The following is a 260,821-nucleotide window of genomic DNA, read 5'->3' as shown; positions in this document are numbered from 1 at the left end:
ATCCCAATGCAATTCGGTATGAATTTATACAATGTTATTTGTACGGAAATGTAAGAACACCCCTAAACCTAACCATCAGTGAGGCGTAAGCAGATTAAACAAAAATGTACAAATTCATATGAATTAACCAAAACCATTTTGATAAACTTAAAATAGATCAAAATTGCAATGAGAGTGTATTGAAAAAGGAGTTTCAATGAATGACACAAATATGCATTAGCGTTGCCTTACTATTTTTAAAGGCACAATATGTAAGGTTTTTGGATTAAAATATCCAAAAACCACTAGAGCAATGTTAGCATTTTACCAAATGTTTCCAAGAATGCGTCGTCTGTCAATGACATCATACTGTGTTACCCTCAATCTCTGGTTTCATTCTGTAGAAACCATGGAAACACCAAATATCATTTAATATATGATGTGTTTTATTAAACAGGTGAGCATACCCTCTGTTTGGATACATTCATCAAAAGAAAAGTAATCATTGTTGTGTAGCTCAACAGTCAGTCTTATTTAAATCTCGTTTTCTTGATTTAGGCGAGTACCATGTGAACAAGTATCTCATAGCCGCTGAGCAAAGCTCAGAGTATTATTATAACATAACTTTCAACACAGCATAAAACAGCGCTGTGTTACCCCCACATACGCATGATCGGAAGAAGCGGCTGCGGCATAATAAAAGCTCAGCGAAATCAAGGCCTCATCAAACTGTGCCTTTGTTTTGAATAGGCCAAATCTAGTGGCAAATAATTACTAATTGTGGCTTTAACAACTATAAGGCTGGTTTCAGAGAAAGGGTTTAGATTAAGCCAGGATTAGGCCTTAGTTCAATGAAGTTTAGTTATTAGGCTGTATGTTTCTTTTTTTAAATGTTCCTTAGAAAAAAAACATCACTGGTGTGCATCTTGAGATAAAACAATTTGTCTTGATTTTTTGATGCGAGTGACAGGTTGTCCCGCCCTCACACTAGTAAACACGTCATCAAAGAAATGTCGCTGCAAGAGGGGGAAGTTATTGATTAAAGATTTCAAGGGCTCATTAATAATATAAAAAAATAATTTTGATGTACACGGATCAATTTCATCATAATATACTGCAATATTCCATACACAAGAAGAATTGTCATGGTGAATTTAAATGAAGGTAACAAACAGCATAAGGAGAAGAGATGAGATGAGATGTAGACGACAGGAGATGAACATTTGACTAACCCTGGATTCACCTAGGTGTGGTATGTGTGTGTGGTGGGAGGATGTTTCATTCACTGCAACTTTCTAAAAAGTGTTACCCACAGGTTGTCTCGGTGGCTGGGTCTCATGGTAGGGGGAGATAGAGATAAAATTCAACATTTTAATTAGGCATTAAAAACAACACTGGTCATTCTCAGTCTTGCACATCAAGTCTGTATGTCTATTTGTGATCTGTTTCCAGAATGACTCACAAATATTTTGAGGTCAATGGAAAACTGTGCACTACATCATCAGACGTGCTTATAGTGATTCTCTTTGTACATTTGATGTTGTAGACACATTTTGAAAGCTTTAGGCACGTATACTGTTTGAGTGTGTGTGTGTGTATGTGTGTGGGGGGGGGGGGGGGGGCAACAGGGTTGGATAGAGTTGTACTGTCCGATTAATTATGAAATTAGTTACTGCACTGTACTTTAGAAACATAAGTGATGTCATGACTTTTCAGATGACCAATGCTCTTTAATAATGTTGTATTTCATAATTTACTTTGTTTGAATTTATTACTCAACTTTCCTCATTTTGATTAGTCAGTGTTATTTTTTTATTCAAATAATTGTACATTTGAACAATATTAATCAAAAGTACAGAGAAGTAGGCCTACTGTTTTTTTTTAACATTCTGCTGGGTTTGATATTCTGTTATTTGTGCAACAAATAAACGTTTTAAGTTGTTGTATGATGACACCATGGCAAATAATTACATAGTTGTGATCTGTGTTGCGTAATCTATGAGTATAGGTCATAAATCACATGTCCTCATAGGGAAGTATACCGAAATAAAATGGCGACTAAGTTTTGATTCTTTCTTTTTTTAATGAAGCGCCCCAGTTATGACCCCTCCTTGTTCTGCAGTGGATGGATGGATGGATGAGCGCTCTCAGTCATCAGCGCGCAGACACAACAGAGACGCGTTCACGAGCTGCGAGCTCTGCTGAGCATGCACGCGAGCGTCAGTGGTCAGAAACAATGGCTCGCGCTGACCGATATGATAAGTGACGGTCACAATGTGCCAACCAAGTTAGCGCAAAGGCAGACAACCATATATATATATATATATATATATATATATATATATATATATATATATATATATATATATATATATATATATATATATAATTTGACTTAGCCTATATAAATGTAATATATAAACATAATAGACCACAACGCTAAAAGGGTGTGTGGAAAAGGAGAACGCTTACTGGTTACCCTTGATGATTATGCAATTACGCAGACTATCACATGGCAACAGGTTAGACATGTCGGAGAACTTAAACAAGCTACGCTACTTTTCTGTCTCAGACAAATAACCTGACAGTGACTTTCAGTAACAAAATTAACTATATGCTTTATTGTGTAACTGGTTCTAAGGCATAGGTGGTAGGCTACATTTCTGGAAAAGGAAAAGTGAAACTTGAAAAGTGCAGCCCGCTGAAAGCGAGAGAAGTGATATAAAGTAGCCTAGTTTAATATAAAATAATTCCTAGGAAATAACAGAGCAGCATATTTCGAACGAATATAATTTTAAGTAAATTTCAGATTAATTGGCTCTCCATGAGAGCACCTGAACTCTACGTCTTAGGAAAAGTATTGAATGATGTCATCGGTTCTGAAACGTGTATTCGTTCATCGTCACATTTCTAAATTCTTTGACAGTGTTTTGTGCTCTGAATTTAAGCGCAACACTAGTGTTGAATCCACATTATGATACATTCGGAGACCAGTGTAGTCCGCTTGCCGAACGAATGACTCTTATGAACCGGTTCTTTAGTGAATCGAAAACACTGAATCGCCATTTCTCACTCGAAATCTTCAAGGCTCGTGAGACAACGTATTAAAGATAAGCATTATGAGTTTTTTGTAGGCCTAATCAATGGTATTTTATAAAAACGAATACATTAATTACCACATGTTTGGTTAGTATATGTGGACTATTTAAAATGCAGCTTAAGTTTTAGAATATCTATGTCTGATGTTTTCTGTTAAAATGTATAACGATCATCACCTGGCAAATTAAATAAGAACTCTCAAAACATATTATATATATGTAATATAAATGTAATTCTTAACAGAATCGAACCGGAGTCGTTAAGAGGAATCTTTCACGATTCCGTCACTCAATACAGCCTCAGTACCGCAGAAACAGCTTTAAGCTTGAGAGCATGCTTGAGAGAGGATGCCCGGACCCCTCACGCTCTGTTTCCCCTTGTTTTCCAAACTTTCACTCCCACTCAGAGTCCACATTGTCCTCTAAGAAACGCAATGCCACCCCTCCCTGCCTTTTTACCTCCAAAAGCACAATATAATTGTTCTAAAAGAACAACAGCGGCCGATTAGCGCGGACCTCTTGCTCAAAAGGCGCTCTGATGAGTGAATGGTAGATATGATGTGCGCATGCGCAGGACCCGAGGCGCCAAATTTAGCGGGAGGGAGAGACAGCCCTAGCTTTGTCTGATGGATCTGTTTACAATATCGCACACTCTGCTTGAGCGCTTAATATCGGCACTTCCTCCTCGAAGAGGAGCTGACAGCACTCCACTAGCACACTTGAGCCGAGCGCACTCACCATCACCTCTCTACTCTCGTTTTTAACAGCGGGATGGCGAGGCGGCACAGACACAGGTGAGATTTTAGTTTTATGCATTTTGATGAACTTTTGCGCATGTATTTCCTTATATTACGCTCCATCGCCACATGCAGACATTTAGACGCAAGACTAGACAGTTTGTGCTGATACCATTACATTAACTAAATGAATGCTCAGAAATGTAGCGTTTGTATTTTGGTTGCATTTTCACAAACGCATCCTCTCCGCGGAACGGTTATGTCTTCGGGCTGGGCTGCGCCGCGCTGAACAGGTGGATGGCATGTGCGCTACCCGCTCGCGCCCGCGCCGTGGTCTCGCGCTCGAGTTCATTTAAATGTTCATTCATCCAGTGTGAGCGCAGGTAGCGCGTGTGAGTCCGCTGGACAGGTTACGGTGAGATTCGGTACTTCCCCAAAAATTACACTCTCATATTGATTCAGAAACAATCGACGAGAGGCACAAAGTCAGCGGCAACGTTGTGGGGTTGAAAAATAGCGGGCGACTGCAGAAACATCTCGTCATGTTCGCGTTTTTTTGTGCGTTTTATTATAACGTTTGGATTAATTTTGAGATTATGTGTGAGCCGGATGGATCATATCCATTTATCCGCTTTACAGTTGTCGGATTTGGAATAAATAACGTCAGCATAATAGCCTTAAAGAGATAATTTCATTTTTTAGATTAAGTTGAACTATGTCATCATTTAGGCTACTAACCCTCGTGACTTTTTTGTGTGGCTAAAGATTTTATGCAGAATGTGAGGTAGCCTCGGTTTCACTGCATCGTTTTTCAATACAATGAAAGTGACTTGGCTGTCATCCTGCCTAATGTTTCATTTTGAAGAAATATTAAGCAGGGTGAAAGAAGAAAATTTTCACTTTTTCATGCACTGTACCCTTTATGTTTGTGTTTCAAAATGTTAAGCCATAATGCAGTTCAGTTTAAATCAGGCATTTGTTGTTGTATTAGTCACTTAAGATAATTATAAACTACTTAGATTCGGACCAATGTTTTGAAAAAGGTTTCAGCCACAGTGGGTCTATTTTGACAACTATTTAAACTGGCATGTACAGTTAGTCAACAACCCTTATTGCACACCAAGTTGAAACCGTATCTGTTTGTCTAAATATGTTTTTATTTCAGTGAGCTGGGTGCAATTTGAGCTTTACATTTCCAGTTTCAAGTTCCCTAGTATTTGTAGTCAAGGATGTGAGCTATCATCTTTATCTTTGGCTTTAAGCACTGGGAGTATGGATAAACATGAGGTTTAAAAGTACGTATACACATACACATGTGGCACAAAGGCCAGGAGAACATTGTTCTCCACGTCTGCTTGTGTTCTATCCTGATTGGCCAAGAGCTGGCCAGGTGAGATGGTTTTGACAGTACCTGTGCAGGTCTGAACACGCTTCCATCATGAAACGGTGCCAGTCCACGCACACGCTCACTGTTTCTGTGGAAACCAAAAACACCAGAACAGGTTTCTCTGAGCGTGTCCCCCCTGCACCCTAACCTGCCGGCTGTACTGGTTCATCCACTCTGGTTTTGTGTTGACTGTGTTATCGCTTAATTTCATTATAATGTGTGATATACTTATGGGGGTGAAAGGGTGTTTTTTTATGTATCAACAACACACATCTAACATGTTCATGAGGATCTGCTCGTTTTTCCTCACCCTTTATGTTTTACTATTTACACCCCCACCCCCTGGTTATTGCCCTACTCTCTTTATCTCACAATCTTTGATTTTCCCTCCCCTCCAGTGTTTACAGTAGCGACGAAGATGATGATGATGTGGAGATTTATGATCATGACTACGATGGTCCTCATGCCAAGACAGGAAAACGCCACCTCGGCAAGACACGCTGGACCCGTGAAGAGGTATGCAAAACTGTTGTCTGGCTTTATGTTTGTTTTTTTTAGCATTACTCTCCTGATATATGCTTAAAAAACTGAAATACGTTTTAAATATTAAAAGCTTTAGATAGCTTTAAAGCTTAAATATTAATAGTTTTGAATATTTGTTGTTTTTTATTATTATTTGTTAAATCATTTTAATATACATTTTTAAATAATTACAAATAATTCTAAATTAATATTTTAAATATCATATATACTTATATATAGTGTGTGTGTGTGTGAAATCTATAATTGTTTATGGTCTTGTGCACAATAAGTGTTAGATATTTACCTTATTTTGTAACTTTTTGACATTCAAAAGCTTTATAATAGTGTTTTCGGCTGTTTTATAATGTATTCTATAAATTAATTTAAAAACTGATCACACATTATTAATTTATTGTTTAACAATAAATACTATGATCATTTTTATTATTTATTTAATGCTAAAATGTTGATTGTTTTTACAGGATGAGAAGTTGAAGAGGCTGGTAGAGCATCATGGTTCAGAAGACTGGAAAGTCATTGCCAGCTTTTTACCTGTAAGTGTGTGTGTTTGTGTCTATGATCAAGTGTGTGTATGTGTGGCTTGTGTATTTAGGCTTTAGGGGGTTAGGTTAGGTTATGTTAGGTGTGGTGTGGTGTTTTATATATGTGCATTTGCATGTGAATAGCCAAAGGATCAGGTACTGTAGAAGTGTGTTCACGTTTTGGAGGATTTTGCATAATTGGGTATTCCTCATTGGTTGGCCTAGTTTGGAACAAAGTCAAATGGGGGGGATATGGCAGGGTTTCAGAATCCACTGTGCACCTGCGAGCGCACACGGATGTATAAACACACACACACACACACAAATGTGCACTCAGGTAAAGTATGTGTTTACATACAAATGTATAAAAACTCCTCAGGCAAAAACACAGTGCACACACATACATGTACTATAAAAAGATCATCTATATCTAGATAGAGATTGCTACGCATCAATCTCAACGCATGAACAAGAATAAGAAACTAAAGCTGTTTCATTTCTGATTCACTTGTGGGGTTTCCGAAACACCTGGGATATCATGTGCAGAACATTGCACTCATATTAAATACATCAATTTACTTTAATTCAAGTTACACACCACAGTGACAATCCAAAATTAGTTTCCATTCTCTGTTAACTCACTGTACTTCTGTGTGTGTGTGTGTTTCACAGAATCGCACAGATGTTCAGTGTCAGCATCGTTGGCAGAAAGTTCTCAACCCTGAACTTATCAAAGGACCGTGGACGAAAGAAGAAGACCAACGGGTAAGACATCTACAATCTGACACAAAATAACCCTACCACAACCACCAACGTTACCTCAGATAACCAAAATACAGCCACAGGATTGCAATTACACAACCAACTAATCCGCATGCAACCAGGAGAAAGTTGAGGGGGAGAGTAAAGATCCATTGAGCGGGTGTTGTGTTGTAATGATTAACTTGCGAGACCAGGTGTTTCTCTATTTATCGTCATTTTTATGACCTAGCAGAAGTCATTAGCAGGTGTATTTCGCAGATATTCTGCATAATACCACTATCTGTATGTGTGCAATCTTAAAACACTTATGCAATGTTAGTTCCCTTTCTCTCTGGCTTTGTGCTGGCCTCCAGTACACCCCCTTTTTTTCTGCATACACCTCCTTTTCCTCACTTTTGACTCACTTGCTCAGCACGATTTTCTTTTCTCTCTCAGGTGATTGAGTTAGTTCAGAAGTACGGCCCCAAACGTTGGTCTGTGATCGCAAAGCACTTAAAGGGGCGGATTGGCAAGCAATGTAGAGAACGCTGGCACAACCACCTGAACCCTGAGGTAAAGAAGACTTCCTGGACTGAGGAAGAAGATCAAATCATCTACCAGGCACATGAGAAACTTGGAAACCGATGGGCTGAGATTGCCAAGCTGCTTCCGGGCAGGTGAGGAAATGCTACTTAAATGCTTAAATTCTACTTGTATTTGTATGTGATAATAGCCTAGAAATCTAGACGCATCCTAGCCACAGCAAATCTAATCTGCCGCCAGTATCGTCTAGCAACTCTCAATACAGTTCTGAGCTGTAAAAACCAAACTCTGGTCAGGCCAGTCACATCATGTATAGAGTCGATGGGCGGGTCTTAACATAGTGACGGCAGAGTTGTGCTTGCGTGCTACTAGTAAACACAGAGGCTGTCAAACAGTGGTCTCTCGAATCAGCTTTGACCGCTTTCTGGAAAACTTGGAGTTAAGCTTTTCTTTGAGAAAAGAACAAAGAACGGCACTGAAGTCATTCTTAAAAAGGCATGATGTGTTTAGAGTTTTGCCGACCGGATACAGCGAATGTTTAATCTATCAACGAGCTCCGCTTCACGTTGCTCTGGTTGGTTGTAGCACTATCTAATTGCGTGCAGAGGGAGTTTGAAAGACAACCGTTTATCCCACCCCTCGGATTGAGCCCTGTCAATGGTGAGTTTCCAGACCAAACATCTTGATGTGGGTCTGGCTTGTCAGGCTAATGTGATAATGAATACCTTTCATTATTTTCTTGTCATCAGAACCGATAATGCCATAAAAAACCACTGGAACTCCACTATGCGGCGGAAGGTCGAGCAAGAGGGCTACCTTCAGCACGCGGCTAAAGTCAGCCCCACTCCACTAAGCAACGGCTACGCTAAACCTCATCTCCTGAACTACAATCACACACCGACCAACACATCCATGCCTGCCTCTTCCATGAGCAATCAGTATCCGTACTACATGCCTGACCCACAACGGGTACGAGAAATCTTAACTTATCTCTTATATGTTCACCCAGTAAATTTTAAAGCAGCATTTCGTCTGAATTTGTATGAATTCTTCAGTTAGTAATTTATCTTTCTTTTTTTCCTTTTTTTTTCTTGTGTTCAGGTGCCATTTCCACTTGCTCTTCAATTAAATATCTTGAACATTCCTCAACATGGCACTGCTCCTATTCAGGTAACCAAAGAGCAAATGAAACTGTTCTATACATGTTCTATAGGTGATTTGAGGAGATTACCCCCTTCAATGTAAAGCGCTTTGAGTGCCTTGAAAAGTAGAGATGCATTAAACTGATTGACAGTAAAGACCTTTATAATGTTTCTATTTCAAATAAAAGCTTTTCTTTGAACTTTCTATTTATCAAAGAATCACTTTCCAGAAATAAATGAAGCAGCACGGCTTTCAACATTGATAATAATGATAAATGTTTATGCATATTTGAATGATTTCTGAAGGATCAGACTGGAGTAATGGTCCTGAAAATTCAGCTTAGCCATCACAGGAATAAATTGCATTTTAAAATATATAAAAATAGAAAACACTTACTGTAATTTGTAATAATATTTCATAATATTATTGTATTTTATGATCAAATAATTGTGACCAATTTGATGTGTTTCCATATTATTTTGATGCTGCGCATTGCTCTTTGAGTTTTGTTCACTTTGCTCGCCTTTTGGTTCCTGTGATATAGAGACACTACAGCGAAGAGGATCCCGAGAAAGAAAAGAGGGTGAAGGAGATTGAGATGCTTCTAATGTCAACAGAAAATGAGCTCAAGGGACAACAGGCACTACCAGTAAGTGTGTGTGTCTGTTTTTTTGTGAAAGTGTGTGTGTGTGATTAATTGGAGGAAGCATCTGGGGGTCTATTTCACATTCTAACTGCTTGGCTAAATGATGCAATTGTGCCTTATCACACCACAAGCTCTGTTTAACTCCTTGTGCAACTCCGAACCCCCTCCCAACACTTCACATCATTCAACTCAACAAGTTCCCTTTCTCTCTGACTGTTCTTCCTGCATGCATCCCTCTCTTTATTTAGCTTAATTTCTGCCGCTCACTCCCATACACGATTTCTTTTTCCTGCCCTCTCTCTCAGATCTCAATGAACGGCTACAATGGGTGGAACAGAGGCTCTTCGACGGACAGCTCGGTTGCCGCTGTTGTTTCAGTCCCGGCTCCATCCCTAGACCAGGGATGCCTTCCAGAAGAAAGCGCCCATGGCAACACAAACAGTCCAAGCAATGACTCCAGCGCCAATTTACCAGAGTTTATTGATGCTATTGATTCGGTAAGAGACCATGAAAGCATCCTATTTTAGAACCGAAAGGAACGGTGACCCTATAATTGTCAGCTGATTGCCAGCATTTAGTTACCCGTCACACTCGGTGTCCTTACGTGATCTCGTCTTCTCAGGCCCCATCTATCTGGGCCAACTTGCACTCTGATAGGAGGTTGCCTAAAACGGAGGCTCAGTCCAATCAGGGTTCACCCACCCACAACGATGACAGCAGTGCCCTCACATTTCTTTGCTCTACGCCCAAATATTCAGCCATCAGACACCTGCCTTTTTCTCCCACTCAGGTAGTCTGAAACCTTTCCGCCATAATCATTCAGTCACCCAATAACTCAATTATCTGAGCTCCATGAATTAATCTCTTCACACTAACACAAATCAGTATGCATTAGTCAACATGCATATGATTCATCTAAAGGTCATACATAACCCACATTTATGACACCCATGGGTGTTTTTAAGGTGTCATAATGTGTGTGCTAACTACGAAAATATATTAGATTGTATTACATCAGCTCTTAATGTTACACTTTTAGGACTCTCTAACACTTTTATCCCTTCAGAATGACTTTGTAATCATTGCTGGGATGTTTTTAGTGAATTAGTTTCCCAGTGAAGTCAAATACTACAAAACCAAGACAGATTTTGACTTCAATATCAGATTTGAGTTTAACAGACATTTTAGTTTATTGTGCATGAAAGGATGCTGCATTGTTTTCTTAATTGCTAGGGGCAATTTTATGCTTGGCAAAAGTCTGCATATTTGTTCTTCATTACAAATATTTGTTCTTCATGATATGCTAAGGTGCTCTGATCATACAGTACCATAACATCAAGTTATCGTAATGCTTTTAGCCTAGCAACAGTAGTTTGTCCTTGATAAATCATGTGAAACTCAATTGTGAGATTTATGCTGATTTTGACCCCTTTTAGAGGTCCTTCTACACCTCTGAATGTTAAATATGTGGTTTTCAGTTTAATATCTGATTGTTTTCTTCCTTTCCTCTGTTGTAGTTCTTTAATGCATCAGTGAGCCCAGACTCAGACAGTCAAAACTTACCGGTCACGCCCTCACCTGTCTGTTCCCAGAAAGCACTGCAGCAAGATCTTGCTCTTCGGCCTCAGAAGGAAAATGAGTTGTAAGGGACCATTTCAATACTTTTTGCATTTGCTATGGTTCTTTACGTGATTTATAAAGAAGTTTCCCATACAGATTCAAATCATAATTACAGGGTAAATTAAATGAATGAGACTTAATGAGATTTATGTGATGATTTATTTTTTTATAAAACACTGAATAATTTATAACGTATATATGGCCATTTTGTTTCAGGTTCCGAACCCCCAACCTGAGGCGGTCTATCATGGAGTGCTCTCCTCGCACACCCACTCCATTCAAATCCACACTGACAATGCAAGGTGCCAAATACGGACCTTTGAAGAGGGTGAGACTCTTTTCTTTCTTTGAGAAACAAATGTAAAAAAATACAAATTTTAACTGTTTATATGAATCATTAACAAATAAAGCTTCAAAAAAGGTGATTAAAAAAACAACTTTTCAAAACTGATAAAATGCATATTTTTTGAGTCATGAACAATGTGTTTAAACACATTTTAGTGGTTAAATAACATTTTTAAAGTGTTTAAATAAATGTTTTGACTTTATGCCAGGTGGTACAACCAAATAGTTCTATGTATATATAATTTAGTTTTACCACCTAACATGGAAAGTGTGCCCACCTACCTATACTTGAAATCTGCAAACCTTTTCACCCTGCCATAAGGATCAGTTGGGTTCCTCTGGATGATGCAAATTCATAATAAAAAACATTCAAATTGCTGGACAAAAGTTTTTCAATTATCTCAACAGCTTCAAAACTACTGCCAATATGTATGTAGACATTTGTTTACATGATAAGTTTTAAACCTAAATTGATACCATAGTCTTTACTTTTAAATGTTGTATTTTTAAGACACCATTTTAAATAATTTTATTGTCTATTCATTTGTTTGGACAGTTGCATGACCTGAGCTTTTGGTGGTTTAAGATTCAAACTAAATAGGTTTTATAGATTAAAGTGATGTATGTCAAAATTGTTTTAAAAGGAAATAATCCACTTGGACAGAAAAGTCACTGACGTGTATGTGTGTGCCCTTGTTTATATTACATTGTGGGGACCAAATGTCCCCATAAGGATAGTAAAACCTGAGATTACCTACATTGTGGTAACCAGCCAGCGGTACTCTTCAAAAGGCTTATAAATCATACAGGATGAGTTTCTTTGAGAAAGTAAAAATGCAGAATGTTTCCTGTGATGGGTAGGTTTAGGGGCAGCGGCAGTGTAGGGGGACAGAAAATACGGTTTGGTATAAAAACCATTACGTCTATGGAGAGTCCCCACAAAGATAGTGTGTGTGTGTGTGTGTGTGTGTGTGTGTGTGTGTGTGTGTGTGTGTGTGTGTGTGTGTGTGTGTGTGTGTGTGTGTGTGTGTGTGTGTGTACATATTGTGTATATGTGTAAAAAAAAAAAAAAAGGAGCTTTAAGTGAGAGTTAGAAATATCGAATATTACCCAAATAAATCAAATAAATGTAATATCGATCAATATGGAACTAATACTAATACATCACTAATTTTGGATTATTTTATTCAAAACTCTTTTCTGGTTCCAGGCTCACAGCCCTTCACTGGACTCTGGAGTGGTTGGTACTATCAAACAAGAGCCTCAGGAGTGTGAGATCAGCGTCGGGGGGGTGCATCTGGACCAGCCCCCCCTGAAGAAAATCAAACAGGAGGTCAGTTTGTGCTAATGTGCACCCCTTCATTTGAATACATCTCAATATATTCAAATGGCAGAAATGTAAAAACTTCTTGTCTGTAGGTTGCTATTTGAATTTGTTAGTAATATCAATATGCAGTCAAACTTGTCTGATCCATCTGTGCAACAGTGGGGGTGTGAATTGGACATTTGATACATGTAGGATTATGTAAGCAATGGACTGAAATTTATGCTTAGTGGGTTTATAAATATTCAATAATGTATTCGGATCTATAGGTGGAGTCAGCTTGTCTGCAGTGGGAGGAGCAAGATCTCCACACCCAGCTGTTTCCTTCCAGTGGCTCCACCCATGACATGCCTGTGAGTATCTTGATTTTTTTTTTTCATATATAGACATTGATTGATGCCTCTGTAAATCTGTTTCATTTATCACATTATTTTCGATATTTGATGACTGTTTTCTTTGGAACTTATAGGATCTGTTGACTAGCTCTGTACTGATGCTTCCCAATGCAGAGAAAAATGAGGATGGACACAAAGCCGCCCAGCTGCCCCGCAGAGCCATGGGAAGTCCTCTGCAGGTACAAAATCTACAATGGTACCATTATACACCCATTTAAAATGACTCACCCTTAGAAGCCAGTCCAGCAGTTTTAAAACAAAATTTTTAAATGAAACTTTTTGCTTAAATATGTAGTTATGTGTGTGTAGTTGTTTAGTAAAACTTTATAGCTCATTTGGTATAAGCACATATTTATTTTATGACTCCAGGTGCTGAATTGTGCCATAAAACTGTACATGTATGATTTATTAGACACTGAAGCGTATTCTATGCAAAACCTGACCAATCTTTTTCTACTTCTCTCCATCTTTACTTCCTCTCTCTCTCTCTCTCTCTCTCTCTCTCTCTCTCTCTCTCTCTCTCTCTCTCTCTCTCTGTCTCCTTTTCTCTCTCGCAGCAGTTGAGCACATGGGAACAGGTGCTTTGTGGGAAGACAGAAGAGCAGACGATGCCCTCTGAAGCCACGCACAAATACCTCAGCAATTATTCTTCACGAGCACTGGTCATGTAAAGAGACAGATAGAATGAGACAGAGACAAATATAGAAAGGAAAGAAGACAATCATTCTGAAAAGAAGTAAAAGAGGAACACTCCTACACTTCTGGTACATTATTTGGGAGAGGCTAAAAGCCATTTTGTAGACTGCACAATTGATATTAGTCGCCAATGTTTAAGCTGTGCCGTCGCTTATTTGATTCAAGCAACCAAAGACATTTTTCGTGTTGTGTTTTTGAACTTTTTTTATTTCAATTTAATAATATTGTATTATATATTATGTATTATATATGGGAAATGAATTCTCTATGTGGGTTCTAATTTTATGGATTTTAATATAAGGAACAATTTGCAGTAATTTATTATTATTTTGTATTAGGAATAATAATTAACTACAATGGGCACCTTTGCCAGTGTTTGACCCCAGTATTGCTCACTTCTTAATCGCTAAATGTGTGTTAATTGTAAGGAGTATGTGTCCTCCTAGCATTATCAGAATCATACACCTAAAACTAGACATGATTTGTACTCCGTATCTGAGGGTGTCCATCATAACTCCCATTGCAGAGATCGTATGTATTTCAGCCAAATGCCTAAAAGCACTGCTATGTATTCCTGGCCAAAACAAACCGTGCACAAAGCCTAAAAATGACTTTGCCAAGTTTGAAAATTCAAGTTTGCCTAATGTAGATCTTAGGTGATATATCTAGCATAAAAAGGTACTCTGTCAGTTTAGTAGTGTTGCCATTTCAAAAGCAAAACCACAATGTTGAGCTTTCATTGTATTAGCACTATTTCAGGTTTTAGATCAACTATGCAAAGATTTCAACAGAACAAAAAGTGTTTGTTTTTTTACAGTTTTTGTATTTGTTAAATAGTTAAAAACAAGGTTTACCAAGCATTTTCAAGTCAAGGGTTTAAATGGCAACAAATTTGCCTTGGAAATGATAAACATTTCTTGATCATGTTTTCTTAAACAACTTTTCTATGTCAATTTGTAATCAGATTTACATTTGGTATTTTTTTAAGATTTTGAAACACTGAAATGATTGTTGCTTTTATACCTAGTCGGCTTGTTTTTGATATTTCAATCAGCATTTGATACTAAGATTGCAGTGTCCAATCAAAAGCATTTAGCAATAACGTTTTTGTTATTCGCTGCCTTTTTGTATTAGCTTCAAGTACAAACACTTTTTTTACTGATTATGACTTTCATACATTTTTTATACAAACTTTTATAACTGCCTTGTAAATAAAGTGTGTTTTTGAAAAAATATGTCTGGCTTAATAGTTTCTTTTCCACTTTCTGGTAATTGCTAAACCCATTGTGTTTGAATATCATGTTCCTCAATGTTAAATAAAAAATATTCACCTGTAAAGATTTCCATGAGACCGAAATGAAACTACTTAATGTATTTGCTGACAAGTTACATTAAAAAAATAGAATAGTAATTGATTTTTATTATTTAATCGATTTAATTTCGTGAAATTCTATACTGTGACACTAAAGTATTTGAAGACGTAAAACTTAAATAGGTAATGTCCAGTGTTGGGTGTAATTAGTTACTAAGTAGTTTGTAGTTACTAAGTTAGTTACTGTAATTTATTAGTTGATATAGGATTTAGAACGTAATTAAAAAGTAATTAGTAATAAGTAATTAAATACTTTTTAGACAGATTTTTTTACAGTAATCTAATTACACTATTAAAGATGTAATTAGTAACTAGTAATTAATTACTTTTTAGAGTAACTTACACAACACTGGTAATGTCATATCTGAAAGTGTTTTGTGTGTGTGTGTGTGTGTGTGTGTGTGTGTGTCTGTGTGAATGAAGTCAGTTCATTATTTCAGAATTGAAATAATAATGCTACTTTGTTTTATATTTTATTATAATAAAAAATAAATAAATACATTTGACATGATTGTACAGTTTGGTTTTCTTTATAATATCCAAAGACATGCATACATTTTAAGTAGCTTATAATACCAAAAAAATGTAAACCTATAAGCCTATGATGAAAAATTGTGATTTTAATCCAGTTGTGAATAGCCGTTTTCCATTGATCTCTGAGCATCTCAACTGTGCAGTACTCAGTATTCACTCAAACACTTGTGAGCAGTGCAGTGAGATAACTACAATAGTAGTATTCAAATGCTTCTGTATAACTCATAAAGAATTGATAAAGGCTCAGTATGAACGAAGAGATTCTGAAATGACCTATTAACTCTTTATCAGGGTTTGTAGAAAGGGATATGCAAATGCCACCAACTGTATTCTCTCAGGCTATCTTAGGAATGCTTTCCCTGAATGCCTATACACACCATCAGACACACAAATTACCACAGATACAACATCTATTTGTTCATACGAGTGCGTTGACTGTTTATGAGGGTGAATTTGAGATCTTTAAGCGAGGTGTTTTGTAGAGAGCTGTCAGTCCCCCAGGGCTTCACACTGATGGAAACACTTTCCAACTCTGGCCCTAACAGATGCTCCCCCTGTGCGTATCTGTGTGGGTGAGAAAATGAAGTAAAAAAAACACATTATGGGTTTATACTAGCATTTGAACATGTATGTATGTCTTGAGTCTCTTGAGGATATTGCTTTTCCTGTGTGGCTGTTGAAGGCGGAGGCCTGGCTTAGACCAGGGCCTAAATTTACAGCTGCCCAGCTCTCACATCCCCCATCCTGACCACCTGCTCACTCGCCTGCCCACACCGACATTCAGCCCCCAAAACACACCAGAGGTGCCAAATATACACTGACACAGTGCTAGTGACGATCTGGAATGCTATTCATGGTTCAGTACACTAGAATAATATCACAACCCTCAACCACACATACCGTTGATTTACTGTAAGAAAGATCTAGATATGTGTTAAAAATAGGGTGGTTTTCAGATAAAAAGATGACACTATTGATGATGATATTTTTATCTGGCTAAATGTACTTAAAACGATACATCAAGAGGGCGCCTGAAGGGAAAGTGAGGTAGAAAAAGGGAGAGATGAGAGGAGAAACAGAGAATTATTGTCTAAATAGAGATTTGCTACTGTGTCAGCTGATGTTCTTTTGTACAAGCATCTGTTCACTAAATGTGTGTTTGTGTGTGCGCGAACGCTGTGGGTTACAGGAACGGAAAGGCCTGTCAATGAAGAGACATGAGCAGACTTTCAGAACAGGAGCACAGCCCCCCAAAACCCCACACACCTGCTCTCTGTCTGAGAGAGAGAGAGAGAGAGAGAGAGAGAGAGAGAGAGAGAGAGAGAGAGAGAGAGAGAGAGAGAGAGAGAGAGAGAGAGAGAGAGAGAGAGAGAGAGAGAGAGAGAGAGAGAGAGAGAGAGAGAGAGAGAGAGATGAAGAAAGAAAGAAAGAAAGAAAGAAAGAAAGAAAGAAAGAAAGAAAGAAAGAAAGAAAGAAAGAAAGAAAGAAAGAAATACATGGTGGTGGCAGTGGGGAGTGTATATCACCACCCCAAAGTGACACCAAAAAAACAAAAACACAGGTGCAAAGAGTTCCTTCCACTCACACACAGCCTCCAAATGTGACCTTTGTATTGGAAACATGGTGTGTGGAACATTTCTGAGCTCAATAATTACATCACATACGTCTCTAATCAACCTCCAATCAGATCTCAGGGTGCAATTTACAGGGTGGGTTAAAAGGGAGGATGTGACCCCCATAATTAACATTTATATATATATATATATATATATATATATATATATATATATATATATATATATATATATATATATATATATATATATATATATATTAGGGCCGCGACTCGATTAAAAAAATTAATCTAATTAATTAGAGGCTTTGTAATTAATTAATCGCATTTTAATCGCATATAAATATTTGACCTGAGAACAATGAGAAGTAATTTTTCACATGTATTTTTAGTATACCATTGAATAATGACTGAATACATAAGCTTAATCAACAAAATATTGTTTATTTATTTCAGTCCAGCAGACCAGTGCATGTTTGCCAGTTTAGCAAAAGCATTTTTGTGATATTTGAGGCTCAATGTGCTGCGGTGATACGCGAATTCCTTGTTGTATAGCTTGCACACAACCATGCTCTTGACGACGCTTCCATTCTTTCGTTTTTTAAAACAAAATTTCCCATCCACGGGGCCGAGCAAAGCAGTCTCATCAGCTTCTTCGTTCCATAGCTTCGTTCATGTTCACATGGTTCGTTGTTGTCGTGACTCCGGAGCATGGCTCCGGAGCGCTAGTTGGTGTTCCAGTATAATTGGTCCGTCGAAACTCATTCATTAAAAAACGTTCCGCGGTGCAAAAATAAGTGTGGTAAAAAAATTTTTTTTTTTTTTTGTGTAATTAATTAACGCGTTAAAGTCACGTAATTAACGCGTTAAAGTCACGTAATTAATTAATCTTAATTAACGCGTTAAAGTCCCGGCCCTAATATATATATATATATATATATATATATATATATATATATATATATATATATATATATAATATTTCTCATGCAACAAATAAACACTTGCAAACAGTTACAGTCTTGTTAGCCTGAGGACATAACAATTGCATTGACATTTACTGTAAATAAATTATTTTTACTTTGGTAACACTTTATAGATAATGTAGTTGCACATTACTACACGTAAATTATGCATAATTATAAGAAGCTAACTCTAAACCAAACCCTAACCCTAGTACATGAAGTTAATTTATATTACTCAACACTTATTTGAGTAAGTATAACTATGTCACCTTAAAATAAAGGGTAACACTTGTTATGTTACATGTATTTACCATAGTAAGAGCAGTAGCTAAATTATGCATAATTACATGCAACTCAAAATCATTATCCTATAACCCTAACCCTATAGTAAGTACATGCAGCTAATTCATATTACTCAGTACTTTAGTAAATAATTACACTGTAACAATGACACCTTAAGATAAAGTGTAAACAAATGTTTTTGTTTGACTTCTTGCTTTGTGCTAAGGGCCTAAAAAGGTTGTGTGAGATAAACCTCAACATGATGTGTTGCAAATTACCTATATAAAGTGTTTTTAAAAGATATAATGATTTGCATACGGTCAGTACTGATATATCCTACAACAAACTTTAGGAAAATCCATTACAAATCTAACAAAATTATCCCCAGTTATTTAATGCCCCCAGACCCAGTGTTGTTTCTAGCCGGGGTTAAAAACTCATTGTCACCTGCGAGATTAAGTTGCAGGATGGTCAATGTGGTTAAATTCAGCTCTGACCAATTTACCTGTCAATGGTTAGTTGATGACACAGTCAAAGCAGACATAATGCACAGGCACCTCAATGCAAACTCCACCTTCAGTGCAGTGCGGCTGACATACAAACCCTAGTGCAAAGCCATTAGAAACTTGTATTCATTTATGTCTCCGGTTTGAATGGATTTGCATGTTGTGAGTCTATAGGATATTCTATATGAATGAAAACTAGTTGACATGAGGTTGCAAGAATAACTCTGGCATTCTTTCATATCTCGGTTGAGTCACAGCTCTTTTTCCTCTCTGTGTTCAACAGGGCATCTCTGTGTCGCAAGTAGATTGGCACATAAATTCAGTTCGTTCGACCTGTCACAATAAATTATTAGCCGGATGTTGCAGCAGCACCATTTTTCCTTATTTTTTTCACTCTCTCGTTCTGTGGCTCACTCTTCTCTGACTTACCCACCCCTCACACACACACACACACACACATACACACACTCTTGCACACGTACCCACTGGGAAGATTACAATAGGCTGATTTCCTCTGTGGTCAGGCCTAGTAGCCACTCCCCAATCCACTGGCAGGTACAATGCCTCTGAGCTGCTATGATAAGTCTCTCTGTGTGTGTGTGTGTGTGTGTGTGTGTGTGTGTGTGTGTGTGTGTGTGTGTGTGTGTGTGTGTGTGTGTGTCTGTGTGTGTGTCTGTGTGTGTGTGTGTGTGTGTGTGTGTGTGTGTGTGTGTGTGTGTGTGTGTGTGTGTGTGTGTGTGTGTGTGTGTGTGTGTGTGTGTGTGTGTGTGTGTGTGTGTGTGTGTGTGTGTGTGTGTGTGTGTGTGTGTGTGTGTGTGTGTGTGTGTGTGTGTGTGTGTGTGTGTGTGTGTGTGTGTGTGTGTGTGTGTGTGTGTGTGTGTGTGTGTGTGTGTGTGTGTGTGTGTGTGTGTGTGTGTGTGTGTGTGTGTGTGTGTGTGTGTGTGTGTGTGTGTGTGTGTGTGTGTGTGTGTGTGTGTGTGTGTGTGTGTGTGTGTGTTTCTGTGGAAGAACCAAGAAGACTGTCATGAAAACACATAACCCATTACCCATTTTTGTCTAATGATTTTTTCTATTTATTATGCTACTGTAATCAGAAGTAATTAAGTTAAATAATTATCAAATGCAAGTAAAGAGGAGGGAGAGGAAGCAGTTAGATAAAACATGTTTGTCTGTTAATTAAACTTTCCAATAACATCATCCAAACCACAATATGTTCAAACACAACATTTGATGCACACACAGCTGTTTATGTAGGGGAAAATATGTTATGATAGAACATGGTGATATTCTCAACATTTACTGACTTCTAAATATAATATACAAGTTACATTTGAATATACTGCAAGCATATTTTAGAGGTATTACTGTGGTGCCAGATGGATTTAATTAATTTCACAACCATAACTATCCAAACACCACCAGGACTGGTCAGCTTTAAATTGCGTTAATTAGCAACACATTTGTTTACCTACACCTATGTCATTGTTCTGATAATTCATTATTAGAGGTGTAAAGCAGCATTAAATACAAAACATCATCCAAACAACTATTTAATCATATAGAGACTGAGATAGGAGATATTTTCAACATTTACTGACTGTTAAATACAACACATGTATGTAGGCCTATGTATATATAGGCTACACACACACCCGCACCCACCCACACCCACACTAACACACACGCACACACACACACACACACACACACACACACACAAATACGCACGCACACACATACGCACCTACGCACACACAGGCAATACATATCTCAAATCAATGCTTTTAAACCCCATTTTTATAGCACCAGCTCACTCAAAAATGTTACATTCAGTCTAGCCTCACTCTCAACAATTATGGGTTGTTACAACCCATGTTTGGGTCAAATATGGGCAAATCCATCCGTTGAGTTTAAAAATGTAATTTAAAAGTTTAACCAATGGTTGGTTTTGTCTAGTGAACCAAACATGGGTTGAAAAAAATCCAGCTTTCTTTTTTAGAATGTAGGCCTATGTTCATGAGAGAAGTAGAGAATCACAAATCATTCTTTTAAATCTGTTCACTCAAATCAAAGATCTGATTTCTAACATTTTAAATTTGCTTGAGGGAAGGATTAATAAGACTTTGGTCTGTTTTTGGATTTTAAAAGCCTACTTGAAATGGTTAACCCTGGGTCATTGTAAACCCCGGGTATAGTGAATCCTGGGTTATCTTGATTAACGTTTTACACTGCTCATAATTTACCCATGGATAACAATAAATTAATCCTGGTCATTCATAAACTGACGTTTTACATTGCGCGTTCCTAGGTCCTGGGATAACATTCTTATTTGCATATTTGCGGTGTCAGCGTCATTGATTGTAGAACGTAGCACGCGAGCTGTTTACATAAAAGCTCTAGTATTTTGCATCCTCGCAATACAATTAAAATGTATACTAAATTGATACTTGGGACTATAAAGGTATGTATGAAAAGGTCTCTTCTTCACTCAAATCGCCCTGTTTTCTGTCACTATTTGACACATTTCCTCTTTCAAACGGTGAATTTAACGTTAATGTTTACAACCTGCAGTGTTTCCGTGACAAATAGCCTACGTGATTGGTTGTTTGATGCTAAGTGACTAGCTTTTAAAGGCTTTATAAAATTAGAGACTAGCTTTTTTAAGTTTGGCTGGCACAGCGATGCGGGATCAATAGCCTAACGTTACAACAAAAGCGGCGCTTTTATAACCCCTAAGTTAACGTTATAACCCCAGGTAAAAAGCCGTGCTAACCTCTTCTATGTTACAAGTGTGAAACTTTATAACACGGGGTTAAAAGCGGTGTTTAAAACGACAATGACGAATGACCCCGGTTAAGCTGTGTGAAAAGCCTTAAATCTATGGCTTCCGAGTTCAGAATGCCAGATGTTGACCGAATTTTCAAGTAGGCTAGGCTAATAGCTTATCCTTTTTAACAGGCCTACATTAATTTGACTAATTATGATGCAATTTATTATCCAAAATGTGCTCAGTGTGGAAATCAGCCATATAGATTTAAATGTTTTAAATGAGACAAAACAAATCAGCCAAAATTACTGGCTATTAAACTCAATGAAGTAAACCTGACATTCTCACACAACACACATTATAATCCATACACAGTGGTAACAGTAATATTGAAAAATATTATTACAATTTTAAATGATTGTTTACTATTTTAATATATTTTAACGTTTATCGTTGATGTTGGCAAAGCTGAATTTGCAGCATCATTACTCTAGTCTTCAGTGTCAAATGATCCTTCATAAATCAAGAAACATTTCTTATTATTATCAATGTTAAAAAAATGGTTGATGAATAGAAAGTTCAAAAGAACAGCATTTACAAAAATCTTTTGTAACATGGCTTTACTGTCACTTTTGATTAATTTAATACATTCTTGGCACATCAGTGCAGCTCAAATTATAATGCTAAAGTAGACAAACTCAAACTCTAAACACATTTAATCACTTTGATCATTTGATCTCTTTGACAGAATCACAAGAACAGCGGAAACATGAGGAAGATTGAAGATGCTGCTGTGACTATCTGTCTGTTAAGGTAGGCTAAATGTTATGTTGAAATGATGAGGCAACACCGCGAGATTAAGACAAAAGTATGTGCTGATGAGTGTAAACAAAAGCAAACCAAAACCAAGTCACAAAAACACACACAGCGAGGGATTGAGGTGACAGATGGTTTATTAGCGATAGAGGAGAGAACGCAGGACCATACCCCTGCCCAAAACGATCCGCTGTCAACACTCTCATACTGAGAGAAACTTACACAGATTGATTAGATAAAGAGAAAGTGAGAGAGAAAAGGCAAAAGAAAGAGTAGAAAGGGAGGAGGGCCGAGCGAGGGAGTGCTGCACTGAGGGTGATTAGCCGAAGAAACTGTCTCTGTCCTCAGATTTGGCCCAGTGTTGGCATCCGTACGTTTGACGGTTTGTTTGTAAGAGAGCAGAAACATATATAGAGCAGCGTGCCAGTGGCTGATAATCACAGAAAAACAATATTAACTGTAAACACACACACACACACACAACAACAGTAGAACAGTTCATAGATGAGAAGTAGGTCAAAAAGAAAAACAAATTACAAAGCAGGGCAAAGGTGATGCAAGAACAAGGAAACAAAGATAATAAAATAAAATAAATCACTGGAATCAGATGAAAATATATTTAGATTCTTGGACAGTCACATAGTCATTGTATTTCACTGGTGTTCACTTTTAGCAAATTAGTGATAGAATTAAAAATTAAAATGTAGTTTAAGTGTCACAGTCTGGAGACTGGAAATACTGTAATCTGAGACAGCAACACATAAATTATTCAGGTCATTCTACAAAACGGTACCATTGTGCCCCATAAATATAATGATTAGAAATTAATGAATTAATGAAGAGCTCTTGTTTTCTCTCTTTCCTTATGAGAATATACATATAATTTATATAAAAGTTATAATTTTACTATTCCATAATTAGCAGCTTTTCAACGACAATTTAAAATCTTTTTTTTGCTGTTCGGTTGCCAGAAGTGAACAATCTTAAAAGGATTCTGAAGGCATAATTATATCTCAGCATAATTAAAGTGCATTCATTTGCGTTTAGAAGACGTAATGTAGTTTATTAACACCTAAGCACATTAGACTGCAGATTAAAATTAGACAATGGATAAATCTAGTGCATTGTATTATATGGTAACATTTGTTTAATATGATGTTACTATGCTTTTGTATAACACAGTTTCAACACATAAATTATTTTACTACTTGGAAACACATAATTGCAGTGCTGGGGTTTAGGACTTTCTTGTTAAAGTTCAAGTCAAGTCACCTTTATTTATAAAGCGCTTTATACAATATAGATTGGTTCAAAGCAGTTTTACACTGATACACAGGAAAATAACAAATCAAGGATGCAAACAATTAAATTCTGCTGTACAGCACCTCTGAAAAGACAAAAGGAAATAGTCTTCATTCAAGCAGTGTTGATTCAGTTTGGTTCAATAACTGTGTAAAGTAAATACATTATGAAATGAGCTGAATTTAGCTATAAATAAGCTCTGCAGAAAACAGTGATGTCATTATTGAAGCCATTTCTATGGAATTAATAATATTTTAGTTTATTTTGTAAAACCTGAGAAAACCTGTGTTGCAAATGAAATGTAGAAATTGGAATTGTACACAGTTAACCAGTGATCTAGTATAATGTAATTTTATTGGCTGTTAGATTTAGCATGAAAGAAATAGGACCCCGCAAAACAGTCTGAAGCCACTGGGCTTTGGAGCAACACAGTCGTTTGACCTACACAGAACAGCACAGTTAATTTGTAAGAAAAATAAATCCTACGTTTTTATTTTTTATGTTTTGAGATTCATAATTAAACAGTCAAACAAAGAACTTTGGATTCAAGACTTTTATTCACTGACGTTTTGTGAAAAAACTTTGAAGTCCTAAGCTAGTGAGTCAGTGTGTTGCTTTCACAGTCATCATTCAGCTCAATTGAGTTCTCATCCAAAAGTGTCAGTGCAAGTCAGTAAGACTGTTGAATATTATGTGTCCCCTAAGCAAGCCAGAGGCGACTGTGGCAGAGAACCCAAACTCCATCAGTGACAAAATGGAGAAAAAAAACCTTGGGAGAAACCAGTCTGTTTTTCAGAAAATCAGTTTCAGTCAGGAGACCAGTTCTTTTCTGGCCAACAAACCGACACGGTGTTGTTTAATTCCATCACAAGTCAGATTGTGGATTGATATCATTCAGAATATTTCATCCAGCTCCTGCTTGAAGATCGAGGTTCATAGAGGTCTGAGCAGAGGTTTTTCACAGTCCTTGCTTAGGATCTGTAGTTCACCCCCATTTTTTTCCTCCCTCATTTACTCACAACTCATGTCATTCCAAAAAGGTTTGACTTACTTTTTCTGTGGATTTTTTTCCTCTCCATACAATGGAAGTCAATGGACTCTAATGTTGTTTGGTTCCCTACATTCTTGGTCCCCTACATTCTTTAAAATATCATCTTTTGTGTTCCACAGAAGAAGGATGTTCAAGTTTGAATAACAGACGTTTCATTTTTGGCTGGACTTTTCTTTTACCAAATGTTTAAAAATTGAAAATAAACACTTGAAAATTACTTACATACAGCCTGCATATATGAACTGAAACTCAGATGTACAGTTCACCCACACACTTTTACACAGTGGGCAAAACAAAAACTATCACTCTTAAAAGCTGAAAGCCCAGAGGGACCTGTTCGGTGACTGCTGGTCCTGCTGAGTATGATGACAGATCCTTGTAGTGTACATTTCCTTGTGGGAAAAAAAATCCAGAATTGCTCTTTTAGGCCAAGCGATTCAAACACATAGTAAGGAATATTTATATAGGCAAAATAGTGCAATAAAGGTGAACATGAACGCAGACACGTGCGCACTTGTATGCATGGGGGTTGTGGTATTGCTAAAAAGTAGCAAAAAGCCTCCTGCTTCCCGCGCGAAGTCAGTGTGCGTATGTGTGTGTTGTGCGCCATTCACCTGGTGAAATAGAGCAGAATGAAAAGACTAAATGGAGCTCATTATTCATCCCGATACACACTCCCGCCACACACACGCATGCAAACCCCCTGCCCTGAGCCCCCAACACCAGGCTGCTGTCCGCTCTTTTGTTACTCTCTAAATGATCCTGACAGCAAATGAAGCAGCACACACACACACACACACACATACAATTTGGGCCACTCGTCATTGGTCACCGGACATCACCAGCTTGAAAATCTCTAAACCTGTCACTCAGTTACACTATATTAATTTATTCAGTGTCTTCATCTTTACAGTGATGCAATTTCGACTTCTGTGAAATGAAAGTGAAAGCTGGTCTGTAAATGACAGTGCAGGTTGGTCACAATTCTTTCAGTTGTTTTCCTCTTCATGGGGTTTAAAAGCGAACATTGTTTTTTCCACAGACCTGTCCTTTTGTAGTCATTTCAAACCCATTCCCACTAATATTTTTCAATGGGAACATTTCAACATGCAATTTGACTCCGGCGATGGCAGGCATTCATGACAACAGAATGAATTCTGTGAATCATTCCTAAAAACACTCTTTGTGTCCCATGAATATTTGTCAATTTTAGCACTCTAAAATGATGTAAAAATAACAATTTACATTAAAAGTAAACCATTTTTACAAACACAATTCAAATGTTTGGGGTCAATGCAATTTTTTATTATTATTATTCACCTAGGACAAAAACAGGTACAGTACAATTTTTTTATTTCAAATAAAGGATTTTCTTTTGAACTTATGATTCATTAAAGAATATTGAACAACAAAATGTTATAGTAAAAATGTAAATATTACAGTTTCTACAAATAATATAAGGCAACTGTTTTCAATATTGATAATAATAAGAAATGTATTGAGCATAAATTCCGCATATTAGAATGATTTCTGAAGGATCATGTGACAGGTTTTATGTCAGAGGTTTCATTATTCATTTTATTTCCACAAAAATTCACTCTTTCCGTGTTGCTTGAATGAGGTACCCAATAAGCATATAGTCTATAAAAACTATAAAAAATGTATTTAAAAGTCTAACATAGTTGCTTGAGTGTTTGTGCTGCAGGGGCGTCGAACCTATCTAATCAATGATAAGAGGTGTACTTATATAATAGATGTACCTTCTCTCGTTGACCATGTTTATTTTAGCATCCCTCCACCACCCCATCTCCTCACTTTAATTTAATAAACTCCCATCAGATGTCAACACAATCCATAAAACATTACAGTCTAGTTATAGAGTATCTTTATCACGGTTGGGGTACTCTGGGTTCGGGCAAAAAATTATTTTGTACAGCAGATGTACACACAATGGCTGTCCAACACTCACTCGTTTTCATTCACTCCTTCAACTGTATTAGTGGACTAATATTTTGGCAATTTCGGATTCAGCCCTTGTGTCGCGATCTTTCAGTCTCTGTGAGAGTGCGCTCCACCCTGCACTGGCAAGCCATCAAGGACTACATTACCCATAACCCTTTGTCCGCCCTCATCAGCACCAATTGTTTACACCTGTGTCTCATTTACCTCATTACCTCTGCCTATATCTAGCCTGTTATCTCAGTCATTCATTGTGAAGTCTTGTATGTTGTTACAGTACATCTCTCAGTGTTTTTCTGGTGATGTCTCTGTTTTTGGATTTCTTGCCTGCCTTTGTATTACCCGTTTGCCTTTGTTCCCAGCCGTGTGTGTGTGTGTGTGTGTGTGTGTGTGCGCGTGCGTGCGTGCGCGTGCGTGCGTGTGTGTGTGCGCGTGTGTGCGCGTGCGCGTGCGCGTGTACGTGCGTGCGTGCGTGTGTGTGTGTGTGCGTGCGTGCGTGCGTGCGCGTGCGCGTGCACGTGTACGTGTACGGACTGCCCGCCCACCTGGCTGCTTTGACCTGTTGCCTGTACTTTGGATTGCGTATCTGTAGTGGTGGCGAAATTAAGCTTCATGAAGCTTTAAAGCTTTCCAGCCAGATGTGTTGAAAAGTGGTTCATTTCTTGAGGCTTCGAATGCACACTGGACACCTGCTGGTCAATGCAAAAATGGTCAGGACTATGACAGTGGTATATAATATACAGGTCCTTCTAAAAAAAGCATATTTTGATAAAGTTTATTATTTTCCATAATGTAATGATAAAAATTAAACTTTCATATATTTTAGATTCATTGCACACCACCTGAAATATTTAAGGTCTTTTGTTTTAATACTGATGATTTTGGCATACAGCTCATGAAAACCCCAAATTCAAATAATCTCAAAAAATTATCATATCATGAAAAGGTTCTCTAAACGAGCTATTAACCTAATCATCTGAATCAACTAATTAACTCTAAACACCTGGAAAAGATTCCTGAGGCTTTTAAAAACTCCCAGCCTGGTTCATTACTCAAAACCACAATCATGGGTAAGACTGCCAACCCGACCCTGTCTAGAAGGCCATCTTTGACACCCTCAAGGGAGATGGTAAGACACAGAAAGAAATTTCTGAATGGATAGGCTGTTCCCAGAGTGCAGAGTGGGAAGTCTGTGGGAAGGAAAAAGTGTGGCAAAAAGGTGACCGGACCCTGAGGAAGATTGTGGAGAAGGACCGATTCCAGACCTTGGGGGACCTGAGGAAGCAGTGGACTGAGTCTGGAGTAGAAACTTCCAGAGCCACAGTGCACAGGCGTGTGCAGGAAATGGGCTACAGGTGCCGCATTCCCCAGGTCAAGCCACTTTGGGCTACAGAGAAGCAACACTGGACTGTTGCTCAGTGGTCCAAAGTACTTTTTTCGGATGAAAGCTAATTTTGCATGTCATTCAGAAATCAAGGTGCTGAACATAATTATGAACATAATAATTGAACATAATTATTTGAAGGTTAACTTTTTTTGTATTTAAAACACTTTTCTTTTATTGGTCAGATAAAATATGCTTAAAAATATGCTTATAAATTTTTTTTTTTGAGATAGGAATTTTGAGTTTTCATGAGCTGTATGCGAAAATCATCAGTATTAAAACAATAAAAGACCTGACATATTTCAGTTGGTGTGCAATGAATCTAAAATATATGAAAGTTTAATTTTTATCATTACATTATGGAAAATAATGAACTTTTATCACATATGCTAACTTTTATCGTCTCCAATTCAGTATGTCTGTTTAACAACCCCTAACCAAAAAACACTTATTATTAAAAACGTTAGATGGTTTATTTCCATTTTTCTAATATTTTCTCAATTTTTATTGAAAATAATTGCCTTTCCGATCTGATATGTGATGGGAAAATGGAGTAGAACGATTCAGCAGGAAGATTCGAACCTCTGATTGATTTGCGACAGAACTTGATGTATGCGTCTTACACCTACACTATAGCTATGGTAAAAGACTCATTGATTTTTGTAATTTTGTCTACCCCAATCAATCATTTAGTAAATGGCTGTATATTTGTATTTAATGTAAATATGGCAACTAGTGTCACTCCAGTAAAAAAAAATTACCCACCCACCCACTTTCTATTTGCTTCCGACGCCTATTTCATATCATATATATATATGAATCATTCACGTATTTATGCTCAGTGTTTCATAATTTTGTAACTTGAGAGAGGGCAGTGGTAGTGCTTGTGTATTTTGACACGTCATATAGTCGAAGCATCCCTCCAAAAGTGAACCCTTTCTCGAAGCGCTACACTCAAACAAGGCTTAGAACGTCATCAGTGACTAAAACAATACAAGCCTCGATACGGAGTTCCGATGAGAGGTGCCTGACGTTCTCGACACACGCTTCGATGCCTCGGTATCAGACAACATCACTACGTATCTGGATTGTCCCACTAATAAAGCTGCATTTTGGATACTCAACCTTTTGAGTCTCGGAGCAGTTTTGTGACACCTTGTCCTTTTGGGAACATTTGGTCTTCAATAAATCATACTATGTGTACAAATTAATATGTTGGTTCAGGGTTAGGGGATAGAATATACAGTTGTACTATAATAATGATTATATCTATCGAATGTCCCCATAAAACATGAAAACCTGTGTGTGTGTGTGTGTGTGTGTGTGTGTGTGTTATTGTGTAGGGCAATGTAGTCAGGGGATTCCACAACACCTGTTTAAATGTTGTCACTCATTTTATAGTGGTACATTAAATAGCACAGCTTACACACACACACACACACACACACACACACACACACACACACACACACACACACACACACACACACACACACACACACACACACACACACACACAAAACAAACAGTCAACTCACACACATTCATATGCATGCTATCAGTTAAACTTCAAGATATTAGACACAGTAGCCCCTCGTGAGGGGGTTTCCAGGTTGTGTGTGTGTGTAGTTTTAAGTATATGCATGCTGCTTTGAACTCACTGTACTTATAATGAAAATATATTAGAAATTATTGTATTTTTAGTACATTTTGTACTATGAATGTGTTAATTACACCTAAATAAGGAATAGCTCCGTGTTGCATGCACATACTGTACACAAACAAAAGTACATCATACAAAAGAAAAGAAAAAAGGAGAAGTAGTGTATGTGTGCTATTTGTTAGTGGTTAGCGTAAGAGAGCTGTAGTGAAATGAAAACAACTCTACAAGTCACTTCCCTATAGCTACACACACACACACACACACACACACACACACACACACACACACATACACCTTCCACAATACCTCATTAATGAAATAGAAATATCCTCTTAGGACAGTTAGGGGAGGGATTTGGAAGTGTTTTCGTTTGGTGTTTTTTTGATTGGGTCAATACTGTGAAGAAGAGGTTGTCAGTGATTGACATTGCATGACAATGCGTGGATGTGTAAAAAAGAGTGACAGAAGATGATAAAAGAGAAAGTGTTAAAAAATAATGCTGATGTTGTTCAGAAGAAATGGAAAAGAGAAGCATAGAGAGAGAGAGAGAGAGAGAGAGAGAGAGAGAGAGAGAGCAAGAGAGAGAGAGAGAGAGAGATACATACAGTGAGGAAAATAAGTATTCGTAACAAATAGTAACATCCTGCTAGTTTGCAAGTTCTACTACTTGGAAATCATGGAGGGGTCTGAAATTGCCATCGTAGGTGCGTGTCCACTGTAAGAGACATAATCCCAAAAAAAATCAAAAATCACAATATATGATTTTTTCACTATTTATTTGTATGATACAGCTGATCCTAAATTAGATACACCTGTTTGAGGTTGTTAGCTGCACAAAGACACCTGTCCACCCATTACAATCAGTAAGAATCCAACTACTAACATGGCCAAGATGGCCACAAGGCTGGAAAGGGCTATGGGGAAATTGCCAAGCAGCTTGGTGAAAATAGGCTTTTGGAGCAATCATTAGAAAATGGAAGACGCTAAACATGACTATCAATCTCCCTCGGACTGGGGCTCTATGGTAGATCTCACCTTGTGGGGTCTCAATAATCCTAAGAAAGTTGAGAAATCAGCCCAGAGCTACACGGGAGGAGCTGGTCAATGACCTGAAAAGTGCTGGGACCACTGTTTCCAAGGTTACTGTTGGTAATACACTAGGACGTCATAATTTTAAATCATGCATGCCACGGAAGGTTCCTGCTTAAACCAGCACATGTCCAGGCCCGTCTTAAGTTTGCCAATGACCATTTGGATGATCCAGAGGAGTCATGGGAGAAAGGCATGTGGTCAGATGAGACCAAAATAGAACTTTTTGGTCATAATTCCACTAAAGTGTTTGGAGGAAGAAGAATGATGAGTACCATCCCAAGAACACCATCCATACTGTGAAGCATGGGGGTGGTAGCATCATGATTTGGGGGTGTTTTTCTGCACATGGGACAGGGTGTATTAAGGAGAGGATGACCGGGGCTATGTTTTGCAAGATTTGGGGGAACAACCTCCTTCCCTCAATTAGAGCTTTGAAGATGGGTCGAGGCTGGGTCTTCCAACATGACAATGACCCGAAGCACACAGCCATGATAACCAAGGAGTAGCTCTGTAAGAAGCATATCAAGGTTCTGGCATGGCCTAGCCAGTCTCCAGACCTAAACCCAATAGAGAATCTTTGGAGGGAGCTCAAACTCTGTGTTTCTCAGTGACAGGCCAGAAACCTGACTGATCTAGAGAGGATCTGTGTGGAGGAGTGGGCCAAAATCCCTGCAGTGTGTGCAAACCTGGTGAAAAACTACAGGAAACATTTGACCTCTGTAATTGCAAACAAAGGCTACTGTACTAAATAATAACATTGCTTTTCTCAGGTGTTCAAATACCTATTTGCAGCTGTATCATAAAAATAAATAGTTAAAAAAATCATACATTGTGACTTCTGGATTTTTTGTTTAGCTTATGTCTCTCACAGTGGACATGCACCTACGATGATAATTTCAGACCCCTCCATGATTAATAAGTGGGAGAATATATATAAAAATATTCAGTTTGTATACCAAATATATATGGTCAGAATTTAAATGTTAGTTATAATATACATATAAGTAAAATTATATGCAACACACACACACACACACACACACACACACACACACACACACACACACACACACACACACACACACACACACACACACACACACACACACACGTTACATCAGTGATTTAGCATATGGCTTTGTATCAGTAGAAACCCTGGAGTATATTAGAATGATCATGCTTCCCCCCTTATATCCCCCTGAGATATCCCCCTGAGACAAGAGATTTATGCATTTTATTTCTGGAAAAAACCCTCAGATGATGCAAATATCGTCAATTTGCGTCATCGGAGGTATTTTTGGCCGGAGGCTAAAGTCTACAGCCAGCAGAGGGAACTATTTCCACGTTTTCAACCTGCGCACAGGCGGTGGGATCGCACTCACAGCACTCCGCTCAGGCAGCTGTGTGCATTCATATAAACAGAGCGGTGGAGCAAAGTGAGTGTTTCAACTTCTCAAATGAATTCCTAGGAAAGTTAAGCTTCCAAAGGCATGAACTAAAAACGCGCCAGCTGTGAATGTATGCTGTGAGCGTGGTCGTACTTACCTCAGATCCCATCAAGAGAGCTCATTCAGCTCGTTCATCACGGTGAATATAATCTCACTCCTGCAGTGTTTGTGCTGTGACACTTGCACGGCGACTCACTCTGACTCAATATTAATTCATAATATTGAACAGACACGTTAACGCGGTTGGACAGGGATCCAGTCACAGTGATTCAGTAGCGGTGGCTTTGGGAGTGGCCTCGTAGGGCAGCAAAGCATTCTGGGAATTGTTGTCTTTCATCCCCATGAGACAAAAATACATTTTCTGTCTTTTCTCAGTCTAGAAGGCACCAAATTCAAAAATAATTTCACATTTCTACTACATTAATGACCCAGTTTAAATACAGATTCATCTTCCTAGCGCTGAAGTACCCCTTTAAAATAAACATTTATATTTTTTATTTTCTTCAAAATTATGTGTATGTGCTCTCACTATTAACTCTTGCCTCAATAAACTCCAAATTATTAAACAGCCAATATCCTAGCAATATGCAAGCTAATAAGCAACTAGTTAATTGAGAGAATTGCACATACACACACTTGATATACATCAGTTGTTCTAAATTACAGCAAATAAACTTTAGTATATGAAAAAGAACAGCTGAACTCAGCACACTATCACATAACACACGCAACTCTGCAAGACAAAAGGTGGAAAATACGTTCCGAGTTCTCACATATCCACCCTAAACCACATCGCTATTAAACTGGGAAGCCACCACTCTGGGTTCCCCTTCACAGACAAATGTATGCATGCACACGCACACCCACACACATACACACATACACATACACAAAGAAAGAGAGAGAGAGCTAGGCATTATCAGAGCACAGCACTTGGGTAATGTGTCATCAGAAGCACTTGGGTTTCAGACAGACCTAAGCAAAGATAACAGTGACAGAAACCACAGACACACACACGGAGAAAGAGAGAGAAAGTGGATAGGATTGAAAAAAGTAGAAGCACAGAAGGTCAGAGAGATAAGAAATGTTTTTGTTTGTTGTTTGATGGATAGCAAGTGCAACATATCATTGAGGACTTCTCAAACATGATGATATACTACCATTGTGTCGTAAATAAGGCAGAAATACTTAAATATATCTTTGAGGAATACTTCACCCAAGTATATAATCCAAATGTATTATATGGGTAATTAATTTGTATTACCTATTTGACTTTCTCCTGCAGAACGATAAATACGATATTATTAATGAATACAGATGCAATGAATTAGTAAGCTTTCAAGCTTCAATAAGGTATAAGAAATGTGGTCTAGGTCTCATATTAATAAAATAGTTTAGTCTGAATGTAGTTTTACTGTAAATCCCCTGCTGCAAACTATTAACCGTTGTGACTGATAATTTAGTCATTGAGCTGAATTGTAGACATTTTAATTGAAAAGATCCAACTTAATACAACAGTTTGCTCACAAGTTTAACTTTTTTGCCTTTTTTGATGCTTAAACGCTTCAGTCTTCATGCAACTAGATTTACTAGAAGATTGTTCAAAAATGTTCCTTTCATGTTCCACAGAAAATAGAAAGTCATGCGATTTTGGAACGACATAAGGTCCTTTTGTGGGTGAATTAATCATCTAAGCTGACCAAAGCAATCATATGATTCTTTGAACAGAATATGTACAATTTTATTGCAATATTATTCCTCTATGGGGAATTGTAGATGAAATTTTGTTGTAAATATGCTATGTGGTCTTGCTAACTTCATAATCATTTGAGGAATTTTTCATAATCATTGAATCCGTAGCACTGAATAACCCAATAATCATATTTTCTTAAATTCATTCAATGTCTGTAAAGTAAGGTTCTGTTTTATGCCATTTTTATTAGGTCCTTTGAAAATGAAACAGAAAATGTAATCAATTAAAGTAAAAAAAAAACATTAACCTTAAACAAATCAAATGTCACAATGGCTTTTCACTTTCCTTTCATACTTTCACAGAGAAAAGAGTTTTGCCACAGTAACCGACAAAATCAAAGAAAAGCTGAGACCGTTATGTTGAGCATATTTTAAGAGTTGTCAATTTTTTTCCGAAAAGCTGATTCATTACTAAAAAGCCGTTAAGAAAGCAATAGAGAACGGAGAATGAGAGAAAATTACCAATGTCATCTTTAGCCGAGTCCATTACTGTGGCGGTTCACCTTCACGTTTTATCCTTCAACATTCTCTCATACAAAGTCTGTAATCCATCTGAAAAACTACACAAACACACACTAAATCACGTACAAGTGCTCAAATGATATTTGCTTCATACTCACTTTTACTTTGAAATTTCAACAAACTGACTAAATACAAAGCACACGCAAAGCTAAGTAAGAATGAGTAGATTGAGCCAACTCACCGTGTGATCGCTTGATCGGAATAGGGAAGAGGCTCGGAGCATAGGAGTTATGCAAAACACACATAGATTCACTGCCACTTTGCACAGCTGACTCATTACACTGCTTTTGGACAAATGTTTAGTGCAAAGATTACAGTTATGATGTTTAAGGGAAAAACAATTTAAAAAAGCACAACAATCCTTCATATGAACACATAAGCCCATCCAGTCGCCTGCTTTTCAAAGCCAGGACAGTAATAGGAATCTACCGCAAAACCCACAACATAGTCAACTTCCTAAATTCTCACCTAGCCTAAATTTCATTAAAGGACTAATGGGAAGCCTCCCGTTGTGCTTCAGAAAACAAGCATACTGTATATTAAATGCTCATTAAGATTAGTCTCTTATATGTTAGATGATATTTAGAATTACAAATTCTGAACAGAATAAAAAAACAGCATTAAAAAGCCTACGAGGCCAACATTAAAATCAATAAGTCATTGCAAAGTGTTATCTTTGACGTGGTTTTAATGCAACATTTTAATGTTGCATTAAAAGTTTCAAATTAGCATAATTCAGCTGCACAAATGCTAAACATTTTGTCAGCTAAATTTTAAATAGTCATATACAGTATTATTGTTCCATTGTAAACCAAAATAAGTTGGCAAAAAAAAAAGTTAAGAAATGTCAAGTTCAGAGGGGTCATATATGCACTTTTACAAGCTGAATGTATGGAAATGTGTTGGCAGTGCCTGTACACAACCATCCTATAATGATAAAAATCCATCAAGTGTTTATTTTTAATTTATTTCCTTATATGTTTTCTCCTGTCTCAAATAGAGGTGTTCGACCATGTGACGTCACACGGACGGATGCCCCTCCCACGACTGTTGATTGACAAGCAGCGTTTCTCCTCAGACTAGCCCTGAGCGAGCTAAAGCTGTTGTCATCATAGTCTGCCATTGTTGTACGCTGGAGCAGAACAGCATCTAAGTGATTGTGGTGTTCTGTTCTTGAGTGTAATAATGAACACAGCAGTCATTTTGATGTTCCTAAATCCGCTAAAGATGCAGTGGCTGAGTTCTGTTTTCGTCAATGCTTTTATGTTTGCGCGAAAGCATTTCTCACCAGACCGCTTTATAACCGAGGGTCAGTAACATAGGCGTCGCTAGGCCCTTTTTAGGGGGGCTTCAGCCCCCCTAAACTTATGCCTCAGCCCCCCTAAAAAATATGTGATTAACCTTTAAAACATATGAAACTGGCGGCAGGCTTCGTCCCGTTTTTTAGTCTGTCTCTCCAATCCGCAGCGGCTCTGAACAGAGCGCAGCACACGTCAGAAGCAGAGGTGTTTGTGTGTGTGTGTGTGTCTGTGTGTGTGTGTGTAAATCTGAGCGTCATTGGTCTGTCACCGCTCGTCAATGTCAAAATATTTGATAAAACCAATCAAATCAGAGTAGGCGGGCTTTATGGTCACACAGAAACTGCTGAGGCTGAGCGCAAATTTTAGCAGAGCAACTCGACGTCAAGTAAGATAAATGCAGCTAAATTAAACATTCATGTTTGACAGCTTCTGCTTTAAGCCAGAAATGTTAATCAAAAGAAAAAGAAATATTTAGGCAAATGAATAAACTTGTTGTGTCTAATTTTTAGACATTTTAACTGGAAATATGCCTATGTGATTCATAATGTTAACAAAGCCATTTTCATCAGATTAGGCGTAAGTTTAATAATGAATGTGTATATATTGTAAATTAATATAATTCTATTTGTAACAAATTTTAAAAAAACTCAGCTTTTTCAGCCTGTATTGGGCATAAGATTAGTAGCTTAATGAATGTTCATACTGTGATTTTAATAAACTTAAAACTGTGATAAACAGTAAATTAACGTGTCTAAGAAAATTATTCATGAAACATAAATATCAGTAGGCCTATGTTAATTTGTAAACCATATGTTCACTTTATTCACTGACGAAAAAAAACAGTCAAAGCTCAGCGTTATGAAGAGACAGGGCAAGATAAAAACAGAGAAAAAGAGAGATGTGGAGATAAGAAAGACAAATAATCTACTGCCCAGTGACATGGTTTTCAAGCTATTATTATCAAATTTTTTGGCCTTCAGGACATCATAAAATGCTCATATGTAGATCATAGAAATCAAAATTTTCTCGGGGGACCATGTTAGAACCCCCTAACATTTGGGATCTTGGTTATTATAAACCTGCCTACATTATTGGGTATGATTAATGCATGTACAGTATGGCCATGCAGTAAGGTGTTAATATTTGCTTTATAAGTAATGATAAACAGCCAATATCTTCTGGGTATGCATGTTTGTACGCTATTAGTTAATAGCGCAATTTGGACCCTAAACTAAATAGTGTTACCATTTTTTCTACAGACCTTCCCTCACTGGAGGCTGAGCCCCCCTAAAATAAAAATCCTAGAAACGCCCCTGATAACTTATAAAGCAGGTTTTGTTAAGAAGCTGCTCCTGAATAAAGGATTCAGATCTGTACCTGCTCTTCGTCTTTCTGCTGCCCCTCCAGAAGTGAGTAGTTTGAAACGCTTCACAATGAATGCGGCTAAAGTGGGTAAGTTAAACTACGGCATGCTTTCTATGTATGACGTTCTCAATATAATTCATAATCTCATGTTTATAATGAACAACGCGTTATGGTTATTGTGTTATTACAAACTGTGTACGCAGGTTTTAAAGTTAGCGTGGACGTGGTAACACGAAGCTTAATTATGTAGATGGTTTATAACGGTGTCTGGTACTGTAAAAAAAAAAATCCCATTGTAACAGCTATTACAATACATAGATAACATTACGCATCACTGACAAACCGACATTAACAGAAAACAAAAGTTTTTATTTGCATTAGGTGTAACATCAATCTGTCAATGAACTACATCAGTAAACACATAGCATTTGTATCTCACTACGCTCACGTTATCATGCCAGTACATAAAGATAGATCAAAGTGACATTACAATAACCAACCATTCAGAAACGTTCTGTTTAGCCTTAAAGTCAAAAATCCAAAAATAACAAAAACTATGATTTTATTAAGCCTTGTCTTCTCTTCTGTGTTTGTTTTCAAACCTCAAATAAAGATCGATTCACTGATTCATGACCGTTTGAATCTTTATTTGAGGTTTCAAAAGAAACGCGGAAGAGAAGACAATGCTGAATAAAGTCGTAGTTTTTGTTATTTTTTGACCAAAATGTATTTTCGATGCTTCAAGATATTTTAATCAACTAATGTCACATATGGACTACTTTGATGATGTTTTTATTTCCTTTCTGGACATGAACAGTAAAGTGTGCATAGACTGCATATGCTCTGGGACTAAAATATAAAATATCTTAAACTGTGTTCTGAAGATGAACAGAGGTCTATACTAAAATGCTAATTTTTTGACATCGGAATTTGGGGTTTTCATGAACTGTATGCCAAAATCATCAGTATTAAAACAATAAAAGACCTGAAATATTTCAGTTGGTGTGCAATGAATCTAAAATATAAGAAAGTTTAATTTTTATAATTACATTATGGGAAATAATGAACTTTTATCACATATGCTAATTTTTTGAGAATTTTATAATGATTATATGTTGTTCAGAAAATTGGTTTGATTTTTTTATTTATAATTTTGCACTTCTATGAAAACTCATTAAATAACATATTAATGGCAAGTTTTAAACTAACCCCATATGATGTGACAACATGCACTGCTATTTAGTCACAACCCTGAGTAATATTCACAGCTTTGAAAAGTAAAAAAGTGGATGTGATCTATATGTGGGCAAACCATTAAAAAGTAGACTGTTCCTATTCAACATAAATAAATATGGATGGTGATGTGCCTCTTACTCAGAGAAAGATATAAGGAAGTGAATTTAAAACTTTACAAAAACATTTATAAAACAAACTGAGATCAAATGCAGGTACAAAATGGAAACTTTGAACATAAGACACAACACAATCTGTGTAATGGAGGTTTTGCACCATTTTGCAAATGCAACATTTATTGAGAACTTTATTAGTTTACGACACATTGAAAGAAGTGGTTAGAAAGTATACAGCCTGGTTTCAGGGATTCCCTGCATGGCACAAATCCACCACAAACTGCTTTGTCTTGCTGATTCAGCTGAAGTTATCCTTGCATACAACACAAATTGCCCCACCAGTTCCTGTACTCTAAATCATCTCTATTGTTGATGCTGTCTACAATGGACCAGCCGTCTGAAAACATTTGGAGAGGAAGTCTAACCGGTGCCCCAAGGCAATTCACTAATCTTCTAAGGTGAATCATTAACATCTTTCCCACCCATTGGATAATATGTTATCCTGTGAAAATTAAGTCACAGAATGCATCAATCTTGTTAAGTTAATATGGTGGTAAAACTACTGGAGAACATACAACTGTGGAGCCTGCAAAGAATCACAAAATTGAGATTCGAAATTTAGTTTTAAAGGCCCAATTTGTAAGACTTTTTCCAACAATGTTTGAATCCAGAGAAGTCAGCTAACCACACTGTAAAAAAATGTGGTTGTTTTTTGTTGGTTTAACTTAAAAAAGTAAGTAACCAGGTTGCCTTAAAATTTTGAGTTTATTGAAATTAAAAATTTGAGTTGATACAATAAAGGAAATTTGTTTAATAAATAAAAACTCAAAATATTATTGTATCTGAACCTCATAAAAAAATTGATAAATCATGAACATAGCACTATTTGGATGCTTACAACATCTTTTAATAATATTTTAATAAAGGTTGTCGAATTTCAAAAAATGTTCAGTGTATTAACTCAAAATTTCAATTTCAATGCACTCAAAATTTTAAGGCAACCAGGTAACTTTTTTTCTAAATAATATTTTACAGTGCAGTGTCACGGACCGTGTCATTGCGTAGCCTGTCAATGGCGTAATACTCTTGATTTCCGTAAGACCAAATATGATATAATATATTATGTTCTTTTTTTTAGAAAGGTGAGGAACTGTTTGAATACATTTGTCAATAGAAAACAAATCATTGTTATAGAGCCCAATGTGGTTAATCTTATTGTTAAAATCACTTGTTTTCTTGATTCACCACAAGTAATGTTTTTACCATGTCTCAGAGACAACACTATTGTCAAGTGGCTAACATAGAATAATCAGAGAGCTTTCACCATCATACAATATATTTTAAAAATAATAGCTTGTCATTCGACCTAGATTACTTCAAAGTAAAATTTACTTAATTTTTCTTTTTACATTTTTGCATGCAGGTTTTTAATGTAAATTTTACATGTGGAATTAAGTAACTAAGTTAAGTAGAATTAACAAAGAAAATTGTCATTTTAACTTTTATTGCCAGTAAAAAGGTTGAGTAATTTCTCCTTTGAAAAACGTTTTACTCAAGCAATATAACACATTAAATTGATCAAAAGTGACAGAAAATACATTAAAGTTACAAAAGATTTCTTGACACTGAAGACTGGAGCAATGATGCGGAAAATCCCCCATTCCCCAATCCCCTAAATGGAATACATTATATTTTAAAATACAGGTGCTGGTCATATAATTACAAAATCATGAAAAAGTTGATTTATTACACTAATTCTACTCAAAAAGTGAAACTTGTATATTATATTCATTCCTTACACACTGATATATTTCAAATGTTTATTTCTTTAATTTTGATGATTATACTTGACAACTAAGGATAAGGATAATCTAAATGTCAGAAAATTTGAATATTGTGAAAAGGTTCTATTTTGAAGACACCCAGTGCCACACTCTAATCAGCTATATAACTCAAAACACCTGCAAAGGCCTTTAAATGATCTCTCAGTCTAGTTCTGTAGGCTACACAATTATGGGGAAGACTGCTGACTTGACAGTTGTCCAAAAGCAACCATTGACACCTTGCACAAGGAGGGTAAGACACAAAAGGTCTTTGCAAAAGAGGCTGGCTGTTCACAGAGCTCTGTGTCCAAGCACATTAATAGAGAGGCGAATGGGAAAAAAAAAAGTGGTAGAAAATAAGTGTACAAGAAATAGTGATAACTGCAGAAAGGATTATGAAACAAAACCCATTCAAAAATGTGGGGAAGATTCACAAAGAGTGGACTGCAGCTGGAGTCAGTGCTTCAAGAACCACTACGCACAGATGTATGCTAGACATGGGTTTAGCTGTCACATTCCTTGTGTCAGGCCACTCTTGAACAACAGAGAACATCAGATGCGTCTTGCCAGGCTAAAGACAAAAAGGACTGCTGAGTGATCCAAAGTTATGTTCTCTGATGAAAGTAAATTTTGCATTTCCTTTGGAAATCAGGTTCCCAGAGTCTGGAGGAAGAGAGGAGAGGAAGTGAACACAATCCACGTTGTTTGAGGCCCAGTGTAAAGTTTCCATAGTCAGTGATGGTTTGGGGTGCCATGTCATCTGCTGGTGTTGGTCCACTATGTTTTCTGAGGTCCAAGGTCAACACAGCCGTATACCAGGAAGTTTTAGAGCACTTAATGCTTCCTGCTGCTGACCAACTTTATGCTGATGTATATTTCATTTTCCAACCGGACTTGGCACCTGTACACAGTGCCAAACAGACATTTTGCAGACATTTGAGTTTAAATCACAATGTTGTTTCTTCTATATTGGATCCGACAGGAATCGTGCAACACACTTATGTGAGTAAAACATGTTTTTTATATGTAATAGTATTGCAATGTTATAGATTGTGTACGTGTCTAACAGAACATACCTTTTGCACGCTGGACTCAGACATGTATGGGCCAGGGCTTGCAAAGCAAAACGTCCCAGGGCTATGTGTTTTCCAGACGGGCTACCAAAACGAAAGCCAGTCTGCAGGCCGATAAATCTCATAATATTCCTTTCTTGCTCTGCGGTGTTCTCTCTCTCTCTTGACTTGACATTTGAAGGACTTTGCGGATTTCAAGCTTATATTGACCGATCGTATGGGCTATGTAATACAAAAATAATAGTTCAATTAATCGCGGGTGGATGAGAAATAAATCATTGTTTTGTTTGATAAAGACATTTATTCCGGTTGCCACTTTCAAAACAACCCCTCCCATGTGAACTGAACTGAAGCTTACTTCCGTTGGCATTTACTTTGAAGTCTCCAGTGCAGCATGCACATTAAAACCCAGCGTTTTGAAAAGAGCCTCAAAATCAGTGTAGAAAATAGCCTATTACTTAATAGTTATGATGGTTTTAAATGTAAAAACAACACACACTTCATTAGTTGAACTCAGACAACAGTATAAACATGTTTAAGCCAGTTCATGATACCATTTAATGCACCATGAAAAAAATAGGCATAGCTACTCAAAATTAAGTAATTGTTTATATGTGTTGGTACAAAACTTATACGAATGCAGTTAATCTGTTGAATTTTAGTTCAGTAATTTCCACTCTCTGCCATTCTAATCTTATTTCCTGTGCAGTCAATTCAAATTGTAATTTACGAACAGAAATTCTGAAACTGAAATAACATCATTCTTAAATTTTAAATTGTATAATTTTATACTATATGCACCTTTAACTTTATTAGTCGGCATTTCTGAACTCCAACTGGACAATAATGAACACAGGGGTTCTATCAGGACACATTAGTTCTCACGCGTCACAGAATAAAGATACTGTCTGACAGACCAAAACACTCCCTGAACCACTGACACACCTTGTACATATACACAAAAACACAAACACATAAACTTTTCTTACTCGCCTTAATCTGCACACCCACACAGCCACATAAAAGACAAAAACTTGTATTTGCTATATTTTATTAACCTTTAACCAACTTAGATGAAGATCTCTATAATCTTGTACAAACAAAAACAGTCTTCTAAGGAATGGATTTTAGCATAGCAAATATTTAACACAAGTAGAGGTGGAAACCCAGGCTATGACACGACCCTATTCGCTTTTGATTATATAATATCAGCACGTTTGCATTAGCATACAGGTATGCATAGTGGCTTTGAGGTTGACTGACAGGCGAGTCATAAAGAACAGGTGCAGAGCCTTGAGACTAGATAAGAGCTTCTCAACTCTACCATCCTCCATTAAAACACACACACACACACACACACACACACACACACACACACACACACGTGCATGTATAAATACAAAAACACATGCAAACATATAGTTGTGGTGATACAAACAATGGATGCCTGAATGCTTGGGGTGCTTACACAACAGGGAGCCAGATTTCGATAAAGACAGGGTTACGAGTTATGGAAAAAGACATGCATCCCATAAACACTGGCTATTTCCAACATATACCTACTCAAAATTACCCACCCATGCAACACACACACACACACAGACAGACACACACACACACGCACACACAAAAGAAAATACACACACACAATATTCAGAGGAGTCTTTTGCAAACAGTGTTGTTATCTTTTACTCATAAAACATTAAAACAACATATTTGTTCATTTAAATGAAGCTGAAATAAAATATAATGACCCCATGATTTACTCACCCTCAAGTCATCCTGACATTATTCTTTCAGATGACTATAATCGCAGTTATATTAAAAATGTTCTGGCTAATCCAGGCTTTATAATGGCAGTGAATGGCAGCCCAAGATTTGAAGTCCAAAAAAGTGCATCCATCCATTATAAAATTAATCCATACGACTACAGAGGGTTAATAAAGGCCTTCTGATGGGCTTTTGTAAGAAAAATATCCATATTTAACATGTTATAAAGCAAAATATTTGTCTTCCAGCAGGCCGCCTTCCATATTCAACTTACGGAAAAAGCGTGATTGGTGCGATGTATGACGTCGGACGTAGAATAAGTGTTTTGAATTACACTTTCTGCATTATTTGAATACGGAAGGTGGTCTGCCGAAAACTAGATATTTTACTTTATAAAGGTTTAAATATGGATATTTTTCTTACACATACCTATCGATTCACTTCGAAAGGCCTTTATTAACCCCCCCTGAGCCGTATGGAGAACTTTTATAATGGATGGATGCACTTTTTCGGCTTCAAAATCTGGGCTGCCATTCACTGCCATTATAATGCTTGGAAGAGCCAGGAAACATTTTAATATAACTATGACTGTCATCTGAAAGAACAATGTCCTATAGACTTATAGAAATATGTTTATGCATTAAAATTACTAACTGAACACACTCCCAGAATTAATTGTTGTCAGCTCAGTGTAAAGAAAAAGAAAAAAATCAAAGATGTGGACAAAATGACAAAAATGTGGATTGAAAATTAACTTACTGAAAAAAGTATTGATAAAAAGCATTTCAGAGTAACTGAAAATATTATTCCTAATATTTTTGTATTTTGATGCTTATTTGAGTGTTGCGTTCTTAGCTTAGCAATTTGCTAATAGTAAATAATAAAATCAATGCAACAGTTGATGCTGCAGATTGTTACAAACAAGTGAGACTGGAACTGTGATGATTATGATGACTATGTAGTAAAGCTCACTATGTTTTAGAAGAACAGAAAAAGAAAATAAAAATGAGCAAATGAACAGCAAAGACAAGACAAAAATTAGTCACAAATCTACCCAAGTTCCTGCCCATACAAAGACACACACACACACACACACACACACACACACACACACACACACACACACAATGACGAGAAATGAATACAAAAAACAAGAAAGAAAGGACAAGGTAGAAAAGGAGGATGTAAAAGTAGTGTGCTATGTGATCCTTCTGGCAGAACCAGATTGGGATAAGTGTGAATCAGCACAGGCTCAGCTAGGCTCGTCTCTGCCCCCTCACCCTCCCATCACGCCCTGGACCTCTCCCCTGGGATCCGGGATCAGTCCAGACACGCTAACATACACAACACAACCCGGACACGCACGACTAACCTGTACTGTCACCCTGCTCCTCATTCACTTCAGTCATATCAGAGTGAAAGAGAAATGTGCCAACACGTGTGACAAGTCAATAAAGGTTGTTTACAGCAAAGTGAAGTCACAGAGATGCCATTCTCTCATTAAATTAAGATTTAATAATTGCGATTTCATAAACTCAGCGGCAGCAACAGTCTAACAAAATCCCCAAATAAACTTGCAAAATGAGCATCAGTAACGCAACAATATTATTCAGCTGAAAGCTCTTGAAAAATACTGTAAAAATACTACATACTTTTTAATACAAAAAAAGTCAACCTTCAAATAATTATGTTCAGTTATGCACTCAATACTTGGTCGGGAATCCTTTTGCAGAAATGACTGCTTCAATGCGGCGTGGCATGGAGGCGATCAGCCTGTGGCACTGCTGAGGTGTTATGGAGGCCCAGGATGCTTCGGTAGCGGCCTTAAGATCATTCAGAGTGTTGGGTCTTGCGTCTCAACTTTCTCTTCACAATATCCCACAGATTCTCTATGGGGTTCAGTTTCAGGAGAGTTGGCAGGCCAAATGAGCACAGTAATACCATGGTCAGTAAACCATTTACCAGTGGTTTTGGCACTGTGAGCAGGTGCCAGGTCGTGCTGAAAAACGAAATCTTCATCTCCTAAAGCTTTTCAGCAGATGGAAGCATAAAGTGCTCCTAAATCTCCTGATAGCTAGCTGCATTGACCCTGCCCTTGATAAAAACACAGTGGACCAACACCAGCAGCTGACATGGCACCCCAGACCATCACTGACTGTGGGTACTTGACACTGGACTTCAGGCATTTTGGCATTTCCTTCTCCCCAGTCTTCCTCCAGACTCTGGCACCTTGATTTCCGAATGACATCCAAAATTTGCTTTCGTCTGAAAAAAGTACTTTGGACCACTGAGCAACAGTCCAGTGCTGCTTCTCTGTAGCCCAAAGTGGCTTGACCTGGGGAATGCGGCACCTGTAGCCCATTTCCTGCACACGCCTGTGCACGGTGGCTCTGGATGTTTCTACCCCAGACTCAGTCCACTGCTTCCGCAGGTCCCCCAAGCCCTGGAATCGGTCCTTCTCCACAATCTTCCTCAGGGTCCGGTCACCTCTTTGTTGTGCAGCGTTTTTTGCCACACTTTTTCCTTCCCACAGACTTTCCACTGAGGTGCCTTGATACAGCACTCTGGGAACAGCCTATTCGTTCAGAAATGTATTTCTGTGTCTTACCCTCTCGCTGTCAAAGATGGCCTTCTGGACAGGGTCGGGTCGGCAGTCTTACCCATGATTGCGGTTTTGAGTAATGAACCAGGCTGGGAGTTTTTAAAAGTCTCAGGAATCTTTTGCAGGTGTTTAGAGTTAATTAGTTGATTCAGATGATTAGGTTAATAGCTCGTTTAGAGAACCTTTTCATAATATGCTAATTTTGTGAGAATTTTGGGTTTTCATGAGCTGTATGCCAAAATCATCAGTATTAAAACAATAAAAGAATATTTCAGTTGGTGTGCAATGAATCTACAATATATGTAAGTTTAATTTTTATCATTACATTATGGAAAATAATGAACTTTTATCACATATGCTAATTTTTATAGAAGGACCTGTATATATATATATATATATATATATATATATATATATATATATATATATATATATATATATATATATATATATATATATATATATATATATATATATATATATATATATATATATATATATTATATATATATATATAATTTTTATTTTTTCATATGATATGGTTTGAGTTTTATGGTCTATTTCTGGCAAACACAGCTACCAGTTTGGGGGGGGGGGGGTACCATAAAAATAACAGGATTTCTTTTTTGTGTGTTCTAACTAGGTATGGGTGGGAGTGGCAAGCCTTTGGTGGGGAAAACCAGAGCTATTATGGTCCAGTGGCGTGTAGCAAAGCCCAGGATAAAAAGACATATGGTTAGCAAGAAAGTTAGATGGCAAAGCATTGTCAACAGAGCTGTCAGCCTGCCTGACACATGGAAGAGCCACAGGCCATGGCAATCCTTCTCAGCATAGCTGCATGCATCAGTCTCCCGTGTCCTGAGAACCTAACCAGCTGGTTTAGCTCAGAGATATCTTTGCCTCCAGTCCAAACAAGTACATCATGCAAGGCTACACTGATCCAGGAGAGATACAAGAGGAGGCACGGCTGGATTTCTGCCCACCTGATGCACCTACACCTCAGAACCGCTGTCAGTGTTCTTTTGCATAGGAGTTAATGATTATTGGGAGATATAATTCAATTTATAAGGTATATAAGGTTAATAACCTACAGATGTTATAGTACACTGACTGACAGAGAGCTCAAATCTAAGTGCTGCCAGTACAGATTCAAATTACTGACTTGTTTTATTCTTGATGACGTTAACAAACAGTGTAATGATACTTAACAAATAGCAGATGTCTAACATACTGCCCACATGGCTCTTATTCACCAAAGTAAACACAGAGACCTATTCATGCTGATATTCAAAATTATTCTACGCAACAGGTTAGCAAACACTTGTAGCAACCTGATAAGTGTCCATATAATACTTTGACAGATTCATAGGGAAAAAAAATTCGTCTTGGATCCAGTTTCTAGGATGTCTAAACAATTAAAGGAGAACATATTAAAGACACAGTGCGCACAAAAATTACAATTCTGTTATCATTTGCCTTCCTTCATGTCATTCCAAACCTGTACGAGTTTATTTTAAAGATTTTTCTGGTCACTCTTATCCATTGAATTGGGACTGAGATTTTCAAGCTTCAAAAATGATTCAAAAGCACGATTAAAACATATATTTACACACACACACACACACACACACACACACACACACACACACACACACACACACACACACACACACACACACACACACACACACACACACACACAAAATTATATATATATATATATATATATTACAATGTAAATATTATATTTTAAGAAACTTCTTATTATCATTGCTGTATTTATAGCTAACCCTTGATTAATTTAATATTTAGAGCAACCCTTGATACATTTTTTCAGGATTCGTTTATGAATAGAAAGTTCCAATGCTGGATAAATATCTGACACAGACACCCTCATTTACAGAGTCTTCTCTTAAATCCCAGTGGGACCCCCAGATCCGCTTGGAAGGTCATGACTGTTCTCGTGGGAAAATGCTGGACCGATACTCCCTCAGTCGGGACACAGATCTGGAATCCCGTCAGGCCTGTTTCCACCTTCTCCCTATTCTCAGAGTTCCCAGCATGTCCAAACCCGCCTTGGTGAAGACTTGCCGAACGGGAAAAATGTGACCCATTTGACTTGGGGATCTTATTTAGGCTTAATTTGGGTTTGTTTTGTCAGAAAATGTTGATTGTTCTTCTAATTGCTTGTTGCCTAATTAACTGCTGGAATTAGGAAGCCTTAGAGGAACTTTAAGATGAGTTTAATAAAGATTAAAAATCTTCCTATATAGCAGAATCTAATTTTTTTTTTATTAGGGTTATACTTCTGAATTAACCACGGGTTGCACAAAGAGTCAACTTCTCCTAAAACACAGAACCGGCCTATACATCCTGATATACACACACGGATAAGCCTGACCTCTTCCCCTGCACCTCTTTCACCACTTCTTCTTTCCTATAAATTCCAGAGATAGAGGAAAGTGGAGGCAAACAGGACAGACCGGATCTGACTGATGTATAGTTCTGCCAGAGGACTAAGATGAGGATTCTCCATCATAACGTGGGAGGTTAATCACCTGCCTGAAGCCCTGGCAAGCAGGGTTTCGCCTGAAAAGAATGAAGTCATTTCCCCAAAAATTGTCAGTGTGCCATAGACAGGTTTAGCTGCTTAGTGCTTACATTCTCAATAGTACTATAATATATAAATGTAAAATATAAATGGCACTTGTTTTTGTTATATAATGCAATGCCATTCATACATTTCTTAATGTCTTGATTTCCTCTGCATGCATTTTGTATATATGAGCAGTATTATTGGTTGTTAGAGACAACTTTCATGTGTCATATTTAATAGCGCTGTAAGTACTTGATGATTCAAGGTGCTGAATTGACCCATTAAATTGTATAGAGCTACCGTGTTAACACTTTAGATAAATAAGGTTTCATTTGTTATTAGTTAACACAAACTAATAATGAAAAATATTAAATTTCTTAATCTTAATTAATGCTAAAATCAAAAGTTGTATAACATTAGGTAATGCACTGTCAACTAATGAACAAATAGTAAACAATTGTATTTTTATTAACTAACATCAACAAAGGTCAAAGGGTTAGTTCACCCCAAAATTTAAATTACTCACCGTCACCTTAACCGTTCATTTTCGGAACACAAATTAGGGTACTTTTTATGAAATCTGAGAGCTTTTGGTTCATCCATTGACAGTCTATGCAACTACCCAGTTGCCCATAGAAAGGGAATAACGACATTTCTTAAGTAGTCACTTCATAAATTTAAATCTGAGTTACATGGATTATTTTTATGATGTCTTTACTACCTTTCTGGACCTTGAAAGTGGTAGTTGCATAGACTGTCAATGGAGGGACAAAGAGCTCTCAGATTTCAATAAAAATATCTTCATTTGTGTTCTGAAGAGGAACGAAATGACATGAGGGTGAGTAATTAATGACAGAATTTTAATTTTGGGTGAATTAGCCCTTTAACTAATGCTGTATAAATATGCTGCTTATTGTCATCTAATGTATTAGCTAATGTTAACAAATAAGACTGTAAAGTGTCTCATTAATTTTAAGCAATTCTCCACTATTTAAGTGCACCTATGTGTCTTATTCTAATGCGTAAGTTTGATAAGACTTTGTAAAACTGCATGACAATTAATCTTTTAAGAGCAAAATTACAAAGAAAAACACAAATTTGCCTCAGAATCCTATTATGATGTAACTCTCTTCACCACTCTGAAAAACACCTGGCAATGTCTTGACGGCCTTCTAGACACACCTTGTCATGGGTCTGCTTATTTGCATAACATTTGCAATTCAAATTAAATTCTCTGCCTGATATCAAGCCAGGGGTCTCAGCAGCCAGTTTTCCACATACTCTGTCTGCCCCCTCAACCTCCAGGACACATCTCAAACTACCCATAAAACATAGCCTCAAGCACAAAAACACACATTAGATATATACACAGCAAAAAATATTAAAAAATTTATCATCCGGATCTCCAGAAAACACTACACAGCAGTTAATGAAAAATTTAATTATTAACTACACAATAGGCCACTTGAGAAAAGTTTCAACAGACATGATTGAACATGTGTTTGTCTTTTTCTTGATGGGAATATACTTATAGATTATCATACAGTTTAAACTCCTAGTCTGCATTCTCCACCACATATGAAAAAGTTCAACTGAAAGATTGAAGTTCACAATGAAAAAACAAAAAACAACACCAAAAAAACAATAGAACAACCAATGTAAAAGATGCCTGAATATTTAAAAAAGTTCTGAAAATGTTCGAAAGAAGGTTTTCACTTTTTGAAAAAGTTTAAAGATCAAAGTAAAATTAAAAAAACAACAACCCAACCGAAAGATTAAACAAGAAAAAGTTTTAAAGAATTATTGAAAGTGATCTTGAACAGCTAATGGATAGTGGCACCACTGTATGTGCTTTCACATTAACAAAGAGCTCAAGAAGGAAGGCAGAAATGTTCTTCCAATTAATCTCTCCATCAGAATTCTTGGGAAGGAACTGAGAAAATAATGTCGCAAGAATGCTGTGGACCGCTGCACTCATAGTGTGACGGAGTCAACTAATTCTACATGTATGTCCCTGTCTCGGCCTTCACAAAGTATACTCTCCCTCCCTCTCTCTTTCAGCGCGCACACACACACACACACACACACACACACACACACACACACTCACACGACCACCTCCTTGACACACCCTTACTCAGGGTCCTCATTTGCATAGGGATTTGCAAGTCAAATGAGATTTTATATTCCCTGTGTCAGTCCAGGGTTAGACATCTCAAAGTTTATTTTGAGCAACACACACTTTCCATTCCAAACCCTTCAGTCTCACAAATTATGTGTGTCAACACTTATAGTTCCAGACACACAAACTGTAAAACATAACTGTAAAACATAAATTTTGTACAAAAGTATAGTTTTAAACAGTTTTCATACTAGCCGGAAGTATTTTTCCCATATGGATTTTTAAAAAGCCTTTGTTTCCGTTATAAGCCATGAACCAAACAAGCCAGCTAGTGCTGAAAAGTATTCACAGAGCTTCACTTTTACCACATTTAGGTATGTTACAGCCTTAATCCAAAAGGGGTTAAATTAATTATTTTCCTCAAAATTCTATAACCAACACCCCATAATGACAATGCGAAAGAAGTTTGTTTGAAATCTTTGCAAATTTTTAAAATAAATAAAATAAATCACATGTACATAAGTATTCACAGCCTTTGCCATGACACTCAGAATTGAGCTCAGGTGCATCCTGTTTCCACTGATCATCCTTGAGATGTTTCTACAACTTGATTGGAGTCGACCTGTGGTAAATTCAGTTGATTGGACATGATTTGGAAAGGCACACATCTGTATATATAAGATCCCACAGTTAACAGTGCATGTCAGAGGACAAACCAAGCCATGAAGTCTAAGGAACTGTCTGTAGACCTCAAAGACAGGATTGTATTGAGGCACAGATCTGGGGAACAGTACAGAAAAAAATCTGCAGAATTGAAGGTCCCAATGAGCACAGTGGCCTCCGTCATCAGTAAATGAAAAAGTTTGGAACCACTTGGACTCTTCAAGAGCTGGCTGCCCAGCCAAACTGACTGATCAGGGGAGAAGGGCCTTAGTCAGGGAGGTGACTAAGAACCCCATGGCCACTCAGACAGAGCTCCAGCATTTCTCTGTGGAGAGAGGAGAACCTTCCAGAAGAACCATCTCTGAAACAAAGATTGATCTCTTTGGCCTGAATGGCAAGCGTCATGTCTGGAGAAAACCAGGCACCACTCATCACCTGGACAACACCTTCTCTACAGTGAAGCATGGTGGTGGCAGCATCATGCTGTGAGGATGTTTTTCAGAGGCAGAAACTGGGAAACTAATCAGGATCAAGGGATAGAATGCAGCAATGTACAGAGACATCCTTGATGAAAACCTGCTCAGGACCTCAGACTGGGGCAAAGATTCATCTTTCAACAGGACAACAACCCTAAGCACATAGCCAAGATAACAAAGAAGCCCAGACTTGAACTCTTGAACATCTCGGGAGAGATCTAAAAATGGTTGTGCACCCATGCTCTCCATCCAACCAGTCTTGCAAAGAAGAATGGGAGAAACTGCCTAAAAATAGGTGGGCCAAGCTTGTAGCTTCATACTCAAAAAGACTTCAGGCTGTAATTGGTACCAAAAGTGCTTCAGCAAAGGCTATGAATACATATGAAAATTTGATATTTTTTTTGTTCGTTTTTATTTTTGATTGATCTGCAAAGATTTTATATAAACTTCTGTCACGTTCACATTATAGGAATTTATGTAGAATTTTGAGGAAAATAATGATCCATTTTGGAATCAGGCTATAATATAACAAAAAGTGAAATGCTGTGAATACTTTTCGGATGCACTATATAAGGTGAATCACAACATTACAAACTATGAGACTGTAAAATCGACGAAATGTCAAAATGTTGACAAAATGTCAAAATGTAAGATTGTGTAATCATAAAATGCTAATAATATGTTCTATAATTATACCACCAACAGTAGACATTTTGAACTTGGATAAAACAACCTGGATGTGCGTAAGGCTGAATTAAAGGGTTAGGTCACCCAAAAATGTACTCACCCTCATCCATGTGTATATGTCTTTCTGCATTCAGACAAATACATTACGAATTATATTAAAAATATCCTGGCTCTTCAAAGATTTATAATGGCAGTGAATGGTACCTGAGATTTTGAGGCCCAAAAAAATGCATCCATCCATCTTAAAAGTAATGCATATGGGCGGTTAATAAAAGCCTTCTGAAGTGAAACAATGCATTTTTGTAAGGTAAATATACATATTTATAACTTTATAAACTATAATCACTGGCTTCTGGTAACATCCATATATGAGTCTAGTTATGGCGGAAGAGTGACCTCTGACCCATATACACCTGAGGGCTGAGGGTGAGTAAATTATGGGATCATTTTCATTTTTGGGTTAACTTACCATTTAAGTTAGCAAGATATGAAGGTGCTAAACCATAACAGGCATTAAACTAAGACAAGTAGTTTAAAATGTGAAAGGCAATAGGAAGCCAGTGTAGCTGGAGAAGCATCAGAGTGATGTCCTGACAGCAGATTTTTTGTTAAATTTAAGAAAAAATCTGCTGACATCACTCCGATCCTTGCCTTTCGCATTTTAAACTACTTGTATTAGTTTAAGACCAAAAACCAAACATTAAAAACGATCCCATGATTTACTGTACAGTACTAAACTAATTGTACAGCAGAGGGTTGAATTGGTTGCTAGCAATTAAGGACTTTAGCTTGAAGGCCACTAAACAAGGATTTACAACCTAGAGGTTATGGACAGTTTCAGCATCTTGATAGTTATGTGAAGGATGTATGCAAACAATAGTGTAGGTGAAAAAACCCCAACAAGATTAACAAATGGCAGTCAAATAAAAATGTTTAGAAATATAAAGCAATCGATTTTAAGATGTTGATAGTACAGGTGCTGGTCATATAATTAGAATATCATCACATTTTTTATTTATTTCACTAATTTAATTCAAAAAGTGAAACTTGTATATTATATTCGTTCATTACACACATCATAATATATTTACAATGTTTTTTTCTTTTAATTTTGATGATTATAATGGACAACTAAGGAAAATCCCAAATTCAATATTTCAGAAAATTAGAATATTGTGAAAAGTTTCAATATTGAAGACACCTGGTGCCACACTGTAATCAGCTAAATCACTCAAAACACCTGCAAAGGCCTTTAATGGTCTCTCAGTCTAGTTCTGTAGGCTACAAAATCATGGGGAAGACTGCTGACTTGAAAGTTGTCCAAAAGCGACCATTGACACCTTGCACAAGGAGGGCAAGACACAAAAGGTCTTTGCAAAAGAGGCTGGCTGTTCACAGAGCTCTGTGTCCAAGCACATTAATAGAGAGGCGAATGGGAAAAAAAAGTGGTAGAAAATAAGTGTACAAGAAATAGTGATAACTGCAGAAAGGATTATGAAACAAAACCCATTCAAAAATGTGGGGAAGATTCACAAAGAGTGGACTGCAGCTGGAGTCAGTGCTTCAAGAACCACTACGCACAGGCGTATGCAAGACATGGGTTTAGCGGTCACATTCCTTGTGTCAGGCCACTCTTGGACAACAGACAGCATCAGAAGCATCTCGCCTGGGCTAAAAAAAAAAGGACTGCTGAGTGATCCAAAGTTATGTTCTGTGATGAAAGTAAATTTTGCATTTCCTTTGGAAATCAGGGTCTCAGAGTCTGGAGGAAGAGAGGAGAGGAACACAATCCAAGTTGCTTGGGGTCCAGTGTGAAGTTTACATAGTCAGTGATTGTTTGGGGTGCCATGTCATCTGCTGGTGTTGGTCCACTGTGTTTTCTTAGGTCCAATGTCAATGCAGCCTTATACCAGGACGTTTTATAGCACTTCATGCTTCCTGCTGCTGACCAAATTTATGGAGATGCAGATTTCATTTTCCAACAGGATTTGACACCTGCACACAGTGCCAAAGCAACCAGTACCTGGTTTAAGGACCATGGTATCCCTGTTCTTAATTGGCCAGCAAACTCGCCTGACCTTAACCCCATAGAAAATCTATTGGGTATTGTGAAGTGGACGATGTGATATGTCAGACCCAACAATGCAGAAGAGCTGAAGGCCACTATCAGAGCAACCTGGGCTCTCAAAACACCTGAGCAGTGCCACAAACTGATCAACTCCATGCCACGCCGCATTGCTGCAGTAATTCAGGCAAAAGGAGCCCCAACTAAGTATTGAGTGATGTACATACTTATACTTTTCATGTTGATACTTTTCAGTTGGCCAAGATTTCTAAAAATCATTTTATTTGTATTGGTCTTAAGTATTATTCAAATTTTCTGAGATACTGAATTTATGATTTTCCTTAGTTTTCAGTTATAATCATCAAAATTAAAAGAAATAAACATTTGAAATATACCAGTCTGTGTGTAATGAATGAATATAATATACAAGTTTCACTTTAAATTTAAATAAATGTTTTGATGATATTCTAATTATTTTGACCAGCACCTGTATATGGAAAACAATACACATGCACACATACATATACACTCATCTAGCGGATTATTAGGAAAACCACACTAATACTGTTTGGCCCCCTTCAGAACTGCCTTAATTCTACGTGGCATTGATTCAACAAGGTGCTGAAATCATTCTTTAGAAATGTTGGCCCATATTGATAGGATAGCATCTTGCAGTTGATGGAGATTTGTGGGATGCACATCCAGGGCATGAAGCTCCTATTCCACCACATCCCAAAGATGCTCTATAGGGTTGAGATCTGGTGACTGTGGGGGCCATTTTAGTACAGTGAACTCATTGTCATGTTCAAGAAACCAGTTTGAAATGATTCAAGCTTTGTGATATGGTGCATTATCCTACTGGAAGTAGCCATCAGAGGATGGGTACATGGTGGTCATAAAGGGATGGACATGGTCAGAAACAATGCTCAGGTAACCCGTGGCATTTAAACGATGCCCAATTGGCACTAAGGGGCCTAAAGTGTACCAAGAAAACATACCTCACACCATTACACCACCACCACCAGCCTATATAATGCATATATACAACATGCATTTTTAAGTAGTTTAGGAGCATAGAGATTTGATGACTCGTTTACATAATTTGCAATTTCATGAGAATGGTTTTGTATGGGAGTGTTAAGAGTTCTTTTGATTTGCTTGTTTGCTTTGTAGTTAGTTTCTCACCAGGTTTTCCAATGTTAAACATTTATTTTAAAAACAAGTTAAATTAATGCAGGCTGATAGCTTTAACAAATACTATAAATTAACAACCTTATAACTTACAGTAGGTCTGTCTTTAATGGTTTATAACACTTTTTAATTCCCCTATGGAGAACATGAAATTGTTGAACTGAATTTTTCTTACTTACAGAAATTGACTGTTGCACTATTTAAGCATGTTGCCGGTAGGATTCTCAAATAAACAATGTTTTGACAGCATCGATGTTTGCACTTTCCAGGATAACTAACTTTCAAATGTCCTACAGTTGAAATAATAAAAGTTTAACTAGCACTTTAACATTGAAAAAATTCACCTCACCTTTAAGCTGTTGTCTAAACATTATAGTGCAACACATTTCTCATGAACCCCTGAGAAACAAATGTTCTGAAACATGAAATGTTTTCATAATCATGGTTATAATCACAAGTTCTTAGTCATCAAAGTAAGTCACAGTGAGTCATTGTGTACTCACAGAAGTACACAAAAAGATATTGCTTGTGACCTAATATTTGACTTTAATTAAAATCCCAAAAATACAATAATTAAAGGATGCCAGCTGAAAAGTAGACAAACTAGCTAGACTCATCCTACAGGTTCAACTTATTGAAACACCTTTTTTTATTTATCATCTCTCACCTTGTGTGGAAATCACACACACAACAGCTGACCCATGACATTTAGCGGCCTGCTAACACACAAAAAGCCTCTCTTTCTTACACACGCCTATTATGTTTATGATTACTATAAGAGCAGGTGATAGAGACAGGTGTGCTTTCCTCTGTTTATAGGGGCTAATAAAAAATACATGAGACTTTGAAAAGCACAAAGTAGTATTTAAACATACACACAACCACCATCCACAAATAAAACTTGTGTATGTGTGTCAGAGGGCTAGATGTGCATAGAGTTAGTATAAAAGTCTGCATGAAGTAGAGTTCCGCAGAGTGGCGGAACGAAACAGAAAGAAAAGGACAGCAGGAAGAGACAGATAGGGACAGGAAGAAAGAAAGAGAGAGGGAAGAGAACAGGAGAGAAAAAGAGATGGGGGCAGTGAAAAATTAACCCTTTCCTTCCCAGAATCATTGGCTTACTCATTTAAAAACTCAAATGACTCTCACTGGGAAAGTACCAAGCCAGGGTCAGAAAGGATGTTAAACACGCACATATGACGCTTATACGGTACATTTATGTGTTGAACGTTAAAATGCATTTAATTGTAGAGAAATTGAATTAGTCAAGTGTAGTCCTGACAAACTGTGCAAGTGCAAATGTGGTCATACCAGTCACAATGGGCCTCATGGGGATTTGTGTTGGGTGTAAATAGTGTTTGTGTAACATGCACACATAAAAACAGATTATGTCCAATGGCTTTAAACATGTCATTTGCACCTCCTGCTAAAACTTACATGTAGTCTGAGCTCTTCAAAAGTTACATAAACACTCTAAAATTTGCTGGGTTCTTTTTATCCAGACTTCTGGGTTTTGTAGTTTTGTGTAACACACAGCTGGGCTACATTTCACTTACAGAAATGATCCACCTCCTCACAAAATACCCAGCCTGCTGGGTCATAGTAACTCACTGCTGGCTTTAATTGTAAAACTGGATTGGTTAGTCAACAGTTGTTTTGTCTCCAGTTATGAGAGAAAACGTCCTGAGGTGAACTTATTAGTGAAAAAGTATAGGTTTGTGTTCACTTGTATATAAAATAATTACTGGACAAAAAGCGTCCGTAGATGTTTCACCCTTTGCCATTTTTTGCTCCACTAACATTATTTCATGCTTTGCGAATTGCGTTCCAAATTACACGTTATACACTTATACGCTACATCCTTTATGGGCTATGTACTTTTCCCAAATAGACAGTTGATTATCAATACAAATTGTTTAATTAATGTATTTAAATACATTTATTTTAATTCACTAAAAAGCCTATACATAAATTACCATAAAAAAAATGGAAATAACCATTTATGAGGTAAAATTAGCCCAGCTTTTAGTCAAAATGAGCTTATACTGCGTTAAATTTGGCAACCCAATTTGCTGGTTTACTTTAAAGCAACATGTGTTCTGTCCAACATTTACCCCCAATTTTGCAGATTGGGTTGTTTTTAAACCCAGCCATTTTTTTAGAGTGAACCTTTGCTGCAAGAAAATCTAAATGGAAATAATAATAATAATTTACGACGTCAAATAAACCCAGCTTTTATTTCAAATGACCTAACATTAGGTTAAACTGTGTAATCCAGCATGTGTCCTGTCCAATACGTACCAAGCGCTAGGTTGCAAATTGGGTTTTTAACCCAGTGTAACTTTGTAACTTCAAAATCCCCAAATTACTGTTGGTCCACTAATATAGCCTAGTGATAAAAATATTAATATAAAAAGGCTTTCATCAAGGTCTGAGGTTCAAGTGCCTTGCAGTGTTGTAAATACCTTAATTTGACCAATGGCCTTCGACTGTTTAGCTTCTTCTCATTATCATGGCCTCCACATGCTTTTCAAACACAGAAAACACATCTGGACGGACACACACACACACACACACAACAATATCTGCAAACTGTTGTGTATAACCCCTTCACAAGGAATTCTTCTCCCAGGTAAATAGGTAAATGTTCAAAATAGTGAACAAAGAGTGCGTCAGGTGACCAATCAAGCAGCCAATCACGTTGAGGTGTTCCTTTAAATCTTTGGTTCGACTTTGCATTGCAAATAAGTTCATACTAGTATGCAAATTAAAAATGATACCGACTCGTGAACCTTTGTGGCCTCACCCTCTTTTTTTATTATTTTTCCACTCTTATCACATCTCTGCACAGTAGTTTTTTTCTCTCTTTCTTTGTAAACTGGCCCTGTTCATCAGTTAGATATCAGCAGGGTTTTTGCAGGGTTATTTCTGAGTGCACAATGACGGCAATCCTTAAGCGCCCTCATGTGGTTCTTTAAATTATCTTTGTTCATAAAAAATGTCCTCAAGTACAGAACCTCCAAGAAACATTCTTAATTTACATTTTTATTAGTATACCTGCAGTTAATAGCTCAAATTAATACGTAATATATGTGCTTTTATTTGTACATTAAAACTTAATTATCAAAGTATTTACGTGAAAAAACCTGGGAAAATCTTAAAACAAAAAGCATATTAAAATATACAAGTTCCAATAAATACTCAGTATACATTTTAATGTAAAATCCTGATGGTCCTGATGCTGGCTACATGCTACTGCTAATCAAAAACGGCCCATGATTGCCTGGAAGGGAAAGAATTTTGTTTAACTACACTCAATTTATGGCTTCAATATCATGATTAAAAGGCAACAACTGAACTCAGTCTTGAGCCTTTTGACAAAACTCAAATTTAGAAATATAATAAAAATGTCCTCTTTATGGTAGCATTGAGACTTTTTATTTGTGGCATTAACGACAACAACAGGGGGGTATCGTCATAATCTTCCTCCTGCCAAATTCTGTCAAACGTGTTACGGAAACGTGGGGGCATTAAATTTAGTCCACAAGTTTCTCATTAAAGCAGGTGCATTTCTGAAGATAAACAAAAATAGAAAGGAGGTGAGACTTTATGCTACAATATTCCACTCTGAACCCCCTCTTGTCAGGCTAACATCATAACATGTCTGACGGAAGCAAAGGATCAATCAGATTTTCAGCGTGTAACCATTTCCTGTCTCGGTAGACCAGCATATCCTCTCCATGATAACCTTTAGGTGATTGGAAGGATGTGGTTTACAGACACAACACATTGCAATTATTCCATCAAACAAGCATCCACCCACACAACCCTGACAACAATAGTGTAAACACATACTAGTGTGAGAAGGTTGTTAGGTCAGGGTCAAAGGTACACACAGTGCACTTTTTTCACTTAATGCCATTTTAAGTGTGTTATGTGCTATGCTAAAATGATTAAAATAAATGTATAGTTAGACAATCGCTCACAACACACCCTTTCAGGGCGATACAAGACTCAAATATCTGGCAATAATTAATTGCTGTCCGCTTACATTATCTTGTTTATTATCCCACGAAATAAATTAGTAAATACATGGACCTAAAATGTTATTTAGTTTTAAGTAAATAACCTTATAAATCTTGAATGTATATAATCTTAAAGATTCTGCAAAAGAAAAGAAAAGAAAAGAAAAGAAAAAAGTCCAGTATAACGTACAAAACAACTTGCCTAGCAAAACTGCAACAGTATTACAGTACTATTAATACTGAAGTTTTCTTAGGCTATTTTTACTATAATTGATAACGGAGATGCTAATAAGTGGCAATTGCATTTTAAGTTGTGTGTCCAGGGTTTGTATGGAATCATATTTCTGCCAGGAAATTTAAAAAAAAAAGAAAGAAAAAAGTGATTTGCAACAATTCAAAGGATATGAAACTAGAAATTGCAAGAAGAAAAAAAAAATGTTAGCTTTTATTCTCTATTTTTTGTAGAGATGGGAAAACAATGCTGATTTTAGTTCAAATGATTAGGAAATATCAGACAGTGAAATGGTGACTGACCAGTCAGAATAACATATTCCAGTAATAAAATAGTTTATGTAATAGTACACACTTGGTGGGTGGAAGACAACACATTTGAAAGGCTTCTAACTTGTTTATTGCTTCTGATAGTGATACTGCAATAACAGTTTGTAGGCGAAGATGAAAATACAGCACAAACATGGATGAATGAATTATTAGCAAAATAGGTACCGTTTTTCAAAACTTAAAATATAACTGGTAAGTTGTTCAGAGAGCTTTGGTTAATCCAACTAGGCTTAAAATAAAATAAAATCAGTATAAAAAGAGGCATTGCATAGATCAAACCATATTTATATACCACATTTGTGGCTGAAAGCAACTGAGTTGTAGCCTTTTATGACATAATTGCTGCCATCCTATACCAATACCTGTATTAGCCATTCACAATTAAGAAGTCCTTTGTATATACTATTTACAAATAAAAAATTTAGCATTTAGCATGTACAAAAATTACAATACCAGCACAAAAATCTCAAAAGCATGCACAGTGTTTTCAGATGGAGGCCCATGTGATGAATTCAGAAAGAAAGGGGGAAAGGAAAAAAAAAGAAAGACCAACATTGGATAGAAATCGTTCCACCAGATTAGTCCATGAACACTTTGATTCCGGAAGACATTAAGGTCAAGGGTCAAAGGTGAATGCGTCCCTGGCTGCGTCTGGTGTGATGGAGAATCTGTAAACCAATACGACACTAAAGTCACAATAGCACAAATTGCACTCATTAAACTACAGCTCAAGAGAATTTTACAGCAGAAAGTCAGGGGTTCTGCCAAGGTATTGTGTAATAGTGCTACACTAGTTTTTTCTCAGAAAGACTGGTTTTAAAGGGATAGTTCACTCAAAAATGAACATTCTGTGTGTGTGTGTGTGTGTGTGTGTGTGGTGGTGGTGGTGGGGGGGGTATTATGGAAGTCAATGGGACCCATTAACTGATTAGTTACCAACATTCTTTAAAAAAATCCTTCTGTGTTAAGCAGAGGACTCATACAGGCTTGGAAGTAAATTATGACAGATTTTAGTTTCACATGGCTGCTTGCACTGTGATGAAATGTTGCCCTCTGCTGGTCTAAATGTAACACTATTACGTTTCTGGAAAGACCAAGTGGCAACCAACCACAGCCTCTCTTGAAGTGACGTGAACTGCAATTACTCGACTGGCCGCTAGAGACTGGTACCAAAAGGAAATCAAATCTATATTCTCCCCATGTTAAAATGCCAACTTTACAGCAGAAAAGTTTTTACAGCCTGGTACAAAAAGTGGTTTTAGTCTATACGCCTAATTTTGCCCTTCATGCCAACTGTGAGGGGGTGATTTTTATTTTTATATTTTTATAACTCACCCATTTAAATTATATTAAGCCTTAAAGTTCTGCATAGTTATGGCGTGGCCACTTGAGTGACAGGTGATGGTCGATTCTGCCAACTTTAGGCTTCAAAAATGTTCTTCAGAAACCTACGGGTGACATCACGGACACTATGTCCATACAATATATGGGAAAGACACACTTCCCCTAGTGGTTCAAATCAGACATGCACTGCTATGAAATCACAAAAATCCAGCAACAATCTTGCTCCCTGCTAGTTTAGCATCTATGTCTTAGGTTGTGCAGCTATATTTTTTTCCCCTGGCATTCAGAATCTCCGATCCCACCTCCAAAAACCTGCAATAAATTTGCTCATCTATAATCTGAGGAGTTTTCGGAAACGACAGCAATGAGTGCGTGTACATTAACAACACACAGATGCAAGACAATACAAGAAAAACGCAGGTCTTGTTGACAACAGATGGTATACAACTGCTTCTTGTTACAAATTTGGGAAGATAATTGTGTGCATATTGCGTTCCCAAAATGCACACAGTAAGTGAACTAATCAGTAGGTGAAGAGATGAATTCACTTCTAACAACATTTACCTTGAACCAGGTTGGTTTGAGCCATTGAAAACACTGGATTATGAGATGCTTGTGTGTAAATGAACACAGTAAAAAAAAAAAAAAAAAAACGCAGCCTTAGCAATTTTATAAAATCATGCTATTTCATATAGTTTTTCACTCTTTTTAAACTTTTATCTGGTAAAAGATGCGTTTAAGGGATTTACATGAACTTAGACCATGTCAAGTTATTATTGGGGGGGGGGGCAGGGTTAATGCCAATTCATTCTGACTTATTTACACTGTTAAAGTGTTGGATTCTCATGCTAAACATGGCCAAATTGTTTAAATTTTTTTGCTGACAGCGTATTTGTATGCCAAATACACGTTTTCCGGTGCAGTAACAGAGTTCTGCAAGTGTGTTTGTTTTTCCCCGTCATGAGTCGAAACTGCAGGCATAGAGTTAAACTGCATCACGTCTGTGGTTTGTTGGCAATCGCCGCTTAAGTGCATATAATGTAAACAACACAAACTTATAGTGAACTGAATGCCATGATGTTTTGTGTTTGTATGCGTGTGTGTGTGTGTTTGTGTATGTGTGTGTATATCTTTGCTCCACCCACTTCGGCTGCTTACAGAATCAGTACAGCGTATCTGTCTTTTAGAAATATGATAAAACTAAAGACTATGATATGTAGGATGCAATACTTCTCTACTCAAGATAAGATTGGCAGAAACTGTGTGTTATGCACTCAATAGGTACAATGGATTTGAATGGTACCTTGCTGTTTGTTTGATTGGTTGGCTTACTCATATTCTGTCCATATTTTTAACTTTAAAAATGCATGTAATGTTGACAAAACTGTAACACACAATAATGTCAGCATCTGACAAATACCTAATTTAATCATCCTCTTGTACCACCAAATTACTTGTTTAATGTTTTATTTATACAGTACTTAAAAAGTCAAAATGAAGCACCTCCTGTTGTACCACAGTCAACTGTAATAAACAAAAAGAGGAATACCACCTACCCGGGGAGTGTCCGGACTGCTGAAAGGAGAGGGTTCAGCCGAGTGGTTCTCTTTACCAAATGAATCGTCTCTCTGTCTGTGTGCAAACTTCTTTTTCAGTGCTTCAGCGATGAGAGCTGCAGGGTCAGATGAACAGGTTACACCTTTACTCTTCCGTCTCCTTACTGGAGTTCCACCTGGAGATCTACAAATACAAACCCACGTTCAGCACTGAGCTTGAAAGACTTGCTTCTTCGAGTTTAAAGCTGTTAGATTCATACCTCTCAACAGAACGCAGTTTGACATGATTCATGTCTCGCAGCACTTCTAACATGGAGGGCAGGGCAGCAGGCGCTGTACCCGGTGATGGATCACACTGTGCAATCTGTTCCCTTTTTGCTGCCTGTCTTTGTCGAATCACCTCTGACACTGACACCTCTGTGCACCTGGCCATAGCCGGAGAAGGAAGTGGGGGTGGAGGTGGAGGTGGTGGCGGAGGACAGACAGGAGTGGAAGTAAGGACAGGAATTGGTAGAGTAGAGCATGGAGTGCCAATATCAGCTGGAGGACACAAGCAATGGATATAAAAAGGTATTGAGGGGGTGATACATTAAAGGGGTCATATTCTACATTTTTATACTGAGACTGAATTTTTTTTGAGAATCACAAAACTAATTATGGTTAATTTAATATATCAATATTTCTAGTTTCTGTTAATAAAAAAAAAGTTTGAAAACAAGCATATTTGTCATAATTATAGGAGAAATAGCAAAAATATCTATATGGGGAACCGTTGAATAATTTGTAGGGCTGGTCCGAATACCATTTTTTGAGCTTCGAAGCTTCTGTAGTATTCGACAACGAATATTCAAAGCTTCAGAGGGAGGGGGTTGAACATATTCTTCTCTCTAATAAAGGCAGGAATCTCGAGAAGCGGCGCACCTCACGTAGGCAGGGCTCATATGCTTCAAGAACAGACACTGCACTAATGATACAAAACACACAGGTATGTTACGTCCCAGTAACAAGCTCCTATATTTTGTAGTAGATTCATTTAGATAGATAGTAACGGGTAATATTAGGCTTGCTGTGATAATCTGTGTTACCGGTGTTCAGGCATAACACAGGTTACATCACTTGGCCACTGCGGCACCGCCCTGCACATTCGTTTTGATTTCTTTCACATAAGCTAATCCAGTTGTGCACTCTACACAGAGAATCCTCCAGTTTCAAAGTGTTGGAACTCTTTGAAAAAGAGAAGCAGCAAATATATTTATTAAAGCTTCACCGTGTGATATATTCCCCCATCTAGCAGTGTAAAGGTATATGAAAATCCAGTGAATATTAGTTTCTGTTCCTCTCAATTCCGATTTCGTTTTTAACTCCTACGGTGGCCGATGTAGTCCAAGATAATCATGGCTCCCAGTTCGACCTTGTTCATGAGTGCCATTGAGTGTTAAAACGCGAAAAGCAAAGCTTGAATTTACGGGTATGTCCCTCTTTGGCTAATGTACTTTCAAGATGGAGGGGCAATATGGCGACCGGCATTCGAACACCTCACCCGTATGTATTTTAAATGGCATATTATAAACTTATGAAAATACTTTATTACTTGAAAGAAGTAAATATACATTAATGAGCACACATATTTTTGAAAGAACTAAGTGTTTTTAGCTAAGAATAAACTAAAAAAGTTACACAGTGTAGCTTTAAGTACCGGTATAACACGGTTGGGTTCCTATCTTATTAAAAAAACAGCTAGGCTATAAGAATATAAAAATAAAAACAATAGTATTGTATTTTGCCAGATTTTAAAGTGTAAACATATTCAAGCGCGAAAGAACCATTTCGAGGGGAATGCGAGGTATGCGAGAAAAAAAACAAGAAACAAAACATTCGAATCCCAAAATTGAAAATTGAAAATAGAATCCCAACCCACCAAACTAATATTCTGGTCCAGCCCTAATATTTTGTTGAAAAACGGGGCTTTTGAGTCAAAAAGGTCAAGAACCTACACAGCTAAGAACAGATCCGTCAGAATTTTCATCTTTTGACTCCCTCATGTACTCTAAACAGAAATAAACCATGTTTGCTTCTTAAATCTTACTTTATTTAATTTGAGTTAGTGGCTAAAAATAATTGGTAGCCAGCATAGACAGCCTTTTCATTTTATGAGTACTTTTAATTTAAAGAATCTTTAATAATCTGTCAGTCACAGCATTGGCATATTAACAGCATACGGTACCTGTCGGAGTTGAGACTATCATGGCGATCTGTGCTCGCAGTCTCTGCAGTTCCACTTCCAGAGCGGAGATTTTCTGCAGGGCCTCTGGCTGGGTATCCTGTTCCAGCACCCTACCTCTCCTCTGAGCCGGTACAGACACAGATAACGAATGTTCACCCCCCAATGAGGGAATCTCAAAACCTTTTTGTACAGAGTATTTCTTCAGTGGGACGGCAGTTCTGTTAAAAACATGAAAAGACATGATGACACTGAACGTGGTAATAAAGGGTAGTGTTAGTGCTTTAAAGTTTTGCCGAATGATGGGGAAAATCACTTTGACAAAGCAAAGAAACCTACAATAACAACATAGTTACGTGACAAAAGATCGAATGACTCGAATCCGAGACTAGAGAGATGAACTAATCATTTCTGTATAGCACAGCTTTAGGGGATGTCACAGAATGAACGAATGACTCAAGATAGGGAGGTGAGGTAAACTGACTAGATAGACTGAATGAAGACCCAGATAAACAATGAATTAATCGTTTCTGTTTCTCATAATTTGGCCTTGTCCTTGCATCGCATTTTGTTTTTACTCTAAATGCGATCAACATTCATCCGAATGAATTGCGTAAGTTGATGTGTTGGGGAATTTGGCTATTATATGTAACATGGAAATTTGTCTATTAACATGTAACATTTTAATTATATTCTGCTGAAATATATACAAAATTACTTGAAAAGATAAGATAAAAGATTATTATAAAGATAAAAGATTGATGAACGAGATTCAAAGATCCAAATCAGCAAAATGATCCAAATTTCCCATTACTACCCTTGTGAAGACCAGAATCCAACAAGAAATCTCAAAACAGGCATAACTTATGTTCAGAACTATATTTAGCACTCATACAGAAACCGTCAGTGAGCTAATAATAAACATTTGTGTTTATACAGCTTCTGATGTGTGACTACCTGAATTTAGTGTAGATGTCTCCTTCATCCTCCACCAGCCAAAGCACATCCGCTAAAGTAGGAATGGCTGGAGTATCCACTGACACATCAATATGCCCTTGTCTATTGAATGTCTGCAGAGGAATCTAGAAACAATGATTCAGAACTCATAAGTGAAGGTGCACTTAAGTCCTTCAAAGCCTTTAGCATGCGAAGAGACTTTATTAACAATTTATACCAAGTGAACACATGCATGTAATATTCTGGCCTGTAGCAATTCCTAGTGTTACAAAATGAGCCAGTCCTAAAAGAATTATACTTTATGTTATATATTTTCTCTAAAATGCACAAAGTCCATTTGATTTTAATAAGCAGATTCGGGATAAATAAATAAAAATCCCTATAAAAATTTGAAAAATAATTGGGTTTAAGGTGTTTTGTGCTTTCAACAAATGTAAAAAAGCTGCTATTTTGCTATTGGAGGGCATTTATGTTGTGTGAGTCAATGTTGTTGTTGATTAAAACTATAAAAAAATTGGTTTTAGAAACTGAAATAAAATTAAATAAATACAACATACATATTAGATGAAAATATTTATTTTTGTTACATTAAAAAATATATAAGCAGAAGTTGAAGTGATAAATTACTAAAACTGAAATTAACAAAAGCATTTAAAAACATTACAAAAAAAAAAAAAAATCAATTAACAATACATAACATTTTCTCAAAGACAGTACCTGAAACCGCAGCCGTGGGTGAGGATATAGAGGAAGGTTTGTCCCAATCATACGGACTATGCTGCGGTATTGTCCACACTGTGTACTGTCCCATACTGGAACCAACTGCAACAACACAGTGTTCACAGATGTGCTGTTAAAAGTTGCATTTAAAGAGCATGCATTCATTGATTTGTTTTTGAAATAGTCACACTAAATTAATTTTCATATTTACCAGGTCAGGTGGCACTCCAAAGTACTCCAGGACACATCTCAGCAGATCAACGATGTCTTCCAGCAGAGACATTGACAGTATTCCTGTGTGTGTTTTCCACGCTGGATTTCTGCTGACAGATGAACCAACACACTGCAGCAAACTTCTCCACGTGACCTGGTGGAGCAAATCAGCAGCATTCCATTTAATTCTGTAACAAAAGCGCCGAACAAACGTTCAGCGTTAATGTTACAAATACTGAGGAAAAACGAACAACATATGTGCACAGGAAGCGTAACGTTAACGTTAATTAACTAACAGCAACACCAATTGATGATTATCAGCATCGGCCACTATCCTACCAACTGAACGCGTGAGAACACAAGCGTAACGTTACTTCAGACCTATCTGCGCGTTAATCTAATTTAGACACATATGCATCGTATTATTAATAAAATTGCGTTTGTATTTTAGAAATATACGCGTATTATTCACTTACCTCTTCCCTGTATCACGCTTCCCGTGCAGGTAAACTCAAATAAAGCTCTTTGCTTGAGAGCGTTTGTGATTGGTCCGGAGAGGAGTGCTAGAAGCCTGTAGCCAATCAGCTCGAACGATTTAGAAACGTCGTCAGCGCCTCCGACCAATCATTTTGTTTGAATGGAAGCCGTGGGAATTTTTTTATTTTGTGTGTGCGCTGTGAAAAGTAACGGCAGTGGTGAGTACATTGTAGTTTTTTGTTTAATAATCAATATTGCACGAAGAAGGTTTTTGAGAATGATACATAAATGGTTCAAATTAATACAAATATATTGTATTTTAATTACAGCGATGTAAAGTGCCATAAAACTTGAATCTGAAATCGAGCGATGTAGTTAGCTTAGCTAACAGACTAGCGTTACTCTATAGGGAACTGATTGTCTCGAGGTTCTTATTGTCTTCACTAAAAATAAGACAGAAAATATGTATTTTACACAGTCGAAAATCCAAATTTTGTTTAATTTTTGCTGCCTTCATGTACTATTGGAATGACTGGAAATGCTAGTCTCCTGTTTAGAAAATTGGACATGAACACTTTCTAGTAAAATTTAAAATGTGATGAGCTCGTAACTACGATTTCCGAAGTGGGAAGTACGAGATTTCCGATAGCACTTGAAGGCAGCATTGAAGTGGACATTTTTATATGACTTGTTAAGTCACACCGGTGCTGTTGCCCTTTCTGAAATCTGTGTCTGTCTGTGCGTGTCAAAGCTCTAGTAAAGCATGTTATAATACACCCATACCCATGGGGTGATTTTAGTACAAATACTATTTAGACAGTCTATTATTAATGTACTATTAATATTCCTTCGTCTCAACAATTATATTCACAATACATAACCAGTGGAAAAACAAAATATATCTGTTTTGAATAAAATGAAAGTATTGGATGATGGATCATGTTTTAAAAGGGGAAATATATTATAAACATGTTTCCCTTCATATTCATATTGTTGTTTCAGGTATCTACAAAAATGATGGACGCATTATCAGTAGTCACACAGTTGCAGGACTTGGCATCAGAACCACAGAATCGGGAGGCGATTGTTCAGGACCAGGGATGCCTTCCAGGACTAGTGCTGTTTCTAGACCATAAAGACCCTAAAGTGCTTTTTGCCACCCTCCAGGTACACTCAGACCTGATTTTTCAACGAACAACATTTTTCTCTGTTTATAAGAAGGACCTATTAGGCTTTTTTACGTTTTCAAATTTCTTTAGTGTGTAGTAAGCATGAAAGGGTCAAGAGGATTATCAAGAGGGTATAATAAAGCCTCTTTAAAGAGCATATTGCAGGTTAGAGACTCCAGTGAGTCAGTGTATAGAAAAATAATGTAGAACCTAGAATTTCTTTAAAATATACTTGTAAATACGCTAATAAGGCTTTTTGAGTCGTTTTTGTGAGAAAATTTTACTTCCGCATCTAAAAATGCGCAAACCGGAAGTGACATAACGAGAGGGAGTGCCGTGACTTTCAACCATAGGAAAACAATGGATCGCAATGACAGTTCGGACGCTGAGGAAATTATAAATGTTTATTAATACTCATATGGCAGACCACAGCCATGCAATTATGACACACAATAAGGGACAGGCCAGGATTAGACAGAACAACGATCAGAGGAGAGGATTTGAGTTGTTGTGTGAGGAGAAACAGTGGAAAACAGTGCAGGTGAGAGAGTTGGCTCATAACATTATACGTTAACACATGTGCTCAGATTACAATACTTCGCAGATAATTATCATGTATCAGGCAATCGCAAAGCTGCTATTGGTCATCTAGGAGTATTGATACCAATAACAGAAACTAATAATAAGTTCAGACCATCTGGCTTAAGTCACACTCGCCGTCCACATTAGATGTAAAGCCGGGCGCGGGGCGTAATGTTACCGGTGCTGTTTTTGCTGACATATGAGCTCGCAGACGATGTTTTTCCCTCGCGTGGACATTGTGGATGCTCGTATGGTCGTGGCTCGCAGCATGTGAGGAAAAACACGACGAGCCGAGCACGTTTCTCGCACCTCCCTATCTCACGATATTTTTTAAACATACAAAATCAAAAAAAATCGGGAGTCGGCTTGATTTTCACCAGCATGCTGTCCCCTATTGCCAAATCATGCACAACAATGTCACAGGCTAGATCTATGAGTATTATTATGCTATAGCTCAGTTGCTGCAACCATTACAGTGCCTTTTTACACACACACACACACACACACACACACACACACACCATGACACACACACATACATACGCACGTGCGCCCTCACTCCCTTTCTGGTTGTTTCTGTTGAAAGGGCTGCTGTTCTATGCTTTTCAACAAATCATTTGCACACAAGTAATGTTTTCTATCTAAAGCTAGCAGCAACATTGAGTCTCTGGTTTGAGTCTCCAGTCTCTGTTTAACGCGAACGCTCGTGTGTGTGTGTGTGTTCGCCCTGATCGCCTCAGTTACGGTGCTCAGTTCACGCGGTTTCTGCGAGCTGATCGTCTGACGGATCCGTGACCGGCCGTCACACTCCGCCGCGGCCGAGCCACAGACAGTATAACGTGTTATTGTGATCCTTTATTCACTCATTCTGTGTTATGGGTTTATTTTGTGCCGATTCACCGTCGATAGTGTGATAATGTATGACGTTTTGAGTATGTATTTGAGTGAACGATGTATATACACTTGAATAAAATGTACATTATCAGCACATAATTCCTGACTTTTTTTTAAAGTGTGAGACTATGCATGTGTGCTTATGTAGCCTACATACTTTGTATTAATCAATGTTGAAATTGATTAATGTAAAAACAATAGCCAAGAAGCATTGCGTGTGAGTATTTAATCATTTAATATCCTTTAACTACATGAGTATTGCAATGTTAAACTTCATCATATCGCTGATAATCCGCGGTGTAAAGTGAACACACACACACACCACCGCGTATGTCAAAGCAGATGCAGAAGTGAAGTACCGTCTCTTCACCTGCACAAAACGCCACAATGCAGCTTTTCTAACTTTTTTTTTTTTGGAAACCTGTGGACTCAATGTCCTGACAGGCTGGACACTATCATTTTCCATGACAATGATACATTTAAATAGAAAAACTACCGAAAATACACTGATTACTACCGAATACCAACCTATTCTGCACTGAGCCAATGCAGAGCTTGGCAGACGACTCCCTCTCGTGACGTAATATGACGCGATGTTGAAAAAAACAGCGGTTTTACAAACAGCCAACGAAACGGCCACTTTATCTTCTAAATTTGTGCTCTTATGTCTTTTAAAAACATTTTAAATCCTGCATTACCTTTTCATATGGCATTTTCATACAAGGTTATATGTTTATCTCAAAAAAAATTTAACCTGCAATATGCTCTTTAAAAAGTAAGAAACTCTTGTGCTGTCTCCTCAGACTTTGCGGTACCTGGCTGAATCGTCCCGCAACATCAACACCATGAAAAATGAGCTTGGTATGATTGTGAGCCTGGAGACACTGATTGACAGGTGATTTTTGCTTTTATTATACATTTTTAATTTATATAATATATTAGGGCTGGTCCAAATACTTTTTTTTGAGCTTCGAAGCTTCAGAGGGAGAGGGGCTGAACATATTCTTATCTCTAATAAATTGAGAAATCTGGAGAAGCGGCGCGCCTCACGCTGCACTAGTGATACAAAACACACAGGTCTGTTAACAAGGTCCTTTATATATGTAACAAGGTCCTATATTTTGAAGTTGATTAATTTAGATTATTCTTAATTTTAGACTTGCTGCGGTAATTTGTGTTACCGATGTTCAGGCATAGCACCAGTTCACATGCCCACCCTCGGTTAGAAAACAGATTAACTGGCCTACAATTAAAAACTTAACGTGGAGTGTGTGCTGAACGAGAGATGCAGCAGGAGTCAGATTTCCTTCATCACGGGAGTGAAAAGCTGAGTGACAAGATGATTGTAGAAGATTTGGTTTCAAATCTTTTGTTTTTCGCTCTAGACAGAATACGCAGTTGCAGCCTTGCAGGGAACACTTAGCTTAAGAAGCAGCAAATATATTTATTAAGTATAATGAGGTTGGGTTCCTCAACTGTGCATTCCATTAAAAACGGCTTGGCTATATAAGAAACTAAAATTTATCCTGATTTTTATAGTGAATATAAAAAATATCAAGCTTGAATGAGAGCTGTTTCAAGGGGGATGCCAGGTGTGAGAAGAAAAACATTTTTATTTTTTATTTTTAAATCTGCCTTTCATGGTTTTATATATTTCCCCCCCCCTCTTTTCCACTGTTTGAAGGACTGACTTGACGACTGATATTACAGACCTTGCGAGAGAGGTGTATGATGTGTTAAGTGCTCAAACACAGAGACAGGCTTGTCAGACACCAGAGCAACAAAAGAGGAGAAACAAACCACAGTTCTTCATCAACAGCTCCAACAAAAAAGCTAAATCAGTTACCCTGCACATACAAGGCTTGGATGGGGCGGTATGTACCATAGCTTTGACACATGCTCTTTGTTAATCGTACCTGGATCGTAAACTCTCTTATTTATGCAGATTACTGGGTAAAATCACATGTGGTATTGTGTTCACAGGATCAGAGAGGTGTCTGTGAAGACGCCCTTTTGAGGGTCAAAGGTGTAATCAGCTTCACGTTCCAGATGGCTCTGAAGAGATGTACTGTACGCATCCGTGCTGACCTGCCCACTGAGGTACATGCAGCTTGTGCATTATATTCTTCTTTCTGTAAGGAGAGTCAGTCAACTAATAAAAGCAACTTTGTTCTCATTATGTGTCTGAAAAACTAATATGCAAATGTCTTGTTCAGAGTCTGGCCACTGCTATTGCTGCCACAAACGTGCTTTCAGCTAAACAGGTGGTAAAAAATGAAAATGGAGAAGAGGTGGGTGTTGCTGGTGCTTTTAGTATGTACTTAAATGTGTTTTACAGTGATAAAGATGAGCCAGAGCTCAACAATATCCTGCTGCTGATCTGGTTGGAAAAAATCTTTAAAAGCCATTACATTGTTTTGCATTATCATTAAATAATTAAATTACATATATAGTAGTTGTACAGTACATAGTTGATATTGATATAAATTTTATGTTTGTATTTTATTAAATTAAAATGTAATCAAATATAAATAATAGAAAATATAGTTAAATAACAATTGTTAATTACATAAAATTACAATAAAGATTTATAAGAAATTATAAAAATTATAATTAATTAGTATTTGTGTAATAATGCAAATGTCTTGACATGATTGTCATCATTTAAATTAGTTGTACATAAATAATAATTATAACCTTTTAATGTTTATTTTTAAACTTAAACTTAAAGCATTAAACTTAAAATAATAATACAAAATGTATAAATTGTATTTACTTTTTTTGGTGTTTGACAACTTTTTATTTTCAAAATTATAACACATAATTGGTTACATTTATTGGGTTGACTTGTGCATTTAGTTACTATAGTCACCATATATAGTTACCATAAATTCATAAACACCTATATATATATATATATATATATATATATATATATATATATATATATATATATATATATATATATATATATATATATATATATATATATATATCTCACTCTAGGGATGCTCATAATGACCGTTTAACCGTTAACCGATAGTAAGAATTTTAACACTGTCAGTTAGGGTTCTAAAGGGTTTTTATGTTATTTATTTTTTTAATTTTTTGTTTACTCACGGGGCGCATCGACACATGCAACGAACCACACGTGCCGACACAGACAAATGTCACAAAATAAGGCAATGGAAAAGAAGCATACTATGTGGGACTATTTCGACAGAAAGGGTGACGAAGTTATTTGCAAAATAAGCTATTGTGGTATTACAATACAACAGTAGTACAAGCTCCTGACTGCTGGAGGAAAGCAAATGAAAGTCGCTTCCCGAGGCTGGCCGCTCTAGCAAGGCGTCTCTGTATTCCCCAGGCATCAGTGTCATCTGAAGCCTTGTTTAATGCTTTTCATTGTGTGGTTTTGTCCAACAGCTTATCAAAAATCTCAGCCCGAGTCCGACTGGAGCCCATGTTTTTATTTTATTTATTTTTTTGGCTTACATTGTTGCATCAATTACAATAGGTCAGTTTTGTTTTTAATGCCAAAATAGTTATATTTTGTTTCATTTCTTTAAGTTAATTTAGAAAAATGTTTAGAGTAAAAAAAAATTAAATGCAGGGCTCTAGTTTGAACCTATCTGTTGATGAGCTGTTCGGCTGTTTGCACAATAAAATAAACACGTGAAAAAAATATTTTTAACGGGTCACAGACACTCGTCAATTGTATTTTTATGTAATGCCAATTCAATATTATAATCTTATCAGTTAACGGTTAATAATCGATTAATGAGCATTGGTTGTCGATCTGGAAAATTATCCGAAATGAGCATCCCTATCTCACTCACACACACGACATAATATATACCCGTTTCATACTTGCTGTTATTTATTATTTATATGGCTGTACTTTGATTACAGGTTCTCATTCCACTCAGCACCTCTGGCTCAAAGGTGGAAGAGAATTCCCACCTGCCAGATTACCTGCCAGAGGACGAGAGTCCAGAGAAAGAGCTTGACCGCGCAGTGTCCCGTACCGGTGCTAAACAAGACAGCGGGGGCAGCTGGCTGAACACAGCAGCCAGTTTCCTCACTAAAACGTTCTACTGGTAGAGCTTGAAGTTCACTGTCTGAGTTTTGACCTCAGCATTTTTAAGGAAGATCGAAGAAGAGCAACTCGCACCACTGTCAGAGCTTAAAGCACTAGGCAAGTTCGAGGAACTGACAAATGTGCTTTTACAAGTTACAAACGGTGTCGTTCAGTTTGTGAGCACAACCTTTTCCACAAAGCATCAGCTTCCACCTGATGTATGAGATCTCAGTGACATCACAACTCAGTTAAAACTGTAAATGCTGAGGTCATGTTGTACATTTTTGTATATGTTAAAGAAAACATGTCTTTCCTCCCTCTCAGGGACCAGAAATGTCCTGTTTCTGCTGTCAAGTTTGTCATGTATTTTCTTTCTACCTAATTTCTTGTAAATATTTCCATTTTAGTGTGTTATAAGAGGGAAATTATCTATCCCATGTAAAAAATGGAAACAATTGAAAAACGGATTAAATACATGTTTGGAAGAGAAAAATCTGCTGCTTTGTGATGGCTATTTAAATATAAGTGTTCAAAATATGTGCTTTCCTGAAAATGGTGACTGAATAGAGATGCACACACCAAATAACATGCAGTCTCTAATTTATTTGTAAAAAGGTTTATTGATACAAGTGTTTTACAGGATAAATAATTTAACATAACTATGGTTGAAATAGTGATCTTAACAAAGCAGAAGTTCTGAGCACAACTTTTCTTGTGAAACAAATTGTACAAAACAATTTCCTCACTAAAAAAAATAATATATATATATAGACCACATTAAACAGTACATCAGTCAACTTGTAATAATATTAAAAGTTGACTGATGTACTGTTTAATGTGGTCTCATTTGTGATTAGTACATATACTTCTACTTACTACAAAGGTTGTGTTCATGCTGAGGAAAATATGCAATATTTTTACATATGCAAAAGCAAAAGGTGAAGAGCATTGGTGGTGTAACAAATTAACCTGTAACGTCCTTACAGTTTCTGAAATTCCTGCTATCACAAAATCAATGCTGTGTAGACAACATTTTATGAAACAGTTTCTGCACAGTATTTTCATACTTGCATAAAATAGTGTATTATAAATATTACAACAATATAAATAACATTTAAAAATAATACATCAGAATAATGTCATATAAATTACTAATAAGTGCAGTCATCAACAGTGAGGTATGGCAGTATTCTGCAATTGTCACCAAATGTTGATGTGTGCTGTGATACACACAGGTCTTAATTTAATACAAGCTGGAAAGAAAAAAGAAAATGTTCAACATCACAAAAGGAAAGCTCAACAAATGCAAATGTACAGTTTGAGCATTTTGTATGACATGCTGTAGTTGCCATTTCAGGTGTTCATAATTACTGCACTACCTCACCAGGAATTACTTACATGAGTTTCTCTAGTTTACAGTTTGGATCATCCAGTAGAACAGATAGCGGCCTCACGGCTGAATCTGTGAGATTGTTTTCGCTCAGGTCCAGTTCTCTTAAAACTGAGTGCTTAGATCTCAGTGCAGAGGCTAAAACAGAGCAAACTTCCCCTGTGAAACCACAGTTAGATAGCCTATAGAGAAAAATATTAGTTGTGTGTTAAATGACATAATAGGCATAGGTAATTAATCAAAGAAGTTTGTAAAATATAAATTTAATGTAGATTTAAAAAAAAAAAAACAGTTAACTTAAAATGTTTAGATATTTTAGATATAGAATTACCTCAAAGTGTCCAGCTGACAGTGTGCATTTTCCAATCCAGCACAGAGAATTGTAATTCCCAGATCTTGTAGATTATTTACTCCCAAATTCAGTTCTCTAAGACTTGAGGATTTTTTTACAAGAGTTGCAGCCAGTGAATCACAGCAGTCAACAGTTAAACCACACTGGCTCAAACTAGGGGGAAAATTATACATTAAAAAATCATTTAAAAAAAAATCTTATACCTCACTATTTTTAACCAGTACTTTTATTATAAATAAGTAATATAAAATACTTTTATATACATTATTGTGTTGTATGTTTGAATATTTTTTTTTTAAATAAAAGTAATTTATTAATTTGTTGGCAAAGCCGAAGATGGCATTTCTTCAGTCTTCAGTGTCACATGAGGAATAGAAATTTCAAAACAACAGCATTTATTTGAAATATTTAGTAACTTATTTACATTTTTTGTCCCTTATGATAAATTTAAAGCATCCTTGTTGAATAAAAGAAGTCAGTGAAAATCTTCAAGAATTATGCATAATTATCATCCGATATATTAGAATATTATTGAAAAATGTTTTGTAGAAAACATACTCTAATTTCCCAATGTTGCTGCCGTGATTCCTCAGGACAGGAGAAAGGAGCCTCATCCCATCATCTGTTAGCTCATTATTGCTCAGGTCCAGCTCCCTCAGATGAGAGGGGTTTGAGTTTAGAGCAGCAGCGAGGACAGCACAACCTTCCTTTGTGACCCCGCTGTCTCCTAAACTGTTATGATAGACATCTGTTCATAAAATGCTCTTGATATAATGTCAGTCACAATTCAGCATCTAAACCAGGGGTGGCGAACTGCGATCCTGGAGAGCCTCAGTTCTGCATAGTTCAGCTCCATCCCTGATACAACTCACCGGTCTATAGCTTCCTAGTAACCCTTCAGACCTTGATGAACTTGTTGGAGTGTTTGGCTAGGGTTGAAGCAAAACTGCAGGACTGTGGCTCTCCAGGACTGGAGTTCGCCACCCCTGATCTAAACAAAGAACACCAACTGCAGACATCATAATTGTATTTAAAACTTTAATCTTAAATTATATATAAAGTATAAACTTCATAAAACAGTTAGCACACCTAAGACCAGGGGAAATTTACTTTTTAAAAGTAATCCATTGCAATATTGTGTTACTTAAAGTAACTAATTACGTTATGTAAAGTAATGTATATTCTGACCACTTAGAATACTACTTGACTGCTAGAGATGATATGTATGTCATCCAAAACATTATATTACATTATGTTACCTACTGTACCACTCTTTTTATTGAAAGTTGAAAGCAATGTTTTGTTTTGTACAATTTGTCTGTTCCCGCATACATGAGTGTGCATATCTATGTAAAAATGTTAATTAATTAAACAGAAAAGTAATGTGCATTACTTAAACTAAAAAATGAATGTGTAATTTAATAAAGTAATGCATTACTTGTTCTAATCTAAAAAGTAATCTGATTATAATGTATAGTGGATCTTTATAATAATTATAAAGTAATGCACATGACTTGTAATACATACTCCAACACTGCCTATGAAATGATCTGCCTTGCAAGCACTATAATGACAGTCTAAATGGTTGAGTTTTGCTCACCGTAACATCTCCAGCCTACAGTTGGAATTCTTCACCACTTCAGCAAGTTTTGATACGCCAAAATCCTTTATTTGGTTCTGTCTCAAGTCCAGCTCTCTTAGAGAACCCGGGTTAGAAACGAGAGCTGAGGCCAAATCATCAACACCCACCTCTGTGATCTCACACAATGCCAGCCTGAAAAGACAGGGTGTGCTTCAAGTGTTCGCTTTACGTAGGATTAAAATGGAGATTTGAAACCCTTACCTCAAAACCTCTATTTTACAATGAGGGCTTCCAAGTCCATTTGAGAGCATTTTCACTGCTTCGTCATGTATTGCGTTGCCGCTCAGGTCTAAAGCTTTCAGAGTTGAAAAGCTGGACCTCAGAGCTGTAGCCAAAGACTGACAGGATTTCACAGTGAGCAAACCGTAACTTAGCCTACGGGAGAAAAAATAGACATTTGAATTAGAGATAATATTTATAAGTTTAATACTTATAATAGCACACTGTTCAAAAGTTTTGGGGTCAGAAAGATTTTAAAAATGTTTTTAAAAGAAGTCTCTCATTTTCACCAAGGCTGCATGTATTTGATAAAAATACAGTAAAAAAAAAAAAGTAATAGTGTGATATTATTATTTAATTAAATATTTTGCATTTCAATATATTTTAAAATGTAATTTATTCCTGTGATGGCAAAGATTGTTTCAGCATGAATAATCCAGTCGTCAGTGTCAATGTTAACATTATCAATGTTAAAAACATTATACTTAACTTTTTTTTTTTTTTTTAAATCTTACCAACCTTTCAAATTTTGAACAGTATATCAAAAAAAATCATAAACAAAAAGTACCAAAGTGTTTCAAGTTGTGAAAGAGGATGCTGTATTAGAGCTGAAAGCTTCTCCACTCCATCATCTCCTGGGTTATTCCAGTGCAGGTCGAGCTCTCTTAAGTGAGATGGGTTGGCCTGTAAAGCTGAGGCTATTGCGAAGATGCCTGCAGGTGTAACTCTGCAGTCCTTGAGTCTATGAATAATGCAATGACATGATTATGAGGACCAAAACAATTCTACATTTGCTATTGATGTCTTCCAGTGAACTTAAGTGGTTAGAGGAAGGATGGTTACCTCAGTATCTCAAGTTTACAGTGCTGATGCCTCAGATATTTTGCCAAGATCTTAATTCCTGCTTCTCTCAGACTATTTTCACTCAGGTCTAGCACCCGAAGGTTTGGAAGATTTGGGAGAAGTCCTGATTCCAGAACAGAGCAGCCGCGTGTGGTGATTCTGCAGTATGCGAGCCTGAGGAAACGGTTACACATCACATGAATCTTTCAAGTGCTAATGTAGTAGTACTTAATATAAATTATTGTTTTGAGGACATCCAAAAAATATTCTAATGGGCCCACTGATTTTAGGACAGAAACTGAAATGTATTCAGAATAGATGATAAAATGTATAAAACAGAGAGTAAACTCTTATTGGCAGCTGAAAACATCATATCATCCTACATATTTAATAAACAACATATTTAACAAAATACTTATGCTTGTCTGTGTGTTCCAGGCTGTACTGTGCATTAATGGTAGAGATTTATCCAAGTGGTGGTCACTGCAGAGCCAAATGATGTCCACCACCACCACTCTGGACGTCATCAGTGGAGCTATGGGTAGGGTTAGAGCGTGGCTGGATATTCTAGCTCCACACATTACGGACAAATTACATTTAGAAAGGGGGAGATGGACTTCAAAGTTCACACTCCACTGATGGCTCTGCAGTGAGCAGCCTCTTGATTTTTTCACTCTTTCTGCAGATTACATCAATATACCAGTATGTGGTGACATGTGACTGTTATTATGAGCGAGTCCGCAAAGAATTTAACCAACCGATTCGTTCTGAGAGATACATTGAATCACTTGTTCAAATGATTAGCTCAAAAATGCATCTTTCATGAAAGAACCAAATGTCTAAAATGCAGAGAAAGAAAGTGACCAAGACCTTTACCTCAGTTCCTCTAAATTGCACAGTGTGTTTTCTAGTCCGGCTGTCAGAAGCTCCAGTCCTTTGTCTCCAATGGAGTTATTGGACAGATCTAGCACTCGTACCTTTGAAGAGCTGGAACCAACAGTGGAGGCAAGAGCTCTACAGCATCTCATAGTAAGTCCACAATTATCCAGTCTGGAAATTATGTAGATACAATAAATAAAAAACAAACACACTAGACTTCACTACACAAACACACACAATGTGACTTCAATCACTCTGTTATAATTTTAAAATATGAAACATCAAACAAGAACTCACAGAGCAGATTCTGAAGCTTTGACAACCGGCAACAATCTGGTAAGGCCTTCATCTGATCTGATGTACTTCTTCAAGTCAAACACATCCAGCTTCTCTTCTGATGTCAATAACACAAACACTAGGGCAGACCACTGTGCAGGGGAGAGTTTAGAAAAATACCCTGAGTTCAAGAAGCGCTGGACCTCCTTGACCAGAGAGAGTTCATTCAGTTCATTGAGACAGTAGAACAGATTTATGGACTTTTCGGGCAAGGACGTCTCCTCTATCATCCTCTTGATATATTCGGCTGATTCGTCAATGCTCTGACAGGCTCTGCTACCAGATTGAGAAAGCAAGCCTTGTAAAAGGGTCTGATTGGACTCCAATGAAAGGCCCAGAAGAAAGCGGAGGAAAAGATCCAGGTGTCCATTCTCGCTCTCTAAGGCCTTGTCAATGGCACTCTTATGCAACTCAAACAAGGTGGTCTCTTGATGCTCTTCATGATCAAGAATGTTGTTGTGGTGGACCTTAAACATGAAATACACATACATGGCTGCCAAAAACTCCTGAATGCTCAGATGGATGAAACAGTACACTTTGTTCTCAGTTATTGCAGACTCTTCTCTGAAGATCTGTGAGCAAACTCCTGAGTACACCACAGCTTCCTTCACATCAATCCCACAAGCCATCAGGTCTTCTTCATAGAATATCAGATTGCCCCTTTTTAGCTGTTGGTAGGCTAGTTTACATAGCTTCAAAATCATGTCTTCATCCTCCAGGCCTGGGTTGTAATCTTTAGTGTATCTCATGTTTTTCGTTTTGGTTTGCATGAGAAGAAAGTGTGTGTACATTTGAGTAAGAGTCTTGGGAATCTCTCCATCTTCCGCTGCATTGAACATTTTTTCTAGCACCGTAACGGAGAGCCAACAGAAGACTGGTATATGACACATGATGTACAGACTTCTTGACGACTTTAAGTGTGTGATGATATGGCCAGAGAGATGTTTATCATTGATTCTCTTGTTGAGGTATTCTTCTTTTTGCGGGTCAGTAAACCCTCGAACTTCAGTCACCAGGTTGATATACTCAACAGGGATTTGACTGGCTGCTGCCGGTCGAGATGTTATCCAGAGGAGGGCATCAGGAAGCAGTGTGTTATTGATGAGATTGGTTAACAAAACATCAATGGAGGCTGGCAGAGTTGGGTTACTCAGCTTTGGGTTGTTCTGGAAATCCAAAGGAAAGCGACATTCATCTAGACCGTCAAAGATAAAGAGAACTTTCTGATTTTTGTGACCATCTCCAAAGCCTGTTTCCATTTTGAAGTGTTGGAGAAGTTCAATCAAGCTGAACTGATTTGCTTTCATCATGTTCAGCTCTCGAAACGGAAGTGGGTACACAAACTCGATATCCTGATTCGCGTTGCCCTCGGCCCAGTCCAGTATGAATTTCTGCACCGAGACTGTTTTCCCTATGCCTGCAACCCCCTTAGTCAGCACACATTTGATGGGTCTGTTTTTTTCAGGCAAGTGATTAAAAATGTCATTGCATTTGACTGGAATGTCTTCTGTGTTTTTTCTCCTCAACGCCATCTCAATCTGTCTCACTTCATGTTCTTTGTTGACATTCTCACTTTCCCCTTCAGTGATGTAAAGCTCTGTGAAGATGTCATTTAGGAATGTAGGATCTGATTGTTTGGACATGTCATTGTGAATGCACTGAAATTTTGCTTTCAGTCTTGATTTATATTCTTGTTTGCACTCCATGGCTGAATTCAAATGTATTGTTGGATGTTGTAATTTTGGAATATTGTTCTTGTGATGCCTGTAAAATTGACAATGAAAATGTACGACTGGACTCTCATGCAGAGAACATGACCGTCCAAAAATTGGAGGTTGTTAAGATTTAGAAAGAAGAAAGAAAGAAACTAAAACAAAAATACTTTAACTATAACTATAAAATACTTTTATTTATTACACATTAATTTGATCCAAAGTAAAGATTTACAGTACACTGTTACATTGTTCAATATTCAAATCCTGAAAAAGTGTAGCAGTTTCCTAAAAAAAAAAAAGGCACTTTTTTTTTCCCCTTGTATTTTTGCATTTTGAAGGACAAAGCAAATGTTACATACCTTTGTACTGAATAGCAAGGTTCCCTTTTCAAATCAATTGGATCCAGCATGGAACTAGCACTTTTTAAAGAAACATGACTGGCCTGATTTTGTGAAACCATGCTTGAATGAGAGAAAAATGTTTAGAAATATGTTTATTCAATAATTTATCTCATACATGATACATGATATAAAAGGCACTTTACCACAAATTTCTCACCATGGCTTCCCAGAATATGGAATGCTTAAATCTGTCAGATTCATTAACAATTCAGTTCAATGGTCCACATTTTTTCTTTTGTTAAACTTCCTGTCCAAGGGTTCAGCTTACATCTAAACACAAAAATGTGATATGTTTTTTCATGTTTGTTCAAAAATGAAAATCTTGTGAACTAAATACACAAGAACAATAAACATCACATGCCTAGATACAATCAGGATTAGTTAACAAACACATTATATGGATTACAAACTAGAAAATGTAAGACTGATATGAACAAAAGTGAGCTTGAACTTTTAATAAGAAATTCTGATCAAATCAAATCAAAAAAGTACATGTGTCCAAATGGAATGCTGTATATGAAGTATTGTTGAGGACTTTCTCTTAATCTATAAATGTGTGTAGTGTCAGCATTTATGTTGCAATTTAAAAAATGCAGCAAAAGAATGAGGAACCACTAAGCACAGTTGGAGAACTTAACCAGTTTCGTACATTCATGTGGTTATATACAGTCTTGTTCAAAATAATAGCAGTACAATGTGACTAACCAGAATAATCAAGGTTTTTCGTATATTTTTTTATTGCCACATGGCAAACAAGTTACCAGTAGGTTCAGTAGATTCTCAGAAAACAAATGAGACCCAGCATTCATGATATGCACGCTCTTAAGGCTGTGCAATTGGGCAATTAGTTGAATTAGTTGAAAGGGGTGTGTTCAAAAAAATAGCAGTGTGGCATTCAATCACTGAGGTCATCAATTTTGTGAAGAAACAGGTGTGAATCAGGTGGCCCCTGTTTAAGGATGAAGCCAACACTTGTTGAACATGCATTTGAAAGCTGAGGAAAATGGGTCGTTCAAGACATTGTTCAGAAGAACAGCGTACTTTGATTAAAAAGTTGATTAGAGAGGGGAAAACCTATAAAGAGGTGCAAAAAATGATAGGCTGTTCAGCTAAAATGATCTCCAATGCCTTAAAATGGAGAGCAAAACCAGAGAGACGTGGAAGAAAACGGAAGACAACCATCAAAATGGATAGAAGAATAACCAGAATGGCAAAGGCTCAGCCAATGATCACCTCCAGGATGATCAAAGACAGTCTGGAGTTACCTGTAAGTACTGTGACAGTTAAAAGACGTCTGTGTGAAGCTAATCTATTTTCAAGAATCCCCCGCAAAGTCCCTCTGTTAAAAAAAAGGCATGTGCAGAAGAGGTTACAATTTGCCAAAGAACACATCAACTGGCCTAAAGAGAAATGGAGGAACATTTTGTGGACTGATGAGAGTAAAATTGTTCTTTTTGGGTCCAAGGGCCACAGGCAGTTTGTGAGACTACCCCCAAACTCTGAATTCAAGCCACAGTACACAGTGAAGACAGTGAAGCATGGAGGTGCAAGCATCATGATATGGGCATGTTTCTCCTACTATGGTGTTGGGCCTATTTATCGCATACCAGGGATCATGGATGAGTTTGCATATGTTAAAATACTTGAAGAGGTCATGTTGCCTTATGCTGAAGAGGACATGCCCTTGAAACGGTTGTTTCAACAAGACAATGACCCAAAACACACTAGTAAACGGGCAAAGTCTTGGTTCCAAACCAACAAAATTAATGTTATGGAGTGGCCAGCCCAATCTCCAGACCTTAATCCAATTGAGAACTTGTGGGGTGATATCAAAAATGCTGTTTCTGAAGCAAAACCAAGAAATGTGAATGAATTGTGGAATGTTGTTAAAGAATCATGGAGTGGAATAACAGCTGAGAGGTGCCACAAGTTGGTTGACTCCATGCCACACAGATGTCAAGCGGTTTTAAAAAACTGTGGTCATACAACTAAATATTAGTTTAGTGATTCACAGGATTGCTAAATCCCAGAAAAAAAAATGTTTGTACAAAATAGTTTTGAGTTTGTACAGTCAAAGGTAGACACTGCTATTTTTTTGAACACACCCCTTTCAACTAATATATATATATATATATATATATATATATATATATATATATATATATATATATATATATATATATATATATATATATATATAACCACACCCATACGACCTCCGTTTATCTTCGGATCACAGTTTAACTGACTTTATTTAGCATTGTCTTCTCTTCCGCGTTTGTTTTCAAACCTCAAATAAAGATTCAAACGGTCATGAATCAGTGTATTGATTCATGATTCGGATCGCGTGTCAAACTGCTGAAATCACGTGACATTGGCGATCCGAATCATGAATCAATACACTGAATCATGACCATTTGAATCTTTATTTGAGATTTGAAAACAAACGCGGAGGAGAAGATGCTGAATAAAGTCGTAGTTTTTGTTATTTTTGGACCTAAATGTATTTTCGATGCTTCAAGAGATTCTAACTAACTAACTGATGTCACATATGGACTACTTTGATGATGTTTTTATTACCTTTCTGGATATGGACAGTATAGTGTGCATACACTTAGATACGATTTTGGACTAAATATAAAATATCTTAAACTGTGTTCTGAAGATGAACGGAGTACGGGTGTGGAACGACATTAGGGCGAGTCATTAATGACATCAATTTAACCTTTAAGTTTAAAATGATGACAACACCAAACACATATTTTGTAACTGACACACCCAGTTAAAGAAAAGAAAAAACAGCCATTGCCATGCCATTTGCCATTGCCATGCCATTGTCAGTATATGGTCTATCTAATTAAAAAACGTTTGCCTAAGCATGTTTAATAAGTTATTATAAATAGCTATTTTTACTCCATTTTGCATTAGTGATGCCTTTTGGTATGGTGTAAAAAAAAAACTATAAAATAGCCTAGACTTAATGACAGATAAATTTAACATATCCAGTAGGTTAGAAACACTAACACTAAGATCATCTCATTCTTAATAAACCAGAAATGGAAGATGAAAGTAGACAAGTAGGCTATTAAGAATTAAAAAGTACTCAGTTAGTAGGCTATTGGCTACACCACTGTAATGACAGTTTATTATAGCTAAATACTCTCAACCATCATAGACTGTAAAACTGAAATACAGGTTACCTTTAAACATTAAAGTTTAATTTAGTTTAATTTTAATAATAATAAAAAAAAAACTTTATGAGTAGCCTACTTACCAACAAGCCGAGCTCATGTCCAAACGTCCGCTTATCCTACTTTCACTTCAATGATTTCACGCCTGTCAGGCAATGCAATGATCACGCGGTCAAAAAGGGGCGTGTTCGTGTTGGGTTTACATCATAATGTTTACAGAAACATCTGCATGCGTCATTACCGGTCTATGGTCAGCACGGTTATTGCAAATAATAAGGGATCATTTTATTAGCCTACTATTTAAATATTTAAAAAATTTAAAATGTGATGTGTTCAAAAATATAGCAAAATAAAATAAAACAGTAGGCCTACTACAAAGATAAACTTAGGCAAAATCTAATTTACTGATTAAATGTAATATTCTCAAATAAATAGGCTTTAGTCTCTGGACGAAACTATGGTAAATGGGCAACATTTTACAACAATCTGTCCTTTTACTGAGATACTAACATTACAATTTATAGAGGGTACATTTACCATTCCTCAAGCCTATTTATTTGTTTGTTTGTTACATTATGTATTACTTAATTTTGATTAATTGCATCACACAAATCAGGGATTTAAACTGTAAATCTGTAAAACTGGCTACTCATAAAGTTTTATTTTTATTTTTATTAAAATTAAACTAAATTAAACTTTAATGTTTAAAGGTAACCTGTAAAATAATAACAGCTATATGGAATTTTGTTTGACCTAGATAATTTCCATTACACCCACACAAACACACACACACACACACACACACACACACACACACACACACACACACACAATGGAATTAGTGAATTCAACTGAATGGAAATTAAATTTGATTATACTTCATTGATCCCGGACTGTCAACCAAAGTTTGTACTCAAACGACCCCCTGCTGGGAACTCGATGATGTTGGACTCCAATCAGAGCTGGAGTCCAGCCAAACACTGCAGAGCTGCTCCAAGAGGATGTGCGTATGTAGCCTACTCCTGAGAGCTTTATCAGAGTGCACTAACAACAAGCTCCTGTGAATACCATGAAGCCCAAGTCTCTTTGTGTGCCGCGGCTTGGCTTCTTTGAGGACGTTGGCGGTAGATACAGGCGGCAGGTCGACAGCGGTCCCCTCGAGCAGAGCCTCGATCAGCCGGCGGAGAAGAGGCCAAGAGATCTGCACTTCACTTTACTGGCGGAGAGATCTCCATACGAGCCTTTAGTGGAAGATGACAGCCAACACAAACTAAAGGAGGAAAAGAAAACAAAAAAGAAAGAAAAGTATAAAAAATACAAAAAGGTATGATGAATATTTCACTTGGTAGGCCTAGCCTAACGTTTTTAATGCATAGCCTACTACAATGCAGTTCAAAAGTTTAAGTTCGTGTTAGGGTAGCCTACTTAATAAAACTGTTAATGTCGTGTCCTTGCCCCTAAATATAAAAATCATATAGGCCTACGCATTTTTTTTTAAATGAAAAGTTTCCCCAAAAATTGTTCACCCCCAGTGACCTGTATGGGTTTCTTTGAAGAATATGGTTAACCAAACTGTTGAAAAACCCCATTGACTTCCATAGTATGAAGAAATACTATGGAAATCAATGGGGCCAATTGGTTATTGACATTATTAAAAATATATTCCTTTGTGTTTAGCTGAAGGAAGAAATTTATAATGAAGAAAACAGAAGAATGTATTACAATGGGACTGGTAAATTATTGTGTATTATTGTGGTTCAAATCACTATTCAATTCTCACCAATCCTATCAGCAGTTGTTGATGTACTTTAATATTATAATTTTATTTAGCAAAAAATTGAGGGAACTTGGATAAAATAGTGTTCAAACTGGTTTTGTCCTTGTGTTATCCGATTTAAAGTCTTAAACAACTCTACTATTGAGTTTCTAAGCGACCAGTGCCCTGGTCAAGTGTGTAAGGAGTGTCATTATATAATAGAAAAATGTCATGTGTTATTCTGTAATGTAAAAATGCTTCTTTTCCATATAGGGAATTTTGATTATGAAATCATGCACAGATAAAATTCCCACTTTAGTTAATGCTTTGAATATAATAACCCCTTAAATGATTGTATTTTTTAAACAAGCACATGACTTTTCTAGAGAATTCACTGACCCTGTGTGAGACTAGGTCAAAGGCCTGTCTGGCATCTTAGACTGTTTCCTTATCAGACTTAGCCAATTAAAACAGCTGATACTGAGTAAATGGAGTATCTTTAGTAAACATGCTGTAATCCACTTAAAAACTATATTATCCTTGTGTTTTTTTCTTTCTTTTCAAAGTACCTACCGTGAGGAAAATAAGTATTTGAACACCTGCTATTTTGCAAGTTCTCTCATGGAAATCATGGAGAGGTCTGAAATTATCATCATAGGTGCATGTCCACTGTGAGAGACATAATCTAAATTTTAAAAATCCAAAAATCACTATATATGATTTATTTAACTATTTATTTGTATGATACAGCTGCAAATAAGTATTTTAACACCTGTCTATCAGCTAGAATTCTGACCCTCAAAGACCTGTTAGTCTGCCTTTAAAATGTCCACCTCCACTCCATTTATTATCCTAAATTAGATGCACCTGTTTGAGGTCGTTAGCTGCATAAAGACACCTGGTCTCAATGATCCTAAGAAAGGTGAGAAATCAGCCCAGAACTAAACGGGAGGAGCTGGTCAATGACCTAAAAAAAAAAGCTGGGACCACCATTTCCAAGGTTACTGTTGGTAATACACTAAGAAGTCATGGTTTGAAATCATGCATGGCACGGAAGGTTCCTGCTTAAACCAGAACATGTCCAAGCCTGTCTTAAGTTTGCCAATGACCATTTGGATGATCCAGAGGAGTCATGGGAGAAAGTCATGTGGTCAGATGAGACCAAAATAGAACTTTTTGGTCATAATTCCACCAAATGTGTTTGGAGGAAGAAGAATGATGAGTACCATCCCAAGAACAACATCCCTACTGTGAAGCATGGGGGTGGTAGCATCATGCTTTGGGGGTGTTTTTCTGCACATGGGGCAGGGCGTCTGCACTGTATTAAGGAAAGGATGACCGGCCCATGTATTGCGAGTTTTTGGAGAACAACCTCCTTCCCTCAGTTAGAGCATTGAAGATGGGTCGAGGCTGGGTCTTCCAACATGACAATGACCCGAAGCACACAGCCATGATAACCAAGGAGTGGCTCTGTAAGAAGCATATCAAGGTTCTGGCGTGGCCTAGCCAGTCTCCAGACCTAAACGCAATAGAGAATCTTTGGAGGGAGCTCAAACTCTGTGTTTCTCAGCGACAGGCCAGAAACCTGACTGATCTAGAAAAGATCTGTGTGGAGGAGTGATCCCTCCAAAATCCCTCCTACAGTGTGTGCAAACCTGGATAATAAGGGAAAATGTTTGGATAACAAATAGATTGGAGGTGGCCATTTTAAAGGCAGACTAACAGGTCTTTGAGGGTCAAAATTCTAGCTGATAGACAGGTGTTCAAATACTTATTTGCATCTGTATCATACAAATAAATAGTTAAATAAATCATATATAGTGATTTCTGTTTGTTTTTTTTAGATTATGTCTCTCACAGTGGACATGCACCTACGATGACAATTTCAGACCCCTCCATGATTTCCAAATGGGAGAACTTGCAAAATAGCAGGGTGTTCAAAAACTTATTTTCCTCACTGTACACCAAAGTAGCTTGTACAAGTTTGGTGCCAACTTTCCCAACAACATAAAGTGAAATACAGGGCTCAACAATAAGGATTTTCTGTTACTGGTCCGGTTGGGACAGTATTTCAGGTTCATACTTGTCCTGGCATTTTCACTGGCCGCAACCAGGATAGATTTTACTTTTTTAATGCAACATTATGAACAGCTCTAACATGATACTCAAAAAATTACAGAAAACCAAATGTTTAAGTTTGCAAAACATACATGAATGGAGATGAATGTAAGATTTAATAAAATAATTCAGCAAATGATGAGAGACAATTTATTTGCATTATGTGTTTTAGCAACATTAGCTTACATTGCATTCATTCCATACAGCATCTGTTTTTGCTCATATGGAGGCTTTTTCTAAGGCTTGTACATAGTCAGACATTTGTTATTTCGGGAAAGGGGTCATTCAGATCCCATGCAGTGATCCATTGTCATGCAGCAAATATTTCCTCCCTCAGGATAAAGCAGTGCATCCTGTTTCTGGCCTGTTGTCACACAGGAGACAGACAATAATCTAAAGACACTAAGCTACATGTTTACAGTTTAACATGATAAATCCTATGTTTAATCCAGTTAAATTGTCTACTTGGAATTCCATTAGGTATTTAAACCACTCATAGTCTTAATTCTATAATATTGCTGGCTGGCACAGGCTAAATCTCTTGGAACTGTGAATGAAAATAGTTATTGTGTTTTAATTAAATTGTGAGTGACTTATTGCTCAGATTTACCAAAGACCAAAATACTGTTGAGCACTGTTATCCTAAAAGTCAATTCTTTTTTAGATTAAATATTTTTTAATTATTTATTCATTTTAATTTAATGGCACAACATGCAAGATTTTTGGATTAAAATATCCAAAAAGCACTAGAACAATGTCATATCTTTTGTTGACTTGTGTACTTAAACATGTTTAAATTCAGAGAAATAAGGTATTTCCACCAGAACACGTACCATGTCTGTGCGTCTCCTCTGAATTACATTAAAGCGCATTACCCTTGATTTCTGGTTTTGTTTTGTAGAAACCATGGAAACACAAAAAACACTTTAATACAGTATTTGATGTGTTTTATTAGACAAGTGAGCAACTGTTTGGAGACATTCATCCACAGAATAATGTTATCTTCTTAAAATGTTATATAACTCAACACAGTTAGTCTTTTTTTAAATAAAGGAATCGCATCCGAAGATGAACGAGTTCTAGGCGAATCTAGCCGAGCTTGACGTCTCATCACACCGGCACCCAGTTTGCACATACAAATTAGGTGCTTATATTTACAAAATGAGCCTACAAAACAAGAAATAAGTTCTTTTAAATAAAGATCCATGTTTAATAAAAACATTTTTTTAAAATCACGAAACTTTAAAATGTTTAGTGAAATTAGAAATATTTAAGAGATCTTTAATTTAGTTGTATACATGTGTGTTGTTTTACACTATTCTTTTGTAGTGTGGTTTTTGGTGAAGTGTAACCTACTGAAATAAGGCCCTGTCCCAAATGGCACACTTCATGTGCACCTTCGGTCTTGTGGACTTACAATGGCCGCTGTGTGCGCGTGTCCTTTAAGTCCTTGAGACCACAGGATGTCCCATTTGTCATTTTAGGTCTAAAAAGGGTGCTCGCGAGCGCCCCCTTTGCAGCTGTTATGCGCCCTTGATGCAGTCAAAGTGGCATTATGTTGTGAAAATGCAGAGTAAGAGGAAGTCCGTGAGGTTTTAGATTGCCATTTGGGACAGGGCCTATATATTATCACCTGTGTACACTAGCCCACTTCTCCTCGACATCAAGTATAAACACCTCTTCCATTTGTGGAGGATTGTGCACAGTCAGCGGAGGCTTGCACTGCGGAGCCAGGCGAAAGTATAAACAAGGCTTTACCCCTCATGTGCATGACTGGAAAACTGCATAAAATGCGTGGGAAAAAAATCAAGCCGTCATCAAGCTGCGCTTTTGTTTTGAATAAGCGTCCTCTAGTGGAGAAAAATTACATATTGTGGCTTTAAGTAAATGAGTTATCCAAAAACTAAACTTACAATTACATGCAATAAAAAATTGAATTACACAAATTAAAATGGTAAAATAAAAAACTAATCATCACGATTCTAAAGAAATGTAGTTGTTGATTTTTTTGAATTTATTTTTAATGTATGTAATTTATTGTTAATAGACACACTTTAAAATACGTTGGTTGTCTAAGTTACAAATTCACTATGCGTGTTCTTTTCAACATTCTGTTTGTCTTACAGAACGTAGGAAAGGCTCTTCGCTACAGTTGGAAATGTCTGATGTTGGGTCTGCAGAACTTCACTGTGGGATACTCCACCCCTCTTTCTGCTGCTGCCTCAATTATTCCAGATTTCCAACCAGGAGGAGCCTGGGGTTGAGAGAATCTGTGACCAGCATTTGTACTTCACTGTCAGGATCTAAAATCCTCTCATAGGGAGCAGTCAATGCTCCACATCCAGATGCTGATTAAAAAAATGGACCCTACATCTGAACTGGGCATGCAGCTTAACCTTGCGCATGCAGTACATTTTTGTAAATATCTCCTCTTCGGCTTTGTGATAAAGTGATGTACACATTTCAATTGTGATTGACATGTAAGGAACACATCTTTTTACACACAGTTCTATTTGTGTATATTTTGTTATGATTGAAAGAATTTATTAAATCATTTCTGTATCAAAGTAATGAAATATTATAGGCAACTAACTTTTATTTTTAGTAAATCTTTAAATATATTTTAATGCATATTTGTTTGGAAATTGCAGGTGATTTAAATTGTTATTTGCAACTAATTGTCATTTTAACATTATGTGAAAGTGATTTAGACTTTTTAAAAGAAACATATATGCATGGGCATGCTATGTAAAGGGAGTTTAATAAGCTCTGCAATTAAATGTTTTTGTATGTTTTTTTGTCTATTTCATGGACAAAAAAAGAGGGTTTGCTTAACATAGAGAGGAAATTGAATGTTCTTAGAGAGGGAAGTAAGAGTAAGTGTTTTCAAACTGTAATTAGGGCAAGAGCTTTAAAGACAAAGTATGGGATTATGAGTGACAGACAACAGGAAAAGACAATCTGGCAACAGACAAAGAAACGGTTCTGTTTTTGGTGAAGATGAGTGTCTTTCATGCTTCTAACTCCTGCTTCTTAAAATTAATTTCAAAGAAATGGGATGGAAAAATCTTAAATGAATAAAAATCCAGCGTGGCATTGTTTTGTCAATTTATTTATTTAAAGCTGCAGTCCGTAAGTGGTGCCTCTTTTTCGCCATCTCGGTTTGAAACTTGGAATTGCAGTTATTATGTGGGTTATGTATCTTAACGGCTCCTTAACACAGACGAATCTATGTTTTGAGCAAATGGCAACCTCCCCCAGTTTCTGTTGAAGCCAATACGGAAGTAACCAAAACTGTAATTCTTTGACTGGCCACTAGGGACAGGCTCCATAAGGGAGCAGAATCTCATTGAGCCCCATGTTAAAATGCCCAAATTTACAGCAGAAAAAAAACATGTTTACAGCCTGTTGCAAACATAGACCGTAAAAAAATATGGACGACTCGACATCATCCATTTTCGCTTGCCAGATTTGAAGCTTTCAGACGGCCTGCACGGCACTGACATCTTGAGACCGAGTCTGCGCAGTATCGATTTCGGGACCGGAGTTGTGCAGTAGAGCGCAGGAAGTAGAGCAGGAAGTACAGCCGCGATATCAAAAGCCCACCCACACTCTCACAGATGCAGAGAACAATTAATTATGTTGGTGTGAAATAAAGTTATGGAAATGTAGAAATTAAAGCTAAAGCTCCAATCTGCTCCCAAAAATTCAGAAAAAAATATTTTAGTGCCTCAGTGACAACTTCACTCAGAGAAGACATCAATCTCAGCTGTCAATCACGACGTCACACCCCCCATTTTTATAGCATCAAATAACTAACTTAAACTAAACTTATTTTAAAAACAAACACTTGAAATGAAATCATCGTGATGATAACTGCCTTCAATGACATAAACTAACTTTGGGGAAAAAATATTTGAAGTGTAATTTTATTGTTTAGTTTGCCTCGCATCCATTAGAAAACACAGAGGGGCGGCTATACTGGGACCGGTCACCGGGGGGCGATCGAGGCGCGAAAGCTTCAGTTTCTGAGAGGGGTACTGCAGGCTTGGTTGCAAATTGTGGTTTTGGTCTATACGGCTAATTTTGCCCTTTATGGCTACTGTGAGGGGGTGATTTTTTTTTATAATTCCTTTACATTATATAAAGCCTTAAAGTTCTGCATAATTAAGGGTATGGCCCCTTTTGATTGACAGGTGGATAGCCATTTATCCGCTGTCTGTTAGTCATTGCGTCACCTAAGTTTGACCCATGTCCCGCCTCTTTGCCCATTTTCTGTTATCCGGGTGTGACGTGCGATGACACGTTGCCAAGATGGCAGCGGCCAGCTCGTCTCTACTTAAAGCTACACTGTGTGATATTTTCCCCCATCTAGCGGTGAAAAGCTATATGACCATCCAGTGAATAATAGTGTCTGTACCTCTCAATTATTTTTTCGTTTTAACTCTTACGGTGGCCGATTTAGTCCAAGATTAACATGGCAATCCCCCTCTTCACATTCGACACGGTGCCATAGAGTGTTAAAACGCGAAAGGTGAAGCTTGAATTTACGGGCTAATGTACTTTCAAGAAGGAGGGGAAACATGGCGACCGGCATTCGAACCCTCACCCGTATGTATTTTCAATGGCATATTATAAATTTACGAGAATACTTTATTACTTGAAAGAAGTAAATATACATTAATGAGCACATATATTTTTGAAAGAAAATATATGTGTTAGTGTTTTTAGCTAAGAATAAATTACAAAAGTTACACAGTGTAGCTTTAATGCTTCAAAACTGTGAAACTGTCACTATGGGTGACGTCATGGACACTCTATGTCCGTATTTTTTTACATTCTATGGTTTTGAGGAGTATTATGTGTAGGCTGTCACCGCACTGGTGTGGATACTGTACTTCTGAATTACAGATTCAAATCAGCTGGAAAGTACGACCAAAATAATAATTTTCACTGGAAAATGTCATTTGAACAAGTAACATGTCTGGCATTTCTTTTTTCTGACCAACTAAGAAAAAAAAGCATAACATTCAATCATGCAATCAATTATCACGTTCTCAAAATTTTTATGTTATCAACATGTGTAGGCAATTTTTTTTTTTGTATTAGGGTTACCTAGATTTTAATTTCTGAACTTTTTTCACTATGGGCGAATCTCCAAATGTCACTCGGATGATTGTCTTTTCTGGATTACAATCCGCTATCAAAATGAAACGTTTAATTATTCCAGCTGCTGGGAGAAAAGGTTATAAATGATCCGCCACCTGCAGCATCCTCACATCCAACGGAAATCCACCTGTATCACCTAAATTATAACAGATTATTACAATCTTACTGTTGTGAATCGGTAAGGAGACAGATTTGAACACTGGGCTGTACTTGTAAAAAAGTTATGGACTGTAGTTTTATATTTAAGAAATATTACTATTTCTAGCCTACTAATTAATAGGCTACCTGTACAATACACATCGCTTTAGACTCAAAAAAAAAAAAAAAAATAAATAAATAAATATATATATATATATATATATATATATATATATATATATATATATATATATATATATATATATATATAGTATAGTATAGTATAGTATAGTATAGTATAGTATAGTATAGTATAGTATAGTATAGATATATAGTATAGTATAGAAATCTCCAATAGTATGACGGTGCGACAGATCCAGTCCAGCAGATGACGCTGTTCAGCTCTCAAGCCTCGTCGGTAACGTCACTCCTACCATCAAAGAAACGCGAGAAGACATCATGGCGGGATTAATGAAATCCGAAAGTGGCTTTAGGATCAAAACTGTCAGATTGAAAGTTATTTTGACTACTGTGCTGTTTTCATTTCATTTTTCTCAAACGTCAGGTAAGCAATAGTTAGACAAGGTTTAAGTGATTATATCTTTATTCGTATTGTTTGTAAATTAAGTAGGACAAAGTAAGCTATTGTTGTTGTTAGCGTACTAGGTATATATGTGTTGATATAATTAGTTACAGTTGTGCAAACAGGTCTTAAATGTAACGTTATGGGATAAAAATGTAAGTTAGTTTGCTGTATTTTATTATCATTTTTGTCGCAAACAGATGTTTAAGTTAAACTATCACTTAACAACAGATTGCTGTTCCTTTATTCCTTATAAATTATAATATTATTAATATTAATCCTTATACTTTATTTCTTATAAATAAAATATGTTCTTATTTCATAATTTCGTGTTTTAAAATATGAATACCTTATATAAATATGTATACGGAGAATGATTCACAAAAGTTATTACTCGGTCATTTTCATGCAGGTGCCACCCGTCCCATCATAGAAATTAAAGATGGACCAGAAATCAAAATACAAGCTGCACAACATTTTTGCTACTATAACTCCATCGTACCTGGATGGAGGGAAACATGGACTAGAATACAGGTTGAAGACTTTTAACTTTGATTCTTGTCAATGTAATCAGTAATGTTTGCATCAAAACTGAGAGCCCCACCTTGTTTTTTGATTGACAGGTGAGAGTGTGGAGCACTACGAAGCTGAAAGTCACCGTGGTTAATGATGAGCAGGACCTGCAGGAGCTTGAGCACTTCAGCATCTGGAAACTTGTGCAGTATTTTGTTCGCGAACAGACGAATGAGACCACCGTAAGCGTCAGTCTTTTTACCAACAAGACCTGTTTCAGAGTGGACCCTTCAGATGCCTATACACTCTATACAGTACAACCTAGCCGACGTGAGTTGAAAAAGACTTACAAAAGAATATATTAGAAAGGCAAAAAGTCCACATGGACGGAAAAACTTATTCCTGTTGGTCCTTTATATAATATTGCTTAAATTAAATCTTCATGCTCATATAATTGACAGTGTGCTATTGATTTGGAGATTGATATTGTTTTTCTTCCTGTAGATTTTGACATCTACCTGTTTTTGGTTTTTCTGGTTGGAGTGTTGCTGTTCTTTTTTGCAGACCATCTAAGCAGGTAATTGACATTATATAATTAAAAATGAATTCACTTGAGCCAGTTCTCCTTTTCCTGCATGGAGGTTGTTACGAAGACATTGTGTTTATAACTTTGTGCTCAAATCTGTTTTATCTGTCTTGTAGGAGTCAAGTGTTCTACTATTCTGCTGGCTTGAGCACTGGCATGATCGCCTCCCTCATCATTCTCATCTTCGTCATCGGCCGTTTTTTACCCAAGGTAGGATTCCTGACATTCTTTAACATGAATTAAATGTCCTTTTCTCTGCTTCTGAACACATGGTTGGTTCTTTTTTAGAAATTAACTGTGGAATCTTATTAAAGGGAAGGTAAACCCAAAAGATATAATTCTGTAATCGATAACTAACCTTTAAGTTGTTCCCTTCCAACTTTAATTTATTTATTTCTTCCTTCTGCTGAACACAAAAGATATTCTGAAGAATATGGTTAAAAGGTAACAGTTGGGGCTCATTGACTTCTATAGTATATAAAAAATAGTAAATGGGCCCCATCCACTGTTTGGTTACCAGCATTCTTCAAAATATCTTTTGTGTTCAGCAGAAGAAAGAAATTAATTCCAGTTTGGGAGTGTTGAGCATGACAAAGCTACCCTTATATCCCAGAACGATTCCTTATCTTATTACCTTTCAACATGTTTCCTTCTTTGGCTTGTAGAAAAGCCCATTTTATGTGCTGCTGATGGGCGGCTGGTCCTTTTCTCTCTACATCATCCAGCTGGTGTTTAGGAATCTACAAATAATTCTTAAAGATCACTGGCATCTAGCTATCGGTAAGAGAGCACCATGTCCAACATATTACAAAAATTAAATGTATTCTATTTTATTTCTGTTTGAAATCATATTCAGTGAGAAATAATGGCTGTAAATAAGACTTTAAAACACCAGATTTGAATGGATTGTGAAAAGTGAGCTACAATTTGTTTATATTATTGGAATTATAAAAACTAATTTTAATTTGCAAATACTTGATGGTATGTTTTTATACTAGTCTTTAAAGGGTTAGTTCACCCAAAAATGAAATTGATGTCAAGACCTCCGTTCATCTTCAGAACACAATTTAAGATATTTTATATTTAGTCAGACAGCGTATCTAAGTGTATGCACACTATACTGTCCATGTCCAGAAAGGGAATAAAAACATAATCAAAGTAGTCCATATGTGACATCAGTTGGTTAATTAGAATCTCTTGAAGCATCGAAAATACATTTTGGTCCAAAAATAACAAAAACTACGACTTTATTCAGCATTAAATTATCTTCCGTGTTTGTTTGTTTTTTAATCCTCAAATAAAGATTCAAACGGTCATGAATCAGTGTATTGATTCAGGATTCAGATCGCCAATGTCACGTGATTTAAGCAGTTTGATACGCAATCCGAATCATGAATCAATAAGCTGTTTCACAACCGTTTGAATCTTTGTTTTAGGATTGAAAACAAACCCAGAAGGGAAGACAATGCTGAATAAAGTTGTAGTTTTTGTTATTTTTGGACTAAAATGTATTTTCGATGCTTCAAGAGATTCTAATTAACCAACTGATGTCAAATATGGACTAATTTGATTATGTTTTTATTTCCTTTCTGGACATGGACAGTAAAGTGTGTATACACTTAGATACGCTCTCGGACTAAATATAAAATATCTTAAACTGTGTTCTGAAGATGAATGGAGGTCTTACGGGTGCGGAACGACATTAGGGTGAGTCATTAATGACATACAATTCATTTTTAGGTGAACTAACCCTTTAAAGTATATGAAGTGCTGACTGTTCTTTGTTTTAAATATTTTAAGGTTATGTCATTGTGGTCGGGTTCGTCAGTTTTGCGGTCTGTTACCGCTATGGGCCTCTGATGGAAGAGCGAAGTATCAACATCCTGTCCTGGACGCTGCAGATATTCGGCCTTCTGCTGGTGTACGCTGGAATTCAGGTCCAGCAAGTGGCTCTGGCCATCATGACAGCTGCATTCCTCTCAAAGAACCTGGATTACCCTTTTACCAAGGCCGTCATGCTTTATCAGTGAGCATATTACCTTAATAAATGTTGTTCAAATACATTTTGAGCAATGTAGTCATTGTCTTCTTGCTGAATGAATGCTCTGAAGGAAGCTGAAGCCTAAGAAACTCGAACCACGGCGTCTGCTGACAGAAGAGGAGTATCAGAGGCAGTCGGAGGTGGAGACTCAGAAAGCTTTGGAGGAACTTAGGAAATACTGTGGCAGTCCAGATTTCAACACCTGGAAGACGGTCTCTAGGCTCCAGTCTCCTAAGAGGTATGAGAGAATATTTCAGAAACACAGTGTTAAAGTTACACAATGTAACGGTTTGGCCTTCTAGCGGTAAAAAAAAAAAAGTAGTTTTGTGAGATCACAAAGTATCTCAGGAGAACACTAATTTTCCCTCCCATCTGGAATTATTCCATGCTAGACTTATTATACTTATACATAGTTCAAGCATGAAACTCTAACCAAGCGCTGATTGGTTCTTGCAACGCGGTGGCATCACCCAATCAGAAGCAGTTCCTAATCCATGTTACCTTATATCTTATACTCTAGCCTGTGAGCGCCCTATTGCAATTATGAAAACATCTTTCTGCCCCTCCTCCTCCTCCTCCTCCTCCTCCCAGGCTACAGCATTTTCTTATAGCAGCCTGTCCATTTTGTTTGATATTTTGACTAAGCTGAACAAATTCTTGTATTTGTTCAGCAATTTCCATGCCTCATGTCAATAAGTGCTGGTTAAAATAATTCATTCCGAGTATAATAACAGAACTTAACACAAAGATGTGAAACGGTAATGATTAAGGACTTGAATGAAAAAGGTCAATTTTGATTTCATGTTGTCTAAAAAAAACACACTTACTCTCAGGTTTGCAGATTTCATCGAAGGCTCTCCACATTTGCTGTCCAATGAGGTGTCGGTTCACACGCAGGAGTACGGGCTGGGCGGATCCTTCTTTGAGGAGGAGCTGTTCTCCACCGATGAGGAAGAACAGCAGCAGGAGGAGGAGGAGGGATGGGAAACGGATGATGGCTTGAAGCCGGAGGCAGTATCCCCACGACTAAACAACACACGGGTGAAATGACTGATGAACAGTATTGGAAAATACTTCAATGTTTTAAGCTGATCTGAGATCTGCTCGAATGTAGCATTTACTGTTCTGCTGTAGGTATCTGTTGAAGGTCTTCACTCGTGACTGCAGACTTCAGTCTCTGATGCATTCGTTGTGGATGATTAATGTTGAAAATGGCCTGGATGTTGTTTTCGTGGCACGTGAGAAAGGCGAACAGTTTGATTTCTTTTTCTTAAAAAAAAAAAAAAAAACATTTTTATTTTTATTTCTTCAATGATGTTCCAAGTGAGGAAACTGTACATGGACTGTATTTTATGATTTGTTTTGTTTTTAAGTTTAAACTAAGGCCCAGGCACATGTGTATATCCATAAAAAAAGCAATACTAAAAACCGCTGAACAGAAGAGACACGTTATTTAGCTTTTTGTGGACATTGATGGGAGCCGTAGATCTGTTTACGGTCAAAGGATTATTTTTTTTAATGAATAATAAAAACCTAATAATACATGGTCTAATTGCTTGACTTTGTAAAATATCAATGATATATAACAATGTAGTTAATTAATTTTGCTCAGTACTTACTAGAGGAAGTGCAATGTAATTGCATCACCTTAAAATTAAATATGTCTTTGTTGTGACCACTTGGTGGCAGCATAAAACTGCCAGGGTTGGGAACAACTGCAAAAGAGGCTTTACATGCCAAGTCATCAGCAGGTGCTTTTTTTATTTTTTATATCCAATCTCAACATCGCTATACTGTCAAGCCCCTAAAGAGACATGTTGATGGAAGAAAAATATTTGGTCACTCTTTATATTAGGTTGCTATACTTGCATTTAAAAAAATACTTTGGTACACTGTATTTACTGAGTTCATGTTGTATTGCAAAACACTGGCTGGATACGGTTAAGGTTAGGTTTAAGGGTGGGTTAACGCAGAGGTTTTCAAACGAGACCTGGGGTCCACAAGGGAAGGACAGGGTCTGTAGAAAAATCTAGAGGAAAAAAAGTAAATCATTAAATTAGATTTAATACAAAATGATTAAAATATATTAGTAACAAATTTGTAATATTAGTTATTCATCTCTTAAATAGATTAAATAAAGTTTACATTTATGCATTTAGCAGACACTTTTATCCAAAGCGACTTGCATTGCATTGAGCGGTATACAAAGTTAAATAAATAACCAAACTATGAAATACATTTAAGACACCAGTGAGAATAAAATATAAGAATAGGATTTTTTTTTTAGAAACAATTTTTAAAAAACATTTATGAAAGGCCTATCATTTTTCAAGTGTTTATAAAAGATGGATGCCTTTTAAGTTTTAGAATGGGGGTCCATCACACGAAAAAGATCATATATTGAGGGCTTCTGCTAAGATTGAAAACCCCTGGGATGAGGGAAAATCCAGTGTAATTATAGATGTCTCATGCAGGTATTTTTAATATAATTATAATATACAAGCATGCACGTACATAATGTCATGTGATTAATTTTAATGTTGGTATTAAAAACGTAATATAAAGTGGGACTTAATGTTTTAATGCTTTTGCAATCGCTTGCAAACTTTTAATATGAAGTGGGAGAAAAACTATACATAGGCCTAATTTTTATTTTATTTTATATATATTATATAATTTTCCTCATTCTCATTGATTTTTCATGACCATGTTACTTTAGGGGCTTTGTAAACATACTTCAACAGTTTTCTCTGCAATAAGAAACAAACCTCTTTAAAATGCACTGTAAAAAAAAGTTAATAAAATGTTGGATGAGTAAAAATAAGTTAAACTTAGATATTTCTTTTAACTAACTTAATGAAGCTGACTAAACCACTGAATGAAGTGTCATTTTTAAATCCAGCCATATTTGGTAAAAGTATAGGCTAATGTCCAGCAAAATAATTTTTACTTCTCTTCTGTCTTGTTTATTATTATTATTATTATTGCTGACTCACTTCTACATCCCCTGTTCACTCCTCCAGTAAATGGCCTGATAAAAAAAAAAAAAAGTCATACCACAGCAGACTGCTGTTTTACGGCTGATCACCTCTTGGTCTTCTTTATACAAATGCTGTGGTTTGGCTGACCTTCCTCGATCAGTGCAAGCCTTTCTCATAACAGGCTTTAGAACAGGAACATGAAGAAAGCAGAATTGCGACAAACAGCAGAACCATTATATCTTCTGTCATAAGCAGCATCTCCCAGAAATCCCGTCTCAGCTATTGGTTTTGGATCCGACAGACATTGAAAAGGCTAAATCTAAAGCTGCGGGCAAGAGATGGGCTATTACCTTGTTCTTCCTCTGCAGGTCATGCAAATGATGTTTGCATTCCAGTGGTGACATCAGCGGTGGTCCCCGTGTCACAAGCACAGGATTCCTCAGTATTCTAGCGCGTTGAGCCAGAAGCCTATTTGCATGTGCTTTCGTGGTAAACAGGCAGAATGTGTTACATACGCTAGGCAAATAGGTGGCACAGGTGGGCCGAGGACACTATTCCCCTCCTACTACCTCTTCCCTGAAACACAGTTTGTTAGCATTAGGGAGACACCTGAGCCTTTATTGGGGGATTCCCGTACAACTATCTGCTTATCGCTGTCGCTGGGCTTGCCCCGTCCGCGTGTAGGTGTGTAACATGTAAAACTCACGGATTTCCCCCGGTAGCGACACCTTCACAACTTATCCAAATGCATGTCCATATTCATCAGACCGACAAAGACCTGTGTTGAACTTGAGCTTCCTCGTGGCTGATGCGCACACCTGTTCACTTGTGTGGTTTGTTGTTATCCAACAGGTCAGAAGAGAGGATTCCCAAGTTCATCTGCATGTGGTTAGATTTATCCTGTAATATGATTGCTTCAGAAGATTTACATGCTTCCTATCAATATGGTGCAACTTCACGCCATTCTGAGCATCAGACTTTAATGTTACTTACTACTTACATTCTTGTCGTGTAGAACAAACATTGGGGGCTAAGCTGTAGGTGCCATACTGCCACAAATGCAACTGTAAATGTCATTTCACTGAGTATAGATCAATGTATCCGGTGACCTGCTGATCGTACTTTTACATCAGTCCAAATTACTTTATGACTGACGAGTTATCTTGTGCAAGAGTCATTTTTATTATAACCAGTGCAACACAATGACAGCAGCACTCAAGCTACATGAACTCCACAAGCTTGAGTGAAACCTGATGATCATGTTCTCCAGCATGACTTAAAAACGATCCAAAAAGTAAATTGTCAGCATCTGACCATCTGTACACAATTTTAGGTAAAAAAGAAAATAAGTAATAATGTTATTTGTGACATGGAAACAATGTTTCTTCTTGTAAATTCAAAAAAATCTATTAAATTAGATTTTGGGTCCCAAATTTTTAATGTGTTCTCAAATATTTGTTCCCCCATCTGTATACTCTCACTTTTGTATTGTGAACAAACATGATCCATGAAGACATGTACATGTTAAATATAATAATAATAATGTAAGTTTACCTAGGCATTTACTACCAATTGGAATGTTTTATGATATAAAATAAATAAATACAGGAATTCAAAGAAATCTGATATAACCAGTGCTCTGCAAAAAACCTAAGCATTGAACTTTAAGTGAAACACTTCAAAAGAAACCAGATTGTATACCATACATTACATTCACACATCACAGATCATGGTTTTGCATTTTTTGGAGAAAATGAAATGAAAAATGCAACAACACAGTTCAGATTAAACTCAAAACAGATGTGTTTCTTATGATTTGAAAAGATCTTATTTACTGCAGTTACCCATGTTATATACTAGAACACTGACAAAAAATCTGAATATTATAATTCAGCACCATCATGTTTCGACTCCAGAATGACAGAGCATGTTGTGGCAAATAGGATTATGCAAAGGGAACCTTAACTAAATTAATATCAGAGGATGATAATTGGCACATTGTATGTTGCAATGCAGTCAAAACATCCTTAAACTTTATTGATCTAAAAATCGTTATGATGAAAATAAATCACAGACATGAGACTAAATTTAAAACAAGAAAATAAACCGCAGATTGAGTAAACCTGAGCATGGAAGGCTTTTTTTAAATAGTGTACTTGAGTCCAGTGCAGTTTTGGTTCCTTAAGGCCCTATGGCTTTGGACCAAGGAAGCATCATATGGAGAATAAAAGTCATCTCAGTCAAGAACTTCAGTCATCTCATTTCCATGATGCTACGTCCCCTCCATGAGTGTGCTGAAGTATATCAGTATTTATTTATACCAAATAGACGAACTCCATGAAACTGAGGCAACTTGGGAAGGAGAACACTTAGTAGTGAGCCTGTGTTGACTAGGAAGTGGGTGGTATCATATTTAGTGTAGAAGCTGGCCAAGATGTACCTATGAAAACATAATTAATGTAAATATAATTAAAATGAATGTTATACTATTAAGCATTGTGTATAACTAAGAATACAATATATATATATATATATATATATATATATATATATATATATATATATATATATATATATATATATATATATATACACACACACACACACACACAGACACACTGAGGAAACTTAGATTTTTTAAAACTATTTATTTGTATGATACAGCTGCAAATCAGCTAGAATTCTGACCCTCAAAGACCTGTTAGTCTGCCTTTAAAATGTCCACCTCCACTCCATTTATTATCCTAAATTAGATGCACCTGTTTGAGGTCATTAGCTGCCTAAAGACACCTGTCCACCCCATACAATCAGTAAGAAACATGGCCAAGACCAAAGAGCTGTCCAAAGACTCTCGAGACAAAATTGAACACCTCCACAAGGCTGGAAAGGGCTACGGGGAAATTGCCAAGCAGCTTGGTGAAAAAAGATCCACTGTTGGAGCAATCATTAGAAAATGGAAGAAGCTAAACTTGACTGTCATTCTCCCTCGGACTGGGGCTCCATGCAATATCTCACCTCATGGGGTCTCAATGATCCTAAGAAAGGGAAGAAATCAGCCCATAACTACACAGGAGGAGCTGGTCAATGACCTGAAAAGAGCTGGGACCACAGTTTCCAAGGTTACTGTTGGTAATACACTAAAACGTCATAATTTTAAATCATGCATGGCACGGAAGGTTCCTGCTTAAACCAGCACATGTCCAGGCCCGTCTTAATGGCCATTTGGATGATCCAGAGGAGTCATGGGAGAAAGTCGTGGTCAGATGAGACCAAAATAGAACTTTTTGGTCATAATTCCACTAAAGTGTTTGTAGGAAGAAGAATGATGAGTACCATCCCTACTGTGAAGCATGGGGGTGGTAGCATAATGCTTTGGGGGTGTTTTTCTGCACATGGGACAGAGCGACTGCACTGTATTAAGGAAAGGATGACTGAACAACCTCCTTCCCTCAGTTAGAGCATTGAAGATGGGTCGAGGCTGGGTCTTCCAACATGACTGACCCGAAGCACACAGCCAGGATAACCAAGGAGTAGCTCTGTAAGAAGCATATCAAGGTTCTGGCCTGGCCTAGCCAGTCTCCAGACCTAAACCCAATATAGAATCTTTGGAGGGAGCTCAAACTCCGTGTTTCTCAGCGACAGGCCAGAAACCTGACTGATCTAGAGAAGATCTGTGTGGAGGAGTACGCAGGAAAAGAACTACAGGAAACATTTGACCTCTGTAATTGCAAACAAAGGCTACTGTACCAGATATTAACATTGCAGACTGATCTCATGAAATGGCGTATGTATGACAATTCGTATGCCATTTTGGCATGCTATCAAGACGCATAATCGCTTTTAGCGTGTTTATCAACGCCATTTCATTGGCCCTGGCCCTAAACCTACTCACACACATACACTGCCCCTAAACCAATCACAAGAAACATTCTGCATTTTTACATTTTCAAAATAACAATTTAGTATGTTTATAAATCCATTTACCTTGTGGACACACACACACACACACATATTCAGACACATTTTGAACGCAAAATCTTCCCTAAACCTACCCATTTGTGTATTATAAATAAACAGGATATAACAGGCAGATAGGACTGCAGGCACAATTTATTCAGAAAGTACAAATATCCCAATGTTCCGAGGCCAAACGTTTGATTTGTGTGAAGAAAATCCCCAAAAGCGTTCAGTAACGTCTAGTCCATCCGCCAAAGATACATTTCAAATATTGCCGCCGAAAGAAACGTCACGTCAGTTTTGACAGCTTTGGCTGTTGTATGTCTCGTGACCAATTGCGTAATTACGTCAGCTTTGATTGTAAAATGCCATTGGCTCTCGTGTCTCGTGACCGATCGCGTCATTCTAAAGAGTCGTCTCGTGTATCATTTGAGTGAAAAATAGTAACGAGTGCGTGTGTTCTGTTCACGAAGGGGTGCGATCATCATTACAACGACTAAAACATTAAGATAAACTCTATTCGTCACATGAAGATATCGTATGACTTCAGAAGACTTGGAATGCAACAAGTTAATACTTTTATACTGTTTTTTGGTCAGTTTTTGCAATAAAGACATGTGACTGTACATTTATTTGCCTGTTACGTGTTTTATATTGTTGGGGGTAGGTTTAGGGTAGGAATGTTTGGAGTTAGTTTCTCCAAAATATAAAATTAGGCTATAAATATTAATTCTGTGAGATCAGGTTGGCGGAATCACATGGCGTACACATACACGCGGAATCACACGGCGTAGACATACACGCGCTAGCTCAAAATGCGTACAGATAACACGCCACTTGGCTTTAGAAAGTGGCAAGTATGTTTACGCAAAGTCACAATGTCATGTTGAACATTTTCTCAGATGTTCAAATACTTATTTGCAGCTGTTTCATACAAATAGTTTAAAAAATCATACATTGTGTGAATTATTTTAGATTATGTCTCTCACAGTGGACATGCACCTACGATAATAATTTATGACATGATTTCCAAGTGGGAGAACTAAAAATAGCAGGGTGTTCAAATACTTATTTTCCTCACTGTATATACATATACACATACACACACACACAAACCCGATTCCAAAAAAAGTCTGGACACTGAACAAATTGTGATAAAAAAGGAATGTAATTTACAAATCTCATAAACGTATATTTTATTCACAATAGAATATAGATAACATATCAAATGTTGAAAGTGAGACACTTTGAAATGTCATACCAAATATTAACTCATTTTGGATTTCATGAGAGCTACACATTCCAAAAAAGTTGGGACAGATGGCAATAAGCGGCCGGAAAAGTTAAATGTACATATAAGGAACATCTGGAGGACAAATTGGCAACATGACCGTGTGGCAGTGTCTCTCAGAAGTCAAGATGGGCAGAGGATCACCAATTTCCCCAATGCTGTGGCGAAAATTAGTGGAGCAATATCAGAAAGTTTCTCAGGGAAAAATTGCAGAGTTTGAAGTTATCATCACCTACAGTGCATAAAATCATCCAAAGATTCAGAGAATCTGGAACAATCTCTGTGCATAAGGGTCAAGGCCAGAAAACCATACTGGATGCTCGTGATCTTCGGGCCCTTAGACGGCACTGCATCACGTACAGGAAAGCTACTTAAATGGAAATCACAACACGGGCTCAGGAATACTTCCAGAAAAAAGTCTATTAACACAATCTACTGTGCCATTTGACTTTGCCGGCTAAAACAATAGGTCAAAAATGAAGCCATATCTAAACATGATGCAGAAGTGCAGGTGTTTTCTGTGGACCAAGACTGATTTAAAATGGACTGTGGCAAAGTGAAAAACTGTTCTGTGGTCAGTTTTGACCTGGTCAGGTCAATTTGAATTTCTTTTTGAAAAACTGGGATGCCATGTCATCTGGACTAAAGAGGACAAGAACATCCCAAGTTTTTATCAGTTCAGAAGCCTGCATCTCTGATGGTATGGGGTTGCATGTGTGCATGTGGCATGGGCAGCTTACACATCTGATAAGGTACCAATGCTGAAAGGTATATCCAAGTTCTAGAACAACATATGTTCCCATCCAGACGTCGTCTCTTTCAGGAAAGACCTTGCATTTTCCAACATGACAATGCCAGACCACATTCTGCATCAATTACAATATCATGGCTGCATTGAAGAAGGATCAGGGTACTGAAATGGCTAGCCTGCACTCCAGATCTTTCACCCATCGAAAACATTTGGCGCATCATAAAGAGGAAGATGCAACAAAGAAGACCAAAGGCAGTTGGGCCAGTCTACTGTAGAAGCCTATATAAGAAAAGAATAGTACAACATTCCTAGTCCTAAACTTGAGTAACTTGTCTCCTTAGTCCCCAGATGTTTGCAGACTGTTATAGTGGAAAAACATGGGCTTGTTCCAACTTTTTTTGAGATGTGTTGATGCATGAAATTTAAAATCAACCTATTTTTCCCTTAAAAGAAACATTTTCTCAGTTTAAACATTTGATATGTAATCTATGTTGTATTATAAATAAAATATTGACATTTGAAACTTCCACATCATTGCATTCTGTTTTAATTCATAATTTGTACAATGTTCCAACTTTTTTGGAATCGTGTGTGTGTGTGTGTTTGTGCATGCATGCGTGTGTGTGTGCATGTGCATATGTATATAAACACAATTACATTAAAATGTGTTATTTATATATTATATATATACTGCCCAGCCAAAAAAAAAGTTTAAATAGGCAAATCCTTAAGAATCTATGATTGGATCATTATTGCAAGCTGAATGATTGGATCATTATTATGTTTCTAGGATGTTATATATTTGTCAAAATTCTCCTAACCCTTATTGATGAAGTGTGTAGCTTTTAATTTCTTAAATAACCACGTTGTTTAAAAACCTCTGGCATGTCTGCATTTTTGGTTAAGATCTTGCATTGACAATGGAAGAGTCCAGCCCTCTGTAAATTGTCCTCCAGCACATACCAAAGACTTTCAATGAATTTAAGGTCTGGACAAGAGGTGACAATTCATGTGTAAAAGTGATTCTTCACACTCCCTTTCCTACCATTCTTATCCCATAATGAGCCTTGTATTCTGGCTTTGTCTTCCTGAAATATGGCCCTAATATGTCTTCCTGTAAAGTTGGTGTGTTCCTGACATTGTACATTTATTCCTTTTGAAATGTGTTTTATATCATGTTCATTCTTGAGGTTATGTTTGGTTTTGAATATTCTATGCAATTTGTTATTTTTATTTATCAGTGTTCTTGTTATGTGATTGATAGACTGCTTAGTGTTGAATTAATAGGATTATATGATTAATAATTCATTAGTTGAATTTCTATGGTGTTAATTGTATTTAAAATTCAGTTTGTTCTTTATTGTCTTTTGTTAATAGAAACCATACTACTCTATTTTTGATTCCATGCAAATATGTCTGGATTGACATGCTGCTGCTTCTTCTGTCAATTCTAAACTTTACATAGTTTTTTAAGAAATGAAAAGCTATAAACTCCATCAATTAATTAGCGTTAGAAGACCTGTTGCCAAACATATACCATGCTAGAAACTTAAGACTCTTAAGCATTTGCCTATTTAAATATAAACAGTGACCCTTTTTTGTGAATATATATACAGGGTTTGGACAATGCAACAGAAACATCTGGATTTAAGCTTCAATTTATTAGTATGGTGTATGCCCTCTTTTAGCAGCCAATACAGAATCAATTTTCCTTAAGAATGACAGATACAAGTCCTTCCCAATGCCCAGTTTACCATGTTATTGGTGGAGGAAAATGTTTTGTGACTTGCTTCTCCAAAACAATCCAAAGTGGCTGAAAAATATTTAGATCTTGTGACTATGCAGGCCATGGGAGATGTTCATCAAATCATTCTGTCAAAAGTCTTGCTTTGTGTACTGGTGATCATGCTGATTACATGATACAATATATGAACCATTAAAAGCACATGGTCCTAATGTCAAATTACCACACAATCTTGATGTTTGTCAAAAAAAAAAAAACAGTATGTCATTCAGCCAGAGAGGCGGTTGGAGAAAAATACTGGCATTCTAGATTTGGAAGGCAATAAAAATCCCCAACTGTTTGCAGAGTCAGACATCCAAAGCTCATATGGCCTTCAGATTAGCTCAAGAACAATTGCAATTCGCATTGCAAATGCGTCAAATGCAGTGGTGTAAAGCAACCTGCCACTGGACTCAATAATAATAATAAAAATGAAAAAGGGGAACAATTCTCAAATTTTCATTTTGGCTTAAAATATCACGATGCATATCGAATCGAGGGTTCTGTATCATGATTTGAATCGAATCGTCACACTAATGTATCGGTACACTCCTACAAGACATTGAGCAATTTCATGCTCCCAACTTTTTGGAAACAGTTTGGGGATTGTTCCTGAAACAGTTCCTGTTCCAACATGACTGCGCACCAGTTTACAAAGCAAGGTCCATAAAGACAAGGATGAGCATGTTTGGTGTGGAGAAACTTGACTGCCCTGCACAGAGTCCTGACCTCAACCTGACAGAACACCTTTGGGATGATTTAGAGCAGAGCCAGGCCTTTTTGTTCAACATTAGTGCCTGACCTCACAAATGCGCTTCTAGAAGAATGGTCAAATATTCCCATAAACACACTGCTAAACCTGTGGAAAGACTTCCTAGAAGAGCTGAAGCCGTTTTAGCTGCAAGGGGTGGGCCAACTTCATATTAAAATCTACGGATTAAGAATGCTGTGTCATTAAAGTTCATGAGCATGTTAAGGCAGGTGACCCAAAAACTTATGGCAATATAGTAGTGTTGTCAAAAGTACCGACTGCGATACCAAATCAGTACTCAAATTTTAAAAATGTGATGCTTTGAGCGCTTTTGAACAGAATCGTAAACACCTCTGACTGGATTTACATTGTTACAAAGTGATGGACGCATCAGGGTAAGAAGAGAGGTGGATGGACCCATCATCCCTAGTGCCTACCATACAAGCATGTGGGGGTAGCATTATGATTTGTGGTTGCTTCAGTTGGTCAGGTCTAGGTTCCGCAATGCCATGTGCCCAAAAAATGAGGTTAGCTGACTACCTGAATAAACTAAATAACTAGGTTTTCCCATCAATTGCTTTTTTTCTTCCCTGATGTCACAGGAATATTCCAAGATGACAATGCCAGGATTCATCGGGTTAAGGGAGCATGATACATCATTTCACACATGGATTAGGCCACCAGTGTCTAGACCTTAACCTCATTGAGAATCTTAGGAATGTGCTGGAGAAGACTTAACACAGAACTCTGACTCTCCCATCATCAATTCAAGATCTTAGTGAGAAATTATTGCTACTCTGCACAGGGATAAATATTGTGATTGCATACGCTTATCAAAACGATGCCATGGAGAATGAGTTCCGTAATCAAAGCAAAATGTCATGGTTAGATGGTCTGAGATTTTTTTTGGCCATGCAGTGCATGTATGTTTGGATGGATGGATGGATAGATAGATCATTAATTATTTATCATTAAATAAATAAGAAAAATAGATACAAATAATAAGATTACAGTGCATGTGGAACTATTTCTGTCAGTTTTAAGAGAATTTTGAATATCACTTACAGTACAATGGGTGAGATGGTGAGGAACTTCCTCGACGCTGTGAACTGGATGCCATAGTCCATCTGTTCCCAGTGAGTAAGCAGACGTGCTTTGCCTTGGTCTGGCGTCTCAAACGGTGTGCCTTTAACGGTGTGCAAAAACAGATACATCACCTAAATGGGAGAGAATTGAGTTAACAATGGACCACTACATAAGAATACAACTTCTAAATGTTTCCTATGATGGGGCTTTAATAATTCTATCAATTGTTTGATTTTTGAAAGAAGTCTCTTAAGCTCACCAAGGACTGCATTTATTTAAATAAAAAATACAGTAAAAAAAAGATTTATTGTGAAATTCTGAAAGATCATGTTACACCGAAAACTTGTAGTAATGGCTGCTGAACATTCAGCTTTGCCAGCACAGGAATAATTTTCACATTATCACTGTTTTTATTTATTTTTTAATCAAGTAGATGCAGCATTAGTAAGCATAAGAGACTTCTTATTATAGCAAAAACAGACCAGGTTGTGTATGACATTGGTGAGCGTCCACACCACAGGCACACTGAGGAAAGGGATGCTGAGTAAAACTACATGCAGGGCAGTGGTGAGCAGCAGGTAGGCCAGCCAGATCCCCCGGCTGTTCATCACCCGCGTGTTTGGGTTCACCTCGCTGTGAGCAACGCCCACATTCATCCTGTAGAAAAACAACAGCCGTGATATCCTTCATGCAAACACACAAAGCCATTAAAAAAACAAATAAGGATGCCCTTTAACAGGGACAACAGTCTTCACAATGAATTACATTAGTTATCACGATTACATAACATTCACTTCCCCGACGATAACCTGTTTGTGGTTTATGTAGGTGTATAATGCGTAGTATGTAACGTACAAAACCCGTGCTGATTTAACATCTGAACACTGTTAGCTAACCAGCTAATGGATTCAACAGCACAATCGCTGCTGATAAAAGCTGAAGAAAACGCGCCATGAAAAATAGTCATGCTTGAAGTAAGAAATTAAAAGAGTAATGAACACAGCACAAAATGCATGTTAAAGTACATTAAAGTGGTGTAAATAAAGAGCTAATGTTGTCATATGGCAGCCACCCACCTTGCGAAGTAACCAGGAAATAGAGCGTCTGCGGCTAGGTTTGAAAACCTAGCGAGCTGCCTACGTAGACAGCATCCTAGGCGCATGCAGGGCTGAGCGTGTGTGTGCGGCACGTGCTTATGACGTTATCTAGGTAAACAGCGCAGGAGGTTTTGAAACACAGCCTCTCTCCGCCCTCTGATCCGCTGTCTCATTAACACTACGAGAATTATTTTATTTTATTTTATTTTATTTTATTTTATTTTATTTTATTTTATTTTATTTTATTTTATTTTATTTTATTTTATTTTATTTTATTAAAACTTTCTTTTTTTGTTTTATTGAGTTTCATTGGATTTGTCTCAGCCATCTTGTTGGGAATGTGTGATTAATTATTTTATTATCCATAAATTAGCTAATTGAAATAAAATTGTAACAATCTAACTAAATGTACATTTTAAGAATCTAATTATTTTGAGAAATCTTAATTATTGTTTATATTACTTTATTTGTATATTATATATATTTATTTTCATAATTCTTAGCTTGTAGTAAAGCTTGTACGTTTTATACGTTTTATGTACTGCCATTGTACAATTGACTATATATATATATATATATATATATATATATATATATATATATATATATATATATATATATATATATATATATATATATATATATATATATATGTATATATATTTATTTATTTATTTATTTATTTATTGACTATGTACAGTTGTTTTTAAAGAAAAAATATTTTAAAAATAAGTTACCTGGTTGCCTTAAAATGTATTTATTCAAATATTATTAAACGATTTTGTAAGCATATTGTGTGTGTTTTATTTGTGAAGACACAGTGAAACATGCCGAATTTAGTTTTAGCTCTATTTTCATGATTCAATCACATTTTTAATGTATCGGTTTTATGTATTTTATGAGTTTCTATATATTAAACCAATTTCCTTTATTGTATCAATTCAAAATTTAAATGTTAATAAACTCAAAATTTTAAGGCAACCAGGTTATTTACTTTTTTTTAAGTTAGCCCAACAATATTTTTTACAGTGTATGAATAGGCTGCCGAAATATTTAATGAATTGGAAAAGTTATCAGAGATATCAAGAGTTTTAGGTTCTCTGCTATTGCCAATAGTCCTACTTCCTCTTCACATATGTGAACACAGGAAAAACTTCACTAGTTTGCCCCTATAAGAAGAAGGACAGTATAGTAAAGTAATTTAGAAGTATCAGAAAATGTCTGATGATTATGCTTTCTATTTTTTTCTTTATTATTTTTTGAATATAAGCTATTATTTATTTATTCATTTATTGTTTTGCATCTTGTGTAGGCTACTTCCTGTCAAAAAACAAAACAAAACAAAACAAAAAACATGGTATTAGCTGGAAAAAGTAAATAATGCAACCTCTGTCTTTGCTTGACTTGTGTGTTTGTTGGTAAATCAAGTTCCCTTTTGTAGTTATGACCTCATCCTTAATGAGACAGCACACACGTTCCTAAGAGAACTGAGTGGTGACAGCATCTGAGTTTAGGACATATTTTGCAGGAAGCTTCATGCCACCATAAAGAGTAGCATGAATGTTTATGGAAATCACATCTTCCCTCTCCTTTAACAGAGAGCTGTTGACTTCAGACTGGGAAATTTGACCACATTAACATTTCCTTGTTGATTAGAGTACTATTACTACTAGTAAAAGTAATTAGCTTACACATTAGTTCTACAGTTAATGTCTTTGTTCCCTTTGAGAACAATACACAAGAATAAAGACAATGCATGAATACAATGAGTTCTGAAATACTTGCTCATACATTTATTAGTCATAAATTACACACCTTCTTGGAAGTTACATAAAATGATGGTACAATAAATAAAGAAATAAATAAGAACACAATAAATAGTTCTATAAATAATCACTTCATGTCACACATGATTTCTTAAGTTAATGCAACTTTGAGTTGTTACTAAATCCATGTTATTATAACACAGGAGAACCTTTGTAGAAGCAGCAAAAGCTGTTTGAACATTTTGACCAACATGATCACGACTAACATGTACCTCTCTATCTAACACTGTTTCATCTCAACTGGAGCTACTGAGGATGCCAGAAAAGAGAAGACACGGGCAGATATGATAGAGAAGGAGTAGAGCCTTTCCACACTGTCCCGGCACAGAGTGTCGTCATACCAGTCTACTGCGGTCAAAGGAGCATCCACCACTGGTTCCTGATCATCAAACAAAGACAATAATGAAATTAAAAGTGTTTACTAGAGCAGATGATACAGGAATACATTTACATACGAAACTTTCCAGGAGGATAACATACAAGGATGTGGGAATTACTTTTTGCCTCTTGTTATGAAAACTTCCAGGTGTGCATTATATCAAAAGGAAGTACATGAAACAATAGCAAAGATTCTGAATAAAAACACATACTTTAAGCATCTGCAGGAGATGTTGGGTGACTTCGGCGATCTTGTTGGCCTGCTTTCTCCAATCACTGCAAGCTGAATTCTTAAACATGCCATCCTTGTGAAAAATGGCAGTGTAGTTTTTCAAAGCCAGAATAATTCGGGATTGACAAGTCTGAAATGCAAAAGACAGATAGGGACAAATTACAACATCTGACTAACACTTAAGCAAGATAATATGAAATATATGACTTTGGAATCATTAATACACTCTCAAAAAAGGTACACAGTTTGTCCTTATGGTACAATTATATCATTTTCACTGCTTTCCTCTACTTAAGAGATACAAATGTAGCTACTCTTAAGGGTACCAGTGACAGTCACTTGGACTTGTACCTCAGTTTTGTACTCTTTTATTTTGAGAGTGTAGGCATGAAGTGCAACTGAATTATTATTTTACCTCTTTGTTGCTTTGAAGGCTTAAGGGGTCACATGTGTCTATTGGTCTTATAGACACTGGAGGATCATCAATGATACTTGCAATTTTTGGAGATTCTGTAGAGACCTGTAGAGAATTAAATTGCTTTATTATAATCAACAACCTAAGAAGGTGTCTGAAACAATCAATAATGAAAATAATGTAAGACAAATAAATAATATATTTAGTTTAAAGAACTTACCTTGTTGTATAAATCTCTCGCCATCTCATTGAGTTTGAGAGACAGCGTTTTACACTCCGTGAATTTCACGTCCCCAGGTGAAGGCGTCGGGGCTCCGAGAGCTCCTGACAACGCCGAAAATGAAACGCAAAAAGCCAATAATAATGATGATTTCATTCTAACAGAATGTCGTTTGCAGTCCTGTTACAGTAGTATATCCTTTCTCTTGGAGTGGTTGGAAGGTAAAACTATTGTAGTGGCATCCTTTAGCGATTTTATAGGGGTGGTGATGAGTCACCATGGATTTCCCCGATCTGACAGGTAGGCTACGCTAATAGAGAGACTAATTAAGTGCCTTGGTTTCGCTTTCATTAAAAATATTGTTCCTCAAACACTAGCTTCCAAGATGCTCAAAGTAATACTTAAATTATAACTTAAGTATAACCTGATTTATTTATTATGGAAAGCCATTTCCACTACAGAAAAATAAATAATAAAAATAATTATTTGGTAATTATTACATATAGGCCTACTAAATCATTATTATGAGATTTAAAAAAAACCCGACATTTTGACATATCGAGTCATAATTATGACATAATTATAATTATGAGATTGTAAAGTAGGCTATGGCAAAAAAAAATTTAAAAAAAAAAAAATATTCATGGCATACGAAGTCATAATTAGGCTATATGTCATATGCCTACTAAGTCATAATTATGACATTTACATTGTGACATTAAAAAGTAAGAAATTATGACATGCTACTAAGTTCAATTATTTATCTCTGGTTATAACAGCTCAACATGCATAGGACTATTAAGCTAACTGGGTGTTTGTGTTTTAATTAGCCTATGACTTTGATTGTCATAGTTTAAACTTTTTATGTCATTGCGATTTAAAAAGGCATGGTTGTGATGTAAAAATATGAAACAGGAGGGAACATTTTCATATCAATTTGCATCCAAAATCAAGTTTTGCCGTTCCCTCAAAATGTTGCGTTTGCCAGGTAGCCTATCTCAGGGGATTGGAAGTGAAGCAGCCCATTACAGTCCATTTTACTGGTGGCACAGTTTCTTTTCTACATCCAGGCATTATTTATCATGGTTATCAATTTATTACCCATTTCAAATTACATTACACTGCACAGTCAGTACTATACTATAAGTACTATACTCTCTCTATTTAGACACACACACACACACACACACACACACACACACACACACACACACACACACATACACACACACACACACACACACACACACACACACGTGGTATGGTGTTTTAAATTTTTCTGTCAGAATTTTTTGTTTTACCGTGGTATTCATGCTGATTGTGACGTGAGGTTGTATATAATCTCTGGAATTTGTTGTGTATAAGTTGTGGAATTTTCCTGAAAACTTGTCCTCTGACTGATATTCTAACAAACAGTATAGTCTACGGCTTCCTTTTTAATGTGAAATGCAAAATAATGGGTAGATAAGCACATTTGTCATTTACAGGGCCATAAAAAAAGCAATACGGGAAGTGTGATGATGTAATAATTTGAGAATGCAATGCACCCAATGCTGAACCATTGCATAACTGACAAATAACATACTTGGCAATCCCTTACGAAAGGAAAATATATTTACCAATATATTATTTTGAAATATATTATAATATATTGTAAATACATGGACTAATATATTGATGGTATTATACAATATATTATATATTCCTGTAATATATTGCAAAATATACAAATGATTGCCGCTTTCATATATTGTAATATATTGGAGGATATAAATATTAAATCCCATATATGTGAATATGTTGCCTAATGTATTACATCATATTTTCCAATACACTGCAATATATTTTCGTTAGGGATATAGCTCCTGAATCTTTCATGTATCTTTGAACCAAGGTATTTTTTGAGTGCACCTCCATATTAATAATAATAGTCACCATGTTGCAAGCCAGTATTAGTTACAGGAATTTTCTTCCACCTCAACATAATATATTCATGAGAATTTGAGGTGGTAAATCTCCTCAGTAGATCTTCCCATTCACAAATATTTTGCCATTTCATGGACATTATGATGGAGCAACATAATTCTCCCATTAAGACAATCAAAATGATAGAACTTCCAAAGCTGTAAACCTATAACCACATTGTACATTGTTCTTAGAATCCTGAATGAGATAGTTCCCCAATATTGTTTTTTAGGAAGTTGGGAGGAAGTGACCAAGAAAGAACTTCTGTCCTGAAGATGGCAGTCTGCTAGTGTTGTCATCATCTTTATACCTCAACTTTCCACCACACTTACTTCACTTCTCTCAATTGTCACAAACATCCTATTCTTTAATTTTATATGGCATGTTTTTTCTTATTTATTTGTAAATGCTGTTTGTTGCATTATTTGACTAATTGAGATTAAATTGTATTAATTGTATTGAAATAAATCTACTGAATTGACTGAAATAATATATTGGGGTCAACATTGATCAGGCATATTATGACCTAATGTTGTGTTGGCCCCCCTTTTGCTGTCAAAACAGCCCTGACCCGTCGAGGCATAGACTCCACTAGACCCTTGAAGGTGTGCTTTGGTATCTGTCCAGTTGTTAGCAGCAGATCCTTTAAGTCCTGTAAGTTGCCAGGTGGGGCCTCCATGAATTGGACTTGTTTGTTCAGCAGATCTGAGGAATTTGGAAGGCAAGTCAACACCTCAAACTTGTTGTTGTGCTCCTCAAACCATTCCTGAACCATGTTTGCTTTGTGGCAGAACACATTATCCTGCTGAAAGAGGCCACAGCCACCAGGGATTACTGATTCCAAAAGGGTGTACATGGGCTGAACAATGCTCAGGTAGGTGGTATGTGTCAAAGTAACATCCACATGGATGGCAAGACCCAAGGTCAGCAGAACATTGCCCAAGAATCCCACTGACACCTTTCTATCAGAACCAGAAGCCGCCCATGACGCCATAATCAGCGTTGTTTACTTTACCTGTCTCACACACACACACAGAGAGAGAGAGAGAGAGAGAGAGAGAGAGAGAGAGAGAGAGAGAGAGAGAGAGAGAGAGAGAGAGAGAGAGAGAGAATTCCAGTATTTCTAATATTTTTTACTTTTCTAAAACATTTTTTTGTTTTTGTTTGTTTATTCTTTTATTTCATTTATCAGAATGAAAAACACATTTCATAGTCAGACAGACAAAATAATATTTCCATGTCACCGTTAAAAGCCATAGGTTAAAGCGTCTGTGATTATCCCGGATGCAGTTAGAGCTCACCCGGAAGTGCGTGCTTGTTTTTGTTTTGAATGAAAGAGTAGTATGTGCATATGGATACGAGGATAACTGTAGTCTAAAAAGGTATGATTTATCTTGGTAAATGCATGTTTTAAGGTCCGCCCTGTTACGTTGTTAAAAGGACTGCAGAAACTTTTGAAATCGTGGGTGTAGGTGACTCGTTTAACGCAAAGAAAATAATTACCTTTGCTCTTTTATTCAGATGTATTAATGCTCAAACAATTAAAAAAGATTTAAGTTACACATATCATTTTTCTTGTTTATACTGCGGTAGGACACCGCAAACATGTTAGGTCGCACACGTTAAAGTCCTTTAAAGTTATTTACGTACAGTGCAAGTTACAAAAGTATTGTTGTGTTTCGAAACTTACTGAGCTGTCCTAGACAGCAGGTTTTGGCGTCATAGGCGTTTAACTTCGATCTAGAACGCGTTTACACACACACACACACACACACACACACACACACACACACACACACACACACACACACACACACACACACACACACACGAAAATATATACTGCTCAAAAAAATTTAAAGGAACACTTTTTAATCAGAGAATAGCATCAAGTCAGTTAAACTGCTGGGATATTGATCTGGTCAGTTAAGTAGCCGAGGGGGTTGGTAATCAGTTTCAGCTGCTTTAGTGTTAATGAAATGAACAACAGGTGCACTAGATGGACAATAGTGAGACGATGACACCCTGACATCGCACAGACATCTACTGGCTAGACAATGACACCCTGACAGCCATTAGGTACTGGGATGAAATCCTTGGACCCATTGTCAGACCCTATGCTGGTGCAGGGGTCCTGGGTTCCTCCTGGTGCACAACAATGCCTAGCCTCATGAGGCAAGATATGCAAGCAGTTCCTGGAGGATGAAAGAATGGATATCATTGAAGGGCCACCGGGCTTACCTAACCTTCCACAAATAGAACACCTCTGGGACATTGTGTTTCGGTCCATCTAACATCACCTGGTTGTACCTCAGACTGTCCAGGAGCTCAATGATGCCCTAGTTTAGATCTGGGAGGAAATACCCCAGGACATCATCTGTTGTCTCATTTGGAGCATGTGGGGGCCATACAAACTGAGTACCATTTTGAGTTGCTGCAATGAAATTTCAGCAAAATTGACAAGCCTGCTGCATAATTTTTTCACTTTGATTTTTGGGGTGTCTTTGAAATCAGTCCTTTGTAGGTTGATCATTTTCATTTCCATCAAACGATGTGGCATCCTTTTGTTCATAACACATTACCCAGTCCATATTAGATACCCAGTATAGATATCCAGCATTATATTTTCCCCCATTGAGATCTGGTGTGTTTTCAAAGTGTTCCTTTAATTTTTTTGAGCAGTGTGTGTATGTATTATATGTATATATATATATATATATATATATATATATATATATATATATATATATATATATATATATATATATATATATATATATATATATGTGTGTGTGTATAAACATAACATTTTTATTTTAGCCATTTATAAACTTCTAAGCAATGATTAACACTTACAAAAATGTATTTATAGTTTATATTAGAAAAATATTAAATAAATTGGTTAAAAGAATACATGGACATTTTTTAGTAAAATCATTTAAAAATGCTAGGGGGAGTTATTATTTTAACACGATAACATTTTATATGGCTCATATTCAAGTCCTTTTATTCAAAAATTTTGAAGGAAAGAATAAATATTAAAAAATACTAGCATTTATGCCCATATTTTGGATTTTAAGGTGAAATTGGAAACATGCCTAGAAGGGATAGTTCACCCAAAACAAAAACTGGGAAAATTATGACAGCATTTTGTAACACTTTATTTTACACTGTCATTGTTACACATGTTGCATGTAGTTACTGTAGTAATAACTATAAATTATGCATAATTACATGTAATTAACCCTAAACCAAAACCTCATCCTAACCACAACTCTATAGTAAGTACATGTAGTTAATTATTATTAATCAGTTCTTAAATGTATAATTATATTGTAACACACCTTAAAATAAAGTGTAACCCAGAATACATTTTTTTGCGTGACCTGTCCCTTTAAAACGATTCATTAAGGAGAATAGATTTTGTTGTTGTATTAGGAACAAAAAAGGAATTTGTTAAAGCTTTGGTAAAGTCATAAGGGATACAACTGCCACCCATGACCCCATTGTGTGGTCCCTCTAACCCAGCACCACCATCCTCATGATGAACTTCGAGGGTCTGGACCCGGGCATGGGTGAATACGCGCCCGGCCTGCACGGCAGCCTAGAGCCCGGTCTGGATTCTTCCCTGGACCCGCGGCTCGACCCGGCACTGCTGCAGGCCGTGGAGCTCGACCCTGATGCAATGGCCGTGCCGGTGTCCGACTCCGTGCACATGGTGGAGGGCATGTACTCAGAGCTGCACAGCGTGGCTGCTGAAGTCGGGATCCCTGTAACGGCCACACACTTTGACCTGCAGGAAGAGCTGCTGTGGATGGGCAACCACCGGGTGAAGTGACGCATTTTTACTGCATTTCAATCATTTACATAACACACCAAGCTATACATGTGACAATATCCAACATAGAAAGTGGTTTCTCCAAAAATTCAGCATGAATAGATGAATGTTTCTAGTGAAGTTGGGAGATTTAGGGTTGAAGTTTAATCTCACTCCAAAAATTTAGCTTTGGTTTTGATAGTGATTGTACGCATTATCTCTGATATACTTCCACATTGAGATGATGTCATTTTATTCACAAGCCTGAGCAGCATTACTAACTTGGGTGTGTGCGTTTGTTTTTTCCTCTCTCTTTCATAACAGGGACATGCAAGTTCCTTCTTTGGTCCAACAATGGGCCGCTACTCATCTTTCCAGGTGCACATGACTGATGACATTCGCCACATTCAGAGTATGGACACGGGGGTGCTGTTTCTGACCAAAAACAACCTCAAATGCCTTACGAGAGGAGGTTTTATTATGTTTGATTATCCGTGAGTTGCACACCCACATATACTACATTTAATGTGTGAAGAGGTAAATGCAGGTATCTTGTTCAGACAAGCACTAGTGCGAGTTATAAGCAATGTCATACAGAACATACTAGGAGTATACAGTGATTACTGTAATAAAAGTTTTTATTTGCATTCATTTTGTTTTCAGAATGGAGGAGGGTGCAGACATGCACAGTTTGATTCTGAATGATAATAACACATTGTTAATGGGGGGTCTGCAGAACTATGTAGTAGAACTGGACCTCACCACAGTACAGGAAACACAAAAAGTAAGGTGATATAATACTACTTCGGTAATGCTGTACTAGCTCTACCTAACTTTATATATCATATAATTTAATTACGTTCATTTTCAATGGCATTCTTTTCCATTTATATTATTTTGTATATTTTTTTACAAGCTTTATGATGGGGTGTTTCAGAGATCTTTTTCTAATGTTTTCATTTTTTCATTTCTGTTGTCCTTCTAGTTTACAGTTGAAGTTCCTGGAGTCGCCATCATGAGACAGTCCAATCGCTTCTTTTTTTGCGGTCACACCTCTGGCAAGGTGAGTGAAGGAGTAAAACGAAAATGGATGTGGAACACAGTTTCCTCCTTTCGCTTTTGCCACAGAAATAGAGGGATGTGGTGTGTGAAAAGTTTTGCTCTTAGCTCATGTGGGAGTGTGCTGCCTACACTTTAGCTGTAAACACGGGTAGAATACATAGGGCTTTTTCTCTTTGTTCATTCACATATTCATAATTTTCTCATGTGCAGATCTTCTCAGAGTATTTAGTAGTTGGAGTTTTCAGCTTGTCCACAAAATTAAGTGGAAGAGCTTAATGTGCATGGATTGATCTGTCTCACCAAAAAATTTTTATGATTACGTTGCAGTTCATTCAAAAATTGTATTTCGGTAGTAACTGCAGTTAATGTAATTTGCTAACATATAGTTATCATTTATTTAAACAACCTTTTTCTACAAATACATTTTTTTATCCATGCAGTTGTATGACTTAAATAAACACATCGATCAGTCCTAATATTATGACAGGTGTGAATAACACTGATTATCTATTCATCACGGCACCTGTTGGTGGGTGGGATATATTAGGCAGCAAGTGAACATTTTGTTTTTAAAGATGATGTGTTAGAAGCAAAAAGAATGGGCAAGCATAAGGATTTGAGTGAGTTTGACAGGGGGGGCTCTTGTGGGGTGTTCCCGGTCTGCTGTAGTCAGTATCTATCAAAAGTGGTCCAAGGAAGGAACAGTGGTGAACTGGCGAAAGGGTCATGGCCAAGATTTATTGATGCACATGAGTGAAGAGTGAAGGCTGGCCTGTGTGCTGCGATCAAACAGATGAGCTTCTATAGCTCAAATTGCTCAAGAATTTAAAGCTGGTTCTGATAGAAAAGTGTGAGAATACACAGAACATTGCAGTTTTCTGTGTATGGGTACCAGTCAGGGTGCCCTGCCCATGCTGACCGTATCCACCATGTAAGTTAACCACAAAAATCTTATTGCTGTAAATAAATTACATTAGTTTCTGGTGTAGATTTAGAATTAATGAATGATTTTTCCAACCATTTTTTTAATGCATTCGTCAGTATGCATAACCTTAATTAATCTCTCTAGTATATAGTAAAAATATATAGTAATCATTGTCATTTGTAAATTATTTGTCACAGGTGTCTCTGCGTGATGTACGCACATTTAAAATGGAGCATGAGTTTGACGCTTTCTCCGGGAGCCTGTCAGATTTCGACGTACACGGTAACTTGTTAGCGGCCTGTGGCTTTTCGAGTCGTGGCCTGAATGGTCTGTCATGTGACCGGTTCCTCATGGTGTACGACCTACGCATGATGAGGGCCATCACCCCACTGCAGGTCCACGTGGACCCCGTTTTTCTCCGCTTCATTCCCACATACACCTCCCGTCTGGCTATCATTTCACAAACAGGTATGACGTAGTGAACATTTCAGAAGGGTTAGTACTGGTATTCACCTAACTATTACCACTTAAAGAGAACATTAATGTTAATAGGTAGAATAAAATAATTTATGTAAAATATGTTGAAGGGTATTAGTGTGGTTGCCACACCCCAGTCAACTGCTAACTGTCCCTGATCTGTTGAAGAAATGTTGGGGGAGTTTTATTTGCAATTTTCTTCTAACTATAGTGGTCTTCTTTGGGCTACTGTTGTTGTTCCCAGCCCATATGTTAAATCTAGTTCTTTTTTTCTGAAGCTTACTAATATGTTTCCATTGTGTGCAGTTTTTCAGCATTCAAAAGTCCCACCTTGCTTTCATTTCCCCTTTGGTGGTTGTCATGTCATCCACATCGATTTTCAGTCAACGGGTCACATGAACTAATCCTGCTAAAGGAGCCAAACAAGTGTCCCAGACATGCATCACAATGTCCTTGGCTTGAAGACATTCTTATACAGCATAAAATGAAAGTAGAAAAAGAACAAAATGTTGCTTGGGTTTAATTTTATACTTTGGAATTTTAGATTTTTATTAAATCAAACATACTGTATTTGAGAGCAAAATGTATTGGTTTGTTATATTTTTAAAAAAAGATTATATAAAAATAAAAGTACTTTTTAATTACAAAAATGCTGTCGTTCCCCACCCCCATATGTTTTTTTTTGTGTGACTTAGAAATTGATTCTATGCTGAATGGGGATGGATCTTAACTAGTAACCAAAGCCTCTTACAAAATCTTTTTAATCTTAGTAAAAAGGATTCAACATTTTTTTTTGGGATTTGATTCCAGTTTCAATCAGACTCACTGATTTGTAAGATGCGTGAGTCACTGATTGATAAATGAATCATTCAGTTGTTACATTCAGAGTTTACAGTTGACTCCCTCACTGAACTGTGAGGTATTTTTCTATTATATCCATTTTAAAATGAACGATGAGCCGTTACTGTGATGTATTAGTCTGTTCACTTACTAGTTAATCGTGACGATGTATGGTAAAAGTCGCTGTTTACACCAGAGTTTTGGCAATTCTAAAAAATCCTCACTCAAATATTATACAAAAATATTATTGGTTATTATTTGTCACTGAGATCGTGTGTGTGTGTGTGTGTGTGTGTGTGTGTGTGTGTGTGTGTGTGTGTGTGTGTCACTGTAGGTCAGTGTCAGTTCTGCGAGCCCACCGGCCTGGCCAATCTGGCTGACATCTTCCATGTCAACACTGTGGGGCATCTGCTGATGAGCTTTGATGTGTCGTCCAGCAAACAGGCCCTCTCCTTTGGGGACTCTGGTGGCTGTGTGCACCTGTGGTCCAGCGCCCCAGAGGTGTCCTATAACAGTTACTCCAGGGAGACGGAGTTGGCTCTGCCCTGCCTGGTGGACTCCTTGCCCCAGCTGGATTGGAACCATGAGCTGATGCCTCTGTCCCTTCTGCCAATGCCCCTTACTAGTGCAGAGCCGCTGGTCTCTGATTGGCCCACCGCTCTCATCACACCTAGCCCCAGGTATGACTGAGCCTCATTCTGTCTTGTAGATATTTTTATGAATGAATAATATATGCATATACATTTGTATGCTCACTTGTATTTATTTGATCAAAATACAGTAAAAACATTTCAATATTACAATTTGAAATAATGCATTTCTATTTTAATGCATTTTAAAATTGTATTTTTTTCTGTGATGGAAAAGCTGAATTTTCAGTATCATTACTCCAGACTTAACTGTCACATGATCCTTCAGAAAAAATTCCCTAATTTACTGATTTAGTGCTCAAGAAACATGTTGGATGTTAAATGGTTGTGCCACTTAATATGTTTGTGGAAACCATGAAGATTTTTGTCAGGATTCTTTTGACAAGAACAGCATTTATTTGAAATAGAAATGTTTTATAACACTGTAAATGTCTTTACTGTCACTTTTAATACATTTAATGCACTCTTACTGAATAAAAGTATTTAATTCTACATATAAATATTTTTTAAATATTTTTGAAGCATGTAGTGCTTGAAGAGACTTAATGAGTAGTGTTATAATGTGTATATCAAATTTATATTTATTGTTTACTTATTGTTAAATTTATTATTTTTATTATACATGTATTTATATTTTGTGTATGACAAATGTATGTCAAAAGTTTTATCCAATTTTGTGGAAACATTGCCAGTTCAATCAGATTATAAGTTTTTAAAAAAGATGCTGCTGGTATTTTATTGAAATTGAAGTTTGAACACATTGCATTGTGAGATATGGTATTCAAAAGTTGTGTTCTTTTGTATGCTGCATATTTTGGTAAATATTATAGGTTATCTAGGTATTCAATGCATAGATACAATTTGCATACTGTGCACCATGTGAATACTATATTTTGCAGTAGTATGGAATTTTGCAGTGTTATTGAGTAATACTGCCCCCTGCAGTATGTCTCATTCTAGGCAATAACCCTAAGTACTAGAACTGGATTTGTTGTGATTTTCTTCAGTTTCAGCAAAAATACACTTTTTTTTTTGACACCAATTTAATTTATGCTGTTTATGTTTATCAATTCCCTCAACAAATGAGATGTTGTGTGGTGGTTTGTTGATGTTGATTTTTTCACTGTTAGACGAGCACCTGCGGTAGATCCAGAGATTCTTAGGACTATGAAAACTGTGGGCTTTATTGGATATGCCCCTAATCCTAGAACCCGTCCCAGAAACCAGGTAAGCATGTTCTCTTTTCAAACTTGGTTCTAGTTTATGTTAAAATGATCTAAATATGGCAAAATACTGAATTGAAATGTTTCAGTGGGTAACGTGCAAATGTGTTGTTACTAAACAATTATTGAGTAATTAAATTTAGTCAAGACACACATTTTGCATACGTTTTAAGGGTGAAGTCATATCTTCTAGTAATGTAGCTGATCCAGTGTCTTTGGTATGTTTTTTTGACAATGCGTCAGTCATTTCAGTGCAGTAATGCTGTCTAACAGGTAATTTCTTCTTCATTTGATCTCTGTTATGCCAGGTTCCTTATAAGATTAAAGATGTTGAACTTGAGTATGACAGCTATAATCAGGTCCCGGAGTCTCCTATTGGTCGAGATGAGGAACCACATCTTTACATGATTCCAAAGAAATACAGGAAGGTAGTTATTGTGCATAATCCATTGATCTTGGGTTATTCTTTGTTCAAATAATTACATACTACTTCAGCTATTTTGTCCATTACAAATATTTGCAAGTTATTTTGAGATAAGATGATGTTATATTGTTTATAGAAAAAAACTGAACTGAAGTTATAGGTTTGCTTCAGTTAAAAATAATAAAATGTCCTGTTGTGGAGTTCCCTGGTGATTCTCATGTTTATTAAATACACCTGAAACACTGGGATTAGACCTGTCTTAATTTGTGACGTATGTTTATGTCAGGTGACCATTAAATATTCCAAACTGGGACTGGAAGACTTTGATTTTAAGCACTATAACCGGACTCTATTTGCTGGTCTGGAGCCTCACATACCCAATGCCTACTGTAACTGCATGATCCAGGTGAAAACACACATACACTCACTCTCTTTAGCTGCAATACATTATTATTATATTTCATATGTGTAATTAAAAATATAACTTATAACAAGTACATACTTATGTTAAAGTAGGTATTATATCTGGGGAGTATTATATATTTTTGTTGAAATGTTATTTGAAGTTTTGATGATGAATCGTGTGTGTGTGTGTGTGTGTTGGGGGGGGGGGAATCCCAATACGTTATTCAGTCGGTTACTCTAAAAAAAAAAAATCCTTGGGATTTTTGTGCTCTCTAAGGAATTTAGAATGCATAACTTTCACTTTGGATGCATTAGCCCTCTGGGATTTTACTAATAGTTAACCCTTTGTGTGCTGTGACAGGTGCTGTACTTCCTAGAGCCAATCAGGTGCCTGGTACAGAATCACTTGTGTCAGAAGGAGTTCTGTCTGGCCTGTGAGCTTGGGTTCCTTTTTCACATGCTGGACTTGAGTAGAGGAGACCCCTGCCAGGTGCACTAGTGCTTTTCATCCAATCAGAGTTCACCATCATCAGCTGTAGTTGCAGCAGATCTGTGCCATCAGAGCTGTCAGTCATGCATAGTGTATGCACATGAACAGGGCATTTGTTTGTTTGTTTGTTTCCTTCACAGGCCAGTAATTTTCTCAGGGCTTTCCGGACGATTCCAGAGGCATCGGCATTGGGTTTAATCCTGGCTGACTCTGATGAGCAGACAGGGAAAGCCCGTCTGGGGCGTCTCATCCAAAGCTGGAACCGTTTCATTCTCGCACAGCTGCATCAGGAAACACTGGAGCAGGAAGGACCGCAGGCGTACAGAGGAGCCAGCAGCAGGTGTGGACCCCACAGCGGAGCTACATCATTCATGAAACGCAAGCCCGTCAATTCAATGCATTAGATTACACAAGATCTGAGTTGAGAGCAATTTGTGTTTTGTGTCCATGGCAGTGCGCTGGGTTCCTCCGGGGAGTCTGTGATTGGCCGGTTGTTTGGCTGTGAAGTGGAGAACAGCAGTTTGTGTCGCTGTGGAAAGGAGACAGTTCGCTCTTCTTTGACTCTGCTGTTTACCATGCACTACCCTGAGCAGAGCTCTCTGGGTCAGAACCATCATATCACACATTATTCACACATCTATATAGAGCAGAGGTCTTCAACTCTGCTCCTGGGGACCCTCTGTCCGACAAAGATTATTTATTTCCAGTCTGCTTCAACACACCTGCCTGTTTATTTATAACAAGTGATGCTGAAGAGCTTGATTAGCTTCACCCATCTTTAATTAGGGTTGGAGATAAACTCTGCAGGACAGTGGGTCCCCAGGAGCAGGGTTGAAGACCTCTGATATTGAGCATCTATGTAGAGTTTTGCTAAAGTTTTTGTGGAGATAGGTTGATTGACGTTTTTTTTTTCTAGTAACTGAATGAATGAATTAACTCATTTGATAGCTTTTTAATTGGATGTCTACAGATAAGACGATAGAGGAATATGACTTCGCAGATATACTGAGGAAGAGCATCTGTCTAGAGCAGAGCACACAGGCCTGGTGTGACAACTGTGAGAAATACCAGCCAACAGTTAGTCTTTCTGTCTCTTTCTTTTTCTTTTCTTTTATTTGATAAAAGATTATAATGATTTCTGAAGGGTCATGGGACACTGAAGACTGGAATAATGTTTGCTTAATTCAATTTTGCCATCACAGGAATAAATTGCATTTTAAAATATATTAAAGTATAAAATCTTAAATTGTAATACAATTTTACAGTATTACTGTTTTACAATAATAAGAGACTTTTATGAAAACATTTCATAAATATTACCGACCCCACATTTTTGAATGGTAGCGTGTACACACAGTATATGGCTAATTACTAAATGCTTATCTGTTTTAAGGTGCAGACCAGGAACATTCGCTGTCTGCCTGATGTTCTGGTGATCAACTGTGAGGTGAACAGCGCTAAAGAGGCAGAGTTCTGGAAGGCACAGACTGAGGTCAGACTCACATCCCTTTCTCTTGCCAGAATATATAGTCATGTATTAACAAAATCCAGCCATAAATATGCCCATAAAGGTTCTCTAATTCTTTACACATGGTCATGGGTCATGTCAAGGTCAAAGTCATGGGTTAAAAATCCTCATCAGCAATGCAACAGCCGGTTCATTTAGCTGATCGGTGTATAATTGGTGTAAAAAACTCTAGGCACATTAATTTGTCTTGATTTTCCATTCATTCTGTGATGAATACTCTTTTTGTTCACAGTATGCTTTCAACAAAGCTCTAAAGAAAGAGGCAGCTGAACCTCACAAACCCAAAGAGCCTCTACCGACAGAATGGTGTTTAGAGTAAGTGTGCTGATGTGTGTGTGATATTTTAGTTTATTATAGTTTTCATGTTAATTTTATTTTTATTTTTACTAATTTCATTATGTGGATTTGTAATTTTAATAGTTAATTTTTTTTTTTTTTTTAGTGCTGTAACTTGAAATTATTTCAGTTTATTGCCAATGCAACATTTTTTAAATTAAAGGGTTATTTCACCCCAAAATTAAAATGTTGTCATTAATTACTTACCCTAATGTCATTTGAAACCCGTAAGACCTCCGTTCATCTTCGGAACACAAATGAAGATATTTTTGTTAAAAACCGATGGCTCAGAAAGGCTTTCATTAACACCAATGTCATTTCCTCTCTTAAGACCCATAAAAGGCACTAAAGACGTGCTAAAGACTAAAGACCATCTCACTACAGTGGCTCTACAATAATTTTATGAAGCCACGAGAATAGTTTTTGTGTGCAAAACTAAATAACGACTTATGATGGGCCAATTTCAAAACAAAGTTTCAAACTCTTATGAATCAGTGTAGCGATTCAGGATTCAGATCGCCAGTGTCATATGATTTCAGCAGTTTGACACGTGATCCGAATCATGAATCAATACGCTGATTCATAACGTTTGAAACTTTGTTTTGAAATCGGCCAATCAGTATACAAGTCGTTATTTAGTTTTTTGCACACAAAAACTATTCTTCCCTCTTCATAAAATTATTATAGAGCCACTGTAGTGAGATGGGTTTTGTAACAACGTCTTTAGAGCCTTTTATGGGTCTTGAGAGAGGAAATGACATTGGTGTTAATAAAAGCCTTTCTGAGCCATCTGTGTCATGCCTTACCGGTGTCAAATGACATTAGGGTAAGTAATTAATGACAGAATTTTCATTTTTGGGTGAACTAACCCTTTAACTGTGTGTGTGTATGTGTTTACAGGGAAGAGATATGCAGCATGGAGGGCTTGACATTTGACACTCAAGCAGAGGACATGAGGCACGTGTGGATCCCTCTTAGTCTGAAGATGTGCATTAGTAAGTCTCAGGGCCTGGAGGTCAGCAGCCTACCTGAGGGAGAAGAGGTGAGGAACACCATTTTTACTCTTTCCAGCAGATGACATTGGAGGTTATTAAAAGAAAATTCTGTTCAACCAAATTGTGAATTATTTCTTCTCATAGCTGACTGAGAGTGAAGAGGCAGACGGGGCTTCTGTCTATGACCTGGTTGTCACTGTGTCTCATATCCAAGATGCCCGGACCGGAGGAAACCTGGTGGCACATATCAAAGTGGGCGAGACCTACCATCAGAGGAAAGAAGTGAGCAAAGACTTTTAGCCACTTGCTAGAAATTTGGCATAATGTGTTGAACATGGACTGAGTTTTCTGTGTCTTCCTTTCAGGGAGTGACACACCAGCAGTGGTATCTGTTCAATGATTTTCTGATCGAGCCGATTGACAAGGTAAAAATACCAAACATCAGACATTTTTCACTTTACACAATCCATATACACAGTATTCTTTCACAAAATATATCTCCGTTAGGCTGAATCAGCACAGTTTGATGCAAACTGGAAGGTTCCTGCTGTACTTTACTACATCAAGAGGAACTACAAAGCCAAGTATGATTTTCGAAGTATGTGATACTTTATCTCACTTTAAATACATCCTCTCATTTTTGCTTGTAATTTATGATGAGAACATTTGTAATATACATAGCAATATACATAGTAATATAAACATAGAAAGGATGCATTAAATTAATCAGAAGTGACAGTAAAGAGTGTTTTAAATAAATGCTGTTCTTTTGTACCTTCTTTTCTTAATTTTAATTATCCCTGCATCTTCTCCATTTCCTCAGTTAAGAACCCCATTGAGGCCAGCGTTTTGCTGACGGAGGCCTCGTTGGCACGGAAACAGAGGAAAAGTCACGCCACCTTCATACCCCTAATGGTGAGCGAAATGCCGCAGGTTGGAGACCTTGTTGGATTAGACGCAGAGTTTGTCACGCTCAACCAGGTTAGTAGGAAATACCAAGCTTGATATTTTTGGCTGTAGTTACTGGCATTTTTGGACATATTTTCTCCTACCTAAAATATTTAACTTAAACAGGAAGAGGCAGAACTGCGCAGTGACGGGACCAAGTCCACCATTAAGCCCAGTCAGATGTCTGTCGCTCGTATCACATGCGTGAGAGGCCAGGGTCCCAATGAGGGAGTGCCGTTCATTGATGACTACATATCTACACAGGAACAGGTCAAGACTCTGTCAAAACATTCTAAGGACTATTCAGGAGTGACAATTAAAAATTTTAACATGGGAGTGAATCCCCTAAATTATCATTGTGTGTGTGTGTGTGTGTGTGTGTGTGTATGGAACACAACTCACTCCTGATCCAAAACTGTGATGATTGACACCATGGTAATCATAGCAATCTTAGCATCTCATGTGCTTGGTATCCATTATTTTTTACAAAAGACTCGTTGGCTGCGTCTGAAATCTCATGCTTTCTTGAGTAGGTACTTCGTTTAAATAAGCAATAACTTTATGCCTGTTAAAAAAAGTATGTGCTATATAGTATGATTGTGTGTAGTATGAATGTTATCTGGATGTGGGGCGGCAGTGGCTCAGTGGTTCATGTAGGTTGTCTACAAACAAGGTTGGTGGTTCAATCCCCGGTTCCACCTGACCAAGTGTCGAAGTGTCCATGAGCAAGACACCTAACCCCAGCTGCTCCCGACGAGCTGGATGGCGCCTTACATGGCTGACATCGCCGTCGGTGTATGAATGGGTGAATGTGAGGCAAAAATGTAAAGCGCTTTGGATAAAAGCGCTATATAAATGCAGTCCATTTTCCATTTGGATGTACATTCTCCATGTTGTCATTATCACGTGACCTACCAGCATCAGTTACATCGCTTTTCTGCCCTTCACAAATCCTCTCCTGTGGCCTCACGGGATAGTTAAGTGTCCGTCGTATTCACACTTCAGAATCTCACTGTAGGTCATCTGGGGACTTTATTTATAACCGTACTGTAAATTTGGAAATGTTTCTTTTGTCACATACTTTCACGGAAATATATGATTTCAGATGTAGCCATTATGTTCGGCAATTGAAACTAAACCCACGCCAACAGAGGTGTCATGTTTTGTTTTAGAGGTGTCGTGTTTTGCTGAGCGCTCTCTTGCTGTGTTGCCGTATCTACTTATTGTACGCATTTTTGGGTTTGTTGTTTAAGCTTGGCTTATAAACTATTCAAGTTAATGGGTTTATTGAAGTGGGGAGGTGCGGGTCGTAATTTTTTGGTATTTTCTTGCACTGCACATACAGATGAGTGAAACTGGCATGTTTAAATATAGCAAGTTCAGCTAATTTCTGAACGCTGCAAAGAATTTTTGGAAATGCGGTTATCACTACATGCATTTTTCTAGATTTAATTTCATTGTTGAATGCTGTTTTCACTCCTGTAAATGGCTAAACTTTGTGTGTACAGAACAAGTTTAAGTAAAGTACTACAAGTAAATTAACAACCATATTTAGCTACTGTGTGTATGGGGCCAAAATGTAACTCACGTAATAGGGAAATTACAGTTGGAAATTATAAGGGCTTTTTAATGACTTCATAAAGTGAGAACCTCAGTTTTGTACCTTATCAAGAGAGATCTGTTACTACCTTTATCATTTTTGAATCATTTAATTGTAAGGTGAATCACTAAGGAAACAGCTGTTACTGTACAAGTGAGTTCCATGTTACTGTACGTTTGCTTTCGGTATTTTTCAAAAAACATGAAATCATGTTCAAAATTTGGGAGAACACTTTACTTTCTGTTTCTCACTAGTTTAACCTCTTTGCATGTACAGGTGGTGGACTACCTAACTCAGTACTCTGGTATCAAACCTGGAGACCTGGATGCAAAGATTTCATCGAAACACTTGACTACTCTGAAGTCTACGTACCTCAAATTGCGATTTCTTATCGACACTGGCGTTCGCTTTGTTGGCCACGGCTTACAGAAGGATTTTCGGGTCATTAACTTGATGGTGAGTTGAATTTGTGTAAATGTATTACATTTATTAAATGGAAACAAATATTAAACCCCTGCTATTTTGTAGGTTCCAAAAGACCAGGTGATTGACACGGTCTACCTCTTCCACATGCCTAGAAAACGTATGATATCTCTGCGTTTCCTGGCATGGTACTTTCTCGGTAGGTTTGTCGCGTAAAGGTTCCTTATCTCCTGACCTCATATGTTATTTTCTGCGTATCAGTGTTTTATGGCTTTTTTAAATATTTGTTTAGATCTGAACATCCAGGGTGAAACTCATGATAGTATTGAAGATGCACGGACTGCCCTACAGTTGTACAGGAAGTACCTGGAGCTGAGTCATAACGGAGGAAAAGAAGAGTTCCGGAAGGTTCTCAAGGCTCTCTATGAGAAAGGACGGAAGCTAGACTGGAAAGTTCCAGACGTTGACTCGGCAGATGGTCAAGGTAGCCCAAAAAGTACGAATCACTGACATAGCAATGACAATATTTTACGTAATATATAAAATATTATTATTATTGCTGATGTCTGTATACAATAGTTTATGATAATCTTTTTAATGTACCCTTTTTTTGTGGTCCAGGGTCACATACATAGTATCATATTTTAGAGGGAGCTAAACTTTTTAGAAAGCTAGTAAATGTTTTGCAATGTATTCACAGTTTATCAAATGTTGATATCTTGTGAGCAAATTTGCTAATGTACTGAAAACATAAAACAATTAAATAAATTGCAATAAAACAATGAAATGCACACAAATTTTATATATTTACTTAAAGGGGTCTTCTTATGATTTTTTACATGTTCAACTTTTCTTTAGTGTGTAATGTTGCCGTTTGAGCATGAAGTCACTCCAAAAAGAGTAATTCTCTATATCAGTAAGAACTGTTTCTCCCTCAAACGCTTCGGTTGTAGTCTTGAGTTTTCTTCCAGGAATGTACACTTCACATTATTCCTCATTTAAATAATTTCCGCCTAAGGCATACAGTCAAACCAAAAATTATTCAGATACCAGATATAATTTTTACTAGCGGTTGCAGGACACTATAGTTCATTTATTTAATTGAGGATAGCAAAATAAAGTAAACAGACATATTATACCCATCATTTCTTCAGTGCATTATCAGTACAATGTATTTAAAATTTAGGACCAAAATTATTCAGACACTTTGACCTGACCGTGTTTTGAAGTGTTTTATTTTTAATTACTAATGCAACCTTTTACACCAAAGACTGAACAAAGTGAAACATTGCTTTGATACCTTTCTATCAAAGTTATCTGACATTATCAAGATGAATTTGTTCTGACACAGGTTCTCTCTTGTCATATTTTGTTACCATTTTCTAAACTATAGTGAATAAACTGTGATAATGTGACGTTGAAGGTGTCTGAGTAAATGCTGGTTTGACTGTATGTGAAAAAAGTGGCCGAAGCCTGATTGAAATGCATGGCAAATGTGTAATTGCAAAAAACCGGAAATGTTTCCATTTAGCCACATAACAAAGCATGTGCCTATCATTTTAAAAACTCTTTCTTTTGTCATAATTGTCTTCTTTATGTGTGTACAATTTGACAAATGTTTTTAGATGGACTTCTGATGCTCTTTCCCCTCTGCAGGTACAGCCGTGTTTTCCTCGGTGATGGGTTTATGATTCTACTCTCGTGTTGGTTATATTCTTGCCAAACAGATGCCAGCTCACATCATTTCTCGTACAGCCTTACAGTGTTCTTTTGAAAAAACATTTAATCATGTCTGAGTTTTCTCCACAGAATTGTGTATGCTGTATGTGTCTGTCAGGATAAGAATATGAATAAGGACAGGAAAAAAGTTTTGTGGACTGAGACTCAATTTAAAATGTATGAACCAAGTGAGTTTTGCTCTTTTGACTCCACAGTGGCTTTTTGGTAAGGTATTTATATTGTGTCAGAAACTGCACTTAGACAGAATATGAATTAAAGGGTTAGTTAACCCAAAAATGAAATTGATATCATTAATGACTCACCCTACTGTTGTTCCTCACCCGTAAGACCTCCGTTCATCTTCATAACACAGTTTAAGATATTTTATATTTTAGTCCCAGGGCATATGCAGTCTATGCACACTTTACTGTCCATGTCCAGAAAGCTAATAAAAACATTATCAAAGTAGTCCATATGTGACATCAGTTAGTTGATTAGAATCTCTTGAAGCATCGAAAATACATTTTGGTCCAAAAATATGGCCTTTAATAATTTAAAGTTGTAGTTTTTTATGTTTTTGGACCAAAATGTATTTTCAATGCTTCAAGAGATTCTAATCAACCAACTGATGTCACATATGGACTACTTTGATGATGTTTTTATTAGCTTTCTGGACATGGACAGTAAAGTGTGCATAGACTGCATATGCCCTGGGACTAAAATATAAAATATCTTAAACTGTGTTATGAAGATGAACGGAGGTCTTACGGGTGAGGAACAACAGTAGGGTGAGTCATAAATGACATCAATTTTATTTTTGGGTTAACTAACCCTTTAAGCACTCAATGGATTTATTGTGTTATTTTCTATTTTGTGTCTATGATGTACATTTCCAAGTGGCAGCTGAATAAAGACTTTTGGATAAATCTCAGAGTCCATCTTAAAGCTCATTTCCATTCATCAACCTCATTGCATTGTTGAAACCATTATTTAAAGAAAAAAGAAAAGAAAAAAAAAGCTTTTTTTTTATAATAAAAAGTTTAAACGAAAAAGTGCTATTCTGTGAAAAGCTAGAGTGCATCAGTCAGGTCAAAATTGTTTTCCTGGCCTGGTAAAGTCACAAAATTGAAAAAGAAAAAGGTCAAAGCAATTTATATAATATACATTTTATGGTTATGCAATGTTTTCTAAAATACTTAATTTGCTGCATCTCATTCTTGTGCTGTGCTCTTGCTTTCGGCTTTCTCTTTTCAAATGAAGTTTGTTTTAGCAAAGATTTATGTTTGGCAAATTTTTGGGGATGTATGCGTTTCTGGTCTGGTTTTCTTATTTTTGAAACCTGCTTACTGATGTTCTTCAAGTACAATTCTAAGTTTAGCACATTTTTGAGTGATACCCAGAATTTAACTGCAATTTACTCTGTGGTGGGGAGGTGGAAAGGATGTGAATATTTTTAGCTCATGACACAGTATATTCTGCATTCTTACTTTTAACTAGTGTGTAACGTGGCAACGATATATTATTTATGTTTTGCTGACTGAAAAATGCATGCATAATCTATTCCTTACCGGCAAGTATAACTGCGGTCTACGCAGTATAGAAACATTTATTTTCCTAATATATCCATATAATGTCCACTATGCCAAAAACCAATCAATATTATTGCACAATATTTAGCATGATTCAGTCTTTGTTTGATGATCTCTTTTGTTTTTGTGTTTATAAAATCAGGAGTTCTCTTGGCTGAAAAGATTAACCAGCAAACAAAAGATTACAAACTTCTGTTTTAATATTTGACTTTTAAGGGCTATAAAGTTCTTCTCACAGGTATTGAGATATTTGTAAGTAATTTTATAACAGGGTGAAAACTAGATGAGGTATGCATATATTTGATTTTTAAAGACAACATCACACAGTTACTGTAACCTTGCTTTAATATTCTATTGCATTGGTGCAAGAACTGAACGTTAATAAATATATTGTTTTTGATAGTCTTTTGCACTTGCAAGAGTGAGAGCTTTGTTTTATTTTTGTTAAATTAAAATAAATGCTATTTTATAAAGTTGTAAATGTTATTAATAATATTCTAAATGTGATTATATCTATTTTTTTATTTGTTCGTTTTTATTATCCACATTCAGAATATAAATATATAGTAGACTAATTTTGCCAAAATATAATACTTGGGGATTATTTAATAAATTATTTATATAATAAATTAAATGATATGACTCCATCATAATCCTTATAAATAAATAGTCACTGAGCTTCTTCAATGAGCAATTACCGACGATAATATTATAACAATTTAAAGCACTTTCAGTCAAATAATGTGACTTGTTCTGACAGCTCTACTGTGACGTTTAGTTTCTTATGAGACTTTCCTGGATGCAGTTGTTGCACTTTGTGAAATGGAAACAATTTTGGAAAAGTATTACTCATCACATATATTCAAAATAAACACGAAATTGTGTTAAACGTTACCTCAAAACAATTCATTAGGAGTTTAAAATGGAGGAAAAGTTTGTGCACTTTGGCATATTCGTTCACGCTTGTAAAGGTTTCACTGGCGACACCCGGACTTTGAATGATTATATAGGACTATTAATTGTGTCTTGTCAAATACATTATTATTAATTATAAAATTGGTAAAGTTATAAATACCTCTTCAGAAACTTTAACTGTTCTCTATCTGGTAAGTTGAACTAATTAGGCTAGCCTTCTTGTTTTTGAAAATTGCTATATTCGACAAAATTTAGATTTGTTTTTTAGTTTATTTATAGAACTCTTCGTGAATGCCATGCGAGAGTTTGGGATATTTTAAATGGTGAAAAATAAGAGTGAAATGAAATCCAACCCTGAAAGTTGGTCAAAGTGGTCTGACGTCACGTTCCCACAATGCACGCGCCCATCAGCTCGAGCGCTGCTGTGTTTAGAGGGAAAGAAACAGCAGGCCCGAAAAATACACACATTATTCAACAAAAAAATATATTATCCACTGCGAAAAGTTCTTGAGAAAAACATCGAGATATGGCTGAGAAACGATTTTTTTTATTTTCACCAATGTAAGGTGTAGGATGGAGAATGCATGTGAAATGCAACTTTTGCGGGGATCAAAAGTTTCTGGTGAGCACAAGATGTTTTTATGCAAATTATATTGTGTACATTTGGGACCGCGTGTACTGTTTACACTGATCTTCAAATGTTTGAAACACGCATGGAGTTTCGTTGCTAGTATTTTTAGACTTTTGAAAATATATGTGTGTGCCATTTACCCACATAAGAGTGTTGCGTGCATGAGCAAACACATTAGCTAAGCGACACTAGTGTTTAATGTATTTATTAAATAATAATAATAATAATAATGAACATGGAGCAAAGCATGAAGGGATTGTTTGATTTGTGTTGGTTTATCGCGGATCCTTTCGATTTTACCATTTAATCATAATGTTCCGCGGTTCTTTGGAGATTTTGCTGAGCGAAACGTGCCACGGGTTTCTGACCCCGAAACGTGCCAGCAAGTAAATAGGCTTTACTAAAAGATGCTAGTTGAAACAAAATGGGTGTTTAAAACCTGTAAAGTTATTATAACACAAGACACAAATGTATATCTATCTATATGAAGTTTAATGTTATTTTCTTTTAATCACATATATCACAAATATTTCCTTTGTAAATATGTCATATTTGCATGAATATGTGCGTTGCAATGTGGGAAATGCTGTTACTATTACATTAGCATAGCTATATTTATTGTGAGCCGTTTGTGATTTTGGTAAAACTTTACAATAAAGTCTAATTTGTTAACATTAGTTAATATATACTAATATAAACTAACGTTTAGCATTGTATTTGTATAGCATTAATTTATTATTTGTTCATTTTAGTTTGTGTTAGTTGACAGTGCATTAACTGTAATTCGATACAACTTTTGATCTTAATGTAGTGGTATTAAGATGTTGAACTATTCATAGTTTGTTAACCAGTATTGTTAAGTGTTTCTGTAGCACAATTGAGCTCTGAAGCACAATTGTATTTATAAACCTACATTTTTGTAACATTAAAACTTTAATCTTAATTTTGAAATAAATTATTTATGAGCACATTTAAAATACTTGAAATGATTGCTTGAATGATTTCATTCTCTGAAAAGGGAGGGAGTAATAGTGGACATGCATTTTCCGGAGGTCTGTCAAGATAATGAATGTGCTTTTGTGAGACTTGAAACAGGTAAACAAACCCTTTATAAATGTCACTAACCAATCATCAACGTCCCTTCAGGGTGTTTTTAGTTTCTTGTGTTGAAATCTGTTTCCATTCAGAAGCAGGTTGGTTCAAAGACTGCACTGCCATCGAGCACTTAAAGTTTTTTTAGTTGTAATATAAAGTTTTATAAATAAATACAAAGTTATTTTATTAATCAATTACAAATCCTTTGTCTGTAAATCATTTTTTTAACAGTGTTATTAAACTAAAATTTTTTTTTACAAAAAAACATAAACAACTAAACTATCTTCAAGATTTGATTAATTTTATAAAGGACTTTTAACAAATGACAGAGAAATTCAAATCAGAAGTTCTCAAGTGGACCTTTTCATTTTTCAGAAATATTATGCGTGTTCTCTAATTTTGTTGAAAGGAGATGATTGAAAATGATGCGTTACATGTATTTGCTTCAGGAATTTTATAACAAAACATTATAAACATATAATAACCATATATAAATGTTTTACAATCATATTGCATAAACCTTTTTTTTTGTATAGACTTAAAATATTTTTTTTGTTTATATAATCCAACAACATTGTGGACATACTTTTTAAATATTAATTCATTCATTAATTTGATGTACAGTACAGGCCAAAAAGTTTGGACACACTATTTGTAATGTTTTTGAAAGAAGTTTTTTCTGCTCATCAAGCCTGCATTTATTTGATCAAAAATACAGTTTTTTTTTTTTGTAATATTGAGATATATTATTACAATTTAAAATATTTGGTTTTCAATTTATTATACTTTAAATTATAATTTATTTCTGTAATGCAAAGCTGAATTTTCAGGATCGTTCCTCCAGTCTTCAGTGTCACATGATCCTTCAGAAATCATTCTAATATTCTGAGTGCTGGAAACAGTTCTGATTTGATGAATAAAAGGTTCAAAAGAACTGCATTTATTCAAAATAAAAACATTTTCAAATAATATAAATCTCCTTTACTATTAATTTTTATCAATTTAACACATCCTTGCTGAATAAAATTATTTCAAAATGTATTTCAAAAAAAAGAAGGAAAAAAAATGACTGACCCCAAATGACTGACCAGTAGTGTATATTGTTTTTACAAAAGATTTCTATTTTTAAAACATTTTCTTCTTTTTTTATTTATTTTTATTGTTTTACTTTTTATTCATCAAAGTATTATTAAAAAAGTATCACAGATTATGAAAAAATATTAAGCAGCAGAACTGTTTACAACTTTGAAAATGAATCCTCATATTAGAATGATTTCTGAAGGATCATGTGACACTGAAGACTGGGGGAATGATACTGAAAATTCAGCTTTGCATCACAGAAATAAATGATCATTTAAAGTATAATAAATTGAAAACCAATTATTTTAAATTGTAATAATATATCACGATATTAAAAAATGTTCTGTATTTTTGATCAAATAAATGCTTAATGAGCAGAAGAAACTACTTTCAAAAACATTACAAATAGTAATGTGTCCAAACTTTTGGCCTGTAATGTATTTATTTATTTATTTTAATTAATACAATTTATGTGTACAATTTTATTTTGTTTTCAAAATCGTTTGTTTTCAATTACAACAAGCAAGTTAAAAGGATAGTTTACCCAAAAATAAAAATTTACTCATCGTTCTTCTGTGGAACACAAAAGTTATTTTAAAGGATGTTTGTAATCATACCTTTTTGGTTACCATTAACTTGCATTGTGTGGACAAAAAAAAATTATGTTCTTATTTTATGTTCCACAGAAGAAATTCATACAGGTTTGGAACTACAAGGGTGAGTAAATAATGATAAAATCTTTTTTTTTGACAAACTATCCCTTTAATGAAGTACATGAATCCATTGTGGCTTTATTTATTTTAGATGGACATATGCATTATAAATTGGATTAGATCTTTATTGTCCTTGTACAACACAACAAAATGATTGACTGGCCAACGTATACAGTTAAAGAATAATTAAGTGCATATTACAAACAAAGGCCATACTGCATGAAAAATAATTAAAATGGTCGTCATGTTATTTGCCCACACAAAAATTAAAGTGCCTATATGTCAGTGCTCTTGAATGTTTCTTGCATGTCAAGATGTGTTGTAGTTGGAGGGTGTTTTCAGAGATCAGTACGGTGATAGCTTAAGGATAAAAACTGTTAATGAATCTTGTGGTGTGTGTTTTGCTAGATCTGTAGCGTATAGAACATTATGGTGAAAAGATAAAATAAAAATCTTTGTGTTTGTGTGCAGAAGTTTGAACATGCAAAAAAATCACCAAGAAAAATCACCTGTTGGAGCTTCTTCTCAGGTATTTTTGTTAAATGCTTTTATCTTTCAAACAATGTATGATTTTACTCTATTTCTATACTTGTGGTCACTGATTTTCTTTGGGTTTCCCCAGAGTAACATATGCCCTGAAAACTACACATATAAATGAGAAAATGTTCCATGGCAAGGACCAGCTAAACGGCCACCTGCAGAACCATGACCCCAACAAGCAGGAACTTCGGTGTGAGGAATGCGGAAAGTGTTACAACACTCGCCTGGGTCTTAGACGCCACGTGGCCACACATGTCACCTCTACCGACGGTGACCTCACCTGTAAGGTCTGTCGTCAGGTTTTCGAGAGCATGCCGGCCTTACTAGAGCACCTGAGTACGCACACAGGTCGGCCACCCCCGGGGACTGTGGTTCGGGAAAGGAAGCATCAGTGCGAGCGGTGCGGCCGGCGCTTCTTCACTCGCAAAGATGTGAGGCGCCATGCAGTGGTGCACACTGGCCGGCGGGACTTTCTATGCCCGCGTTGCGCCCAGCGATTCGGCCGCCGCGACCACCTCACCCGACACCTGAAGAAAAGCCACGCGCAAGATTTGGAGACCCTGCCACCAATGCCCATTAAGGAGGAGCCTAGTCCCGCCATGTGCTCCGTCGGATCACCGAAAGATACTACAGAGGCGTTTTCCCTGGCCGTGTTCAATCCACAAGGTTTTCCTAGCGCATCTACCTCAGGGGTCAATCATCATCATCATCATCACACGATGGTGTCTGGCCCCCCGTCCAGCCCCATGAGTGTGGGCTGCTACCTCGAGCCAAACAAGCCTCCGCCGCAGCAGTACCAGCAGGCTCCCAGATATCAGCCGAGTTCCACTACCTCATATCTGAAAGCAGAAATGGAGAACTTCTTGACCGAACTCCAGTGCGGGCCTATGCCGCCACAGGCTGCTGTGGCGACTGCCGTCTCCCGACCGTGCGACCTCCTTCCCGACGGTCTGGGAGGTCAGAGTGCCCATTTCACCCTCAGGAACACGGCATTCACCGCCGAGCCACCTACCACCACCTCTGCCAACATGGACCTTTCGCACCTGCTGGGCTTCCTGCCGTTCGGCCTGCCTCCCTACAGCACTCCCCTGGGATACTCCACCACCACCGCCACATCGTCCCAAAGCCCTACCTCTCAGCTGTCTGGGCCACTTACCTCATTTCAGCCACAGTCACTGCATGAGCCCCAGGCTTCAGGGCACTTAAACCAGCTCTCTGGTTTCTCACCAACTCTACCTCGTTTCCATCAGGCCTTCCAGCAATGATGTTGCCCGTGTCCACTATAACCTGCCAGTCACATGCAACAGTTCTGTTGCCTCATTGCCAAGTAGCTTAAAGGTAATGAACTGGAGATATTAGGTGGGTGCGAGGTCTTCAAATGGATCCTGTAGAAATAGATGAGATGATCACTAGGATAGATGGAGTTTTGCTTCTAGAATAGTTTTAACTTTGTGGTTTTTCCTAGAGGGTCTTCTGAGTAACATTTTGTAGTGTTAAATGAACTCATAAAATTCATGAAACTTTAAAAAAAAAAAACTGAAAAGTAAGCAAAAGAAATACCTCAATATTTTTTTCAAGAAGGAAAATAATGCTATTACAGTGTTCTCCGTTGTAAAATGAAGCACTTTTTTTTTTTTTTATCAACTGCACTTCTATGACTAAAGGTGCGGTCACATTTTTCGTTGCTCTGCGAATTTTCAGCAACAAAATACTCTCATTTCAATAGGCATCCATGTGGGGATTTCATACAAGGGCGAAAGCTTTTTCCATGCAAATTTCAGTTGGTCTCACAAATTTGCCGCATTGACCAACAGAAAGGTGCTTGGTGTGACACTGACTTCCTGTGTAAGTGGCACTATTGACAAATGAAATAGTTTTGCCTGTGAAATTTCACCGAAATTCACTAATGTGATTGCACCATAAGAGTCAAGTTGAAATGTGGTCGTAGATGTACCTCTCAGCTCACGGTCACACAACAAAAAACAAAAAACCTACCTCTCTAAGCTGAACTCTTGTCATGAAAAGGATTCAACCATTTGACAAGAAATGAAGCAATTTCTCGCGCCAATTGCGTGAAGAACGTTATCTCATTTGTTGGTGTTTTTTTAGTTTTTTTTTAGAAAGCTCAGTGGTTTTAGTTATATAAATTTTAGGGTCAGGTGATTAATTAGCATTTAATTAATTAGCTTGTGTTGATTTTAGACTTAAAGTAAATGTTTTTAGGTGCTATTGTGTTCACATCCTTATTGCTTATGAAAGGAATCACACTTATTTGTGGAGACCCGTCTCCTGTAAATCCCCATCTCTCTGTTCATTCCTGAGTATTTTGTGAAATGCAAAAAAAAAAAAAAAAAAAAAGTATTGTTTATGGGAATTGAAAATCATAATAAGTGAACATTTGTTTAAAATTAAGTAGCCCATTCTGACAAATTCCCAACATGGGAACTAAGTAAAATATAAAACTAAAATATATATAAAATTGTTTAGTAATAAACAAGAATTGATCATGTATATGCCCTGTATATCGCTGTAAAAAGTATCTTGGGCAAATAATTGGTTGTACTTGTTTTACAAAAATTATTCTCACGCTACAATTTTTTCCCAAACGTTTTGCCTGGATTCAGGAATTTCAGACTAAATAAGCTTAGCACATACCCGGTTATTGCTGAAGCACTTCATGTATCTCTCCATGCAAAACCAGGAGCACTGTCAGAAAAAAAAGTGTTTTGTTGAAATTTGAGTGGCATTTTAGCACTGCTTCACTGTCTATTCTTCTGGCTCAGTGTTACATGCACCAGTGACCTATAAGGTAACTGTTGGCATATGTTGTTTTCAACTCCATTTTGTTTATGCCAACTGAAGGGGTTAGTTAATTTCTTGATATCCTTCTGTTCCTTTGCAATTTGTTTAGAAATCACCATTGGCTTAACTGAAATGGAACTGACCTCAACTCAACTGTGATGTTTAGACTCAGACTGATCTACCTCAGTGAGATGCACACTGTGCACAGCTGTACTGTACCTTTAGTGAGAAATGTAAAGTTTCATTGGCTGTTTAGCCGGAGTAAACAGGTGTTTTACATCTTTAAAATTCCAAGCATTGGCATTTTTGTGTTTCAAGGACTGTTTATTTTCATAAACATTCTGAAAGCAAAAGTGAATGAGTGAGAGATGAAGGTGCGTGCAGAAACAATGTTAAGGATGTATTAAGAAATAAAGCATCTTGTAGAACTTGGGTGTCTGGTGTACTTTGTTCATTATTTACTGTTGGTAAAACACAATTACTCATTTTTAGCAAGACCACTGAAATTATAGTATTTATGATATTATAAATTAATGTATATTTAGGTTATTACAATAACTTTTAATTAGAAATGTAAATAATATGATTTTTGTATGACAATCCTCAACATGCAATAGGCAACTTCATGGATTTAAATAAAAATAAATGACAATGATTGTAAATAAGTAAATATAGTTTAATACCGTTATTACGTTTTTATAACTAAACCACTATTATAAAATACAGCACAATAACTAGCAACTAACTTAAAGTTGCACTACAGTGCAATTAAAGAAGTGGGTGCTATAGATTCATGTGTTCAATACTCAAATATTCAATAGTATTGATAGTTGTGAACATAGCTATGGTTGTGAACCCTCAATTTAGCAAAAACAAACAAGGTGTTGATTGTAAAAGTCAGTCGCTTGTACTTTTTCGTGACTGAACCATTTTATTCTTAATTTCTGCTTCGATATGTAAATAAAACCAAATTACACGAGAGAAAAACATTCGCATTCAGGCAAATACAAGGGCAGCTAATTCTCAGGCAAACAGGAAGTGGAACAGCTGTGAAGAAGGACCCTATTACAGTCGACTACACTGACAAAATATTTGAATTTAATTAATATATTCGCACTATGAATAGCGTCTGTATACTAAACTAGCAACTGAGTTAAACCTGTAGTCAGTTTGGGTCGTGTGGCCGTTGTTTGTCGCTTGTCAGTTTCACTCTGGCTTGAGATGGCAGACGAGGCTCTCTTTCAGTTCTTGCACAGTGAAATTATCCAGTATGTCAACAGTGCAGAAACTGGGGAATCGGTAAGAGCTAAAGATATACGGAAAACACCCACAGAACTGTAGTAGAATAGTTTAATTGAACTGTGTATAAGCCCAGAACAATAATAAAGCAAATATTGTTGAATGTTGCATGTTGAATTGATGTGTGTAACGTTACGTCTGTGCACAGGAGAATGGACGATGTGTTTCCAAACTTGAGAACATGGGGTTTCGTGTGGGACAAGGACTTATTGAGAGGTATATCAGATATGCACATCCTATTCATAATTCAAGAAACAAGGATACATCTTGTGCATTCACGGGAATAGCCAGAATTTAACTCACAACAACTAAATTTTCAATATTCAAATAAATATTATTTTTAATCAGTTTGCTGAAATGTAATAGGCCATTTAATAGAAAAATATCAATTTTCTTCTTGAGAAGATGCGTCTCAACAGCAAAAATGTCTGTTTACAGGTTTACTAAAGACACACCACGTTTCAAAGATGAGCTTGATGTCATGAAGTTTATCTGCAAAGATTTTTGGACGTGTGTTTTTAAAAAGCAGATTGACAACCTGAGAACAAACCACCAGGTGTGTACAAGATAGTGGAAGCCCATATATATATATACACACACACACACACACACACACACACACACACACAACTTTTATGTCTTTATTGAATAACATGACATATGAAAATCAATTAAGTTTGCAAATTGTTTGTAGGGTATTTATGTGCTACAAGATAACAAATTCCGTCTGCTGACCCAACTGTCTGCTGGCAAACAGCATCTGGAACATGCGCCAAAGGTATACACACAAACATTCTCAATAAACTTGACAAGATAACCTGACTTGAGCTATCAAGTTTCTATCTGAAACTGAAACTCCAGAATCAATGGAGTCAACATTTCATATCTATCTATCTATCTATCTATCTATCTATCTATCTATCTATCTATCTATCTATCTATCTATCTATCTATCTATCTATCCATCCATCCATCCATCCATCCATCCATCCATCCATCCATCTATCTTTACTGTGTTTGTTAAAGCTCAGTGGTTTTAGTTATATAAATTTTAGGGTCAGGTGATTAATTAGCATTTAATTAATTAGCTTGTGTTGATTTTAGACTTAAAGTAAATGTTTTTAGGTGCTATTGTGTTCACATCCTTATTGCTTATGAAAGGAATCACACTTATTTGTGGAGACCCGTCTCCTGTAAATCCCCATCTCTCTGTTCATTCCTGAGTATTTTGTGAAATGCAAAAAAAAAAAAAAAAAAAAAGTATTGTTTATGGGAATTGAAAATCATAATAAGTGAACATTTGTTTAAAATTAAGTAGCCCATTCTGACAAATTCCCAACATGGGAACTAAGTAAAATATAAAACTAAAATATATATAAAATTGTTTAGTAATAAACAAGAATTGATCATGTATATGCCCTGTATATCGCTGTAAAAAGTATCTTGGGCAAATAATTGGTTGTACTTGTTTTACAAAAATTATTCTCACGCTACAATTTTTTCCCAAACGTTTTGCCTGGATTCAGGAATTTCAGACTAAATAAGCTTAGCACATACCCGGTTATTGCTGAAGCACTTCATGTATCTCTCCATGCAAAACCAGGAGCACTGTCAGAAAAAAAAGTGTTTTGTTGAAATTTGAGTGGCATTTTAGCACTGCTTCACTGTCTATTCTTCTGGCTCAGTGTTACATGCACCAGTGACCTATAAGGTAACTGTTGGCATATGTTGTTTTCAACTCCATTTTGTTTATGCCAACTGAAGGGGTTAGTTAATTTCTTGATATCCTTCTGTTCCTTTGCAATTTGTTTAGAAATCACCATTGGCTTAACTGAAATGGAACTGACCTCAACTCAACTGTGATGTTTAGACTCAGACTGATCTACCTCAGTGAGATGCACACTGTGCACAGCTGTACTGTACCTTTAGTGAGAAATGTAAAGTTTCATTGGCTGTTTAGCCGGAGTAAACAGGTGTTTTACATCTTTAAAATTCCAAGCATTGGCATTTTTGTGTTTCAAGGACTGTTTATTTTCATAAACATTCTGAAAGCAAAAGTGAATGAGTGAGAGATGAAGGTGCGTGCAGAAACAATGTTAAGGATGTATTAAGAAATAAAGCATCTTGTAGAACTTGGGTGTCTGGTGTACTTTGTTCATTATTTACTGTTGGTAAAACACAATTACTCATTTTTAGCAAGACCACTGAAATTATAGTATTTATGATATTATAAATTAATGTATATTTAGGTTATTACAATAACTTTTAATTAGAAATGTAAATAATATGATTTTTGTATGACAATCCTCAACATGCAATAGGCAACTTCATGGATTTAAATAAAAATAAATGACAATGATTGTAAATAAGTAAATATAGTTTAATACCGTTATTACGTTTTTATAACTAAACCACTATTATAAAATACAGCACAATAACTAGCAACTAACTTAAAGTTGCACTACAGTGCAATTAAAGAAGTGGGTGCTATAGATTCATGTGTTCAATACTCAAATATTCAATAGTATTGATAGTTGTGAACATAGCTATGGTTGTGAACCCTCAATTTAGCAAAAACAAACAAGGTGTTGATTGTAAAAGTCAGTCGCTTGTACTTTTTCGTGACTGAACCATTTTATTCTTAATTTCTGCTTCGATATGTAAATAAAACCAAATTACACGAGAGAAAAACATTCGCATTCAGGCAAATACAAGGGCAGCTAATTCTCAGGCAAACAGGAAGTGGAACAGCTGTGAAGAAGGACCCTATTACAGTCGACTACACTGACAAAATATTTGAATTTAATTAATATATTCGCACTATGAATAGCGTCTGTATACTAAACTAGCAACTGAGTTAAACCTGTAGTCAGTTTGGGTCGTGTGGCCGTTGTTTGTCGCTTGTCAGTTTCACTCTGGCTTGAGATGGCAGACGAGGCTCTCTTTCAGTTCTTGCACAGTGAAATTATCCAGTATGTCAACAGTGCAGAAACTGGGGAATCGGTAAGAGCTAAAGATATACGGAAAACACCCACAGAACTGTAGTAGAATAGTTTAATTGAACTGTGTATAAGCCCAGAACAATAATAAAGCAAATATTGTTGAATGTTGCATGTTGAATTGATGTGTGTAACGTTACGTCTGTGCACAGGAGAATGGACGATGTGTTTCCAAACTTGAGAACATGGGGTTTCGTGTGGGACAAGGACTTATTGAGAGGTATATCAGATATGCACATCCTATTCATAATTCAAGAAACAAGGATACATCTTGTGCATTCACGGGAATAGCCAGAATTTAACTCACAACAACTAAATTTTCAATATTCAAATAAATATTATTTTTAATCAGTTTGCTGAAATGTAATAGGCCATTTAATAGAAAAATATCAATTTTCTTCTTGAGAAGATGCGTCTCAACAGCAAAAATGTCTGTTTACAGGTTTACTAAAGACACACCACGTTTCAAAGATGAGCTTGATGTCATGAAGTTTATCTGCAAAGATTTTTGGACGTGTGTTTTTAAAAAGCAGATTGACAACCTGAGAACAAACCACCAGGTGTGTACAAGATAGTGGAAGCCCATATATATATATACACACACACACACACACACACACACACACACACACAACTTTTATGTCTTTATTGAATAACATGACATATGAAAATCAATTAAGTTTGCAAATTGTTTGTAGGGTATTTATGTGCTACAAGATAACAAATTCCGTCTGCTGACCCAACTGTCTGCTGGCAAACAGCATCTGGAACATGCGCCAAAGGTATACACACAAACATTCTCAATAAACTTGACAAGATAACCTGACTTGAGCTATCAAGTTTCTATCTGAAACTGAAACTCCAGAATCAATGGAGTCAACATTTCATATCTATCTATCTATCTATCTATCTATCTATCTATCTATCTATCTATCTATCTATCTATCTATCTATCTATCTATCTATCCATCCATCCATCCATCCATCCATCCATCCATCCATCCATCTATCTTTACTGTGTTTGTTAAAGCTCAGTGGTTTTAGTTATATAAATTTTAGGGTCAGGTGATTAATTAGCATTTAATTAATTAGCTTGTGTTGATTTTAGACTTAAAGTAAATGTTTTTAGGTGCTATTGTGTTCACATCCTTATTGCTTATGAAAGGAATCACACTTATTTGTGGAGACCCGTCTCCTGTAAATCCCCATCTCTCTGTTCATTCCTGAGTATTTTGTGAAATGCAAAAAAAAAAAAAAAAAAAAAGTATTGTTTATGGGAATTGAAAATCATAATAAGTGAACATTTGTTTAAAATTAAGTAGCCCATTCTGACAAATTCCCAACATGGGAACTAAGTAAAATATAAAACTAAAATATATATAAAATTGTTTAGTAATAAACAAGAATTGATCATGTATATGCCCTGTATATCGCTGTAAAAAGTATCTTGGGCAAATAATTGGTTGTACTTGTTTTACAAAAATTATTCTCACGCTACAATTTTTTCCCAAACGTTTTGCCTGGATTCAGGAATTTCAGACTAAATAAGCTTAGCACATACCCGGTTATTGCTGAAGCACTTCATGTATCTCTCCATGCAAAACCAGGAGCACTGTCAGAAAAAAAAGTGTTTTGTTGAAATTTGAGTGGCATTTTAGCACTGCTTCACTGTCTATTCTTCTGGCTCAGTGTTACATGCACCAGTGACCTATAAGGTAACTGTTGGCATATGTTGTTTTCAACTCCATTTTGTTTATGCCAACTGAAGGGGTTAGTTAATTTCTTGATATCCTTCTGTTCCTTTGCAATTTGTTTAGAAATCACCATTGGCTTAACTGAAATGGAACTGACCTCAACTCAACTGTGATGTTTAGACTCAGACTGATCTACCTCAGTGAGATGCACACTGTGCACAGCTGTACTGTACCTTTAGTGAGAAATGTAAAGTTTCATTGGCTGTTTAGCCGGAGTAAACAGGTGTTTTACATCTTTAAAATTCCAAGCATTGGCATTTTTGTGTTTCAAGGACTGTTTATTTTCATAAACATTCTGAAAGCAAAAGTGAATGAGTGAGAGATGAAGGTGCGTGCAGAAACAATGTTAAGGATGTATTAAGAAATAAAGCATCTTGTAGAACTTGGGTGTCTGGTGTACTTTGTTCATTATTTACTGTTGGTAAAACACAATTACTCATTTTTAGCAAGACCACTGAAATTATAGTATTTATGATATTATAAATTAATGTATATTTAGGTTATTACAATAACTTTTAATTAGAAATGTAAATAATATGATTTTTGTATGACAATCCTCAACATGCAATAGGCAACTTCATGGATTTAAATAAAAATAAATGACAATGATTGTAAATAAGTAAATATAGTTTAATACCGTTATTACGTTTTTATAACTAAACCACTATTATAAAATACAGCACAATAACTAGCAACTAACTTAAAGTTGCACTACAGTGCAATTAAAGAAGTGGGTGCTATAGATTCATGTGTTCAATACTCAAATATTCAATAGTATTGATAGTTGTGAACATAGCTATGGTTGTGAACCCTCAATTTAGCAAAAACAAACAAGGTGTTGATTGTAAAAGTCAGTCGCTTGTACTTTTTCGTGACTGAACCATTTTATTCTTAATTTCTGCTTCGATATGTAAATAAAACCAAATTACACGAGAGAAAAACATTCGCATTCAGGCAAATACAAGGGCAGCTAATTCTCAGGCAAACAGGAAGTGGAACAGCTGTGAAGAAGGACCCTATTACAGTCGACTACACTGACAAAATATTTGAATTTAATTAATATATTCGCACTATGAATAGCGTCTGTATACTAAACTAGCAACTGAGTTAAACCTGTAGTCAGTTTGGGTCGTGTGGCCGTTGTTTGTCGCTTGTCAGTTTCACTCTGGCTTGAGATGGCAGACGAGGCTCTCTTTCAGTTCTTGCACAGTGAAATTATCCAGTATGTCAACAGTGCAGAAACTGGGGAATCGGTAAGAGCTAAAGATATACGGAAAACACCCACAGAACTGTAGTAGAATAGTTTAATTGAACTGTGTATAAGCCCAGAACAATAATAAAGCAAATATTGTTGAATGTTGCATGTTGAATTGATGTGTGTAACGTTACGTCTGTGCACAGGAGAATGGACGATGTGTTTCCAAACTTGAGAACATGGGGTTTCGTGTGGGACAAGGACTTATTGAGAGGTATATCAGATATGCACATCCTATTCATAATTCAAGAAACAAGGATACATCTTGTGCATTCACGGGAATAGCCAGAATTTAACTCACAACAACTAAATTTTCAATATTCAAATAAATATTATTTTTAATCAGTTTGCTGAAATGTAATAGGCCATTTAATAGAAAAATATCAATTTTCTTCTTGAGAAGATGCGTCTCAACAGCAAAAATGTCTGTTTACAGGTTTACTAAAGACACACCACGTTTCAAAGATGAGCTTGATGTCATGAAGTTTATCTGCAAAGATTTTTGGACGTGTGTTTTTAAAAAGCAGATTGACAACCTGAGAACAAACCACCAGGTGTGTACAAGATAGTGGAAGCCCATATATATATATACACACACACACACACACACACACACACACACACACAACTTTTATGTCTTTATTGAATAACATGACATATGAAAATCAATTAAGTTTGCAAATTGTTTGTAGGGTATTTATGTGCTACAAGATAACAAATTCCGTCTGCTGACCCAACTGTCTGCTGGCAAACAGCATCTGGAACATGCGCCAAAGGTATACACACAAACATTCTCAATAAACTTGACAAGATAACCTGACTTGAGCTATCAAGTTTCTATCTGAAACTGAAACTCCAGAATCAATGGAGTCAACATTTCATATCTATCTATCTATCTATCTATCTATCTATCTATCTATCTATCTATCTATCTATCTATCTATCTATCTATCTATCTATCTATCTATCTATCTATCCATCCATCCATCCATCCATCCATCCATCCATCCATCCATCCATCCATCCATCCATCCATCCATCCATCTATCTTTACTGTGTTTGTTGGTTCTCTTTTTTTGTGTATAGTTCTTAGCCTTCACCTGTGGACTGGTCCGAGGAGCACTTTCAAACATTGGCGTGAAAAGTATAGTCACAGCAGAAGTGTCAGTCATGCCTGCCTGTAAGGAACAACTTATATGCAAAAATATAATAAATAACTACTAGATTTACTTTACTTTTTCTTTCATAATATTACTCAATCTGTAAGTTTGTGGTTTTTCCACAATGAAGAGTTCCTATTCTTGCCAAATGTAATTCATTTAAAAAAAAATTTAAAACTATTTTTTTCTTACCATCCCTCCTTCTTTGCACCTTGTTTGTTTTCAGGTAAATTCCAGGTGATGATCCAGAAAATTTGATCCACCACAAAGGAGTGTATTGCTCATAACATGTATATCTGTTTTATTGCCTTGTCAGTTTTGTAATGCCTTGTCCGTTTTATTGCTAATGTTACTATGATTATATTTTATTTGCAGTAAAACCTTAACTTGAAAACTACTGGCATTAAATGTATTTGGCATGTATCATAAAGCCTTATTTGTACTGGATTTTGATAGCGTTTTGACAGTCATTATTCTCTGTCCACATTCATTTTGTTTTGATGATTAATTTGCACTGATAACATTAAAGCTGAAATCCTGGAATTAGTTTGTTGTTCATTTTTTGGAAATTAATGAATATTCGGAATTAAGATTAAATGTAGGGATGTGATGTTTTATGAGAAGGTTGCATTGGCTAACCCTGGTTAACTAGTTCATATTAACTAACAATGAACAATCCCAGCATTTATTCATCTTTGTTCTCACTAAAACATTTATAAGGGCAAATGTGTTTTACATCACGTAATGCACTGTGAACTAACACGAACGTTTTTTATTAACAAAAGTTAATAAATGGTGTAATAGTGTTAGTTCATGCTAGTTAAGCCATTACTGTCAACAAATAATACTTTAAAATGTTACCGAAGCTTTTTAATAGCGTCATCACATAAAGATCGCTTTGTAGAACAGTAGATGACTTTGCTACTAATAGACAACTGCTAGTGTATAATTGATAATCTTTATATAAAACAATTATTGAAAAACTATGCAGTTTCTAATGTCCTCCTTTTGTGAGATCAACTAGTCACGTGGTTATTACGTTCTAAAACGTCAGAAACACGGAGCTAATAGAAAACTAGACGCGGCGCGTTAAGCACGCTGATTGGCTGATTCATAAACAGGTCTAACGGCACGAACATTCAAACTAGCATTCTCGTCGGATTGTTTGTGTCTGGAGGATACGAGCAGTCTGCTGTGTAACTGTAAACCTTTTGCTATATATTTTCAGCATTTTAGGTTGCTATAGGAGTCACCTTTTGGAACTGTAAGTGTTTATACATTTTTACGCGGGATTATATTTTCTTTGACACTACTGCTGCGTTTAAGTGAAGATAAAATTGGTACGGTCGGTTTGGGCCGTAAGTTAACCGTAAGAAGCCAGGGTTTTAAATGTTTGGTGTAAGTTAACTAATAGGACGACTGAAAGGAAACTGTTTCCTCATTTTAGTAATGGGATTTGACTCTGAGTATTATTTAGACTGTGTTTGTTTTTTATTTTGCCCTTTGTTCGTGCTAATGAGTAACGTTAATGCAATATGCATTTGTAGACACATTTTTCACAAAAAAACGAATTCTCAAATAATTATGCTAAGTCCTAGTCTGTCATTTCAACATGATTTATAATATTGATACATTGTACACTAATAATTCTTAAATCCAAAACTGGTCGATATAACGAGTGCTGGTGTTACACGCTAAAGTTAGGCCTTGAGTCCCATCAACTGCCATTTTGCGCCACTTCGCAGGAAATGCTTTTCTTCATGCCTCTTAGGCTCTATTTATCTTTCGAATTGTTATAAATTTGGTTTGACTGTTAATGCTTGATTGTTCAGGATTTTTCCAGTGTGACTATGGAAGGGGGCGCTGCTGATGCATACACATGGGATGCCCCATCTCATGTAATGGAGTCAATAGATGATTTTGTCCTGGACCCTCAGGACAATGCTGACCAGTGGTTTGGTATGGCTTTTCCTCCTTTATATGCATGTTAAAGACATGTTGATCCCATCATTAATTGTGACATGAATAGATCCTAGTGTGTATAAATTCAGTGTTAACACATCAACCTTGATGTCCTGTGGTGTGACCTGCTGAACACCTTCAGCAATATTTTCACTGTATAATTGTGTGTTTTGGTATATCAGAAATACTATGATTTAAAAAAAAAATATATATACATGCATACATACATACACACTGAATTAGTTATGCCACATGTCCACTGAAATCTTAATGAAATCAAAAATCTTTGTGCTGTTTTAATCTTAGAATTAAAGGCGGCTCCTACAAGTGGTACTGTGGAACAGCTCACCACCCCTTTACGGATTGTAAATCCTTTTGATGAGATCCATGATACTAACAGGCCCAAAGCTCTGGTATCTCCCATGGTCAAACAAGTTGAGATGACAAGCTCAGGTTTGTAAAACTGCTTTTGAATTCTCTTTAGAATGGAAGATTGTTTTTTGTACAGAATAAATTTAGTGACTTTTTGTCATTTTTATTAATCTAATTGCAACATGGTTGTAGTTACTAGACTACAACCACTACAATGGTTATTACAATTTATAGTTATTGTCCTTGGTCTATACAGGCATTTGGAAACCCTTTGTGAAGGTGTTAGTTTTGCATGTCTTTTAACATCTGTTCTGCTTTAGATGTCACAGAAAGCAACTCTACCGAGGTCCCACCTAACATAGTCACATCATGGGGGAAAACTACTGCAGTTCCTGGCCAGGGCCAGAAATCGGTTCCTGCTCAACCACGCAGGTAAAGAGATCTGCTTATTAAAGAAGCACCAGTTTACCGGCCATAAACCGGCTGTTCTTGTTTCTCCGGACAAATGGCTTTTGAGGGTTAAAATTGGTTATTTTGGCATGGTTTCTTGCTATAATTCACATTCCTGGGTCTATACATCACATAATTAACGTCACTTCAATCCGCGGACATTGGGAAACAACCTGTGGAAAATTGCTGACTTGGCAACACTGCAGTTGAGTTCTTTTGACATTTGACAAACGTTGTGTCACTTCGTTGCTCTGATTGGTTGTAGGTCTATCAAATTGAGGTCTTTCCTGGTTCTGTTGAAACGCTCCCCATAATTACAGCCCAATGGAGCAGTATCAGTCAGACTCCTATTCTGACTAGAATTGAGTTTGACCATGTCAGGCTAGTTTAATATGTATCTGACATGTAATAGCCAGTTCTGCTGATATGGCAATAAACTTACTCCTGACTTGTGCACCAATTGCACTGCAATCATTCCCTAAAATGTAAAGCTGAGTTCATGCTGCCGGATTTTTGACTCTCCGACATGTGCCTGAGATCATAGGCAAATCTGTGCTCGTGCACACGAGTGACAATCACGCAGTGTGAATGATCAGAGAGACTAGCCGACACCAGAGATATTTGGCATGATAAATATCTGGACCTGTCAGCGACTCAAACTCCTGCTGTGTGAAATGAGTTCTGACTGAAAACTACGTTGGCGATTGGTCGACAGCCATTGAAAGTGAGATGCAGGGCAGCGGGAGGTCCAGGGCGGAGTTATAGACTGGAATATCAGTATTTTAATAGATATATTTGCAATTCTGTCAAACAGAAACAAAGCCTAAACATTTGCACGGCTAGCTGCAGCGGCAGCACATTACTTAATTTATTTACCTCAAACTCTTTGCAGAACACAATCCTTGCTCCCTCTGTCTCCAATTTCCTCTGCAATATACTTTTCTTTTTCTCCACAAATTTGCGCACAGACTGTTTGGAGCAAACTTTGTGCAGTTTATTTTAATAAGAACAGTTCCAAGTCTCGTACGAGAACTGACAAGTGATCTCTCGTTGCTTGCTTGTCATATCACATGTTTGGTTGGTGCCCAATAGAGAGAGGGTTATCAGTCTTGTACAGTCACGGTGTGAAACCCTCTGTCGCTGATCCATTGTGCAGTGACTGTGACTGAAATCTACCCCAGAAAGTCATGTAGTGTGAAGAGCAGTAACCCGACGAGTTTGAAAATCATGGAGTCTGGACTAGGCTTAACTTGTGTAGAAATAATAACAGGCCAGTGATGGAACATGGTAAGGATGGCAAATCCTGTACCAAGCACAGCAATGTCACTGATGCCTGAAAAGAGAATCATAAATATTGAAGTGGGGGTTTGTATGAATGAATCTTGTTCAATAGCATTTCATTCCACTTGCCTCCAAATAATGCTTGTTTATTAGTGCCCTATGGAACTAGTAGGGATGGGACGAAATATCGTTTGACAAAATATCGCGATACAAAACGTGACGAAACGTATCGAGGTCGAAAAAAATGGATCGCGAAATAAAGATATATGGCACTGCTGCATGATTAGCGTAGTATATAAATAGTTTAGTGTATTATATGTATGTGTGTGTGTGTGTGTGTGTGTGTGTGTGTGTGGGGCAGACATGACAAAACGCAGCGCGCATTTTCTGTTTGATCTGAGGCATAGTCCGTAGTTGGCAAAAGTGAGAGCTGTCAGACAAAGGATGGCAGCAAACATTAATAGGGAAAGAAAATGGTTGACATTAGCATTAATATTCTAAACCAAAAATGCAGTTATTGCCTACATAAACTACCATATTTTCTGTTTAACTTTTATTAGACTCCAGAAAGAAAAGTGCGTTTTTTCACTGAGCACATTCTCTGCAGTCTGAGCGCGATGCACTGAAGCTCACTCTCGCTCATGTCTGAGGTAAATCATTAACACCATCACCGCTTACAGTACACGTGTTTTATTGAACTAAATACATTACAATCGGATAAACGAATGCACAGGTTACTTTCCTGAACAAGCGCTTCCGAGTCGTCCGTGTTCTTCACACTGTCCACGTGAATTGCGGACCCGGACCACACGCAAAATACCGGCAGTTCAACAGGGAATGCGGATCTCTTAAAGGGGCCGCACTATATTCCTACTCGTGTTATATGGACCTCCTCCTGGTATGGTGTGGTTCTGGTTCGCTCACTGGTACACATTAACAATTTTTCATACGAACTGTGCCCTGTTCTGAATTAAACTGCCAGTGTAAAAACTCCCTTTATATTGTTAAAATGAGAGAAATCACTACTTTCTCATTATTTTTAAGTTTAGGCTTAAGAGACATGAACAATTTCTTAGATAAATCTATCTATGACCTTTGATATGTCTAGTCTTCATGCTGTATTGATTATTATTGAATAAGTATGGTTTCACTAATAATAAATGTACATTTGCATAAAGCATGCATATTTGTCCATACCTATGTTGATTAGAGTATTAAAAACTTAATTTAAGATACATTTACAATTGATAAAAAGGTGCGATTAAATTGTGATTAATCACGAGTTAACTCATGACAATCATGCAGTTAATCGCGATTCAATATTTTAATCGATTGACATTCCTACAGTGCCCTCCACAATTATTGGCACCCCTGTTTAAGATGAGGTCGCGGACTTCTAAAAATTCTCCTTTTTTTTAAACAACATAGAACCAAAATGCAAAAAAAGAGGAAAATCCTACCTTTCATTTAAGTACATTACTTAGGTGGTACAAAAAAAAAAAAAAAAAAAAACACAGATTTGGAAAAAAAAAAAAAATATTTTGATATCGTATCGTGACATATCATATCGTAACCCAGGTATATCGAGGTGCATCGTATCGTGAGTTTAAGTGTATCGTCCCATCCCTAGGAACTAGTCAACTTTTCTTCTTGCTCTAAAAGCTATCCGTTAACTTCTTTCTTCCATGCAGAGTGTCCAAACGGCCGGTGGCCAATGAAAAGCCTACAGCCATTTCAACACCCCCTGTTGTCAAGAAAAGAAGGTATGTGTTCCTAATATTTTGATCCATTTTAGTAGATTAAAGTGCTCAATTAGCCGCTTTGTCTCGCTGCATAGAGTTGTACCAACTGCCACGGCAAGAAGAGTTTTTGATCAGCGTCGAAGGTAAAACTCAACTGAGTAGTGTTTGCCGTGATGTGCACCTAGTGGGGATTTGGTAGACTTCACTGGTGAACTGGCTGTACTCATTACTCAAAAGTGATGAGCTTTTATTTTCTCACCTCCATAGAAGCTCAACATCCAGAACTGTGCGACGCAGTAGTGCTGGTGCAAGGAGCAGTGTCCGTTTGAGGAGCAAACCAGGCATTTCCTCCAAGACCTTGGATGCTGCTTCTGCCTCCAACACTACAAAGTGAGACTCTTATTAGTCTGCATACAGTTAGCAAAGTCAAACTACACTACAGTTAAAAAAAGAGAACTTTTTTTGAAGAAGCCTCAGGATGCAGTGTTTTGAAATCGGCCCATCACTGCAGGTTGTTTTTTTTTTTTTTTTGCACAAACTATTCTCACTGCTTTAGTGATTCTACAATAATTTTATGTAGTTAGATGGTCTTTGTAACGACATCTTTAGTGCCTTTTATGGGTCTTAAGAGAGGAAATGTCACTGCTGCCAATGGAGCCCTTTCTGAGCATCAGATTTCAACTAAAATATATTAATTTGTGTTCCAAGGACAAACATAGGTCATTCGACACCTGTAAGACATGAGGGTAAGTAATTAATGACAATTTAATTTGTGTGAACTAACCCTTTAAACTATCTTTGGAACTTCAGGCAGAAAAGCACAGAGCAGCAAGAGCTGGAGCGCATTGAGGCCCTACAGAAAGAGGTGGCAGAACAGCGCCGTAAAAACGAGGCCAGCTACAGGGCTGCACTGGTGGGGAGTAAGTCACTGGCGAAACTTAATAGATCTGCTATTTGTAGTAATTAGGGATGGGACGATACACTTAAACTCACGATACGATGCACCTCGATATACCTGGGTTACGATATGATATGTCACGATACGATATCAAAATATTTTTTATTTTTTTCCAAATCTGTGTTTTTTTTTTTTTTTTTTTTTTGTACCACCTAAGTAATGTACTTAAATGAAAGGTAGGATTTTCCTCTTTTTTTGCATTTTGGTTCTATGTTGTTTAAAAAAAAGGAGAATTTTTAGAAGTCCGCGACCTCATCTTAAACAGGGGTGCTAATAATTGTGGAGGGCACTGTAGGAATGTCAATCGATTAAAATATTGAATCGCGATTAACTGCATGATTGTCATGAGTTAACTCGTGATTAATCACAATTTAATCGCACCTTTTTATCAATTGTAAATGTATCTTAAATTAAGTTTTTAATACTCTAATCAACATAGGTATGGACAAATATGCATGCTTTATGCAAATGTACATTTATTATTAGTGAAACCATACTTATTCAATAATAATCAATACAGCATGAAGACTAGACATATCAAAGGTCATAGATAGATTTATCTAAGAAATTGTTCATGTCTCTTAAGCCTAAACTTAAAAATAATGAGAAAGTAGTGATTTCTCTCATTTTAACAATATAAAGGGAGTTTTTACACTGGCAGTTTAATTCAGAACAGGGCACAGTTCGTATGAAAAATTGTTAATGTGTACCAGTGAGCGAACCAGAACCACACCATACCAGGAGGAGGTCCATATAACACGAGTAGGAATATAGTGCGGCCCCTTTAAGAGATCCGCATTCCCTGTTGAACTGCCGGTATTTTGCGTGTGGTCCGGGTCCGCAATTCACGTGGACAGTGTGAAGAACACGGACGACTCGGAAGCGCTTGTTCAGGAAAGTAACCTGTGCATTCGTTTATCCGATTGTAATGTATTTAGTTCAATAAAACACGTGTACTGTAAGCGGTGATGGTGTTAATGATTTACCTCAGACATGAGCGAGAGTGAGCTTCAGTGCATCGCGCTCAGACTGCAGAGAATGTGCTCAGTGAAAAAACGCACTTTTCTTTCTGGAGTCTAATAAAAGTTAAACAGAAAATATGGTAGTTTATGTAGGCAATAACTGCATTTTTGGTTTAGAATATTAATGCTAATGTCAACCATTTTCTTTCCCTATTAATGTTTGCTGCCATCCTTTGTCTGACAGCTCTCACTTTTGCCAACTACGGACTATGCCTCAGATCAAACAGAAAATGCGCGCTGCGTTTTGTCATGTCTGCCCCACACACACACACACACACACACACACACACACACACACACACACACACACACACACACACACACACACACACATACATATAATACACTAAACTATTTATATACTACGCTAATCATGCAGCAGTGCCATATATCTTTATTTCGCGATCCATTTTTTTCGACCTCGATACGTTTCGTCACGTTTTGTATCGCGATATTTCGTCCCATCCCTAGTAGTAATGCTGCCTTTTTAATTTTTCTTGTTTTTTTATTTTATTTATTTGATTTGTTCTGGTTTATTTTTAAAGGTCAGCCTCCTAAGAAGCATGTGCTGTCCACCACCATTCCCAAAGTATTCAACTTCCGCTCTGATAGCAGGCTGAAGAATCACACAGATGGAGGCTCTGCAGACAGCTCATACAAGGAGATAAACTTCACCTCTCAGCTCCGCAAGCACCCATCTTCCCCTGTGAGTACCATCACTAGGATGAGTCTGGATGAAGTTTTTTTTTTTTTTTTTTTTTTTTTTTTTTTTTTTTTTTTTTTTTAAAGCTGCTTGATGTTTTAAGAGTTTTGAATGCTGTCGTCATTCTGTAGTTGAAGGCTCCAAAGGGTACTACTGTTCCCAAACCCTTCAAGCTCTCAAGGGGCAAGAGAAAGCATGATGAAGAAGGAGCCTATATGCCAATGGCCCAGCAGATTGAGCAGTTCCAGAAACGCACACCCACACGCTATCATCTGCGCAGTCGGCAGAGCCAAGAGAGGGGTGCGTCTGTTCTTAGATCTTGTTTCTGGTGGCTTTGAATATTGTTAGCATTGTGTTCTCATTTGCTAAACCATACCTTTTTTTTTTTTTGTCCTCATGTAATTCCAACCCATATGGCTTTCTGCCATGGGATAGTTGTCTTTCCCCCTCCCAAAATATCTAAAATTATCCTTTTTCCCGTTTTGACAAATTTTGCAGGACCATCACCAGTTAAGACAGAGAAGCCAAAAATCACACACCCTAAAACACCACAGCTAATGACTCGCCAGCGACATCGTCCCACTATGGTGAAAAGCACTGCAGAGATTGAGGCTGAGGAAGTAGAAAAACTGCAGCAGTAAGCTTTGCTTGGATGTTTTCCACACTTGTTGTTATTAACAGGGTCCCCGCGGAGTCTTAAAGTCTTAAAAGTATTACATTTCAAAATATAAGTCCTTAAAAAGTATTAAATTCGCGGAAGCACTGCGTTCTAGGTCTTAAATAATGCTTAACAGTTCTTAATTTTCCTACGTCCATGTAACGCTACCTCATTGAAATGATCTCGCCTCCCGCAGCACGCGCGCACGTGTGTGTGTGTTTGTTCTGTGGTGTTTGTAGTTCTTTTTTGCTAGACCAACTATTGTTCGCTCTATTACAACTACAAATTAGACAAGCATGCCACTTCTATTACAGCCAATCAGCTTTCGTGTTATTGGCATGAGCCTCTTTCTGATCGTACCCCACAGACGCATAAACAGATTTTATTCTTCAGCTAAGTCTGACGGTTCTTGCAGTTCCGCGATCGTGAACGCGAAGGGGACTCTTTCTCACCGTCTTGCTTAATGACCAAATAAAAGTATAATATACCCGATTGCACAAAAAGAGTTAATAACAGTGATGTAAACTCCGATGTCAGGCTTGTGTGTTTGCTGCCTGTCAGCGCTCGCGCGAGTGTATTGAATGTGTTGTTTCTTGGCTCATTACCCTAAGGTTACTCTTGAACGATCAAATATACACATTATGCATATGTCTATATCCTGATTTGAGTTAAAAAGTTTGGGACGTGTCAGTAAGCACTGGATCTGCGCATTAGTAAGCTCTCAAATTGAAAGCAAACTAATATAGCTTAACAACAACACAAACGGCGAAACAGCACTTACACTTAAAGGAACACTCCAACTTTTTTAGAAATGGGGCTTATTCTACTTTGCTACATTTAGATATGTGGGGAAATGCATTTTAAGCTAAGCTAGCGGCGACCCTGCCAAACTAAAACAATGCATGCACTGAGCCATGCATTTGCCCACATATCTAAATGTCTAAAGAAGTTTAATAAGCCCTATTTCTAAAAACGGTGGCGTGCTCCTCTTTGTAGATATGCATTTTTATGTTGTTTTTATTTTTCCTGTTGTCATTTGTTTATAAGTATACATTTTATTACTGACCGATTACGTAATCACTTGAAAAAGTTTTCCTTATATTAAGCAATTACTGCTGTGGTTTACTTTTAAGATGTTAGTTTCCACCCCAAGCGATCGTGTTATTAAAGATAGATCGCACACAACTGAAACAGCCTTTTTTGATAATAACAAAACAAGATTCATGCATTTTGTCAGTTTTATTGCCATGTGTGACTATTGTGCATCTAACATAATAATATGGTTAATGTTGCATCCTTATTTAAAAAAATAAAAATGTTTGCAAATCTATGGAAGTGACCACCACAAAATAAAAACTAATTTTGGTCATATGCGCTAATCCTGGTGGGATTGAGCTATGAATAATAAGTTTACTAATACTTTGTTCAATTTAAATAATATAAATTTAAGTAGCCTAATTGAGTGATTCTGCATTTCCTATGCATGTTTTTTATTGCGTGATATAGGTCTTAAATTTGATTCATAATGGTCTTAAAAAGTCTTAAATTTGACTTGGTGAAACCTTCAGATACCCTGTATTAATGCTTCACTTTAACGTGGCACAAACATTTTCAAACTTTTCTTGTCCCCTCAGGTTTAAATTCAAAGCTCTAGAACTAAACAGAAAGATTCTAGAAGGTGCTCTGATTCCCAAAAAGCCTGTTAGTAAAGAAGTTACCAGGCCTGAAGGCTTCCAGCTGGAGATTGAGAAGCGAATTCAGGAGAGACAGGCCAGTAAGAAGCCTGAGGAGAAGGAGGACCTCGCATTCCATCCCAGACCACTACCAACCCGAATTTTGGAGGAAGTCGTGGTTGGTAACCGTTCCTTTAACCTTCAAGCATGATTGGCCATATTGATGTCATTTTATTTTGTTGATCCTGTTTTTTAATTCTTAAAGGGTGTCCCAGAGAAGAAAGTTCTAAATCCAACTGTTCCAGAGTCACCTGCATTTGTGCTTAAAAACCGTGTGCGAATTGAAAGGAAAAAAGAGGAGGTAAACTTAATCCATGTTTGCTTTATGTATACATGTACAAAAATAAACTATTTTAACTTTATTACAACAATTTATTTTTTGCACCTCCAGGACAAACCTCCTGCTCCTATAAAGGCATTTGCTGTGCCCCACTTTCTGCCCTTCCAGCCCAAACCGCCAGTCAAGAGCCAGGTAGAAATGTGCCCGTTCTCATTTGAGGAACGTGACCGTGAACGAAGGGTCATAAAGGAGAAGAAACTGGATGAACTAAGAAATGAAGAGGTATTTTCTTTTTCTTATTGATGCCAAAAACCTTCATAATTTGTTGTGCCTAAATGCACTGCCTCACCAAATCTTACAGGTGCCAAAGTTTAAGGCCCAACCCCTTCCTGACTTCCATGAAGTGCACCTCCCTGAGAAAAAGGTAGCGGAGCCCACTAAACCTGCTCCATTCAAACTGATGGTTGATGAACGAGGAACGGCAAAGGGAGAACGCTGGGAACAGATGGTAGGATCCTTTGAGTCAATTCTCATTCCATTTTTGAATATCTACTGGACCACACGTGTTGGCTTAGTATTTGTGTTTGCATACTTGCCACTAGTTAGCTACTTTCAATTAGTCTCTGCTTTGAAGTGGTGTTAGTCTCTATACCAAAAATGTTTTAAATCTTTCCCCAGATGAAAGAGGAGTTAAAGCGTCAGGCTGAAGCTGCATGTTTCAAAGCGCGCCCGAACAGTGTAGTGCACAAAGAGCCATTTATTCCAAAGAAGGAGAATCGTTCCATCCTTGGTATGCTTTTTAAAAATTATTTTTCCAGCTTGTTGTCTACAGTCGGAACTTCCCATGGGTTTTTTTTCCCCTTTTTTTTGAAGACGTGCACAGTTAACTTTGACAACTCTTACTTCCTTCCAACTTTCACTGCTGTCACTGTTCTCACCTCTTCCTGACACTTCACCTGGTCCTTTTATTTTTATTTTTTTCACCTTTGGCACTTTCTCAAGCCAATACTACTAATTCTGCAGTTCCGGAGGGCTTCCAGTTGGCGACAGAGCGGAGAGCAAAGGAGCGCCTGGATTTCGAAAAGGAGTTGAGTGAGAGGGAGGCAATGAAGGCTCACATGGCGGAGGAGCGGGCTAGAGAACAAGAGGAGCAGGAAAAGGAGGAGATTGCAAGGCTACGACAGGAACAGGTAATGTTTCAGAATGAGTTGTTAAATTGGGGGCACAGGTGAGGAGGTTTTTTTATTTTCCCTTTCCTACTTCTAGGCCTAGAAATTCAGACATCAGGGTTTCTGTGAATTCAATAGTCATAAGAATTTAAGGGCATAAGTCAAAAACGTCTGGATTTTCCATACAAGGTCATAAAAACAAATGTCCTTAAAGTCTTAAATTTATGGAAGCATTGCGTTCTAGGTCTTAATTGTTAAACAGGTCTTAATTTTCCTACGTCCATGTAATGCTACCTCATTAAAATGCTCCCTGTGTTTATTCTGTGGTGGTGTAGTTCTTTCTTTCGCTAGTCCAACTATTGTTCACTGTATTACAACTACAAATTAGACCAGTATGCATCTTATATTGCAGCCAATCAGCTTTTGTGTTATTGGCACGAGCCTCTTTCAGATTGTACCCCAGACACATAATGGATTTTATTCTTCAGCTGACGGTTCTTGCAGATTCGCTTTCACGATCGTGGAACTTTCTCACCATCTTGCTTAATGACCAAATAAAAGTATAATATGCCCGATTGCACTAAAAAGTTAAAAGTGCCGTAAACTCAGATGTCAGACGGGGTGTGTTTTGCCTGTCAGTGCTACGCGAGTGTAGCCACTGCATCTATTTCTATGCTCATTACTAGGGCTGTCCCGATCAGGTTTTTATTTTTATTTTATTTTTTATCCCAGTCATTTAAATTGAGTATCCGCCGGTTCTGAGTCTCGATCTGATACTTCTATAATGCATTAAAAAAAAATCCCGGATGTTCCTTATTTTTTTTATTTAATTCAACTTATTTTAACATTCATTAACCGTTAACAAACAGAGCACTTCGGTGAGGTAGCTTGACCAATCAATTAATAAAGAGCACATTCTTCACTTTTGGATTTTAGTGCAACAGTAAATATATAAAGTTTGGGACCGGAGTTGTGCAGTAGAGAGCAGGAAGTACAACGAAAAAAACCCGCCCATACTCACAGATGCAGAACAACTAATTATGTTGGTTTGACATAGTCAAACGGACTGAAAAGTCCGTTAGTCCCTCAGTGACAACTTCACTCAGAAGACCTCGATCTCAGCTGTCATCACGCCTGTTTTTATAGCATCAAATAACAGACGATAGAGGCGCAGAGGCTTCAGTTTCTGAGAGGAGTGCTGCAGGCTTGATTTTAAACAACTGTCGTCATGCTGCATGCGTTGCTGTTAATGTTTGGAGTTAAGAGTGTAACTGCCACCGCTTAACTATTGAGATGTTAAAAACAGACCATACATATATATCCGAGTCCTGATCGGGAGGTAACGTCCAATTCCGATCGAGTCTGAAATCGCGTGATCGGGCTGGGCCCGATTTCTGATCGAATCATCCTTACTCTTGAACGATCAAATACACACATGCATATGTCTATATCCTGACATGAGTAAAAAAGTTTGGGATATGTCAATAAGTACTGAATCTGCGCATTACTAAGTTCTCAAAGTGAACGCAAACTAATATAGCTTAACAACAACAACACAAACGGGGAAACCGGCACTTAAAGCACTGTTTGTAAATATGTACAGGTCCTTCTCAAAAAATTAGCATATTGTAGCATATTGTGATAAAGTTCATTATTTTCTATAATGTAACGATAAATTAAACTCGTATATTTTATTTTCATTGCACTCCAACTGAAATATTTCAGGTCTTGTTTTAATACTGATGATTTTGGCGTACAGCTCACGAAAACCTCAAAAAAATGAGAATATCATGAAAAGTTTCTATAAACGCGCTATTAACCTAATCATCTGAATCAACTAATTAACTCTAAACACCTGCAAAAGATTCCTGAGGCTTTTAAAATCTCCCAGCCTGGTTCATTACTCAAAACCGCAATCTTGGGTAAACCTGCCGACCTGACTGCTGTCCAGAAGGCCATCATTGACAAGCGAGAGGGTAAGACACAGAAAGAAATTTCTGAACGTATAGGCTGTTCCCAGAGTGCTGTATCAAGGCACCTCAGTGGGAAGTCTGTGGGAATGAAAAAGTGTGGCAAAAAACGCTGCACAACGAGACGAGGTGACCGACCCCTGAGGAAGATTGTGGAGAAGGACCGATTCCTGACCTTGGGGGACCTGCGGAAGCGTGGACTGAGTCTGGAGTAGAAACATCCAGAGCCACCGTGCACAGGCGTGTGCAGGAAATGGGCTACAGGTGCCGCATTCCCCAGGTCAAGCCACTTTTGGGCTACAGAGAAGCAGCACTGGACTGTTGCTGAGTGGTCCAAAGTACTTTTCAGACGAAAGCAAATTTTGGATGTCATTCGGAAATCAAGGTGACAGAGTCTGGAGGAAGACTGGGGAGAAGGAAATGCCAAAATGCCTGAAGTCCAGTGTCAAGTACCCACAGTCAGTGATGGTCTGGGGTGCCATGTCAGCTGCTGGTGTTGGTCCACTGTGTTTTATCAAGGGCAGGGTCAATGCAGCTAGCTATCAGGAGATTTAGGAGCACTTCATCTCCCTAAAGCTTTTCAGCAGATGCAAGCATGAAGATTTCGTTTTTCAGCACGACCTGGCACCTGCTCACAGTCCCAAAACCACTGGTAAATGGTTTACTGACCATGGTATTACTGTGCTCAATTGGCCTGCCAACTCTCCTGACCTGAACCCCATAGAGAATCTGTGGGATATTGTGAAGAGAAAGTTGAGAGACCCAAGACCCAACACTCTGGAAGAGCTTAAGGCCGCTATCGAAGCATCCTGGGCCTCCATAACACCTCAGCAGTGCCACAGGCTGATCGCCTCCATGCCACACCGCATTGAAGCAGTCATTTCTGCAAAAGGATTCCCGACCAAGTATTGAGTGCATAATTGAACATAATTATTTGAAGGCTGAATTTTTAAAAAATTAAAAACACTTTTCTTTTATTGGTTTGGTTGAAATATGCTAATTTTTTTGAGATTGGATTTTTGGGTTTTCATGAGCTGTATGCCAACATCAGTATTAAAACAATAAGAGACCTGAAATATTTCAGTTGGTGTGCAATGAATCTAAAATATATGAAAGTTTAATTTAATCACTACATTATGGAAAATAATGAACTTTATCACTATGCTATTTTTATTTTATTTTAGCAGGACCTGTATGTGACACTGAAGACTGGAGTAACGATCCTGAAAATTCAGCTTTTGAATCCCAGAAATAAATGATAATTTAAAGTATAATAAATTGAAAAACAATTTCAATTTTAATATCCCAATATTAATGTTTCTGTATTTTGATCAAATAAATGCAGGCTTGATGAGCAGAAGAAACCATTCAGAAACATTACAAATGTCCAAACTTTTGGTTTGTACAATATAGATGGCGCTAATCCCGGTGGGATTAAGTTATGAATAATAAATTTACTAATACTTTGTTTAATTTAAATAAAATAAAAAAATCTAACTTGAATGAATAAATTTGCTTTGCAAGTAATTTAGTGATTCTGCAGTTCCTATGCATTTTTTTTTTATTGCACAACATAAGATTTAAGACCATTATGAATTAAGACCTATTTGATGAAACCTGCAGATACCCTGGATATTTTAGTGATAGTTCACCCAAATATTACTATTTAATATCAACTATCTCTCTCCTCTAAATATTTGCTTTTTTGTTTTTTTTATTTTTTATTTTTTTGTTTGTTTTTTATAAATGTAAAAGTGTTTTTGAAACTCTTACACATGCCTCTTTTAATTACATCCTTTCTCTCAAAAGGTGCGAAAGGCCCAGCCAATCAGAAGATACAAGCCTATAGAGCTGAAAAAGAGTGACGTGTCCCTAACAGTGCCACAGTCTCCCAAATTTTCGGATCGTTTCCGCATGTGAATGCTTAAGTTACTTAAACTTAATTGTACATAGTTATCTCAACATGTTTCTTCTTGTTTTATATCTTGTTTTACTCCTTTGTCTTAATGAATAGAGTAGTTTTACATTTAACTTTTCATGTATATTCAGATTAACGTATCTGTCCTTTTTAGCCGTTTTCCATCTTGCAATAAAGACTTTGGTATACAAATGCTTTTTGTGTTTTTGTGGTTAATGACTGTAGAGGCTCAACCTAATGAAATGACTGACTGGTCCCAAAAATGACAACAGATAGGACACTTCTACAGAAGCAGTCACCTGCCCAATAGCTGAATATCAAGTCAATCATAAATCTATTATTCCTAACTAACTGAGGAATTATCAAGTTTTGTTGATTCTTGCATTCTAATTATTAGCCTCTTTACTAAAGGGCCTACTTATGCAAAGTTTTGATATGGAATTTATGTTCATTTCATTAAAGCCAATGCTTTATTGCATTAAAGCTACATGACTGCCAGCATTGCATAGTTGAACACTAGAGGTGCGTGTCTCTCATTCAACTTCTGCATTGTTCTACTCTTTGTCTTGGAAAGACTTTGTGCCCTCTCCCCTCCCCTGGGCCAGCTCTGCATGCCTCTATTATCAGTTTACTGTTTGCAAGCCCCCCTTCTCTTGTCTGCCTATTTCTGGTAAGGTGGCTATGGAGCAGAGATAAAAGAGGAATCTGACAGACTGGCACTCCGAGTTTTAGTTTACACTGGGTTTCTCATTCTGGACAAATCTCTTTACAGGTGAGTGTATAATATCTTGAGTTGTGACTGTTATATGAAGATTTCAGTCAGTTGCTCTGAGGTTGAAAATCTGTAAATTTATCCTATCATTCTTGTATAGTTTTGTAACTCCATGGAATATTTCTACTTTTAAAAATGTATCGTACAGAAATTAAAAATGATCTTTATGCATTGAACTGTAGCTTAGTTTATTCCTTTTAAATAATTTATCATCAATATTGATCATTATATTGATTATGATTTTTATTCACTTGTTCATATAGTTAAGGTTAACATGTTTGTTGCAATTCTTACTAATTGCATGTTACTAGGATTAGCTGTTTATTAGTTATAATAAAGCACATTAATGCCATACTCTATATCCATGTACCATATTCTAAATCCCTTAATTGTACTCAATACTCAACATAACTGTCTTACTAACAATTAGCAAGGCAAGTTTATTTAAATAGCACTTCATACACAATAGTAATTCAAAGTGCTTTATATTAGAAAGGGTATTAATATAGTGATTTAATAATCACAGCATAAGCAATAAAAATGATCATATTTTACAAAAAGAAATCTGAAATTAGCAGTTTGAGGAAAAATTCAGTTAATAGTGGGAAACACGTTTGTGTCAGCTACACATCTGAATTCTTTTGGTATAAGTTTTAATTCCCCACCTATTTTACTAACCTTGTCTTTATGCCTCAGTCTGGTCTTTTGGCTGGTTTATCATGGGTTTTATGCGGTCTTCATCTGGTCATGCTGGGAGACCAGCAAACCAAATGAAGAAAACCTAAAAATGAGCTAATTAAAAGCTAGCATCTGTAGACCTAATTGCAATTTTGACCTCAAAAGTCCTTTTTAACTCCAATACCTGCATATTTTTTATCTCCCCTTAGCACAACCTTTATTCCATGTCTGTCAAAAACTCTATGAAATGCCCTGTGCCTCCATCCAATCCCCCAACCCTGGAGGCCAAGGTTGATGACCTGCGGTTTAAAGTAGAGCAGCTCCTCCTGAGCTCAGGGAGAAGTTGCCCCATGTGTGCCACCTGCGTCCAGCACAAAACACTGCAGGAGACTGTGACCAGCCAGCTGTCAGCTCAGACCAGACTCCTGGATTCTCTTGAAAAGAAAGTCTTGGAGATGAGAACAGTCTTGGAGGAGCTGGCATGTGGTATGAAAACCAAAATGCATTGACATTCAGATTTCCAAGTGGCCTAAGTGTTTCAATCATTATTTTTCTGTTCTCTCTCTTAAATATGAAAGGTCTGGAGGACAGACAGTGTGAGAGAGTGTCTGTGCCTTTAGTGGCTCTACAGAGACGGAAATCACTGCCCGTTCGAACCTCTGTGGTCAGTACAAAGGATGAGTCAAAATTGCTTGTACACCGATCAGGCATATGACAATATGTGAACATGAATAACAATGATTGATTATCTCCATCATGGCACCTGTTAGCGGGTGGGATACATTAGGCAGCAATTGAACGTTTGTCCTCAAACCTGGTCTGATGAATCACATTTTCTTTTACATCACACGGAGGACTGGGTGTGTCCACATCGCTTACCTGTAGAACACGTATCACCAGGATGCAATTTGGGAAGATGTCAAGTCGGTGGAGGCAGTGCGATGCTTTGGGCAATGTTCTGCTGGGAAACCTTGGGTCCTGCCATTCATGTGGATGCTTCTTTGACATGTACCACCTGCCTAAGCATTATTGCAGACCATGTGAACCCTTTTATGGAAACGTTATTCCCTGGTGGCTGTGGCCTTATTCAGCAGGATAATGCATCCTGCCACAATGCAAAAGTAGTTCAGGAATAGTTTGAGGAGCACAACAATAAGCTTGAGATGTTGACTTGGCCTCCAAATTCGAGCATCTGTGGGATGTGCTGAACAAATAAGTTCGATCCATGGAGCCCCCACCTCTCAACTTACAGGACTTATAGGATCTGCTGCTAACATCTAGTGGAGTCCATTCTTTAACAGGTCAGGGCTGTTTTGGCAGCAAAAGGGAGACCAACATAATATTAGGTCATAATGTTATGCCTGATCGGTGTAAACTTCCATGAACTCTCATTGATGAACTCTTCCATGAACTCTGTTTGTAAACTGTTTTTTTTTCTTCTCTTTTGACAGGAGGAAGTCTATGTTCGCTTTGACAGAGACCATAAAATGGTGCCCCATGCCTTTAATAAACCCTCAGATAAAGGTAATACAGTAAACTGTTATTTCACTATGAGCAGAATTCATTTGGAAAAGTGAAGTGGTGCCATGGGATTGTCATGGTCAGTTTTGACCATGGCTTGTTAGTGTGTGAACTATTTATGAATTACGGAATGACAGTGAGACCCATAAATCACCTGACTAAAGAACAAACAGTAATAGGCTTTATGCTGAATGTCAGCTAAACAAAAGAAAAACTTAAGTGTAACAGCAGTATGAACTGTGATTATCTATAGAACTTTAAGGTAATCGGCTTACCTAGCTAGTTCGTTTTTGTTAGCATTTTAATGGATTTCAATATCTAAATGTTAGTGAGAAGAGAAATAAAGAAACTTAGATATTTATCTGCATAAGGGATGGCCATCGGTTATGTTCAACTTTGCTCGCTTCTTTGACCTGAACTGGCAAAAATGCAACCTGTTTAAAAAAAAAAAACTTTTGTCTCTAACGGCCAATCAGAATTCATCCTGCTTTAATGTTTTTAATCATTCTTCAGTTGAAAAAGTGAATCATCCATCCTTGGTGCGAACGTGCCTTTTATAGTGTTTAATCTGTGTGTTTATGCAGGTATTTTGCTAGAAGTCAATGAAATTAATGGGAAGAGAAGAGAGCACCATCAAGCTAGAAAAGATTCAGAGGTCAAAGTTCAAAATGAACCTAAATTGCAAATCAGAGGAGGAAGAGAAACGCCCACTGCAACCCTAAGATCTCAACATCATGAGCAAACACAGAAAATGAATACTCTTGAAAAAAAGACCCAGAATGATGTCCTGCTACCCACCGTTGCTGCTTCAACGGGGACCAAGAGGAACTCTGCCATTACTCCACCAAAACCAGAAGGCCAAGATGACAGGAAGGTGTCACTAACAAAAACTAAATCACCAAAGTTGACGTCAGCCTCTGTTCCTGTGACAACGGGACTGAAGCATACTGAAACAGTGAATGCAATCCTACCAAATCATAACTTGCCAAAAACAACTGGACTGGGTGCTCCAGAAATGCCTCCACGTATGGCTTCATTGGTACCCAGCAATCCTCCCAAGCTGACTTTAACAGAAGTCCCTACAGATTCAACAGCAACCCAAAAAGTTCCCAAAGCAAATGTGATTCTTCCTGCAGCAACTGCGCAGAGTTCTGGAAAATCATCAGTTAATACACCTACAACAAAAATGACAACGTCACAAGACGCAACATTGTTTCCACCAAGCCACAAACCACCAAAAACAGTGGGTTTGAATGTTACCACAGCAACACAAGTGGCTTCCTCCCTTAGACAAGTGCAGAGCTGCCCCAACTCTTTACAGAGGTAAAACGATGTTCAACAGTTTAAAGGGATGGTTCAACCAAAAATGAAAATTAGCCCATGATTTACTAACCCTCAAGTTGATGACATTATCCTTTCAGATGAATAAAATTAGTTGTATTAAAAAATATTCTGGCTAATCCAAATTTTATAATGACCGTGAATAGAAGTGAAATTTGAAGCTCAAAGTGCATCCTTCCATTATAAAAGTAATCCATATGGCTCGGGTGGGTTAATAAAGGCCTTCTTGAGGCAAATTGATGCATTTAAGAAAAAAACACCCAACTTTAAAACATCATAAAGTAAAATATCTAGCTTCTCCTAGACCACCATCCATATTCAACTTGCGCAGAAAGTGTGTTTTGTATATTTTTCTTACATAAACCCATCGATTCGCTTCACAAGGCCTTTAATAACCCCCCAGAGCTATGTAAAGTACGTTTATAATGGATGGATGCACCTTTTGAGCTTCAAATTTTGGGCTCCCATTCACTGCCATTATAAAGCTTTCATTTGCCAGGACATTTTCTTTAATATAACTTTGTATTGTATTTGTCTGAAATGTCGTGCGCCTAGGATGGCTTGAGGGTGAGTAAATCATGGGCTTATTTTCAGTTTTTGGCCAACTTTGGTCCTTAAAATGAAATGTAACCTTTGCAGCAGTTCAACTAATTGTATTGTAAAATAAGAGACAAAACCGTGACATTATTTTTAAACAATCACACGTGTTTAAAAAAAAAAAAAAAAAAAAACTCTTTAAGCTCAGGTATGTTTTTGAATACCAAATCATCATATCAGATTGATTTCTTAAGGATCATGTGACAAGGAAGACTGGAGTGATGCTAAAAATTAAGCTTTGCTACCAACAGGAACATTAAAAAAATATATATACATTTTTTCCCCCCAGCAATTAAAAAAAAAAATTTCCCAAGAAACTTCTTTCAAAAACATTACTAACCGTTACCCTTAAACCTTTAGACATTACTATATATAATACATAAATATCAATGTTTTTCTTATACAGATTACATGTCACTGGAGGAAAGGCTGATTTGGTCAACATGGTAACGGCACCAATGGCTAAGAAAACGGCCGAAGCAGTCGGAGCAGTAAACCACGGATCTACTGGAATACAAATTAAAATAAGTCCAGCTACAGAGAAGAATCCAGTACAGTTAAAGACTAGTAATCCATATAAAACTTGTTTTAAAGTTATAGGTAAGCAACGTTTGTTTTAACATTTGTTGTTAAAAAAAAGTATATTTGTAATTGACGATGTCAGTAAACGATTTCCAGAAGAGAACAGAACAGCGACCACAAAATGACAATTTCCACTTGCGTACATGTGTTTTTAAAGGTTAAAGAGGTGACAGCAAGGCCTCGAATATAGCCTGACCTTAGAATATGATAATCCTTTGTCCCTGGCACATTATTGCCCCATTACTCTCCTGCAGCTGTTCCCACTCCAACCCAACATGAAGAGCATTATAAATCAGATATCAACACCATCAATGTCCCATTGTGATCTCTGACCCAAGATTCACAATGAAATAGACTGAAAGATTGTTGTCTGAAAGAACACTTGTAACTGTCCTTGCTCTTTTCAGATGATGTTTCACCTCAGCCTGCCCCTTTTGCTCACCGGTTTGTGTCGCTGAAGTCTAACCCTCCACCCTGTGATACCTTCAGTATCCACACCAGAGAAGTGCTGGGAGGGTAAGCTGAAGCTAAAATTTCTGCTATAGTAACTGCTTCTGAGTTATTCTACATTTTGTTAGGGGCCAAGCATCAAAGGTGCAAAGGCACTGTATCTGTTGGATAGAAGCCCATAGAAACGCATACGTGAAAGCTAAGAAATTTGGCTCTCATATAGATATAGTTGGAAATGTCACCTAAGGCAAATTTGGAGTGTCTAACTCAATCCCTCTCGTGCCACCAATTGTCCAAAGTTGCACTCAGGTTTAATACATTTTGAACCATAAGGGCTAGAAACAATTTCCCCCTCAATGATTCCATGGCTCAAGGTGATTGAATTCAAACAATGCCCTTTTTACACCACATCGGCCATTTTGGGTGTTGGTAGTTTTGAATTTGGCATATGAAACTCGATATGTGTATTTGGCACCATGCGCTGACAGTACTCAAAGATTCTGGGCAGCGCCCCTTGTGGTAAAATGTTATAATGAAATTTACAGAAAGGCTATTAACTTTTGATTAAATAAGCCTATTATAATGCAACTTAATAGATGAATGGCCTTAATAGATTCCTGCTAGAGAACAGAGAACATGGATACCAAATTTGCCATAGTCAGCTAAACTTCCTGTCTGCCATTGTTCTTTTAATAACGTACTACTCCTATAGACTATTCGAAAATTCGAGTAAGATCATCTTCATACTCCGTCCATAAATTAAACCATAAACCATTAAATCAAATTACTAGTGACTGTATTTGATTTTTCAGCCATTTTGCCTGAAATCATCTTAATGTCTTTAATTGCTCATTGTTGCAGTTGGTCTGGCCCCAATAATTGCTGCTTGCAGCTATATTTTCACTTATTTTATTAGCAAAATATTGTCATAGTGATCCTTATTCCTCATCCTTAATGTCAATCATTTTACATTTTCAGCGGTCGTTTTGGCAAGGTACACAAATGTACCGAGATTAAGACAGGGATGAGGCTTGCTGCTAAAATCATCAATACAAGAAATGCCAGAGAAAGGGTAAGAAGACCAGATCTGTGCATGTTTTAAAACTTCACAAATATAACTGACAACATTTGCATATTAAGTAGTGCATTAAAAAGTGCCATCACATAGGCTACATGCTTTTAAAGTAGCTTTTTTCCACCATATCTATCTATCTATCTCTATCTATCAAAAAAAGCTAGTTTAATTTTTTTTTTACCAACATAACAGTACTAAGTAACTTGGACATTTACAACTGTGACAAAAGTTTAGAGACTATAGGACACTGGAACATTTACATTGCCTGAAGTGTAATCATAGTTTAAGCATGTACTATAACTGTTTATAATTTACACTAATCTACTTTGTGGTTTTTCAAAAATGCATTAATAATTTGAATGAAAATACAGCAATACTGTGAAATATAGCAATTCAAATAACGATCATTGTCACATGATCCTTCAGAAACCATTCTGATTTGATGCATGAGAATTATTACTACTTCCTCATCTTCGTCGCTGCCTTCAATTTTATTTTTGTGAAAACAACAGAGGTGGGACAAAGTCATTGTTATGCAAGTCACAAGTAAGTCTCAAGTCTTTGCCCTCGAGTCCCGAGTCAAGTCGAGTCAAAGATGAGTCAAGTCTCGAGTCGAGTCAGAAGTCAAAGCCAACAAGTCTCAAGTCGAGTCCAAGTCCTACCATTTTAGTTTCGAGTCACTTCAAGTCATCTTACCACAGAAATAAAAATTATACAAATCATGTATGTCTGTAAGATTTGTATTTATTTAAACCTCTTTTTATACAATGACATTAAGCAAATACAGTAAAAAAAACAAAACAGAAACACTAGAACAATGCACAGCGGCTTCAGTCCTGTATTGTGTTGACCTCATATGGCAAAACAGTTCAACTTTCAAATAGATATGGGTCCTTTTAGCCTAAACTTAGGGCCATTATGGAAACATTATGGGAATATTGTTTAGCTTATTTTTGGTTTAATTTGGTTTACTTTAATAATTTAATTTATTAAATTTTGTTTTGCTATACTTTTTATGCCAGCTTGCCATGGCCCCCCTAGCGTCCCCTCGCGGCACCCAGGGGTCCCTGTCCCCACTTTGAAAAGCACTGCTATAAAGCATATGACTTCAGTTTCTCGAGGGAAAGGGCTTTCTTATGACTTTTGAAGCAGTGAAAATATTCTTAATATTGCATACACTGAAACTGAAATATTATCGTCTACCGTAGTGTATAATAGACAATGAATATTAACACAACAACACTGATATGAGTAAAGAGTAGTTTCAAATACAGCGTGAGGCTATAAGGGATTTTCTGACATCTGTTTCATATTCTTCTCAGGTATGAAGAATACCTAGAGGGGTGGGGGGCCCAAAACAAGCCCAATATTATTATATTATTTATTATCATCAGTATAATTTATGATCAATAATTTATCAATAAATGACCCTGCAACATTTTAAATTGAAGTCTCGTGGAGTTTAAAATGCAAATACAGATGGGATTTTACAAAATTCTTCAAGTTGCAATAAAGACACAGAAGAGGTTTGGAGATGGAAAAAGAGAAAAAGTGACGTGAAGGATTATGGTAACTACAGTCGGAGTTATTGCACACATATAAGGAACACTGGTTAACATGCACACTATAAAAGGATAAGCCCTGCATCTCAATGTGCAATCTGCTCAAAATAGTATTGAAAATTACTAATGTCACATAGCTACTATTTAGGATTATCATGCACTTTTTTACAGTCTATGATTGGGAGTTGGTGCACAGGAAAACACAGAGCGCTGCAATATAGAGACATGTTTATAATAATATACATTCGAACCATACCTACTGTTATTATTAGCAGCCTATACTTTTTTTTATTATTTATTTTTATTTTTAAAATAGCCAAATAATAATAGTCATAATAAATAGCCTACATTATAAAACATATTTTTAAGATTAAATTAGGTGGCTTACCTCCCTGTTTCCTCTCCATCTCTGTATATCTTTGCTGGTTGCATTGTTTGTAAAAAAATAAATAAAAAAAAATGTATTCGTCTATTTACGTCTACGAACTATCATTACATTTATAACATCACATCACATGCCTGCACGTTGAACGCAATTTTTCTTCAAAGAGGGGAAGGAGGCGGATGTATGAGGACGAATGAATACAGCACTTGTATCGTTGCACTATGGCTATTAGCTGTGAGAAGACAGTGTCAGGCAATGTATTTGGACAAAACAGCGACCATAAATGTAAAGAAACGAAGTTGCTTGTCATATGTTCCTAACAAGCAACCACATTTTTTCAAATAAGCCCAAAAAACCGCGACCCGCAACTCGAGATTTTTTGCCGACTTACCAAAAAAAAAAGCCCAAATAAGTCACGTGTTATCAGAGGTGTGGACTCGAGTCATGTGACTTGGAATCGAGTCAGACTCGAGTCATGAATTTGATGACTTTGGACTCGACTCGACAAAATGTACAAAGACTTGCAACTCGACTTGGACTTTAACATCAATGACTTGTGACTTCACTTGGACTTGAGCCTCATGACTCGAGAAGACTTGCTACTTTTTGGCCATTTTTCTTTCACATGGCCGCGCTGCTCTCAGTGAAAAAAAGCTGCACCTGTATGCATGCAGATAGCACGTGCGCTGCCAGCACATCCAATCACTGTAGTCCCACGTTGGTTTGATTCGACAGTATCCATAGCTACCAAGTCCGCGTATAACACGTGACTTATTTGGGCTTTTTTTTTTGGTAAGTCGGCAAAAAATCTCGAGTTGCGGGTCGCGGTTTTTTGGGCTTATTTGAAAAAATGTGGTTGCTTGTTAGGAACATATGACAAGCAACTTCGTTTCTTTACATTTATGGTCGCTGTTTTGTCCAAATACATTGCCTGACACTGTCTTCTCACAGCTAATAGCCATAGTGCAACGAAACAAGTGCTGTATTCATTCGTCCTCATACATCCGCCTCCTTCCCCTCTTTGAAGAAAAATTGCGTTCAACGTGCAGGCATGTGATGTGATGTTATAAATGTAATGATAGTTCGTAGACGTAAATAGACGAATACATTTTTTTTTATTTATTTTTTTACAAACAATGCAACCAGCAAAGATATACAGAGATGGAGAGGAAACAGGGAGGTAAGCCACCTAATTTAATCTTAAAAATATGTTTTATAATGTAGGCTATTTATTATGACTATTATTATTTGGCTATTTTAAAAATAAAAATAAATAATAAAAAAAAGTATAGGCTGCTAATAATAACAGTAGGTATGGTTCGAATGTATATTATTATAAACATGTCTCTATATTGCAGCGCTCTGTGTTTTCCTGTGCACCAACTCCCAATCATAGACTGTAAAAAAGTGCATAATAATCCTAAATAGTAGCTATGTGACATTAGTAATTTTCAATACTATTTTGAGCAGATTGCACATTGAGATGCAGGGCTTATCCTTTTATAGTGTGCATGTTAACCAGTGTTCCTTATATGTGTGCAATAACTCCGACTGTAGTTACCATAATCCTTCACGTCACTTTTTCTCTTTTTCCATCTCCAAACCTCTTCTGTGTCTTTATTGCAACTTGAAGAATTTTGTAAAATCCCATCTGTATTTGCATTTTAAACTCCACGAGACTTCAATTTAAAATGTTGCAGGGTCATTTATTGATAAATTATTGATCATAAATTATACTGATGATAATAAATAATATAATAATATTGGGCTTGTTTTGGGCCCCCCACCCCTCTAGGTATTCTTCATACCTGAGAAGAATATGAAACAGATGTCAGAAAATCCCTTATAGCCTCACGCTGTATTTGAAACTACTCTTTACTCATATCAGTGTTGTTGTGTTAATATTCATTGTCTATTATACACTACGGTAGACGATAATATTTCAGTTTCAGTGTATGCAATATTAAGAATATTTTCACTGCTTCAAAAGTCATAAGAAAGCCCTTTCCCTCGAGAAACTGAAGTCATATGCTTTATAGCAGTGCTTTTCAAAGTGGGGACAGGGACCCCTGGGTGCCGCGAGGGGACGCTAGGGGGGCCATGGCAAGCTGGCATAAAAAGTATAGCAAAACAAAATTTAATAAATTAAATTATTAAAGTAAACCAAATTAAACCAAAAATAAGCTAAACAATATTCCCATAATGTTTCCATAATGGCCCTAAGTTTAGGCTAAAAGGACCCATATCTATTTGAAAGTTGAACTGTTTTGCCATATGAGGTCAACACAATACAGGACTGAAGCCGCTGTGCATTGTTCTAGTGTTTCTGTTTTGTTTTTTTTACTGTATTTGCTTAATGTCATTGTATAAAAAGAGGTTTAAATAAATACAAATCTTACAGACATACATGATTTGTATAATTTTTATTTCTGTGGTAAGATGACTTGAAGTGACTCGAAACTAAAATGGTAGGACTTGGACTCGACTTGAGACTTGTTGGCTTTGACTTCTGACTCGACTCGAGACTTGACTCATCTTTGACTCGACTTGACTCGGGACTCGAGGGCAAAGACTTGAGACTTACTTGTGACTTGCATAACAATGACTTTGTCCCACCTCTGCGTGTTATACGCGGACTTGGTAGCTATGGATACTGTCGAATCAAACCAACGTGGGACTACAGTGATTGGATGTGCTGGCAGCGCACGTGCTATCTGCATGCATACAGGTGCAGCTTTTTTTCACTGAGAGCAGCGCGGCCATGTGAAAGAAAAATGGCCAAAAAGTAGCAAGTCTTCTCGAGTCATGAGGCTCAAGTCCAAGTGAAGTCACAAGTCATTGATGTTAAAGTCCAAGTCGAGTTGCAAGTCTTTGTACATTTTGTCGAGTCGAGTCCAAAGTCATCAAATTCATGACTCGAGTCTGACTCGATTCCAAGTCACATGACTCGAGTCCACACCTCTGGAAAACAATACTTGTTTAGAATTCTCTGAGTAGAAAGTTCAGAAACACTTTACTGTCAATTTTGAACAATTTAATGCTTCCTTGATGAATAAACATTAAAGTATTTAAAAAAAAAACACAATTGTACGGACCTTAAACTTGAGAGCGGTATAGTGTATGTAATGTATTGTTTCTACATGTTTGAACACATTTTATATTTATATCCATTTATTTACACTGAATTTAGAAAATCAAATGCACATTTTCAGCTGTTCCAAATGAGCACAGTCTTCTGCTTGAAATGTCTTTTCTCGTCTTGCTGTGTCCTCAAATGTTCATATTCTGGATTTGTATTAAAGATACTTTATTTATCAGACACTAGTTTGCGTACATTAGAAAAAATAACAGGTAACACAAAAACACTCAAAACATGGAATTAGAAAAGAACTTGATAGATAGGAAATATCTAAAGGTTGTTTCTGTTGTATTGCAGGACATGGCACTGAATGAGATGCAGGTCATGAACCAGCTCAGTCACCCCAACATCCTTCAACTTTATGAAGCCTTCGAGGTCAAGAATCAAGTTGTGCTAATTTTGGAGTAGTAAGTAGAGCAGATCCCAACTTAAGCAATACAATACAAGAAGCTAAAACACATGTGGAGAATGATAACAGAGATCATTCGGCCTCTTTTTTAAAAAAAAATTTTATTCAGTGTGGAGGGAGGCGAGCTGTTCGAGAGAATAGTGGATGAGAGTTGTCTGCTGACTGAAGTGGATGCCATGGTGTTTGTGAAACAGATCTGTGAGGGTGTCCAGTACATGCACCAGATGTATGTACTTCACCTAGACCTTAAGGTAGAAGATGAAGCAGAAAGGTGTCATGTTGTTCTGTTCTGTCACTCATCCTAAGTCTTTATGGTAACTGCTATTGTAGAGATAAATGTCAAAGGAAAAATGTGAGTCAAAAATAGACTTTGCTTGCCTGCGCCACATATAGATTTTAATGATTTAAGACAAGACTTGTTTTTTTCTGTGTCACAGACATATATCAGAAAATGCTATAATTTTAATCCAATGCAAGCTTTTAAAAAAAATATTATAATTAAAGTGAAATTAAATCAGATTTGTATCATTTCTATTATGCAAATATTTAAGTCCTTTATTTACTGTAGGTATTTTAAAAAAGCTTTTATTTTGATTATTAAACTGCAGCCTATTTTATTGATTAAAATTATTTATGGGTTTCTTAAACTGATGTATCAATATTTAATTTGATACGGCAGGGCAGCCTTATACTTGCAGCATTCATACATCTTTTCTCCGACATCCTGAAAACATTTTATAATTCTTTTTTTCCCCCAGCCGGAGAACATCCTTCTTGTTAATCACTCTAGCCATCAGGTGAAAATTATTGACTTTGGACTAGCCAGGAGGTAGGATTTATCCTTCGACACTACTATTGTATTGTGTTTGTCCATGTTTAAAGATTAGTGTTGTCCTCAGCCATTTTAGCTGGCATGACATTTGCCTTACATACTTTTCCAGTGACCACTGTGTATTGTTGAATGTTGATCCTCAGTTCAAATAATTTTGATGGCTTACTTTTATAGTTCAAGTGACTTTTCCCCTTGTCCTCCTTCAGATATAAACCACGAGAGAAGCTCAAAGTGTCATTTGGAACGCCTGAATTTTTGGCTCCGGAAGTGGTGAACTTCGATTTTGTCTCCTTCCCTACAGATATGTGGACTTTGGGAGTCGTCACATACATGCTGTAAATCTCATTAAGATGTGTGCGCACACCATATAGATCAAAATTGAATTTAAATTCACCATTCCAATATAAAAGACTCAAACAGGCCTTGATTACAAAGTTACAAACACATTAAACATGAATGATTTTATTAAAATTAGTACAAACTTTGGCTAACAGTCAGTAAGGGACTGAGAGTGATTCCAAAAAAAATTCAAGCAAGACAAAAAAGAAAAATGGCATTGCCACTCAGTCAACTTCTTACTCTAATTAAAGCAATACTGGTGCTGTAGAGTATTATGGGTAGTCTCCAAAATAGAAAAAGGAACTTATGCAACCCTGTTAGCTGAACTACTGAACTGGAGAAACAATAAAAATCACAATCAATTTCTGTTGTTTGTAGTTTAAGTGGCCTCTCTCCTTTTCTGGGTGATGATGATGGACAGACCCTCAACAATGTGCTTATGGGCAACTGGTAGGCCACTATTATATTAATTCTTTACAAAACACATGAGCTAATCACAAATGCAGAACAACATTTAGAAATGATACTTGGTTTTCACAGACAAGGCTTCTTATAAAATGCACGTTTGAGCGGTTTTATATGAAAGCAACTTGCACTGACAAATCTTAAAAAGTCACTGCCAATGTTTTGTCTCAAGATGCAACAGTAATGGTTATTTTTTTTTATTTTTTTTAAGGCATTTTTATAAAACCTATTTTAATGTCCTCATTGAACTAAGGCCTAATCCTGTCTTAATCTAAATCCTGTCCATGAAGTTACCCTCAAGCCATCCTAGGTGTATGACATTTTTCATTCTGACAAATACAATCAAAGTCCTTGCTAATTCAACCTAATCCAATATAATGCAGTGAATGGAAGTCCAAAAAGTGCATCCGTCGGTTATAAAAGCTTAAATTTTTGGGCTCCCAATCATTGCCATTATAAAACTTAGATTTTATGTTTGCATGTATGGTCGATATTTAATGCTACGTAAGATGCAGTGGTGGAATGTAACAAAGTACAAATACTTTGTTTCTTTATTTAAATACATTTTTCACATATCCGTACTTTACTTAAGTAGAATCAATAGTGTATGCTTTTTACTTCGTTACATTTTGCAGCAAATATTATACTTTGTACTCCTACATTTCTACAACATTCCGTTACATTTTCTGATCAGTTAAATAAATAAATTATATTTTATTATTATATACATAAATATATATAAATATTATTCTGATCAGTTAAATAAATTTAAAAAAATACATGCATACAACTGTATTCATCTGAAAAAATAATGTTGCATACACCTATGGGAGAGTTTGAGGGTTAGTAAATTTATGGGTAATTATAATTTTTGGGTGAACTGTCGCTTTTAAGAATCTGTTCCCATGACTACATCAGCATGTTTTACTAATTCGTTCATTAGTTTTATCCAATCATGGCAATGATGTAATTAATTCCCTTGTTTTAGTTAAGTCAACACGAGGAAATGAATTAGTAAAACCTGGTCACGGTTCACCGAAAAGTGAGAACAATTGACATAGTGGGAACATTTTTTTAATTTTTAATAGTAATATTTTTGTCCTCATCTCATATGCAGCTCTAAAGACTATTTTTAAAAAGGAAAATAAATACAACACCACTCCCTGTTGGATGTGTGTAGGTACTTCGACGAAGATGCGTTTGAACATGTGTCTGCTGAGGCTCGGGACTTTGTCTCCAACCTGCTTATCAGAGAAAGGAGGTGAGATTGAAATGCCTTTACAAGACCACTTACAAGTACACTTAGTCCAAAAACACATAGCTAATTATGTTCCATGTGACTGACAGAATGTCTAAGTAGCTCGTTTCCATAGCTACTATGAAGCATACAGGCTCCAAAAGAACCGTTTAAAAAAACACACAACAAAGTAACATTTCATACAACTTGTGTTATATATTCCGAGTGTTCTGAAGACGTCTCTTCTTCTGCAGTGGTCGTATGAGTGCTACACAGTGTCTCAAACACCCATGGCTCAACAACATCAGTGAGAAAGCCAAGAGCAGCAACATTGTGCTCAAGTCACAGGTTCTCCTCAAGAAGTATATGGCCAGACGAATGTGGAAGGTGAAACACTGCGGACACATTGATTTACCACGTTCGTAACACTATTTTTAGAAACTAAATACTTTCTCTTTCGATTTCTCCTTCCACCTTTCTTCTTTGTGCAGAAAAACTACATAGCCATTGCTGCAGCCAATAGGTTTAAGAAGATCGCAAGTTCAGGTTCTCTGACAGAGCTCGGATTTTGAGTTTCCTGTGCTCACTGTGTGCTTTTATAATATGCATATCATGTCTTTGTATTGCTGTGTTGCAATTGAATTAATCACTGGCTGCCAATATAATCGTTCCGTTTCATTGGTAAACAGCAATCTTTACCATGCAATAAAATGTCAAAAATACATTTTTCTTGTACTTCCTTTCTCCATCTTGTTTAATACTGTTTTAATACTGGTTTTAATATGTTTATCAAATATTCATTATCACTTTTGCCTTTTCCAAAATGTAAGAAAGCATGTGGATGTAATGGGAGAAAAAAAAAATATATATTTTGAAAGATATATATATATATATATCACTTTAATTATGATATATATATATATATATATATATATATACAGTATTGTTCAAAATAATAGCAGCACAATGTGATTAACCAGAATAATCAAGGTTTTTAGTATATTTTTTATTGCTACGTGGCAAACAAGTTACCAGTAGGTTCAGTAGATTCTCAGAAAACAAATGAGACCCAGCATTCATGATATGCACGCTCTTAAGGCTGTGCAATTGGGCAATTAGTTGAAAGGGGTGTGTTCAAAAAAATAGCAGTGTGGCATTCAATCACTGAGGTCATCAATTTTGTGAAGAAACAGGTGTGAATCAGGTGGCCCCTATTTAAGGATGAAGCCAACACTTGTTGAACATGCATTTGAAAGCTGAGGAAAATGGGTCGTTCAAGACATTGTTCAGAAGAACAGCGTACTTTGATTAAAAAGTTGATTAGAGAGGGGAAAACCTATAAAGAGGTGCAAAAAATGATAGGCTGTTCAGCTAAAATGATCTCCAATGCCTTAAAATGGAGAGCAAAACCAGAGAGACGTGGAAGAAAACGGAAGACAACCATCAAAATGGATAGAAGAATAACCAGAATGGCAAAGGCTCAGCCAATGATCACCTCCAGGATGATCAAAGACAGTCTGGAGTTACCTGTAAGTACTGTGACAGTTAGAAGACGTCTGTGTGAAGCTAATCTATTTTCAAGAATCCCCCGCAAAGTCCCTCTGTTAAAAAAAAGGCATGTGCAGAAGAGGTTACAATTTGCCAAAGAACACATCAACTGGCCTAAAGAGAAATGGAGGAACATTTTGTGGACTGATGAGAGTAAAATTGTTCTTTTTGGGTCCAAGGGCCACAGGCAGTTTGTGAGACGACCCCCAAACTCTGAATTCAAGCCACAGTACACAGTGAAGACAGTGAAGCATGGAGGTGCAAGCATCATGATATGGGCATGTTTCTCCTACTATGGTGTTGGGCCTATTTATCGCATACCAGGGATCATGGATAAGTTTGCATATGTTAAAATACTTGAAGAGGTCATGTTGCCCTATGCTGAAGAGGACATGCCCTTGAAATGGTTGTTTCAACAAGACAATGACCCAAAACACACTAGTAAACGGGCAAAGTCTTGGTTCCAAACCAACAAAATTAATGTTATGGAGTGGCTAGCCCAATCTCCAGACCTTAATCCAATTGAGAACTTGTGGGGTGATATCAAAAATGCTGTTTCTGAAGCAAAACCAAGAACTGTGAATGAATTGTGGAATGTTGTTAAAGAATCATGGAGTGGAATAACAGCTGAGAGGTGCCACAAGTTGGTTGACTCCATGCCACACAGATGTCAAGCAGTTTTAAAAAACTGTGGTCATACAACTAAATATTAGTTTAGTGATTCACAGGATTGCTAAATCCCAGAAGAAAAAAAATGTTTGTACAAAATAGTTTTGAGTTTGTACAGTCAAAGGTAGACACTGCTATTTTTTTGAACACACCCCTTTCAACTAATTGCCCAATTGCACAGCCTTAAGAGCATGCATATCATGAATGCTGGGTCTTGTTTGTTTTCTGAGAATCTACTGAACCTACTGGTAACTTGTTTGCCACGTAGCAATAAAAAATATACTAAAAACCTTGATTATTCTGGTTAGTCACATTGTACTGCTATTATTTTGAACAATACTGTGTATATATATATATATATATATATATATATATATATATATATATATATATATATATATATATATATATATATACACACATACATATACATACATACATACATACATACATACATACATACATACATACATACACACACACACACACACACATATACACAGAAGAAGACCGGAGGTGTGATCATTAAACTAGTTTTGTCAAAACATGGATACTATTGGCCTAGTCATATTTTAAGAGGATGTGTAATATAAAACAGGAAATATAAACAGGAAGTTTAAAACACACTGCTGTCACCACCACAGTAATGTAATGTGAGGAACCTGTTTTTGAAATGTGGCAAGACATTTATGTCAGTTTATTTGATGAAATGTTCTTCTTTTCCTTGCCATCTAAATTCAAATTACAAATACGTCCTCAGATTTTGAATGCATCTTCCCAAAAATGAAAAAAAAAACAATTAACTATTTTTCAACTTTGTCTATAATTAATCAATTAATTATTAAAAAAAGACCCCCCCCCCCCCCCCATAAACACACATACACACTACATTTAAAAACAGGAAAAATAAATGTACAAAATGGATTCTTAAAAAGGAACTTGTTCAGATCTTCAGAGTTTCCCTGGAATTAAAATTGCATCATTGATATGCACATGACTGTGTACGTTATAAGTCGGACTGAGCCGGGTTTCTCCCAAGGTGTTTTTCTTTCTTCTTTTTTCTCCCTCTCTCCCCATTTAGTCACTGATGGAGTTTGGGTTCTTTGTCACTGTCACCTTTGGCTTGCTTAAGGGACTCTAATATTCAACAACTAATTTGAAAGCTCTGACACTTTTGGATGAGAACTGACCTGACAATTGAGCTGAATGATGACCACTGTTTTCTGCAGAGATGATTTATACCTGAATTGAGCTCATTTCATAATTGATGTATTTTACAGTTATTTAATTGAAATTTTTCAACACTGAACTGCTTTCAACTGGTGTCTTATTTAGAGCTGCTTTACAGCAGAATTGAATTTTGTTTGCATCCTTGATTTATTTTTCCTGTTTATCACTGTAAAGCTGATTTGAAACGATCTATATTGTAAAAAGGGTCATTCCTTGGATTCTGTAATATATAAACTTGGATTTGTTACACAACATATAATTTATACCATTTTGATATAATTAGGCATACAGTATATTAAACCTCCAACAAGTCACTTTTTCCCATTAAAGACCTTTTATTTATTTTCATATTTAAATACTTTTATTCTCAACCCTGTAATTGGTCAAATTAAATTGGCTTAAAAAAGATTTTACACAACCTGTTAAATCATCTCATGTGTCCATCATCATTTAATGTATGATAATTTTCAGATTTATATGGGACTGAAGTTACAAATAAACAAATTGTTTGTTGTAGAGGAAATTCATTTTTTTTTTGTAGACTTAGACTGCATCAAAAAATATATAATAAAAGAAGGGCCAACAAAGGAAGGTTATACTTGTGTGGGGTGCAGGTGATGAGTCAGCATGGAAGCATTAGAAGAAAATGGCGTTTGTATATAATTGTGGAAAAACTATGAGGTGACTATCAAGATACATAGAATGATGGCAATTGGGTGAGAAAGAAAAACAAGTGGCAGTCGGCCACCGTTACAAAGATATGTTTATGAATAGAGGAACTGTGGCAAAGAGTGTGGGGAGTAATGCACCTCCAATGAAATCATGAGTTAGAACTGTATAAAAGTGTGAGCTGTGAATGAGATGGTCAGATGTGAGAGTGAGATTTTCTTTGACATATTGAAGACAATTGGAACTTCGAATTTTGCCACGACGGTGTCTGGTCTATTTATTTTTGTGAAACAGAAAACATGTTTTCAATTTAGATGTTTAGATAGAACCACAATTTTATTGAGTTAGCCCCTTAATGCAGGGGTTTTCAAACTGGGGTCTGGGGTCCCGAGAAAAGAAAGATGTCATTTCATACATAAATGATAGGCTATATTAATTATAGGGGCCTATTAATATATATTATAAGGGGCATTATACATATATATATAGGAAGGGGATCCCTCATAAAAGATTAATCATATTTGGGGACCCTTGGCATCATAAAGTTTGAAAATCCCTTGCCTTAACCTGTCAGGTGGTAATCAGCAAGAAATACCTTCCATATTTAAAAAATAATATTTGAGAATAGTGTGACAGGGTTGAAGGAAGACATTGTCTTCAGGTTTATATATTTTAATATTGTCTGTCTCTCTCATCTTGTCCCCTTTATTCTGGGTCAACATATCTAAAAAAAATATAGCTTTTGCTTGTCAATGTTTAGGTGGACACATCAAATATTCTATTTATAACATAATTTTGAGTTGTCATGGTTTTGGTAACTACTGAAACTATGACTTTTTATATTTTATGAAAAATATTCATAAATGAAGTGAAAACTTAACAGTGTCACAAGTTTACAACCACGAAACAATCAGAAATATACAGGGCTGAGTGAGATGAGATGGTGTCAAGGTTTTTTACTCAAAATGGCCACTTGCTCCTCTTGTAGGGGAGATTGACTATAAATGGTAGCAATGAAATAAGTACATTGTATATGTATTATATAATACATTTAATCACTTTCTATAATTTCATATAATGGGGTTGTGTTGATAAGCTTGACAAGATACTGACTATAATACGCCTAAATAGGCTACGCCTTTCTTTCAAATGATTGTGGTACAATTCATCATTTCCAGGGGTCTGTTGAAATGATTTTATCAGGCCATGACAATGTTGCAATAAAATTATATCACTGGATGTGAATGTGCTGAATAAGCTGAATGAAGCTGAATGGTTTCTAATCTGTTCTGGTGTCTTCAATATATCAAATGATATTTACAAAAATATAATACATTTGTATACTGACTTTAGTTAATATAACAAAAGCCTATGTGACTCAACACATTTATTAATGGTATGGACTTGTTAAGGGTTTTATGTGACGATAATCTTTTTCATATGAAAATCTTTAATTTGATAACAATTAATAATAACAAAATTACATTTTATTAAATAAAAAAAAAAGTTTGCTGCCATGGCTTTTAATGTGATGTCAAACAGCTGATTTTACTGGAGTCTACATTTTATGTGATTGTAGGCCTACATAATTACGTAAAACGCAACTTTAAAGAGCAACTTTAAAAATGACGCTTGTTGTTAATAACACATGTTAACCATTATAGACCATTTTAAGCGTTTGTGGCAATACAGAGTAAACTATTTTTTTTAATAGCCATTTGCTCAGCCTCACGCAGAAGGGGTGGGGTGCAGCCAGTTATAGGAGGGATCGTTTACACAATACACACACATCTACTTCTTATATATGTGTACTGTTGCTTGGATAGACAGCATCCAAAATTTTCAATCTACAGGTTTCCTGTACGCTAAACTGAACATTTATCCCGAGGTAAGCGTTTTTATTTCTTACTAATATTTTCTCGACACTAGAAAAACGAACAGAAAATGTTCAAGTCTCGAGATTAAAGCGAAGGCCACATCTTTTCTTCGTTTGAGAGTACTCGTTTTGTTACCTTCAGTAATTAGTTTTGACTGGAAATACTCGAAATTACACGCGGGTGTAATTTAGTTAACCAAGTAAATGGCCACATTGTTTCCTGTCCTTCGCGACTTTCTTATGTCGTAGACTGAATTTCAACATGCTTGTCTTTTCTGAGAGCGAGGCCCTAAAAGTTTTACAACTTCAGACATATGGTCGCTTTATTCTTAAACTTGCGAACCCTGTATCTTAACGTTACCAGATGTAAAACTTCTAGGTTGATACATTGGCGTAGTAGGAGTTTAAAAAAGTAAATAAGGTGTTTGCATAACGCACGAGGAGGGGGATTTTCAGGAACAAGAAACACAGTCGAGTGTCGTCATAAATAATCATAAACATTTATTTAATTATTTACAGATTACAGACGCAGTATAGTGTAGTTTTTGTGCTAATTTGAAATTCTCACTGCATTTAAAACATGGAACTAAACTCTGACTTTTAATCTCGTGACCGCAGTAAAATAAGTTTAGACAAGTTTACCTCTCTCACGGGTTTACTTGGTTCCTGGTTAGCATACTGAAGACGTGTCGATAGTTATAGCATTTCTAATAAACGAATTAATATTCTGATAGCTTGGTTAAAGAGGAGGACTATTATTAGGCTACATTATACAGTTATTTGACTCCAAAACCCATATTTTACCTACATTTATTTCACATATTGAGCATCTTTTACAAAATAAGCTCTGATATCAAATTTATTCAAATACAGTTAAAAGCACACTTTATGGTGACTTTTCATATTGATTGTCTCTTAAAGGTTTAGTTCACCCAAAAAAGAAATTTATGTCATTAATGACTCTAAATGACCCTAATGTCGTTCCACACCCGTAAGTCCGTTCATCTTCGGAATACAGTTTAAGATATTTTATATTTAGTCCGAGAGCGAATGCAAGTGTATGCACACTATACTGTCCATGTCCAGAAAGCGAATAAAAACATCATCAAAGTAGTCTATATGTGACATCAGTTGGTTAATTAGATTCTCTTGAAGCATCAAAAATACATTTGGTCCAAAAATAACAAAAAGTACGACTTAATTCAGCATTGTCTTCTCTTCTCTGTTTATTTTCAGTCTTCAAATAAAGATTCAAACGGTCATGAATCAGCATATTGATTCATGATTCGGATCGCCAATATCACGTGATTTCAGCAGTTTGGCAGTTTGACACGCCATCCGAATCATGTCAATACGCTGATTCATAACCGTTTCAATCTTTATTTGCTTTTACTCGCTCACGGCGCTTGATGCCTGCCAATTCCAAAATGAAAAATTGAAATGTTTTTGTATTGTTTTGTTTAAATGTTCAAATTCCAATGTTGTCAATTATTGAGTCAGTTTTTTTACAATACAACCAAGCTGTGGAATTTTAACATTAAATGAAATAATGTAAATAACAAATTAAATGTTAAAATGAATTTTAATTCATACAAATTATATGTTGCAACTGCTTGGTGGAATTTGCAGACGTTCCCTTGGGCATCAAGCGCCGTGATAGCGAAATATTTGCATTATAAAATGTAAGGATATTTAACAGAGCAATGTTTAAACAGCATAAAAAATTATATCTAAACAAAGATCCTAGGTCCAATACCAGCTGTGATATTCTACAATGTTGTATGTAGTCATGTCACTGGCAATTGAGTAATCACTTTCCTAATGAGTAATGAACCAGGGTCCTTATTCTTACCAGTGCCTGATTCATATACACGATATACTGATTCATGACTCACAAGCTCGGGAGCTAGGGAGCTGATTGAGACGCACCATTGTATGTTAGTTATTTAGTTAAGGATAACATGTCCACACCTAAAAAACTTGATGGAAATAATGTTGTTTTTTTTTTTTTTTTGTTCTTAAGGATATAAGTAATCTGTACAGTTTCCTTTTTCAGTCACAGCTTAAAGGGATTTTGTCATCATTTATTCATCCTCAAGTTTTTCTAAACATGTAACTGTCTTTGTTCTGCTGTACACAAAGGAAGATATTTTTATTAATGAGAACTTTATTTTTATAATGAAATAAAGCATACATTTCTGGACATGTTGTCACTCAGTTGTTAAAAATTTTAAGAATATAAGATTTAAATAATTTAAACCCGTTTCAATTGCTTTAAATGTTATATGACTGTAACCACATTATGCAGTCGATTATTAGCCTCATTTAGCTTGTCAGAAAACTGACCTATACATTGTACCAGCATTTTCCAACCTCTCAAATATTACGGGCAGTGGGTGTGGTTGTAGGTACTTTTGTTTATGTGTTTTTATCTTCAATCTGTTTTCAGGATTCAATCAAAAAGCACCATGGCTGTAGAAGGAGGAGCAAAATGTGTCAAATACATGCTCTTTTTCTTTAATTTCATCTTCTGGGTGAGTAACAAGTTATGTCTGTATTATTTCATGTCATATGCCAGGGCATGTGCTATAGCTGCTGACCCATTTCCCTGCTTTGTCATTGGTTTATTGCATGCTTTATTGAGAAACGCTTTCTTAACCCTTACCTTTTACAATTCATGCTGCTTCATGGTGACTTTAGTTTAGCTACTGTGAGCAGCTTTGTTGTAAAAGAAGAATAAAATGGGGAATTTTGTTTGTACTTATTAAATAAGTCTTGTGGTATGCACAAATTCCTCATCCCCCTCTCAAAACCTCACAAAGTTCTTCATACTTATGACACACTTTCACCAGTCAATGAGTTCAGGGGGCCCAAATAGTTTCTCTTTTGGTGACTAAGACATTTCCCAACATTCAGGAACCCCTGTTTCCTGGCTATGTCAGATGACTGGAATGCTGTAATTTTGTGTTGGCAATGGCATATAGATCAAACATGACCATGGGTATGATGTTCACTCTTGAACTGGGTAAAACTTCTTGTTGGCACATTGCATGATTAAAGGGAATGAAAATATTGTGGTGAACTCAAAATAAACTACACTGATTTGCACATTGTTTATTCGTTTCATCACATTAGCGTGTCCCAACTTGTGGAAAGACAATACAGCCATTTAAAGGAGTGAAATTAACATGAACATAATGCAAAAATGTTTGTGTTTGTTGTTAATCCTTCATTGTTAGTTGACTTTGGGTATCAGGGTGTTTATGACTGTCCTTCAACAGTTAGCTAATATGTAGGCTTCCTTTTAGGTCATGGAAACATAGCGCTTCATCCAAGCAAGTTTGTTTGATCACACAAAGTATTGCTCTCTCCACGTATTCATCTTGTGCTGTTGCCGTTGACATTGTTTGGTTTTTAAGTGTTTCCGGGTGTAAGCGTACACACCACGCACTCTGTTTAAAGTGTAACTTGAGCATTAAGTGGTATGTTTCAGCATTCTAGTATGTGTGGCACTCTGTCCTTCAAACTGACAACATAGCTGCTAATGGCCATTTACTTGTATGAACTGAAAGCTTGTTTCTTTTGTGAACAACCTCCGTTTAGCACCTACCACCATCTATGCTTCCTGTGATCAGACAGTCATGCTGTCTTACTTTCTGTTGCACTGTGTGGACTGAATTTAATTTCCTTAATAACATTTGAGCTTTTAGAATCTCTGTAGTTGTTAAGGTGAGGGTGTCTGTTATCTGGATGTGGATGCATATGCATATGATTATATTATATATTACAAAGTTTATGTAAGCTATGTAATTAAGGGACGGAATTATAATTAAGTAACATTGACGTTGCCAATGTAGTGTGCATTCTGGGCGTTTCTGGGTTTTGGCTCTCCTTCAAGTTTAAGTTTTAGATTTCAAAAAAAGTTGTTGAACAGGTGAAAATCCCCAATGAAGATGCAACATATTAAAGGTAGGGTAGGTAATGAAGATGCAACATATTAAAGGTAGGGTAGGTAATGAAGATGCAACATATTAAAGGTAGGGTAGGTAATGAAGATGCAACATATTAAAGGTAGGGTAGGTAAGAATTGGTTAATTTTTTTTCTTCCAAATTTGTTTAAACTTTCTTTATATATCAATACATAATTAAAATGTAAGTAGTCTGAAAATGAAGTATAAAAAAGAGTGTCTGTAGACCTCTCATTCACTCCACCTTCTCCCTTCTGGGCTCTTTCCAAAGCCACGCCCCCAAAACACATGAACGCGCCTCACCGACCGCTCAGCTGGAAGACGCATTATTTACCACAGAGGAGCAGTGTGCATGCAATGAAATCATGTCAGAATCACATGTAATAAAAAATCTAACTTTATCAGTATGAATATAAACAAATAAGATGTATTTTAGTACTCACTATCAAGCTAGAATACCAGTACTGGTAAAGTTTAAAATATATTTTTGTTTGATTCGGTAACAAGCTAGTTATATTTATAAGGCAAAGCTAAAAACGGGTAGCATTGATACATGTTTTTCCAATAACATCAGTTATACTGTGATGAAGATGAATTTCGTGTAAGATTCATATACGGTGTTTTGCATGTAAGAGTTTCCATGATGAAAGCATTGTTGATTAGTAGTAACTAAAGCTAACTTCTAAAAAAGTTCCTGGACGCGGTGTACTAGCTTTTACACGTGCATTTTGTTATCTAGAGTTAAATTTTGCGAAATTCAACATGACAGCGATCAACTTATGCTAAGTATATATTGAGTATTTATCGTCTCTACTAATGGCTAAGTATATAAGATTGTAACTTTATGCTAAGTAATGTTATGTTAGCTATATTAGGCAGCTACATGTGCTAGTGATACATGCTTCATGAAAACATAAACCAAAAAAAATGTATAATCAAAATGAAGGATTACCTGTCCAGCAGAAATACAGCCAGCAAGGAGTCGCTTTTCAGCCCCTTGAGGTCCCTCAGTTCTCGCCATTGTTGAAAAGCTACGCCGATATTTACTCGTGTTTGATTTCTTTGTTTATCCAAAGATTTTTTGTGCATTGCCTTTTCTTGTACTGTCTTCCTTTTTTTGCATTGTTTGCATTCGCTGACTGCAAAACCTAGGTTTCGTGCCGCACACATGTGGGCAGATCCTGTAGCAAAAGCAATGATCGCCATGGTAGCGAGAAAGAGGGACAGTCGCCCAAGCCAATCACATGTTTCGTCCCGAACGAAAATAATGAGAGGTGTTTATCAGATTGCAGATTAAAAAGTGTAGAGTCACTCGATTTGTATACTCTCTTTTTCCGAGTACTTTCATTTTAATTATGTATTGACATATAAAGACAGTTTAAACAAATAAAGACAAAAGTGTTTTAGATCATTCTTACCTACCCTACCTTTAAATACACTGAATCTCCATTAGGGAGTTTCACCTTTTAATTAAATTTTTTTTTTAAATGAATTGTATGCCACAAAAATTACGTTATTCAATGAACATCAAAATAATGTTGTGAAAAGTTTGTCCACAATCACAAAGAAGCATGTATAATGTACAAACTGTACATGTGTGAAGAGAATGTACTCAACATTCCCAAAGAAAATTTGTTCCATCTGAATATGACTATATTCTACATGGAGTATAGTTGTGTTCTACAACTGTAATTTTAGACGGTACAAAACATGAAATGTTTTTCAGTTGCTGTTTTTTAATTAATAAGTTCAAGTGTCTTACATTAACATTGGATACATTTCCTCAAACAAACCAGGAATGCAACCTTTAACAACCTTTCACTGATTTAGTTGAATTATAAGGAATTACATTTGTTTGCTTTGTTGTAATTTTTATTTTATTTTTACTTGGAAAAAAACCAAAACAACAACACTATGTGCAGGTTTGTGCTGGGTTTGTCGTGTGTCTCTCATGCAAATTTCTCAGTGAATACGGAAGAGTTGTAAAGTTCAGCCAGTCATATGATGTATCTTCCTATTTGTGTTGGCATCATGTGACTTCACCATATGAGTATCAATGTTCATCTGTGACGCATTAAGTCAATTAATGTCAAAGGCCAGCCAGAATATGGGCTGATAATAGATTATTAAACACCACTCCTTATTTAGGACATTGTCATGTGTTTCTTTATGTAATAATGACACTACTGCCAATGTCAATGCATGTCTTTATTTTATACAGTAAATGAAATGGGATTGTTCCTGCTATTGTTTCTCTTTGTCCATTTCAAACAGGTGCCTACCTGCTGCCGCTTATTACCCTCAAATATTTACACTGGTGTTGCTTCGTAATGTTAGCCGGACCAGTGTAGTCATAAAAGTTGCTCTGGGTTGTTGACTAGCTGTGACGTGCCCAACTTTGCTCAGCTGTGCAGTTTAGTCCTAATTTACTTGAGACATTTACACAGTACGTTATCTGTGTGATGATGGTGCATAACTAATTTTCTGATTGCTGACAAACTTTACATAGCAAGATGAATAGATAGTGTGACCCAACGAGTGTGCCAAATGAGTGTACTGAAAGTTTCAAAGAATCTCATAGCTCTAATAACTTTCCTACATCTAGTTACAATGAACTTAAAAAAAAAAAAAAAGTGTGCTAGTGCTAACAAAAACATCCTGAAGGGAAATTTTATGGTTGGGGAACAGAATAATGCAATTTTATGTAAGGTACAATTTTTCTTCTTTACATTAAGTGGAAAACATTTCAACATTTAAAAAATCCTAGTTGATCAAATTGATTAGTTTTTTAATTTGAAAGATAACAAAAAATACCCTGGTCTTGGAGTACCCCCTTAAATGCATGTTTTAGATGGCTTGTTAGTAAAGATTCCAAGCAGAGATGCAGTCATCTCGAAATGAATAACTGGAACTCTCATAAGGTCTGAACAGGTATTACCATTAAGTAATGCGACCATTTAAGTACGTTCTAAAAAGTATGAATATGTAGTATGAGAAAAATTTGGATGTACTACATCTGCCATGTTTTTACTGTCACGTGACCTAACAGTTGCATCGCTTTACTGGCATTCATAAATCCTCTCCCATGGCATCATGGGAGGGCTCCACACTGCGAGCAAACGGTTGCATTTTGCGACCTTTTCGTGCTGGTGCAACTAGCTGTAGCTGGTCTTAGAGGTCACACTGGTGCAGCCATAGGGGTGCTACCACTATGGTGCCCAACTGATAATGTTACATATGAGAAACATTAAATGGCGAATGAAAGTGGAACAGAATCGCGCTACTCATTTGAACTGCGTTGCGCAGACTGTTTATCAGCTCAAAGTAATGATAGACAGTACAGCGCAAGCTCATAGATGGGCCGATCTTGTGCCACCATTACTACACTGTGCTGGGAGATTCAGTGAGAGCGCTTGAATTTACCTCAGAATTAATTACATCGCTACTGCGAGATCTAGTGGGAAAGCGTTCGGTGCACAACTCTCTGTTATGAACTATAGATATCAGATCAAATGATTTGGAAACCAGGAGAAACATTAAAACATTCAGTGGTTTCAGTCCACAAAGCATAATTCACCGTGGATTTGACGTAGCTCTAACACCCCATGGTATTGTGGATTTTCTCAAGGTTTTGTACAACCTTTTGAGAGTGAATTTCAAGCACACTTCAATGTCTTTTAAGTGCTTCAAAAAATTTCTTGCACTAAAAAGCTCTAAATGTTATCCAATTTTATTATTATTTTTAATGTGATAGTTTGTAAAACTAAAGGTTTACAGGTGTCGGCCACTTTGTGGCAAACAAGCACTTTTATTTTAATTGCCACTATTCACAATTTCCCGAACTCTGACCTTTCCCATGATCGCTATGGCAACGTAGAACACGCCAGTAACGAACATCTGGTTTACGTTAGTCTGTACTGTTATCAGCTAAACGCTTGGTTCTATTATGAGGATTCAGGAGTAGACTTTTACAACAACGCTTCAGGCAAAATGATCACATGTCCCAGATGGTCGCATGGATCTGACTATCTTACAAGAACTTACTAATATCTGTAGCACTAAGCGATTCAACCGAGTTATGCGGTGAGCACATTTTGCCACTGTGGTAGGCTTGGCTGTTCCTATGATCCACGCGAGAGTTACCTTCCTTCCTTGCGTCTGTAAATAGATTTTATTTTATTGTAAATAAAGGTTTATTTGTTTCTAGTTATTTATTTTGTTAGATATTTCCACTTTGCGGGAGTCCCGCAAAATTTTATTTTCCCGCGACATGCACACAATAATATCTTGCCACCCGCATCCGCATTCACCACCAAATATGATCCCGCACCGCACTCGGTTGTGCTGGGTCTTGCGGGAGTGCAGGTCTCTATTTAACGTTAGGTTGTTAGAGCGGTCTTGCTACACAATAAATCTGTAAATTATTGAAAACAATAAACATACCCCTTGCAAAAAATTATACAGTTGTCTGACATGATTTCAACAATTACAAATATTAAAATATAAATATTACTTCTACATCACAATTCAATTCTTGAGTTTATTTGAAGCTTGTTTGGCATGGAATGGAGTGCGAAGGGTGCTAGCAACATGTCCAACGGGTCCGTTTATGTTGCATGGTTTATGGAAGCAAGTAAGTTAGGTTTCTGATGTGAGAGACCCAGGCGATCAGCGGCGCTCAGCGCTCATTAACCCCGGCGAGAGCAGCCTTAACTCGGCTCGTCCTTCTGACGACTGCTGCTGCCTGGCAGAAGCCCCTCCCGTGATGCAAATTCGCGTCTGTTGTGTAGTGAATGAAGCGAAATGAGTCAAAATGTTCACGCGTAAATTTTTATATTTAAAATTTCTCTATAAAAATGTGTTTTCTGCACATGACTGTTGTTAATAAAAGTGACTTTTATCTGCATATCAATTCAAGCTCAGTGCTTTACTGTTAAATTTACAAGAAACAAATGTAATATTATTAGTAACTGTACTTATAAACTAAAAAATAGTCATTTTGATTGCCAAACCAGGTGCTAGCGCCACCAAGTGTTGAACTCGCGTGTGCCTTTATGATCATTCCTGGCAGCTCTGATGTCATTGAATTGTGCAACAGTCAACTGTTTGATTACCATATAAATAAATGCGAAGTGGAGAAAAACTGAATCATACCGGTAGCAAAATTGTCATGAAATGGCTTTTTTTTTCTTTTTCTTTTTTTTCTCTCTTCTTCTTCAGTTCAACTCTAAAAATAGATCAATCCAAAACAAATGTTTGATGGCAATCCAGGATCCAAGATTAGCCTATAGGTTGTCAATTTATTATAGGCACAATTGCCAAAAAAACATTAGAACAATGTTACATGTTTTGATGACCTGTGTACTTAAATGCTTCCGCCATTTAAATCCAGATAAATCAGGTATTTTAACCAGTGTTACAGACCGTGTTAATTTGGTCATATCCGCACTAGCCTTGTTTTCCATAGAAAATTGTCCTACTGTCTGTTCCAGACAGTTCATGCTGAATTAGGGGAAAGGGGAATTCAAATTTGCTGCTCCCTCTGCTTGGAATCATTTACAATTAAAATCGATACTTAGGAAGTTGGTTTCATTGGCCTTTTTTAAAGTGATTTAAAACCATTTGGAGATAGAAACATCAGGCTGTAGATGTTTTAACTATGTATTGATGTCCTTTTTAAAGGATGGATGGATGTTATTTGTTGAACCCACATGTTGCTGGACGCTCTTGTAAAAAAGAGATTCTTAATCTTGATGTGCTGCTTTTTTCCTGGTATATATAAAGGTTTAATAAAACGATGGAAACCCCAAATATTTATATATTAGTTTGTGTGTATTTTATGAGACAGGTGAGCAGCTGTTTGGAATGGATAAACATTTTATTAACAGAAAACAAATAATTGTTATACAGAGCAAACAGGGTTAGTCTTATTGTTTGAATTGCTAATTTTCAAGTGGCTAACATGGCATAATCAAAGAGCTTTCTCCATCATACAAGATATTTTTAAATAAATTTTGTCATTTAACAATAGTCATTTAGTCATCCTGTTTTTATTAATGATATTCTAATATTGATCTAGATTACTGCATAGTGCAACAAGTCTCTCATACCAGCCACCGAACGATCGCACAGACTAACGTTATAACTTTCAACCCAATCAAATGTATTCAGTACGACAAGGGCTCTCGGCACATCCTGCTTCATACTACCATAACTTAATAAAATGAATACATTCTCTTATCCATAAACATTATTTCTGCCTGAGTCTGTCAAATTCCTTTCTATTGGCTCTGGAGGTGAAGAGTCAAGACTACAACTCCCATGATCCCATGCTCATTCACAGCGTCATCAAGCTACACCTTAGTTTTGAGTAACCATTTTTTTCTAACCTTGGAGACTTGCCTTAAAGTAGATTTGCTTTCAAGACCTTAAGTGGGTGTTTCTGATAGGAGAGACATCAAAAATGTACTCCCAGGGTAGGAAACATTGAATAGGCAATTAGAATTGGTACTTTTAATAATTGGATATTTTGAGAATGGAAATACATGATATGGTTACTGTCTTGAGGCTCCAGTTTCCCTTTTGGGACCTCTTTTCATCATCCTTCTCCTGTTTTCTTGTTTATGATTCTAGTTAAGTGGCTGTGTATAAATAAAATGTAAATTGACTGCAGTTCAATGTCAGTTTTACTTCCGTGATTAACAATTATAAACTATGTCTCTCATCCTCAGCTGTGTGGCCTGGCCTTAATAGTTCTGGGGATAATGGTCCATCAATCTTTCCTCAACACGGCCATCATCAAAGGATACACTGGATCTCCTGTAGTGCTGATAATAGTGGGAGTCATCATCTTCTTTATCGCATTCTTTGGCTGCTGTGGCGCCTGGAAGGAGAATCAGTGCATGGTCTCTATGGTAAGGATATGTGACAAATATTTGTGTTCTAGCGCATGGAATGAGAGTCTATTTTACAAGGATTCTGGTTGATGTGAACTAGTTGTTCAGACTAAGATATGGTCTACTGGGTAGGGTTGCTTCAGCCATTTCTAAGGTCTTAACGTTCACACTAGGGACAACTTAATTTGTTTGCACCATTTATTGTTAATGCTTAACTAGTGGGTGTAAGCTCTTCATACACATGCTTAGTCACATTTACTTTTGTTGATAATCCAATAAAAAGTCTTTGAATATGTGCATAGGAGGTAGTGCTGAATGGTGGCAGTAATACATTTCGGTAATAAACTGTAAAAAATGTCATTTGAATGGGGAAATACACACACAGGCACGCTGCTGCACATCTGTGTTAATGCTGTTGACATGGCTAACACATGGCCAACACATGGCCAGCAGGTTAAACCAGATTTCTTTGTACACAAAACTCAGTTTGAAAAAGAGATATGTATCTGCATATTTGACTGAAATGACGGAAAACAAACCGTCGCAATGAACTGGGGCCTCAGAATTGACACGGCACTGACCAGCTCTCAACATAATCACCTCTCACCTCTCCTGTCTTTGTTTTCTCCTAGTTTGCTGTTATTCTCTCCATCATCGTCATCGTTGAAATCGGAACCGCCATCACTGGATATGTCTTCCGTGGGAAAGTAAGTGCTGTTCAAATTTCTATTTCTACTCTTCTACTGCCCATTACCAAAACATTTAGCTTCTAATAATCTCTTTTTCTGCAGATTCCTGGTTTTCTAGATGAAAGATTTAAGTCAATGATCGCAGGATACAACAATACAGAAAACCGCGACACCCTCGATGCTATACAGAAGCAGGTTGGTAAACCCAAATCTCTCACAGTTCGGAAAGTCCAAAAAAGTCTGATGGTTGTGCCGCATGTCTGAACGAGGCCTGTGATCATGTTCTAATTCCCATTTTTTACTTGCACGACGTGTCTCAAGAGTCCCTCCAGCCTTGTTTGCTCAGTGCCATCTGTTGACGTTGAACCGACATCCTGCTTCCTCTAGTGCCGTCATGTGGATAAACTTCGGTTCAGATTCTGTGCTGTACTTGCTTACTAAATTTTCAGCTTTCCATTCAGTGAATCCATTCTGCTGGATCTTTAGGTGATCTATGCTTTTGAAGGGGAAATGTATTATGGAATCACTTAATAATTGTGTTACTATTAAATTTATTTTTTTAATTAAATAATTACATGTTAAAATTAAATGCATTAATAAAATGAAATTTATCAAATGACTCTCTCTCTCTCTCTTTCACTCACACGTGCACATGCACGTGCGCGCACACACACACACACACACACACACACACACACTTTAATAATATGAATTTGTAATGTCTTTCTTATAGTTCAAGTGCTGTGGTGGAAACTCCTCTGATGATTGGTTGAACTTCAGCAGCACTAAAACTTCAGTCCCAGACTCCTGCTGTAAAAATATCACTAACAACTGTGGTGTTGGAGCGATCCACAATTCTGAAAAAATCTACATAGATGTAAGAAATTGTTTTTTATTGCTGAAATGGTGCACTATGGTTTTGGCTACCTGACCATTCTGTACTGTGGCATTTTCACACAAAAATGTGATGGTGTTATAGCTGAAACTTTCTCTCTTAATGTTTTTAATCTTTTTAATAACACAAGTTAAAATTGTTTATTGGACAGAATATGTAAGACACTAGAGACTAAGACTTTGTGTTTGTTTACTACAGGGATGTCAACCCATTTTGAACCAATTTCTAAAGAAAAATCTGTTGTGGATTGCTGTGGGAGCTCTGGTCATTGCGTTTGTGCAGGTGAGACCCAGTTTTTGTGTTATATGCCTAAAAGAACATCAGAGCAAACTCCTCCTTCGTAGACTAATACATTTATTTATTTATTTCCTTTTTTTTTGTAGATCTCGGGCATTGTGTTGGCCTGCATTCTGATGCGAGCCATCCGCAGCGGCTATGAGGTCATGTGATCAAATCCAGTCACATCACATCAGCACATCACTTAAAGCTCTTAATACTGTTTTTTTTAAACCATTATATAAATGCCAATTATTTTCCTTCTTGCTGTGTAAGTTGACAATACACATTTTCCCAGAGAATTAAATATCTATATCTTTTTCTATGACTAATCCAGTAGATTAGTCTCCAGTTTAGTCTCTGTTTTATTCCTAAGTATTCTGTTTTAAGACATTTGTTTTAAATTTGATCTTTACTGCCATATTGACATTTCTTTGGATAACAGGACAACAATCAATGCATTACTGATATGCCAAATTTTATACATTTACAGAACATTAACATCAAATAAAAGAATAATGTTCTAAACAAGTTTGTCTTATTTAAGTTACATTTTATTATATTTGAGTTACTACTGTAGTTGGTGAATCAATGCTAGCTTGATGAGGGATTCAAACAGAGACCATTAAGTTTGAAGTCTTTTAATAGAAGTTCTGATATTTTTACATCTGTATTTTCATACCTTTCAGTGAAATGTTAACACCAAAACCAAACCACATTCTTTTTATATATAAAATACAAAATAAAGCAACACATTTGGCAACATAAATAGACAACAGCTTTCATTGCACTGCGTTTGCGTGTTAAGTAAAAGGCACCCGTTAAAAGGCTGAGTAAGATCATAATTTTGGAGCCTGAAAAAACACATTTAGCATAACTTGACTGCTTTGCCCAAACAGCCCAGTGCACAGAGCAAACAACTTATTGGAAGGAACAAACAAGGTGCTATATTCTTTTTGTAATTTTGAGATCTCAAAAATAAATATAAACATGAACTTAATTAAAATGAGTATATAGTGCATTATAGAATTTAGCTTAATATATTGAAGAATAAACTTTATGTCCAGTATCCAGGCTATGTAAACCTCTTGTGCCCCACTAACAACTATATTTAGAAAGAATGTCTCAAGACCATTGAGCTTTAATTCCAAATGGATGCATTTGGCACATTTTCAGTGTGCTTTTTTGTATCAGATGTGGTTATCATCTCTCCCTTAAAGTGTCAATGTATTGTTTTGTGTCACTAATTACACACCCCGGCAAAAAAATGACTGAAATTATTCCACAAATTCCAGAATCTCAATGGCATCTTTCATTGACACTGTCCCTCCTGCCTGTTCCTCACTCAAGTAAACGAAATATCAAAAAACAAAAACAAATGTAAATAACAACAGCCCATTCAAAAACAAAAAACCTTTTGACTATAAAGGGTTACATGACTAAGCCAAAAGACTGGTATGATAATGTTTTGCGCTGCTTCGGTTGGCATACAGGATTCTTTTGTTCCCATGGTGCATTTTGGGTGTGGTGGTGGATTTTTCAGCACTGAATGTTAGGAAGAGAAGTCACCTGCTTCCTCTCAAGGTCAGTGACGTGGATGTTTAGAGTAGTTTACAGTGAGCAGTACCATACAGTGCAGATAGAGGGAGGTCTCCGACTCTGATTAAACAGGAAGGAAACGCAATGCCACAATGAATATGCAACACAACTGTCATGTCAATAATTTCAAAAGCAATAGTCAAAAGCAAAACAGTGGTTTATTCTGGGATTTAAAAAAAATGCCATTTACCACAAACCCCACTGACCCATTCAAAATATGTAAAATAATCATTCATGATATCTTAAAAGACATTTCCAGCAGATTTAGACTAGCAAATTTAGTACAGTATACACAATACTTTATGCTGAATGGTAATGATTAAAAATGCTGAAACGGTAATGATTAATATTAATCCCAGTATTGTTTCAATAAAAATGTTGCAGTTCAATGAAGTAAAAAAAAATCTGAAATTAATTTATGATTCATGCTGCATTGCGGGATACAGTATCCTGGGAAATGCGCTGTGTTGTATATTAGACATTTTGTCAGCTTATACAGCTAATTTACATACTGCATAAATAGTCATTTTATGTTCACACCATGTCAGAATTACCATAATTACGAGATTCCGATTTGTAAAAGGTGTCCCCCAAGTTGTACCACCTGACCACTGCGAAATCAAGTGGAATACATTCCAAATGGTGGCGGCTTCAGGAGAAGAATGTAGTTTAGTTGTTATGTAATATTTCTGATTAATAATTCCTAATGACTTTTGATAATGCCTTCAGTAATGTCCTGCTAAATAAAAATATAATGTTTATTAATAAGGCATAACCACTCTTAATTGTCTTGTGGTTTTGTCTGTACTCTAATTACACATTCATTTTGTGTGGTAATTACACATTCATTTCAGCTCTCAGTCGAGCGTTCAAGCTGTCATCTAGTAATTAAGACATGGCATGAATGCAACATTAACGTAGCACTTTCTTCTGAACATAGTCTTGATCTCATGGCCTACGTACCTTTGAGGTGCGTTGAGAACTGCAACCACTGTGTGAGCCATTCCCGGCACTGTCCGGGACTTAGACGCTCTGGATTCAGGCCTCTCACGTAACATGCCTAGAAGAAGGGATGCAAACATAACACATTATCCTTAAAAAATCTGAAAATATAGGCTGCTGACAGAATGTAATGTGCAAAATAAGAAGCGAGTTCTGACCTCTCTGAGCTCTGTGTCGTTTAACTGATGCAAGCCTAATCGAACAATGCTGCGGTCAAGCTGCATGAGTTCTAAGGCATGACTGTTCAAGCGTCGTCCAATCCAGAAGGCTGGGAGGCGGGGCGTCAGGAACAGCAATGGACAGAGATGTCTCTGTAAATGTATTTATATGTTTGCATTTAGCAGACACTTGCAAAAAAAGGAACAAAATCAATTTGTCAGAGATCCAACAATGTAAATTCAATGTCAGGTTTATGAGACCACTAGATTAGGAAGCAAGCTAGAGAGTTTTTTATTTTTGTACATTTTAAAAACATGATGAAACAGAAGAATTGACAGATCTTTCCTTCCATAATGTGGTGTGCATCCAAGTATAACCGATTATCTAAAAAGGGTAGGGACTAGGTTTTATGCATCATTGATGGGATTTTGAGATATGAGTGTGAGTTTGCTTAGGCGGGGTTTAAGCAGACTAAGGGCGTTTACACGAAAGGTACTAAAAATGGAAAATGGTTTTTCCTTCGCATTTTTTTCCCACAGATAATGTTCTCAAAATGATCATTGTTCACACAGATCCACAAAAAAAAGACAAACAATACTGTATTACTCATGCCAGGCCAGTAGTTGGGGATGTCACTTTGTAAAGAAACAATATGTGCCTATAGACTGAACATGTTATGCGCATGTCACTTTGACAAATATTTTTGTATTTAACATGGAGATGATAACAGTATTGTTTTCAAAAACTTGCATTTTCAGGCACCCAATACCCATGGTCTTGTAAATGAACAACTAAAATGCATAAAACGTTTTCCGTTTTTAACAGTTTCATGTAAACGCCCCCTAAAGGTTTGGAGAGGTCCTGCATATGTCACCAGAGAGAAGTTTGTCGTTTTCACCAGAAGGTCCAGTTGACTGAATGAATGAAACATGTACAGATGAATTGTTCACAATAAAATGTATAAACTAGATTTCAAACAAGTAACAAACTTTTAAAATGCAATTCATTTTGCCACTGTTTGATAAGGTGGAACTCACCATCTGATCTGCATACATCCTCTTGATACCTAAGGGAGGTCCAGAGAACAATGTTCTCACTGCATGGACATCAGACACTACAGGATGGACTCCACGTCGCACCTGCAGACACATTTATATTAATTAAAACATCAACTTCTGAATAAAACAACTAAAAAAGGTTATAATTTTACACATACGTAATATCATGAATTAGCTCAGGCTACCTTACTGCAGAGCTCCATGAGGCGGCTTTTAAGTTGGCTGTCTTGAACAGAAGTCACCGTGCTCTCCAGCCCCTTTACTATAGGCCAGTGGTGCCGTGCTCTCTGGGTATGGTACACCCCTTGGAACTCCACCAGCTGCTGTGGGGTCCAGAAGTGCCGGATCAGAACCTGACGAGGATAGAGGTACCTAGAGGGCAGAATTATCATTAGACATTCTTTAAACATTAAACAAATCAACAAAAAATGACTACTGTAATAACACTATTGTACTGTAAGATTAAATTGTGTTTTAAGAAAACATTGTACTTATTTAATAATAAATGCTTTTCAAAATGCATCCATTTTCCCCTTGGATTTACACTTCACATTCCTGAGGATGAATGGATCATTGCATCAATGAATGGAAGAGTGACAGATAAGAAAACATTCAATATTCAATCAGTATCAAAGAATAATCACCAGGGTAACATGCTAAATACTTACATAAGGATAAAGACCAAGTAGTTGGCAAAAGGAGGTACCGATATGATGACCAAGGGAATGGCTTTGATTAAGTCCCTGCGGACCTGAAAGCAACACACAAAAATGACAATTTAATGAAATGATGCCAATATATCTTGTAAATGGTCTGCTTCAGTTCTTCAACCCACCTGCCTGAGTTTCTCCATATCACGGTAAGGCAAATTCTGGTGCTCTATGCTGTCAGTGAGCATGCGACTCACGATTTTTCTCACTTCTTTAGCATCTTGAAACAGGAGCCGGAACCCTTTATATAAAAAACATAAAACCTATACCATAACACATTTGCTAGAGATGGTTTGAGATTAAATAATCCAGTGATCATTTTAAATCTAAATTATTCACTGACCTGTCATAAAAGTGTTATAGAGAGCATAAAAGCGAGGAAAGCGTCGCTGTAGGAATCTCTCGTACTTCTCATTTACCCACTTCAGCCTGGACACAATGCTTCGACCAATCCCATGTCTTGCTTGTGAAGGTGAATAGTGTCTAACAAACCACAAACTACTTAAGAGACAGACAGACAGAAATACATAATTAAATAATTATTAGAATATGCTGTGGTGCTGTCACAAGGCAGGGCACTGTATTTCCTGATTAACCTATTGCATTTTTTCTACCTCTACAAAAACTAAAGGGAGAATAGACAAAAATAAATATTTACTGTTGCCTAGTATTATTTAATGAAACATCATCTTCTTCAGACTCATTTTATAACGACTATATGCAAACTCTTCTAGCTATGGGAATATGCCTACAAATGATCGATACCTACAAATTATAATTTATATGAACTCATTAAAAATAGTACCTGGGTTTTATGGAAGCCAATCTAGGTTTGCAGAGACTTGCTTTGACCCCGACAGGTTGTTTACCATACAGTAAGATCAGTGAAGCCCCGCGGCATACTCCTCTACAGGATAGCGCCATCTTGAACTGAGCAGCTGACAGTTCTACGTGGGCGTGTCTTCAGAAAATGGAATGCGGGTGCGGCACTGTGATTGGCTGCTGCAATAACCGCATATTCAGTACCCAAAATGGAATGCGGGCGCGGCACTGTGATTGGCTGCTGCAATAACCGCATATTTGAAGAAAATATATTTTCCAGTTGAAGAATATATATTTATTCTTCAACTGGAAACCGGAGTATTTGTGTGATAGGAGACTTTATTTCAAAACTGATAAGCAAAAAAATTACAAACACACTTATAAATGCTATCACTTATAAGTATAACCATAGACCCCAAAGCCCAACGATAACCCATTTTTTGGGTGATCATCTCAAGTTTATTTATTTATTGATTGATTTATTTGCCTGAAACCCCAGAACGGTCTGTTTAAGGCTTTTAAAAAACACAGTGAGGTGTTTTAACCTCTTTGTAGCTGTCTAATTTAAATTTAAATTTAATTTAATTTTATTTAATTTTATTTTATATGAAGCAGTTTAGTTAGCTGTTTAGTTTGTGTCCTGTCTAATAGTACATATTAATTATGATGTCGAAACAAATTAAGGCTTTTTTGGTAACTTAGTAGTGCATCTCGTGACATTCACAGTCAAAAGCAATTGATTAACAATCTCAATTGATTGCAGGCCAGGCAGCAGATGAGGAGGTGAGCACGCGCCATACCGCAAGACTACGAAAGTTGTAAGTGCGTAGATAATATTGTGTTCTGAAAACACAGCGAACGTACCGTATTTCCAGTTGTGACTTTTTGAAAAAAAGCTAATGCTTTTTGGTCGAAACTCCGTGACTTTTGGCCTCGTTTTGTTGTTTGACCTTCTTGCTCAGCACATGCGTTTTTTTTTTTTTTCTGATCAGCGTGTGTTATTGTTTTATCTGGTTTATTTTAAATTTGCCGTGTTTCATTTAGGGTAATTTCTTTAGCAGAGCTAACGGAACACGCAAGGCCTCCAGAGGAAGAAGCAAGCATGGCCACTATTAGATTCGGGAGTAGCGTCGGTCCCTCCGGAGTGAACTCTGAAAATCAACAGCTCAGCTGGAATGAAGAAAGCGGTGATTTTTAATACTTCGATTGTAAAAGTCAGATTATAGATGTTTTGTATAAAAGGCTGATCTGCTCAAATGCTGCTTTGATAAGCAATTAAGTACGTTACAGTTTCTATGTTGCGTTTGATGGCCTCTTGTTTCCTCATAAAGACAATCACACTGAAGATGCCGGTGACCCCAACCGGATTGTGCAGTGCCCATATGACAAAAATCACCAGATCAGGGCCTCTCGCTTCCCTTTTCATGTTCTCAAGTGCAGGAAGGTGTGTAATGGCAGGGGAAACATTCTTCATTTGTTTCATGCGTCTAAATTGTGTGAAATGCTGCCTTGGTTTTGGATTTTTAACTCTGTCTATTTGATCTGTTTCAGAACCACCCCAAACTGGCCAGTGAATTGAAGACCTGTCCCTTCAATGCCAGACACTTGATTCCCAAGCATGAGTTGTCTCATCATATAACAAACTGTGAGGACAAGAGGTCACAGAGTGCTGAAGAAGGTTGGTGTGGTGTAAATATGGGCTGTTGCCCTTTGTGTCCTTTCATGAGAGGGTGTTTAAGTACATCTTGAGTTTAATGATAAAGACTGCATTATTTACATGCATCATTACAGACGGTGTTTACTTCTGAGATCATGCTGTTTTCACAGGGTGCTTAAGACTTTTCTCAATACGTCTAAAATTATTCATACAGATTTGAGAAATATAAGATCTAGCCTTCTATACAATATGGAATAGCTCACTACTTTAATAGTTGAATCACAAAGTCATTGGTTCGTTCTAATGTCTTAAAGTACACTTTAAATGTGATTTCATATCGAACGTGAATAACAAATTATTCTCCATGTTTTTTTGTTTTTTAGACTATATATTTAAGCCTTAACTAAAATTAAATGGTGACTCAAAGGTTACGTTTTTGGTTAAAAAAAAGTTTTTAAATGAAGCAGTTAACTAATTGTATATATGATCTTGACATTGAAAATGCATGCATGTACATTTTATTAACCCATTATTATTATTTTTTTCTTGTCCAGGGAATATAGAGGTACTGGAGAAGTTCCAGGTGCCTGTTAACACTTGGACAAACCCTTCACCTAATGAGGACTGGGAAACAGGTCTGTGACCTGTTAAATTTGACCTTGTTTAATGCATTTGTGTTGTTATATATACTTATTTACCATGTATGGTTTCTGAAATCTGTATTTTGATTTTGGTTTAAATGGAATAAATCACTACTTCATAAATTTACATTCTGGATGATTCCTCCTTTTTGGGCATGTGATTGTAGAGGCTGATGATAATGCTGCTATGTTTGTCTGGGGTGAATCCAACAATCAGCTTGCTCAAAACAAGTGAGTCCTTATGCTCTTGACTTTTCTTTGTTGTTGTTTGTTGTTGATTTTTTTTTTTCTTGTAACCTTTATGCACAGTCAAAATTGTGTAATCCTGTGTACAGTACAAATTATTTTTAAACGTTACTTCACTAATGGAACTGCATAAAATCTTTTCAAAAGGTTTTGTGAAAATTGTTTTTGGAGAACTTAACCGAGAAATGATTTGTTTGCAGTTGTCTCTACATAAGCCAGTTTAGAAGGTTTTTTTTAATGCTAAAGAATAATATTTGCTTTGTTGATTTGTGTTAGGCCAGAGCCATCTACCACCATCAGTTTGTCCGATGGACTACGGGCGCCAAGGACCCTGCCATGGAAACTCTGTAAGCACTTAAACATTCTAAATTTGAACCAGAGCTGGATCCCAATTTGCATACATATGCAATATTTTTGTATTATAGTGTGGGTGGTGTTCACAAAAAAATTCCTGAGAGGAATTTACACTTTATGTACCCAGATCGTGCACTTAATTATCCAAAAACCAACACTGTCCAAAATCGAATGCTTCCTTAAAGGGTTAGTTCACCCAAAAATGAAAATTATTTCATTAATTACTCACCCTCATGTCGTTGGACACCTGTAACCCCTTCGTTCATCTTCGGAACACAAATGAAGATATTTTTGTTGAAAGCTGATGGCTGAGAAAGGCTTCAGAAAGGCCTCCATTGGCATTCAGTACATTCCCACTGACCCACTCACACGACCCATAAAAGGCACTAAAGACGTCGTTACAAAGTCCATCTCACTACAGTGGCTGTACAATAAATTTACAATGCGACGAGAATTAGTTTTTGTGCGCAAAAAAAAATCTAAATGACTTTATCTGCCAAGTTATTGTCTTCCGTGTAGGTCTCTGACGTGAACTCGCGCGATAGCGGCACTCCTCCTCTTCCAGGTTATGCATTTGAACGGTGGCGCTGCATCGTATTCTCGCACGTATGTCAAGTTCACGTCAATAACTTGGTGGGTAGTCGTTATTTTGATTTGTGCGCACAATAACTTTTCGTCACATTGTCAAATTATTGTACAGCCACTGTAGTGAGATGGTCTTTGCGTTTAGTAGGCCTGTCACGATAACAAATTTTGCTGGACGATAAATTGGCCAAGAAATTATTGCGATAAATGATAATATTATCGTTCTTAGACTATTTTCATCTAAAATAATGATAATGGCATAATGCAGCTACACCTTTTCAAAGATCAATAAACTTTAATTTCTAAAGACTATATAACACTAAAAATGGAAAGCATTTTAAATAACCACAATAAATGAACAAAACAACCAAAAACTATAAAAGCAGGGACTCTCAGTCTGTTTAAAAAATGCATTTAAAAAAGTACTAAAAACAATAAAATGGATGAAAACTGCAACGGATGATTGTGTTTTAGGTGTGTATTAGGGGTGACACTGTTCACAAAACCCACGGTTCGGTTCGGATCACAGTTTTAGGGTCACGGTTTTCCGTTCTGTACGGTTCTTGTTATCTTTTAATCCAGAAATGTACTTCAGCATATGATCTATTATTTATCCACAATTTAGGATACAGTATTTAAAAAAAATGGTTATATCATAGCCTAATCATGCACAAACTGAACCTGACTATCTCTGAGGAAAGTGATATTTTGATACAGCAAGAGAGGACGTTGATGACATGTTTTTCATTTATTTGGCAAAAAAGGAGAATATGTATTGCTATCTCTAAAGAAACTTTGTGCCTTTTTAGCACACAAAGATTGAACTGAAGAATTAACTTGCGTTTATCAAACGTCAGTGTAGCTTTAAGCCTTGTTTATACACATCTCAAGCGCAAAGGTGTGCGCAGCAAAAATGACGTTGACGCGGAGTGCTCAAGACCCCATTCATTTGGCATTGTGCACGTCAAATTTCGTAACTTTGCGTGTGGCTCTGCAACCGAAGAGCCATGAGTTCCAGACGACTCTGCTGGCCGAGAATGACGTCTCATCAAGCCGCACCTGGTCCGCGCGTCGAGTATAAACACCTCCCCAAACGGACGAGGCGCGCGCAGTCAACGAGAGAGACGAGGGAAACAAAAAAGCATGCAAATGGAAATTATCGTGGCTGGAAAAATTATCGAGCTCATTTTTATATCGTGCGATTAATTGATTTATCGACTATCGCAACAGGCCTTTATGGGTCGTGTGAGTGGGTCAGTGGAAATGGACTGAATGCCAATGGAGGCCTTTCTGAAGCCTTTCTCAGCCATTAGCTTTAAACCAGAAATATCTTCATTTGTGTTCCGAAGGTGAACGAAGGTCTTACAGGTGTCCAACAACATGAGGGTGAGTAATTAATAAAATAATTTTCATTTTTTGTTGAACTAACCCTTTAAAATTTAGTATGCGAAAAACGTACATCAACAGTAGCATATACGAGTGCATAACATTTGAAAACTTGGTAGACGCAGTCTCCAGTACTATTCCCAACGAGATTCTGAAGTGTGCATGCGCTTGACACTTTACTATTCCATGAGGCCACTGGAGAGGATTTATGAATGGCAGCTGACACTGGTAGGGCATGTGACTTACTACATTCCCTATGTGTATGTCTGAATTTTATATTTTCTGAATGACAAAACATTTCTACGCTAAATGGTTACATAGTGCCTAGTGTGTTCAAATATATAGTGTGCCATTTGGGGGCACATCTGCTTCTGGCTTCATTTTGGCTTCTGGAGTCTCTTCTGTGTAGCTGAGTTCCAAACGCACCTGTAGATGGCAGCAACACTCTTAGATGATTTTAAACAGTTCATTTTTGTTTTCTTAATGCTGTGTGTTTTCATTCATTACCTCCCCCTCTCTTTTTTTTAAGGATGTCACCACTGGACGGACACGACTGTAAAATCATACTTTTTTAAAATGCTTTAAGACCCGTGTGATTTCTTGCCCAAATTGTTTAAAGTCTACTTATCTTTTTAAAGCTTTTAATTTTGCAGTGTTAGTTATTTGAAATAAAAAAATATATTTCCATTTTTCTATTTTCTAAAAGTTATTGCACATCTGCGTCCAGCCATGGTCCACGTGTAGAGACGCAACTCATTAGACCTAGCATTTAAGTAACATTTCATCTTTCAAAGGAGAATTCCTCAGTATCAATCTTTCTGGACTATTTGCTTGGACACTTTGCATTTTGTGCGCGTGGCAACCTTTAATCTTGAACTGTATGATTCATTAAAGGTTTCTTTAAGTGTAAACATCTGTCTATTGCGTTTCTTTTACCATGCAGTAAAAACAAGAAAAAGGGAGCTCAATGCCGATAAAATCAGATGAATCAGTTATCAGACATTAACAGTAGTGTTTAATCTAGGTTAATAATTGTAACTTGTTCTTGACGGCTAATTAGCTAAATTGGCTATTATTTTGGAAAGAAAGTGACAGGTTTTAGTTGCCATTGAATTTGTTTTAATGGTCCTCTGTGTATTACAGTAATGAGTCATTATTGCAATTTCTTTTAAACTCATGTCATGTTTTCACACACGGTGTGCTTTGAGCGTCTTTAATTAGTGGATGAACGTTCTGTCCTTTTTTCCTGTCACTGAGGCGATGGGCTAGTGTAACCCTGTGTCTGTCAATATGAATGGAGCATGAGTTAGTATGGCAGGGCCACAGGTCTGCCCTCTCTTCCTCATCTCCCATGCCTCGTTTAACCCGCACAGACAGCTGGCCACACCAGCTCTCCCCTGCTAGCTGCTCTGACAACAGACATTTGCACAAATGACAGAGTCTCTGTGTGTGCGCGCCTTCGTTTTGTGTGGGCAGGACTGATTGTCCGCCCCCCCTCTGGCGTCTTTGTTTCCGTGTGCCTGTTAAACACAGCTGTGTAGTGCTTCCCTTAAATGCACCGTTGCTCCAAGGAGTAGTTTACAATCTCGGTTTCATTTTTAAACTTTTGCACTTTCGGCATGTGTGAGTGAATGAAGTGCAATGATAAGACTGCTACTTGGCTTTCAACTATCATACAACAATCAACCAGTGCCCTTTAAGTTGACATCCAGTCATCACAGTTTTTATTTTTGTATAATTATACATGCATATATTTTATTTTTAAAATACTTTTGAAGACCACCTGGAATATTTGTGCACATTCACTGCACTGCATAACCTTTTAAATTAACTGTGAAAAAGGTACAAGTTTTAAGAATGATGAAACGTGGTCCTTTTTTTTCTTTTTCATCACTTGATACTCTATTTTAGTTTGGGGTCAGTAAGACTTAAGTTTTTGAAAAAAGTCTCTTATGCTCACCAATGCTACATTTATTTGATAAATACAATAAAAGCCAGAGTATTGTGAAATATTACAACTTAAAATAACTGTTTTATTAAAATATATTTGAAAACCATTAGATGATAACAATCTTATCATTGTTAAACAGTGCTATTTAATATTTTTGTGGAAACCATGATGCATAGTTTTTACATTTAAAAAAAAAAAGGGAAATCATTCTTGAATTGGAAATCTTTTGATGTATTATAAATGCTTACTGTCAATTTTATGCATCCTTGCGGAGTAAAATTAATTTATTTTTAAGGGAATTTACTGATCCAAACTCTTGTATGGTGTACTTTATCTTCTGCATCGATATCCATCAAATTTTGATCAGTACATTTCTCACATTATGAATTTTATAGTATATTTCCATGAATGGTTTTTGGGAAATGTAACACTACCAATAAAAAAAATCTTGTGCTTCCCTTCTGATTTTTACGCCTAGCTCATTAATATTGGATAGAATATTGCCCCGCTCCTCAATTCTTTAATCTTGCGCCATATCTAAACCCGATCTGAATGCAGAAGCAAATTTGCAGATTACACACAAGACACACTACGACGTGACCAACAATAAAAAACCCTTATTTGCATCTAGTGCTCTCTCTCTCCTGCAACAGATGCTGAAATTACCCAGCGTCACACTGTAGTCTCTCACACACTTCTATTTGCTCTGTTATGTGCTTTCACATGATCCGTTCATCATTAGCTTGCACCCTGAATCAGCGACGGTCTGCAGAATGGGACAACAATGTGTGGAGCTGACTAGAAATGGGTCACTCCAACCTGTCAGCTATGCTGAAAGGAAAAATAATGCAATAATGTAGAAAGTGTTTTTCTCATTGGTCTGGTTTTTGATGGGGGTCTTTAATAGACTATTTGCATTATTACCGTAATAATAAAATTAGACATAAATGCATTTTTGGAGCAAAAGATCATTTGTATGACTGCCCTTTTTCTGGAATGCTGTAAAATATTCATGAAGTGCAAATATATTCTGTCCTTCAATTAATTTTCCCCAGAGAGCAATTCTTCTAGCCCATGCTTTGCTTTTCCGTTCTGTTGGCGTTTTACTGTTACATCAGAGCGCCTAGCATTAGTGTTTAGTTGCTGTTTACTGGACCAAAAATAATTTAGTAGAAATTCATAGTTCAGTGTAAAATTGTGTATACACCCTTTGTCTCACTGTGTACTTCAGAGCATACAGCATATTTAAAAAGTAGCCCAGTTGTAGCTACTGTTGTATCTAATGTTGCAGCTATGAAACCTGTTGAAGTATAGTAAATAAGTCATAAATGACAATGTTTCTCATGCCCCAGTGACTCATTTTGACTGATTGTCTTAATTAGGCAATTTCGGCATTTCAAAATAACTTATTACATATTTATAATTTATAGAAGCATGACGACCCCCACCAGCACCACCACCAATTATTGGCACCCCTGGTAAATATGATCAAAGATAGCTGAGGATATCTTTATTGTCCTAATGCACGCAGGGATCAAAAGTACCACATGTCCACAGTTAAATACCACTGGATTTTTAATGTGGGGTTTTTTCTTTTTTGGTGGAGGTCCTGGACATCTTGTTCAGTGACATGGAATCTTTCATCTGGACAATGATCCAAAATCAACACTAAAATATGTTGCTGACCACAAAATTAAGTTTCTGCCTTGGCCGTCCCATTGCCCTGAATTGAACCTTATAAAATGAGTTAGGTGAACTGAAGAGAAGCACCAACATGGAACTGTGAATCTAAAGGATCTGGAGAGATTCAATGTGGAGGAATGGTCTCTGAAACTTTGAAACTACCAATCATTAACAGGGATGCTGCAGGTTTCAACAAGTCAAATTTAAGACCCTGTGTGAACCCTTTGCTCCCCGACAGACATTCCACTGACTAGATCAGTAACTTTGCAACTACATCAACTTATTCTACTAACCTGGGGGTGTATTACAGAAACATCTTAACTTTAGAATCCTATCTTATCTGTTTGGTAAGTTAGGAGGACCTCATTTATTTTAGACAAAGGCAAAAGGACATTTCCTAGTGCATACCGGTAATCTTATCTTAACTATGGATAGGAAACGGATATTACAGAAGCATTGTAACTCGCCAAAAAATCCAGAAGAATTAGATACTCCCACAACACATCATTTTGCAGTAGCAAAGTTGACGAATTGCGACCAACATTACAGAGGCCAACGAGCCGTCACGGAGCACCGGTCTTTCTGACTAACGTCTGTCTTTTATTTTATTTTTTTGCAAAAGGCAACTTAAAAAACAGGCTTTAACTTGTGCGCTGAAATTAAAAGCACGCTGGTGTTCCCTATTTTTATTTTAGGTTTACCTCAGAAGCAACAGTTTGTGCGCTGTAGTTGCTTGGTAACAGTCCCGACAGTGGAAAATGATTACAGAACTCAATTGAGCGATTTAAAGATTTCCTAACTGCAGATAAGATGAGATCCCAAATCAAGTTAAGGTTTGCTTCTGTAATGCAGAATTGTGAAAAATCCTAAAATAACGCTATTGAATATACTTTTGATGAAATCCAAGAGTACTCCATCAGACAGTAATTAACACTTTAAGGCCCAGTAAGGTAGTATTAAATACATTAAAATTGTCCATGTGGCTACAGCGGTTCTACCTTAATTATATTAAGTGACGAGAATTACTTTTTGTGAGTAAAAAACAACTTTATTCAACAATTTCGTCTAGTCTGTGTCAGTCTCCTACAGTTTACAGCACCGTGAGTGCAGCACTTGAACACCATGACACGTGTGTGGTGACGCAGAATTTTGCCATTATTTGCCAAGTCATTATTCTTGTTTGTTTTTGCACACAAAAAGTATTCTTGTCACTGGACTCACATAGACTATTTTAATGATGTCTTTACTACCTTTCTGGGCCTTGAAAGTGTTAATTGTATTGCTGTCTATGGAGGGGTCAGACTCTGAGAGCTCTCTGATTTCATCAGAAATATCTTCATTTGTGTTCCAAAGATAAATGCAGGCCTTATGGGTTTGGAATGACATGAGGGTGAGTAAATGATGACAGTTTTCATTTTTGGGAAAAGTAACCTTTAAAACATTCAATATTTATTTTTAAATGCTCTCTCATTTTAAGGCACAGACGGTAAAGGAAGGACACTTAATAAAGCTTCATCTGCATGCAATCAGATAACTGAAGGACTCCAAGTTTAGGTCGAAGTCTCAGCACTGTCTGGGTCACCATCTGCGTAAGCACCGTGTGAAAGGGCTGCTCAGCAGGACTCAGCAGTGCTGCATGTTTGAAAAGGTTCAGCAAGACATTTATGACAGAAACCCATGGGAAGCACAGTCATGCAGAGCGAAAGTGACATCAACAAGAATTTGAATAATTTCTCAACTCAGAAGTTGCATTGTATTACTGTTTGACATGATTGTTTTTATTGTCGTTTATCGCACAGCTTTCTGGAATACTTGATTCTGATTGGTCAATCATGGCATTCAGCTCTTCCAGGTAACAGAAACCAGCGTGTCTCTTGTATCATTGAGTCGAGACGATTGTAGTAAAAAACAGAGGACTCCTCTGAGATCTTGTTTTTTACTACAATATTGCTGTAATATTAAAAAAAAGAAATGGGAACAAATCTAAGTCCGGGCACTCAATAGGATGCAAAAGTAAAAAAGCCTTTATTGGTAAGGCTAAAACATTAAAACACCAAAGCGTATCGGCCCATTGGCTTTCATAAGGCTGTTGGTAATATTACTTCATAATTGCTGTAATATTGTTTTAATGTTACCTAGGCCTACATATACTATAGATGTACAATAAATGGAGAGAGCATTCGTTTTTATTTTATTTTTATTAAAAATAAATAACCTTAATTTGTTTAAATTTAAGATTTGAAATGGTAAATTTATATTAAAAAATGCAGGTGTGATTTGCACTCAAATGCAACACCTACAATTATTTCAAAGCAAAGCTTGTTTCTCAGATGACCTTGATATAAACACCCATAAAACAAGCCTTTCATAAGAAAATACATTTATAATAATACGCAGCCAGTAACTCAAGCTGTCAATTCTCATTAAAATCGTGTTATGCAATATTTGGTGTGCTGTACAAACATTTGCGCTTTGTAGTAGTGGCTGGGCTTAAAATGCCTTTTGCTGTCAATCACATTTAGACTCGTTGGACTGAACAAAAAGGAAGGGATGGAGGGAAAAACACTCTGTCACTTCCTGTTCCTCACACACCACTGGAGTGATGGGTCGCTCTGTCCTGACTGTGATGGAAAGGTATTGCAGCTGTTACTCCCAAATGCAGAGCGAAAGTCTGGGGCTTGTGGGAAGACAGAGATAGTATTAGAGCATTTGCATTTGTGCATGGAAAGAGAACAATCACAACAAAAATGTCTTGACATTAACGGAATTAAAAAGGCATCTCTGTGTGTATGACTAATGCCATACTAAAGCATCATTCAATTAAAGTCTATTTTAAGATCTTTGGGATAGTTCACCCAAAAATAAGAGTTAAAAAACACAGATATGCGAATCCATTTTAAACCCTGTGGCTCGTGATGATACATTGATGTCTTAAAGCTACACTGTAATATTTTCCCCCATCTAGCGGTGTAAAGGTATATGACCATCCAGTGAATATTAGTTTCAGTTCCTCTCAATTCCGATTTCGTTTTAACTCCTACGGTGGCCAATTTAGTCCAAGATTAACATGGCAATCCCCCTCTTCACATTCGACACAGGGCCATTGAGTGTTAAAACACAAAAGGCAAAGCTTGAATTTACGGGTATGTCCCTCTTTGGCTAATGTACTCTCAGGATGGAGGGACAACATGGCGACCGGCATTCGAACCCTCACCCGTATGTAATTTCAATGGCATATTATACATTTACAAGAATACTTTATTACGTGACAGAAGTAAATATACATTAATGAGCACATATATTTTTTAAAGAACTAGGTGTTTTTAGCTAAGAATAAAATAACAAAATTACACAGTGTGGCTTTATGACACAACGATCGGTTTCTATGAGAAATCAAACAGTATTTATTTTTTTGACTCATATCAGACAAATCTCATCTAGTATTTCCCCATGCCATTACTTCTGCCAAAGAAGGTCAAAATACCAGCACGATCAGCCACAGGGTTTAATATGGATTCGTATGTCTGTGTTTTTTTATTCTCCTAGAATAATATCCCATTGACAGGCATTAAACAGCACAGTAACTGTTGCAATGAAAAATCTTCCATTTGTGTTCTACAGTCCCTGACAAATGTCTTGTCGCTTATCTATTTTCTAGAAATACCTGATATTAACCTGTCTTTTAATTAATTCATTGGTGTTAGAAATAGCTCATATGAAAAGCTAAAACCCTCCCAAATGATGTTTAATGAACTGAAATAAATAATTTTCACAGAAAAAAATATTTATCATTTAATCAAGACAGAAAGGTCAAATTTTGGCAAGACAAGTTTTGTCGCCTATGCAGAAATTGAACAAATTTACTGCAAATACAAAAATATGTCAGCAAATTAAAGGGGGGGTGAAATGCTGTTTCATGCATACTGATCTTTTTACACTGTTAAAGACTTGGAATCCCATACTAAACATGGACAAAGTTTCAAAAGTTAAGGTGGACGTTTGATGGGAGTATTTCTTTGTCAAAAATACTACTTCCGGTTAGTCATAAGTTTCGGCAAGTTTTTTGCTATCATGCGTCCCCTTTGACGTTAATGGGGGCGGAATTTCCTTGTATGGGCCTTACGGACAATTCTACCGGAAGCGCGTGAGAGAGAGAGAGGGAGAGAGCGAAAGTAACAGGCTACGCCCATCAAAGCGCTGGCTCGTAGGCTGCTGCACAGGTGATGTGCACAATTACAATGTCATCAAAAAAGTGCGTTTTTGGTTGCCAGACCAAGACAGTCCTGCACAGATTCCCCAAAAACCCCGCGTTAAGGCAACAGTGGATGTAATTTGCTTTTCCGGATCAGCAACTGAGTTGCGCGAATGTTTATATCTGTTCGCTGCATTTCGGTGCCGACTGTTTCATAAACAAGGCCCAGCTCGACGCCGGATTTTCCCGATCGCCTAATGCTGAAGGATGGAGCAGTCCCAACGTTAGAACCGCAGGCGGTGAGTGAGACTGCTTCAAATGTCTGTGCTTTTGCCTATGCTCACACAAAGAGGGGGGAAATATGTTGAACTAAATAAGCACGCTTCTTCATTCAAATGCGCTACTGTTCCGTGTCTTTCTATGTAAACACTAACTTAACCTGCCGTGCAAAACCAGTCCGTTTACTGTCTACACAAACCACGCGTAAACACACAAACACACATGCACAACTGCACTTCCCACATGTACACCTTCAAAGACAAAAAATACGACGATATAATTCAAGTATAAATATGTAAATAACAAGCCGCTAAGCATATTATATAGTTAGTGTATAACTTGTACCACATAGAGACGTCCTGCTCTAGTCGTTTTTGCTGCTGCTCCTGTTCAACTGCAGCCTCTGGGTCTGATTCCGGATCATAGATGTATGGCTGTATCTGATTAAAAGCCATATTTTTATTTTGAATAAAGTTTTTTTCCCGCTGTTAGGGATGACACAGCTTTACGACGCACTCGACTCAACACAATAGCAGCGGCGTGCACACGTCATTATTTAGCTCCGCTCACACGACACGCCCCCACCCGCTCGGCTTTTTTCGGAAAGACTCGGAACAGCGCATCTTTCTTATATAATTATAAAAAAAATAAAGACTTTTCGGAGATATGCAGGATGCAATGCTCCTCTATAGGTACTCAAGATTGACATGACACTGACTGAAACTGAGTGTTTCACCCCCCCTTTAAGTTGTGGTGCTGTGAGATCCAAATGTAATATCTTGTATGACTTCCATGAGCTTGAAGGACTGCATCCATGCGGTCTGGCAAGGATTCATACAATTTATTGAAGTCATCAGGAATAGCTAAGAAAGCAGTCTTGCATGCCTCCCAGAGTTCATCTATATTCTTTTGTTTCGTCTTCCATGAGTCCTCTTTCATCCTACCCCACATATGCTCAGTGATGTTCATGTCTGGTTACTGGGCTGGCCAATCCTGGAGCATCTTGATCTTCTTCGCCTTGAGGAACTTTAATGTGGAGATGGAAGTATGCAATGGAGCACCGTCCTGCTGCAGAATTTGGCCTCTTTTATGGTTGGGAATATAAGAGGTAGCTAAGATTTCTTGGTATTTTAGACTATTGATGTTGCCTTCCACCCTGCAGATCTCTCGCACACCCCCATACTGGATGTAACCCCAGACCATGATTTTTCCGCCGCCAAACTTCACTGTTTTCTGGGTGAATCTCGGATCCATTCAGGCACCAGTAGATCTCCTGCAATATTTGTGGCGACTGGTGTAATTCAACAGAAGATTCATCTGAAAAATCCACCTTCTGCCACTTTTCCTGCGTCCATCCTTTTAGCAGGCTGTGGGCCTTGGCAAATGCCACACGGTTTTTCAATTGTCTTTTGTTTAGTGCTGGCTTCTGGGCACTGATTCGACCATGGAGGCCATTTTAAGACATAATCCGACAAACTTCTGGTTGACACAGGGACTTCAAGTGACCAGGTCTCGTGGAGCTCTGCTGCAGTGGAAAATGGGCTGGCCTTGGATTCTTGAGCCAACAAATGGTCCTCTCGAGCAGTTGTCTTGCGGGGTCTGGAGACGTTTTTGACAAGCCCAGGTCAGGCAGTCTCTTCAAATCTTTTTTTATCCTCTGTACTTGACGCTGAGACACATTGAAGGTGTCTGCTACATCAGCAGTGGATCTGGTCTTCAGCCTCTTGATAATCAAAACTTTAGTCTCTGGGTGAATCTTAGGCATGTTTGCAGAGGTCTAGTTGCAGTTGATGTGAAGGTCTAGTGTACTGGGGTTCTTTTTATACACACTTGAGACCTAATTGATCCATTATTAGTCACATGTGAAGCTCGTATGACAAGGTGACAACACTTATGTCTTTGCAAAAATTGACTCAATGGGCTTTACCAAGCTGTGAATATTAGAATACTTTTTGAAAGTTTAGTTTTTCACTGAAACATTATCACAAGCTGGTGGGATTAAAATGAGCCATTTCTTGTAAAAAAAATCTTGATTAGAAATATATTTCAGCGGCACTTTAGGTCAATTTGTACACAAGCGACAAGACTTTTGTCAGGGACTGTACTGAAGAAACAAACACGTACATCTTGGATGCCATGGTGGTAAGCAGAATAGCATCAATTTCCTTTTGGGGTGAACTCTCCCTTTAAATGCTATATATAATATGTTGTTGTTCTATGATGCTTGCAGCTATAAGAGATTCTTCTTTTGTGTAACACTTAATAATATTTTTTTTTTTTACTCATTCAACAGTTAACTTATTCAATTACCTTGAAAAATTGATACAAAATATTGAATACTTTGTGTGTGTGGGTGGGTATGTGTCTCGGAGCCAAAACATGCTGGCATCAATGATGAGCTCACCCATTATTTTACCACAAATGAGATTATGCAAAATGGATAACAGCTGTGCAACAGTGAAACTCAACCATTCACGTGCAAATCCATTAATTAAATTCTCTAAAGAACTATATTCTAGAATTCTTCCAAATGAAGGATACTGTAGGGAATGCTGAGTGTCAGTCAAGGGTAACTGCAGGTTATGTGATGGTGTGATTAAATGCATCAAGTTTTACTCCCGAAGTCACGCAGTTAGTCTCCAGAGAAGCATTTTTAGACCTTGTCCCCTGTGGCTTTTCAGCAGACCCTTGATTTTGTATAACATCTGTCAACGATGAGTAAAAATGCTGATTACTTGTGAGAGTGAAAGCTGTCAGATATGATCTAAAAATAAGAGATTTCGTAGATGGAGAATGGTTGTGGATTCACTTCAAATTAGTTTAGGTAGGGGATTGTTATATTATGTTTTTCTTAGTGTAAGTCTGATACAAGCTTGGTGGCAAACAGTGACTTCCTGTGCACTAGTACTGCAGCATCACTATGCTCCTCTTGTTTTACGCAATCGCTTATTGCGTAACGGTTAAAGTGGGTGCACCTCACCTAGTCCCTTTTTTAAATGCTAACATGTATTTTAGAGACCTCACATTTCCCCCCGTCTTTTTTACTCTGACATTTCCCCTGTTCCATAGCCTTTCTAAAGCTCTTTCAGTTCGTAATGCCACGTCACTTCTCAGGGCCGCACCGCTGTCTGACAGCCACTACCACCGGGAGTGACCTTTTCTTCCATTCCTTTCATCCATGCTACCACTCGCTCTCGGTTTATCTTAAAAGAAGGGCTGAGGAAATACAAAGCAATCACGGCATCAATCATTCAGTGCCTCTCTGAGGAACATTCATGAGAACCTGTAGCAAGATTCTCTATTTTTAGCTTTGTCATCATGATCTTCATGATATTCGGAGGGAGAAAAATTAGATATGCATAGAGTGAAAAAAATGTTTACATTTTCAGTGTGAAATATTTTAAATATTTAAACGCCAGATGTGCATAATACCTACCCATAATATATATTAATCACAGACAGGCCCAGATGGAATCAGCAATATATTTTTTGTAGGCTATAGTTCAAATCATATATATGTATTATGATTGTTGAAGTGAATAACACTGATCATCTATTCATCACTGCACCTGTTAGTGGGTGAGAGATATTAGGCAGCAAGGGAATATTTTGTCCTCAAAGTTGATGTGTTAGAGGCATGAAAAATGTCAAGCATAAGGATTTGAGTGAGTTTTGCAAGGGCCAAATTGTGATGGATAGACGACTGGGTCAGAACATCTCCAAAACTGCAGCTCTTGTGAGGTGTTCCCAGTCTGCAGTGTTCAGTATCTGTCAAAAGTGGTCCAAGGAAGAAACGGTGAACTAGTGATCTAGGCTCATTGATGCATATACAGTATTGTTCAAAATAATAGCAGTACAATGTGACTAACCAGAATAATCAAGGTTTTTAGTATATTTTTTTATTGCTACGTGGCAAACAAGTTACCAGTAGGTTCAGTAGATTGTCAGAAAACAAATGAGACCCAGCATTCATGATATGCACGCTCTTAAGGCTGTGCAATTGGGCAATTAGTTGAAAGGGGTGTGTTCAAAAAAATAGCAGTGTCTACCTTTGACTGTACAAACATTTTTTTTTTCCTGGGATTTAGCAATCCTGTGAATCACTAAACTAATATTTAGTTGTATGACCACAGTTTTTTAAAACTGCTTGACATCTGTGTGGCATGGAGTCAACCAACTTGTGGCACCTCTCAGCTGTTATTCCACTCCATGATTCTTTAACACAATTCCACAATTCATTCACATTTCTTGGTTTTGCTTCAGAAACAGCATTTTTGATATCACCCCACAAGTTCTCAATTGGATTAAGGTCTGGAGATTGGGCTGGCCACTCCATAACATTAATTTTGTTGGTTTGGAACCAAGACTTTGCCCGTTTACTAGTGTGTTTTGGGTCATTGTCTTGTTGAAACAACTGTTTCAAGGGCATGTCCTCTTCAGCATAGGGCAACATGACCTCTTCAAGTATTTTAACATATGCAAACTGATCCATGATCCCTGGTATGCGATAAATAGGCCCAACACCATAGTAGGAGAAACATGCCCATATCATGATGCTTGCACCTCCATGCTTCACTGTCTTCACTGTGTACTGTGGCTTGAATTCAGAGTTTGGGGGTAGTCTCACAAACTGCCTGTGGCCCTTGGACCCAAAAAGAACAATTTTACTCTCATCAGTCCACAAAATGTTCCTCCATTTCTCTTTAGGCCAGTTGATGTGTTCTTTGGCAAATTGTAACCTCTTCTGCACATGCCTTTTTTTTAACAGAGGGACTTTGCGGGGGATTCTTGAAAATAGATTAGCTTCACACAGACGTCTTCTAACTGTCACAGTACTTACAGGTAACTCCAGACTGTCTTTGATCATCCTGGAGGTGATCATTGGCTGAGCCTTTGCCATTCTGGTTATTCTTCTATCCATTTTGATGGTTGTCTTCCGTTTTCTTCCACATCTCTCTGGTTTTGCTCTCCATTTTAAGGCATTGGAGATCATTTTAGCTGAACAGCCTCATTTTTTTGCACCTCTTTATAGGTTTTCCCCTCTCTAATCAACTTTTTAATCAAAGTACGCTGTTCTTCTGAACAATGTCTTGAACGACCCATTTTCCTCAGCTTTCAAATGCATGTTCAACAAGTGTTGGCTTCATCCTTAAATAGGGGCCACCTGATTCACACCTGTTTCTTCACAAAATTGATGACCTCAGTGATTGAATGCCACACTGCTATTTTTTTGAACACACCCCTTTCAACTAATTCAACTTATTGCCCAATTGCACAGCCTTAAGAGCGTGCATATCATGAATGCTGGGTCTCATTTGTTTTCTGAGAATCTACTGAACCTACTGGTAACTTGTTTGCCACGTAGCAATAAAAAAATATACGAAAAACCTTGATTATTCTGGTTAGTCACATTGTACTGCTATTATTTTGAACAATACTGTAGAAAGCAAAGTCTGGTTTATACGGTCCGATCAAACAGACTAACTAACTGTTTCTGATAGATGGGTGTCAGAATGCACAGTATATCGCAGTTTGCTGCATATGCGGCTGTATAGTCACAGATCTGTCAGGGTATGTATAAATATATTAAAAGTTATTAATTCCTGAAATGGTAAAGCTGTATTTTCAGCATCATTATGCCAGTCTCCAGGGTCACATAATCCTTCAGAAATTGTTCTAATATGCTGATTTGCTGCTGCTCAAGAAACATTTCTTATCATCATCAATGTTGAAACCAGTGGTTCTGCGTAGGACTCTTTGATGAATAGAACGTTTATTAATTATAATTTTTTTTTAAACACTATGAATGTTTTTAGTAAAAGTAAATAAAACTTAAAGGGTTACTTCAGTGATTAGCATATGGCTTTGTATCAGTAAAAACCGTGGAGTATATTCAAGTGATTGTGCTCTGCCTCCTCATATCCCCCTGAGACGAGAGATTTATGCATTTTATTTCTGGAAGAATTCCTCCCATGACGCAAAAATCGTCAATTTGCGTCATGGGAGAATTTTTTTTTGCCAGACGCTAAAGACTACAGACAGCAGAGGGAGCCATTTCCACTTTTTTTTTAAACTCGCACATGGGGGGTGGGAGATTGCGCTCACAACCCTAGGCATTCAAGGAAACGGTGCGACCAGAGGAGCAAAGTAAGTGTTTCAACTTAATTAATTCCTATGAAAGTTAAGCTTCCAAATGCATGAACTGAAAATGCGCCAGACTGAACACACGCTGGGACTCTATCCCGCGAGTGTGGCCTCAGCTCTCATGACAAGAGCTCATTCAGCTCATCGGTATGTAATTGTAATTTGACTCCTGCAGTTTGTGCTGTGACACTCCCTCAGCAGTTAAATCACATATTGAACAGACACGTTCCGTTTTAATTGTAGTGTCTGTTCTCTAACTGAACTGATTTTATGAAAATGAACGTGGTCGCGGTGGCAAAGTGATCCAGTCACAGTGATTCAGTAGTTGTGACTTTGAAAGTGGCCTGGTAGGGCAGAGAAGCATTCTGGGAATTATAGTCTTTCATCCCCATGAGACAATTCATTTTCTGTCTTTTCTCAGTCTAGAACGCACCAAATAAAATAAAAATCACATTACTACTTCATTGAGAGTTTAAATACAGATTCATCTTCCCAGCGCTGAAGTACCCCTTTAAATAAAAATAAGTTAAAAAAATAATTGGCCTTGTCATAATTGTTTATGAATAACTGGAAACTGAATAAGCTTAAATTATTTGTTTATGGTATCAGAAACTGATGTTATAGTGGTGCATTAGCTTCATGAAAAGCACTGTGATTTAAAAAATAAGCAGCGATCAGTTACATGTGTCCAGCTGGGGTCTTATGATCTGAATGTTTTCGGATTGGGGTCAGTGATAGCAGTCAGCCTTAATCTCTAATTTGTATTATGGCCCTTTGTCCTCCAAATGCATGTATTTCAGCACCATCTGTTTAAGGCAGTGATTATATAGTAATGTCTTTGGCACGTTCTCAGCTGTCACATGTATTGCATTGAAAGGCTCTGACCATGTTTTAGTGATGTGATGCTTTTATAGAACTGTGTGTGTACAAATCAAGAGGACACGGTATTATCAAATCGATTTTAGAGAATCATGCAACATCTCTGTAATGTTACGTTTAGTTTTAAGAATACTGATATACAATAATGTTTATGCAAATAAAAACAAGGCTGCCGTTTTATATAGCAGTCCGTTAATGTAATTAATTCGGATACTGAGAGCCCCAGGGTAAAATTACATAATGTTACAGTTTGCCTGTTTGGTTTGAAACATTATGATTACATCCTTCATTAAAAAAATACTGTCTTCAAATATAATGTACCTCTTTATTATATTTTCCTAAGGCTAAAGCTGACGTGGAAAGGCTGTTGGTGAGTCAGCACAAAATCAAATTAAAAAGATGACATTTGGAATTCTCTTTAGCTGTTTGCTAGTGTTTAATCATGCTAAAATGTTAACATTATCCATTGGTTTTAATGGCACCAGCAACCAAGAACATTAGCATTACTGTTCATATATATTTATTTTTAAATGTTAAAAGCCTTTCCTTTCCTTCCCTATAACAAATTACTTAGAGACCGAATTATGCTCCACAAGTTGTAGGGCCCGTGCACACCTTGGTAGGACATTAATTGAATTACAGTGCACTGCAGTTAAATGTATTAAAAGCTTTGCACCAAACTGTGGTGTAATGCAGCTACAAGATAACGACAGAAGGAATAGATGGAACAATAGGCTCATATACTAATTTGTTTGTTGTCTCCTCTTTCTTTTGATTAATTTTATTCTTTTCTCAAACTTATATAACTCACATTATTGCTCTGCTGAAGACACTTTATGGTTGTACCTCTTGGACGGACCTGCAAGAAGGCTGAATACAGTTGCAAGAAAAAGTATGTGAACCCCTTGCTCAGTTAATAATTTTAACAAAATAAGAGATCATACCGAATGCATGTTATTTTCTTTTTTTAATGTAGTACTGTCCTGAATAAGATATTTTACACACATTCCACAAGACAAATAAATTGCTGAAATTATTAAAATGACCCCATTCAAAAGTTTCTTGATTCTTAATACTCTCTCAATCCCTGGATGATCCAGGGCTGTTTTTTTGTTTTTTGTGATGGTTGTTCTTGAGTTCTATTGTTTGTCCTGATCAGTTAGACTGCTCAATGTTCTTCAGAAAAATCCTCCAGGTCCCAAAAATGTTTCAACATTTCTAGCATATTTTGCATATTTGAACCCTTTCTAGCAGTGACTGCATGATTTTGAGATTCAGAAAAAGCTTCAAACATTCACTGATGCTCCAGAAGGAAACACGGCGATTAAGAGCCGGGGACACATTTCCCGGAAGACAAATCTTCAAATTCAAAACATTTTCACCCCCTCTGCTTTTAATGCATGTTTCCTTCTGGCGCATTCGTGAATGATTGCACCTTTTAGAATAGTTTTCTAAAGAGCATTTGGCAGTTTAACTGAAGGACAGACAAGAGACTCAAGAACAAGCATCACAAAACAAAAAAACAGCCGTGGATCATTTTAATGAATTCAGCTTTTTTTTTTTGTCTTGTTGATATGCAAACATCTTTTATGTAAAATATCTTATCTAGGACAGTACTAAATAAAATTAAAAAAAACATACATTTTGTACAATCTCCCTTATATTGTTCTCATTTTCACAGATTCTGCATTACTTTTTCTTGCAACTAAATGTAACTATATTCATGTATATTATGCATTCTGATAACCGGTGTCTTTCTATATATATATATATATATATATATATATATATATATATATATATATATATATATATATATATATATATATATATTTAACATAATCTCTTATATAATTAAAATGATAATGCATTGTCAAATAGTTGAAATGTAATGACAGCTCTGTAAACTAACTGGACAGATGTTAACAAATTGGTTAGTTAACTACATTGTTGTTTTGATTTATTCTGATTCAAAGGTCATTTAGAAACTAAAATAATGTTTTAGAATGCAGACTTAAATCCATGTTTCATTTCATTTTTAATCCACTTTGCATGCAAGTTCAGACAATGATCTTTCTTTAACCGACTGAAAATGATTTTAATGGAATCAATTTACGGTATGCTAATTATGAGTCACATAAATCAATTCAGGATTAAAAAAAAACAACTGACAATTTCTTCTCCGTTGGAATTGTTCTGGATCATAATGATTGTGTTTCTCTTTGTCTGCTCTTGTTGTTTCAGGTGATGTTTTGATAGAATATGTAGACAAATATTTAACACAACACACTTTTTACTTTAAAAATAAGTAATTGTCAAAGGTTCTGGTCCAAGGTAAAATAGCATAAACATTCATTTAGTTCAGCACTGTCATGGAAATCATACCAACAGGTGTCTTTCATTAAAGATGACCAGTTTGTGTCAGTTAAATCACAGCCCATAGTCTATTGCCCTCATGCAGCAATCATAATAATTTCCGCGTCGTTGGAAGGTCTTCTGTCCTCCACCAGCAGGTTTATCATACTCTCGGACTTGATGAGTAGATTGCACCCTAGGAAAAAGATGCCGAAAATGACAGTCAGTGACAACACACAGAGAACCGCTATCTGCACCAAACGCATGATGAACTGGTCGCGCTCGTCCTGAACCGGTGAGCCGAATCCGTCGTTGGTTGTCACCGAGAAGTTGCAGCATCCTCGGAGGCTTTCCAACGTATGCTTCGCTGTAGAGATTGTCCGGTTCAGTATTCCGTGTGAAACATTCATGTCGAGTTTTCTGTGACGTGCCTAACGAGTTTTAATATTTTAAAACTTCAAACGGGTACCGGGTTTGCCAAAGTCACTTGTGCGTTTCCATTGAAATCATATTTTAAAAGTAAAATATCGTCGTTAAGGCGTAATACGTGGAAGATAGTCTGGTTTATTTGTGATATAGGATGGAATGCATCATTCAAGCATCTCTGCGGCGGGTCTAGTGATGTCTGGAAGAGCGCTCTCCGCTATTTCAGTGCGCCTTTCAGCGCGCGCAGAGAGGCGCGGCCACGCGCACACACTTTCTTCTGAACTCGGGGGCGAGGAGGGGTGTCTTAAACTGTGTCTTGTGCAGGTTACGAGTCTGTTGGTCGGTAGGCTATGTCATATGTTTTGAAAGCGTTTCACACAAAATGTATAGTAACCACAGTTATGGCTCTGAATTGAGTAATGACACTATACTACAAAAGTGTCGTTACACTAGCTAGTCAGGAGACAACCGAGTCAGTTAGCCCATAAGATAAAACATGTGAAGAAAATTCAAGATAAACCAAGGTAAATATTACTACAGAATATTTGTATCATGCGATGTAGGCTAGTTCATTTCAAGATGTAGTAGCCTATTTTGTTTCAGTTTGCATGAAGTGTGAAAAGCCTGGGCATAGGATATTTATTTAGCAGCCTTAGCAGTGTGGGCCAATTTATTCCAAAAATGATTCAAATATAATTTCCACCACCACCACTTTCGTCATAGGCCTACTGTTTCGAGATAAATTATATTTGTTGAAGGTGGGTTAGTTTCAATTCAGTTGTAACGATCCGGTAATTTTGTTAAAATAAGTGTGACAAGTGGGGTTTTGCCAATATTTGAAGAATCATCCCCCTATTTATGTAGCCACATATTAAATAACTTGGTGTATATCTACCTCTTAACGCTAGATGGTAGTATTACTTTGTTTTACCAGTTTATTTGGCTGTACCCAGGCGACCTCTGTAGTAGCCTAATACACGTCAGAAAAGCTGTGTTCAAAAGTTGCATATAGTTTTAAACTTTCAAACAGTGTCAGTGCACCTAGAACACTTAATTGGAAAACTCATTTTAACAGACATAAAACATGCCCATGTCATAGCATAAGACATAAAACATGCCCATGTCACACCAAATGTGACGACATGAGTTTTGTTTTAGCCTATGTTTGAAAATGTTCAAGGAAATTTTTTACACAATATATAAGTTTAATCCATTAAAAAAAAAAAAAAAACATTACAAGGATTTAACTAATTAGCTAAGTGGCTGTAGTAAATGCAAGTGTGGCCTTCAGGCTTTATGTCTGCTTTGATGTTAGCCCCACACATTTACAACATGGACACAATACAAATGTGCATATATATATATATATATATATATATATATATATATATATATATATAATGCACATTTCATTGTGTTTTTTATTTTATATTGCGTTAAGATCCCTAATGGCTTAATTGGCTTGTGACTTTCAATTGTACGTTTTTAGCCTGCATGCCTGATGGAACATCCTCATGCCAGCATTGCTGAGAAATGCACCTTCAGCCTTTTGCTTTCTAGAGCACGTACTGTATGTAATTGCTGGTTTACAGTTACTCTCTGAGTAGAGGCTGTGGATCTTTGCTGATACATGACACAGCCTTTTGACATTATATAAATAATATTATACAACTGTTTGCTCCGATTCCTTAAATAGATTGTCTGAGCATATAAAAGATATATCTTTTTAACTTTTTGATCTTTATTAGCGTTTTTTAATAAAAATACAACTGTTCATTTATTTCCTTCACACCAAACATGAAACGAATGAGTCTCAGGCTGCAATGAAATGCAAATGCACTTCTGTACAGTATTTGTGCTGCCATTCTGGATTGTAAAAGAATATGAAGCAGGAGAACTCTTAGTAAAAACACTCTTGGCAAAAAAAAAAAAAAAAGAAACACAAATGTGATGTTTAACTAAAGTAATTTTGCTTAGATATTTGATCATCGAAGGTCAGCAGCAAAGACATTGGGTAATAGTTAAATGCATAAAGTATACAGTATTTGTGTGAGCCTATTTAACAAAATTATTTAACATAATTATATGCAAAGAAGAGTTTGCATTTAATTGTTTTTATTTATTTTGAGGAATACTGAAATTGTTTTTGTGCAAGTGAGCTGAGTAAATGCCTGCTCACATTCAGACTAGAACTAAATTAACCACTCCTGATTATACTCAAAAGTCAAAAAATGGTTAAAGTAACTTGCGTTACTTATTTGAAAAATATATTTTTTACATTTAAATGCAGTTGGTACTTTACTAGTTAGACGAAAAGTAATCTGGTTACATAGCTCACATTACTTGTAATGTGTTACTCCCAACACTGTTATTTAATGTAAATAAATGGAACCTTATTGTCTTCGGTCCGAGTCCTCGTTCTTTTGTCACCTGACGTGACAGTCGTGTTGGATAAAGAAATAGTTCATACACAAACTTCCTCACAAACAAGTGAGTAGTTTTGTTTTTTTATTTCAGGTTTTTTTTAGCTAGTAGGCCTGTAATTATTCATTTTCCTATGAATTCTTGAAACATTAGGTTGTTCAGAATGGATAGACATACTAACAGTTATTATACACTGAACCGACACAGTCATGTGACAAAAGAATGAGACTTAGAGTCAGACCCAAAGAGCGACTTGAACGAGAAGTCTCGAGATGAACTGTTTCTGCATTCAGATGGGGACTTGAACGGGCGATTTAAACGAGAAGACTCGAGAGAACTAATCTTTTCTGTTTCCGGTGACTGCATAGCCTTGCCTATATGGGGCTGGGACTTGATGAACGATTGACTCAGACTCGAGATAACTAATCTTTTCTGTTTCTGGATGCATGTATTACATATGATGCTGTCACAGCCCAGATCAGACGTGATGAGAGAACTAACGACATCGATCCAGAAGTCATGAGAGGTGTATTAATCTTTAGGGAACAGACGTGATTAAATGTGAAGTGACTAAAGAAAGAACGATTTGGATCGGGAGGTGAGGCAAGCTATAATTAATCAATCATTTCTTTCTCAAAGTTTGGCCATGACTGCATTAGCTTATAGTTTATTTTTTATATTCCAAAAGTACTAAATGTGTTGAAAAATGTAACATGTAACATTTTAATTAGATTCTGCTTAAATTAACAAAATGACTTGAAATTTTTTTTTGTTAATTTTGCTGAACGAGATTCAAAGATCTGGGTCAGTAAAATCCGAACTTCCCACTACTAGTTCAGGAACTTCCTGGGGTGGGATTTAGGCGTTGAACATGCTGATTGGTTGACTCGACGCAGCTTTTTATTCCAACCATCATTTTTTAGTCTGGTGTTCTAAAGTCTGTTGTGGTGTGTGTAACAGAGGCCAGTTAGTAGTCGCTGTGCAAGAAAACCACACTCCTCTGATCTCGAGACACTCTAGCAACTGATGCTAGAGGTTGCAGCCTTTAGCCTCCTTGTGCCCAACTCTCATGCTGGCGGACCTTGGTTCGAGTCCCACTTGGAGCGGGCGGTTCGAACAGGAGGGGTTACGTTGGTGTTGTGACCCGGATGGGAGTGAGGTTTAGGGGGTGAGTGCAATTGAGGCCAGCTAGTTGCTGTGCAAGTAAAAACCACTCCTCTGATCTCATGTCTTGTGACTGACGCTAGAGGTTGCAGCCTTTAGCCTCCTTTGTTAGAGTGTCTTTGTTAGAGTGACATTCATTTTTGAGTCACTTTGACAGTGAATAACTTTACATCTGAGGCGTTTAAAGACTCCATTTGTCCATTGTTTATTTCTAAAGAAGGGGGGGGGGGGCGTGGACTAATTCAAGCATTATAATGGCATTATAGCGTAACTATAATGTTGCACGTAGCATACACGTTTTGAGCTGTGAGAGGCATTATACTTTCTGTGTAAATTGAATATAGAAGGCTAAAAGCTAGATATTTTAGTTTATGAAGTTTTGAATATGGGTATTTTTCTTACACTTCACTTCAGAAGGCCTTTATTAACCCTCTGGAGCTGTATGGAGTACTTTTATTATGGATGGATGCACTTTTTTTTGGCTTAATTTTGGGCTGCAATTCACTGCCATTATAAAGCCTGGATTAGGACATAGGATTTATCCCTGGCCAGGATAAAGCCAGGACATTTTTAATATAACTGTGATTATTGTCTAAAAGAAGAAGAATGTCATATACACCTAGGATGGCTTGAGGATGAGTAAATCATGGGGTCATTTTCATTTTTGGGTGAACTATCTTTTTAATTAGATTTTTTTCAGAATAAGATTAAACAAGACAAAATTGATTTATTCTGTGGAAACAAAGTGGACATTTATTGGAAATTTTGCGGTAACTGTATAGAACCTGGAATAAGTAGCTTGAAAAAGTAGTCACCACCATGTTGTTAGCAACTTGTTTCCGTTTTACTATGGTGCAGGTCCAGGTGAGATTGATGGTGTCGCTTACACTTGCCAAGTAGCGTGATAATCCCGGAGGGGCATGACTTCGTGAACACGCACTCCGCTGCATCTAAGTGCTGTTATTGATTTCATGTGATGAGAGGTTATTTTTAAACTCAAGGCTAATGTTAGGGACCGGCAATCCCCACCCATGACACCCATCTGAAAGCCTAAAATATGACTCCACTGGGGAACAACGTGTACACTGAGAGGAATCTACGCCTGTAGTATGTGGGAGAGGTATTAGCAGGTTAGAATGTGTTCACATGTTTGTATGTTTGTGCAAGATACAAATTCTTCAAAAGATGCATGAATGGAAAAAGTTAGATACTAAAGTTAACTATTGTTATTTATTTCAAATGTAGAAACACGGCAGTTCAGGTGTATTACTGCTTTATATTTATGTTGGCATAGATGTTTTACTCATTCATTTGCATTTCGTAAAAGAATAAACCTGCTCGGACAGTTTATTTGTCCTGAGACAAGACCCTGTCTATTGTGGTTGTCAAAACATGAACAACATGTGAAATGCCATGTTTATACAAAAAGAGACATTTTTACTATGCATCCCATGAAATGTGCAACATTCCTGTCTGTTCTCACTGTCTCTTGTGGTAAAGCTGGTTTTCTAACAGCTGTGTTTTACCAGTGCAGTTGCTGGGTGAACAAGCCTCACGGGTCATGCCGCTATAAGAGGGGGGTCCGTACGTGACCAGCCGAGCGTTATTATTTAAGATTATTTTTATGATGCATGCAAGATGCCACATACTAAAGAATTACATTTTTTATAACAAGATAGAAAACATTACTAGTTCTAAATTTCAAATTGTATTGTGGGTCATTGTTATTTATTAATATCAAATATATAAAGTGTAGCATGTGATTTCTGAGAAACGCTGTCGAAAGTAGGTTAGGCTGTGCCAATCAGCGGTAGGGGGTGTGTCCACACATGAGTGGGGCAGTGCCTGTGTTGCTTGGCACGTTCGTGATTTTGGATCGGAGCTATCGAGATAAGGATGTGATCCTTTTGGGTGTTTGTTTTCAGGTTTAGGTCTCTGAAGGATAGTAATAGGAGTTACCAGATCAGCTCAGTCTGTGCATTCATTTCTACTGCTCCCATTACACTTTTGTGGGAACTAATCAAAGACTGGCTTATCCACTGGCGCGCTATTGGCGGATTTAACACAATGGCGGTTAGAGAAGCGATGGGTTGTTGCCTGTTGAAGAACTATTCTATTGCATACAGTCATTTGAATTATGCTAGTTGATCACGCCTCTTGTGCAGTACAAAATACATAGCAGACTCCCCAGACCAATGTTCAGTATTAAATTGAGCTTGGTCTGGTGATAGCCAGACGAGGCGAGGACATAAACACAGGGGCGTTTTTATTTATTTTTTCACAGTTTTTGTGGACAGTTGGACAGTTTCACAGTCACAGTTTTTGCAGACGTCAGTGTTGGTAGGGTTTAGAGGCGGGGTCTGGTGAAGGGGACCATTTTTATTGCGGGATTTATAAACACCCATCAGTTTGAAAACACCCACAAATTAAGAAATGCCCACATTTGTTCCGCAGACACCTCATACTCTTTGTTTTGGTGATTTCAGATACAAGTTCTTATGTGTTTTTCGTTATGTATTTGAACTGTCATATCCTAATGAATGACTTGATGACGACAACTAAATATACAAAATATTACTAACAATAATGTATTGTATTTATTTAATGTTAATCCATTAAATTTTTGCTGTGTAATATCTTTACTTTTTTGTAATTCTTATCATAATAATAATAATAATAATTTTAAACAATAATAAATGAAGTAGTAATAATGTATTATTATTATTTGATGTTGCATTTTTTGGGGTGAATTTTCTTGTCACCCTTATGGCATTTTTGCTAATGGCAAAGTACGCATGCTTGTAAGTTTATTTGATATAAACACTTGATTTTCTCATTCAGTCTCCCGTCGAGATCACAATATTTTGTAGGAATGTTTGGCAAATTGTCTCCCATTTCAGGCAGGAGAATGAACTGAGCATGTAGACTTGTCAGAGCAGAATTATGGTGTTTGAAATCAAGAATTCTTTTGATTATTCTCAAGAATAAGGCTTTCTCTGTTGAGTGCCCGGGAACTGTTCTGTGATTTCTTTTATTATCTGTCCAAGCATTCATTCAAATGGAACGATTGAGTGTTGAATTGAAAGAAGTGCTGGATGGAAATAAGAGATACTCTTTTTTTTAACACTTGAGTCATACAACAGTCTTTATCTATACCCTCTCCTATCTTACTCCATTATACATTTTCTATCTTTTCCTCAGTCTCTCAACACCCCTAATTTACATCGAGGCCATATTATCATAGATGAAATATGACACATTTCCACACTGCATGAAATACCACATGATGCTCAATCTGGATTGGTTTAGCATGTTCAGACTGAGTCATGAGTTCAGTGTGTACAGTAAATGTTCCCCGCTCACTATATTGATCACATGGCCACTGCACCTGTTTGGTGCATGACAAGTCATCAACAACACTTTGTCAACTCTTTCACTGAATCTACATGGGCTCACAGTTTATAAAAATAGCCTTGCTGTCTGTCCCCGAGTGAGAAAGGCTGCAGGCATCGGGAATCGGAAAAAATTAGACTACAAATAATACACAGTTGCTAATGCATATTTTAGGCTAAATCCATGAGGAGGATTTGCACTTAAAAATATGTTTGTTGGGAGTGCACTGTCTATGCAATGTCCTTGGATGTTGATTTGTCAGATTCATTTGCACCAAGAAAGCATAGCTCAAGACTTGAAAGGCTGTCAATGGTTATCTTATATTCACACCTGTTATGTGTTTATTAGGGTCTTGCACGTGGTCACTGTGCCTCCTTGTTCTTGGGAAGAATGTAGAACAACCTTTGGGCTCTTTTCCAAAACTTGCAGCTCACCATCGAAACTTGATCCACCCCGTCGGCCCTGTTTAATATCCCAGCCTTCTCATGTTCTCATTCTCAAGGCTGTCAGTGACCAGTACAGGAGATTGCTGGAGGTTTATATAATAACTCTATCCTCTGAAGGTAAACTAGTCTTGTTAAATTGTCACCATGGAAATGTGCTTTTCAACACCTTGTTTTGATGTTGCACCAAAAAACTTTAACAGAGTAAACCAAACATGGAAACTGTGGGTATTTTTGTATGTTGTCCATGGCCCTGCCCACATAACTGCTGTAATCGGAGTGATAGTGACTTTATCCAATTACTTCTTGTGGATGATCTCTGGTATTTTTTATTAGTTGCTGCCCTGTCCTTCTGATGTTCCTATAAGGTTGCCAGACAATTTCATAACTGTTATATAGATCTATCTATTTATCTATCTGTCTGTCTGTCTGTCTGTCTGTTCATATCTGTCTGTCTGTCTGTTCAATTCTATATCTGTCTGTTCAATTCTATATCTGTCTGTTCAATTCTATATCTGTCTGTCTGTCTGTTCAATTCTATATCTGTCTGTCTGTCTGTCTGTTCAATTCTATATCTGTCTGTCTGTCTGTCTGTTCAATTCTATATATCTCTGTCTGTCTGTCTGTTCAATTCTATATCTGTCTGTCTTTTTGTCTGTTCAATTCTATATATCTCTGTCTGTCTGTCTGTTCAATTCTATATCTGTCTGTCTGTCTGTTCAATTCTATATCTGTCTGTTCAATTCTATATCTGTCTGTCTGTCTGTCTGTCTGTTCAATTCTATATCTGTCTGTCTGTCTGTTCAATTCTATATCTGTCTGTTCAATTCTATATCTGTCTGTCTGTTCATATCTGTCTGTCTGTCTGTTCATATCTCTCTGTCTGTCTGTCTGTTCATATCCGTCTGTCTGTCTGTCTGTTCAATTCTATATCTGTCTGTTCAATTCTATATCTGTCTGTCTGTCTGTCTGTCTGTTCAATTCTTTATATCTCTGTCTGTCTGTCTGTTCAATTCTATATCTGTCTGTTCAATTCTATATATCTCTGTCTGTCTGTTCAATTCTATATCTGTCTGTCTGTCTGTCTGTTCAATTCTATATCTGTCTGTCTGTCTGTCCAATTCTATATATCTCTGTCTGTCTGTCTGTTCAATTCTATATCTGTCTGTCTGTCCAATTCTATATCTGTCTGTCTGTCTGTCTGTTCAATTCTATATATCTCTGTCTGTCTGTCTGTTCAATTCTATATCTGTCTGTCTGTCTGTTCAATTCTATATCTGTCTGTCTGTCTGTTCAATTCTATATATGTCTGTCTGTTCAATTCTATATCTGTCTGTCTGTCTGTTCAATTCTATATCTGTCTGTCTGTCTGTCTGTCTGTTCAATTCTATATCTGTCTGTTCAATTCTATATCTGTCTGTCTGTTCATATCTGTCTGTCTGTCTGTCTGTTCATATCTCTCTGTCTGTCTGTCTGTTCATATCCGTCTGTCTGTTCATGTCTGTCTGTTCAATTCTATATCTGTCTGTTCAATTCTATATCTGTCTGTCTGTCTGTTCAATTCTATATCTGTCTGTCTGTCTGTTCAATTCTATGTCTGTCTGTCTGTCTGTCCAATTCTATATATCTCTGTCTGTCTGTTCAATTCTATATCTGTCTGTCTGTCTGTCCAATTCTATATCTGTCTGTCTGTCTGTCTGTTCAATTCTATATATCTCTGTCTGTCTGTCTGTTCAATTCTATATCTGTCTGTTCAATTCATATCTGTCTGTCTGTCCAATTCTATATCTGTCTGTCTGTCTGTCTGTTCAATTCTATATATCTCTGTCTGTCTGTCTGTCTGTCTGTTCAATTCTATATCTGTCTGTCTGTCTGTTCAATTCTATATATCTCTGTCTGTCTGTCTGTTCAATTCTATATCTGTCTGTCTGTCTGTCTGTTCAATTCTATATCTGTCTGTTCAATTCTATATCTGTCTGTCTGTCTGTCTGTCGGTCTAATTCTATATCTGTCTGTTCAATTCTATATCTGTCTGTCTGTCTGTCTGTCTGTTCAATTCTATATCTGTCTGTCTGTCTGTTCAATTCTATATCTGTCTGTTCAATTCTATATCTGTCTGTCTGTTCATATCTGTCTGTCTGTCTGTTCATATCTCTCTGTCTGTCTGTCTGTTCATATCCGTCTGTCTGTCTGTCTGTTCAATTCTATATCTGTCTGTTCAATTCTATGTCTGTCTGTCTGTCTGTCTGTCTGTCTGTCTGTCTGTCTGTTCAATTCTTTATATCTCTGTCTGTCTGTCTGTTCAATTCTATATCTGTCTGTTCAATTCTATATATCTCTGTCTGTCTGTCTGTTCAATTCTTTATATCTCTGTCTGTCTGTCTGTCGGTCTAATTCTATATCTGTCTGTTCAATTCTATATCTGTCTGTTCAATTCATATTTATCTGTCTGTCTGTCTGTCTGTTCATATCTATCTGTCTGTCTGTCTGTTCATATCTCTCTGTCTGTCTGTTCATATCCGTCTGTCTGTTCATGTCTGTCTGTTCAATTCTATATCTGTCTGTTCAATTCTATATCTGTCTGTCTGTCTGTCTGTCTGTCTGTCTGTTCAATTCTATATATCTCTGTCTGTCTGTCTGTTCAATTCTATATATCTCTGTCTGTCTGTCTGTTCAATTCTATATCTGTCTGTTCAATTCTATATCTGTCTGTCTGTTCAATTCTATATCTGTCTGTCTGTCTGTTCAATTCTATATCTGTCTGTCTGTCTGTTCAATTCTATATCTGTCTGTCTGTTCAATTCTATATCTGTCTGTCTGTCTGTTCAATTCTATATCTGTCTGTCTGTCTGTTCAATTCTATATCTGTCTGTCTGTCTGTTCAATTCTATATCTGTCTGTCTGTCTGTTCAATTCTATATCTGTCTGTCTGTCTGTCTGTTCAATTCTATATCTGTCTGTGGGTCTGTCTGTCTGTTCAATTCTATATCTGTCTGTCTGTCTGTCTGTCTGTTCATATCTATCTATCTGTCTGTTCATATCTATCTATCTATATATTTGTCTGTCTGTCTGTTCAATTCTATCTGTCTGTTCAGTTCTATCTCTTTCAATTATCTGTCTGTCTGTCTGTTTATAAGTCTTCAGTTTTAATGAACTAATTTCATAATAACCAGGAAGCATGTAGCTCTTCCCCTCTCATTTGTTATTGTCAAATTGACAATGGAGCAGATTGAGTTACATGACACAATAATGAGCTAAATGTATTTACCACAGGGTTTCCTCTTTCCTCTCACTGTCTGTGCAAGTGTTCATAAGAGCAGTGTGAATTCTTTAAAAAATCAAATAAACATAGACTCCAGACAAGTTGTTCATGCAGACATATAGTCCACTGAAGAAGAGAATTTTAACCACAATCTATGCAAATAATTATACAGTATATTATAATGTTTCACTGGCCAGGTCTCGGTAAGCTCATTGTTTCTTGGGATATCCCTTTTCTTTAATGACTCACTTCATGAGGCATACTGTAAGACGCGTTCAGGCCAATTTCATTGCCACCGCCCAGGTATTATGTAGTTAAATTTAGAATGACCTGGGATATTACATAACATTTCTGCCCAGGGTTACTAATGTTGAGGATCTTTCTCAATTTAAGCCCCGAAATGCATCTGTTGGTCTGGGCTGCTAGAGGAAGGTGTTACACAAAGTCCCTGGCACTTACTCTGTCTGCTCAGTTGTACTTTCCTTGGTGGTACCATCAGTCACAAACCTTGGCAAGCACAGGATGTGTCAGAATATATTACAGTGGCCCAAAATTAGGCCACAGAATTCGGTGTCCTCTGCAGGGGAGGAGGGGATATGTGACACCCTGCAAGCCTTGTGGTGTGTAACGTGACAGTCAGACATTAGCCATTAATGTTTTGAAGCTACCGCACGAAATAATCTAGAATTTTACAGACGGAAAGGTTCTCCGTGTTCCACTGTTGTCTGTTGTGAGGGTGGACAGGGAGTTGCTAAGTGGATTTTTTCAAAGTGCTTCTTGCTGTGTTGCTATGTGGGTACTAGGCTGCTCTAGGTGGTTGCTAGGGTGTTGCTATGCGGTTGCTAACAGACCCATGTCCCTCCTTCAATACAAGTTCATACAATTTTTTTGCTAGCTTTATCATCCACCATACTCAAGAATAGGACTAGATTTGTGTATTTGAAATGCATATAAAATGTCCATCCATGTGTATTTAAGCAGTTTTAATATTAATAAACTTAATTTGATCCATTTTTGTCAGACATACATAAAAAGGTAAGAAAAGGCTAAGATTTATGTAATAACTAAATGTGTTTTAAATACACACTAACCAAGTTAATATTAGCACAGGTAGCCAAATATGATTATTTAAATGAAATCAAATATATGCAAAACTGTAATAAAAAAAATTGTGCAGAGAACTTTCTTAGCTTTATTTATTTATGACTGACAAATATGCATCTAATGGATTTTACCTTATATGTATTTCAAATACATCAATCCTAAAATAAAAAATAAAAATTGAGCAGTTGAAAATTGCTATTCCTTGGAAATGTTTCACAGCATTCCTCAAAATTGTACATATCATTCCCATCTGTAGCACACTGCAAAGAATTCTGCACCAAATGAATAGTGTAAATTCTGACTCTCTACCGTCCTAGAGTAAAAAACTGTAAACTATATACTTCACAGTCAGGGGTATGTTGAAATCCCTTACCCTTATTATGAGAAATAGAAATTTCACTGCTATTGTTTGCCTCATAAAGCCTTATAATAATGTATGTGATTTATCTAATTAAAAACTCTGATAATAAAAAGGTAAAACAGTTCTAAATATAGTTCAAGAACGACGTCAAACGGATGTGACCTCAGAATTTCAGGTCTGAATCATTCACATGACACAGATCAACCAACTAACTCTCCATATGGAGAAAGTTCAAAACCACAACTTCCTTCTAAAAGGGGAAAGCTCATCTCCATTAGGCAATCCAGATGACATCAAGATTACTCAGATTAAAGCCGTTATGAAAGCAATGTTGAAACACTGAAAAAAAAATGAGTCTCCAATTTCGATTACCACACCAATATTTTTTAGTTGGCCAAATTTAATTTCTGTGAATTTATGCAATTGAATTCAGAGAAATTAAATTTAGCCAACTAATTTTTTTTTTTTTTACAGTGAACACTATAGGTAAAAAGACAAAAATGTGTAATGTGTTCATTTTTATAGGCTATTTGGCCAATATGATAAAGAAATAGTTCACCCCAAAATAAAAATACTCTCCGCGTGTTCTTCTAAACCTTCTTTGTGTAGAACAACAATGGTTCAATTTGGCCACTTGCAAAATAGCATTTTTTTAAAAAAAATAAGTCACAACTTCTATTTTCATTTTAATGTTGTCTTATCTTCCATTTTAAGTTATGCATGAGAGAACTTTGTGCAAAACAGATTGAATTTTAAGTTATTCATATTGTCTTGCAATAGGTCTATTTGAAAGAGATATTTTCAGTGAATCCAGTTCACAAAACATGATTTGTTCACAAATCAGAATCAACTTAGATTTCAATCGGTTTGGCACAGTAATGATTTCATTAGAATTAGAATACGATATAGAATTTATATAAATATAAAGGCTTGATTTATATTTCACAGAAGAAAGAAAAACAGTTTGGAGTGGCATAAGGGTGAGTAAATGATGAGCCTTAAGAAAAAAACATGCAAATGCTGCTACCATATGATGTAAAGAAATGTTTAGAACACTCAAGATGATTTTTGTTTAAAATTTATTTTGTATAGAGAGCTGCACAAAATCAATGAAAGATAAGCAATACCTCTCATTTTATGTAAAAAAAAAAAAAAAATCAGAAGATTGGGCAATCCTGATTTTGTCACTATGAGAAAATGAGTTAGTCTACAGTAGCTCTAGCCATACCTATAAATCCTTAAAATACACTCTAAAAAATGCTGGGTTAAAAACAACCCAAATTGGGTTGAAAATGGACAGAACCAGCAATTAGGCTGTCCCTGGCTTTATCCATTTTTAACCCAACTTGGTTTTTAACCCAGCATTTTTTTTAAGAGTGTACATACATACAAATATAATGACTCTAAGGTTTGACTGGTAAACTAAACTGAATCAGACATCTGTAATAATACTCAAAGTATTTGCATGAAAGGGGCTGTACGTGGTACATGTACAGTAGCTGCTCTTGATCTCTTGTGACCTTTCAGAAAATATTTGTGAACTGTCTTTTATATAAACTACTGTCTCTTAAAATACACTTATATGCTAGTTTTTAGACAATGTCATTGGATCTGAAATTTTAGCCAAGTGTACCACAATCCTTGAATGCAGTCACATCAGTCTTGTACTCAGGTGTATCAGTTTTCTCTGTTTTCAGAGTAAGCACTATGGTGCATGTTTTTGTGCATGTTCAAATGAGATAATGCTTGGCCACTTGAGAGTATTTAAGGCATTGTCTGATAATTTAGGCATCCAAGAAAATGCTGTTTCTGCTCCCTGTTTTGGTCCATGGCTATTCTAAATTGAAGTTGGAAGATGTTTTACTGGATTCTTGGACGCTTTCTGTTTGGAATATGCCCTCTGAACGTAGCTGCAATACTGATGGGAATACCATTTATAGCATTTGATTTGCACCATAGGCATGAAATGCTACTGACTCAAGCCCCCAATTCAACTTGAAATATACAAAGATTTGAAACTTTGTGTTTCGAGTTACCAAAATGTTTCATCAAATGCATATTTCTTATGTGTCTTTTAGTAAGTTCAATGTTGAAGACTGTGATAAAGGTTTCCAAAAGCAGGCACAGGTAGAATGTCATCTTTCTTTGATTCCATTCCAAGAAAGCAGCGAACAGTAAGCGATACAGTCCCTTGGCTAGTCGAACCATCAAGAGTTCCCCAAACATCTCGTATCCATTTCTTTCATCAGTTTTAGTCACTCCCGTTGTCCATTTATAAAATCTCTTTGGCGCATTCAGAATGGCAATGTGTCCATGAAGATTTTATCCACAATGGGTGGAGGTGGGACCAAGTCTTCCAGTTTAAGATAGAAGATTCGCTGGAGGCCCTGGGTGCACAGTGTTCTCAGCTCCGGAAGCTTGCCCAGGAGTCGGGACAGGTAGTTGGGCCGGGTGGCTTCAGGAGCACTTGTGGAGACGTGGTCTCTGAGACACGTGACCAGACGGTTTTGGAGGTCTTCGATCCGTTTGGGCTCTTTCAGGCCGTGTCGATCTGTTGGTCACAGTCAGGGTTAGAGATTTGCTTGGGATAAAACATATTTCTATATCCTGTGCAGAAAAATTCTGTAGAAATTGACTAAAAGACAAGTAATTTACCTGTGATTATGACCAGTGTTGCAAGACAGGAGAAAGATGACAAGTCCAAGTTCAAGCGATGTAAACTCTGAGAGAACTCCATAATTGAGTCAATCCAGTCACCAAAGCTCCGTACGCACTGCGCCCGATGCAAAACCACACCGTTGCAGAAAACAAGCTTGTCTGTCTCAGGGTTTGACCTAAATGAGATAAATGAATGCTTAGTCACCTCACATTAATAACACTAAATTTATTGTCATATGAACTGACTTGTACCTGTAAGCTAGCCGAAGTATGAAGAGCTCAACAAAGGCTGACTCAAGAAGAAGCTCTTGGTCCTCCTTACAAAAGGCACTGAATCCAGGGATGTTTTCAGCCCACTTTCTGATCACATCCATTGACCCTGTAAGTAGGTCATAAAATTGCTGTATGTCGTTGGCATCCTCCTTCTTAGACAATCCAGATACTGATTCCTGATACTAAACAATGACCAAAAATACAATAGATTAATTAACATAAAGTGCACACAAGGGTAAAACACCAGGCAAGATTAAATGGTACTGTCAGATTGCTGTGAAGCTTGTTCTGTCCTCACCTTTGAATAGTCTAGATTTCCACTGGCAGGGTTCGAGTCGATATGGGCAGTGACGAGAGAGGCAATGATGTTTACAGGTGAAGAGACCGACAATGAGTCCTGAACAACCTTTTGCTTGGAAGGCAGACGACCTCTTCTACCTTTCAGGCTGTCTGTTCTCACAACTACACAGAAGGACAATACGTACTTTTATTAAAAATGCTTTGACGGTATGTGGGCACTTGAATAAAACACTTTTTTTTTTAAAGTATTCTCACCTTCTTTCACCATCCCCACAACTAGGCACTTTTGGAAGCGGCAGAACTGGCACCTGTTTCGCCGCCTTTTGTCCACTGGGCAGTCCTTGTTGGCGAGGCAAACATATTTGGCGTTTTTCTGTACCGTGCGCTACAAAACCAAACAGGAAAAGCTTGTCAGTAAAATGAGCTTAATTCCCAAAATGCTGAGTTGTGTTAACAACATGATTAGCAATAATAATTTATCAGCAATCTCACTCTCTCTCACCTTGAAAAAGCCTTTGCATCCTTCACAGGTTCGCACTCCGTAATGCTGACAGGAAGCATTGTCTCCACACACTGCGCAGCGTCCCTCATTTCCTGTGGGGCTCCTTACTTTAGGGGACAGGTGTCCATCCATCAGTCCTGAGCCATCCCGACTGCCCTGCTCCATGCCGAGTGGGCTGAAGGGAAGCGGAGAACCATGTTGCTGGGTCTGAGAAAAGGGATCCTGATCTGGAAGCTGTGGCTGAAGTGAGCCCCGAGGAGAATGCTCGTCGGCTGCGACGTGCCCGAATGTGAAGAAAGAGGCAGTCTGGTTCAGAGACTTCTCTGAACCCCAGCATCCCTCATCGGGAGAGCAGGGACCAAAGGTGCTATCCCAGGCAGACATGGGCTGGAACCCTGGGGTAGAGGGTGACGGCGCAGATGCCGGGCTTCCAAAGCAGTTTGACCCACCTGAAGAGGACAAAGTCTCATCTAGGTAACTCAAAGCGAACGTGCCTGGGTAACAGCCATACACCTGGAGGTCATCCAGCTTGAAAGAGTCTTGCCCAGAGGGGCCACCCGCACAGGTAGATGCAGCCCCTGTTGCGATCTGGCATGAGTATGTATCAAACTCGCCAACGTATCCTCCGACCAGAGAGGTGATGCTGGGCAGAGAGGGTGCGGAGAGCTGGTCCAGCTGGTCAGTCACATCCATGGCCAACCTGGAGGTGAAGTCAGGATTCAAAAACTCTGAGTTGAAGAGGGAGCTCTCATAGGTCTGGACTCCATGTTGACTTTGAACACAGGTCATTTCTGTTGAACAGAACCACAACATCTACTTTTCAATACTGTAGATATTGCCGTGGAAAAGTCAAAGCCTCGAGAGCTGTACACCGCTTTCTAACCTATATACCTAGACAGATTTATTTGTCGGCCAAAGAATCTGTATAGACAGTACTTTGAAGTCGCTTGAGATTTCTGAGAAAACTTAGAGAGCCGTCTGGCTGGAAAGGGCAGCCATGCTTATTGTGTTACCACATTAAGAACATCAGACTAACGCGACACGTGGGTTGCCATACTGAGAGGGTGTGTGAGTTTGTGAGGACACATGCGAGTGGGCGGTGTATGTATACAGAACTTTTTTAGATAGACTCAAGTTTCCCCAGGTAAATCAGACAGTGTTCAATACCGTAAATTATATGATAAGCATTTCTTCACTGCAAACCTCATTTTATTTGCAATCATATTACTTGTTTGATATCACTGCTCTACATGGGTTAAGACTGACAATTAAAAAGTTTCAAAAATTTTCCGATATCAGTGTAAACATATTTTAAGTCATTCAGCAGAAAGTATTTTAATGCACTATGCAAATGTGAAAGATAATTATGGCTTAGCAGTTTGACAGACATTCATGACCTTGCAAATAGAGCAAGGTGAGAACATGACACCTAATGATCATCTGACCCCTGAACATTTCATTCCCTCCATATGTTGACTAAACAAGTCAATGCATTTTCAATATTTTTTTTTTCTTTCTTAAAGTTAAAATGTGTAGGTGGTGTAACTGTTTGGAAATTGTAAAACGGGAAAAATAAAAAAAGGGTTTGCCAAATTAATCAGTGTGGCATAACCAACACGCAGGAAGCTATAAATAAATAACGATATAAAAATAAATAATAAAAAGTAAACAACCAGACAGGACCTCTAAGATATCTGAGTGTAAATGTAATTATTATCAAGAGATTGAGTAATTCTAAGAACTTATTTATATTCATTACTTAAAATTATATATATTTGTTGTTGCTTAACACGTTTCCTATTCCTAAATATTACTAGGCTACTGTGTGTACGCCACTGAAGATGTGTTGTGTACGTTTGTTTTAAATGAGATGAGTTCTTTCTTCTTTTAAATCATTATTTGCCATTGTCCTATGTGAAGCGTTTAACATATATGTCGTGTGTATTATTCAAATAGCCAAAGTACAGTCGGGTTTTAAAAGAGAATGTGTGCAGCTAAGTTGCGCGAGCACCTGTTGCATCGCCACAGAGCGCGTGCAGAAGCGAACCACTGTACCACACACACCCCCTCTCAATCTACTCTTTCATTTCTTAGGCTACGGTTTCTCATAGAATAGGCTATGTTTATTCAAATTGTTTTAAATTGTAAAATACCAGAAGCCAAATCATTATGCCCATTTGACTGTGGTGAATACGTGCTGTGCTGTTAGTTTCAGAATAACTCGTGCGCACTGTGTAGTAAAACATACAAAATGCTTTCAATCAGACCTCAGCCTAAATATTTTAATTATTCAACGCATATACACACTAAATACACATTTGCTGTTCGTACAGAATTGAAAAGAAGCGTAAAAACAGAAAGAAGAGCATTAACTAACTTCCGAATTTTAAAAGCAAAAATAGCCTACTTACGTACCTGAATATGTACTGTGGAGAGGGACTTGTCAGTGTCCGTATTCCAACTGATGGATAACCATGTATTACGTCCTCGGCCACGACAAGACTGTTTTCTCATATTTCTGTGAGCGAGCAGATATATAAGCGACTACTTTATTGTGCCGTTACGTCAGAGGTGCATCCTCTCGAGGCGTTCCACTGGCAAATATGGCCATGCAGGGGCGGAGATCCTCGGCAAATCTTTCCGGCTGCAGTCCAATCAGAGCGCTCGCAGACAAAAGACATGACGCACACACGGGATTCCATTGACGCAAGCAATCCGCACGTTTATTGTTCTAATTATAGTAGCGCACTGCTGTGCAACTGGCTGAATTTAGTTAAAAATAGGGAGGAGACGACACAAATAACTAGCTGATAAGCAAATATTAGCAACAGAAAGCGTAAAAAGAAATACATAAACAAATTTTAATGTTTTAAACACGATTCACTGAGTGGAATAAGAATAGAATCTATTAGTAGGCCTAATATATATATATATATAATAATATATCTATATTTTTTTTTTTTTTTGCAGTAACGTGTGGTAGCCTGTATTTATTTTGTTAATAAAATCTATACTATATAGGTTTAAAAAATAAAATAAAAATCACCCAAAAAAATGAAAATTGTCATCTACTCACTCTCATGTTGTTCCAAATCTGTACTAAAAAAAGTTCTTTTTTCCAACACAAAAGATGATATTTTGAAGAATGTTGGTAATCAAATAGTTGTCAGTAGCTGTTGACTTGCATAGTGTGGAAAATGCTATGGATGTCAATGCTGTTAACATTGCTGTTACCAACATTCTTCAAAATATCTCCTTTTGTGTTATCTCCTGTGTGAGAAAGAAACTCATACAGGTTTAGAACAAGAGTGAGTAGGCTAAATGACAAAAAAAATTTTGGGGTGAACTCTATCTTTAAATTCTCAGTTAGCTATGGATGTCAATGCTGTCAACATTGCTGTTACCCACATTCTTCAAAATATCTCCTTTTGTGTTATCGCCTGTGTGAGAAAGAAACTCATACAGGTTTGGAACAACATGAGTGAGTAGGCTAAATGACAAAAAAAAAAAAATAATTGGGGTGAACTCTCTCTTTAAATTCTCAGTTATTTCTACTGAATAAGATATTTTCCTCCCCAAGAAAACCACAACGAGCCCACGAGGAGAGGGTTGGGCTACACCTGCACAAGCTGAACGTGTTGAAACATGAAAGTTTTCGAAGAAAAAAACGAAAGCGGGAAGTCAACGCTGTCAGAAGTACTACAATGCAGGGTGTGTGAGGGATTGACAGTGCCAGTAAATGCCACGTCTCTTGCCATACAGTGATTCTCAAGATTCAATTTTTCCTTTTAACAGAGAATGAAAATCAAGTATGGTAATGGTAAATGGACTGTATATATATAACGCTTTGAACAGACCCATGGTCTCCAAAGCGCTTGCATATTGCCTCACATATTGCCGGTGGTGTGTCATGCAAGGCACCATCCAGCTCGTCGGGAGCAGCTGGGGTTAGGCGTCTTGCTTATGGACAACTCCTCGACACTTGGTCAGGTGGAACTGGGGATGGAACCACCAACCTTCCAGTTTGTAGACCACCTACATGCACCAATGAGCCACTGCCACCAATTCACAGATATTAATTTAGTAGGCCTAAGTACAGCACCCTGCACCACTATCGAACTTTCAATACAACATAAACAACCTATTTTATATTACGATCACACTCTTGAGCACAGAATGTTATGAAATATTCAATATAAGGAGGAACCAAATGTAAAATAAAGAATAATTTAACAAACAAATAAGGGCAGCAACCTGCAAGTGCTGTAAGATGTCTCAGTTAATCAAGCCCAGTACACTATTTTTGGTAACACTTTATTTTGATATTCCACTTTAGACATTCTACTAACTATAAGTAACTTTGCAACTACATATCAACTAACTGTCATTAGAGTATTTGTAGACTGTTTGATTAATATTTACTAATACTTTATTTTTTTGGTCCCCCAACAGACATTCTACTGACTATAAGTAACTTGGCTACTACAATTTAATAATTGTGTAAACTTATTCTACTAACCCGAACCTTAACACCTAACTATAACCTACCAGTCTACTGACAGTCTACTAATACTCTAATGAGAGTTAGTTGATATGTAGTTGCAAAGATACTTATAGTTAGTAGAATGTTTAAAGTGGACTATCGAAATAAAGTGTAACCCTATTTTTTTTTTTTCATCAGACATTGAAAACGTCATATTGATAACACTACTCTGAATATTTGGTGGTTATAGCAGAAATAACTCACAAGATGAAAAACACTGACAAGTGTACAAACATCCTGCATCTACATGTACACTTTCATACTAGTAAACAATGAGTCTTGTTGGCTATCTTTTGGGTAGCCTACAATAAATCAACAGCCAGCCATGAATTTCTGAAGGTGATATGCTTGTGCTGCTATTTTAAAGAGCATGTCCTGATCCAGATATGCCATCTGTGCTTTCTGAGTGGTTTGATATGTAGAAGCTGTGTTCATATCGGTTGTTTCTCACAATACTTTCACGCCTAAGATGCACAGTTTCCGTGTCATAATCAGTTTTTCTCAGCCATATGTCGAGTATAACCTTTCAGTAAAACGCAGTGAGCAAATGACCCAGTCATGCTGAATAGGATGATTCAAGTGCAGGTGGCCAAGTTACATGAAATGCAGACCGCTGGCACAGTACCCAGCGTCGGGTATTTAAAAACAAGGACAACGGGTCTTCAGAGGAATTCAGAGCAGGCCAACAGGGGTGGCAATTTGATTCACATACTTTCTCTGGGGGTGGAAAATAGAGAATATTTCACCTGTGCTTGACCTGGGACAGTATTAGGTCACTATTGGCTGCAAGGATAAACTACAGTTTATTCACATTTATATACAACATGCTACATTGAGCTATTCTAGTGATCTTTAGTCACATTTCAAACCAAAAATAAATATAACAAATATATATTTATTATGTATACATTTTCAATCATAAAGGCAATTTACCAAATAGCCTACCAATTCTTAGTACACCACATTGCATTTATAATGCAATGCAATTTTTAAAAAAAATATAAATATATCCTGTTATAATAAATTATTTAAGAAATTACTTTATTCTCTTTTGATTTGGCGGTTAAATATGACCCTAAAACACACTTTTATCGAAGTGAAGTTTTTCTTTGATAGGTCTTTCCTGACATTCTCGGTGCTTTTGCCAATTTCCATCTCGCAGTCTGTATACGCAGAATTCTTTACCGCTTCTTTCCGCCATTATCGCGAGTTGCCATCTTGTTCCTGATCAAAGACTTTTGCTCAGATTGTTATTTCTCAAGGCAGCCGGGGAATCTCCTCCTTTCTTCCACCTGTGATGCGCAGACAGGACAGGGAGCCACGCGCGCATCGATCTCTGTGTAGATTCGCTCTTCCTCTTTTGATCATGCGGTCGGAGAAAAGAAAGGATGTGTCTGTCACAGAGACCAAAAAGAGGAAGCTCCGCTAATGACGCAATCAAGAGCTTTGGCTGACGTAGCAGGAATCCCTCCCGCGCGCGCGCCATATGGGGAAGCCCAGCCCCAGCCGAATACAGCAGAAGAGCTTGTTGCTAAATGACGCGACAGTTTTCCATTACTGCGTCCATTTACATGGTGTCTTAAGGCGGATCACGAGCTTAAGCCTTCAAAAATAAACCTTTTAGAAGCTGATGATAAGGTAAACGAGCGCCAAGTGACAGTTACAGTTAAATTATCTTACAGCTGCTGAGTTGTTGGCACATAGGTTGAGCAGAAGTTGTCCCGAGGGGCGGGATAGGAAAAAGACGACTAGGAAGTGGTCACAAGACCATGAGAAAAACACTTTGCCGACACCCAGTAAGCGATCAGATCGGAACAGGTGTTACGAGAAAAAGAGAGAGAGAGAGATGTTAAATAGCCTATTTTAAATAAGTAAGCAAATAAAATAGTTCGGAACTCAACAGGACGCAGCAGTCACTATATTAATTCCACATAGTTTGGCAAAGTCGTAAACACAGTGCACTCAGTACACACAGTTTTACACACACACAAAAAAATGACTTTTGAATAAATATCTTTAAAATTATAGATACACTACTGGCCATGTGATCTCAAAATGGTAGTCACCTTAAGACAAATCAATTAAATTTAAACAGCCTTTTCTAGGCTACGGAAAAAGCTGCAGTGCGAGTGGATATCATGAACACCACAACCGTGATGTACTTGTCCAACATTCAATTTCAAAACCATGGACATTCATAGGGGATTGGTCCTCCCTCACCACTTCCACTGTTCTGGCAAGACTTTCCATTAGATGTTGGAACATGGCTGTGGGGATTTGCACGCACTGAGACACAAAAAGACATCAATGTAGTCAGGCCCTGATGTTGGGTAATGGGTCTGACTATCCAGTTCATCCCAAAGGTGTTCAGTAGGGTTTAGGTTTGGCCTTTGTGGAAGCTCTACTACACTGCAGTATGAAAGTGCCACGTTGAAAGTCTGAGCTCTTCCATTTTACTGAAAATGTTTATCTAAAAAGATTATATGCGTCAGTTCAAGCAACAGTTGGGTGTAGTGGAAATACTAATTATGAAGGGGTGTTAATTATGTTCATTATGAAGGGGTTTCCACTTTATCCATGTTGTGTATACACTGATCAGGCATAACATTATGGCCATTATGGTCCTAATATTGTGTTGGTCCCGCTTTTGCTGCCAAAACAGCCCTGACCCATGGTGGTATGGACTCCACTAGACCCCTGATGGTGTGCTGTGGTATCTGGCACCAAGATGTTAGCAGCAGATCCTTTAAGTCCTGTAAGTTGCAAAGTGGGGCCTCCATGGATCGGACTTGTTTGTTCAGCACATCCACAGATGCTCAATTGGATTGAGATCTGGGTAATTTGGAGGTCATGTCAACACCTCAAACTTGTTGTTGTGCTCCTCAAACCATTCCTGAAACATGTTTGCTTTGTGGCAGGACACATTATCCTGATGAAAGAGGCCACAGCCACCAGGAAATACCATATACATGGTCTGAAACAATGCTCAGGTAGGTGGTATACGTGTCAAAGTAAGATCCACATGGATGGCAGGACCCAAGGTTTCAAAGCAGAACATTGCCCAGAGTATCACACTGACTCCACAGACGTGCCTTCTTCCTATAGTGCATCCTGGTGCCATGTGTTCCCCAGGTAAGTGAAGCACACACACACCAGGCCATCCACATGATGTAAAAGTTGTAAAATATTTTTGAATGTTTCTGGTCATCCATGCTTTTTTTGGACATGCAAAAACCATTTCATTTTATTTCAGTAACATCAAGAACTAGGGAACATTACGCAATGGTCATTGAAACATATAACACCACGTATTCATGCCGGTGGCTACGTTCCCTCAGGCACCTGTTGTTGAATCAAAGTGATTTACAGCTGTTAGCGTGCAGGACAGAGCAAGCTTCCCCTGTCTGTACACCAGTAACAGAATCATGTGGCTCTCCAAACTCCAGCATGCTTGGAGAGCCTTGAACGCAGCCTGGCTTTTGAATCAAATCAAGTGCATATCCCCTGAATAACCAGTTTGTCTCGAGTGAACCGTGGCTTAGCACACTGATTATGTAATGATATGCAAATGCACCAAGATAAGGTCTCTTGACTTTGGCTGGATCTTAAACTTGCCCTTGACAGGGTATTGACTGTGAGCACAAGTCCCAAAAGGCTTAGCCCGAAGCCAGACAGCTGCTTTATACCTCCAAGCTAAAGCTATCAAATGTGAACCACCAACTTGGTCACTGTAGTTTTATTTCAACCTCATAATGAGGACATGTGTTGCACTTGGAATTTGTTTATGACTAATTTTAAACTAATTGACTTAAACTAATTCAAGTCTTTATTTACAGAATATCTTGTCATCGGCACTAGCTCTGATTGGCATATTTATGAAAGAAAATATTCAGTTCAGAAAACTGGTTTAGAAGATTCAGTCAAAATGGTGCTGCGTCTGAAATTGAATTCTTCTCTACGACATATATCGAAAAACAGTACACCAACATACTATAACCAAATAAAATATTTGAAAACAGAAATACTTCTTAAAAAAAGAACAAAGTAAAAAGAAAAATACTTCTTTTCCCCTATAGGGAAGTATACGTTTTCAGATTCAGTCCATAGTTTATGAACACAACCATTGCCATGGCAAAAATTATTTGTGAATAGCGGGGAAACGTCACGACCCTATGGTCACAACCGACACCAGAGGTCACATGACAGTGACAACATGGCGGATGTAGTATGTCCGAATTTCATTCATACTACACACATTCTTACTAACTCAAAGATAGATAAAATTATCAAGTAACCCTCAAATTCTGAAGCCGTTTGGTAAATTTGTGAGGAATGATACAGAAGTTGTATATAATATCACAGATTTATATGCATCACTTTTGATTTTGGGGGGAATTTGTCAGATCTAGTCTTAATTCACATCCATTCTATAGAAACTATTGAAAGAAAAGGTTCTATAAAAGAACCATAAAAGGTTCTGTCAGCCACTTCATATATTTTAGTGGTTCCAAAATGGGATCATTTTATGGATTAGCTTAACTTAATTTTGGTTTAATTATTTTTTATATATATTCAATTTTACGTATGAAACCGTTTGTAAACAAACTTTTATGGCTATAGAAAATGTTAACACATTAAACATTAAAGTATTATACAATAATTTAAGACATTGAAACTTTTTAGCATGAATAGTTCTTTCAAAGGGAGTTAAGAACCCTCGCTTTCTCCACAGAACCCCACTGAACCTTCTTTTTCTTAAATTAAGAGTATTCAGGGTATTCTTCAAAAATTCACTTTGATCTGGACCAGCTTTATTGTGCTGGAATCCCAGAGTCTCTAGTGCAGGGCTTCCTAGAGTTCAGGCATTCCTCCAGCAGGCTTAATTCACCATTCACCTTATCCAGTTCCACTCTTGGCGCTCCAGTAAATAGATAGGAGGCCATATTTAAATATAGACTACATAAATTACACCAGTGAGTTCGTTAGTAAACCACAAGATCTCTGTAGTCCATGGTCAATCCCACTGTGAATTTCAGTTTCAGCTGAAGACACCTTCATTGTCCATGATGTACCAAGATGACAAATTCATCATTTAGGTAGGGGAAGGTGACGAAGTAGACAACGACTTTAAATAGTTTTTTTAAAAGTGAATTGGGATATCAAACATTCAAAACAATGTTTTATAAGAGTAAAGATATTCTATTAAAGTCATAATGAAAAATCCAGGTTTTTTATAGGCCCGTTATAGATCTTATATGCCCTCTGCTGGTGACTTGTGCAATAAGTTCATTAAAAAATATATAGTTTGAATCAGGCGAAGTTATGTTGATTGTAGTGCTGAGATATGTGGTCTGTCATCAAGTATAGGAAAGATGCAGTTCATGGATGCACATACTCAATGCACACACAGTTCTCAAATGAGAAGGATGTCCTTTGACACTTGATTCGTGTGGACATTTAGCACATGGTTTAGCAGTGTTGGTGTGAATTCATAACCATATTAGACCCCGGTGTGCCCTTGATGAAACCCTATAGTTTTCTAGTGCCTGAAAATGTCCTACTGGCTGAAACCAAACAAGACCCGGATATAGAAGAAAAGAAAAAAAACTTGACAAAACTGTCAAGGCTTCAGCCTTAAATTAAAACATTTATATCATAGTATACACTAGCCTACCTTTCAGAAATGTGGTGAGAAAAAAGTGAGGTTTTTATTAAACTAATCATTTTTATAAGCATGGATGCATTAAATTGATCAACAGTAGCAGTAAAGACATTTATAATGTTACAAAAGATTTGTTTAAAGATTTCAACAAAAACTTTCTTGAGCAGCAATGACTGGAGTAATAGCTGCTGAACATTCAGCTTTGCCATACATTTTGTGTGTGTGTGTCTGTGTGAATGTATCTTGAGCTTTCCTCATTACATCAAATGTATAAATACATTTCATAATTGAATGTTATGCACTTTTCTAAAATTACCTCTGTAATTCTATCCATCTGTGGATGACCACTGTGCTACATGAGGACAGACACTGCCATGTTGGAATAGTGTTAACAGTTAAGAGCTTGGCTCTTAGTTAGGTAGTGTTCAACTGGCTAAATTTCCCATAAACACTGGGTTATTTTGCTGTGTTGAATTTCTGCTCGGTGCAGCACAAGGTCAGGTGTCTCGGTTGTGTGAAGCTGTGGGAGAAGAACCAGTCCTCAAGTTACTACACTACTAGTGCTAATACTCCCCTAGCATCGCCTTAGGATGCATCTGAATGGAAAGATAGGAGCTGGAAACTCTACAAACACCATAAGCAGAGCCATATTCAGCATACCATCATGATTTGACAGAGTGAATGCTTGAATGAACTAATTAATTTATTAGTGACTGCATACACAAAAACAGCTAAATAGAGAAGTACTTTAGTTATGAAGAACTTTAGATAATTTTCAAATGTTTTCAAGCAGTATATGCCTGCAAACTCTAAAATAACACTTCACTTTTCTTCCTGTATATTTACAGTCTTGTTCAAAATAATAGCAGTACAATGTGACTAACCAGAATAATCAAGGTTTTTAGTATATTTTTTATTGCTACGTGGCAAACAAGTTACCAGTAGGTTCAGTAGATTCTCAGAAAACAAATGAGACCCAGCATTCATGATATGCACGCTCTTAAGGCTGTGCAATTGGGCAATTAGTTGAAAGGGGTGTGTTCAAAAAAATAGCAGTGTGGCATTCAATCTCTGAGGTCATCAATTTTGTGAAGAAACAGGTGTGAATCAGGTGGCCCCTATTTAAGGATGAAGCCAACACTTGTTGAACATGCATTTGAAAGCTGAGGAAAATGGGTCGTTCAAGACATTGTTCAGAAGAACAGCGTACTTTGATTAAAAAGTTGATTAGAGAGGGGAAAACCTATAAAGAGGTGCAAAAAATGATAGGCTGTTCAGCTAAAATGATCTCCAATGCCTTAAAATGGAGAGCAAAACCAGAGAGACGTGGAAGAAAACGGAAGACAACCATCAAAATGGATAGAAGAATAACCAGAATGGCAAAGGCTCAGCCAATGATCACCTCCAGGATGATCAAAGACAGTCTGGAGTTACCTGTAAGTACTGTGACAGTTAGAAGACGTCTGTGTGAAGCTAATCTATTTTCAAGAATCCCCCGCAAAGTCCCTCTGTTAAAAAAAAGGCATGTGCAGAAGAGGTTACAATTTGCCAAAGAACACATCAACTGGCCTAAAGAGAAATGGAGGAACATTTTGTGGACTGATGAGAGTAAAATTGTTCTTTTTGGGTCCAAGGGCCACAGGCAGTTTTTGAGACGACCCCCAAACTCTGAATTCAAGCCACAGTACACAGTGAAGACAGTGAAGCATGGAGGTGCAAGCATCATGATATGGGCATGTTTCTCCTACTATGGTGTTGGGCCTATTTATCGCATACCAGGGATCATGGATCAGTTTGCATATGTTAAAATACTTGAAGAGGTCATGTTGCCCTATGCTGAAGAGGACATGCCCTTGAAACGGTTGTTTCAACAAGACAATGACCCAAAACACACTAGTAAACGGGCAAAGTCTTGGTTCCAAACCAACAAAATTAATGTTATGGAGTGGCCAGCCCAATCTCCAGACCTTAATCCAATTGAGAACTTGTGGGGTGATATCAAAAATGCTGTTTCTGAAGCAAAACCAAGAAATGTGAATGAATTGTGGAATGTTGTGAAAGAATCATGGAGTGGAATAACAGCTGAGAGGTGCCACAAGTTGGTTGACTCCATGCCACACAGATGTCAAGCAGTTTTAAAAAACTGTGGTCATACAACTAAATATTAGTTTAGTGATTCACAGGATTGCTAAATCCCAGAAAAAAAAATGTTTGTACAAAATAGTTTTGAGTTTGTACAGTCAAAGGTAGACACTGCTATTTTTTTGAACACACCCCTTTCAACTAATTGCCCAATTGCACAGCCTTAAGAGCGTGCATATCATGAATGCTGGGTCTTGTTTGTTTTCTGAGAATCTACTGAACCTACTGGTAACTTGTTTGCCACGTAGCAATAAAAAATATACTAAAAACCTTGATTATTCTGGTTAGTCACATTGTACTGCTATTATTTTGAACAATACTGTACATATGTTTTTGATTATAATATATACACCCATCAGGCATAACATTATGACCTAATATTGTGTTGGTCCCCCTTTTGCTGCCAAAACAGCCCTGACCTGTCGAGGCATTGACTCCACTAGACCCCTAAAGGTGTTCTGTGGTATCTGGAACCAAGATGTTAGCAACAGATCCTTTAAGTCCTATAAAGTTGTGAGGTGGGGCCTCCATGCATTGGACTTGTTTGTTCAGCACATACACAGATGCTTGATTCAATTGAAATCCAGGGAATTTGGAGGCCAATTAAACATCTCAAACTCATTGTTGTGCTCCTCAAACCATTCCTAAACAATTTTTTGCTTTGTGACAGGGCGCATTATCCTGCTGAAAGAGGCCACAGCCACCAGGGAATAGCATTTCCATGAAAGAGTGCATGGCCTGAAACAATGCTTGGGTAGGTGGTACGTGTCAAAGAAATATCCACATGGGTGGCAGTACACAAAGTTTCCCAGCAGAACGTTGCCCAAAGCATAACACTGCTTCAGCCAGCTTGCCTTCTTCCCATAGTGCATCCTGGTGCCATGAATTCCACAGGTAAGCGATGCACATGCACCCAACCATCCATGTGATGTAAAAGATTCCTCAGTCCAGGCCAATTTCATCCATTGCTCCTTGGTCCAGTTCTACAGCTCACATGTCCACTGTTGGCACGTTTGGACGTGGACAGGGGTCAGCATGGGACCCTGACTGGCCCTGGACACAGACTATGCAGCCCCATACACAACAAACTGTGACGCACTGTGTATTCTGACACCTTTCCATCAGAACCAGCATTAACTTCTTGAGGAATTTGAGCTGCAGTAGCTCGTCTGTTTGATCAGACCACACGGGCCACCCTTCGCTCCCCACAAGCATCAATGAGCCATGAATATGTTGCCAGTTCTCCACTGTTCCTT

At 37.0% G+C, this 260,821-nt stretch overlaps 19 protein-coding genes across 42 annotated transcripts in view; 13 read left to right on the top strand and 6 right to left on the bottom strand.

Annotated features, from left to right (window-relative positions):
- Positions 1–3,530: 3,530 nt before the first annotated feature.
- myb (v-myb avian myeloblastosis viral oncogene homolog) lies at positions 3,531–14,933 on the top strand. Of its 3 annotated transcripts, none has more exons than XM_067445840.1 (16): positions 3,531–3,871; positions 5,600–5,717; positions 6,206–6,277; positions 6,938–7,030; positions 7,463–7,683; positions 8,299–8,518; positions 8,651–8,719; positions 9,237–9,341; positions 9,644–9,835; positions 9,961–10,128; positions 10,856–10,980; positions 11,175–11,286; positions 12,514–12,636; positions 12,897–12,980; positions 13,097–13,201; positions 13,583–14,933. In XM_067445840.1, exons 1-16 carry the CDS (start codon positions 3,849–3,851, stop codon positions 13,691–13,693), a joined length of 1,941 nt encoding a protein of 646 aa, XP_067301941.1. In that variant the 5' UTR covers positions 3,531–3,848; the 3' UTR covers positions 13,694–14,933. The 3 variants fall into 3 exon arrangements, with proteins under 3 accessions (XP_067301941.1, XP_067301940.1, XP_067301942.1); XM_067445839.1 differs by having other exon boundaries at positions 3,540–3,871; positions 13,580–14,933; XM_067445841.1 differs by lacking the exon at positions 9,961–10,128 and having other exon boundaries at positions 3,559–3,871; positions 13,580–14,933.
- A 45,451-nt stretch (positions 14,934–60,384) lies between these two features.
- mtfr2 (mitochondrial fission regulator 2) lies at positions 60,385–67,973 on the bottom strand. Its single transcript, XM_067445837.1, has 8 exons — positions 67,863–67,973; positions 67,385–67,540; positions 67,171–67,275; positions 66,454–66,578; positions 65,500–65,717; positions 63,536–63,815; positions 63,276–63,459; positions 60,385–61,043 (listed from the first exon to the last, which is right to left on the bottom strand). The coding sequence occupies exons 2-8, from the start codon at positions 67,454–67,456 to the stop codon at positions 60,999–61,001; spliced, it is 1,029 nt and encodes a 342-aa protein (XP_067301938.1). The 5' UTR covers positions 67,457–67,540; positions 67,863–67,973; the 3' UTR covers positions 60,385–60,998.
- On the top strand, positions 67,937–75,070 carry armc1l (armadillo repeat containing 1, like). The gene is made up of 7 exons (XM_067445838.1): positions 67,937–68,081; positions 68,866–69,030; positions 71,312–71,403; positions 72,193–72,382; positions 72,492–72,608; positions 72,725–72,799; positions 74,421–75,070. Exons 2-7 carry the CDS (start codon positions 68,878–68,880, stop codon positions 74,610–74,612), a joined length of 819 nt encoding a protein of 272 aa, XP_067301939.1. The 5' UTR covers positions 67,937–68,081; positions 68,866–68,877; the 3' UTR covers positions 74,613–75,070.
- Positions 75,071–75,220: 150 nt separating this feature from the next.
- On the bottom strand, positions 75,221–85,719 carry nlrp12l (NLR family pyrin domain containing 12-like). Of its 3 annotated transcripts, XM_067447222.1 has the most exons (13): positions 85,641–85,719; positions 82,524–82,636; positions 82,325–82,426; positions 80,212–82,014; positions 79,912–80,085; positions 79,036–79,209; positions 78,761–78,934; positions 78,175–78,348; positions 77,932–78,105; positions 76,890–77,063; positions 76,311–76,484; positions 75,988–76,161; positions 75,221–75,842 (listed from the first exon to the last, which is right to left on the bottom strand). In XM_067447222.1, exons 2-13 carry the CDS (start codon positions 82,565–82,567, stop codon positions 75,833–75,835), a joined length of 3,351 nt encoding a protein of 1,116 aa, XP_067303323.1. In that variant the 5' UTR covers positions 82,568–82,636; positions 85,641–85,719; the 3' UTR covers positions 75,221–75,832. The 3 variants fall into 3 exon arrangements, with proteins under 3 accessions (XP_067303323.1, XP_067303324.1, XP_067303325.1); XM_067447223.1 differs by lacking the exons at positions 75,221–75,842; positions 75,988–76,161; positions 76,311–76,484 and adding an exon at positions 77,204–77,340 and having other exon boundaries at positions 76,932–77,063; XM_067447224.1 differs by lacking the exons at positions 75,221–75,842; positions 75,988–76,161; positions 76,311–76,484 and adding an exon at positions 77,204–77,322 and having other exon boundaries at positions 76,932–77,063.
- A 695-nt stretch (positions 85,720–86,414) lies between these two features.
- si:dkey-126g1.9 (required for drug-induced death protein 1) lies at positions 86,415–92,527 on the top strand. The gene is made up of 2 exons (XM_067447221.1): positions 86,415–86,881; positions 91,558–92,527. Exons 1-2 carry the CDS (start codon positions 86,627–86,629, stop codon positions 91,693–91,695), a joined length of 393 nt encoding a protein of 130 aa, XP_067303322.1. The 5' UTR covers positions 86,415–86,626; the 3' UTR covers positions 91,696–92,527.
- Positions 92,528–95,120: 2,593 nt separating this feature from the next.
- On the top strand, positions 95,121–99,997 carry nemp1 (nuclear envelope integral membrane protein 1). Its single transcript, XM_067447220.1, has 9 exons — positions 95,121–95,303; positions 95,734–95,855; positions 95,945–96,164; positions 96,339–96,411; positions 96,537–96,630; positions 97,086–97,200; positions 98,221–98,446; positions 98,532–98,699; positions 99,295–99,997. The coding sequence occupies exons 1-9, from the start codon at positions 95,198–95,200 to the stop codon at positions 99,509–99,511; spliced, it is 1,341 nt and encodes a 446-aa protein (XP_067303321.1). The 5' UTR covers positions 95,121–95,197; the 3' UTR covers positions 99,512–99,997.
- Positions 99,998–102,581: 2,584 nt separating this feature from the next.
- Positions 102,582–112,246, bottom strand: ormdl2 (ORMDL sphingolipid biosynthesis regulator 2). 2 transcript variants are annotated; one of them, XM_067447217.1, is made up of 4 exons: positions 112,138–112,246; positions 111,544–111,718; positions 111,041–111,192; positions 102,582–103,882 (listed from the first exon to the last, which is right to left on the bottom strand). In XM_067447217.1, the coding sequence occupies exons 1-4, from the start codon at positions 112,221–112,223 to the stop codon at positions 103,747–103,749; spliced, it is 549 nt and encodes a 182-aa protein (XP_067303318.1). In that variant the 5' UTR covers positions 112,224–112,246; the 3' UTR covers positions 102,582–103,746. The 2 variants fall into 2 exon arrangements, with proteins under 2 accessions (XP_067303318.1, XP_067303320.1); XM_067447219.1 differs by lacking the exon at positions 112,138–112,246 and adding an exon at positions 111,827–111,848.
- Positions 112,247–118,489: 6,243 nt separating this feature from the next.
- On the top strand, positions 118,490–135,371 carry pan2 (poly(A) specific ribonuclease subunit PAN2). Of its 5 annotated transcripts, none has more exons than XM_067445836.1 (27): positions 118,490–118,576; positions 120,723–121,023; positions 121,336–121,505; positions 121,675–121,795; positions 121,997–122,074; positions 123,196–123,466; positions 124,650–124,995; positions 126,096–126,192; positions 126,497–126,616; positions 126,899–127,018; positions 127,379–127,507; positions 127,648–127,847; positions 127,962–128,110; positions 128,478–128,584; positions 128,901–128,999; positions 129,268–129,350; positions 130,272–130,413; positions 130,511–130,648; positions 130,732–130,791; positions 130,874–130,964; positions 131,190–131,347; positions 131,441–131,584; positions 133,191–133,370; positions 133,443–133,536; positions 133,630–133,821; positions 134,196–134,253; positions 134,994–135,371. In XM_067445836.1, the coding sequence occupies exons 2-26, from the start codon at positions 120,736–120,738 to the stop codon at positions 134,213–134,215; spliced, it is 3,597 nt and encodes a 1,198-aa protein (XP_067301937.1). In that variant the 5' UTR covers positions 118,490–118,576; positions 120,723–120,735; the 3' UTR covers positions 134,216–134,253; positions 134,994–135,371. The 5 variants fall into 5 exon arrangements, with proteins under 5 accessions (XP_067301937.1, XP_067301935.1, XP_067301934.1 ...); XM_067445834.1 differs by having other exon boundaries at positions 133,630–133,833; XM_067445833.1 differs by lacking the exon at positions 134,196–134,253.
- Positions 135,372–137,967: 2,596 nt separating this feature from the next.
- Positions 137,968–144,849, top strand: plagx (pleiomorphic adenoma gene X). 6 transcript variants are annotated; one of them, XM_067445825.1, is made up of 5 exons: positions 137,968–138,182; positions 139,210–139,286; positions 141,053–141,083; positions 141,551–141,608; positions 141,702–144,849. In XM_067445825.1, the coding sequence occupies exon 5, from the start codon at positions 141,742–141,744 to the stop codon at positions 142,882–142,884; it is 1,143 nt and encodes a 380-aa protein (XP_067301926.1). In that variant the 5' UTR covers positions 137,968–138,182; positions 139,210–139,286; positions 141,053–141,083; positions 141,551–141,608; positions 141,702–141,741; the 3' UTR covers positions 142,885–144,849. The 6 variants fall into 6 exon arrangements, with proteins under 6 accessions (XP_067301926.1, XP_067301930.1, XP_067301932.1 ...); XM_067445829.1 differs by lacking the exon at positions 139,210–139,286; XM_067445831.1 differs by lacking the exon at positions 141,053–141,083.
- A 574-nt stretch (positions 144,850–145,423) lies between these two features.
- On the top strand, positions 145,424–146,697 carry LOC137079255 (trafficking protein particle complex subunit 6b-like). The gene is made up of 4 exons (XM_067447216.1): positions 145,424–145,720; positions 145,869–145,936; positions 146,159–146,276; positions 146,415–146,697. Exons 1-4 carry the CDS (start codon positions 145,643–145,645, stop codon positions 146,535–146,537), a joined length of 387 nt encoding a protein of 128 aa, XP_067303317.1. The 5' UTR covers positions 145,424–145,642; the 3' UTR covers positions 146,538–146,697.
- A 1,729-nt stretch (positions 146,698–148,426) lies between these two features.
- Positions 148,427–149,702, top strand: LOC137079254 (trafficking protein particle complex subunit 6b-like). The gene is made up of 4 exons (XM_067447215.1): positions 148,427–148,723; positions 148,872–148,939; positions 149,162–149,279; positions 149,418–149,702. Exons 1-4 carry the CDS (start codon positions 148,646–148,648, stop codon positions 149,538–149,540), a joined length of 387 nt encoding a protein of 128 aa, XP_067303316.1. The 5' UTR covers positions 148,427–148,645; the 3' UTR covers positions 149,541–149,702.
- Positions 149,703–151,438: 1,736 nt separating this feature from the next.
- Positions 151,439–153,431, top strand: trappc6b (trafficking protein particle complex subunit 6B). Its single transcript, XM_067447214.1, has 6 exons — positions 151,439–151,726; positions 151,875–151,942; positions 152,165–152,282; positions 152,421–152,504; positions 152,815–152,908; positions 153,115–153,431. Exons 1-6 carry the CDS (start codon positions 151,649–151,651, stop codon positions 153,144–153,146), a joined length of 474 nt encoding a protein of 157 aa, XP_067303315.1. The 5' UTR covers positions 151,439–151,648; the 3' UTR covers positions 153,147–153,431.
- A 565-nt stretch (positions 153,432–153,996) lies between these two features.
- Positions 153,997–169,299, top strand: tpx2 (TPX2 microtubule nucleation factor). 3 transcript variants are annotated; one of them, XM_067447212.1, is made up of 18 exons: positions 153,997–154,152; positions 154,721–154,847; positions 155,157–155,303; positions 155,543–155,654; positions 158,645–158,716; positions 158,791–158,838; positions 158,963–159,085; positions 159,506–159,615; positions 161,221–161,381; positions 161,510–161,678; positions 161,877–162,015; positions 163,671–163,887; positions 163,975–164,070; positions 164,161–164,331; positions 164,411–164,557; positions 164,728–164,839; positions 165,073–165,239; positions 168,998–169,299. In XM_067447212.1, the coding sequence occupies exons 2-18, from the start codon at positions 154,739–154,741 to the stop codon at positions 169,106–169,108; spliced, it is 2,211 nt and encodes a 736-aa protein (XP_067303313.1). In that variant the 5' UTR covers positions 153,997–154,152; positions 154,721–154,738; the 3' UTR covers positions 169,109–169,299. The 3 variants fall into 3 exon arrangements, with proteins under 3 accessions (XP_067303313.1, XP_067303312.1, XP_067303314.1); XM_067447211.1 differs by having other exon boundaries at positions 165,052–165,239; XM_067447213.1 differs by lacking the exon at positions 158,791–158,838 and having other exon boundaries at positions 165,052–165,239.
- Positions 169,300–169,760: 461 nt separating this feature from the next.
- mylk2 (myosin light chain kinase 2) lies at positions 169,761–185,206 on the top strand. The gene is made up of 16 exons (XM_067447209.1): positions 169,761–169,878; positions 170,766–171,042; positions 171,135–171,220; positions 172,008–172,080; positions 172,662–173,400; positions 174,422–174,615; positions 175,005–175,113; positions 176,026–176,119; positions 181,506–181,615; positions 181,727–181,868; positions 182,376–182,446; positions 182,656–182,784; positions 183,167–183,238; positions 184,434–184,514; positions 184,745–184,877; positions 184,982–185,206. Exons 2-16 carry the CDS (start codon positions 170,781–170,783, stop codon positions 185,060–185,062), a joined length of 2,376 nt encoding a protein of 791 aa, XP_067303310.1. The 5' UTR covers positions 169,761–169,878; positions 170,766–170,780; the 3' UTR covers positions 185,063–185,206.
- Positions 185,207–190,337: 5,131 nt separating this feature from the next.
- Positions 190,338–203,737, top strand: cd63 (CD63 molecule). The gene is made up of 8 exons (XM_067445824.1): positions 190,338–190,494; positions 192,932–193,016; positions 201,182–201,364; positions 201,979–202,053; positions 202,138–202,230; positions 202,769–202,912; positions 203,129–203,212; positions 203,314–203,737. Exons 2-8 carry the CDS (start codon positions 192,951–192,953, stop codon positions 203,377–203,379), a joined length of 711 nt encoding a protein of 236 aa, XP_067301925.1. The 5' UTR covers positions 190,338–190,494; positions 192,932–192,950; the 3' UTR covers positions 203,380–203,737.
- Positions 203,738–203,870: 133 nt separating this feature from the next.
- On the bottom strand, positions 203,871–208,671 carry letmd1 (LETM1 domain containing 1). The gene is made up of 9 exons (XM_067445823.1): positions 208,540–208,671; positions 208,078–208,235; positions 207,860–207,975; positions 207,693–207,775; positions 207,210–207,396; positions 207,004–207,105; positions 205,966–206,118; positions 205,769–205,865; positions 203,871–204,865 (listed from the first exon to the last, which is right to left on the bottom strand). Exons 1-9 carry the CDS (start codon positions 208,656–208,658, stop codon positions 204,792–204,794), a joined length of 1,089 nt encoding a protein of 362 aa, XP_067301924.1. The 5' UTR covers positions 208,659–208,671; the 3' UTR covers positions 203,871–204,791.
- A 550-nt stretch (positions 208,672–209,221) lies between these two features.
- On the top strand, positions 209,222–214,112 carry zgc:56699 (uncharacterized protein LOC405758 homolog). Of its 5 annotated transcripts, none has more exons than XM_067447204.1 (8): positions 209,222–209,374; positions 209,615–209,743; positions 209,888–210,000; positions 210,108–210,234; positions 210,768–210,848; positions 211,022–211,085; positions 211,377–211,447; positions 213,955–214,112. In XM_067447204.1, coding segments are annotated over exons 2-8 (543 nt in total). In that variant the 5' UTR covers positions 209,222–209,374; positions 209,615–209,658; the 3' UTR covers positions 213,957–214,112. The 5 variants fall into 5 exon arrangements, with proteins under 5 accessions (XP_067303305.1, XP_067303308.1, XP_067303307.1 ...); XM_067447207.1 differs by having other exon boundaries at positions 209,224–209,339; XM_067447206.1 differs by having other exon boundaries at positions 209,237–209,374; positions 209,618–209,743.
- A 16,539-nt stretch (positions 214,113–230,651) lies between these two features.
- On the bottom strand, positions 230,652–231,511 carry rprm3 (reprimo, TP53 dependent G2 arrest mediator homolog 3). Its single transcript, XM_067445822.1, has one exon. The coding sequence runs from the start codon at positions 231,316–231,318 to the stop codon at positions 231,007–231,009; it is 312 nt and encodes a 103-aa protein (XP_067301923.1). The 5' UTR covers positions 231,319–231,511; the 3' UTR covers positions 230,652–231,006.
- Positions 231,512–244,547: 13,036 nt separating this feature from the next.
- The window catches only part of nr4a1 (nuclear receptor subfamily 4, group A, member 1), a 31,732-nt gene continuing 15,458 nt past the window's right edge, over positions 244,548–260,821 (bottom strand). Inside the window, exons 1-7 of one of the 4 annotated variants that reach the window (XM_067445821.1) lie at positions 249,634–249,802; positions 247,219–247,918; positions 246,972–247,101; positions 246,715–246,878; positions 246,396–246,598; positions 246,141–246,319; positions 244,548–246,036 (exon numbers count right to left, since the gene is read on the bottom strand). In XM_067445821.1, coding sequence (XP_067301922.1) covers positions 245,780–246,036; positions 246,141–246,319; positions 246,396–246,598; positions 246,715–246,878; positions 246,972–247,101; positions 247,219–247,911 — 1,626 coding nt within the window. In that variant the 5' untranslated portion in view covers positions 247,912–247,918; positions 249,634–249,802 and the 3' untranslated portion in view covers positions 244,548–245,779. Of the gene's footprint in view, positions 246,037–246,140; positions 246,320–246,395; positions 246,599–246,714; positions 246,879–246,971; positions 247,102–247,218; positions 248,010–249,633; positions 249,803–260,821 lie in introns of those variants that run through there. The other 3 variants (XM_067445818.1, XM_067445819.1, XM_067445820.1) reach the window with 3 other exon arrangements.

This window comes from Pseudorasbora parva, chromosome 6, assembly GCF_024679245.1.
Source record: "Pseudorasbora parva isolate DD20220531a chromosome 6, ASM2467924v1, whole genome shotgun sequence".
In the NCBI taxonomy this organism is placed as follows: Eukaryota; Metazoa; Chordata; class Actinopteri; order Cypriniformes; family Gobionidae; genus Pseudorasbora; species Pseudorasbora parva.
This window is presented reverse-complemented; position numbering and strand designations above follow the sequence as displayed.

Coding starts and splice junctions, on each gene's coding strand:
- myb (XM_067445839.1), top strand. CDS start 3,849: ATGGCGAGGCGGCACAGACACAG. Junction 5,718..6,205: donor CACGCTGGACCCGTGAAGAG/GTATGCAAAACT, acceptor TTGTTTTTACAG/GATGAGAAGTTGAAGAGGCT. Junction 13,202..13,579: donor CCATGGGAAGTCCTCTGCAG/GTACAAAATCTA, acceptor TCTCTCTCGCAG/CAGTTGAGCACATGGGAACA.
- mtfr2 (XM_067445837.1), bottom strand. CDS start 67,456: ATGTCTCTGCTGGAAGACATCGTTGATCTGCTGAGATGTGTCCTGGAG. Junction 65,718..66,453: donor GACATCTACACTAAATTCAG/GTAGTCACACAT, acceptor TGTTTTTAACAG/AACTGCCGTCCCACTGAAGA. Junction 63,816..65,499: donor GATAGTCTCAACTCCGACAG/GTACCGTATGCT, acceptor TGTGTCCTCCAG/CTGATATTGGCACTCCATGC.
- armc1l (XM_067445838.1), top strand. CDS start 68,878: ATGATGGACGCATTATCAGTAGTCACACAGTTGCAGGACTTGGCATCA. Junction 71,404..72,192: donor CTGGAGACACTGATTGACAG/GTGATTTTTGCT, acceptor CACTGTTTGAAG/GACTGACTTGACGACTGATA. Junction 72,800..74,420: donor AAAATGAAAATGGAGAAGAG/GTGGGTGTTGCT, acceptor CTTTGATTACAG/GTTCTCATTCCACTCAGCAC.
- nlrp12l (XM_067447222.1), bottom strand. CDS start 82,567: ATGAATCTGACAGATTTAAGCATTCCATATTCTGGGAAGCCATG. Junction 79,210..79,911: donor TGCAATTTAGAGGAACTGAG/GTAAAGGTCTTG, acceptor CCGTTTCCTCAG/GCTCGCATACTGCAGAATCA. Junction 78,349..78,760: donor TCACAACTTGAAACACTTTG/GTACTTTTTGTT, acceptor TTTCTCCCGTAG/GCTAAGTTACGGTTTGCTCA.
- si:dkey-126g1.9 (XM_067447221.1), top strand. CDS start 86,627: ATGAAGCCCAAGTCTCTTTGTGTGCCGCGGCTTGGCTTCTTTGAGGAC. Junction 86,882..91,557: donor AGTATAAAAAATACAAAAAG/GTATGATGAATA, acceptor TTTGTCTTACAG/AACGTAGGAAAGGCTCTTCG.
- nemp1 (XM_067447220.1), top strand. CDS start 95,198: ATGGCGGGATTAATGAAATCCGAAAGTGGCTTTAGGATCAAAACTGTC. Junction 96,412..96,536: donor TTTGCAGACCATCTAAGCAG/GTAATTGACATT, acceptor TCTGTCTTGTAG/GAGTCAAGTGTTCTACTATT. Junction 98,700..99,294: donor AGGCTCCAGTCTCCTAAGAG/GTATGAGAGAAT, acceptor ACTTACTCTCAG/GTTTGCAGATTTCATCGAAG.
- ormdl2 (XM_067447217.1), bottom strand. CDS start 112,223: ATGCGCCTAGGATGCTGTCTACGTAGGCAGCTCGCTAGGTTTTCAAAC. Junction 111,193..111,543: donor CCAATGTCATACACAACCTG/GTCTGTTTTTGC, acceptor TCTCCCATTTAG/GTGATGTATCTGTTTTTGCA. Junction 103,883..111,040: donor ACCATCTCACCCATTGTACT/GTAAGTGATATT, acceptor ATGTTTTCATAG/GTACATCTTGGCCAGCTTCT.
- pan2 (XM_067445832.1), top strand. CDS start 120,736: ATGATGAACTTCGAGGGTCTGGACCCGGGCATGGGTGAATACGCGCCC. Junction 122,075..123,195: donor GCGGTCACACCTCTGGCAAG/GTGAGTGAAGGA, acceptor TATTTGTCACAG/GTGTCTCTGCGTGATGTACG. Junction 127,019..127,378: donor ACTGTAACTGCATGATCCAG/GTGAAAACACAC, acceptor GTGCTGTGACAG/GTGCTGTACTTCCTAGAGCC.
- plagx (XM_067445827.1), top strand. CDS start 141,742: ATGTTCCATGGCAAGGACCAGCTAAACGGCCACCTGCAGAACCATGAC.
- LOC137079255 (XM_067447216.1), top strand. CDS start 145,643: ATGGCAGACGAGGCTCTCTTTCAGTTCTTGCACAGTGAAATTATCCAG. Junction 145,721..145,868: donor GTGCAGAAACTGGGGAATCG/GTAAGAGCTAAA, acceptor GTCTGTGCACAG/GAGAATGGACGATGTGTTTC. Junction 146,277..146,414: donor ACCTGAGAACAAACCACCAG/GTGTGTACAAGA, acceptor AATTGTTTGTAG/GGTATTTATGTGCTACAAGA.
- LOC137079254 (XM_067447215.1), top strand. CDS start 148,646: ATGGCAGACGAGGCTCTCTTTCAGTTCTTGCACAGTGAAATTATCCAG. Junction 148,940..149,161: donor GGACAAGGACTTATTGAGAG/GTATATCAGATA, acceptor GTCTGTTTACAG/GTTTACTAAAGACACACCAC. Junction 149,280..149,417: donor ACCTGAGAACAAACCACCAG/GTGTGTACAAGA, acceptor AATTGTTTGTAG/GGTATTTATGTGCTACAAGA.
- trappc6b (XM_067447214.1), top strand. CDS start 151,649: ATGGCAGACGAGGCTCTCTTTCAGTTCTTGCACAGTGAAATTATCCAG. Junction 152,283..152,420: donor ACCTGAGAACAAACCACCAG/GTGTGTACAAGA, acceptor AATTGTTTGTAG/GGTATTTATGTGCTACAAGA. Junction 152,505..152,814: donor ATCTGGAACATGCGCCAAAG/GTATACACACAA, acceptor TTTTGTGTATAG/TTCTTAGCCTTCACCTGTGG.
- tpx2 (XM_067447211.1), top strand. CDS start 154,739: ATGGAAGGGGGCGCTGCTGATGCATACACATGGGATGCCCCATCTCAT. Junction 155,304..155,542: donor AGTTGAGATGACAAGCTCAG/GTTTGTAAAACT, acceptor GTTCTGCTTTAG/ATGTCACAGAAAGCAACTCT. Junction 159,086..159,505: donor TCTGCCTCCAACACTACAAA/GTGAGACTCTTA, acceptor TTGGAACTTCAG/GCAGAAAAGCACAGAGCAGC.
- mylk2 (XM_067447209.1), top strand. CDS start 170,781: ATGTCTGTCAAAAACTCTATGAAATGCCCTGTGCCTCCATCCAATCCC. Junction 172,081..172,661: donor TAATAAACCCTCAGATAAAG/GTAATACAGTAA, acceptor GTGTTTATGCAG/GTATTTTGCTAGAAGTCAAT. Junction 182,447..182,655: donor GACTTTGGACTAGCCAGGAG/GTAGGATTTATC, acceptor GTCCTCCTTCAG/ATATAAACCACGAGAGAAGC.
- cd63 (XM_067445824.1), top strand. CDS start 192,951: ATGGCTGTAGAAGGAGGAGCAAAATGTGTCAAATACATGCTCTTTTTC. Junction 193,017..201,181: donor TCTTTAATTTCATCTTCTGG/GTGAGTAACAAG, acceptor TCTCATCCTCAG/CTGTGTGGCCTGGCCTTAAT. Junction 202,231..202,768: donor TCGATGCTATACAGAAGCAG/GTTGGTAAACCC, acceptor TCTTTCTTATAG/TTCAAGTGCTGTGGTGGAAA.
- letmd1 (XM_067445823.1), bottom strand. CDS start 208,658: ATGGCGCTATCCTGTAGAGGAGTATGCCGCGGGGCTTCACTGATCTTA. Junction 207,397..207,692: donor TACTTGGTCTTTATCCTTAT/GTAAGTATTTAG, acceptor TCTGCCCTCTAG/GTACCTCTATCCTCGTCAGG. Junction 205,866..205,965: donor ACGACACAGAGCTCAGAGAG/GTCAGAACTCGC, acceptor CCCTTCTTCTAG/GCATGTTACGTGAGAGGCCT.
- zgc:56699 (XM_067447204.1), top strand. CDS start 209,659: ATGGCCACTATTAGATTCGGGAGTAGCGTCGGTCCCTCCGGAGTGAAC. Junction 210,849..211,021: donor TAATGAGGACTGGGAAACAG/GTCTGTGACCTG, acceptor ATGTGATTGTAG/AGGCTGATGATAATGCTGCT. Junction 211,086..211,376: donor AATCAGCTTGCTCAAAACAA/GTGAGTCCTTAT, acceptor GATTTGTGTTAG/GCCAGAGCCATCTACCACCA.
- rprm3 (XM_067445822.1), bottom strand. CDS start 231,318: ATGAATGTTTCACACGGAATACTGAACCGGACAATCTCTACAGCGAAG.